The 288,358-nt window shown below is 41.7% G+C and overlaps 12 protein-coding genes and 3 long non-coding RNA genes across 32 annotated transcripts in view; 11 read left to right on the top strand and 4 right to left on the bottom strand.

Annotated features, from left to right (window-relative positions):
- Positions 1–12,932: 12,932 nt before the first annotated feature.
- Positions 12,933–13,701, top strand: LOC113633984 (polyubiquitin-like). The gene has a single exon (XM_027132665.2). It carries the CDS (start codon positions 12,959–12,961, stop codon positions 13,649–13,651), a length of 693 nt encoding a protein of 230 aa, XP_026988466.2. The 5' UTR covers positions 12,933–12,958; the 3' UTR covers positions 13,652–13,701.
- Positions 13,702–15,142: 1,441 nt separating this feature from the next.
- Positions 15,143–25,675, top strand: LOC113633986 (carcinoembryonic antigen-related cell adhesion molecule 5-like). Of its 2 annotated transcripts, XM_047799741.1 has the most exons (9): positions 15,150–15,188; positions 16,810–16,845; positions 18,542–18,835; positions 19,820–20,095; positions 22,515–22,841; positions 23,345–23,620; positions 24,443–24,691; positions 24,911–25,027; positions 25,300–25,675. In XM_047799741.1, the coding sequence occupies exons 1-9, from the start codon at positions 15,158–15,160 to the stop codon at positions 25,341–25,343; spliced, it is 1,650 nt and encodes a 549-aa protein (XP_047655697.1). In that variant the 5' UTR covers positions 15,150–15,157; the 3' UTR covers positions 25,344–25,675. The 2 variants fall into 2 exon arrangements, with proteins under 2 accessions (XP_047655703.1, XP_047655697.1); XM_047799747.1 differs by lacking the exon at positions 18,542–18,835 and having other exon boundaries at positions 15,143–15,188.
- On the bottom strand, positions 25,144–86,107 carry LOC113642191. Its single transcript, XR_007137722.1, has 3 exons — positions 86,005–86,107; positions 84,861–84,947; positions 25,144–25,250 (listed from the first exon to the last, which is right to left on the bottom strand). It is a non-coding gene; the product is annotated as an uncharacterized LOC113642191 (long non-coding RNA).
- Positions 32,031–119,901, top strand: LOC113633967 (leukocyte immunoglobulin-like receptor subfamily A member 4). Its single transcript, XM_047800033.1, has 12 exons — positions 32,031–32,078; positions 35,960–35,995; positions 36,379–36,675; positions 37,423–37,702; positions 39,836–39,841; positions 41,404–41,408; positions 43,615–43,872; positions 43,966–44,301; positions 44,604–44,879; positions 46,924–47,172; positions 47,296–47,403; positions 119,436–119,901. The coding sequence occupies exons 1-12, from the start codon at positions 32,048–32,050 to the stop codon at positions 119,480–119,482; spliced, it is 1,929 nt and encodes a 642-aa protein (XP_047655989.1). The 5' UTR covers positions 32,031–32,047; the 3' UTR covers positions 119,483–119,901.
- LOC125138506 lies at positions 38,454–39,984 on the bottom strand. The gene is made up of 2 exons (XM_047799949.1): positions 39,400–39,984; positions 38,454–39,313 (listed from the first exon to the last, which is right to left on the bottom strand). Exons 1-2 carry the CDS (start codon positions 39,613–39,615, stop codon positions 38,831–38,833), a joined length of 699 nt encoding a protein of 232 aa, XP_047655905.1. The 5' UTR covers positions 39,616–39,984; the 3' UTR covers positions 38,454–38,830.
- Positions 71,277–82,917, top strand: LOC113642190 (sialoadhesin-like). 4 transcript variants are annotated; one of them, XM_047799809.1, is made up of 9 exons: positions 71,277–71,380; positions 77,504–77,539; positions 78,465–78,758; positions 79,518–79,790; positions 79,885–80,220; positions 80,786–81,061; positions 81,402–81,650; positions 81,885–81,984; positions 82,243–82,917. In XM_047799809.1, the coding sequence occupies exons 1-8, from the start codon at positions 71,350–71,352 to the stop codon at positions 81,974–81,976; spliced, it is 1,587 nt and encodes a 528-aa protein (XP_047655765.1). In that variant the 5' UTR covers positions 71,277–71,349; the 3' UTR covers positions 81,977–81,984; positions 82,243–82,917. The 4 variants fall into 4 exon arrangements, with proteins under 4 accessions (XP_047655765.1, XP_047655771.1, XP_047655773.1 ...); XM_047799815.1 differs by having other exon boundaries at positions 80,786–80,875; XM_047799813.1 differs by lacking the exon at positions 71,277–71,380 and adding an exon at positions 74,204–74,734.
- LOC125138510 (leukocyte immunoglobulin-like receptor subfamily B member 2) lies at positions 114,193–116,542 on the top strand. The gene is made up of 3 exons (XM_047799956.1): positions 114,193–114,340; positions 115,109–115,378; positions 116,253–116,542. The coding sequence occupies exons 1-3, from the start codon at positions 114,220–114,222 to the stop codon at positions 116,540–116,542; spliced, it is 681 nt and encodes a 226-aa protein (XP_047655912.1). The 5' UTR covers positions 114,193–114,219.
- Positions 116,609–118,748, top strand: LOC113642198 (Fc receptor-like protein 5). Its single transcript, XM_047799873.1, has 4 exons — positions 116,609–116,918; positions 117,011–117,346; positions 117,916–118,191; positions 118,453–118,748. Exons 1-4 carry the CDS (start codon positions 116,624–116,626, stop codon positions 118,746–118,748), a joined length of 1,203 nt encoding a protein of 400 aa, XP_047655829.1. The 5' UTR covers positions 116,609–116,623.
- Positions 119,902–185,204: 65,303 nt separating the features above from the next.
- LOC125138533 lies at positions 185,205–185,984 on the top strand. Its single transcript, XR_007137737.1, has 3 exons — positions 185,205–185,258; positions 185,519–185,767; positions 185,861–185,984. It is a non-coding gene; the product is annotated as an uncharacterized LOC125138533 (long non-coding RNA).
- Positions 185,985–197,506: 11,522 nt separating this feature from the next.
- On the top strand, positions 197,507–217,287 carry LOC113643306 (B-cell receptor CD22-like). 3 transcript variants are annotated; one of them, XM_047799803.1, is made up of 10 exons: positions 197,507–197,627; positions 201,045–201,080; positions 202,148–202,444; positions 209,483–209,779; positions 210,466–210,738; positions 212,971–213,243; positions 213,744–214,019; positions 215,964–216,212; positions 216,441–216,548; positions 216,813–217,287. In XM_047799803.1, exons 1-10 carry the CDS (start codon positions 197,597–197,599, stop codon positions 216,857–216,859), a joined length of 1,887 nt encoding a protein of 628 aa, XP_047655759.1. In that variant the 5' UTR covers positions 197,507–197,596; the 3' UTR covers positions 216,860–217,287. The 3 variants fall into 3 exon arrangements, with proteins under 3 accessions (XP_047655759.1, XP_047655748.1, XP_047655753.1); XM_047799792.1 differs by lacking the exons at positions 201,045–201,080; positions 202,148–202,444 and adding an exon at positions 208,392–208,427 and having other exon boundaries at positions 197,567–197,627; XM_047799797.1 differs by lacking the exons at positions 201,045–201,080; positions 202,148–202,444 and adding an exon at positions 208,392–208,427 and having other exon boundaries at positions 197,567–197,627; positions 216,447–216,548.
- LOC125138532 lies at positions 203,138–203,797 on the bottom strand. Its single transcript, XR_007137735.1, has 3 exons — positions 203,583–203,797; positions 203,364–203,429; positions 203,138–203,242 (listed from the first exon to the last, which is right to left on the bottom strand). It is a non-coding gene; the product is annotated as an uncharacterized LOC125138532 (long non-coding RNA).
- On the bottom strand, positions 216,329–285,700 carry LOC113642183 (neurofilament medium polypeptide-like). Of its 9 annotated transcripts, XM_047823103.1 has the most exons (11): positions 285,329–285,700; positions 281,571–282,724; positions 279,656–281,457; positions 278,993–279,097; positions 278,575–278,652; positions 278,336–278,425; positions 278,134–278,220; positions 271,525–271,611; positions 221,714–221,800; positions 216,633–216,758; positions 216,329–216,523 (listed from the first exon to the last, which is right to left on the bottom strand). In XM_047823103.1, exons 2-4 carry the CDS (start codon positions 282,709–282,711, stop codon positions 279,053–279,055), a joined length of 2,988 nt encoding a protein of 995 aa, XP_047679059.1. In that variant the 5' UTR covers positions 282,712–282,724; positions 285,329–285,700; the 3' UTR covers positions 216,329–216,523; positions 216,633–216,758; positions 221,714–221,800; positions 271,525–271,611; positions 278,134–278,220; positions 278,336–278,425; positions 278,575–278,652; positions 278,993–279,052. The 9 variants fall into 9 exon arrangements, with proteins under 9 accessions (XP_047679059.1, XP_047679060.1, XP_047679051.1 ...); XM_047823104.1 differs by lacking the exon at positions 216,633–216,758; XM_047823095.1 differs by having other exon boundaries at positions 216,329–216,758.
- LOC113643293 (B-cell receptor CD22-like) lies at positions 245,947–256,448 on the top strand. 2 transcript variants are annotated; one of them, XM_047799761.1, is made up of 9 exons: positions 245,951–245,981; positions 249,275–249,310; positions 251,943–252,221; positions 253,408–253,680; positions 253,774–254,109; positions 254,781–255,056; positions 255,310–255,558; positions 255,682–255,798; positions 255,884–256,448. In XM_047799761.1, the coding sequence occupies exons 1-9, from the start codon at positions 245,951–245,953 to the stop codon at positions 255,928–255,930; spliced, it is 1,644 nt and encodes a 547-aa protein (XP_047655717.1). In that variant the 3' UTR covers positions 255,931–256,448. The 2 variants fall into 2 exon arrangements, with proteins under 2 accessions (XP_047655725.1, XP_047655717.1); XM_047799769.1 differs by lacking the exon at positions 249,275–249,310 and having other exon boundaries at positions 245,947–245,981.
- Positions 261,270–270,187, top strand: LOC125138465 (sialoadhesin-like). The gene is made up of 6 exons (XM_047799932.1): positions 261,270–261,301; positions 264,265–264,300; positions 265,515–265,808; positions 266,493–266,768; positions 269,325–269,432; positions 269,708–270,187. The coding sequence occupies exons 1-6, from the start codon at positions 261,271–261,273 to the stop codon at positions 269,752–269,754; spliced, it is 792 nt and encodes a 263-aa protein (XP_047655888.1). The 5' UTR covers position 261,270; the 3' UTR covers positions 269,755–270,187.
- A 1,067-nt stretch (positions 285,701–286,767) lies between the features above and the next one.
- The window catches only part of si:ch73-174h16.4 (leucine-rich repeat-containing protein 14), a 4,712-nt gene continuing 3,121 nt past the window's right edge, over positions 286,768–288,358 (top strand). For 2 of the 3 annotated variants that reach the window (XR_007144583.1, XM_047821829.1), the window contains exons 1-2: positions 286,768–286,990; positions 287,925–288,204. Coding sequence is in view for 2 of the 3 variants with exons in the window: in XM_047821829.1 (XP_047677785.1) it covers positions 287,927–288,204 (278 nt within the window). In the remaining variant the exon portion in view is untranslated. The remainder of the gene's footprint in view (positions 286,991–287,924; positions 288,205–288,358) is intronic. The other variant, XM_047821836.1, reaches the window with a different exon arrangement.

Here is a 288,358-nt window from a genome sequence, read left to right on the forward strand (position 1 = left end):
CATGTTATGCTGTATTTCTTTTCAATTCCCTGTCTTCCTGTCCTGTCCCCCCCCCCCCTTGTCATATTGTATGTTTGGACAGGTTGATGGCTAATTTCATGGTACGTGTGACCAGTGACAATAAAGGCTACTACTACTACTACTGCTACTAAATAGCAGTATGTGAATAAAATGGCAAATATTTTAATAGCATTTATGTCCATATTTCAAAGGCAAATTCTAAAACAAAGTATTAATACATTTTATAAAGTATGTATTATTTTACAGTAAGCAATGAAAGGAATATTTATATGTTCAAAAAATTGCATTGTTAACACATTTCAAATAGTTATAAGCTGCATTATTTTTTATCAAGATTTACTTTAAATTACTGAATAATATACTGCGAGTCTCTTGCTCTCGCTTGTACTCCTAAAACACACTCATGTCGAAAAGTGTTTTCACATGTAAACACTTATAAAGATAGCTTAAAAATCGGAGGAATCAAGTACACACATACACGGTTCACAAAAGTAGTCATGTATATTTGAGAAGAAATGTTTACCTTCAGTAACTCCTCTTCATGTGCCAGAGTCTTCATCATCATCTCCTCCTCTTGGAGGATTCCGTGAGCCTCTCCCTCTCACACTCCTAAAACACACACATGGGGCAAGAGAGGTTTAAACTTGAGGGCAAATGACACAAAAAGGGGACATTTAGTGTACAGTATTCTTTTTTGTTTTTTTTTGTGTGTGTGTCACGATGAGACAAAGGCGAGTGCGGATCCATTTGCAGTTAATCCTTTTAATTGACAAAAACAGGAAACAAGTAACAAACAAGCAGGCAAAACAGATCAGAACACTGAATAGGACAGGAAACAGGACCAGACATAACCCAACAGCACAGCACATACCAACAACGACTCACAATAGGGAAATGAACAAACAGAGTAGATATAGGGAACAAGAACCAATCACAAGATGGAGGCAATTACAGACTGAGACAAGACACCTGGGGAAGAGAGTGAGTGCAGTTAATGTCCATGGTAACAAATAGGTGGGCAGGGTCAACAATTAACAGGAGGAAATGACAGCAGACAGAAACAGGGGAAAACACAGACAGACTCGTTACAGTGTGTGTGTGTGTGTGTGTGTGTGTGTGTGTGTGTGTGTGTGTGTGTGTGTGTGTGTGAATAAGAATAAGTCTGAATAAGTCTGTGTTTTTTTTAAACATTTTTTTTAGCAACTTCAGCACACAAACCATATCCTCAGCACACAATCAATCAGAATAAACAACAAGGTTCCATTGTTTTTGGCTAGTCAATTGTGAACTGAAGTGGGATCAGTCGCTTGCAGTCTGGGCAGTCTGTAATTGACCATTGTGGAAATAAGAAGATGTAAACAATAAATGGGTTATTGTAAACATACAATAGCAGCAGTTGATGGCATTTTAATAGAGATGTGATTTGAATAGAACAGTTCTATACAGAAGACTCACTAGCCATCTACTTGTTAAAGTATAGTAATGAACATAAAGACTTTAAGAATGTGTAATCAAATTTAACAGGATGTTATTTCACACAAACCTAACTTTACTTGATATGTACTGTACCTGGGTGTGGATGTTGGGGTTGTATGTTACTTACCGACAGCTGCCCCTAAGATAGCTGCTAATGCCTTGTGTATGTTTGCCTGTGTAATTTCAAAAAAATAAAAAGAGTGACGGAGCTATTTTCATTCATTCTTACTTTTGTAATGTTAGATCAGTCATACATGTTTTCAGATTAATGACACAGATTTATGCAAATCCATACCCAATACTGTACATGTTTATCTAATAAATGTTTTCTCTGATTTGTCCTTAAATATACACACACATTGCGTTTAGTGGACATAAAAAAGGTAATGTGCATTGATTACTAATTCTATAGACATAGTTTGCTTTATAAATGAAACATATTAAGAAAATATCAGCAAAAATTGCTGATTCTGTGTGGAAGCAAAATGTCAATCTTCTCCTATACTGTATGTTCATTGCCTTATACACAGCTTATATAAATCTAATTTTATATATATTGTCCCTTTTCTACTCATATAAACTCAAATGTTATCATTCTAAGGTCTATTTTTGACAGTTCAAAAACAACCTCACATCATACCGTGTATGAATGTGTACATGACCAATACATTGCTCATTTATTGAGCAATAATTTGTATTTAGGAAAAAAAAAAACTTTTATAGCCACAAATATATATATTTATTAATGTGTTCTCTGCATAGCTCTCTTCATGCACCTTTACCCTTGCATAATACAGGACAGGTCAGCATTCAGAAGGAAGTTCTTGCGTGCTCTGGTTTTACCCATTAATTGTTTCATTTTGCAGCAGGCAGGAACTATTTGAATATTTACCAATGTTATATGGAATCAGTCAACCCTGTCACTTATTTGTAAAGCATATGAAATCAACCTGCAATCAACTAACAAACAACAACAACCCAACATAAGTAGACATTACTATATTCAGTTGTTGAAAGATAAAAAAAATATATCTTTTCCATGCTTGTCAATATTTTATTGGTAACTCATAAGCTTGGTACACTTAAGTGTAAAACAAACAATTGGTAAATTAAAAAAATAAATAATAATAAAGGAAGTGTGGAAGACTGTTGAAGGAACTACTTGGTGCATTAACACAATAGGACGTTTACTGTCCACCCCTGAGGCAGAGGACAAGATCGAGTGTAGACTCACACCCTGTCTGTTGTAGTCAGACAGGGTGTGACTATCTTTTCAATCACTGACTATATGTGATAGTTAGCAGTGTTGTAATGTAACGGAGTAAAAATACTTAATAATAAAACTTACTAAGTACAGATACGTAATAATTTCACGTATCTGTACTTTACTTCACTGTTTAAATTTATGTCAACATTCACTTTTACTCCACTACATTTCCTAGATAAAATGTATACTTTTACTCCGTTATATTCCACTAAGCATCTTCATTATTGTCATGATCAGCACACCTGCCTCACCTCCGCACCCACAACGGAGAGAATCGTCTCCGGAGTATTAAGCGCTTCTGAACTACATCTCCCACAAACCACCACTCCTGTCATGATTACACCACAAGCTGCTTTCAATCACCTGTTTCCTATAAAGCATGAACTTGAACTCCGTTTCACTGCGAAGTCTTGATTTGCTACGGCTATCATTCTGAGCGTTGTCTGATTGTTCCTGTTTCTGGTTTTTGATCTGTTTCTGTATTTTGCCTCACGACTGATTTCTGCCTGCCCTGACCTTTTGCCTGTTGTTCTGACTACGTTTTTGCCTTACCTACACTGTCGTGTTTACCGGTACTGAACTCTGCCTGTTGTTTCCGAGATTATATATTAAAGCTGCAAATGGATCCTCAGTCTTACGACTCATCATTACAGAAGACTTCGCCACCAAGCGATCCAGCAGCCGTCTCTCAGCTTGCCACCCAGCTCTCCGCTCAAGCCCAGCAGCTCGCCGGACACCACCAACAACTAACGCGACTTACCTCGCTCATCGGAGAGCTCGCTGCGGCGTTACAAGGTCTGCGAGGCTCCGCTGCGGCTCCGAACCCTCCGGCACCGGCGCCCCGCCCGCCGGCCGATCCAATCGCGACCCCAGCTGTCACCAGCCCGCGGCTCGCGTTTCCGGAAAAGTTTAACGGAGATCCTGGAAAATGCGGAGGTTTCTTAATGCAATGTCAGCTATTTGTGGCGCAACAACCGTCCCTGTATCCGACCGCCGCTAGCCGCGTAGCGTTTGTGTGCACGCTCCTCACCGGGAAAGCGCTGGAGTGGGCCACGGCGGTTTGGCAAGAGGATGGCTCCGCCTTCCCCACGTTTGAACACTTCCTCTCCCAATTCCGCGCTGTCTTCGAGCACTCCGCCACGGGTGAGAGCGCAGAGGAGCGTTTGTTGGCCGTATCTCAGGGCGACCGTCCCGCCGCTGAGTACGCGCTGACATTCCGTACGCTCGCCGCCGAGACAGGTTGGGAGGAGCGACCCCTAAAGGTGATCTACCGCAAAGGGCTGCATCCGGGTCTACAAGCCGAGCTCGCCTGCCGTGATGAAGGGAGAGATTTGACGGAGTTCATTGACCTGTCCATCCGCATTGACAATTTGATGCGGACACGTCGACCTCCTACGCACACCGCCCGACACGCGCGCGAGACACTTCGCACAGCCCGACCGGCGGACCCCGAGCCCATGCAGCTCGACGCCACGCACCTCACGCCTGAGGAGAGAGCAAGACGCTTCCGCTTCCAACTCTGCCTCTACTGCGGAGAAGCCGGTCACAGACTGGTCGCCTGCCCCAACAAGCCGCCCGGCAGACGGAACACATCGGTGAATCCTGACCCGCTCATTCCTCAATCTTCGAACTGCGCGGTAGTACAAGTACAAGTTGAAATACGGGGGAAAATGATTAATCTGTCTGCTCTAATCGACTCCGGCGCCGCGGGCAATTTCATGTCAAGGGAGTTTGCGCAAGCCTATAACGTGCCAGTGATCCCATGTGCTTTTCCTTTGGCAGTGGAGGCGGTAGACGGCAGGCCGCTCAGTGAGGGCCACATCACGCACATCTCCAGGCGTCTCCGGCTGCAGGTGGGCCCTCACCATCAAGAATACCTGCCTTTCCACATCATCCGCTCCCCGCGTCACACCCTCATCCTAGGCTTCCCCTGGCTCCAACTTCACAACCCCGTCATCTCCTGGAGAGACCTGCACATCTCAAGCTGGGGCGAAGCATGCCACCGACACCAGCCACTGCCTCCGAAAACCCCACGACCCAACACCACGCTCTCTGTATGCTCCACTTCCACCACCTCTAATCTCCCAGCGGAATACCAAGACCTTTCGGCGGCCTTCAGCAAGACTCGGGCCACCGAACTGCCACCGCACCGGCCCAGTGACTGCGCCATAGAACTTCTGCCTGGATCCACTCCACCCAGAGGGAGAATCTTCCCGCTGTCGCAACCAGAGACGGCAGCCATGAAAACCTACATCGAGGAGGAGCTCCAGAAGGGCTTCATCCGACCCTCTGTCTCCCCGGCGTCCTCCGGGTTCTTCTTCGTGAAGAAAAAAGATGGAGGCCTCCGCCCATGCATTGACTACCGGGCTCTGAACGACATGACAGTCAAGTTCCGGTATCCTCTTCCCCTCGTGCCGTCGGCTCTCGAACAGCTCCGCCAGGCCCGATACTTCACGAAATTGGACTTACGCAGCGCTTACAACCTCATCCGGATCAGAGAGGGGGATGAATGGAAGACCGCCTTTTCGACCCAATCAGGCCATTATGAATATTTAGTCATGCCGTTCGGCCTTTCGAACAGTCCCGCGGTGTTCCAGTCATTCATTAATGACGTGTTCCGCGACATGCTGGACCGCTGGGTGGTCGTATACATCGATGACATCCTTATATATTCAGAGACCATGGAGGAACACACCCAGCACGTGCGGGCAGTCCTTAAACGTCTCATCCAACACCGTCTGTACGCCAAGGCCGAAAAATGCGAATTCCACCAGACCTCCACGACCTTCCTAGGCTACGTCATCTCAGCCGAGGGGGTCGCCATGGACGACTCCAAGGTGCGCGCAGTACTACAGTGGCCCCGACCACAGAGCCTGAAGGAGTTACAGCGCTTCCTGGGGTTCGCTAATTTCTATCGCCGCTTCATCCGTGGTTTCAGCACGATTGCGGCCCCGCTCACCTCGATGACCAAAAAAGCATCCACTCGGCTTACCTGGTCCCTTGAAGCTATAACGGCATTCCGGCGCTTGAAAGCGAGCTTCACCTCAGCTCCCATTCTCCACCACCCGGATCCAGACCGGCCGTTCATAGTAGAGGTGGACGCCTCTAATACGGGGGTGGGGGCCATACTGTCTCAACGCCAGGGCCCGGCCAACAAGATGTTCCCGTGTGCATACTTCTCTCGCAAGCTATCTCCGACGGAACGCAACTACGACGTGGGGGACCGAGAGCTGCTAGCCATGAAGGTAGCATTCGAGGAGTGGCGGCACTGGCTAGAGGGCGCGGTACACCCGTTCACCGTGCTCACCGACCACCGGAACTTGGAATACCTTCGCGCCGCCAAACGCCTGAATCCCCGTCAATCGAGGTGGGCCATGTTCTTCACGAGGTTCAGATTCACGGTGACCTACAGGCCGGGGACCAAGAATATCAAGGCCGATGCCCTGTCCCGCATGTTCCGTGAACCCGGCCCGGACACAAGCCCTGAACCCATCATCTCCGAAGCCCACATCCTCGCGCCCATCCAGTGGGACATCATGACGGAAATAACCCAGGCCAACGCCCACACACCACCACCTGCCAATTGCCCTCCATCCCGGACCTATGTGCCCGAGAACTGGCGCACGAACCTCCTGGAGCTCCTACACTCCAACCCCAGCGCCGGCCATCCCGGCATCACAGGCACCCTACACCTGGCTCAGAACCAGTTTTGGTGGCCGACTCTAGCCACAGACGTGCGCGAATTCGTCCGAGCCTGTACAATCTGCAATACCTCTAAGCCCTCTCATCAGCTCCCCGCGGGCTTACTGCTTCCTCTGCCCACGCCTCAACGCCCCTGGTCCCACATTGCAATTGACTTTGTCACCGACCTTCCCCGTTCCAACAACCACACGGTTATCCTCACCGTGATCGATCGATTCTCCAAAGCCTGCCGTCTGATCCCCATGCCGAAACTTCCCACAGCCTTCGAGACCGCGGAGGCATTGTGCAACTTTGTCTTCCGGTACTATGGCCTGCCTGAGGATATCGTGTCCGACCGCGGTCCCCAGTTCACCTCACGAGTCTGGGCGGCATTCTTCAAACAGCTCAACGTGAACATCTGCCTCACCTCGGGGTACCACCCGCAAGCCAACGGACAGACGGAACGGTTGAACCAAGATCTCGTCCGGTTCCTACGCTCCTACTGCCACGATAACCAGACCGACTGGAGCACATACTTGATGTGGGCTGAGTATGCTCAGAATTCTCTCCTCAAACCCGCCACGGGTCTAACCCCATTCCAGTGCGTCCTGGGATTTCAACCCTGGTCCGACACACCCTCGGACTTACCGGCCGTTGACGAGTGGTTTCGTCGCAGCGGGGACACGTGGAGCGCGGCGCACCGGCAGCTACGGCGAGCCATTCGCAGGCAAAAGACACAGGCCGACAGACGCCGCCGTGAGCACCCCGACTACCAACCCGGACAGTGGGTCTGGCTGTCCACCCGTGACCTCCGCCTCCGTCTGCCCTGTCGTAAGCTCAGCCCACGGTTTGTGGGCCCATTCCGCATCATCAGACGGATTAATCCAGTCTCCTACCGCCTGGCACTACCCCCGTCATACCGCGTATCTCCCACCTTTCACGCCTCACTTCTGAAACCCGCGGAGAGACCACCAAGAGACCCAGAAACCTCCGCCGAACCACCAGCACCCCTCTTGGTCGACGAGGGAGAGGCATACCAGGTCCACGAATTGCTGGACTCCAGGCGCCGACGGGGCCGCCTGGAATACCTAGCCGACTGGGTGGGGTACGGCCCGGAAGAACGCTCCTGGGTCAAGGCAGGGGACATCCTGGACCCTTCACTCACCACTGACTTCCACCTACGCCACCCAGACAGGCCCGCTCCCCGGTCTCGTGGTAGACCTCGACGTCGCACACGTCCTCGCATCAGGAGCCGCTCGCAGGGGGGGGGCTCTGTCATGATCAGCACACCTGCCTCACCTCCGCACCCACAACGGAGAGAATCGTCTCCGGAGTATTAAGCGCTTCTGAACTACATCTCCCACAAACCACCACTCCTGTCATGATTACACCACAAGCTGCTTTCAATCACCTGTTTCCTATAAAGCATGAACTTGAACTCCGTTTCACTGCGAAGTCTTGATTTGCTACGGCTATCATTCTGAGCGTTGTCTGATTGTTCCTGTTTCTGGTTTTTGATCTGTTTCTGTATTTTGCCTCACGACTGATTTCTGCCTGCCCTGACCTTTTGCCTGTTGTTCTGACTACGTTTTTGCCTCACCTACACTGTCGTGTTTACCGGTACTGAACTCTGCCTGTTGTTTCCGAGATTATATATTAAAGCTGCAAATGGATCCTCAGTCTTACGACTCATCATTACAGTCCAGTTGCGTAAAACAAGAAATTCATTCTGGCTTTAACATGAAGTCTTGTTGTCAAAGTTAGCAATTGTTCACTGAAGGAGACTTGAGACCAACACTGTTTGTATCAATTGCAACTGAAAGCCATCTTCATGGTGTCTAAGTGCTTCTATTCACAGCAATCTTACATGTCTTTAGGCTGTCCATGTTGAGACATCCTTAACAACATCGAGTGGTTACCAAGTGATGAGACTCCAGCTAGAAGTAGGGTATCAGGATGAATCAGACACCTCCGGAGTGTAAAAGAGGTCAGGATCACTGTTATTACTACAGGATCTATTTTATCAGCATAACAGTGAAATCTGAGACTGGTGACACTGCATAATGTGACCAAGGTTTAACAGGTAAATAATGAAACGGACGAGGATGAGATGTGACAGTAGCAAGGGTGGATTTGAGGTTGGTGTTAAAATCTGAACCGAAAAGCAAGAGTCATGTCTTTAATCATCATAATAGACAATAAATGAGTAAATGAGGACCAAAATGGAGAAGAAGGAGAAGAAAGTTGATCAGCGGAAAGATGATCGCTAAAGACTTGTAACATAACAGTCTTATTTCTGTATAATGTATATTGTGTCATCTCCAAAATGTTCCCAAACCACCAAAAGATTACATATATATTTAATTCCATAATGCTGGCAACAATTTTCACTCACAAAGCACATCACATTATCATTCAAGTTCAAGTTCAAGTTTCTTTATTTGTCATTTCACTTCATGTTGAGACATGCAGTGGAACGAGATGTCGTGTCTCACAGGTCAAACGGTGCAACATACATACAGACATTAAACAATTAAACAAGACATTTAGAGAGCGTGTTGATGAACCGCATCACTGTATGGCACGGGAACTGCAGTGTAGCTGATCGCAAGACCCTTCAGAGGATAGTGAATGCAGCCGCAAAGATGATCGGCGCCCCTCGGAACACACTGACCTAATAAGTACCGAAGGTCTTTAGCAACTTTAGCAACAGAAGTATTCATGAAAAGAGGAAGTTTTGAGTTCTTTGAACTTTGAGAAAGATTTTTTACAGAAATTTATTAGAGAATAAGAAGAACATTTTTTACACTCGTTTACCCATCTACCGCTCTCCTCTGAATCATGTTTCCAAACAAAATCATTCCCAAGCTAGTCTTTCTTTTTTAAAAAGATGGTAACAAGAATGGAAATAAGACATCTAGGTAGGCTTCTTCTTTTTTTTTTTTTTTTTTGTAAATACTTTGCTAAGAATCAGTTTCGAAGTAAAAAATACTTCGTTACCGTACCTAGCTAAGTAAAAATTTCACGTATCTGTACTTTACTTCGCTATTTAAATTTATGTCAACTTTCACTTTTCCTCCACTACGTTTTCATTACCACAAAATAAAATCAGAAAAAATGTGTGTGCACGCGTACTCAGAGCTGGAGGCTTTTATAACGTTAATCGGCTGAAAGCCGCAAATACGGCAACCAAAAGCAGTGACATTTCGCTATTCTTATTACCATAGTTGTAGCACAAACAAAATATTAATGCAAACATTCCATTCAATACTAAATAAAAATAACATGTATTGATTTGGTCTTAAAGCCTGAGATAGGCACAGGCTCCCCGTGACCCGAGGTAGTTTGGATAAGCAGTAGAAAGTGAGTGAGTGAGTGAGTGAGTGAGTGAGTGAGTGAGTGAGTGAGTGAGTGAGTGAGTGAGTGAATTCATTGGACACACTGTTTGTAGAGAATGCACATGATTTGATTCAAGACTGGCCTCATTATATCATGCTTAAAATTTTGGTGTCCACTTTTGCCATTTTAAATAATACCATAACTTTTGGCTTACTATGTAGTCATATAATATATAATATAAAACTCTTCTTGTTTTAAATTCTCACTGAGGGCTAAAACCTCTAAAGATGAAATCCTAGAACTGCCCCAGCTCTTATGCCTACTGAAAATCACTGGAATTTAACTTTTTACTTTTACTTCAAATACTTAAGTACATTAAATATCAGAAAATCACTTTTGATACTTAAGTACTGTAAATATCGGATACTTTAAGACTTTTACTTGAGTAATATTCTAAAAGGTGACTTTCACTTCCACCAAAGTCTTTTTCTAGTACGATATTTGTACTTTTACTCAAATATTTCTTTCTAGTACTTTATACAACACTGATAGTCAGTGATTGAAAAGTGAAACTAAAATGTCTTTGACTCCCCCCTAGTGGTAACCACTGTAAGGTTTTAATCAGAATCAGAATCAGAATTAGGTTTATTTCCCAAGTGTATTGACACACACAAGGAATTTGGTTCCAGCTGTTTGGTTCCAGACATAAACAGGTTATTATTTGCAATTAATTTGTGTTTTTTTTACAGAAACTGTAAATAATTCATTAAATCTTAGGGATAACAGAATTTCTGGGAATCCACAGAAATCTGTGCCCCTCTGTATATTACACTATGATGGTCAATAATGCACTAATGCAGTGGTGTTGGTGATCTGTTTACATTGCATTCATTATGTATAACAAGTTTCATATACAGAACTAGTGTCTTACACTAAAACTACAGGGGAACAGGCTCCTGGATACAGCATGCATAAGGAGATTGTATAGATTTTGGCCACATAGCGCAATATATAATACTAAAATGAGATTGTGTAAAAATCTCACACTGCCTTAGAAATGAAAGGAATTAACTAATATTAGCTGTTAAGTATCTTCACTGCTGTTTCTTTAGTAGTAACATTCCATTCAGATGATTCACCTGTAACATTGCAGAAACCAACCCAACCAATAAATCAGACTGTTGAAGGAACTGCTTGGTCTATTAACACAATAGGACATTTACTGTACACCCTTCAGGCAAAGTATATGATTGAGTGTAGAACTCTTTTGGGTGTTGTAAATTCAAATTTTATTTGTCACATACACATAGAGTATGTGAGTCTGTGTATGTGGGACAGTGTGCGACCACGTTTTCAATTATTGACCATATGTTAGTGAAAATTGAAACTAATATGTCTTTGACTCCCTCTAATGGATAAAAACACATAAAATAAATGTATTGCAGATATATTTATTGCAGATAATAACTTGTTATTTATGTCTGTACTTTTAAGAGTCACAAACAACTGGAACCAAATTTATTGTGTGTCTCAATTGATTCTCTATACGCAGTGTTCTGTAGTAGTAGCTAACTTTGCATTGTGTTTTGTTTTTGTGAGAAACATACATATTTCTTCAAAATGTAATTTTTTCCCCCAGAGGACATTATATTTATACAGACAAACTTTATATAATATAATTATATGTTTTGTTGTTTGTAATGTTTTTGTGTGAATTGCGTTACTAAATTACAGGTTACCTGCTTGTAGTGAATGATATTTTAATCCAAATGCTTTGTTTAAGTAACACAAAGTCTACTGTTGAATTTATACTTAGACAAAGGGCTTAAATAAATAAAGGTAATTTTCTAGTCAAAATGACAGTGACATTGTCTTTGTTTGACGCTGAGCATTTTTGCTGAGTCATTTTCACTTCTCAAAGAACCCGGATGTTCTGAAATGTCAGCTGTGGGAATTAAATAGTGTCTGTTTTTTAACTCACATATTACAGTATCTTCCCTGCTTTACTATGCAATTTAGAAGCTCATAGCCATTTTTTTAGTCAACTTATTTCCAAACACATTAAAATATATTTTGCACCTTTATATACTTTCCTCATTTATATACAATAATGCCTCATTTTTTAGTAAAAAAAAAATCTGAAAAAATCAGAAATTCTGCATTTTTTCACCTGTAGTTATGATCAGAGGCACATAAGTTGATGAAATATTACAAACTAGTATATTTCAAAGCCCGGATATTGTTTTGAAACCATTTAGAAAATTTTAATTGCAGCAAATAACACCTGTTGTTCCCCAGGTCAAATTAACTCTACAATGATCACGATTCTATGTGATCAGCCTTACATTTGTAAACATTTTACACTTGTGATATCTATTATGCCCAGCAGAGATAATCTGATCCACCGATAATGGGCTACACACACACACACATGCACACACACACATGCACACACACACCACTCAAAAACATGGCATAATTTCATGTGAATAACTACTTTTGCACCTCTTATGCTTTTTATTATACTTAATTCATGAACAATAAACCTTATAAAAAATGTTTTTGAGTAAAATTAGCAGAAATGTTTAAATATTATTTTGGATAACCACTGGCTGGTATATGTCAAACATTAGTCAGCATAACCCTAGGTCAAAACTGACGGATGCAACTAAATTCATAAAAGAACCACAGGGTCAATAATGAGGTCAAGTGACTGTAATGCAGTGTAGGTCCTCTTCATTATGCTGTCTCAGAGCAAAATGTGAAATGCCCCATAGGATGCTGTAAATTCAGGTGTTTATTGTTATCTTGTCCCCAATTGGGCAAAGTTATTTCTCATAGCTTTTGTTTTGTCTGGAGGTCCAATAAAATGCAATGCCCAATGCAAGCATGTTTGACTGTGTGTGAAGCTTGTTTTTAGATCAGATTTTGCCCCCTGCTGGACAAAGACATATTACAAGTAAGAATTATTTACAAATAATTAGCTTTTGTTTTCTTGGGGGCCCATTGAAATACTAGTCACTAGTAAACAAACACTTAAATAAGCTTTATTTGGTAGTTACTGTTTTGGTAATATCTAATTATTATTATTATTATTATTATTATTATTATTATTATTATTATTATTATTATTATTCCATGTAGATAAACAGATGGAAAGATTAGAAGATTGTCATGCAGATCTTTGTGAAGACACTGACTGGCAAGACCATCGCCCTTGAACTTGAGCCAAGTGACACCATTGAGAACGTCAAGGCCAAAATACAGGACAAAGAAGGTATTCCACCAGACCAGCAGAGGCTGATCTTTGCCGGCAAGCAGCTGGAAGATGGTCGCACCCTGTCTGACTATAACATCCAGAAGGAGTCCACCCTCCACCTGGTGTTCCGCCTCAGGGGTGGCATGCAGATCTTTGTAAAGACCCTGACTGGCAAGACCATCACCCTTGAGTTTGAACCAAGTGACACCATTGAGAACGTCAAGGCCAAAATCCAGGACAAAGAAGGTGTCCCCCCAGACCAGCAGAGGCTGATCTTTGCCGGCAAGCAGCTGGAAGATGGTCATACTCTTTCTGACTACAACATCAGTGCCTTAACGCTCTTGGGCATGGAGTTCACCAGAGCATCACAGGTTGCCACTGGAGTCCTCTTCCACTCCTCCATGATGACATCACGGAGCTGGTGGATGTTAGAGACCTTGCACTCATCAACCTTCCGTTTGAGAAAGCCCCACAGATGCTCAATAGGATTTTGGTCTGGAGACATGTTTGGCCAGTCCATCACCTGTACCTGCAGCTTCCTCAACAAGCTCGTTATAGCTTCAGGGGTCAGTCGTGGCCTAATGGGTCAGTCGTGGCCTAATGGTTAGAGAGTCTGACTTCTAACCTGAAGGTTGTGGGTTCGAGTCTCGGGCCGGCCATGACTGAGGTGCCCTTGAGCAAGGCACCGAACCCCCCAACAGCTCCTCGGGCGCCGCAGCATAAATGGCTGTCCACTGCTCCGGGTGTGTGTTCACTGCTGTGTGTGTTCACTGCTGTGTGTGTTCACTGCTGTGTGTGTGCACTTTTGATGGGTTAAATGCAGAGAACAAATTCTGAGTATGGGTCACCGTACACTGTTTAATGAAAAAATTCACCATTAGACTATCAGTAATCCACTGGCTAAATTGTAAAACCATCAAAAACATAGGTGTGTATTAAAATACCTGTATAGATGTAACAGAAAAATGGGTGTCACGATGGGTGTGACGAGACACACACTGCGAGCATGTGACCTATAAAATAGAGAATTAGCAACCTAACTTAACAAAACCCAAAAAGGTCACACAAAATACTCAACACACACCTATAAGGAAGGAGTAAATCATTGTTGGATGTCAGACAGGATTAAAACTATAGCAGTTACCAGTAGAGGGAGTCAAAGGCATTTTAGTTTCACTTTACAATCACTTTTCAATCAATCTGTACCACATAGAACATCATCTTGATATGATCTGAAATAATTTGATTAACTAACAATTGGGACTTTATATTTTATAATGGATTTTAAAAAAGAACAGTATAACAAATTTAGCTTATTCCATTTTACTTGTACTTTATGTACCCCTTTTTTATATGTAATGGGATTAAAATATCTGATTTTAATAATTAAAACAATAAACCTTTATACTCAAATTATTTTCTGCGAATTATTTTGTAGCCTGTTTATTTATTGTTCGGTCACTTCTGCTAATGTTACAGTTGTAAGGATTTTCTTATTCTGTGTCAGATTTTATAAGGATGTGAGCCACTGAGGTTTTTTGGACAGCTATATACAGTAACACCACTTGGACAAACACTCTAGTAATGATGACATTTTTGCATAGGATGATGATATAATCTGGTTGCATTTTTTTTTCACCTGAAAGTTGAATAATTGCCAAAGTATGAAACCATTTGTCCAGATATTTGGACAGTACATAGTAACAGCCATATGAACATTAAGCCATAACCTGACAGGTCAGAACTGTGTTGGTGGCACAAGAGGGGCACAGTATTATTTAATTAGTTTTAATGTTGTGGTTGATGAGTGTACATATATCTATTCTCTCTCTCTCTCTCTCTCTCTCTCTCTCTCTCTCTCTCTCTCTCTCTGCCCTCCCCCCTCTCTTACCCCCCCTCTCTTACTCTCTCTCTCTGTCCCCTCCCCTCCACCTCTCTCGACCCCCTTCTCTCGCCCCCCTTTCCTTTTCTCTCTCTCCCCCTCTCTCTTACCTCCCCTCTCTCTGACCACCCCCTCATCTCTCCCTCTCTCTCTCACTGTGAGAACACAGGATGTGGTAAGGCCTTAACACACACCTCTGCACTGTCAGTCAGTCAGTCCTTAGAGGGACAGGATGGAGCTCAGTTCACACCCTGTGTTGCTCTGTGAGTAAATGTTCTCTTTGTGTCTTCATTAGAGTGAGTGGTGGAATATAAAGGATATGATTAGGATATTGTGTGTACTTCATCATGACTGTTCAGGTGGATCAGTGTCTCCATATCTGTTATGAGAAGGGCTTTGTTTGATGTGTAAATACTCTCAGTAACTATGATAGTTCAACAGGTAAGAGTACAAGTAGAGCAAGTTTAAACAAAGGGTTTAAATCATCTAATGAGAGTAAACAAGTCGGTATTGTTGGAATCTGTACATGATTGTCTTCTGGTGGTGTTTCCTGTATACAGAAATATTTCTAAAAAAAAAAACATTTTTAGCATTAACAAGCATTTTAAGTGAATGCCGTATAACCTACATTTCCTTTTTGTTATTGTTATGGTCTGTGCAGAGGAACATGTTTACTCTAATACACATTAATAACAAAGTAAAGCACAGCACTTTTAATAAAAAAATAATTTTAAATCTTTATTTTCTATTTATCACTTTTATTTTTTACTTTTATGTTAAAATTTCCCCACATTATTAGTTATTGCTTTTACACGTCCATCTTCACTCCCCTCAACACCCTTTTTTCACACATCCGCTTCTTCACATCTAAATTTGCACCAACAAACTGTGACCTGCTTTCAGGCCTCTAACAGTGTTACTGTTCTGTGTGTGTACAGGACTAATGAGAAGTGTTTGTTTCTGCACATTTGTTGCTTTAATTTTAATAACATCACTGAACTCTTTTAAACAAAAATGCGTCAAAACTGATAAACAGAGAAAATATCTTATAACCTACAGTAACATTTCTGTTATTATTATGGTCTGTACTGTGAAGCATCTCAGTGCAATAAGTTTATTGTAATATACAACATTCACCAAACTATTGTCTAGTATTTATTTACTTGTGTCAAATCTATCATACAATTCTACAGCAATAAACATTTCTCATTAGTCTTGTACACTGACACAGACAGGGCAGTGACAGTTTTAGAGAACTGAAGACACAGACACGTGAGCAGTTGTGGTTTAGCTTCTTTCGTTTTTTAATTCAGTTTTGTAAGTTCAGCAGAAATCAAGGCGGAGGTGTGAAGCTGAGAATATTTGCATGTTGCATGCATTCAAGTTGTTGCTGCCAAATTCTGGGTCTACGATCTGCATCATACAGTATATATCAAGTTGCATTAGACCAGATGTCCAGTTTTTAAATGGTTAGTTTGGTTGATCCTCTGTCCACTCTGGGCTTAGATTCCTTTTCAGTGATCTGCTGTTGTGGTCTATCTAATTGAGGTGAATTAGCCCCTGCATCTTTTAAATTTTTATAAAAATGAAACATCACTGCTATAACTTCATCAAAATAAAACCTCCAGCAGTCTGGCCACACTTCTCTGTCCTCTCTTTCCACAATTTCATGCATAAAGATCACTCTGAATTACCAGTGAGATGTATTCTCTCTCTCTCTCTCTCTCTCTCTCTCTCTCTCTCTCTCTCTCTCTCTCTCAAGAATTAAGTTTCTCGAATACAATTTAATCTCGTGTATTCTGTGTGTCTAAAATGTGCTGTTTTCATTGATAGCCTGAATATTCTCCATATTTACGTCATGTTCTGTTTCTGTTCCCTTTTTAGTACTGATTTCACTCATACCAGTGGTCCAGGCTCAAGGTGATTTATATATAGTTTATCTTTATATTGTCTCCTTTTTTGATTTGTTTTGATTTTGAGAAAGTTGTGAACAATTTGTTTAGTTGTTCCTTGTTAATAATATAGTTTTTATTGATCTAACAAAATGATGTCATCATCAGATTTCAATAAATAATTTTACACTCAAATAGTTTTATTCTGCTTAAGTGTCTTAACATATTAAATATAGAACTGCACAAGGTTAATGACAGCAGGACAAGAGAACAGACATAACGTACTAAATAAAATGCTCCATTATGCTCCTGATTTCTTAATATTAAGCAGGTTACACATATCAGTATCAACAAGTAACAAAAACATGAACTCATACTCACTCTAAAAATAACAGTGATGCCTCTGTGTTCTGTGACCTCGCTCGTATCTCAATTTGCTCATATCTCAAAGCAATTTTCCCCATTTAAATGAATTGAAATCCCATTAATCTGTTCCAGATCGTAAAATTCCACTCCAGTTGTTTTGTTTATGTGTTATGAATATGAAAAATGTACAGTTTATAAATGACAAATATTGTATAAAACATACAGTAATAAAAGAGAATGTTAAACAAATAAACTAGTTTTACTTTATGGAAGATGTGCACGGAGGTTGAGGGAGGAGTAAATAGGCGGATGCCACGATGAGACAAAGGCGAGTGAGGAGCCAAATGCAGTTTTAGAGTTTTATTAATCTAAAGCAAGAAAACAGATAAACAGGCAGGCAGGCAACACAAGGCAGAACACTGAGCAAACAGGCAACGGGAACAGTGAACAGAAACACACAACATACCAACGACTAACACCAGGGAAGTAAACAAACAGAGTAGAACAGAGCAAACAGGAACCAATCACAAATCGGAGACAATCAGAGACTAAAACAAAACACCTGGGATAGATATTGAGTGCGATTAGTGTCCATGGTAACAAATGAGTGGACGGAGCAAACAATCAAATGCAGGGCAAGACAGCAGACAAAAACAGGGCAAAAACACAGACAGACTCATTACAGCGGAGGAGTTAGGAGGAATTACACTTCCAGTTTTGTTCACTTACTCGCTACTGCACACTCTTAATGCGACTTTACACTTAAATGGAAGTTAACTAAACGTTTCCTTTACATTAATTTTGCTTAATTTTCTTCATCGCTTTTCTCTTCACTTGTTTTTGCCTTTTTTGTCACTCTTTCCTCACTAACATCTGCCAGTCGTTTTAATAAAAACCTGTCCGGTCGGCATATCGGATGCAGTGTAGTCACACAAGTTCAAACTTTTTTAACGGATCCAACGCTCAAAACAGATCAGAAAATTACGGATCCGCAGATGGTCAGCAGCTCACACAGCCCCTTTGCGACTCTCCGTAGAAAATTAATGACTTCCAGGTTATCGGCCGTCGTTTGTCATGTGCAGTGGTAAGGCAGCTTTAACCAAGTGAGACGCAGGAAGCTGAGGCGGGGAAACAGAGCGCAAGTGGTTGTTGGGGATCTTTGTTCCAGTGACGGCGGCTCGGATGCTCGTATCTCAAAGATTTGCTCATATCTCAAGGCAAAAATGTGGTCGAATCACAGCTTGTATCTCAAAAAATTTGTATGTCAAAGCACTCGTATCTCGAGGTATCACTGTATTAGTAGTGTAGACTTGGGACTGACTTTATGGAAGGTTTATTAACAACAGAATGTTTTATAGGGAGTCCTAAAGCTGTGGTGTCCATAAAGCCTGATACACATGTGTTCATTGGAGAGACTGTTACTCTCAGATGTGACATACAGGGAGGAGGAGACACTCAGTGGACTTACAGTTGGAATAAAAATAATACCACAATATCAGAGGGAATATGGAGAACGTACATCGACAACACAATGCAGGGGTTAATAATTAGTTATGTTAGAGACTCTGACAGTGGAACGTACACCTGTAGAGGACAAGGGAGAGACTCTCAGAGCTCAGAGATCAGTGAATATGTTACACTGACTGTATCAGGTGAGTCTATGGATGTTTCTTTTTCTCTAAAACATTTCTGTTGCTTATAAATGTGCTCTATAATTAAAGGTTGACTTGATGTGATGTCAAAGGATAGTACTAGCAGAAAAAAAAAAACCCATATACCCATATAAAAATCTGATTGTTTATCATGTTTTTCTGTTTTCCAGAATCCAGTTTTAGCAATTACAGACTGCTTCACAAATATATATATGAATAATTTGATATGAATATATTATTATAGATTATATATATTATATATTATATTATATGAATAATTTCATATAGTTTTAAGATCTTGAATAGACGTGCATACAAAACACATTACATTTTCACTAAAAAGCCAGACTGATCCTGATCTGATGTTTGGACTGAACTGAAAATGATCATTAATGTTTCTCAGCTAGATGATTCTGTTCAGCTACAAAATGTCTGTAGATTTCTTGTCCTTTGTCATGTTTTTGCTCATTTTTTATAAAATACAGTTAGGTTCTGATGGTGGTGCAGGATTTGTGCAGGATCCATAAAATAACAATCTAAAATCAGTAAATACAGAGTTTCTACACTTCAATCAGATCATGAATTTTTTTACATAGAAAATATACTGAATATCAGCCGTATAAGAAAACATACAACTGTAACATCTTGTATTAGTAAATGTTAGTTTTAAACACAACACATCTGTTAGACACAGTGAATCTACTGCTTATATGTGAACCCTGATTTAATGATGATGTGATACACAGGAACATCCCAGACATTTTGACCACTGCTATCTGATTACAAACTGAATTAATTAGACTTATATCTAAAATATACTGAATATCAGCAGTGTAAGAAAACATACAACTGAAACATCTTGTATCAAATGTTAAATATAAATGTCAGTTTTAGACACAATGCATCTGTTAGACATAGTGAATCTACTGCTTATGTTGTAAAGTGTAAAGCAGCTCTGACACCTTCATCATTTCACACCAACAGTAAAACCCAAACCGACTGTGAGAGTGAATCCTCAGAGCTCCGTCTACACTGGAGACACCGTCACTCTGAGCTGTGAGCTGCAGCAGGGGACCGGATGGAAGTTTCACTGGTACAAAAATAATCAGTGGCTACGGAATCTGAAGAGGGAACAAGTGAACACAATTAAAGTGACACTCGATAATGCAGGAGAAACAGAGTACACGTGTCAAGCATATGAGAGAAACTACTACAACTATAACACGGAGTTCAGTGATCCTGTCAAGATTACAGTTAGAGGTATGTCATGATTTTTTCTACCTTTCACCACAGGTTTGTTAGAAGGGTAAAAAGTAAATATTGCTTAATTATCCAGAATGTTTTAAATCTTAAAATACATCTGTTTAAAACCTCTTACGGATCGCACTAGGGGATGACCCAGAAACAAGCTTCATTTCATCTTTAAAGCATCAAATCCTCTAAAAACCGGTCTAGGTGGCGGTAGACCGGTTTTTCCCTTACCTTTAGACGCTTCCCTTTCTACACTGGGGTAATATATTCCAAAACAAATATTCCACAATGCCCAGTCAGCAAATTTCCTTTGGCCCAGATTTGGGCCAGATAAACAGCTGAGCTGTGGCCCAGATTAGTTTGTGTTTGTCGGCCCAGATATGGCCCACATCTCCTTTGCCAAAACTGAACCAAAGCAGAGCCATAAGTTTACCAAGCATGAGCCAAATGTAATTTATGTGGCCCAAATATGGCACACCTCTTTTTTGACAAAACTGAACCAAAGCAGTGCCATAAGTTTACCAAACATGAGCCAAATGTAATTTTATGTGGCCCAAATATGGCACACCTCTTTGCCAACACTGAACCAAAGCAGTGCCACAAGTCCACCAAACATGAGCCAAATGTAATTTTATGTGGCCCAAATATGGCACACCTCTTCTTTGAAAGAACTGAACCAAAGGAGTGCCATAACTCCACCAAAAATGAGACAAATAATACAATTTAATGTGGCCCAAATATGAGCCTTATATGCAATTTTAGTATGGTTGAGTTCTGTTAAAATCTATTGGCCCATATGTGCCACACATGCAGCTGACAGTATGTAAAAGTCTTATTAACTTAAAAGTAAATGAATCACTCAACAACAAATGTACTCAAAACAATTTACTTCAAAACAAGTGTTTAAATAATTACAGCTTTAAGATTAAACATAAAAATACATTTAAGAATGTATTCAACTCAGAGTAATAATCACAAAAAAAAAATACAAAAAAATCAGATTAACTTGTACGGAGAACTTAAATTGAGAAATTGAGTTTTGATGTGCCTAATGAAGATTGGCATTGTCTTGTTGGGCCTCGTGTTTCTTCATTCGCTCCCTCCTACCCCCCTCTCGGTCTCTGCAATAAAGATGAATTTAAATAATGCTAGCAGCAATGCAATATGGAAGTTAGAGCTGGAGGATAATGGGGGGAAAAAATCATTTAACATGAATTTCCTCCTTTAAAAGTATTTCTCATTAATTGCTGGTGAGATTTAAAATAAAAGTTTAAAAACATTTATTTAACCAATGAAAAAGAACAGAGGAAAATTTATAACTTTCTGTTCTCCAACATGTAAAAGTCTTCAGAACAGAAGAGTTTATCGACTGGATTATACTCACCTGTTTCCTTTTTCTCCCTTGATTTGTCTGTGTATTTTCTTTCCCGTGTATTTGTCTTGTAATTGTTGTTACCCCTGTGTGTTTGTTCTACCACAGCTTTGAGTTTTTGCTGTGTTTCTCTGTCACAGTTTTATCATTTATTTTTGCTCTGTAAATAAATGAACTTCTACACTTGTATCTGCCTCCAGCCCCATAATGTGACAAGAATAAGAACTAACTTGATTTATAGACTTTCCACAATAGTAATTGTAACTATAAATGGATGAAATGTTAATTGTGTCATTCATTAATAAATTAAACTGTATTCAGTGGCACATGCTGTTATAGGCAAATAATCTGTACTTCAGGGTGGAAACAGTAACTCCGTCATAACACCACCAAATCACTCAGAAATTGTATATAACAGTGTTAGTGCTTTATTTCTTACATTTTTTTTAAAAAAAGAAAGAAAAATACAGTGAAATGTAAAATAATTATTCAATTTATTACAGACACAACATACTATACTGAATAGAATAAAAAAAACTGTTGTAACGTCTTAAGTATTAAACACAAATTTACTGTAATAAAAATCATAAAATGTTACACAAAACCTGCCCCATGATATAATATTTATTATAATTTTCAGTTCAATGATAAAACTTTGTACAAATTCATGTGTGTGAGTGAAACTGAATCAATTTAATATTGAAGACTGGGATTTTGTGGAGAAACTATGACTATAGAATTTAGACGTACAGTTACACTCATCTAATTACACATTATTAGAAACCTAAAGCAGTGGAATAAAGATGGTATAAAGATACTTCACACCGTCCTGTCAGTAGTTAAAAGGTGTACAGCATCAGTGGTGTTGAAGTGACCCACACAGGTACATACACCTGTAGAGGAACAGAGAGAGGAGGCTCACGCTCCTCACACTATAGTGATGTTATTACACTGACTGTATCAGGTGAGTGTGTCAGGTGAAAATGTGCATGTAAAGAATTGAATTGTATCAAGAAAAACTAGTTAAAATGATATCTTGTGTTTCCTGTGTAACAGAGAGACCACAGGCAGTACTGAGTGTATCTCCACACAGCTGGCTGACTGAAGGAGACTCAGTGACTCTAAGCTGTGAGGTTACAGACTCCTCTACAGACTGGACATTCAGCTGGTACACAGTTGTTCCCTACAGAGACGGATTAACTGGAATATATAATAATCATGGCTATATTGTGTATGTGGAGCTCCTCTCAGACAGCAGCAGAGGATCTGGAGGCAAATACACTCTCAGTCCTGCTGCTCTTAAACACACAGGAGTTTATATGTGCAGAGGAGAACCAGCCCTTCACACACAGTACAGCAATCTACAGCCACTATGGATCACTGGTGAGGAAAATGATCTGTTGTGTTGAAGTGTAGACTTTAAAAGTGTGAATGTAACATCAGATTGATGCAGTATTTATTTAATCATGTGTATAAGTAGGTTATAAAATATGTGTGTGATACACATATATAGGACTCAGGACATGGTTGAGGATTTCTGTGAAGGAGGATTTTATTAAGTCAGAGCAGGTAAACATTCTGTATGTGACCAAGTATACATAAATTATTCAGATATAATGTCTTCAGAAAATGTCGTCTAAACAGATACAGATACAAATAGGAGGTAAATATATTTATGGTATAAAATAAATCATAACCCTGTACATTGACTGCTCGAATTGTCTAATCGTGTATTTACAGCAAAATCCTGTAAAGGAATAAAACAGCTTTTTTTTTTTTTTGCTAGAAAATAAATACTGCAATTTACATCACATTACAGTCATTTCTTTGTGTTATTCCTCATTATTTTGTTTATTGACACTTTAAATGGCTCTTTTTTGTTTAAGGTGAATCTCCTCCAGTCTCTCTGATCATCAATCCCAGCAGAACTCAACACTTTACTAATGACTCTCTCTCACTGAGCTGTGAGGACCAGAGTAAGTCTACTGGATGGACAGTGAGACGATACACACACAGTGAGAGAGTGTTAGATTGTTCACACTGGGGATCAGTTACAGGATCTACATGTAACATCAGCTTCCTCTCCACATCCTACACTGGAGTTTACTGGTGTGTGTCTGAATCTGGAGAAAACAGTAATCCTGTCAACATCACAGTGCATGGTGAGTCTTCATGTAGTGTGTTTAATGTTAAAGGAAAAGGGAAATGATTCGTTACAGAATATCTAGAACTCTGAGATTTCACTTGGGAAAAACTGTTCATGAAGACAAAAAAAAAAATAAAACTAAATTAAACACCTCCAGACTTCTCAGGTTTAGAGGGTTTTAAGTTATATACAAATAAATTAGATAACTTTTATTTCTGTCAGGACCACATTGTAACAAGGGAATTTATTAGATGATATGCATACAGATAGTGTTGTCAGAATGGTTCTGTTCTGGGCAAGAATCCACGTGCCTGTCCATGCCTATGCATGGACAGAGCAGGCAGAGCAGCGACTAGAAAATAGAATAGACCCCCCGTATAACAGAACCACTAAGCTGAAAAGTAATAAATGAATGGATAGATAGATATTTAAATAATTAGAGATAGAGAGAATGAGAGAGGGGGAGAGAGAGAGAGAGAGAGAGAGAGAGAGAGAGAGAGAGAGAGAGAGAGAGAGAGAAATATGTGGAGATTTATGACGTGAACTGGTACAGCGAATACGGGTTCCGGCATGGTGGAGTCGGGGTTGGAGAAGGGAGTTTAAATCGCAGCAGCGAAGCGCTAGAATGGCTCTATGAATGGGAATTTAAATGGTGGGGTAATATGGATGTTGTAACCGTAACGTCGTGGACAGCTGATTAACAGTTGATGCACGCTTGACGACGTGGCCTGCCAGAACTAACGCGATGCTTGATAAATAAATTAGAGAACCTTTATTTATTAACTATAGACACATCGTAGTGTATGGATTTCCTTGTTAGTTATTTTCTGTGTTCTAGATGGTGATGTGATCCTGGAGAGTCCTGTCCATCCTGTGACTGAGGGACATCCTCTGACTCTACGCTGTTTATATCACAACCCAAATCCCTCAAACTTCCTAGCTGATTTCTATAAAGATGGATCAGTTCTCCAGAACCAGACTACAGGAGAGATGATCATCCAAACTGTCTCAAAGTCAGATGAAGGTTTCTACCACTGTGAACACCCAGAGAGAGGAGAGTCACCGGAAATCTGGGTCTCAGTCAGACGTGAGGAATTATTAAAATATTAATTTATATACCACTTAATGTGTTAAATTCAGTAGCTTTTCACAGTGAACTCTATAGTGTCTATGTACAATACAATATGCTATGAAACATGTGCACACCGTATAAATTAATTTATTTGTACTGCAGATTGAGCTAAAACATCTAAACAGTTCAGCATGAAATAAACTTGATTATAATTATTCTTTTATTCTGCTTCAGTTCCTTCAGGTGTAGAAGCTCCATTCTCAGTGCTCATGCTGATCTGTAGTGTGGTGACGGCCTCTCCGTATCTGCTGGTGACCATCATTCTGCTGGTCATATGTTACAGAGCTCGAGGTAAGAACTCTTTCAGTACATCTCTATATTTCACATAATGAGCATCATGACTTTATTAGGTGCAAGAATAATCGTTTGACTCACTTCTTATTTTAAAGATTAAATACGATTTTTTTTAAAGAAAATTAATAAATAACCACTTGTTCTAAAAGTTTTTAGGATGAAATCAAATGCAGTTTGTTTTCCAAACATCTTGGTTTTCAATATCTTGGTTTTCAAACATCTGCAAAAAATAAAATGAAAGGAACTACTTTTTTTCATTTCTTTAACAGATCACACCGAAGACAGAATTGAGAATGCAGTCATAGAGGCGTGAGCAAAATTCATCTATAAAAAGAAGATACATTTACTATAATATATATTATTCCAGAATTTCTTTTTCTTTATTGTTTTGTGTGGATTTTAAAACAATACTGATTTGTCATTTAAATGTCCTGCTGTTATTTTCTCATCATATTATAGACACCCTCACTGTTGTGAATGGCTTTGTTTAGTTAATGTCTGCAAACCTGCTCATAAGGTGAAAATTACTGTGTGTGTAGTGTTCTACTGCTGCATATATACTGCTGTTTTTCTTCTATTTCTTTGACATTTTCTCTATATTTTCTTTATATTTTTGATCAATAAAATAAAATCATTGTTATCAATTCTCTGCTGCCATATTGTTGTCTTTTCATTGGCACTCTTGTCCCCTGCTGTAACAGTAGAATCATATGGGATCTCAGCTCTACGTTTTCACATTAATTTCATAAAGAACCACATAGAGACACCCACAGGGATCAGGGTATGCATCCATCTCTACCATCTACCCAAGCATAAAAATTAGGTTGTTGAGATGAGCTAAAGTCCATATTGGAATAATCGAAGAGTATCACAGAAACTGGTCTAGCCTGTTTGAAGGATGTGAAGATCAGTCATAACCTGGCACTACAGCCATTTAAGTTAGAGGTGGTCCACAGCCTGGGGGTGCAGATGGCGGTTACGGATTTTCTCTCTCAGCAAGGGGTGGGAAGTCAGTGCCAGGTCAGAGAGTTCCCTGGCCAGAGTCGGGTGGTTGGGTAATTGGAAACAGTTTTTTGATGCAGTGAGCAGGAGAGTTGATAAAGCACAAAGTGTCAAGATAGAGTCAGTCAGCCCCACCTGGGACTTTAGAACACCATCATCTACCTGCTGAAAAAAAGCCTACACTCACCTGGACAGGGTGGCAAGGTGTTTGTTACATACACATACATACAGAGTATGACATGCAATGAAATTCTTTTTGCATCTGTCCGTTATTCAAACATAAAAGGATTGCAATTAGGGATAAAAAATAAAAACAAAAGGAGGTAGATAAATAATGTATAAACTATATAAAAACTATATAAAATGATATAATGTATATACATAAATGCATATAGTTTTAATGATTGTCTTTATAGTGTCCATGTGCAGTATGGTGTGTATAAAGTGTATAAAGTGGCACACTTTTTTTCTGCAAAAAAAGGTGTACTGAAAAACAGTGAAGATGGAGGGAGAGGTCCAGTACTAGATCCTGGGTGTTTCCTGGTTTAAACTCTGAATAGCCTGTGGGAAGAAGCTTCTCCTCATTCTCTTTGTGTTTGCTGTGAACACCTAGGTACCGGAACACCTGTTTTAGCTATCCTGCATTTGGGTCAGATTTTACCCTCGCACTATTTAGTTGCGCTGCGTTGCCTTGAGCAGTGCCGAATCCTCTGTTGTCTTTTGTTGTAGTCCTGTCGCTTGTCTGTGTTTATTTTTTGTGTTTTTTGTTACTAAATCCCATTTTGTTTTAGCTATCCTGCATTTGGGTCCGTTTTCACCCCCGTTTTTACCCCCAGGAGACGTTGAGGCAGGCGGGCTGGGGTTTCTTTGGGACAGGAACAATGGTGGACTGTTTGAAACATGAGGGGACAAATGAGTTGCACAGTTGCACAAATGAGCAAGTGAAGAATAACAAATAGACAGTAAGAAAATAATGTACATTTAGATATTTTGTCTATTTTCAAGAATTTCTTAGTTATTTTGCTAAATAAATTCTAATAAAGTGAAGCATTAAAAGTTTTACAGTATGTTAATGTGATAAGAATGAAATTTTCCACAAATATGGTAAACAATATATTGAGTATGAATATGTTCAGTAATTTAAGATGTAATTGTACCAGTGTTTATGTGATTGTCCAATAGGACGTGTCTCCTGAGGTCATTAACTGAGACTCCAGGCCACTGGTGTTAAGTCAAATATCTTTTATTGTCACTTGAACCGCATACAGCTGGTACAGTACACAGTAAAATGAAACAAGGTTCCTCCAGGACCACAAGAGACAACACAGAACAGTCAGTTGGAGCTCACGGGAGAGGTTACTAGCACATCACCATGTGCCCTGATGCACCTTTTTGTTTCTCTTAGCAGTTGTCGATTGCTGGTTTTTCCTCTGGCTCAGGGACCTGCTTACAATGGCTAACGTGAATCCATGTCGCACTCTCTGCAACCTTCACCGCAGTCTGCGTGGTCAGAAGTACCTGAAATGGTCCAAGCCATCTCCTGCTTTACTAGCTTTTCCTCTCGAAATCCTTCACCACCACCCTGAAACCTTAGGGAGTGTTTCCTTCACCTGCTTTTTAATGTGTAAACAAATAGAGGACAAGGTTGCATAATAACACAGCATCGTTCACAAAATATTTGGTTTACTGATATCTAGAGATACTGTTGTACCTCCCTCCTTTTGATGCATGGTCTTACTCATGCGTTAACTTTTTTATAGTCCATCCATCCATCCATCTTCTAGCGCTTATCCGGGGCCGGGTCCCAAGGGCAGCAGTCTAAGCAGGGACGCCCAGACTTCCCTTTCCCCAGACGTCTTCCAGCTCTTCCGGGGGAATACCGAGGCGTTCCCAGGCCAGCCGAGAGACACAGTCCCTCCAGCGTGTCCAAGATCTTCCCGGGGACCTCCTCCCGGTTGGACATGCCCGGAACACCTCCCCAGGGAGGTGTCAAGGAGGCATCCTAAACAGATGCCCAAGCCACCTCAGCTGACTCCTCTCGATGTGGAAGAGCAGCGGCTCTACTCTGAGCTCCTCCCGAGTGACCGAGCTCCTCACCCTATCTCTAAGGGAGCGCCCAGCCACCCTGCGGAGGAAACTCATTTCGGCTGCCTGTATCCGGGATCTCGTCCTATCGGTCATGACCCAAGGCTCATGACCATAGGTGAGGGTAGGAACGTAGATCGACTGGTAAATAGAGAGCTTCGCCTTGCGGCTCAGCTCCTTCTTCACCACAACAGATCGGTATATCGACCGCATCACTGCAGAAGATACACCAATCCGCCTGTCGATCTCCTGCTCCATCCTTCCCTCACTTGTGAGCGAGACCCCAAGATACTTAAACTCCTCCACTTGAGGCAGGAGATCTCCACCAACCTGAAGGTGGCAAGTCACCCTTTTCCGACTGAGAACCATGGCCTTGGACTTGGAGGTGCTGATTCTCATCCCCGCCGCTTCACACTCGGTTGCAAACCGTCCCAGTGCACGCTGAAGGTCCTGATTTGAGGAAGCCAGCAGGACAACACCATCTGCAAAAAGCAGAGACGAAATCCTGTGGTCCCCAAACCAGACTCCCTCCGGCCCCTGACTGTGCCTAGAAATCCTGTCCATATAAGTAATGAACAGGACCAGTGACAAATGGCAGCCCTGCCGAAGTCCAACATGCACCGGGAACAAGTCTGACTTACTGCTGACAATGCGAACCAAACTCCAGTTCCGGTCATATAGCGACCGGACAGCCCTTAACAGAGGGCCCCGGACCCCATACTCCCAGAGCACCCCCCACAGATCACCATGAGGGACACAGTCGAATGCCTTCTCCAGATCCACAAAGCACATGTGAACTGATTGGGCAAACTCCCATGAACCCTGGCGAGGGTATAGAGATGGTCCAGTGTTCCATGACCGGGACGAAAACCGCATTGTTGCCAATTTGAAGCTTCTCAACTACCTCATTGTCCTCAGCTTGGAATTGACAAGTCCACAACTGAGCCCCCGCCCTCTGCTTCCTCAGTGGAAGACATATTGGTGTGTTTGAGGAGATCCTGGAAGTACTCTTTCCACCGTCCTAGGATGTCCCCAGTCGAAGTCAGCAGATTCCCACTCCCACTGTAAACAGTGTGGGCAGGGCACTGCTTCCCCCTCCTGAGGTGCCGGACGGTTTGCCAGAATTTCTTCGAGGCCAACCAATAGGCTCGATAGGACTCCTTCTTCAGCTTGACGGCATCCCTTACTTCCGGGGTCCACCACCGGGTTCAGGTATTGCCACCACGACAGGCACCAGAGACCTTACGGCCACAGTTCCGAGTGGCCGCATTGACAATGAAGGTAGAGAACATTGTCCACTCGGACTCAATGTCTCCAACCTCTCTCGGGATCTGGTTGAAGCTCTGCCGGAGGTGAGAGTTGAAGATCTCTCTGACAGGAGACTCTGCCAAATATTCCCAGCGGACCCTCACAGTAAGTTTGGGTCTGCCAACTTTGTCCAAATTCCTCCCCGCCATCGGAACCAACTCACCACCAGGTGGTGATCAGTTGACAGCTCCACCCCTCTCTTTACCCGAGTGTCCAAGACATACGACCGGAGGTCAGATGAAACAACCTAGGGTGTCCTGGTGCCATGTGTACTGATGGACACACTTATGCTCGAACACAGTGTTCTTTATGGACAAACTGTGACTAGCACAGACGTCCAATAACAGAACACCACTCGGGTTCAGGTCGGGGGGCCGTTCCTCCCAATCACGTCCCTCCAGGTGTCACTGTCACTGCCCACATGAGTGTTGAAGTCCCACAGTAGAACGACGGAGTCCCCGGTCAGAGCACTTTCCAGCACCCCTTTCAGAGACTCCAAGAAGGTCGGGTACTCTACACTGCCATTTGGCCCATAAGCACAAATAACCGTGAGAGACCTATCCCCAACCCGAAGGCGCAGGGAAATGACCCTCTGATTCACCGGGGTGAACTCCAACACCTGGTTGCTGAGCTGGGGGGCTATGAGCAAGCCCACACCAGCCCGCCACCTCTCACCATGGGCAACTCCAAATTAGTAGAGAGTCCAGCCTCTCTCAAGGAGTTGGGTTCCAGAGCCCAAGCTGTGTTTGGAGGCGAGCCCAACTATCTCTAGTCGGTATCTCTCAACCTCCCGCACCAGCTCAGGCTCCTTCCCCCCCAGCGAGGTGATATTCCATGTCCCTACTGGCAGGTTCCGTGTCCAGGGATTGGGTCGCCGAGGCCACCGCCATCGACTGCCACCCAATCCACATTGCACCGGCCCTTTGCGGTTCCTCCTGCAGGTGGTGGGCCCACCGGAGATAGGCAACACATTGCTCTTTCGGGCTGTGCCCGGCCGGGCCACCAGGCGCTCGCATGCAAGCCCCAACCCCGGGCCTGGCTCCAGTGTTCTGATCTGTTTTTGCCTGCTTGTTCATTGTTTGTTCCCTGTTTTTTTTTGCCCATTAAAATAGTAACTGTAAATGGATCTGCATTTGCCTGTGACTAACCGTGACAGAATGACTCACCAAATGGATCCAGCAGAAACCTTGTTTTTCTACTTCAGGAGGACTCCCCAGTCGAGGAATATGCGGAGGTATTCGTGGACTTGTGCAACCAGGTCAACTTTGGGGAGAAGGCTCTCAAGGACATTTTTAAGGACGGACTAAAAGACATCCTGTGAGATTTAATGCAGTCTAGCCGAGAGATAGAATCATTCTCGGACTCCGTCAACTTGGCGTTGCTCCTGGGTGGGTCCGCATTAACCTTGAGCAGTGCAGAGACGGAAGCCGGCCGTAAATATATATATTTTTTTTTTTGGGGGGGGGACAAGCATCGGGGTCCGTGGGCTACAGAGCGGAACCAGCCATGGACGCCCAAGTGCCCTACAGTGCCTCCGTCCAGCCCAGTCCCATGCACATCTGTGACCGAGCCAGTTCTCATGGCTACCGTACCGGCAAGCTCGGCTGAGGCCCGTGCATACCGTCTGGTCTCCAAACTGGCAGATACTCTGATGAGGTCGGCTCAGGCGGCCGGCATCCCTAAGCCGTCGGCCTCACCAGCCGAACCGACCGGGTCATCGGAACCAGATGAGCCGATCTGGTCGCCGGAACCAGCCGAACCAGCCAGATCAACAGAACCAGCCGGACTGACCGGGTCGACGGAACCAGATGGGCCAACCAGATCAACAGAACCAGCCGGACTGACCGGGTCGACGGAACCAGAAGGGCCAACCGGGTCAACAGAACCAGATGGGCCATCCGGGTCGATGGAACCAGCTGAACCGAGCAGGTCGACGGAACCAGCCGAACCGACCGGGTTGACCGAAATGACTGAGTCGGAGAACGCAGTCGACATGGTTACACCCAAACTCCCTGAACTCTCTGCCTGGCCTGAACCTACCAATGTTCCTGTGGAATCTGTCCTGTGTTTTGTTTCACTAGATTTGCTAGCCCTTCTACCTCCTGTCCCTGTTTACAGGCTCAGAGCACCTCCAGCACCACCCTGGCCGCCAACTCCGCTCTGGTCTCTGGCTCCGCCTCCAGCACCACCCTGGTCTCCGGTCCTGCTCTGGTCTCCGGCTCCGCCTCTAGCACCACCCCGGTCACCTGCTCTGCCGGCGCCGCCCTGGCCTACAGTATGTAAAATAAAGGTTTTTAAAAAGTCCAAAAAAAAAAAAAAAGTCTCTCACTCACTTTCTCTTTCTCTCTCTCTCTATGTCCCCTCTTCCCCCCTCTCTTCCCCCTCCCCCTCTCTTTCTCGCTCTCTCTCTCCCACTCTCTCTCCCCCTTCTCTCTGTCTCTCTCTCTGTCTCTCTCCCTTTCTCTCTCTCTCTCTCTCTCTCTCTCTCTGTCTCTCTCCATTTCTCTCTCTCCTCTCTTTTCTCTCTCTCTCTCTCTCTCTCTCGCTGTGAAAACAGAGGATGTGGTAAGGCCTTAACACACACCTCTGCTCCGTCAGTCAGTCAGTCATTAGAGGGACAAGATGGAGCTCAGTCTACTGCCTGTGATGCTCTGTGAGTAAATGTTCTCTTTGTGTCTTCATTAGAGTGAGTGGTGGGGTATAAAGTTGTTCATCTGCAGTCTGAATGTCCTGAGTGATGAGCTTATTGTGTGATTAGGACATTGTGTGTACTTCATCAAGACTGTTCAGGTTCGTCAGTGTCTCCATATCTGTTATGAGAAGGGTTTAGTTTGATGTGTAAATACTCTCAGTAACTATGATAGTTCAACAGGTAAGAGTACAAGTAGGGCAAGTTTAAAACACGGGGTTTAAATCATCCAATGGTAGTAAACAAGTCTGTATTGTTGGAATCGATACCTGGTGGTTGTCTTCTGGTCATGTTTGCTGTATACACAAATGTTTAAAAAAACATCTTAGCATTAAATAGCAATTTTAAGTAAATGCCTCAAAACCTACATTTCTTTTTTGCTACTATTATGGTCTGTGCAGAGGAACATGTTCACTCTAATACACTTTAATACCAAAGTAATGCACAGCACTTTTAATAAAAAATAATAATAATCTTTATTTTCTACTTATCACTTTTTATTTTTTCCATGTAAAAATTAAGAGCAATAAAAAACACTTCTCATTAGTCCTGTACACACACAGAGCAGTGACACTGTTAAAGGCATGAGAGCAGTTCACAGTTTGTTGGTTTGTAGATGTGAAGAAGCGGATGTGAGAAAAAAGGTGTTGAGGGGGTGAAGAGGGACGTGTAAAAGCAATAAGTAAATATAGCTGCAAGCAGCGATGGCGGGCCCTTGAACGTTTTTTATTGCTATACGGTGCCTCCCAGAAAACAATGAATGGTGGGCAAGTGCATGAAGTGGGTAAATATCAGTGGACTATTTTATATTGTTACTGACCCATTTGGGGACTGTAGGTAAATGAAACCCCACATTTTAGACAAACGGGGGCACTAGTGAGCCACTTAAGAGACACACCTTTGTCTGACCTTTTTGTCCACACTTAACAGCCGACAAATGTGATGTATGTGTCAAATTTCAAGTTAATCTAAGCATGCCAAAAGCCTTAAATATGCCTGACACAAAAGTAAACTTTGATATGATGCCATGGCAACAGTGTTTGAGATATCAATAATCTGTTTGCAATTTCGCATTAGATTCAATCGCATGAATCCTCTAGGAGGAGTACATTGCATGCAACTGTGAAAAAATCCACCTTTGTGACTGACACACTTCCTGGGGCCTGTTGGTGGCGCTATACCCAGGACTCACAATAGGCACATCGATGCGATCGGAATCCTTGGCCGAACATACACACCGCATGTCATCACAATAAGACATTTTTTGGCTTAGATATTAGACATTTCCTGTTTCTCTGAATTCGCCATAATTTAGTCACTTCGCCATGGCAGCACCGTTCATGATATCAAAAATCCCTTCGGAATTGAGCAAGTGCAATGTCTTGGCATCATGTTCACCACGTTTGGTGTCAATCGCATGAATTCCCTAGGAGGACTACTTAAAAGTTCACCGCATGCAATTATGAAATAATCCAAAATGGCCGACTTCCTGTTGGGCGGAGCTCATAGTTGTTCATATTGCGAAAGTTGTTAGGGTCGATGAGATCTATATGCGTACCAACTCTCGTACATGTGCGTACATAATTGCCCGATCTGTGCACAAATGTTTGTTTTTTCATTACAGGGGCGCTACAGAGCCCCCCTGCCACGCCCGTATTCCAGCCTTTGCCAAGCCTAGTGTCGCCCGACTCTGACGTGTGTGCCAAATTTCAAGAGTTTTCGAGCATGTTAAGGGACCCCAATTGGCCAATGTGTGCTAAAAAAAAATTTAAATATCAATAATAAAACCGAGCAAAAACAATAGGGCTTTGCACCATCGGTGCTCAGGCCCTAATAATGTGATAAACAGAGAAAATATCTTATAACCTACAGTAACATTTCTGTTATTATTATGGTCTGTACTCTGAAGCATCTCAGTGCAATACGTTTATTCTGATAAACACTATCAACAAACTATTGTCTGGTATCATTTACTTATTTTTGTCAAATCTATCAAAGAATTCTACAGAAATAAGCACTTATCATTAGCCTTGTACACTGACACACACAGGGCAGTGAAAGTTTAAGACAACTGAAGACACAGACATGTGTGCAGTTGTGGTTTAGCTTCTTTCGTTTTTTAATTCAGTTTTGTAAGTTCAGCAGTAAATGAGGAGCAGGTATGAAGCTGAAAATATTTGCATGTTGCATGCATTCAAGTTGTTGCTGCCAACTGGGTCTACCATCTGCATCATACAGTAAACATCAAGTTGCATTAGACCAGATGTCCAGTTTTTAAATGGTCAGTTTGGTTGATCCTGTGTCCACTCTGGGCTTGGATTCCTTTTCTTGTCTGATTGGAGTGATCTGATGTTGTGGTCTGTCTAATTGAATTGAATTCAGTTTTATTTGTTTTATCCCTAATGAGCAGTGTTGTAATGTAATGGAGTAAAAATACTTTGTTACTGTACTTAAGTAGAAATTTCACGTATCTGTTCTTTACTTTGCTATTTAAATTTATGTCAACTTTCACTTTTACTCCACTACATTTCCTAGATAAAATGTATACTTTTACTCTGCTATATTTCCACTAAGCATCTTTGTTACTCGTTACTATAAAATAAAATCAGCAGAAATGTGTGTGACTGCAATAAGGGAGGTGAATCACTGCTCCGAGATTGCATCACGCAGCTCTGCGCGCTCTATTTCAGCGTAATGTTGCCAAAAGGAGGCGGAAGCACAACTGAAACTGCCATGGAAGCACCTGCTGGAGGACCTCATGTTATCGTAGAACAGGGGTGGCTAACCGGTCAGAGACCAAGAGCCACATCTTTTTACTGTGTTACCACAAAGAGCCACATCATATACATGGGCACACATGATCATCACCCTTTTTTTCCATGACATTTTGAGAGCAAACTTGACACAAATTGTTTACTCAAATGATCTTGCTCCTACTGGGAAACTTTGAGGTATTTTCATCCCATCCACATGCGCGTTTAAGGAAAATACCGTATTTAACTGAAGCGAAGCAAGCACACACAATAAAAAGACACAAATACAAACTTCAATATGAATGTAAGAGCCACATGAACCCAGTCAAAGAGCCGCATGCGGCTCGGGAGCTGCGGGTTGGCAGTCCCTGTCGTAGACGACCACCCCGACGATATTGGTGAACAGGGTGAAGAAGATAACGTTATACACACATGGCCGTATTTGCAAGAAATGTTTCTGTACATTGGAATGAAAGATTCTTCCTACCGGATGATGTGCCTCTTATGCACTGAAATTTTACTTTTTACTTTTACTTCAAATACGTAAGTACATTAAATATCAGAAAATGACTTTTGCTACTTAAGTACAGTAAATATCAGATACTTTAAGACTTTTACTTAAGTAAAGGTGACTTTCACTTCTACCAAAGTCATTTTCTAGTACGATACTTGTACTTCTACTCAAGTATTGCTTTCTAGTTTATACTACTTTATACAACACTGCTAATGAGCAAGCCTGAGGTTACTGTGGTAAAGAAAAACTCCCTGAGGTGACATGAAGAAGAAAGGTTTAAAAGAGCCCCTGGCTCTTTTATAAAAATGAACCATAGCTGCTATAACTTCATCAAAATCAAACCTCCAGCAGTCTGGCCACACTTCTCTGTCCTCTCTTTCCACAATTTCATGCATGAAAATCACTCTGAATTACCAGTGAGACATATCATCTCTCTCTCTCTCTCTCTCTCTCTCTCTCTCTCTCTCTCTCTCTCTCTCTCTCTCGCTCTCTCTCTCTCATTATCTCTTTTTTGTGTTCATTAATAGACTGGATATTTTCCATATTTACATCATTTTATGTGTCTCTTCTCTTTTTAGTGCTGTTTTCACTCATACCAGTGGTCCAGGCTCAAGGTGACTAATAGTTTATCTGTATATTGTCTCCATATTTTTTTTTGTTTGTTAATGTAGTTTGTATAGATCTAACCAAAGGATGTCATCATCAGATTTCAATAAATAATTTTACACTCAAATAGATTTATTCTGCTTAAATGTCTTAAAACATTGAATATAAAACAGCACAAGTTTAATGAGAGCATCACAAGAGAACATTAGACATAATGTACTAAATAAAATGCTCCATGATGCTCCTGATTTCTTAATATTAAGCAGGTTACACATATCAGTATCAACAAGTAACAAAAACATGAACTCATACTCACTCTAAAAATGATATTAGTAGTGTAGACTTGGGAATAACTTTATGTAAGGTTTATTAACAACAGAATGTTTTATAGGGAGTCCTAAAGCTGTGGTGTCCATAAAGCCTGATACACATGTGTTCATTGGAGAGATTGTTATTCTCAGATGTGACATACAGGGAGGAGGAAACACTCAGTGGACTTACAGCTGGAAGAAAAATAATAACAAACTGTATAAAGACTTAAATAAGAGAAATTACATAAACAACACAATGCAGGAGTTAATAATCTGGTCTGTTAAAGACTCTGACAGTGGAACCTACAGCTGCAGAGGACATGGGAGAGACTCTCAGAGCTCAGAGATAAGTGATGATGTTACACTGACTGTATCAGGTGAGTCTGTGTGTTTTTATTTCTGTAAAACACTTCTATTGTTTATATATGTGCTCTATATATAAAGGTTGACTTGATGTGATGTCAAAAGACAGTACTAGCAGATTATTTAATCCGATTATTTATCATGTTTGTCAGTTTTCCAGAATCCAGTTTTAGCAATTAGAGACTGCATCACAAATATTCAGTAAATAGATTTTTGTTTGTTTTTAAGATAAAAGACAAAAGTCAGATTGTACATATTATATAATTTCATATAGTTTTAAGATCTTGAATAGACATGCATACAAAACACATTACATCTTCACTAAAAAGCCAGACTGATCCTGATCTTATGTTTGGACTGAACTGAAAATGATCATTAATGTTTCTAAGCTAGATGATTATGTTCAGCTACAAAATGTCTGTAGATCTTTCGTCCTTTGTCATGTTTTTGCTCATTTTTAATAAAATACAGATATGTTGAGATGGTGGTAAGGATTTGTGCAGGATCCATAAAATAATAATAAATAAAATAATAAATCTAAAATCAGTAAATTCAGATTTTCTACAATTCAATCAGATCATGAATTTTGTTACATAGAAAATATACTGAATATTAGCCGTATAAGAATACATACAACTGTATTAAATGTTAAAGATAAATGTAAGTTTTAGACACAATGCATCTGTTAAACACAGTGAATCTACTGCTTATGTTGTAAAGTGTAAAGCAGCTCTGACACCTTCATCATTTCACACCAACAGTAAAACCCAAACCGACTGTGAGAGTGAATCCTCAGAGCTCCGTCTACACTGGAGACACCGTCACTCTGAGCTGTGAGCTGCAGCAGGGGACTGGATGGGAGTTTCACTGGTACGAAAATAACCAGCGGTTATGGAATCTGAACAGTAAACAAGTGAACACACTTAAAGTGACAGTCGATAATGCAGGAGAAACAGAGTACAAGTGTCAAGCATACGGGAGAAACTACTACAACTATAACACAGAGTTCAGTGATCCTGTCAAGATTACAGTTAGAGGTAGGTCATGACTTTTTCTCCCTTTCACCAAAGGTTTGTTAGAAGGGTTGTAGCGGCCCCTTAGTTCCAAAGATAAGAGTTTTTCACTGATGCTTGAACACTTATTTTTGAAGCAATAAACCTTTTCTTTGCATCGGTCTGCATTAACAGGTTCCATGCATCCTTTCTTGCTCGCGGTGTATTAAACTTTATCCTTCACACCTCATTGCACTGTAAAACTATACAGAAAGACAAATAACAAAAATGAATTAATATCAGCACATTAACATAAACATCATAAAAAAATACATAATGACAATATAAATCTGTTTAGAACATATCACGGTAATATATAGAACCATGTGCAGAGTTCAATCTGCCTTAATCAGAGTTTAACGTCACAAATAACTAATACCTATAAATGAACATGAAATATTCTCTCTGCATTTTGAGCATCTGCTATCATGTGTGCTGCAAATCGTTGACCTCTGACCTCATTTTCCCCAACATTGTTATATTGCCCTCTAGTGATGGCTTAAAGGGAGGGAAGGGGGCGGTCATTACAAGGGTGAAAAAGTAAATATTGCTTAATTTTTGGAATTCCTTTTTATTCCAGAATGTTTAAAATAATCTTAAAATAAATCAGTTTAAAATTATTTCTCATTAATTGCTGTTTAATATAATTTGTTAGTGGACCCATAAAAAATAATAGAAGAAAATTTGATGTTCTCCAACATGTAAAAGGTCTTCAGAACAGAAGAGTTTATGGTCTGGATTATACTCACCTGTTTCCTTTTTCTCCCTTGATTTGTCTATGTATTTAAGTTCTTTTCTTTCACCGTGTATTTGTCTTGTAATTGTTGTTACCGCCGTGTGTTTGTTCTACAACAGCTTTCAGAGTAGCAAGGCAGTCTGTGTAATCTGGTGGTGCGCGGTGGAAGCGCGGCCCACAAAGTCCAGAGAGTAGGGGATGAAAGGCAGTCGGTGTACTAACCACGGGAGCACATGGGAGAAGCACGAAGCTGAACATGAACACGGGAGTGTCGAGAAATGTTCAGTGAAACCATGGATAATAACTGACGGTGAGTGGGAGTGAGAGAGGGGATTATATATGGTGGCTGATGAGAGTGAAATGAGAGTCAGGTGAGAGCATTCAGTAAGCAGGCGAGCCGCTCCGTGCGGGCGAGGCACGCACGGGAGCAGAGTCAGAGAGCTCCCTGACACCACCCCCTCCTCCAGGGGTGGAACCGGACGCCCTGACCCTGCGACGAGGACGACCCCTAGCCCTGGGCGCTGGGCGGCGTGGGTGGGCAGCATGGAACTCCGTCAGCAGACTTGGGTCCAGCACGTCCCGCCGGGCCACCCATGACCGATCCTCCGAGCCGTAACCCTCCCAGTATACCAGGTGCCTTCTGGAGTCCAGGACTTCCCGCACTGCGTAGACGCCAGGCTGAGCCACGACTTCCGGCTGGACGGGCGCCACGGGGTCACCTGGAGGGCGAGAGACAGGTGAGGCACAAGGTTTAAGCAGGGACACGTGAAAAGTGGGGTGTATGCGATACCTGGACGGCAGCTCCAGCCGGTATGAAACGTCGCTGATCTGCCTGGAGATCCTGAAAGGCCCAATGAACCTGGGGCTAAGCTTGCAACTCGGCAGCTTCATCTTCAGGTCCTTAGTGGAGAGCCACACTCTATCCCCGGGGCGGTACCGAGGAGACTCTAGACGCCGAGCGTCAGCGTGCCGGCGGGTGTTGCGGAGCGCCCGGCGCAGCTGGGTGTGTGCTGACTCCCAGATCCGGTGGCTCTCCCGGTACCAGGCATCCACTGATGGTACGTCGTTAGGCTCGTCCGACCATGGGAACAGGGGCGGCTGGAACCCCAGCACGCATTGGAAAGGGGTGAGGCCTGTGGCATCCTGGCGGAGTGAGTTCTGGGCATACTCTGCTCATGGCAAGAAGCGAGCCCAATCCCCTTGATCCTGGCTGCAGTAAGTCCTTAAATACCGGTTCAGCTCCTGAATCTTACGTTCCGCCTGGCCGTTGGACTGCGGGTGGTACCCCGATGTCAGGTTGACCGACACCCCTAGGAGCTGGAAGAAAGCTCGCCAAACCCGAGACGTGAACTGGGGACCACGGTCCGAAACTATCTCCTCCGGGAGACCAAAGTTCCTGAAAACATGATGGAACAAGGCCTCTGCAGTTTCAAGGGCTGTGGGCAGGCCCTTCAGAGGCACCAAGCGGCAGGCCTTGGAGAAACGGTCCACCGCTACCAAGATGCATGTGTTACCTCCTGACCGCGGCAGGTCGGTCACGAAGTCTATCCCTAGGTGTAACCAGGGGCGCTGAGGTACGGGAAGTGGCATCAACTTGCCGATGGGCAGGTGGCGTGGTACCTTTGCCATGGCGCAGGTGGCGCACTCCTGGACATAACGGTTCACCTCCTCTGCCATCCTCGGCCACCAGTAACGCGCCTGAAGAGCTGCACCGTCCTCTTCTCGCCCGGGTGTCCCGTACCTGGTCCCTCGTGGACTGACTGGATTAATCCCCGACGGCAGGTGGTGGGGACAAAGACACGTCCCTCGGGGCACCCCCCAGGGGCGGGCTCCTGGATGGAGACAGCCCGAATCTCGCTGTCCACGTCCCAGACAATAGGCCCCACGACGATCGAAGGAGGAAGTATGGGGTCTGGATCGTTGGGTTCCTCAGGCCCGAAGACCCGGGACAGGGCGTCGGCCTTCCCGTTAAGTGCCCCCGCACGGTAGGTGACGTGGAACTGGAACCGAGTGAAGAAAAGGGCCCAGGGAGCCTGCCTGGGATTGAGTCTCCGGGCCTCCCGCAAGTACTGGAGATTCTTGTGGTCAGTGACCACGGTAAACTGGTGCTCCGCGCCCTCTAACCATTGCCTCCACTCCTCCAGGGCAAGTTTTATTGCCAGTAACTCACGGTTTCCGATGTCGTAGTTCTGTTCCGCCGCCGAGAGCTTGTGTGAGAAGAAGGCACATGGATGGAGCTGTGGTGGGGTGCCTGACCGCTGAGAGAGAGCGGCCCCCACTCCGGTCGAGGAGGCGTCTACCTCAACCACAAAAGGCTTCCGCTGGTCTGGATGACATAACACGGGAGCGGAGCAGAAGCGCTGGCGGAGCACCTTGAATGCCCCCTGGGCCTCCTTGGTCCACTTCAGGGTCCGTGCTTTACCCCTGAGGAGAGAAGTGAGGGGGGCGGTGATCTGGCTGTACCCCTGGATGAACCGCCGATAAAAGTTGGCGAAGCCCAGGAAGCATTGGAGCTCCTTAATCGTCTCTGGGACGGGCCAGTTTCTCACTGCTCTAACCTTTCTCTCATCCGTCTGTATTCCCTGTGCACTGATGATGTAGCCCAGAAACTGTACCTCCTCACGGTGGAACTCACACTTGGAGAGGTTGAGTTAGAGTTGTTGGGAACGAAGTGCCCCTAGGACCTCACATACGTGGGCCTGGTGTTCCTCCAGTGTCTTGGAGTATATCAGGATGTCATCGATGTACACCATGACGAACCTCTGAAGGTAGGGTCGGAGCACCTCGTTCATAAATCCCCCTCGTTCATAAAATAAAATTCATGTTCTGGCGCGAAAAGGGGGTAGATTCGGCCCTTGGGCAGCTTAGCCCCGGGAAGCAGGTCGATGCCGCAGTCACCAGGCCGGTGAGGAGGGAGACGAGTGGCCGTCTGAGGACAGAACACGTCCTTGAAGGCCTGGTACTCCTGGGGGATCTCTGCCTGCTTCGACGTCGTGGCTTCCTCTACCCTGGTGGCGCCTACCATAGCCTGGGGGACCCTTACGGGAAGCTGGGAGATGCAGTGGTTACTCCAACGCAGGACGTCGCAAGGGTCCCAGGAGCATGCAGGGGCGTGTTGGCTTAGCCAGGGCCTGCCCAGGATCACGCTGACGGTAGAATCTTCGAGCACCATGAACCGGATCTCCTCCCAGTGGAACAGACCCACCTGTAGAGTCACTACCGGCGCACAGTACTTGACCCAGCCCCGACCCAGTGGGCGTCCCTGGATGGTCTGGACGGCTAAGTCCTGGGAACCCCTCTCACGGGGGAGCCGCAGGCTGGTGAGGCAGGCCTGCAAGATGAAGTTCCCTGCCGAGCCGGAGTCCACCAGAGCATCCACGGAAAGAGAGAGAGCGGGAGTTAGAAGTGTCACTGACAGTATAGACAGAGTAGATATGTCTCTCGGAAAATCTACTGTACTCACCGCTGCTCGGGCTGGGCGCGTGGGACATCTGGCAATGGAGTGACCTGGGTTACCACAATACAGGCATTTACCAGACGCCAGGTGGCTGTTCTTATCTCTCCTGGACAGTCTCTGAGAGCCCAGCTGCATGGGTTCGGTGTCTGAGGCAGTAGTAGGGACTGGTGGAACCCCTGGGGTTGGTGACATGGGTTGGCACGCCGCCAGCCACTGAGAAAGGCCAATGGACTTCTTAATGAAGTCCTCCAATCCAGTAGTGTCCTCAAATACCGCCATGGCTAATTTTATTTCTGGGGACAAACCCTGCCGATATACCCCCAGTAGCGCCGACTCGTTCCAGCCACTAGATGCCGCCAAGGTGCGGAAACGCAAGCTGTATGCAGTGATGTCATCAGTTCCCTGACGCAAGCTAAGCAGCTGGTCGGCTGTGGATAGGACCCCGGAAGCGGCGCCGAAAACCTCGACAAAGTGCGCAGTGAAATGGGCATACAAATTTATCATCGGGCTGGCCGAGTCCCACAATGATTGAGCCCAAGCTAGCGCTCTCCCGGACAGGAGTGAGATGAGGAACGCTACCTTGGACCGCTCGGACGGAAAGCGCTGCGGTTGCATCTCCATGTAGAGATTTACCTGGAGTAGAAAACCGCGACATGCAGAAGCATCTCCTGAAAAAGTTCCCGGGAGCGCCATGGGGCTGCCGGTGATAGCCGGGGGATCAGGACGAACCGCGGTGGAGGGAAAGGCGGCTCGAAGCGCGGTGACAAGATCCCGGACCGGGTCGGAGGAGGTGCTGGGTCGGCTCTCCATAATCATTTAAGAGCGGAAAGGTCTCTACCTTAAACTTGTTAGCGGTCAGTTATTCTGTTATGCGAGACACAGAGGAGGAAGCCGGAGTGGAAGCAAACAGAGTTTATTGTGAAAACACGGAAGTAGAATAATCCGGTGGTGCGCGGAAAAGCGCGGCCCACAAAGATCCAGAGTAGCAAGGCAGTCTGTGTAATCCGGTGGTGCGCGGTGGAAGCGCGGCCCACAAAGTCCAGAGAGTAGGGGATGAAAGGCAGTCGGTGTACTAACCACGGGAGCGCATGGGAGAAGCACGAAGCTGAACATGAACACGGGAGTGTCGAGAAATGTTCAGTGAAACCATGGATAATAACTGACGGTGAGTGGGAGTGAGAGAGGGGATTATATATGGTGGCTGATGAGAGTGAAATCCTTATCCTTTGCATTAAAAAAAAAAAAAAAAAAAAAGACCTTTGTAACTTTGAACAAATGTTTTAAACTCGTGGTATCTTAAGTATGTAACCTAGTGAACCAGCATTAATGTATTCAGTGTTAGAGATTTAAGCACTTATGTACATCGCTCTGGATAAGGGCGTCTGCCAAATGCTGTAAATGTAAATGTAAATGTAAATGAAATGAGAGTCAGGTGAGAGCAATCAGTAAGCAAGCGAGCCGCTCCGTGCGGGCGGGGCACGCACGGGAGCAGAGTCAGAGAGCTCCCTGACATTGTGTCATTCGTTAATTAACTAAAATGTAATCTTTATTATATTTATATAAACAAACTTTGTACAAATTCATTTGTGTGAGTCAAAGTGAATCAGTTTAATAATGAAGACTAGGATTTTGTGGGGAAAATATTACTACAGAATTTAGATGTACAGTTTAACTCATCTAAATACACATTATTAGAAACTTAAAGAAGTGGCATCAATAAATCCCAATAATCAGGTGTTCAGTGGAGACAATGTCACTCTGAGATGTGACATACAGGATGAAAGTGTCTCTAGCTGGCAGTACAGCTGGTATAAAGATACTTCACACAGTCCTGTCAGTAGTGAACAGGTGTACAGTATCAGTGGTGTTGAAGTGACCCACACAGGTACATACACCTGTAGAGGAACAGAGAGAGGAGGCTCACGCTCCTCACACTCCAGTGATGTTATTACACTGACTGTATCAGGTGAGTGTGTCAGGTGAAAATGTGCATGAAAATTTCTTACTTTGGATTAAGTAAAACTAGATTCAAAATCATCTAGTATTTCCTGTGTAACAGAGAGACCACAGGCAGTACTGAGTGTATCTCCACACAGCTGGCTGACTGAAGGAGACTCATTGACTCTAAGCTGTGAGGTTACAGACTCCTCTACAGACTGGACATTCAGCTGGTACACAGTTGTTTCCTACAGAGACGGATTAACTGGAATAAATAATAATCGTGGCTATATTGTGTATGTGGAGCTCCTCACAGACAGCAGCAGAGTATCTGGAGGCAAATACACTCTCAGTCCTGCTGCTCTTAAACACACAGGAGTTTATATGTGCAGAGGAGAGAGCGGAGAATCAGCCCTTCACACACAGTACAGCAATCTACAGCCACTATGGATCACTGGTGAGGAAAATTATCTGTTGTGTTGAAGTGTAGACTTTAAAAGTGTGAATGTAACATCAGATTAATGCAGCATTTATTACATAATGTGTGTATGAAGCAGGTAAAGAGTCCTAAGTGCAGGTAGAGAATTATTATAATTTAAATCATCTTCTGTTCTCCTGTATTTCATGATGTCTCCTCTCTTTGTTGTTTGGTCATTTTTCTTGGTAACTTTAAATTTGCAAATTTGGAAATGTGCAAATATTTTGCACATTTCCACTTTAATATTTATTTACATGGCTCATTTCACCTTATTGTTTAAGGTGAATCTCCTCCAGTCTCTCTGATCATCAAACCCAGCAGAACTCAACACTTTCCTAAAGACTCTCTCTCACTGAGCTGTGAGGACCAGAGTAAGTCTACTGGCTGGACAGTGAGACGATACACACGCAGTGAGAGTGTTTTAGATTGTTCACACTGGGGATCAGTTATAGGATCTACATGTAACATCAGCTTCCTCTCCACATCCTACACTGGAGTTTACTGGTGTGAGTCTGAATCTGGAGAAAACAGTAATCCTGTCAGCATCGCAGTGCATGGTGAGTCTTCATGTAGTGTGTTTAAACGAACACCCGAAATTTTATATACAAACAAAAAGTGATACAGCTCCCACATACTTTAACACACAGGGGTGAGCCTCATTGGAGAGAATTGGTCTCTCATTGGTCTCATTGGAAAGAAGAGATTCTCTAGTTTCAGATACAAGTGTCAGATTGATTCTAGGCCTTACTGGCACAAAGTTACAGAGGCTAGAATGGAAGGTTTTGATTTCCGCCTGAGATTTTTTCTGATAAACTGATCAATCTTATTTCTCTGGAACATGTTAGGTAACATTTAACAACTGATGGTCATAGTCACATGTCTTGGCTTTCACCAAAAAAAATCAAGTCAAAAGACTCAAAAATGGCTTCAATAAAAATATTTTTCTACAGACATGTCCGTCCGGTCATGTGTTTCTTGTTTACTTGTTTACTGTATAACTTTGAATTAAAAGACTGCATGCTCAGTTTAAAAGGCCTAAAACACACACAGCCTCTCTGTCTACAAGTCTGCTGTGAAAAAAAGGCCTGTAACCTGACACCCTGAGCTGTGAGATTGTGAAAAGGTCGAGGATTGCGCAATAAACCCATTGCGCAAGATTTTCGGGCAGATCCAGGCAGCGGAGAGGGGGGTTGCTGCATATCGTTGGAATCGTGTCCTTATTGGCTAAAGAGCTGTAGAGGTCCTGGCCCATTTTATTGCTATTGGAAGGAATAATTGTCAGTCAAAGGCGGGTTCCCAAAAATGATGTCATGACATCATTGGCTTCTCAGCCGTCTATCTCTGAATACAAGCACCGATTGGCTCAAGTGAGGGCTTGGTTGATTCGTTAGGCCCTGGGCTATAAATATGACGGAAATTTAGAATTTTTGAAACCCCCAATGAGAAGTTAGAGCCAAAACAAATATGGTGGCGCACTACTGTTTTCAGTTTTTCTGAAAATTGGCGACCAAAGCGTTTTGGATTAAAAGGCTTACAGATTCCAGTTCCTTGGACCTTTGGGGATTTTTGTGGAATAATTGTTTTGGAAAATATTACCCCACTGAAGAAAGGGAAGCGTCTAAAGGTAAGGGAAAAACTGGTCTAGTGCCACCTATGTCAGTTTTCTCCATAAAAATTTTCTAATAGTATGACGGCTATGAATCATATTATGCTTTGTGTGTGGGCTTAAAAAAATATTGAGAGCATAAACTTTACTAGAGACATAAGTTTTTTTCGTGTTTTTAGAGGATTTAATGCTTAAAAGTTACAATGAAGTTGATGCAGCTTCAGCCCCTAGCGGTCGTGTTCCACATATGGAACGGTGTTCTCTAAGGAAAGGGGAAATTAAAACATGTATGTTAGTAGTAGACACCAGTTTTACTAGTATGAGTATAAGTAAATGAGTATAAATTCAAATCAAAACAAGAAGAGTTTTATATGATATTAAATTTTATGCATGATATAATGATGCCAGTCTTGAATCAAATCAGTTCATGTATGTGTGCATTCTCTACAAACAGTGTGTCCAATGAATGCAGTCACTAATAAACAAATATTCACAAAGACAAAATCAATAAATGTTATTTTTATTTAGTATTGAATGGATTGTTTGCATTAATATTTTGTTTGTGCTATAAACTCTCATAATAAGAATAGTGAAATTTCACTACTTTTGGTTTCCGACCGATTAACGTGTTCTGCGGCTCTGACTGCACATGCTCCTGGGCGAGCCTGTGCTTCTCCGTATAGCGTGCAATAATAAAATGCAATTTTGGAGCAGTGATTCTCCAAACCTCCATTATTGTAGTCACACACATTTCTTCTGATTTTATTTTGCAGTAACGAGTAAGATGCTTAGTGGAACTATAACAGAATAAAAGTATACATTTTATCTAGGAAATGTAGTGGAGTAAAAGTGAAAGTTGACATAAATTTAAATAGCAAAGTAAAGTACAGATACGTGAAATTTCGAAGTATTTGTTCTCCGTTACATTACAATCCTGGTTTTACAGACACATCATAGTGTGTGGATTTCCTTCTTTGTGATTTTCTGTGTTCTAGATGGTGATGTGATCCTGGAGAGTCCTGTCCATCCTGTGACTGAGGGACATCCTCTGACTCTACGCTGTTTATATCACAACCCAAATCCTTTAAACCTCCAAGCTGATTTCTATAAAGATGGATCTGTTCTCCAGAACCAGACTACAGGAGAGATGATCATCCAAACTGTCTCAAAGTCAGATGAAGGTTTCTACCACTGTGAACACCCAGAGAGAGGAGAGTCACTGAAAAGCTGGGTCTCAGTCAGATGTGAGAAATTATTTAAATACAACTGTGATTTAATGAGTTGAACTCATTTGCAGTTTAAGATAAAACATCTAAACAGTACAGTATGAATAAAACATTATTATAATTATTCTTTTATTCCATCAGGTGTAGAAGCTCCATTCTCAGTGCTCATGCTGATCTGTAGTGTGGTGACGGCCTCTCCATATCTGCTGGTGACCATCATTCTGCTGCTCATATGTTACAGAGCTCGAGGTAAGAACTCCGTCATAACGAGCATCATGATAAGTGTAAGAAAAATCTTGAGACTCACTTCTTAATTTAAAGATTAAATAAGATAAAATAACCACTTTCTCTAAAATTTGAATTAAAAAATTGTTTTTAGGATGAAATCAAATGTAGCTTGGTTTCCAAACATCTTGGTTTTCAAACATCTGCGAAAAATAAAATTGATTTTGATTTTTTATTTCACAGATGAAGACAGAATTGAGAATGCAGTCATAGAGGCTTGAGCAAAGTTAATCTATAAAAAGAATTTTACTGGAACCTATACCTTTAATCTCATTTACTGGAATATATATTATTCCAGAATTTCTTTTTCTTTATGGTTTTGTGTGGATTTTAAAACAATACTGATTTGTCATTTAAATGTCCTGCTGTTATTTTCTCATCATATTATAGACACCCTCACTGTTATGAATGGCTTTGTTTAGTTAATGTCTGCAAACCTGCTCATGGGGTGAAAATTACTGTGTGTGTAGTGTTCTACCACTGCTGCATACTGCATATACTGCTGTTTTTCTTCTAGTTCTATATAGAAGATAAATAATAATAAAATAATAAAATCATCATCAATTCCCTGCTGCCATATTGTTGTCTTTTCATTGTCACTCAAACCTGCTTTTTTTGCTACTTATTTACTTAACTCATTAAAACTATAGAGCAGTTACCACTAGAGGGAGTCAAAGGCATTTTAGTTTCACTTTACAGTCACTTTTCAATCACTCTGTACCACAGAGTACATCATCCTGATATGATCTGAAATAATTTGATTAACAATTGGGAATTTATATTTTATAACGGATTTTAAAAAAATAACAGTGTAACAAATTGGCTTATTCCATTTTACTTGTAATTTATGTACCCAATTTTTATATGTAATTGGATTAAAAAACATTTATTTATTGTTCAGTCACTTCTGCTAATGTTACAGGTATGAGGATTTTCTTATTCTGTGACAGTTTTTATAAGGACATGAGCCACTGAGATTTTTCGGACAGCTATATACAGTAACACGCCTGAGTCAAGGCGCGAACTGTTTAGAACGAATCAGTTCGATCTGGTTTGTCCAGTTCACTAAAAAGAACCGGTTCAAAAGAACAATTCGTTCACGAAACTGGCCATCACTAACGGGCGACCCATCTCCCCCATGAAGAAAATCCCACTCGGCTATAAGTCCCCACTAGTTAAGCACTTGGTGTCTTTCAGGAGATTGCCGTTTATGGGTTTAAATGAGAGTCAGAATGAACTAAATGCGTTCTTTAAGTTCAGGATTGAGAACTTTGACTACAACATTTTTGTTTCAACTGACACAGACATAAAATGTTTTAAATGTGGTCAGATACGGCATCGTGTCCACACACGTCGTGAGAGAAAGAGTGACCCCAGTGTCTCCAAGCGACCGGGGCAGAACGCAGCTAAGCCTGCTGGAGCTGTTCCCCCTGCAGCTACAGCTCGGCCTGCTGCTAAAAGCCTTGCATCTGCTGCTGCACCAGGGCCTAGGGAGAGTGAGCCCCAAGCTCAGACTGCAGACCAGAGCTCCACTAGTGACACGCTCTCCCTTGCGAGATTAGATCGATTTTATGGTTTTAAGAATCAGCTTTTTTTTTTACAAAGATTTTTATTTTTCCAGTAGGCATCTTGGATCACTGCATGGTTCAGTGCACCATTGCTAAAAAGAATGTAAAACCTAAAAGTGCTTACTGGCATTTTAACACTGCTACTTTAGAAGATGCTGATTTTAGAGAGTATTTTATGGAATTGATTTTTGGAATTTTATGGAATTGTTTTTATGGATTTTTTTTATGGAATTGTTTTAAACTCCCTACAGCAGTGGTGGGATGTGACAAAAGCACACAAGGTGGGATTCTGTCAACACTACACTCTCAATGTCACAAGAGACATTGCCAGATCTCTAAAAGCTCTGGAGTAGAAATAGTGGAACTTCAGCATTTGGAGGACACAGGAAATCAAGGGAAAATTAAAGTCCTTGAAAACAAAAAGAAAAAATGAACTGTTAGACAGTGCAGCACAAGGGGAGCTGGTCCGCTCATGCTTTAAAAGCGTTACTGAGATGGATGCTCCTTCTAAGTTCTTCTTCAGTTTAGACCAAAGGAATGGACAGAAAGGATTTATGCATGCTGTGCAAACAGAATCAGGGGATCTCATGTCAGAGCCCACTGAAAATCGCAAGCAGACAATTAGCTTCTATTCAAAGCTGTATAGCAGTGAGCGCTCAGGGGTGCAGGTAGTGGAAGAGAGTTTCCTCAAGGACCTGTAAAGCTCTCAGAGTCAATGGCATGTGAAATTGACAGGGAGATGACACTGGATGAGCTTCAGGAGGCTCTCCAAGGCATGGCGGGTGCCAGGTACAGATGGTCTCCCTGTAGAATTCTACAAGGCGTTCTGCCCAGTAATAGAGCAGGATGTGCTGGAGGTCCTACAGGACAGTGTGAGAGGTCGTCATCTCCTGTCAAGCTGCAGTAGAGCCATCCTGACCCTGCTGCCTAAAAAAGCGCCAGTAGTGCACAGTAGTGACCCTGCGCCCGTTGTCACTACTGTGCACTGACTGCAATCTGCTGTCAAAAGCATTAGCATCGAGACTGATGAAGGTGGTGGAGCAGATCATTCACCAGGACCAGACGTACTGTGTAGCTTGGCAGGTTGATTTTTGACAATATATACAGTATCTAATTTGTGACACCTTGGTTTGTGTTTGCTAAATCAGAAATCAGAATCAGAAAGAGCTTTCTTGACAGGCATGTTTTTTACATGTGAGGAATTTGGTATAGTGACAGAAGCTCCATAGTGTAACAGAATGACAAATACAATATAGGCAATTTGTCTGTACAAATGTACAAGTGTGAAAAGTTCACTTGAAATATACATGTGTTTTAAGAAAATAGTGTGTAAGAATAGTGTGTGTTCTGTGTTTGTTAAGTGTTCATCAGATGGATTGCCTGAGGGAAGAAACTATTCCTATGTCTGGTTGTTCTGGTGCTCAGGGCTCTGTTGTTGACCAGATGGCAACAGTTCAAAGAGTGAGTATGCTGGATGTGAGGGGTCCCGAGTGATTGTCTTTGCCTTTTTGCTCACTCTGGAGAAGTACAGATCTTACATTTACATTTACATATACATTTACATCATTTGGCAGACGCCCTTATCCAGAGCGACATACATAAGTGCTTAAATCTCTAACATTGAATACATTAATGCTGGTTCACTAGGTTACATACTATACATACTATAGATACCATGAGTTTAAAACATTTGTTCAAAGTTACAATGAAAAAGTGTTAATTATTTTTTTTTTTTTTTTTTTTTAAATGCAAAAGATAAGGAAAGAAGTGCTAGTTGAAGTGTAGGATAATAAGTAGGTCTTCAGTCGCCGCTTGAAAATAGCCAGTGACTCAGCTGTCCAGACCTCTAGGGGGAGTTCATTCCACCACCTTGGTGCCAGAACAGAGCAGAGTCTTGTAGTATACTTGCCTCTTACCCTGAGAGATTGTGGAACCAGTCGAGCAGTGCTGGTAGATCAGAGGTTGTGGGGTGCAGTGCGAGGAATGATGAGGGCTTTGAGGTAAGAGGGAGCTGGTCTATTTTTGGCTTTGTAGGCCAGCATCAATGTTTTGAATCTGATGCGTGCAGCTACCGGAAGCCAGTGGAGTGATCGCAGCAGCGGAGTGGTATGCGGGAACTTTGGCAGGTTGAAAACAAGCTGGGCAGCTGCATTTTGGATCATTTGCAGAGGACGGATTGCATTCATAGGTAGCAGTGCATTGCAGTAATCCAGTCTAGAAATGACAGGAGACTGAACAAGTACCTGAGCAGTCTGTGTGGACAAAAATGGCCAAATCCTTCTAATTGTTGTAGAGAAGAAACCGACATGAGCGAGTCACATTAGCAACATGAGATTAGAAGGACAGTTGTTTGTCCCTGGTTACCCCAAGGTTGCGAGCTGTGGCTGAAGGGGAGATCAGATCATTGTGCAAGGATATAGCAAGATCATGACCTTGGGATGAAGCACTTTTTGCTAGGATTGAGCTTTAACTGATGAGCAGTCATCCATGATGAAATTTCTGCCAGACATGCTGAGATCCGGTCAGAAGCTGTGGCATCTGAGGGTGGGAAAGAGAAGATAAGTTGTGTATCATCAGCATAGCAGTGGTAAGACAAACCATGTGATGAAATAACTTCACCAAGAGAGTGAGTATACAGGGAGAAAAGAAGAGGACCAAGTACTGAGCCCAGTGGGACGCCAGTGGAGAGTCTGTGTGGAGCAGATGTCACTCCCCTCCATGATACCTGATATGAGCGTCCTTCCAGGTAGGAAGCAGACCATTCCCAAGCTGATCCGCAAATCCCAAGACTCTTGAGGGTGGATAAGAGAGTCTTGTGGTTGACCGTATCAAACGCTGCTGAAAGGTCAAGGAGGATAAGGATGGATGACAGTTTGGCTGATCTAGCAGTATGTTGCTTCTCAGAGACATCCAAAAGGGCTGTCTCTGTAAAGTGAGCTGCTTTAAAGCCAGACTGGTTGGGGTCTTGGAGGGTGGGGAGAGATGTGCCAATGATTCGCTCAGCAGTCCGGACTACCCTCTGTAGTCTTCTGAGGTCACATTTTGTAGCTGAGCTGAACCAAACAGAAATTGAGGTGCAGAGGATGGATTCAATGACGGCAGTGAAGAACTGATTCAGCAGATCCTGTGGCAGGTTGAACTTCCTCAGCTGACGGAGGAAGTACAACCTCTGCTGGGCGTTTTTCACAATGGAGTCTATGTGAATGTCCCACTTCAGGTCCTGGGAGATTGTGATTCCCAGGAATCTGAATGACTCCACTGCTGTGACAATGTTGTCCATGAAGGTAAGTAGGGGGAGAGCAGGGTGGTTTCTCTTGAAGTCCACGGTCATCTCCACTGTCTTGAGCACGTTCAGTTCCAGGTTGTTAAGACTGCACCAGACAGCCATCCGTTCAACCTTCAGTCTGTAGGCAGACTTGTCACCATCCTGGATGAGGCCGATTAGTGTGCTATCATCTGCAAACTTCAGGAGCTTGACAGAGGGGTCATTAGAGGTGCAGTCATTTGTGTACAGGGAGAAGAGCAGTGGCGAGGACACAACTCTGAGGGGTGCCAGTGCTGATGGTGCAGGTGCTGGATTTGAGTTTTCCCAGTCACATTAGCTGCTCCATGTGTGTCAGAAAGCTGGTGATCCACTGACAGACAGAGGAGGGCACGGAGAGCTGCGGTGAAAGCTATTCGGCTAGGCCGATGCCTCTCCATCGCCGAGGCACAGAGGGTGCCCGGCCTCGTGTCGGCAGCAGCCAGCTCTGGCTCAGGGATGCGGTATTTCATCCTCACAGACATCCCCTCAGGGTTATAAGGGTTACACGCTGTGGGCTTCGTACCCTTCTTTTGTGGAAAAGACCCCTGTTTCTGGCCTTAGGTCCCCCTCTTGGGGCGTGTCACCATCGCGGGACACTTTCGACGGACGCCTCGCTTTTGGGCTGGGGAGTGGCCTAGGATGGCTGTCCTGCCTGTGGTTTATGGGAGGGCCCCTATCTCTCATGGCACATAAACTGCCTAGAGATGAGGGCTGTGTTTCTAACACTTTCTTCCATGCCTCAGGTGCTGCCATGTCTTAGTACAGACAGACAGCACTGCGGTTTTAGGTTGGCACAGCAGATTCTGCACTGGGCAGAGACCAGGTTCCTTTCGCTGAGAGCGATTTTCATCCCAGGGCTTGTAAATAAGGAGGCAGACTTCCTGTCGAGGCAGGTGCTGAGGCCTGGGGAGTGGCGTATATGCCATAAAATGTGGAGTGACATTGGTGTGGACGTGGCTGAGGCTCCAGCGGTGAGCCTTACCTTGGTAGCACTGCTCCCGCAAGCCCTAGCCAGAGTGCGCCACGACCGGGTCAACCTACTCCTAGTTGCCCTTCGTTGGCCTTCTTCAGTTGGTTCACGGTCCTCCCTCCTGAACGGCACTCCATGGAGGTTCCCTCAGGGAAGATCTCTTCTCTCGGGTGCAGGGGGCAATCCTACACCCTTTCCCCAAGATATGGAAGCTTCGGGTCTGGCCCCTGAGGGGGACCAGTTCCTAGAAGCAGGCCTCTCATCTGAGGTGACCAAAACACTACTGAATGCTAGGGCTCCCTCCACTAGGAAGCTATTTGCTCTGAAGTGGAGGCTTTTTCGCCTCTGTTGTGATGAACACTGTCAGAATCCAGTTCACTGCCTGGTCAGTACAGTGCTGGAGTTCCTGCAGTCTCTCTTTTCTCGGGGCTTGTCCTCATCTACTTTAGAGGTGTACGTGGCCGCCATTAGTGCCAACCACGAACCTGTCCTCAGGCCTCCTTGGGTAGGCACCCTCTGGTCTCTCGCTTCCTGCATGGTGTCAGGCGGCTGAGACATTCCTGCAGACCACACCTTTTCTCCTTGGACCTCTGTGTGGTCCTGGAGGGGCTGCTGGAAGCCCCCTTTGAGCCCATGGAGTCAGCCTCTGAGAAGTTTCTGACCCTGAAGTCGGCTCTGCTTCTTGCCTTGGCCTCTTTCAGGAGAGTCGGGGATTTGCAGGCTTTGTCGACCGCCCCCGCCTGCCTAGAATGTCCAAGGCTATCCTGCACCCCAGGCCGGGATATGTCCCTAAGGTGCCCAGGATGGCGGGTTGTCCGATCATCCTACAGGCCTACTGTCCCCCGCTCCATGAGTCAGGGGAACAGGAAAGGCTGCACTTGCTTTGCCCAGTAAGGGCCCTGAGGACTTGCGTCCACCGCTATAGCATGTGGCGTAACTCCTCTGCCCTTTTTGTCTGTTTTGGGGGCCGGAATAGGGTGGGTGGTGCACTGGGTGGTGGAGGCCATTACTCAGGCCTATGAGGTGCACGGTCATGCCTCCCCTCTCGGCATCAGGGCCCACTCCACTAGGGGTATCACCTCGTCCAGTGCCTTGGCCAGGGGTGTCCCTATTGAAGATATTTGTGCTGCGGCAGGATGGTCCTCTGCGCACACCTTTATCAGATTCTATGACCTGGACTTGGACCCCACTCCAGGGTCCCAGGTACTGCGGGGCCTATGATGTGCTGCTCCCAGTCTGCGTTGCTGGCCACGCCCCGGGCGTCCATTCGCACTTCCTTCAGACAAATAGAAGCTGGAGTAGTGTGATGTAGATGCCGTTATATGGACTTGCTGGCGCGTAAACACTCCGTCACGTGTCCTTCCCGAGCCATTAAAATGGCTTGTATGCACACAGAGCTTCAGACACAACTTCCTCACAGAAGCATTCCCATAGCATCAGCACTGACGCAGCGTCTCGTTCCCTTCTCAGGGAACCGGGTTACATACGTAACCTGGTGTAGTTTTTAAACCATGTTGATAAAGTAACTAAACTGGTCCAGAAAGGAATTGTCATTAATAATGATTGTATACTGGTTTATCCCCTCAGTTCCCCTGCCAAAAATGTCATGCTGTAAAATTCCCCTCCTTTTATTAGTGATGAGGCGGTTTTTAAAGAGCTTTCTCGGTACGTGCCCCATGAAGAAAATCTCCATCGGCTGTAAGTCCCCACTTGTTAAGCACTTGGTGTCTTTCAGGAGATTGGCGTTTATGGTTTTAAATGAAGGTCAGAATGAACTAAACGCTGTCTTTAAATTAAGGATCGAAAAGTTTGACTACAACATTTTCGTTTCCACTGGCACATTAAATTTTTTAAATGTGGTCAGATTGGACATCTTGTTCGTGCCCATCCTGAGATACAGAGTAATCACAATGTCTCCAAGTGACCGGGCCAAGTCATTGGCTTCTAGCAGTCTATCTCTGCAATACAAGCACTCGATTGGCACAAGTGAGGGCTTGTTTGATTCGTTAGGCCCTGGGCTATAAATATGATGTAAATTTAGAATTTTTGAATACCCCAATGAGAAGTTAGAGCCGAAAAACAAGATGGTGGCGCACTACTGTTTCCAGTTTTCGGAACACAAACAGAATATTTGCGAGGCGACCAAAGCGTTTTGGATTAAAAGGCTTACAGATTCCAGTTCCTTGGACCTGTGGGAATTTATGTGGAATATTTGTTTTGGAATATATTACCCCAGTGAAGAAAGGGAAGCGTCTAAAGGTAAGGGAAAAACTGGTCTAGGGCCACCTAGGTCAGTTTTCTCCAAAATTTTTCTAATAGTATGAAGGCTGTGAATCATATTATGCTTTGTGTGTGGGCTTAAAAAATTATTGAGAGTATAAACTTTACTAGGTAAATAGGTTTTTTCGTGTTTTTAGAGGATTTAATGCCACCTGTGGAACACTACCGCTAGGGGCTGAAGCTGCATAATTTCATTGTAACTTTTAAGCATTAAATCCTCTAAAAACACGAAAAAACTTATGTTTCTAGTAAAGTTTATACTCTCAATATTTTTTTAAGCCCACGCACAAAGCATAATATGATTCATAGCCGTCATACTCTTAGAAAAAATTTTTGGGAGAAAACTGACCTAGGTGGCGCTAGACCAGTTTTTCCTTACCTTTAGACGCATCCCTTTCTTCACTGGGGTAATATATTCCAAAACAAATATTCCACAAAAATCCACACAGGTCCAAGGAACTGAAATCTGTAAGCCTTTTAATCCAAAATGCTTTGGTCGCGCCGCAAATATTCCGAAAAATTGGAAACAGTGGTGCGCCACCATCTTTGTTTCGGCTCTAACTTCTCATTGGGGTATTCAAAAATTCTAAATTACGTCATATTTATAGCCCAGGGCGTAACGAATCAAACAAGCCCTCACTTAAGCCAATCGGTGCTTGTATTGCAGAGATAGACGGCTGAGAAGCCAATGAGGTCAGACATCATTTTTGGGAACCCGCCTTTGACTGACAATTACTCCTTCCAATAGCAATGAAATTGGCCGGGACCTATACAGCTCTTTAGCCAATAAGGAGACGATTCCAACGGTATGCCACGACCCGCCTCTCTAATGCTGGCTTCTGCGCGAAAATCGTGCGCGATGGGTTTATTGCGCAATCCTTGAACTTTTCACACTCTCACAGCTCAGGGTGTCAGGTTACAGGCCTCTTTACACAGCAGAATAGTAGAGAGAGAGGCTGTGCTGGTTTTTGGCCATTTAAACTGAGCATGCAGTCTTTTAATTCAAAGTTATACAGTAAACAAGTAAACAAGAAACACATGACCGGATGGACATGTCCGTAGAAAAATAGTTTTATTGAAGCCATTTTTGGGTCTTTTGACTTGATTTTTTTTTTGGTGAAAGCCAAGACATGTGGCTATGACCCTCAGGTGTTAAATGTTACCTAACATGTTCCAGAGAAATAAGATAAATTAAAAACCTCAGGCGAAAATCAAAATTTTCCATTCTAGCCTCTGTAACTTTGTGTCAGTAAGGCCTAGAATCAATCTGACACTTGTATCTGAAACTAGAGAATCACTTCTTTCCAATGAGACCAGGCTCACCCCTGTGTGTTAAAGTATGTGGGAGCTGTATCACTTTTTGTTTTGTATACAATTTCGTCCGATCGTTCGTGTGCGATAACAGGTTAAAGCTGAAATGAAGCTTGTTTCTGGGTCATCCCCTAGTGGTCACATTGTCTTCCGTTATCTCCTTTCTGGAGATAGAAATAGTGGAACTTCAGCATTTCAAGGCCACAGGAAATCTAGGGCATATTGAAGCCAACCAAAATTAATGACCTGTTAGACACTGCAGCGTAGGGAGCACTGGTCTGCTCACGCTTTACAACAACAAAAAAAAAAAACACGCTCATGCTTTACTGAGATGGATGCTCCTTCTAAGTTCTTCTTCAGTTTGTATCAATGGAATGGACAAACAATTTATGCATGCTGTGTGAATAGATTCAGGGTATCTCCTGTCAGAGCCCTCTGAAATTCACAAGCAGACAATTAGCTTCTATTCAAAGCTGAATAGCAGTGAGCGCTCAGGGGCACATGTAGTGGAGGAGAGTGTGGCAAGTGAGATGGACAGGTAGCTGACCCTGGCTGAGCTTCAGGAGGCTCTCCAAGGCATACTCTAATCTCCTCAGGCATTGTGATGCTCCAGGAGCTCGTGAACATGGACCTGGCATGGCGTATGAGACTGAGGTCCTTGTGTGTTTTCAATCAACTCCTATACCGCTGGAGATCTGCACTAACATCAGAGGAGCATGTTCGGCTGCTGGACTATCAACAGACAGAAGCTGGTCCTGCAGAGGATGAACCCTTTCCCCACCTGAACATTGCTCCTAACCTCGCCGAGTGTGAGGGTCTCCTCTTGGAGTGCCGGGGTGAATGGGAGATGGAATTTGGGTCAGTGACGGGGAAGCTGCTCTACAGAGCCTGTGTTAAGGTTTTAAATAAGAAAAAGCTGAGTGGGATGGTGGACACCCCATGGAGAAGTGTTTTGGGTTTTAATGCTGATATTAAACCAGAGTGGAGGGCACTGTACAAACCACCGTTACCAAAAAGAGCTGCCGACCTCCAGGGTAGGATTTTACATGGTATGACCTCTGTGAACTCTTTTTTTTCTGTTTTAAACCCTGATATTGCACATGACTGTCCTTTTTGTTCACAGAGAAAAACATTTTTCATGCTTTTATTCACTGCTCCAGGTTACAGTCACTGTTTGTTTTTATGGAGCATTTTAAGGATGTGTATAGTGTCTCTCTCTCTCTCTCTCTCTCTCTCTCTCTCTCTCTCTCTCTCTCTCTCTCTCTCTCTTTATTTTGTACGCTCTCTCTATAAGCAAACAGGAAGTTTTAACACACCACTCCTCTGTCAGTCAGTCCTTAGAGGGACAAGATGGATCTCAGTCCACTGCCTGTGATGCTCTGTAAGTAAATGTTCTCTTTGTGTCTTCATTAGAGTGAGTGATGGGGTATAAAGTTGTTCATCTGCAGTCTGAATGTCCTGAGAGATGAGCTTATTGTGTGATTAGGACATTGTGTGTACTTCATCATGACTGTTCAGGTGGATCAGTGTCTCCATATCTGTTATGAGAAGGGTTTAGTTTGATGTGTAAATACTCTCAGTAACTATGATAGTTCAACAGGTAAGAGTACAAGTAGAGCAAGTTTAAAACACAGGGTTTAAATCATATAATGGTAGTTAGTCTGTATTGTCTGAATCTGTAGTTGATGGTTCTCTTGTGGTGATGTTTCCTGTATGCAAAAATGTTTAAAAAAACATCTTAGCACTAACTAGCAATTTTAATTAAATTCCTTATAACCTACATTTATTTTTTGTTATTATGGTTTGTGCAGAAGAACATGTTTACTCTAATGCACTTTATTACCAAAGTAATGCACAGCACATTTAATAAAAATAAATACAAATCATTGGTTACTAATCACATTATTATTATTATTATTATTATTATTATTATTATTATTATTATTATTATTATTATTATTATTATTATTATTATTGTGTAAAAAATAAAGCAATAAATGTGCAGAAACAAACTGTAAACTCTTTAGTCCTGTACATACATACAGAGCAGTTTGTTGGTGCAAATTTAGGTGTGAAGAAGTGGATGTGTGGAAAAAAATGGGTGTTGAGGGGGTTGAAGATGGACATGTAAAAGCAATAACTAATAATGTGGGTAAATTTAACTAACATCACATTAGTTTATTCTAATACACACTATCACCAAACTATTGTCTAGTATCATTTACTTATTTGTGTCAAATCTATCAAAGAATTCTACAGAAATAAACACTTCTCATTAGCCTTGTACACTGACACACACAGGGAAAAGACAGTTTTTTTTTTAGAGAACTGAGAACACATACAAGTGAGCAGTTGTGGTTTAGCTTCTTTCTTTTTTACTGTAAATTCAGTGTTGTGAGATCAGCAGTGAAGAAGGGGAGGAGGTGTAAAGCTGAAAATATTTGCATGTTGCATGTATTCAAGATGTTGGTGCTAAATTCTGTCTTCCTCCTGCATCATACAGTAAATAGTATATACCCCATCTTCACACCTGTCAGCCAACTTGTTCCCCACATTCTCCTCTATTCTCTACAAGCACTCGGTCTCCTCCAACCAAGTGATTCCCATTCAGTAAGATTGTTGCTGCTCAGCTGAAGAATGTTTCTGTGCAGTTTTCATTGCAGTCTTGATGCAGGATAACGAGGACTTAGCATCCGAATCATAATCAGGCACTTGAGTCTTTCATCAGTTGCTTAATAATGACATCATCTGCCAACCTAGGGACATGCCCAAGCATAAAGAAGACAGGTGCATGGCTTGTCTTTTCATGGACAGTGATTTCAGTTTCGATGTTTAACTTTTTTTAACTTTTCGATTTCAGTGGAGATTCTCCACAGAGATTCTCATCTGGTAACTGTGGAGGCCACCAAACTACACTATACTCATGGTCTTTCTCTTGGCACAGGTTTGTGTGGAACGTATTTGTGTGGAACTTTGTTATATGGTGCAGTGTAATGCTGGAATTAACCATTATAATTAAATTCTGAACATAAATGGACCAAATTTCAGACAATCCTCAATTGGTATTAAGGGATGAAATATTTGTCAAGAAAAAATTCATAGACCACCATGAGCAGCCTGAACTGTTCACATAAGGCAGGTTGGGGTCATGGATTCATGCTTTGTCACTAAATTCTGATCATCTACATCAGATATGTCAAACTCAGGCCCGCTGGCCAAATTAGCAAGATCATATCAAACGTGCATCACAGCTGGCTCGCCACATGCTCCGCTAATACTACAAATATTGACGAGTAGTCTTTCATAGTCACAAACAGCAGGTGCCCCTCATTCTCTGTTGACAGTCGTTAACAACCATGCTACAGTCACATTGGGCAAGTTAATTCACCCTCCACAAAAATGGCCAAAAGAAAGATGGACAATAGGAGCATTCAAGACAGGAGGGAGGCAGATTATCTGTTCACGAATATACTGTAAAGGACAGACATGTTTGTCTTGTGTGCTAACGGAGCTAACGTGTCTGTAACGAAAGAATATAACATAAGAAGACACTATGAAACGAAAAAATTATGAGAAGTATAAGGACCTGGACGTAAAGCAGAAGCTCCAGAAGGCGGAGGAGATTAAAAAAAAGTCTGGTTTCCCGGCAGACTATGTTCATGAAAGCAAAATCAAAAAGTGAAGCTGCTGTAAAGGCTGTAAACCGTTACTGTGGCAGCAGAGATTGCAAAATCTGCCCGGCCCTTTAATGAGGGAGAGTTTGTCAAAAAGTGTATGGTCAAAGTTTCTGACATCGCGTGCCCAGATAAAAGGATCCTGAGAATTTCCTCAGCTCAGAGCCCGAACCCAGACATTGATGAACTTGCATCTAAAAAAAGATGCCAGGTGTCTGGCTTAGATCAATGTGCAGAGTAAATCAGAATGTAGCAAACTGAGTTTGAATACATGTTTACTTTATGCACTTTTTCTACTCGAAGGCATGAACTGTTAATAGGCGAAAAGTCGGATTTTCATTGAATGAAATTATTATTTTTGGTTGTTTTGTTGTTGGTTTTGAAAAAGATCCAATTCAAAAAGGAACTTAAAACGATACAGTGAGAGGCATAATTATATTATTTATTTAAATAAGAAATGAACACCACTGATGTGTCTTTTATTTCATATTTAATTTCTTGTGTTTGTAATATCAAGCTCTGGTTGTTCCAAATCCTGTGTTCCAGCAAATCTAAAGTTTGTTTCCATATGAAAAAGGTTGAACATTACATATCAGTTGCAGTTAATTTTTCAATAAATATTCAGTTTTGCCCATGACTTTATCTCAGTTTTATATTTTGGCCCACTGTGAATTTGAGTCTGACTCCCCTGATCTACATCATGAAACAGAAATCATGGTTCATCAAACCTGACATCCTTTTTCATACCTTGTAAGATATGAGCCTGTAATTAACGGAGTTTTAAAAAAATTAAACACATTATGACATTAGTTAGAATTGCAGTGGTACAAAGGTTAGAAAACTGCATTAGAATTAATTATACAATATAAAAGGGGAAGTTGTGGCCTAATAGTTAGAGAGTCTGACTTGTAACCCTAAGGTTGTGGGTTCGAGTCTCGGGCCGGCCACGACTAAGGAGCCCTTGAGCAAGGCACCGAAACCCCCAACTGCTCCCCGGGCGCTGCAGCATAAATGGCTGCCCACTGCTCCATAACACCCCTCTCACTGCCAGAGGTCTAGAATTTAAGTTGTTGTTTTTTTCATGTGATTATTGTCATCATTTGTTTTAATCAATGCTTTTGACAAATATTCTGGGTTGCTGTTTCAAATTAATATGATACATTATTGTAGCTGGACGTGTGTGTGTGTGTGTGTGTGTGTGTGTGTGTGTGTGTGTGTGTGTGTGTGTGTGTGTGTGTGTGTGTGTGTGTGCGCGTGTAGTTCAGAGAGAGTTCTCGCAATACACTTTTCAAAGCAACGATGAAGCATCATGGATGGAATTAATGAGGATATGAAGCTAGTGGGTGCAGGTGTTGGGGATGCAGAAGATAGGGATAGGTGAAGAGAGATGATTCGCTGTGGTGACCCATTTTATCCACTCAATAGTAACAATATAATATCCATATAAACGTAGCGTAATTATATATATAAATGTTATATGAGGCGTCGTGAGGCTGAGGATCCAGTTGCAGCATTTTTATTGAATACTTAGCTAAAGGATAAATTACATTGTGGCTAGTGTGATCACAGTTTTGATCTAGATGTATGAAACACACTCAGAGGTTGTGGTAAAACCAAAGAAGTAAAGACAGAATATTATTTTGCTGCAGCAAGAGGCATCGTCCTTACAGTGCAACGTTTAAACAGTGAAGAGGCAAATTCTAGTGTTTCAGCCCTCCCTTTTGTACCGTGTGTGTGTATCTGTGTGTGTGTGTGTGTGTGTGTGTGTGTGTGTGTGTGTGTGTGTGTGTGTGTGTGTGTGTGTGTGTGTGTGTGTGTGTGTGTGTGTGTGTGTTTTCATGCATCCTCCGTGGTTACTGAAGTTGTATGCCTTTGAATTATCACCTCAACAAGGCCGCATTCCATTATCAGTACTTATCTATCACATGCACACAAACTCCCCTAAAGTTCCCATCCTTCTAGCACGTACAATGTTAACATTTGGAACAAGGGCTTCTTGTCCTTTCTCCCTAGTCTGACACACAGAATACTGTAAAATCACATAACATTATATACAAACACATAACTGTTGTATAAAAACACTCATGATATTTAATATTTTCACTACACTAGCTATGACACTGGGGTTACGGTGCTACACTACCAAGTAGGAGGTTGAGTTTGATTTCCACGTCCTGCAGGCTGTCACTGCTGGGCCCCTGAGCAAGGCCCTTAACCCTCAATTGCTCAGTTGTTTAAAATGAGATAAAATGTAAGTCGCTCTGGATATAAGTGCATCTGCTAAATGCTGGAAATGTAAACAGTTTTTTGTATGGATCTTCTAAATTGCTACAGTATGATCTCTCTCTCTCTCTCTCTCTCTCTCTCTCTCTCTCTCTCTCTCGCTTTCTTTTCAAGAACATTACTTCATGAGCAGCATAGTGACATTTACCTGGATCATGTCTATTTATTATTTAAGAGGTAAAATATAATTTTTACAGGATGGTAAGAATTAAGTTTCCTGAGTGAGATTTAAGCTTGTGTGTTCTGTGTGTCTAAAATGTGCTGTGTTCATTAATAGACTGAAAATTCTTCATATTTACGTCATGTTCTATTTCTGTTCCCTTTTTAGTGCTGATTTCACTCATACCAGTGGTCCAGGCTGAAGGTGAGTTATATATAGTTTATCTTTATATTGTCTCCATATGTAAATTATTTTAGTGCTAAGAAGTTTGTGTACAATTTGTTAATTTGTTCCCTGTTTATTAATGTAGTTTTTATAGATCTAACTAAAGGATGTCATCATCAGATTTGAATAAATAATTTTCACTGAAATAGTTTTAGGCTGCTTAAATTTCTTAACATATTAAATATAAAACAGCACAAGTTTAGTGTCGAAAAGTGATTCCAGCTGTGTATGTGTGTACTTATAGAAATAATTATAGCACTAGTGCTAATTAAAATGCTCCATGATGCCCCTGATTTCTATTAAGCAGGTTACACATATCAGTATCAACAAGTAACAAAAACATGAACTCATACTCACTCTAAAAATGATATTAGTAGTGTAGACTTGGGAATGACTTTATGTAAGGTTTATTAACAACAGAATGTTTTATAGGGAGTCCTAAAGCTGTGGTGTCCATAAAGCCTGATACAGATGTGTTCACTGGAGAGATTGTTATTCTCAGATGTGACATACAGGGAGGAGGAGACTCTCAGTGGACTTACAGCTGGAATAAAGATAATAACAAATTCTCAGAGAGAAGAGGGAGAGAATACTTAAGCACTGCAATGCAGAAGTTCATAATCATGTCTGTTGAAGACTCTGACAGTGGAACCTACACCTGTAGAGGACATAGAAGATAGAGCTCAGAGATCAGTGATGATGTTACACTGACTGTATCAGGTGAGTCTGTGACTGTTTTTATTTCTTATTTAATATCTTCACATTATTTTTAGGGTTCAGATTTTGAGCTGTCAGAAACTGAGTCCCTGTTTATTTAATATTGACTTTTACTTCCTTGTCTAGTAAACACCAATTTCTATCACAATCATCATCATGTCTTTTTCACCTTGTGACCTCACCTTGTGTTGGATTTGCTATTATCTGATTTATTTGATGATTTGAGACATTAGAATAAGAAGGTTTTATCTGTGAATTCTGTCATTTTCAGAGATTTTTATTCTCATTATCCACATCAGTCTCTGTCTCATCACAGAAATCCCTCAGAATATTTAAACACAATCCTCACACACAATCCTTGACTGTTCACATTAACACCTCTGGGGTAATAATCCATGATTTACTTTTGTTCTGTTGGATGTATTTCATGTCATTATTGTATTTTAAGACATTTAAATTTGTAATAACTTTGTCTGCTGTCGACTATAAAATGTGTGAACACTCTGATTTAATGATGATGTGATACACAGGAACATCCCGGACATTTTGACCACTGCTATCTGATTACAAACTGAATTAATTATAATTATATGTAAAATATACTGAATATCAGCCGTGTAAGAAAACATACAACTGTAACATCTTGTATTAAATGTTAAATATAAATGTTAGTTTTACACACAAAGCATCTGTTAAACACAGTGAATCTACTGCTTATGTTGTAAAGTGTAAAGCAGCTCTGACACCTTCATCATTTCACACCAACAGTAAAACCCAAACCGACTGTGAGAGTGAATCCTCAGAGCTCCGTCTACACTGGAGACACCGTCACTCTGAGCTGTGAGCTGCAGCAGGGGACTGGATGGGAGTTTTACTGGTACAAAAATAATCAGCGGTTATGGAATCTGAACAATAAACAAGTGAACACACTTAAAGTGACGGTCAATAATGCAGGAGAAACAGAGTACACGTGTCGAGCATGCAGGAGAATCTTCTACTACACAGAGTTCAGTGAGAGGTATGTCATGATTTTTTCCTCTTTTCATCACAGGTTTGTTAGAAGGCGTAAACATTATTGCTTAATTATTTTGTAATTTCTTGTTATTCCAGAATTTTCAGAATAATCTCGAAATCCATATGTTTAAAAGTATTTGTCATTTCTGACTGGTGAGATCCAAAACCATTTTGTTTAACACACGCACACACACACACACACACACACACACACACACACACACACACACACACACACACACACACACACACACACACACACACACACTATAACTGTTTTCTGACATGTAAACATCTTCAGGACAGAAAAGTTTATATTTTGTGGTTCTGTGTTTTTTATATTTATTTATTAAAATATAGATTAAATTAAATCTTTGTGAGAAAACGTCTGTAAGTGAGAACTGTTAAAGATACTTGGGACACATCTGAGGACAAACCTGCACATATACTGTATATTGACCTGTTTCTGTTGTGTTTTTGTTTATGTTGTCATGTGGGTTTTTGTTCTGATTCATGTCTTGTCTCCGCCCCTGTCCTGTCATTGGTTGTTGTTCTAATGTATCTGGATTATTCTCACCTGTTTTCACTTTAACCCTTGATTTGTCAGTGTATTTAAACCCCTTTGTTTCACCATGTATGTATTTGTCTTGTAACTGTTGTTACCGCTGTGTGTTTAGTCTGCAGATGTCCTGATCTAGTGTTTGTCACAATTTTATAATTTCTTGTATCTGCCTCCAGACATCTAATGTGACAAGAACAGGAACTAACTAGTTTATCAGACATTCCACAACAGTAAATGTAACTATATATGGATTAAAAGTTCAGTGTGACATTCATTATTTAATAAAATTATAATCATTGTCACATTCTGATTAAAATAATCTGTACTTCATGGTGGAAACATTCATTCATTCATTCATTCATTTTCTACCGCTTATCCGAACTTCTCAGGTCACGGGAAGCCTGTGCCTATCTCCGGCGTCATCGGGCATCGAGGCAGGATACACCCTGGACGGAGTGCCAACCCATCACAGGGCACACACACACACACACACACACACACACTCATTCACTCACACACTCACACACTACGGACAATTTTCCAGAGATGCCAATCAACCTACCATGCATGTCTTTGGACTGGGGGAGGAAACCGTAGTACCCAGAGGAAACCCCCGAGGCACGGGGACTCTATAACAGTAACTCTATAACAGGGTTAGACACGTTGTTTTATTACTTAAACTTTGTTAAAAGAAGAAAAACATTATACACAATATACAGTACAATGTAAGAGATTATATTCTGCTCATTTCAGTCTAAACACAACATATATATTAAACAGAATAATAACGTCATCGACACAAAATGTTATAAAGTGTTACAGGTTAAACACAATCTTACTGTAATTAAAAAACATGAACTGCTACACAAAACCTGCCCCGTGCTGTAATCGTGGATAGTACAAATAATTTATCATTTGGTTTCAACAGTAAAACCCAAACCGACTGTGAGAGTGAATCCTCAGAGCTCCTTGCACACTGTCTCTAGCTGGCAGTACAGCTGGTATAAAGATACTTCACACAGTCCTGTCAGTAGTGAACAGGTGTACAGTATCAGTTGAAGTGACAGGTACATACAGCTGTAGAGGGACAGAGAGAGGATGCTCACACTCCTCACACAGTGATGTTATTACACTGACTGTATCAGATGTGTGTCAGGTGAAAATGTGCATGAAAATTTCTTACTTTGTATTAAGTAAAACTAGATAAAAACTCATCTTGTATTTCCTGTGTAACAGAGAGACCACAGGCAGTACTGAGTGTATCTCCACACAGCTGGCTGACTGAAGGAGACTCAGTGACTCTAAGCTGTGAGGTTACAGACTCCTCTACAGACTGGACATTCAGCTGGTACACAAATGTTCCCTACAGAGACGGATTAACTGGAATAAATAATAATCATGGCTATATCATGTTTATGGAGCTCCTCTCAGACAGCAGCAGAGGATCTGGAGGCAAATACACTCTCAGTCCTGCTGCTCTTAAACACACAGGAGTTTATATGTGCAGAGGAGAGAGAGGAGAACCAGCCCTTCACACACAGTACAACAATCTACAGCCACTATGGATCACTGGTGAGGAAAATTAACAGTAGTGTTGAATTGTAGAAGATAAAAGTGTGAATGTAACATCAGATTAATACAGAATTTATTATAAAGAGTCCTGAGTGCAGGTAGAGGATTATTATCATGATTTTTTTTTGTGTATTTTCTCATGTATTTCATGATGCCTCCTCTCTTTGATGTTTGGTCATTTTTCGTGGTAACACAGGAAAATAAAAATTTTAAATTTACAAATATTTGACTGCTCTAATTGTCTAATTATTTATAGTAGAATCCTGTAAAACATTTTGCTGGAAAATAAATACTGTACTGTGTATACTGTATACTAATGTATACTAATTTACATCACATTAGTCATTTCCTTGTTTTCTGCCTCTTTATAATTATTTTGTTTATTGACACTTTATATGGCTCTTTTCTGTTTAAGGTGAATCTCCTCCAGTCTCTCTGATCATCAATCCCAGCAGAACTCAACACTTTACTAAAGACTCTCTCTCACTGAGCTGTGAGGACCAGAGTAACTCTACTGGATGGACAGTGAGACGATATACACACACAGTGAGAGAGTGTTAGATTGTTCACACTGGGGATCAGTTACAGGATCTACATGTAACATCAGCTTCCTCTCCACATCCTACACTGGAGTTTACTGGTGTGAGTCTGAATATGGAGAAAACAGTAATCCTGTCAACATCACAGTGCATGGTGAAGACAAAAACATTTTCTTAAGATTTAGAAACACATGCAGACTCCTCACATTTAGATAGCTTGAAGTTATATAGAGATGAATTAGAGAACTTTTATTTATTATCTACAGACACATCGTAGTGTGTGTGTGGATTCCCTTGTTAGTGATTTTCTGTGTTCTAGATGGTGATGTGATCCTGGAGAGTCCTGTCCATCCTGTGACTGAGGGACATCCTCTGACTCTATGCTGTTTATATCACAACCCAAATCTCTCAAACCTCCGAGCTGATTTCTATAAAGATGGATCAGTTCTCCAGTTTCAGACTACAGGAGAGATGATCATCCAAACTGTCTCAAAGTCAGATGAAGGTTTCTACCACTGTAAACACCCAGAGAGAGGAGAGTCACTGCAAAGCTGGGTCTCAGTCAGATGTGAGAAATCGTTTAAATACAACTGTGATTTAATGAGTTGAACTTATTTACAGATAAAGATACACTGAAAAAACGAACTTTTTGGTGTAGTAAAATATATTAGGTTAACACTAATAATTTCTACATAGTAATATTAACATTTATTGAATACTAGATTTTCCTAAGTACAATTGTAAATAAATACACAATTAATTCATGTACAAAATGAACTGTGTGGGACTAGTAAGTTTTATTAGATATTTTATCGTATTATTTAACTGTAGTGTGTAGTATGGTGAGTTATTTTTACATTTCCTCTGTAATTAGCGTCCTTTTTTAAGTCTGTGAGCATTTGTATAGTTTTTGTTAGGTTATTTTGTTGTATAATACTTTTCTTCAGTAAAATAACGTTAATGTTAGGGGTCAACGTTATACTTTTAACGGTAATGAGGCCTAGAACTTTCCATAGCCATTTACAAAGCATCGAGGCTCATACAGAAGTTTGTTTAAAACCAAACACATTTCCGTGGGTCGATGGTGATTTCATGACAAAACAGAAAAATATTTGATTTGAAATTTGCATTCCGTTTTTCTTAACGTTACACGTTATGCAATTATCTTACTAATCAGGCAGATTCGCATAGAAATACTTGATGCTGTGATCCACTTCGTTACATATACTGTAAATACGTAATATAAATATATTCACTGAAAAACGGAACCATATTATTTTCTCTCATGGTAATGATATTTAAAGTACATGAATTTGATATTAGACATGAATAGATAACATGACACATTTAGTACTGTGTTCAAAATTTATTTATTAAAGTTTTTTTTTTTTTTTATGAAAATTCATAAAAATTAAACAGACAAATAAGTGTTGTAGTATAACTACCATGACATCAGTGATGTGTGAGCTGAATTTGGTGACAGTATTTTTGTACTCGCTTTTCGGGTTTTGCTCTTTGCAGACGGTCCCTTGGAATCTGTTTCTTAGGTGTTCGCACATAGAGACTTATGTATTTTGTCCAACGCGGAGGAAATCTGATATTGAGGAAATTTGTTGTAGCTGCCTCTCTACATTACTATGATAACAAAAGAGGTGTTATTTGTGTAGTAACAGCGTTTAGCTAGGAGTTGTTGACTCTGGAAACTCCAATCTGTGAATATGCGGCCAACTTTACTTAAGTTAATAAAGCTGCTGCGCGCATTTTAATTTCAAATTATCATATATTTGATATGCTGCAGCGCCCAAAATGTTTCTTTCCGCACCGCTGTCTAAACACAGGACAAAACACAAAACATATGTTACACATATGAACATCATGCTATGACATTATGCCATTACTTGACAGGTCAGAACGGTTTGGGTGGCACAAGAGGGACATAGTATTACGCATTTAGTTTCAATGTTACATATATTTTATGTCTCTTAGAAGTGTGTGATGTTCTTCACTACAGACAACTAGCAACAATTCACCCCAATTCTGTAGACCGGGCATCACCAAATGGCGGACCGTGGTCCGGATCCGGACCGACGGGTCTGCCCGGACCTGTTAAAATTCTAATATTATCATATTAAGCATCTCCTTATTATAATTTAATATTATAATATTATATAAGCTCTTTGATATTAATAAAAAGATAAATCTTTCATTCATGCGCAGATAATCTAGTTATTATGACAGGAGGAGTTCACTGTTCACGTTGTGGCTGATGAGTGTCAAGATGTGTCAAGAGGGACATAGTATTACGTTTGTATAACTTTGTGTCAAGAGGGACATAGTATTACGCAGGTAGTTTCAATGTTGTGGCTGATGCGTGTACAGTGGTGTGAAAAAGTGTTGCCCCCCTTCCTGATTTTTTTTTTTTTGCACGTTTGTGACACTTTAATCTTTCAGATCATCAAACAAATTTAAATATCAGTCAGAGATAACAAGTAAACAAAACATGCAGTTTTTAAATGAAGGTTTTTATTATTAAAGGAAAACAAAATCCAAACACACATGGCCCTGTGTGAAAAAGTGTTTGCTCCCCCTGTTAAAACTTAACTGTGGTTTATCACACCTGAGTTTCTTTAGCCACACCCAGGCCTGATTACTGCCACACCTGATTGCAATCAAGAAACCACCTGACAGACAAAGTGATGTAGACCTCAAAAGCTACACAGCACAGTGGTGAACCTTCCCAGGAGTGGACGGCTGATCAAAATTACCTTAAAAGTGAAGTGATTAGACTCATCTAAGATGCCACAAAAGACCCCACAACAACATCCAAAGAATTGCAGGCCTCACTTGCCTCAGTTAAGATCAGTGTTCATGACCCCACCATAAGAAAGAGACTGGGCAAAAATGGCCTTCATGGCAGAGTTCAAAGATGAAATTCGCTGCTGAGCAAAATGAACATAAAGGCTCGTCTCAGATTTGCCAGAAAACATCTTGATGATCCCATTTTGGTAAAATACTCTGTGGACTGATGAGACAAAAGTTGAACAGTTATAGAAGGTGTGTGTCCCATTACATCTGGTGTAAAAGTAACACTGCATTTCAGAAAAAGAACATCCTACCAACAGTAAAATATGGTGGTGGTAGTTTGATGGTCTGGGGCTGTTTGGTCAGGGCCTGGAAGACTTGCTGTGATAAATAAAACCATAAATTCTGCTGTCTACCATAAAGTCCTGAAGGTCAATCTGTGGCTATGTGTTTGTGACTTCAAGTGGAAGCAAACAGTCAAAGTCCTGAACTGAATCCTATTGAGAAGCTGTGGCATGACATTAAAAAGTTGGTTCATGCTCTAAAACCCTCCAATGTGGCTGAATTACAACAATTCTGCAAAGATGAGTGGACCAAAATTCCTCCACAGCACTGTAAGACTCACTGCAAGTTATCGTAAACGCTTGATTATAGTTCTTGCTGCTAAGGGCGGCACAGCCAGTTATTAGGTTTGGGGGTAAGCACTTCACAGCATTGCTTCTGTTATGTTTGACTTGTATTTCAATTTGTTTCTTGATCCAAACATGCAAAAAAATCAAGAAGAGAGCCAACACTTTTTCACACCACGGTACATCTATTCTCTCTCTCTCTCTCTCTCTCTCTGTTCTCTCTCTATAAGCAAACAGGAAGTGGTAAAGCTTTAACACACACCACTGCTCTGTCAGTCAATCAGTCATTAGACGGACAGGATGGAGCTCAGTCCACTGCCTGTGATGCTCTGTAAGTAAATGTTCTCTTTGTGTCTTCATTAGAGTGAGTGGTGGGGTATAAAGTTGTTCATCTGCAGTCTGAATGTCCTGAGTGATGATCTTATTGTGTGATTAGGACATTGTGTGTACTTCATCATGACTTTTCAGGTGGATCAGTGTCTCCATATCTGTTATGAGAAGGGTTTAGTTTGATGTGTAAATACTCTCAGTAACTATGATAGTTCAACAGGTTAGAGTACAAGTAGGGCAAGTTTAAAACACAGGGTATATAATATAATGAGAGTTAGTCTGTACTGTCTGAATCTGTAGTTGATGGTTGTCTTCTTTTGGTGTTTCCTGTATACATAAATGTTAAAAAAAACATGTTAGCATTAACTAGCAATTTTAATTAAATTCCTTATAACCTACATTTCCTTTTTTGTTACTATTATGGTCTGTGCAGAAGAACATGTTCACTCTAATGCACTTTAGTACCAAAGTAATGCACAACACTTTTAATAAAAATAAATACAAATCATTTATTTATTATTATTATTATTATTATTATTATTATTATTATTATTATTATGTAAAAAAATAAAGCAATAAATGTGCAGAAACAAACTGCAAACACTTTAGTCCTGTACACACACAGAGCAGTGACACTGTTAGAGGCCTGAGAGCAGGCCACAGTTTGTTGGTGCAAATTTAGATGTGAAGAAGCGGATGTGTGAAAAAAGGGTGTTGATAATTGATAAACACAAAAAATATCTTATAACCTACAGTCACATACCTGTTGTTATTATCATGGTCTGTACTGTGAAGCATCTCAGTGCAATGTTTATTCTAATACACACTTTCACCAAACTATTGTCTAGTATCATTTACTTATTTGTGTCAAATCTATCATTGAATTCTACAGAAATAAACACTTCTCATTAGTCTTGTACACTGACACACACAGGGAAAAGACAGTTTTAGAGAACTGAGAACACAGACACGTGAGCAGTTGTGGTTTAGCTTCTTTCTTTTTACAGTGTTGTGAGTTCAGCAGTGAAAAAGGTGAGGAGGTCTGAAGCTGAAACTAGTTGCATGTTTCATGCATTCAAGTTGTTGGTGCTAAATTCTGAGCCTTCCTCCTGCATCATATAGTAAATAGTATATACCCCATCTTCACACCTATCGGCACACTTTTTCCTTACATTCTCCTTTATTCTCTACAAGCACTGGGTCTCCTCCAACCAAGTGATTCCCATTCAGTGAGATTGTTGCTGCTCAGCTGAAGAATGTTTCTGTGCAGTTTCCACTGCAGTCATGAAGCAGGATAAAGAGGATTAGTATCCGAATCATAATCGGGCACATCAATTGCTTAAAAGTGACATCATCTGCCAACCTAGGGACATGCCCAAGCATAAAGAAGAAAGGTGCATGGCTTGGAGTTTCATGGACAGTAATACTGCAGGCAAATGTGAGGGCCTGGATCTGCTGTGGCCATTGTTGTTTGTTCTCAGTGGAAGACTATAGAGCATGTTGTCCAGTGTTGAATCTTTTCTGCCACCATTTCCAGTCAGATGATGAGCTATTGTATACGACTTGTCCACTTCAGATACATTAAGAAGTTCTGCCATCAATCTGGTCTCAAACATTCTGGGAATCTGATGGTGAATTATGAGATGAGATGTTGAACCTGTTGCTTAGAAAATTGCTAATTGTTGGAAGTTATGTTTGAAATTAAAATATCTAATGAGTGCTATTTTCTATATTCAGCTCTCCAGAAATACAGAAAAACTGACTTCATTGGAGTTGAACTCTGGGATCTGTGGGTGCACAAACAGTTGCATCTTCCCAAAGACAAATTGTTCACCACAGCACATGCTCTCTGTCCTTTCCCATGTCTGGGCAATAGAACAGCTGTTGACCTGCATTGATTAGAATTCTGTTTTGTCCTTGATGGCCTTCACTTCCACTTCAGCAATAGTGTTGGAGCACATAGTGGAACCTCTTCTGCTTAATCACAGGATTTGATGTGGTAAAGGCAGAGGTGGCAAAATCTGTTGAAGTACAGATACTAATTTTTTAAAGACTCCAGTAAAAGTTGAAGTAGTAACTACACTCTTTTACTCAAGTTAAAGTAAAGAAGTATGGGCTCTGACATGTACTTAAGTAAAAAGTCGCCGCTACTACTACCTGTTTAGTGTCATGCTGGTAACTGGATGTCATGTTTTATTTATATACATATATACATATATGTATGTATGTGTGTATATATGTGTATATATATATATATATATATATATATATATATATATATATATATATATATATATATATATATATATATTTATTACATACATATACCTGCCGATTATTTCAAACATCTCCCTCATATATGGCCATTTGTGTTCAGGAATGTCCTCGTTGTTAGTTATTTTAGCATCTGTGACTCCCTCTGAATTAACATTAGCCATTCCTTTTGTAGGCGTGCTGCTCATTGTTAGCTCCGCTATACTTAGTCTATGTCTGATAGCCAGTAAATAATACAGTACACTAGTCACATGGGGAAAAAGGAGCACAATGATAGGATGATAGGCTGGAAACAGCGCTCAATGAGAAGGAATAATACTAAAAGTAACGAGTCCGTTTTGAAAATGTAAAAAGTACAGATATTTGTGTAAAAATGTAATGAGTAAAAGTAAAAAGTTGTCCGGAAAATAAATAGTGGAGTAAAGTACTATTACCAGAAAAATTTACTTAATTACAGTAACGAAGTATTTTTACTCCGTTACTTCCCACCTCTGGGTAAAGGACACCATCATGATTCTCTAACTAGAACAATCTCTGCTTGAACATCCTTAGGTCACTACATTTCCTGTCTTATCTGCATGGTGGTTGTTTCCTGTCCACAAAAGCAGCACTCTACAGATGCACATTTCCTGTTGCCGATTTCAGTGTAAATCCTCCTCAGAGATAGAGATATAGCCTGTGGAGGCCACCAAACTATACTAAACTCATGGTCTTATTCTTGGTACAGGTTTTTGAGCACTGTGCTTTGTTATATGGTGCAGTGTAATGCTGGAATTAGCCAATCAAGAATTGCGTTAGTTCAGGCAGGCCACGTCGTCAAGCATGCATCAGCTGATAATCAGCTGTTCATGACGCGCACCAATCTGGTTACGACATCCATATTATCCGACCCTTTAAATTTCCATTCTTTGAGCCGCTTTCTAGCGCATTGCTGCTGCCACGATTCAAACTTGGCAGCTATTAAGAGTTTAAACCACAAGCTAACTCCTTTTGTGTTCCTGATATGGAACTATAAGTGGTTGCGATTATTATTAGTATATTCGAGCTCAAAGGAAAGTTTGAATGTGCTTTAAATTTACAGGTAATCGATATGGTATGCATGTTTGCATATAATGTTGTGTTTTTTGAGTCGGAAGTAACCTTAGGGCTGGCGTGTTGTACAGTCTGTTATGCTATGCTGGCTAGGTATGGTTTGTTATGCTATGCTAGGTTACATCATGCTATGCTTCGATATGCTATAAAAATTGTTGTTGCACGTGTTGTTAAAATTATTGTTATTGGAGTTAAACAGTAATCCAGCGTGTAATTATGGTGACTGGTTCACCAGAGCAGGTTTGAGTGCAAATTATGCTATGCTACATTATGCTATGCTTTGCTATGCTAGGTTATGCTATGCCTTGCTATGCTAGTTTATGCTATTATGTCATGCCATGTTATGTTGGGTTATGCTATGCCTTGTTATGCTAGGTTATGCTATGTCATGCTAGGTTACGTTAGATTGTTATGCTAGTTTGTTATGCCTTGTGATGTTATGCTATGCCATGTTATACTATGCAATGCATATCACAATAGGTCATGCTATGCTTTGCTATGCTATGCTTTGAAACCTTTAATCAGAAACTTCTCAGTTCTTCATTACAACGTACATGTTCCAAGCATTAACAGCTTGATTCCTCTCCCTAATTTTCCTTGTTTTATGCATCGGTTGACATGCTATCCAGCGCATTAAAACAGTCAGAAAAGGGGCCGAGCAAAGCCGACATCGTAAATGCCTTAAAAAAAAAAAAAGAATAATAATTAATTAATTAATAAAAATTATGCCGCTTCATCCAATAAAAGGAAAGTTTCAGGCATTCAATTTCATCTAAGATGCATGGATCCATCCGTCCAGTCTGCTGAGGCATCCGTTTATCCGCTTGATCCTCGACTGCATCAAAAAGAAGCACCAAAAGGGTCGGTGAATTCACTTCATGCAATAATCATTTTGCTGCCTCCTATGACCTCAAGCCAATCCTGCGGCCTCTCATCAGAGCTACAGGTCTCACTCCTTTCATATCGGGGCAGCTACAACAGCAGCCTCTGTTACCCTGTTGTCCTTTCCCTCTGTCTACCATAACATCATTTTTCCTACCTTCAACTGTACAATTTCTATGAGCCACTTATACAAACTCATACAGAATCATTACCATCACATAGTTAGTTAGAATTGCAGTGGTACAAAGGTAAGAATACTGCATTAGAATTAATTATACAATATAAAATATTACATTTAATTCATTAAGAAGTTTCTGCTTCACAGTCCTGACTTCTGGTTGATTGAACCAAAAGATGAGACAAAAAGGGAGTGGAAACACATTTAAATGAGAAATTAGACCAGAATCTCTTACTCCAAGAGTGTAGAGACCTTTTAATAAAACCTTTTCACACAAAAAAGCCTGATCAATGACCAATTAGAAAGTAAAGAAATAGTAAAGGCCCTTAGTGTTTAAACTGTATTAAGTGTACTATAACTACAAAATAAAACCTCCAGCAGTCTGGACACACTTCTGTCCTCTCTAACCACACTGCTAAAAATGTCCAGGAAAATCATTCAAAAATACAAGTGAGATACAGTATATCCTCATTGCGTGAAAAATTGCTTCATTCATGAATCCTTCATGAATGCATCAGTTAAGGACATCCTAGAAGTGGCCAACATACAGTTTTAACTCATTCATCCAGAGAAGGGTGTTTCAACACCCTTAAAGATCTGGAGACTAAGCAGCGAGTTTGGAGACTCGGCACTGGAGACTTTTGTTCTGTATACAAATGCCTTCCAAAATGCTTAGCTAAAGGATAAATTACATTGTGGCTAGTGTGATCACAGTTTTGATCTAGATGTATGAAACACACTCAGAAGTGGTGGTAAAAGCAAAGAAGTAAAGACAGAATATTATTTTGCTGCAGCAAAAGGCATCGTCCTTACAGTGCAACGTCTAAACTGTGATGATACAAATTCCAGTGTTTCAGCTCTCCATTTTGTACCCTGTGTGTGTATCTGTGTTTGTGTGTATGTGTTGTTGTGTGTGTGGGTGTGTGTTTTCATGCATCCTCCCTGGTTACTGAAGTTGTATGCCTTTGAATTATCACCTCAACAAGGCCGCATTCCATTATCAGTACTTATCTATCACATGCACACAAACTCCCCTAAAGTTCCCATCCTTCTAGCACGTACAATGTTAACATTTGGAACAAGGGCTTCTTGTCCTTTCTCCCTAGTCTGACACACAGAATACAGTAAAATCACATAACATTATATACAAACACATAACTATTATATAAAAACACTCATGATATTTAATATTTTCACTACACTAGTTATGACACTAAGGTTAAGGTGCTGGACTACCAAGTAGGAGGTTGAGTTTGATTTCCACATCCTGCAGGCTGTCACTGCTGGGCCCCTGAGCAAGGCCCTTAACCCTCAATTGCTCAGTTGTTTAAAATGAGAAAAAATGTAAGTCACTCTGGATATAAGTACATCTGCTAAATGCTGGAAATGTAAACAGTTTTTTGTATGGATCTTCTAAATTGCTACAGTATGATCTCTCTCTCTCTCTCTCTCTCTCTCTCTCTCTCTCTCGCTTTCTTTTCAAGAACATTACTTCATGAGCAGCATAGTGACATTTACCTGGATCATGTCTATTTATTATTTAAGAGATAAAATATAATTTTTACAGGATGGTAAGAATTAAGTTTCCTGAGTGAGATTTAAGCTTGTGTGTTCTGTGTGTCTAAAATGTGCTGTGTTCATTAATAGACTGGACATTTTCCATATTTACGTCATGTTCTATTTCTGTTCCCTTTTTAGTGCGGATTTCACTCATACCAGTGGTCCAGGCTCAAAGTGAGTTATATATAGTTCATCTTTATATTGTCTCCTTTTTGTAATATTTGGTATAATAAATATATAATATAATAAACCTCATTTATATACAATAAATAAAGTAAAATAATAAATGTAAATGTAAGTAAAATAGTAAAGCAGAAATTATGAATTATTTTCACTATATTTATGATCAGAGGCACATGATTTGATGAAATATTACAGACTAAACACTGTGTGTGTGTGTGTGTGTGTGTGTGTGTGTGTGTGTGTGTGTGTGTGTGTGTGTGTGTGTGTGTGTGTGTGTGTGAAGTTTATTGGTAGATCAGGTGTTGCCCTCTGCTGGACAAAGGCATATCACAAGTGTGAAATATTTACAAATGTGTAGCTTTTTTTATGGAGCCCCAATGAAATACAATGTCCAATGCTTGTCTGTGTATTTGTGTGGTGTGTAAGTGTGTTTTTGGGTGTGTGAGATTGTGGACATTGTGTGCGAGTGTGTGTGAGTGTGTCTGTATGTATGTTCATTGCACTGGCAAGGGCAAGTGTGTGAACAATTGCCCTAAGAAATGTGGCCAGAGGAGCTCAGGTGTAATAAAATACTTTTATGAACACATAATTCAATAAAAATAGATATAATTTATTTTTAAATTAAATTAATTTTTAAATATATATAATTAATTTTACTTGCAAAGTGCATCATTTGGAACAATCCATGTCATTTTCAGGCAAGTATATGTAAGAAAACAAAAGAGAACAACAGATATAACTAGTGCTAAATAAGATGCTCCATGATGCCCCTGATTTCTTAATATTAAGCAGGTTACACATATCAGTATCAACAAGTAACAAAAAATGAACTCAAACTCACTCTAAAAATGATATTAGTAGTGTAGACTTGGGAATGACTTTATGTAAGGTTTATTAACAACAGAATGTTTTATAGGGAGTCCTAAAGCTGTGGTGTCCATAAAGCCTGATACACATGTGTTCACTGGGGAGATTGTTACTCTCAGATGTGATATACAGGGAGGAGGAAACACTCAGTGGACTTGCAGCTGGAATAAAGATAATAACAAACTCTATTCAAATGGAAATGAGAGAAATTTCATAGACAACACAAAGCAGGTGTTCAGAATCAAGAATGTTGAAGACTCTGACAGTGGAACCTACACCTGTAGAGGACATGGGGGATACAATCAGAGCTCAGAGATAAGTGATGTTACACTGACTGTATCAGGTGAGTCTGTGGCTGTTTTTATTTCTTATTTAATATCTTCTTTATTTTTAGGGTTCAGATTTTGAGCTGTCAGAAACTGAGTCCCTGTTTCTTTAATGTTGACTTTTACTTCCCTGTCTAGTAAACACCAATTTCTATCACAATCATCATCATGTCTTTTTCACCTTGTGACCTCACCTTGTGTTGGATTTGCTATTATCTGATTTATTTGATGATTTGAGACATTAGAAATAGAAGGTTTTATCTGTGAATTCTGTCATTGAGAGATTTTTATTATCATCCTCATCAGTCTCTGTCTCATCACAGAAATCTCTCACAATATTTAAACAAAAGCCTCATTATCTTCTCTTCACTTGACTGTTCACATTAACACCTCTGGGGTAATAATCCATGATTTACTTTTGTTCTGTTGGATGTATTTCATGTCATTAATGTCTTTTAAGACATTTTAAATATGTAATAACTTTGTCTGCTGTCAACTCTAGAAAATGTGTGAACACTGATTTAATGATGTGATACACAGGATACCCAGACATTTTGACCACTGCTATCTGATTACAAACTGAATTAATTATAATTATATCTAAAATATACTGAATATCAGCCGTGTAAGAAAACATACAACTGTAACATCTTGTATTAAATGTTAAATATAAATGTTAGTTTTAGACACAAATCATCTGTTAGACACAGTGAATCTACTGCTTATGTTGTAAAGTGTAAAGCAGCTCTGACACCTTCATCATTTCACACCAACAGTAAAACCCAAACCGACTGTGAGAGTGAATCCTCAGAGCTCCGTCTACACTGGAGACACCGTCACTCTGAGCTGTGACATACAGGATGAAAGTGTCTCTAGCTGGCAGTACAGCTGGTATAAAGATACTTCACACAGTCCTGTCAGTAGTGAACAGGTGTACAGTATCAGTGGTGTTGAAGTGACCCACACAGGTACATACACCTGTAGAGGAACAGAGAGAAGAGGCTCACGCTCCTCACACTCCAGTGATGTTATTACACTGACTGTATCAGGTGAGTGTGTCAGGTGAAAATGTGCATGAAAATAACTTACTTTGTATTAAGAAAGTAGATTTTTAAAAAATATCTTGTATTTCCTGTGTAACAGAGAGACCACAGGCAGTACTGAGTGTATCTCCACACAGCTGGCTGACTGAAGGAGACTCATTGACTCTAAGCTGTGAGGTTACAGACTTCTCTACAAACTGGACATTCAACTGGTACACAGTTGTTCCCTACAGAGACGGATTAACTGGAATAAATAATAATCGTGGCTATATGGTGTATGTGGAGCTCCTCTCAGACAGCAGCAGAGGATCTGGAGGCAAATACACTCTCAGTCCTGCTGCTCTTAAACACACAGGAGTTTATATGTGCAGAGGAGAGAGAGAAGAACCAGCCCTTCACACACAGTACAGCAATCTACAGCCACTATGGATCACTGGTGAGGAAAATTAACTGTTCGGTTGAAGTGTAGACTTTAAAAGTGTGAATGTAACATCAGATTAATGGAGCATTTATTTAATCATGTGTATAATTAGGTTATAAATTATGTGTATGATACTCATAAACAGGACTCAGTATACGTTTTGTTTTATATATATATATATAAATATATATATATATATATATATATATATATATATATATATATATATATATATATGTCACTCTGTTATAAGTATATAAGTCATATGTCTGCTAAATGTTTGAGGAATTCTGTAAAGGAGGATTTTATTAAAGTCAGAGCAGGTAAACATTCTGTATGTGACAAAAGAAAGTATACATTTATATTTATATATTTATGATGTAAAATAAATCAGAATCCTGCACATTGGCTTATTTGACTGCTCTAATTGTCTAATCATTTACAGTAGAATCCTGTAAACGAATAAAACAGCATTTTGCTGGAAAATAAATGGTGCAATTTACATCACATTTCAGTCATTTCTTTGTGTTCTTCCTCATTATTTTGTTTATTGGCACTTTTTAAATGTTTTCTGTTTAAGGTGAATCTCCTCCAGTCTCTCTGATCATCAATCCCAACAGAACTCAACACTTTACTAATGACTTTCTGTCACTGAGCTGTGAGGACCAGAGTAGGTCTACTGGATGGACAGTGAGACGATACACACACAGTGAGAGAGTGTTACATTGTTCATACTGGGGATCAGTTACAGGATCTACATGTAACATCAGCTTCCTCTCCACATCCTACACTGGAGTTTACTGGTGTGTGTCTGAATCTGGAGAAAACAGTAATCCCGTCAACATCACAGTGCATGGTGTGTCTTCATGTACTGTGTTTAATGTTAAAGGAAAAGGGAAATGAAAACATGTATGTTAGTTGTAGACACCAGTTTGACTAGTACAAGTAAATGAGTACAAATTCAAATCAGTATTCAATATTCATATATATCTGTACTAATGTATCTATAATTCAGTTGAATGTTTTCTCATGAGCTAGTGTAGGCAGATTTGTGCAAACTTGAATTAAACACCTTCAGACTTCATGGTTTTAGAGGGTTTGAAGTTGTATACAGATAAATTAGAGAACTTTTATTTATTATCTACAGACACATCATAGTGTGTGGATTTCCTTGTTAGTGATTTTCTGTGTTCTAGATGGTGATGTGATCCTGGAGAGTCCTGTCCATCCTGTGACTGAGGGTCATCCTCTGACTCTACGCTGTTTATATCACATCCCAAATCCCTCAAACCTCCGAGCTGATTTCTATAAAGATGGATCAGTTCTCCAGAACCAGACTACAGGAGAGATGATCATCCAAACTGTCTCAAAGTCAGATGAAGGTTTCTACCACTGTGAACACCCAGAGAGAGGAGAGTCACTGAAAAGCTGGGTCTCAGTCAGACGTGAGAAATTATTTAAATATTCATTTATATACCACTTAATGTGTTAAATTCAGTAGCTTTCCACAATGAACTCTATAGTGTCTATGTACAATACAATATGCTATGAAACACGTGCACACAGTATAAATTAATTTATTTGTACTGCAGATTGAGCTAAAACATCTAAACAGTTCAGCATGAAATAAACATGATTATAATTATTCTTTTATTCTGCTTCATGTCCATCATGTGTAGAAGCTCCATTCTCCGTGCTCATGCTGATCTGTAGTGTGGTGACGGCCTCTCCATATCTGCTGGTGACCATCATTCTGCTGCTCATGTTATAGAGCTCGAGGTAAGAACTTTTTCAGTATGTCCCTATATTTCACATAACGAGCATCATGACTTTAATAAGTGCAAGAATAATCTTTTGACTCACTTCTTATTTTAAAGATTAAATAATATTTTTTTTAAATGAAAATTAATAAAATAACCACTTGTTCTAAAATTTGAAATAAAAATATGTTTTTAGGATGAAATCAAATGCAGTTTGGTTTCCAAACATCTGGAAAAAATAAAATGAAAGAATTCTTTTTTTTCATTTCTTTAACAGATCACACTGCATTCTCAATTCTGTCTTCATCAGTCATAGAGGCTTGAGCAAAATTCATCTATAAAAAGAAGATACATTTACTATAATATATATTATTCCAGAATTTCTTTTACTTTATGGTTTTGTGTGGATTTTAAAACAATACTGATTTGTCATTTAAATGTCCTGCTGTTATTTGCTCAGCATATTATAGACACCCTCATTGTTGTGAATGGCTTTGTTTAGTTAATGTCTGCAAACCTCCTGATGAGGTGTAAATTACTGTGTGTGTACAGTAGTGTCCAAAAAGCCCCACAGCCAGCTTTTTTATGCAATATAAAAATGTTATCTGAAATATGGTGCTAATATTGTGTTTTGTGTCTTCTCAGTATTAGTTCTACCACTGCTGCATTTGTACTGCTGTTTTTATTCTATTTGTTTGTGAGATTTCCTCTATATGAAATGTTTTGATCAATAAAATAAATCATTATCAATTCAACACTGCGATATTGCTGTCTTTTCATTGTCACTCTTGTCCCCTGCTAGAACATTAGAATTTATCGCATGGGATTAATAAGATGTTTCTTTAAAGCATATAACTTGATCCTAAAACTATTATTCGGTGTAGAGGATAGAGGATCTCTTTGCAGTATAGAGGATCTCTTTGCAGTAAAGTTCAGTAGTAAATGGAGAATTAAACCAAAACCAGGGAATTGAGGATGTTACTCTCCGATGGAGTTTCTGCCACTCTCTTACACCAGGCCCTACTTGAGTGCTTCCATCTCTCTCTCTCTCTCTCTCTCCCTCCCCTCCCTGCACCAGGAAAATGGACCAATTCCACCAAAAGAATTGCCCCCTCAAACATGTTCTTGCCTCTACCTTTTCGCCTAAATTTTATAGAGAATGACATAGAACCACATCCATCCCTACCATCTACGCAAGCATAATAATTAGGTTGTTGGGATGAGCTAAAGTCCAGGCACAATATGGGAAAAATCGAAGACTCTCACAGTTACTTGTCAAGCCCACATAAAGGATGCAAAGATCAGTCATCATCATCATCATGACTGAGGTGGTCCACAGCCTGGGGTTGCAGATGGCTGTTAAGGATTTCCTCTCTCAGCGAGGGGTGGGAAGTCAGTGCCAGGCCAGAGAGTTCACGGCCTAAGAACTTTTTAGCTGTCTACAAGAAAGGCCAAAGCCTTCTCTAGTTTCTGAGGAGGCTGAGGTCCTTCAATATCTGCTAGACGATACTGAAAATGTTTTATGAGTCTGTGGGAGCCAGTACAATCTCTTTTGCTGAGGACTGAAGGTAGCTGATGCCAACAGGGAATGGAGCTGAACTCTCTAACTTTAGTGTCATAAAGAAGGATGTTATCTAAGCTACTGACCATCTCAAAGAACATCCAATTGATCCATGATGTCCTGGATAGATACAGGAGTATGCTCAGTCGCAGACTCATCCAACCAAGGTGCTCCGCAGAGCAACACAGGAAATCCTTCCTACCTGTGTCCATTGGACTGTATATCTCCTCCGTGCAACCACACATCTCACTGTGTATTAATACACATTTACTGCTATATTTATTTAAATCCTAGCTACTGACCATCTCAGACAACATCTTCCACCCACTCCACGATGTCCTGAAAGGATACGCCTCTGTGCAACAACATCTCATTGTGTAACAATACACATTTACTGCTATATTTATTTAAATCCTTGCTCTATTTATGATTTTTTTGTATATCGTCGCTGTCGGGTGGAAACCTCCTATGTCCAAATTTTGTCAATTTCATATTTTTTCACGTATTGATGCTATTGGTCAGTCCCCATGTGGGTCGATTATTTTTACAAGCTATTAACCAATCTAAAGTATGAATACGATACTATCCTGAAAAATAATGGTTTTGGGGGCTTTGTGGTTAGCATGTTCGCCTCACACCGCCAGGGTCAGGGTTTGATTCCCCCCTCCGCCTTGTGTGTGTGGAGTTTGCATGTTCTCCCCGTGCCTCGGGGGTTTTCTCCGGGTACTCCGGTTTCCTCCCCTGGTTCAAAGACATGCATCTCTGGAAATTTGTCTGTAGTGTGTGAGTGAATGAGTGTGTGTGTGTGAATGAGAGTGTATGTGTGCCCTGCGATGGGTTGGCACTCCGTCCAGGGTGTATCCTTCCTTGATGCCCGATGACGCCTGAGATAGGCACAGGCTCCCCGTGACCCGAGAAGTTCGGATAAGCGGTAGAAAATGAGTGAGAGAGAGAGTAATCGTTTTGGAGATACAAGGATTCTGCCCGACAGCAACGATATGTTATATTGTGTATATAAGTCTCTATGTTTGTATACTTATTTTGGTGACTTGGAGCTGTGGTAACAAATCTATTATAGTATTTTGATTCTGATTCTGAAAGACATTATACTTAGTGAAATTTAAGAAGATGATGCACCATACTCACTGTTAAATGTATCAAATCGTTTCAGACTCTTGGTTCTCCTAAGTTTCAAAATATCATGATGTGGTTTTGTATCTTCTTCTCCAGCACCTGGGGAACAATTATAGATCCAGGAGAAATGAGTGGTAATGATTTGAATTTGAATGATTTGAATGATTTGAAAATTAAATACATTGATATACCAAACTCACAGGTAAATGCAGTAAATCGTTCCAGGCTCTTAGTTCTTCTCCTTTTTCTCATTATGTCATAATGTCTTGTGTCCTCTTCTCCAGCATCTGAGGTAAAAATATATTGTTTGTTAGACATATTCGTAATGAAAGAAAGAAGCTGAGTAAGTATTGTAACAGAGGATTTACAATGCCAGAGGTTGTCTTTAATTAAACTAAGCCTATTTTATCCCTTCATTTAAAAATAATACCCTGACTTCTCTCAGATTTTCTTCTCCCCCTGACTTCTACTCTTTTCATATCCAATGTTGTCATCACTTGTCTGCATTTACAACACATAAACACCAGGCCCTCTTTGAGCTCCACATGGAGCTTTAGGAGTGCTTCGATCTCTGTCTGTCTATCTCTATCCTCTTCCTCCCCTCACCGTCCTTCTCTTATCCCTGCACCACAAAAACGGACCATTTCCGCCTGAATAATTATATAGAGCACTACATAGAAACAACCACAGGGATCAAGGTATGCATCCATCCCTACCATCTACACAAGCATAAAAATTAGTTTGTTGGGATAAGCTAAAGTCCAGGCACAATATGGGAATAATCGAAGAGTCTCACAGTAACTGGTCTAGCCTGATGAAGGATGTGAAGATCAGTCATAACCTGGCACTACAGTCGTTTAAGTTAGAGGTGGTCCACAGCCTGGGGGTGCAGATGGCTGTTGCGGATTTCCTCTCTCAGCAAGTGGTGGGAAGTCAGTGCCAGGCCATACAGTTCCCCGGCCAGAGTCGGATGGTATGGTATGTGGAAACAGTTTTGTTGCAGTTAGCAGGAGAGTTGATAAAGTATAGAGAGTCAAGATAGAGTCAGAGAGACTGCCCCACTTGGGACTTTAGAATGCCATTACCCACCCACTAAACCAGGCCTACACTCACCAGGACAGGGTGGCAGGGCCAAATCAAATCAAATTTTATTTGTCACATACACATACATACTGGGTACGACATGCAGTGAAATGCTTGGCTTGTTATTCAAACATAAAAGGAATGCAATAAAAAATTATGGGATAAAAAATAAAACCAAAAGGAGGTAGATAATCAAAGTATAAACTACATAAAAACTATATAAAAAACCATGAAAATATATGTGAAAGATAATGTATATACTTAAATGTGTGTCATATTCTGCCTGCTCACTCGGCTGTAAATCAGTCACTTCCGGGTCGGCAGCCATCTTGGCTGTGGCACTTCCGGGTTAATACCCCTTTATACTCCACCAGACTATTTAAGCATGCTGACTGCGAACACTCTTTGCCAGATTGTCTCTTCATGTATCATGTTACCACTCGTGCATGCCTTTTTTTCCCCGTAAGTTTCAGTTTCGTTTTGATAGCTTTTCGTGTTGGATTTCGACCGGGTGTGTTCCAAATCGTGGATTTTCCTTTTTTGCAGACTTTCTCAGCCCAAATTTTGGAGATCTTGGTTGGATTATTTTTGTTTCTTTTGTTTCTTCGGAGGACTAAAAGACTCTGTTGGATTATTAATTTGTTTTTCCTTGAGAATCTTGATTTTGCACTTGCCCTTCTTGATTTCTCTGTCAGGTCTGTTTTTTGTTTGTGGAACCCTGTCATCATATCTTGTTGAGGAGCTTTTGGTTTTGACCTATTATTTCTGTTATCCATGTGACTCATTGATTTATTCTGTTGTGTATGTTCCTGCTATTTACAGAACATTCTCATAAGTAAACTAATTGCCTGTAAGTCTTTTGTTTTCATGCATTTTGCATCCTGACAGTACAATCTGGCCAATCATGGACTCAGCAGGAGCACCAGATTTGCCTACCATTCTCGCAAACCTATCACAATCTTCTGCAGCTCATGATAAGCAGTTACAGGATCTCACCAAGGCCATTCATGAACTCATTCGGCGTGTTGGCTCTCTCTCCAGTCCTGCTGCCCCAGCTCCCACTCCGCCCGAAACTCCTCTAGTCATGCCCCCAGTCTGAGAGCCACATCTGCTACCCCCAGAATGCTTCAGTGGTGAACCAGGTTTGTGCCGAGCCTTCCTCATGCAATGTGCGGTCATCTGTGAGCTCCAACCCTCCTCTTTTCCCTCTGAGTGCTCCAGAGTGGCTTACATTATCTCCCTCCTGTCTGGCAAGGCGAAGTTGTGGGCCACTGCTGAATGGGAACGGCAGTCGTCCATTTGCTCCTCAGTGGAAACACTCTCCTCAGAACTACGGCGGGTTTTTGACACCACGCTCCCGCAGCAAGACGCGGCTGATAGCGGATAGAACCCCACGGCCCTTTATGATGCCTTCTATCAAGGTCTCTCTCTCTTAAGGACTAACTCGCTGCTCGGGAGCTACCCAATGGATTGGATGAGCTCATCTCTCTGGCTACTACAGTCGACCGAAGGATATGGGGGCGAAGGGCTGAGAGAACTCCTCAATGTGTCTGGAGAAATACCCCTCGTCCCAGCTTTTCTCCTCCGCCACCATCCCCACAATCCTCATCCTCTGCCGTACCCATGGAGATCGGTCAGTGGCATACTCCAGCCAGTGAGAAGGAACGACGCATTGTCAATGGACTATGTCTATATTGTGGCCAGGCTGGGCACATGGCTTTCTCTTGTCCTGCAAAAGGCCGGGCTCGCCATTGAGCAAGGGAGCAGTGGTGAGCCGACAGCTTTCAGTCCCTTCCAAGCCTCTTCTCAAGCTTCAGATCACGCTTCACAGCCAGACTCATGACTTGGCGGCCTTTTTGGATTCAGGAGCTGACTCACAATTCATGGACCGTGAACTGGTACATCAACTGGGCATCGAGACTGAACGGTTGCCATGTGCACTTAATGTTCGAGCCCTGGACGGTCATATCCTCCATCAGGCCACTCATCGCACCAAGCTGGTCCAAGTTACCCTAGCAGAGCATCATCACGAGAGGCTGTCATTTCTGGTCATCGCCTCCCCTCAGACATCTGTCATGTTGGGCTTCCCTTGGCTTTGCCAACACAACCCTCATCTGGACTGGAGCAGTGGGTGTGTCCTCAAGTGGGGTACCCATTGTCAATCTCACTGTCTCTGGCCTTCTGCACCCAGTTCCTCCTCTGACCCCAATGATTCTCCGGACCTCAGCTCAGTGCCGTCAGTCTACCATGACCTCAAGAGAGTTTTCATTAAAGCGCAGGCCTCCTCGTTACCCGCCACTGACCATTCGATTGCACCATTGATCTCCATCCAGGGCTCACTATTCCATCACATTCCACTATTCCATCACATTTCAGTAGTGAGGACTTTATGAGATTCTTCACTGATAAAATCGAAAGTATCAGGAATAAAATAGGTGACGCCCAACATATGAGAGCAACCAGTGACACAATCTCACCTAAGGATTTACACAGCTTTACAAGTACAGGACAGGAAGAGTTAGATAAACTTATTACTACAGCTAAATCAACAACATGTTCACTAGACCCCATCCCAACTAAATTACTGAAAGAAGTGTTACATAAAGCTGGTGAGCCTCTTCTTAATATCATTAACTCCTCGTTATCTTTAGGTTACGTCCCGAAGTCTTTTAAGTTGGCAGTTATTAGGCCACTCATCAAAAAACCTAACTTAGACCCTAATGAACTATCAAATTACAGACCTATCTCACACCTCCCGTTTATGTCTAAAATACTTGAAAAGGTTGTGTCTGTTCAACTGAGCTCCTTCTTACAGGAGAGCAACATCCTTGAAGAGTTTCAGTCACGTTTCAGGCCCCATCATAGCACAGAAACTGCACTTGTTAAAGTTACAAACGACTTGTTCTTAGCTTCGGACCAAGACTGTATGTCACTATTAGTTCTACTTGACCTTAGTGCTGCATTCGACACTATAGATCACAACATTCTTCTAGATCGCTTACAATATTACACAGGTATTCATGGTCAGGCTTTAAGCTGGTTTAGATCCTACCTGTCTGACCGATACCATTTTGTAGAATTAAATGGTGAATCCTCCAGTTTACTACCAGTTAATTATGGGGTCCCTCAAGGATCAGTTCTAGGACCTCTGCTTTTCTCTATATACATGCTTCCATTAGGGAACATTATTAGAAGACATGGGATTAGTTTCCATTGTTATGCTGATGACACACAGTTATATATCTCATCAAAACCAGATGAAATAGCCACAGTGTCCAAATTAACTCAGTGCCTTAGAGAGATAAAAGACTGGATGAGCTGCAACTTTCTATTGTTAAACTCCAATAAGACTGAAATACTACTCATAGGTCCAAAAACCAGTGCACATAAACTCTCACAACTTAACTCCCATTTAGAGGGATGTACTATTACAAGTAGCTCGACAGTGAAAGACCTCGGTGTTATACTAGACAGTAACTTGTCTTTTAAAAATCATATCGCCCATACTACCAAAACAGCCTTCTTCCACCTTAGAAACATTGCCAAGCTGAGAAACATCCTGTCTGTATCTGATGCTGAGAAGCTAGTTCATGCGTTCATGACCTCTAGACTGGACTATTGCAATGCATTACTAGGTGGTTGTCCTGCATCTTTAATAAATAGGTTACAGTTAGTCCAAAATGCAGCTGCCAGAGTTCTCACTAGGACAAGAAAGTATGACCATATAACCCCAATTTTATCATCTCTACACTGGCTACCTGTTAGGTATAGAATTGACTACAAACTGCTGCTACTTACGTACAAGGCTCTTAATGGTTTAGCTCCCATGTATCTAACTAGTCTTCTAACACGTTACAATCCTTCACGCTCTCTGAGATCACAAAACTCAGGGCTTCTGGTAGTTCCCAGAATATCTAAGTCTACTAAAGGTGGTAGAGCATTTTCTTATTTAGCTCCCAAACTTTGGAATAGTCTTCCTGATAGTGTTCGGGGCTCAGACACACTTTCCCAGTTTAAATGTAGATTAAAAACTCATCTCTTCAGTCAGGCGTACACATAATACATCCCATAATATCATGCACCAGTACATCAGACCAGCACATTTTTATGAACGGCAGATATGTTAATCCCTTTCCACTGCTTTTCTCTTTGTACCCATCCCGAGGCATCCAGACACTGTACCAGCTCCCATCGTCCTCTGTGGGACGAAGCCTTTGGACATCCACTGAGCCGAGGCCGACTCTAAGAATCCTGAGACATCTCCAGTTAGACTCTGTGGTACTCAGAAGATCAGAAGTCCTTGAACCTCACACCAATACAACATTTGTTTGACTGTATATTACAATCACACCCCCAGTGTCACCCATATGAGGATGGGTTCCCCCTTGAGTCCGGTTCCTCTCAAGGTTTCTTCCTTTACCAATTTAAGGGAGTTTTTCCTTGCCACTGCTGCCTGAGTCATCTCAGACTTGCTCATAGGGGAATAAATACATACACACTGTGAACTATATACATCTAATAATAATCTAGAATTTTTATTCTGTTAATTCTTATTTCTTTTATTATTCGTTATTTCCTTTATCATTAATTATGTTTACCTTCTGCTCTATGTTTATGTTCTGTAAAGCTGCTTTGAGACAATGTCTATTGTAAAAAGCGCTATACAAATAAACTTGAATTGAATTGAAACTTGAATACAGGTGTTAGGGGTCAGCGCGGATCCGTTAGGGATCAGCGCAGACTTGGTGCCATGTGTGTTTGTGTCACGTGATTGTCCCGCCCACGTCTGCTCCTCCCCGGTCATCACACCTGTTTCCCACTGTGTGTGATATTCCGTGTTGCTATATATGTGAGCCCCGTTGCATTAGGCAGCGCGGCTTCATTGATGATATTGTTAGTTCCTCATGTGTTGTGGTTTATGTTTGTCTTCCTAATGTATTAAACCCCTTTCATTTGAAGCTATCCTGTGTACGGGTTTGTCTCCAAGCCACTTCTGCCAGGGTCCTGAACGAATGAAGCCACCTCGACCATGCAGACCCTGCAGGATAGCTTCCAGCTCGGACCAGCTTTTTTTTTCATTTTCCCCCTGGACTGTTCAGCCAGTCCTTCCGGTGACATCGCTCCGCATCTCGCCGGTGAAGGACGCCGCTCCACTTCCGGTTCCGTTCCGAGGAGGACGTCGCTTCACCACTTTCGCGGAGGGTGTCACCATGTTATTGGGGTTCCTTTTTTTTTAGGTGCCCTGTGGCATCGCCCCACATCTCTCCGGTGAAGGACGCCACTCCACTTCCGGTTCCGAGGAGGATGTCGCTTCACCACTTCCGCGTGGGGTGCTGCAGGCCCGAGGCTGGGTGCCTTCCCGTCCTCCTGCCCTTTTCCTCAGCTCGCCAAGGCGCGGGTTTGGCCGCGGTGCGTCTGGGGAAGATGCTCGGCCCTTCAGCTCGGCGGTGGACGTCACTCGGCCCTTCAGCTTGGCTGTGGACTTCACTCGGCCTTCAGTTCTGATGCGGACGTCGCCTCGGCCCCTTAGCTTGGCTGTGGACGTCGCTACTTTTTGCTACTATTCTTTACTTACTCATTTGTGCAACTATGAAATAAAAGTCTGACGATTGTTGTGGTGGGTCTGATCTCCAACAACAACAAGACAGTCTACCTACAGGAGACTAAAAACCTGGAGAGATGGTGCTAGGAGAACCAGGAAACACCCAGGATCTAGTACTGGACCTCTCACTCCATCTTCACTGTTTTTCTGCACACCTTTTTTGCACTATGACACTAACTCTGGACTGTCAGTTTAACTCTGGACTTGCACAGCACAGTGCCACTTTATAGACACTATACTGCACATGAATACTTTAAGGACAATCATTAAAACCATACACATTGTCAGGATGCAGGGGGGAATGGACTCAAAAATGCAGAAAGCAAAAGACTTACAGGCAATTAGTTTACTTATGAGAATGTTCTGTAAATAGCAGGAACATAAACAACAGAATAAATCAATGAGTCACAGGGATAACAGAAATAATAGGTCAAAACAAAAAGCTCCTCAACAAGATATGATGACAGGGTTCCACAAACAAAAAACAGACCTGACAGAAAAATCAAGAAGGGCGAGTCCAGGAAACAGTAAGATTCTCAAGGAAAAACAAATGAATAATCCAACAGAGTCGTTTAGTCCTCCGAAGCAAAGAAACAAAAATAATCCAACCAAGATCTCCAAAGTTTGGGCTGAGAAAGTCTGCAAAAAGGAAAATCCACGATTTGGAACACACCCGGTCGAAATCAAACATGAAAAGCTGTCAAAACGAAACTGAAACTTACGGTGGGGGGGGGGGGGGGGGGGGGGGGAAGCATGCACGAGCGGTAACATGATACATGAAGAGACAATCTGGCAAAGAGTGTCCGCAGTCAGCATGCTTAAATAGTCTGGTGGAGTATAAAGGGGTATTAACCCGGAAATGCCATGGCCAAGATGGCTGCCGACCTGGAAGTGACTGATTAACAGCCGAGTGAGCAGGCAGAATATGACACACATTTAGGTATATACATTATCTTTCACATATATTTTCATGGTTTCATTTTTATATAGTTTTTATGTAGTTTATACTTTGTACCAAAGAACAGTCCTGAACGGGCTTGAGGCGAGACACATGGAAGGTGGGATGTATCCGTAAGCTCCTTGGAAGCTTAAGACGTACAGCTACAGGGTTGAGTATCCTGGAGATGGGGAATGGTCCGACAAAGCGAGGTGTGAGCTTGCGGCAAGACCCCTTGATGGGGAGGTCCTTGGTGCATAGCCATACCTTTTGGCCGACACGGTACTTAGGTGCCGGGCGCCGGTTGCTGTTGGCCCACCGGGCATAGTTCTGCGAGGACTTAAGAAGCACCTCACAGGCTCTTCTCTAGGTGTGACGACAACGCGTGGCTAGGGCGAGAGCGGAGGGGACAGACGCCTCGAATTCTTGGGATGTAAAAATGGGTGGTTGGTAGCCATAAGCGGCCTGGAACGGGGACATGCCTGTGGCTGAAGAGGGCAAGGAGATGTGGGCGTACTCCACAAAAACCAACTTGGCGGACCAGGACTCAGGTTGCTCAGCACATAAGATGCGAAGACCTGCCTCCAAATCTTGATTACAGCGTTCCACTTGACCATTGGTTTGGGGGTGGAATCCCGATGACAGGCTAACTGAGGCTCCCAGTAGCCGACAAAACTCTCGCCAAAAACCTGATGTGAACTGGGGTCCTCGATCAGAGACTATGTCTCTAGGCAAGCCATGTAGTCGAAAGAGGTGCTGGACGAGGAGCAGAGCAGTCTCCTTGGCAGTAGGGAGCTTGGGCAATGATATAAAGTGCACCATCTTAGAGAACCGATCCATTACAGAGAGGATGGTGGTCTGGCCAGCTGAGGGAGGTAATCCAGTAATAAAATCCACTGCAATGTGAGACCATGGTCGTCGAGGGACAGGAAGAGGACAAAGGAACCCAGCCGGTGGAGTACGAGAGCTCTTATGTTGAGCACAGGTGGTGCATGCACCCACAAACTGGCAGATGTCCCGACGGAGGGTTGGCCACCAGAAACGCTGTTGAATGGTCGCCAAGGTACGGGACACACCGGGGTGACAAACCAAAGGCGAGCAATGACACCCCTGGAGAACCTGGGAGCGTAGGTTCTTGGGAACAAAAAGTCTGTTTGCAGGACAATTGCTGGGAGTGGCTTGCCCAGATGTGGCCTGACGGACCGTCCTCTCGATGTCCAGTTGAATAATCTGGACGGTTACCGATGTGGGAAGGACATTTTCGGTGGTATAATCTTCCTCTTCTGGGGAGTGTAAGCGTAAAAGGGCATCTGGTTTACTGTTCTTGGATTCTGGGCGATAAGACAGGGTGAAGTTAAAACGGCCAAAGAAGAGACCCCAGTGAGCTTGGCGTGCGTTCAGGCGTTTGGCCGTTCTGAGATAATCCAAGTTGCGGTGGTCGGTCCAAACAATGAAAGGTTGATTTGCCCCCTCCAACCAGTGACGCCACTCCTCAAGGGTGAGTTTCACAGCCAAAGAGTGCACCCGATTGTCCTAGGATGACCTCTGAGAGAGAACGGCTCCTAATCCCTGATTAGATGCATCCACTTCGATGATAAACTGGAGGGCAGGATCAGGTAGAGTCAATACGGGGGCAGAGGTGAAGAGCTCCTTAAGCCTATTAAAGGCCAGCTCGGCCTCCGAGCTCCAAGTGAAGGTCTGAAGAGTGGAGGTGAGCCGATGAAGGGGAGCGGCTACTGCACTGAAGCCCCGTATAAACCGCTGGTAAAAGTTGGCAAACCCTAAGAATCTTTGAAGCTCTTTACGTGACCTAGGACACGGCCAATCCTTGACTGACGTAATATGAGCCGGATCCATTTGGATGCTGCCTACTGAAAGGACAAACCCCAGGAAGGTGGTCTGGGTGACATGAAACTCGCACTTCTCAGCCTTCACAAACAAATGATTCTCTAGCAGGCATTGCAGCACGGTCCGAACATGCACTCGATGTTCCTCCCGAGAGCGGGAAATAATGAGTATGTCATCAAGATAAACAAAGACGTACTGGTTCAGCATTTCCCGCAGCACATGGTTTACCAGAGCCTGGAACACCGCTGGGGCATAGGTGAGGCCGAACGGCATGACCCGGTATTCATAGTGACCAGTGGGAGTGTTAAAAGCAGTCTTCCACTCATCACCCTCCCTGATGCGCACCAGATGATAGGCGTTCCGGTGATCGAGTTTGGAAAAGATAGTGGCCCTCTGGAGCAGTTCAAAAGCTGAAGACATAAGAAGCAATGGGTAACGGTTCTTTATAGTTATGGCATTAAGTGCCCGATAGTCAATGCATGGTCACAATGAAACATCCTTCTTACTGACAAAAAAGAACCCGGCACCAGCCGGGGAAGAGGACAGACGAATAAGACCGGCAGCCAATGATTCCTGAATGTACGTAGTCATGGCTTCCCTCTCTGGCCCAGTGAGGCTGAATAGACAACCACGAGGAGGAGAAGTTCAATTCAATTCAATTCAATTCAAGTTTATTTGTATAGCGCTTTTTACAATAGACATCATCTCAAAGCAGCTTTACAGAACATAAACATAGAGCAGAAGGTAAACATAATTAATGATAAAGGAAATAACGAATAATAAAAGAAATAAGAATTAACAGAATAAAAATTCTAGATTATTATTAGATGTATATAGTTCACAGTGTGTATGTATTTATTCCCCTATGAGCAAGTCTGAGATGACTCAGGCAGCAGTGGCAAGGAAAAACTCCCTTAAATTGGTAAAGGAAGAAACCTTGAGAGGAACCGGACTCAAGGGGGAACCCATCCTCATATGGGTGACACTGGGGGTGTGATTGTAATATACAGTCAAACAAATGTTGTATTGGTGTGAGGTTCAAGGACTTCTGATCTTCTGAGTACCACAGAGTCTAACTGGAGATGTCTCAGGATTCTTAGAGTCGGCCTCGGCTCAGTGGATGTCCAAAGGCTTCGTCCCACAGAGGACGATGGGAGCTGGTACAGTGTCTGGATGCCTCGGGATGGGTACAAAGAGAGAAGCAGTGGAAAGGGATTAACATATCTGCCGTTCATAAAAATGTGCTGGTCTGATGTACTGGTGCATGATATTATGGGATGTATTATGTGTACGCCTGACTGAAGAGATGAGTTTTTAATCTACATTTAAACTGGGAAAGTGTGTCTGAGCCCCGAACACTATCAGGAAGACTATTCCAAAGTTTGGGAGCTAAATAAGAAAATGCTCTACCACCTTTAGTAGACTTAGACATTCTGGGAACTACCAAAAGCCCTGAGTTTTGTGATCTCAGAGAGCGTGAAGGATTGTAACGTGTTAGAAGACTAGTTAGATACATGGGAGCTAAACCATTAAGAGCCTTGTACGTAAGTAGCAGCAGTTTGTAGTCAATTCTATACCTAACAGGTAGCCAGTGTAGAGATGATAAAATTGGGGTTATATGGTCATACTTTCTTGTCCTAGTGAGAACTCTGGCAGCTGCATTTTGGACTAACTGTAACCTATTTATTAAAGATGCAGGACAACCACCTAGTAATGCATTGCAATAGTCCAGTCTAGAGGTCATGAACGCATGAACTAGCTTCTCAGCATCAGATACAGACAGGATGTTTCTCAGCTTGGCAATGTTTCTAAGGTGGAAGAAGGCTGTTTTGGTAGTATGGGCGATATGATTTTTAAAAGACAAGTTACTGTCTAGTATAACACCGAGGTCTTTCACTGTCGAGCTACTTGTAATAGTACATCCCTCTAAATGGGAGTTAAGTTGTGAGAGTTTATGTGCACTGGTTTTTGGACCTATGAGTAGTATTTCAGTCTTATCGGAGTTTAACAATAGAAAGTTGCAGCTCATCCAGTCTTTTATCTCTCTAAGGCACTGAGTTAATTTGGACACTGTGGCTATTTCATCTGGTTTTGATGAGATATATAACTGTGTGTCATCAGCATAACAATGGAAACTAATCCCATGTCTTCTAATAATGTTCCCTAATGGAAGCATGTATATAGAGAAAAGCAGAGGTCCTAGAACTGATCCTTGAGGGACCCCATAATTAACTGGTAGTAAACTGGAGGATTCACCATTTAATTCTACAAAATGGTATCGGTCAGACAGGTAGGATCTAAACCAGCTTAAAGCCTGACCATGAATACCTGTGTAATATTGTAAGCGATCTAGAAGAATGTTGTGATCTATAGTGTCGAATGCAGCACTAAGGTCAAGTAGAACTAATAGTGACATACAGTCTTGGTCCGAAGCTAAGAACAAGTCGTTTGTAACTTTAACAAGTGCAGTTTCTGTGCTATGATGGGGCCTGAAACGTGACTGAAACTCTTCAAGGATGTTGCTCTCCTGTAAGAAGGAGCTCAGTTGAACAGACACAACCTTTTCAAGTATTTTAGACATAAACGGGAGGTGTGAGATAGGTCTGTAATTTGATAGTTCATTAGGGTCTAAGTTAGGTTTTTTGATGAGTGGCCTAATAACTGCCAACTTAAAAGACTTCGGGACGTAACCTAAAGATAACGAGGAGTTAATGATATTAAGAAGAGGCTCACCAGCTTTATGTAACACTTCTTTCAGTAATTTAGTTGGGATGGGGTCTAGTGAACATGTTGTTGATTTAGCTGTAGTAATAAGTTTATCTAACTCTTCCTGTCCTGTACTTGTAAAGCTGTGTAAAGCCTTAGGTGAGATTGTGTCACTGGTTGCTCTCATATGTTGGGCGTCACCTATTTTATTCCTGATACTTTCGATTTTATCAGTGAAGAATCTCATAAAGTCCTCACTACTGAAATGTGATGGAATAGTGTGTTCAGATTTCTGATTTTTTGTTAAACTAGCCACTGTGCTAAATAAAAACCTGGGATTGTTCTGGTTATTTTCTATGAGTTTGCTCAGGTGCTAAGCCCTAGCAGCTTTTAGAGCCTGTCTATAGCTGGACATACTGTCCTTATACGCAATTCTAAACACCTCTAATTTAGTTTTTCTCCATTTCCGTTCGAGGTTACGGGTTTCTCTCTTGAGGGTGTGAGTGTGACTATTATACCATGGTGCAAGTGTTTTATCTCTAACCTTCTGTAATCTGACTGGGGCAACAGTGTCTAATGTGCTAGTGAGTATAGCGTCTATGCTGTTAGTCATTGCATCTAGGTCGTTTGAGTTTGAGGGTACATTAAGAAGTCCAGACAGATCAGGCAGGTTATTTGTGAATCTGTCTTTGGTGGTCGAAATAATGGTTCTACCGAGTCGATAACGTGGTGAGACACAGTTAGTCTGTTCTACAGGTAGTGTGTACATTATAAGGTAATGGTCTGTGATGTCATCACTTTGGGGTATGATATCTATTTCAGTGACTTCTATTCTGTGTGATATTATTAAATCTAGTGTGTGGTTACGTCGATGAGTTGCACTAGTGATGTTTTGTTTGAGCCCAAGTGAGTTTAGTAAGTCCATAAATGTGAGTCCTAAAGCGTCGTTTGTGTCATCAACATGAATGTTAAAGTCTCCTACAATTAATGCTTTGTCAAAGTTAACTAATAGGTCTGAGAGAAAATCTGTGAATTCTCTAAGAAAAACTGTGTAGGGCCCTGGGGGTCTGTACACGGTCGCTAGAGCAAGAGACATAAGGGATTTCTTCGTGTGCACGTGCGATAGTGTAACATTAAGGACGAGCACTTCAAAAGAACTAAATCTATGCTGTGTTCTCTGGGTAACAGTGAGGTAATCACTAAGGATAGTGGCGACACCACCTCCACGACCAGTCAGACGAGGCTCGTGCTTATAGATATATCCTGATGGTGTAGACTCGTTTAGACCGATGTATTCATTTGGTTTAATCCACGTTTCGGTGAGGCAGAGTGCAGTAAGGCTATTATCTAAGATCATTTCATTTACAATAAGTGCTTTGGGTGCAAGAGATCTAATGTTCAGAAGTCCAAACTTTAAGAACTGTTTTTGTTTGTTTCTTTGGCATTTTTCTGGTCTAATTACAGTAAGATTATTTCGAGGACTTCTCGTGTATTTACTTTTGGATCTCACTGCTCGGGGAACAGACACAGTTTCTATAGGGTGAGCTATGTGTGCATTTTCTGTGTCAATGTGCTGAGGTGGAGGATGGCTATTAAGATTTAAATTTAAAGAGTAGTTTACCAGTCAGAAGGTGTTCAGCGCCCTGGAGATGTGGTCCGAGAGGATCTCCGCTCCAACTCTGCTGGGGTGCAGGCCGTCAGCACGGAATAGCCTAGGACGCTCCCAGAAAACATTCCAATTATCGATAAAGAGTAGTTTCTGAGCCTGACACCATGACTGTAACCATTCATTTAAAGCGAAAAGTCTACTGAACCTTTCAATTCCTCGCTGGTAAGTTGGAAGTGGTCCAGACACGATGATCCTCGTCGTGGGCGATGTGCTGCGAACCGTCTCCACCAGGGTGTTGAAGTCCCTCTTCAGGATCTCCGACTGCCTCAGGCTGGTGTCATTCGAGCCGACATGAAGAACCACAGCTCTGGTGTTTCTGCTCACGACTCTAGGTACCTGTGCAGAGACATCAAGAACACGAGCACCAGGTAAGCAGTGAGTGCGAGCCTTACCTTTAGCCACCGTAGCACGGACGTGGCGGACGATGGAGTCTCCGATGATCACGTTGTCGCAGTCCGCCTTGCGAAGGGGGGCGAAGCGGTTCCGGGTGGGGATCTCGAAGACCGGCGGTGGTGGAGGGGGAGAGGTCCTAGGCCGGGGACCGGCACGCGTCCTCCGCTGCTGCACCCAGGGCCTGCGGTGTCCTGGCGCCGGAGTGAACAGCTCCTGGGCAGGCCACTTCATCGGTGTGTTGGGCCTGGACAGAGAAACACGCGGGGTAGAGGTGGAGGGAGTGGTAGTTACATCCTGGGAGTTTACCTGAGACAGGTGAGCGACCGACCGGGGAGCTTCCAGCGCGGCTTTCCGCTCCCGCAGCTCGGCCTGCTTCACCTGTAGTTCGCGGATCTGCTTCTCCACAGCAACCAGCTGGAGTTCTAGCGAGTGCAGCTCCAATTCGTCCTCACCTGCACTCAAAGGCAGAGACGTAACCGGCATGGTGTTACAGAGCAAGTACAACAGATTGTGGTAGCGGTAGCCGAGCTAATGGGCTACTTGTGCTAGCCGGCTAGATGCGGACTATTTAACCTGTTTATTTATTTATTGTAAATCACTTGATTCTAAAAGATGAGAAAGGACATGGAGGAGAGCAGGGTGGGAGCGAGCCACTGGACTGAGCAGGTCAACTCCTTGCCTCTCACTCCAGTCTGTGAAATGAAAATGTGGAAGATGCGAGAGCTTGTACTAGCCGTAGCCGAGCTAACAAGCTAGTTATGCTCGCTGGCTAAAAGCTGACGCTGCGGGACAAGTAAATACTTTGTCAAGAATTAAAGTGTAGACTCAAGATAACTCGGAGTTGAATAAAAAATATACTCAGCCAGACATATAAATTGGAAGATGCGAAGATGGAAGATGCGAGAGCTTCCTGTGTGCAGCTTGCTTCCTGTGTGCAGCTTGCTTCCTGTGTGCAGCTTGCTTCCTGTGTGCAGCTTGCTGTACAGGTGTATCAGAAAGGTGGAAGTCTATAAATGGACTGTCCTATTAGATTGTGCATGAAAATGAATCATTAATACATCAAGTTAAAAATAATTACCTTTTCCTCCTCTCCCACATCAGGAATAGTTGTAAGTGCCATACAATGGAGAAATAATGTAAACTGTTTAATGAAAAAATTCACCATGAGATCAGTAATCTTCTTTTTCTTCTTCTACCGCTTATCCGGGGACGGGTCACGAGGCAGCAGTCTAAGCAGGGATGCCCAGACTTCCCTCTCCCCAGACACTTCCTCCAGCTCTTCCGGGGGAATACCGAGGCGTTCCCAGGCCAGCCGAGAGACATAGTCCCTCCAGCGTGTCCTAGTTCTTCCCCGGGTTCTCCTACCGGTTGGGCATGCCCGGAACACCTCCCCAGGGAGGCGTCCAGGAGGCATCCGAAACAGATGCCCGAGCCACCTCAGCTGACTCCTCTCGATGTGGAGGAGCAGCGGCTCTACTCTGTGCTCCTCCCGAGTGACCGAGCTCCTCACCCTATCTGGTGAGGAGCTCAGCCACCCTGCGGAGGAAACTCATTTCGGCCGCCTGTATCCGGGATCTCGTCCTTTCCGTCATTACTCAAAGCTCATGACCATAGGTGAGGGTAGGAACGTAGATCGACCGGTAAATAGAGAGCTTCGCCTTGTGGCTCAGCTCTTTCTTCACCACAACAGATCGGTATATCGACCGCATCACTGCAGAAGATACACCAATCCGCCTGTCGATCTCCCGCTCCATCCTTCCCTCACTCGTAAACGAGACCCCAAGATACTTAAACTTCTCCACTTGATGCAGGAACTCTCCACCAACCTGAAGGGGGCAAGCCACCATTTTCCAACTGAGAACCATGGCCTTGGACTTGGAGGTGCTGATTCTCATCCCCGCCGCTTCACACTCGGCTGCAAACCATCCCAGTGCATGCTGAAGGTCCTGGTTTGAGGAAGCCAGCAGGACAACATCATCTGCAAAAAGCAGAGACGGAATCCTGTGGTCCCCAAACCGGAATCCTTCCGGCCCCATACTGCGCCTAGAAATTCTGTCCATATAAGTAATGAACAGGACCGGTGACAAAGGGCAGCCCTGCCGGGGTCCAACATGCACCGGGAACAAGTCTGACTTACTGCTGGCAATGCGAACCAAACTCCTACTCCGGTCATATAGGGACCGGACAGCCCTTAACAGAGGGCCCCGGACCCCATACTCCCAGAGCACCCCCCACAGGTCACCACGAGGGACACAGTCGAAAGCCTTCTCCAAATCCACAAAACACATGTGAACTGGTTGGGCAAACTCCCATGAACCCTCCAGCAACCTGGCGAGGGTATAGAGATGGTTCAGTGTTCCACGACCGGGATGAAACCCGCATTGTTCCTCCTGAATCCGAGGTTCAACTATCGGCCGAATTCTCCTCTCCAGTACCCTGGCTGAGGAGTGTGATCCCCCTATAGTTGGAACACACCCTCCGGTCCCCCTTCTTAAACAGAGGGACCACCACCCCAGTCTGCCAGTCCAGAGGCACTGTCCCCAACCTGCATGCGATGTTGCAGAGGCGTGTCAACCAAGACAGCCCCACAACATCCAGAGACTTGAGGTACTCAGGGCGGATCTCATCCACCCCCGGTGCCTTGCCACTGAGGAGCTTCTCAACTACCTCAGTGACCTCAGCTTGGGGAATCGACAAGTCCACAACTGAGCCTCCGCCCTCTGCTTCCTGAATGGAAGACATGTCGGTATTCCTTCCACCGTCCGAGGATGTCCCCAGTCGAAGTCAGCCGATTCCCACTCCCACTGTAATCAGTGTGAGCAGGGCACTGCTTCCCCCACCTGAGGCGCCGGACGGTTTGCCAGAATTTCTTCGAGGCCAACCGATAGTCCTTCTCCATGGCCTCACCGAACTCCTCCCAGACCCGCGTTTTTGCCTCCGTAACCACCCGGGCTGAAGCTCGCATGGCCCTTCGGTAACTATCAGCTGCCTCCGGAGTCCCCCGAGCTAACCATGCGTGATAGGACTCCTTCTTCAGCTTGACGGCATCCCTTACTTCCGGGGTCCACCACCGGGTTCGGGGATTGCCACCACGACAGGCACCGGAGACCTTACGGCCACAGCTCCGAGCGGCTGCGTCGACAATGGAGGTGGAGAACATGGTCCACTCGGACTCAATGTCTCCAACCTCCCTCGGGATCTGATTGAAGCTCTGCCGAAGGTGGGAGTTGAAGATCTCTCTGACCGGAGACTCTGTCAAACATTCCCAGCAGACACTCACAGTACATTTGGGTCTACCAAGTCTGTCCAACTTCCTCCCCCGCCATCGGATCCAACTCACCACCAAGTGGTGATCAGTTGACAGCTCCGCCCCTTTCTTTACCCGAGTGTCCAAGACATACGGCTGGAGGTCAGATGAAACAACCACAAAGTTGATCATCGACTTCCGACCTAGGGTGTCCTGGTGCCATGTGTACTGATGGACACCCTTATGCTTGAACATGGTGTTCATTATGGACAAACTGTGACTAGCACAGAAGTCCCCTCCTTGAACCGCCACCTTATTGTGGTGGAGAGGTTTGCGTGCCTGAATGATCCTAGGAGCTATGTTGTCTGGGGCTTTTTGCCCCTGGTAGGGTCTCCCAAGGCAAACAGGTCCTGGGTGACAGGCCAGACAAAGATCGGTTCTAAAAACCCTTATGAGTAAATTAAAATCAAGGTCCGTGACGTCGCCCGGTAAGGCGCAACCGGGGCCCCGCCCTGGAGCCAGGCCCGGGGTTGGGGCTCGCATGCGAGCGTCTGGTGGCCGGGTCTTGCCCCACGAGGCCTGGCCGGGCTCAGCCCAAAAGAGCGACGTGGGGCCGATCTCCTGTGGGCCCACCACCTGCAGGAGAAACCGTATGGGGCCGGTGCAATGTGGATTGGGTGGCAGTCGAAGGCGGGGGCCTCGGCGACCCAATCCCCAGACACGGAATGTGACTATCAGTAACCCACTGGCTAAATTGTAAAACCATCAAAAACATAGGTGTGTTAAAATACCTGTGTAGATGTAACAGAAAAATGGGTGTCACAATGGGTGTGACGAGAGACACACTGCGAGTATGTGAACTATAAAATAGAGAATTAGCAACCTAGCTTAACAATACCTAAAAAGGTCACACAAAATACTCAACACACACCTATAAGGAAAGAGTAAATCATTGTTGGATGTATTGAACAATCCATCTCTTACTAGACAGGATTAAAACTATACAGCAGTTACCACTAGAGGGAGTCAAAAGCATTTTAGTTTCACTTTACAATCACCACAGAGTACATCATCCTGATATGATCTGAAATAATTTGAGTAACTAACAATTGGGACTTTATATTTTATAACGGATTTTAAAAATGAACAGTGTAACAAATTGGCTTATTCCTTTTTACTTGTTCTTTATGTACCCCATTTTTATATGTAATGGGATTAAAATAAAAATTGTAATAATTAAAACAATAAACATTTATACTCATAAATACTGTGAATTATTCTGTAGCCTTTTAATTTATTGTTCGTGGTAAGTTGTTCAGTCACTTCTGCTAATGTTACAGTTGTGAAGATTTTCGTATTCTGTGTCAGATTTTATAAGGATGTGAGCCAATGAGGTTTTTCGGACAGCTATATACAGTAACACCACTTGGACAAACACTCTAGTAATGATGAAATTTTTGCATAGGATGATGATATTATCTGGTTGCATTTTTTTTTCACCTGAAAGTGTTTGTCCAGATTTGTCCAGATATTTGGACCGTAGACAGTAACAGCCATATGAACAATAGGCTATGACATTAAGCCATAACCTGAAAGATCAGAACTGCTTTGGTGGCACAAGAGGGACACAGTATTATGAAATTATTTTTAATGTTTTCTCTCTCTCTCTCTCTCTCTCTCTCTCTCTCTCTCTCTCTCTCTGCGCATGCGTGGCAGAAGAGTTGGAAACGCAGCTCTGTTGGATCAACAGCTCGAGCTCACAGTTCTCTCAGCACAACATGTCTCAGTTCAGTGTACAGGAGTTACATATACTCCGGGATATTAGTTTATTTAGAGTCGAAGGGGCTGTCAGGCATTACCGAAAGTGAGTAACTTTAGTAACTTGTGGATCAGCGCTGACTTAAGGAGCGAACTGTTTAGAACGAATCAGTCCGATTTGGTGAACCGGTTCATCCAGTTCACTAAAAATATCCGGTTCAAAAGAACAATTTGTTCACGAAAATGGCCATCACTAACGGGCAACCCGTCTCCCGCATGAAGAAAATCCCACTTGGCTGTAAGTCCCCACTAGTTAAGCACTCTGTGTCTTTCAGGAGATTGCAGTTTATGGTTTTAAATGAGAGTCAGAATGAACTAAATGTGTTCTTTAAGTTCAGGATTGAGAACTTTGACTACAACATTTTCGTTTCCACTGACACAGACATAAAATGTTTTAAATGTGGTCAGATAGGGCATCGTGTCTGCGCCCATCCTGAGAGAAAGAGTGACCCCAGTGTCTCCAAGCGACGGGGGCAGAACGCAGCTGAGCCTGCTGGAGCCGTTCCCCCTGTGGCTACAGCTCAGCCTGCAGCTGAAAGCCCTGCAACAGCTGCTGCACCAGGGCCTAGGGAGCATGAGCCCCAAGCTCAGACTGCAGACCAGAGCTCCACTAGTGACATACCCACCCCAGGAATGCCCTGCTTGGCCGAACAGGACCGGGAGAAGCCCTTCTCGGCTAAACCAAACCGGGAGAAACCCTGCTGAGCTAAACTGGACCAGAAGAAGCCCTGCTCAGCTGAACCGGGTCGGGAGAAGCCCTGCTCCGCTGAACTGGGCCAGGTAGAATGACCGCAAATCTAAAAGAGCTGTCGCCCGGAGACACCGGTCACTACACAAGTGCTGTTCAACACCCTGTTCAAAGTTCCAACAAAGAGAAAGAAACGAGATAAGGGACAAGGAAAAAGTGAATGCTTTTTTATCTTTGTTTACGCTCCCACCGGTGCAGTGGAGAGAATGAGGTTTTTACACAAACACAACAATGTTGTTTTAATCTGTAGCACTGCAGAGTTTTTAGTTTTAAGGAGTGATTTTAATTGTACGGCAGAACATATAGACAGAAATCACACAGAGCTTCGTTTAGCTTCCCATGGAGGGATTTAAACAAGAAACAGAGACAGTACACGTGGGCCCACTGCATAGACAACACACTCTCCCTTGCGAGATTAGATCGATTTTATGGTCTTAAGCATCAGCTTTTTTTTTACAAAGTTTTTTTTTTCAAGTAGGCATCTTGGATCACTGCATAGTTCAGTGCACCATTGCTAAAAAGAATGTAAAACCTAAGAGAGCTTACTGGCATTTTTAGAGTCTTTTTATGGAATTGTTTTAATGGATTTTTTTTTTCATGGGATTGTTTTAAACTCCCTACAGCAGTGGTGGGATGTGACAAAAGCACACAAGGTGGGATTCTGTCAACACTACACTCTCAATGTCACAAAAGACATTGCCAGATCTCTAAAAGCTCTAGAGGTAGAAATAGTGGAACTTCAGCATTTGGAGGACACAGGAAATCAATGGCATATTAACCCTCTGGGGTCTAAGGGTATTTTTTGGGCATTGAGAAGTTTTGTCATACCCTGATATTTGTGCATTTTTTCAGTTGCTTATGAAGATATAAATGGCTACAGTCTAATATCAGCACAAACTGGACTACAGTAATATGTGTGTCACGGACTGACACAGGCGAATGTGGATCCTTATGCAGTTACTCCTTTTAATTGACAAAAACAGGAAACAAGTAACAAGTGAACATGCAGGCAAAACAGATCAGAACACTGAGCAGGACATGGAACAGGAACAGGAACAGAGACATAAACAGACAACATACTACATACTAGACACTGACCCTCTGGGGTCTGAGGGTATTTTTGGGTCTGGAGAAGTTTTGACATACCCTGATATTTGTGCTTTTTTCAGTTGCTTATGAAGATATAAATGGCTAAAGTCTAATATCACTGTAATCAGCACAAACTGGACTACAATAATATGTGAGCGGCATGTATGTACATGATTATGTTTTTGAGAAAAACACAAACATTATAAATCACTTGAATAAGGCCATAAAACACATACAGAACATTGGTTCACATGACTTTTGAGAACTGGATCTTGTATCCTAGTGTTTTTGCTTCAAAATTATGTGAAAATCATCTTGTTTACTTGCTCACAGAAAACTATATATTGATTTACATTTTCTAAGACACTTTTTGTTTGTAAAAGGCATATGCAAGTAGGCGTCAACTATCAGTCATATTAATGTAATTCACACCTGAGAAGACAAAGGCCAGCATAATGAGCTGCATAATGAGCCTTTCAGGTAAGTGTGTGACTGAGAGAGGAGTTACAAGAATGTGGAGATTACAAGAAGAAGGAGTTAAAAGAAAGTGAAGACAAAATAAATGTGTATATTTTGTGTTTGTAGTTTATTTAGAATATTTAACTTGTGCAAACAGTGCCAGACAAGAGATAAGTACTAAAAAAATCCTAAAATCCACATGAAGTGCATGTGTGCCAGACAAGAGACCGAGCAAACAGACACTATACTACAAGACAGATGCTTAAAATAAATAAAAAAGTAACAATATGTATACAAGTAACAATATTGTATATGACCAATACAATATGGCTCTGTTAAAATATTTAATGGAATCTGTTAAAACTTGGTGCTTCTTACAGCATTGTTTGGGGCGTTGATCTTGTTTGCATAGCCCGCGTCAGGTAATTTCCATATGAATGGCGTGCGCGTGATAGGTGGGATCACATTAGCGCTAATGAGGTCGAGCCAGAAAAACTGTACCTCTCTTTACTTACATACAGATTACACAAAAAGACAATATTTGCATTTTATTCATGTTCGTGTGATAAGTATTGGTGGAGTTATCAGTTCATATTTGTAACGTGTTTCAGGAAGATGGTCAAGAAGAAAGAGATGTCTGAATGCACACCCTGGTTATTTTCTTTATTTGCCAAAAGCACAGCGTTTTGTTGTTATTATGAAGGCAGTCAAATAAAAGTAGACACTTCACAGTTTCGAATGATGTATTACATGTATGTGTATGATTATGAATGATGGAGTATTTTAAGTGGATTTCACGTTGAAGAGGAAAAAAGTGCCAAAAATGTGCCGGCGTGCCTGTCGACCACAGAGGGCTAAAAAATGACTCACAACCGGGAAGTGAACAAAACAGAGTACATCTAGAGAACGAGAACCAATCACAAGACGGAGACAGACAAGGACTAAGACAAAACACCTGGGGAAGAGATTGAATGCAATTAAATGTCTGTGGTAACAAATAGGTGGGCGGGGTCAACAATTAACATCAGGGAATGACAGCAGACAGACACAAGGGAAAATACGAACAGACTTGTTACAGAACACCCCCCCCCCACACACACACACACGAACGGCTTCCAGATGCTCCCAATTCTACAGAAACCAGTCCAGGAGGGTGGAGCGAAGGTGCAACTAGGGCGGGAGGGCGGGTCGGGTTCATATAGTGGCGGCGATAGCCAAGCAGGAGGCCAGGGCGGCGCCGGCTGAGCAGATGGCCAGGGCGGCACCGGGAGAGCAGGAGGCCAGGGTGGCGCCGGCAGAGCAGGTGACTGGGTGCTGGAGGCGGAGCCAGAGACCAGAGCAGGACCGGAGACCAGGGTGGTGCCAGAGGTTGAGCCAGAGACCAGAGCAGGACCGGAGACCAGGGTGGTGCCAGAGGTTGAGCCAGAGCCCAGGGCAGGACCGGAGACCAGGGTGGTGCCGCAGGCATAGTCAGAGACCAGAGCAGGACTGGAGACCAGGGTGGTGCTGCAGGCCGAGCCAGGGACCATAAAGGAGTTGGCGGCCAGGGTAGTGCTCTGAGCCTGTAAACAGGGACAGGAGGTAGAAGGGAAGGCAAATCCAGTGAAACGAAACACAGGACAGATAAAACAGGAACGTTAATAGGTTCAGGCCAGGCAGAGAGTTCAGGGAGTTTGGGTGTCACCATGTCGACTGCGCTCTCCGACTCAGTCATTTCGGTCGACCCGGCCGGTTCGGCTGGTTCCGTAGACCCAGCTGGTTCCATCGACCCAGAATTCTTTGAATTCTACAAAGCGTTCCGGGCAGTAATAGAGCAGGATGTGCTGGAGGTCATACAGGATAGTGTGAGAGCTCCCGTCAAGGTGCAGGAGAGCCGTCCTGACCCTGTGCCTAAAAAAGTGACTGAAAGCTGCTGTCAAAAGCATTAGCATCGAGACTGACGAAGGTGATGGAGCAGATCATTCACCAGGACCAGACGTACTGTGTGCCTGGCAGGTTGATTTTTGAGAATATATACAATATCTAATTCTCCAGTATCATCTCCAGGCTATTGGACTTAAAGACAGGTCTGATTTTCCTAGACCAGGAAAACGGCTTTTGCCCGGGTTGAGCACGAATACTTGTGGTAGGTGCTGGAAAGCTTTGGGTTTAACCCTGGTTTCATAACCATGATCAAGGTGTTGTACAGTGAAATTGAGAGTGTACTGAATGTCAACGGTGGTTTATGTGCTCCTCTTAGAGTGTACAGAGGGATCAGGCAGGGCTGTTCCCTCTCAGGTATGTTGTACTCTCTGGAGATTGAACCTCTTTAAAACAAGTTAAGGAGTCATCTCTTTGGTTTTAATACTCCACATTTTATTGCCTCCATGTGCTTGTCAGCTTATGCAGATGACTTGGTAGTCATGATAACCAGACACAACGATGCAAAGTTTTTAAATGCCACTTTAAAGGACTTTCAGATTCGATCTTCTGCCAAGGTCAAATGGGTTAAAAGTGAAGCCATTGTAGTTGGGGAGTGGGGAGGTGGGACACCTTCACTGCCAGAAGGCTTAGCATGGAAATGATGTGGTTTTAAATACTTGGGTGGCTACCTGGGGAGCAATGAGTTTTAACATAAAAACTGGGAAGGTTCTGTAGAGCATGTGGAAGGCAGATGGAGCAGGTGGAAACGGTTGGTCCCAAAGATGTCCTACATGTGGCAAATGCTGGTCATCTACAACCTCGCCACATCGTCCCTCTGGCACAAGCAAGCCTGCATTGATCCTCCACCAAACCTGCTAGCAAGCATCCTGCTGGTGGATTTCTTCTGGGACAACCTACACTGGATTCCTCAGTGTTTCCGGGGTGAAGGGGAGATGGACTTTAGGTCAGTGATGGGGAAGCTGCTCTACAGATCCTGTGTTAAAGTTTGAAATAAAAAAAAGCTGAGTGGGGGGCTAGACACCCCATGGAGAAGTGTTTTGGGTTTTAATGCTGATATTAAACCGGAGTGGAGGGCACTGTACAAACTACCAATGCCAAAAAGAGCTGAAGATCTACAGTGGAGGATTTTACATGGTATTATCTCTGTGAACTCAGAGTTATTACTCAGAATGAAAAACAGTATTTCTGTTTTAAACCCTGATATTGCACATGACTGTCCTTTTTGTTCACAGAGAGAAACAGTTTTTCTTGCGTTTATTCACTGCTCCAGGTTACAGTCACTGTTTCTGTTTTATGGATCATTTTAAGGTTGTTTTATGTTGATTTTACTGTTCAGTGTTTTATTTTTGGTTTTAAATACGTTAGGAAACACAGGTTCAGGTGCCAACTGGTTAACTTTATCCTCGGCCAAGCGAAGATGGCAATATACCTGAGCCGGAAAAACCAGATTGCACAGAACACTGACTGTGAGGCCACACAAATATTAAAAAGGCTGATAAAATCAAGAATTTTAATTGATTTTATTTTTTGCAGACGTGTGAATGATGTGTATGTGTTTAAATGTGTGTGGTGTTGGGAGAATGATTTGTGCTCTGTTGAGGAAGGAGAAATAAACTTTGCACCAGAATTAAACTAATAACTCATGTTTTACTCAGTTATGAAACCATCTTATTTATTTATTTATTTATTTATTTATTTATTTATTTATTTGCCATGTATTTTTATGATATGTGACTTGTGTAAATAAAGTGTTGTAAAAGGTTTTTTTTAAAAAAAAAAAGTCCCCCCCCCCCTCTCTCTCTCACTGTGAGGATGTGGCAAAGCTTTAACACACACCTCTACTCTGTCAGTCAGTCAGCCATTAGAAGGACAAGATGGAGCTCAGTCCACTGCCTGTGATGCTCTGTAAGTAAATGTTTGTGTATCTTTGTGTCTTCATTAGAGTGAGTGGTGGGGTATAAATTTGTTCATCTGCAGTCTGAATGTCCTGAGTGATGAGCTTATTGTGTGATTAGGACATTGATGTGGCAAAGGCAGAGGTTGCAAAAGTACACACATCCTTTACTCAAGTAGAAGTACAGATACTCATTTTTTAAAAGATTCCAGTAAAAGTTGAAGTAGTAACCACACTCTTTTACTCAAGTTAAAGTAAAGAAGTATGGGCTCTGACATGTACTTAAGTAAAAAGTCGTCGTTACTACTACCTGTTTAATGTCATGCTGGTAACTGGACGTCATGTTATATATATATATATATATATATAATATTTTTTTGGGTTGACACAATTCGCAACGCATTCGCCAGGAATCCTTTTTGACGCCGATTATTTCAAACATCTCCCTCATATATGGCCATGTGTGGTCAGGAATGTCCTCGTTGTTAGTTATTTTAACATCGGTGACTCCCTCTGAATTAACATTAGCCATTCCTTTTGTAGGCGTGCTGCTTATTGTTAGCTCCGCTATCTTTAGTCTATGTCTGATAGCCAGTAAATAATACAGTACACCAGTCACATGGGGAAAAAGCCGCACAATGATAGGATGATAGGAAGGAAACAGCGTTCAATGAGAAGAAATAATACTAAAAGTAACGAATCCATTTTGAAAATGTAAGAAGTAAAAAGTACAGATATTTGTGTAAAAATGTAATGAGTAAAAGTAAAAAGTTGTCCGAAAAATAAATAGTGGAGTAAAGTACTGATACCAGAAAAATTTACTTAATTACAGTAACAAAGTATTTTTACTCCGTTACTTCCCTCCTCTGGCTAAAGGACACCATCATTATTTTCTAACTACTTGAACAATCTCTGCTTGAACATCCTTAGGTCACGACATTTCCTGTCTTATCTGCATGGTGGTTGTTTCCTGTCCACAAAAGCAGCACTCTACAGATGCACATTTCCTGTTGCCGATTTCAGTGTAAATCCTCCTCAGAGATATAGATATAGCCTGTGGAGGCCACCAAACTATACTAAACTCATGGTCTTATTCTTGGTACAGGTTTTTGAGCACTGTGCTTCGTTATATGGTGCAAAAGATGAGACAAAAAGGAAGTGGAAACACCTTTAAATGAGAAATTAGACCAGAATCTCTTACTCCAACAAGAGTGTAGAGACCTTTAATAAAAACCTTTTCACACAAAAAACCTGATCAATGACCAGTTAGAAAGTAAAGAAATAGTAAAGGCCCTTCCTGTTTAAATTGTATGAAGTGTACTATCACTGCTCTCACTTAATCAAAATAAAACCTCTAGCAGTCTGGACACACTTCTCTGTCCTCTCTAACCACACTACTGAAAATGTCATGCATGAAAATCATTCAAAAATACAATTGAGATACAGTATATCCTCACTGCATGAAAAATTGCATGCCTTGTTAAAATGATCCAGCTAGGATGTAAAAATAATCATGACTGGTGTACTGTTGAGGCAATTAATACTTTTTTAGATAAATTAAAAGGAAAAGCAGGTGAAGAAAAGTGAGGGATTATTTCCCCGACCTTGACAAGTTTGTCTTTTCTGTGATGCGGGCACAAAAAGTTAGCAGCTATAAAGAACTCTCAACAGAAATGTTTTTGTGTTACAAAAGGGATAGTAAAATATACATGCTATTCTTTACTTCCTTCTTCACTGTTTCTTTCCTCTCTGTACATTTTGAACTCGAATGTGAGCAACAGGTTTCCAAACAGAGCTGTTGTTCCTACACCTACTTCTGTGTTCAGAGCTGATTGTATGTTGGCAAAAGAGACATGGATGGAGCTTAAAGATACACGAGAAATTTAGTTGCACAAACTGTGGGAGAAAAATGGATATACAGTGTTATTTGTACCTCTAAATATTCATTTATATGGACATCTACTCTACACTCAGAGGAACGGTGTGAAGTGAATCTTCTACAGGGCCTCCTGTTCTAAACTTGTAGAAGAGGGACTCTTTGGACACAGAACACGTCACTGATGAAGTGACTACTGTTGTCATGGAGCCCTCCCTCCAGGTCATACAAAAAGAACAGATGGTCTTCCCACTGGACTCTACAAGAACTCCTGGACATTTTCCATATTTATATCATGTTCTGTTTCTGTTCCCTTTTTAGTGCTGATTTCACTCATACCTGTGGTCCAGGCTCAAGGTGAGTTATATATAGTTTATCTTTATATTGTCTCCTTATTTTTTTTTTTTAGGCTTAAGAAGGTTGTGTATAATTTGTTAATTTGTTCCCTGTTTATTTACTAATCATTTGGGAAGTCCTGGCCTTAGCAAGTCATGGCCTAATGGTTAGAGAGTCTGACTCGTAACCCAAAGGTTGTGGGTTCGAGTCTCGGGCCGGCCACGACTGAGGTGCCCTTGAGCAAGGCACCGAACTCCCCAACTGCTCCCCGGGCGCCACAGCATAAATGGCTGCCCACTGCTCCGGGTGTGTGTTCACGGTGTGTGTGTTCACCACTGGATGGGTAAAATGCAGAGAACAAATTCTGATTATGGGTCACCGTACTTAGCCGTATGTCACGTCACCATGTAGTGTTTTAGATCTAACCAAAGGAGGCTACAAAATCAGATTTAAATAAACAATTTTGTACACAAATAGTTTTATGCTGCTGAAATTTCTTAACATATTAAATATAAAACAGCACAAGTTTAACCCTCCTGTAATCTTCCCTGCTTTTCTGCAATTTAGGAGCACCGAGTCAAACTGACCTGGTCTGATTTCACTGCTTATAACAAATGAGCAGTAAAATGTTTACAAAATATTAACATATATTTTTCACACATTTCGTAATATTTGGTATAATAAACCTCATTTATATACAATAAATAAAGTAAAATAATAAAGCAGAAATTATGATTTTTTTTCACTACATTTATTATCGGAGGCACATAATTTGATGAAATATTACATACTAAAGACAGTGTGTGTGTGTGTGTGTGCGGGGGGGGGGGGGCCTTATTGTTGCCCTCTGCTGGTTTATCTTTATATTGTAATATATTATCTTTATATTTATAATGTCTCCTTTTTGTAATATTTGGTATAATAAATATATAATATAATAAACCTCATTTATATACAATAAATAAAGTAAAATAATAAATGTAAATTATTATTTAAGTAAAGTAAAAAAGTAAAGCAGAAATTATGAATTAGTTTCACTATATGATCAGAGGCACATGATTTGATGAAATATTACAGACTAAACACTGTGTGTGTGTGTGTGTGTGTGTGTGTGTGTGTGTGTGTGTGTGTGTGTGTGTGTGTGTGTGTGAGAAGCTTATTGGTAGATCAGGTGTTGCCCTCTGCTGGACAAAGGCATATCACAAGTGTGAAATATTTACAAATGTGTAGCTTTTTTTATGGAGGCCCAATGAAATGCAATGTCCAATGCTTGTCTGTGTGTTTGTGTGGTGTGTAAGTGTGTGTTTGGGTGCGTGTGTTTGTGGACATTGTGTGCAAGTGTGTGTGTGTGAGTGTATCTGTATGTATGTTCATTGCACTGGCAAGGGCAAGAGTGTGAACAATTGCCCTACTAAATGTGGCCAGACGAACTCAGGTGTAATAAAATATTTTTATGAACACATAATTCAATAAAAATAGATAGAATTAATTTTACTTGCAAAGTGCATCATTTGGAACAATCCATGTCATTTTCAGGCAAGTATATGTAAGAAAACAAAAGAGAACAGCTGATATAACTAGTGCTAAATAAAATGCTCCATGATGCCCCTGATTACTTAATATTAAGCAGGTTACACATATCAGTATCAACAAGTAACAAAAACATGAACTCATACTCACTCTAAAAATGATATTAGTAGTGTAGACTTGGGAATGACTTTATGTAAGGTTTATTAACAACAGAATGTTTTATAGGGAGTCCTAAAGCTGTGGTGTCCATAAAGCCTGATACACATGTGTTCACTGGGGAGATTGTTACTCTCAGATGTGACATACAGGGAGGAGGAGACACTCAGTGGACTTACAGCTGGAATAAAGATAATAATAAACTCTATTCAGATGGAAATGAGAGAAATTTCATAGACAACACAATGCAGGAGTTCAGAATCTGGTCTGTTGAAGACTCTGAAAGTGGAACCTACACCTGCAGAGGACATGGGAGATACAATCAGAGCTCAGAGATTAGTGATGATGTTACACTGACTGTATCAGGTGAGTCTGTGTGTTTTTATTTCTTATTTAATATCTTCACATTATTTTTATTGTTCAGGTTTTGAGCTGTCAGAAACTGAGTCCCTGTTTATTTAATGTTGACTTTTACTTCCCTGTCTAGTAAACACCAATTTCTATCACGATCATCATCATGTCGTTTTCACCTTGTGACCTCACCTTGTGTTGGATTTTGCTATTATCTGATTTATTTGATGATTTGAGACATTAGAATTAGAAGGTTTTATCTGTGAATTCTGTCATTTTGAGAGATTTTTGTTATCATCCACCTCAGTCCCTGCCTCATCACAGAAATCCCTCACAATATTTAAACACAATCCTCATTATCTTCTCTTCACTTTACTGTTCACATTAACACCTCTCACCTCTAATAACCCATGATTTACTTTTGTTCTGTTGGATGTATTTCATGTCATTAATGTATTTTAAGACATTTAAATATGTAATAACTTTGTCTGCTGTCGACTCTATAAAATGTGTGAACACTCAGATTTAATGATGATGTGATACACAGGAACATCCCAGACATTTTGACCACTGCTATCTGATTACAAACTGAATTAATTATAATTATATCTAAAATATACTAGATATCAGCCGTGTACGAAAACATACAACTGTAACATCTTGTATTAAATGTTAAATATAAATGTTAGTTTTAGACACAAAGCATCTGCTAGACAGTGAATCTACTGCTTATGTTGTAAAGTGTAACGCAGCTCTGACACCTTCATCATTTCACACCAACAGTGAAACCCAAACCGACTGTGAGAGTGAATCCTCAGAGCTCCGTCTACACTGGAGACACTGTCACTCTGAGCTGTGAGCTGCAGCAGGGGATTGGATGGGAGTTTTACTGGTATAAAAATAATCAGTGGCTACGGACCAGTGAACAAGTGAACACACTTAAAGTGACAGTCGATAATGCAGGAGAAACAGAGTACCGGTGTCAAGCATACAGGAGAAACTACCACAACTACTACACAGAGCTCAGTGATCCTGTCAAGATTACAGTGAGAGGTATGTCATGATTTTTTCCTCTTTTCATCACAGGTTTGTTAGAAGGCGTAAACATTATTGCTTAATTATTTTGTAATTTCTTTTTTGATATTCCAGAATTTTCAGAATAATCTCTAAGTACATATGTTTAAAAGCATTTCTGACTGGTGAGACCCAAAGACATTTTATTTAACAATTTAACACACACACACACACACACACACACACACACACACACACACACACACACACACACACACACACACACACAAACACACAATAACTATGTTGTCTGACATGTAAAATCTTCAGGAAAGAAAAGTTTATATTTTGTGTTTTTTATATTTATTTATTAAAATATAGATTATATAAATGAAATCTGGATGAGAAAACATCTGTAAGTGAGAACTGTTAAAGATACTTGGGACACGTCTGAGGGCAACCCAGCACATATATATTGACCTGTTTCTGTTGTGTTTTTGTTTACGTTGTCATGTGGGTTTTTGTTCTGATTCATGTCTTGTCTCCGCCCCTGTCCTGTCATTGGTTGTTGTTCTAATGTATCTGGATTATTCTCACCTGTTTTCACTTTAACCCTTCATTTGTCAGTGTATTTAAACCCCTTTGTTTCACCATGTATTTGTCTTGTAACTGTTGTTACTGCTGTGTGTTTAGTCTGCAGATGTCCTGATCTAGTGTTTGTTTTTGCTTCATTTCTGTCTCACAGGTTTATAAATGGAAACAGTAACTCTATAACAGTTAGACACATTGTTTTATTACTTAAACTTTGTTAAAAGAAGAAAAGCTGGAAACTGGTGGAATTATTTTTATTATTACAAATTATTTACATAAACAACTATTTTTGTACAAATAAGTTATCATTTGGTTTCAACAGTAAAACCCAAACCAACTGTGAGAGTGAATCCTCAGAGCTCCATCTACACTGGAGACACCGTCACTCTGAGCTGTGAGCTGCAGCAGGAGACTGGATGGGAGTTTTACTGGTACAAAAATAATAAGTGGTTACAGAATCTGAACAATGAACAAGTGAACACACTTAATGTTACAGTCGATAATGCAGGAGAAACAGAGTACAAGTGTTGGGCACACAGGATAAACAACTACAACTATTACATGACACAGTTCAGTGATCCTGTCGAGATTACAGTGAGATGTATGTCATGATTTGTCTTCTATTTTTAGCAGAGGTTTGTTATGAATAACATCATTATACACCATGACAACACATTCATCATGATCATTTAGATGCTCTGTTATTTTTCTACAGTGAGACCTAAACCAGTGGCATCCATAAATCCTTATAATCAGGTGATCAGTGGAGACACCGTCACTCTGAGCTGTGACATACAGGATGAAAGTGTCTCTAGCTGGCAGTACAGCTGGTATAAAGATACTTCACACAGTCCTGTCAGTAGTGAACAGGTGTACAGTATCAGTGGTGTTGAAGTGACCCACACAGGTACATACACCTGTAGAGGAACAGAGAGAGGAGGCTCACGCTCCTCACACTCCAGTGATGTTATTACACTGACTGTATCAGGTGAGTGTGTCAGGTGAAAATGTGCATGTAAATTCTTACTTTGTATTAAGTAAAACTAGATAACAACTCATCTTGTATTTCCTGTGTAACAGAGAGACCACAGGCAGTACTGAGTGTATCTCCACACAGCTGGCTGACTGAAGGAGACTCAGTGACTCTAAGCTGTAAGGTTACAGACTCCTCTACAGACTGGACATTCAGCTGGTACACAGTTGTTCCCTACAGAGACGGATTAACTGGAATAAATAATAATCGTGGCTATATTGTGTATGTGGAGCTCCTCTCAGACAGCAGCAGAGGATCTGGAGGCAAATACACTCTCAGTCCTGCTGCTCTTAATCACACAGGAGTTTATATGTGCAGAGGAGAGAGAGGAGAACCAGCCCTTCACACACAGTACAGCAATCTACAGCCACTATGGATCACTGGTGAGGAAAATTATCTGTTGTGTTGAAGTGTAGACTTTAAAAGTGTGAATGTAACATCTGATTAATGGAGAACAGAAGATTATTTAAATTATTATAATTCAGTCAGTACCACTTCGTCAATGAAGGTTATTGCGAGAATACAGTTAGTGTTCGCGGGATGGTGAAGGATTCGATCGACGCTGGGGACTGTTCTAGCTGGAGAAGTCGGGGAAAGAAGAGGGTGTGGGATCGCTGCAAAAGCACTGCGTGGGACTGGCTTGAAGGCAAGGATTTAAAGGAGGGGAAATTAAGGAAGTCGTGCCGGATTGGTGCGCTTCGAGGACAGCTGATTAGCAGCTGATACAGCTTAGGGCCTGCCTGAACTAACGTGATGCTTGATTCCTCTACCTGCACTTAGGACTCTTTACCTGCCTCATACACACATTATGTAATTTATTTCATAATGTCTCCTCTCTTTGTTGTTTGGTCATTTTTCTTGGTAACTTCAAATTTGCAAATTTGGAAATGTGCAAATATTTTGCACATCTCCACTTTAATATTTATTTACATGGTTCTTTTCTGTGTTTAAGGTGAATCTCCTCCAGTCTCTCTGATCAGCAATCCCAGCAGAACTCAACACTTTACTAATGACTCTCTCTCACTGAGCTGTGAGGACCAGAGTAAGTCTACTGGAACGACAGTGAGACGATACACACACAGTGAGAGAGTGTTAGATTGTTCACACTGGGGATCAGTTACAGGATCTACATGTAACATCAGCTTCCTCTCCACATCCTACACTGGAGTTTACTGGTGTGAGTCTGAATCTGGAGAAATCAGTAATCCTGTCAACATCACAGTGCATGGTGAGTCTTCATGTAGTGTGTTTAATGTTAAAGGAAAAGGGAAATGATTCATTACAGAATATTTAGAACTCTGAGATTTCACTTGGGAGAAACTGTTTAGAAAGACAAAACATTTTCTTAAGATTTAGATGAAACACTTCCAGATTCAACAGGTTTAGAAGGTTTTAAGTTATATAGAGATAAATTAGAGACCTTTTATTTCTTATCTACAGACACATCATAGTGTGTGAATTTCCTTGTTGGCGATTTTCTGTGTTCTAGATGGTGATGTGATCCTGGAGAGTCCTGTCCATCCTGTGACTGAGGGACATCCTCTGACTCTACGCTGTTTATATCACAACCCAAATCCCTCAAACCTCCGAGCTGATTTCTATAAAGATGGATCAGTTCTCCAGAACCAGACTACAGGAGAGATGATCATCCAAACTGTCTCAAAGTCAGATGAAGGTTTCTACCACTGTGAACACCCAGAGAGAGGAGAGTCACTGAAAAGCTGGGTCTCAGTCAGACGTGAGAAATTATTAAAATATTCATTTATATACCACTTAATGTGTTAAATTCAGTAGCTTTTCTAAATGTACCCTATAGTGTCTATGTACAATATGCTATGAAACACGTGCACACAGTATAAATTAATTTATATGTACTGCAGATTGGGCTAAAACATCTAAACAGTTCAGCATGAAATAAACATGATTTATAATTATTCTTTTATTCTGCTTCATGTCCATCATGTGTAGAAGCTCCATTCTCAGTGCTCATGCTGATCTGTAGTGTGGTGACGGCCTCTCCGTATCTGTTGGTGACCATCATTCTGCTGCTCGTATGTTACAGAGCTCGAGGTAAGAACTTTTTCAGTATGTCCCTATATTTCACATAACGAGCATCATGACTTTAATAAGTGCAAGAATAATCTTTTGACTCACTTCTTATTTTAAAGATTAAATAAGATTTTTTAAATGAAAATTAATTAAAAAAAAAACACTTGTTCTAAAATTTGAATTAAAACTATTTTAGGATGAAATCAAATGCATAATAAGTGCAAGAATAATCTTTTGACTCACTTCTTATTTTCAAGATTAATAAAATAAGAAAATTTAAAAAATAACCACTTTGTCTAAAATTTGAATTAAAAATTGTGGATGAAATCAAATGTAGCTTGGTTTCCAAACATCTTGGTTTTCAAACATCTGCAAAAAATAAAATTATTTTTAAAATAAATTTTTTTTTTTTCATTTTGACAGATCACACTGATGAAGACAGAATTGAGAATGCAGTCATAGAGGCGTGAGCAAAATTCATCTATAAAAAGAAGATACATTTAGTATAATATATATTATTCCAGAATTTCCTTTTCTTTATGGTTTTGTGCGGATTTTAAAACAATACTGATTTGTAATTTAAATGTCCTGCTGTTATTTGCTCATCATATTATAGACACCCTCATTGTTGTGAATGGCTTTATTTAGATAATGTCTGCAAACCTGCTCATGAGGTGAAAATTACCGTGTGTGTACAGTAGTGTCCAAAAAGCCCCACAGCCAGCTTTTTTATGCAATATAAAAATGTTATCTGAAATATAACATAATAATTCACAGTATTAGTTCTACCACTGCTGCATTTGTATTGCTGTTTTTATTCTATTTGTTTGTGAGATTTCCTCTATATGAAATGTTTTGATCAATAAAATAAATCATTATTATCAATTCACCGCTGCAATATTGCGGTCTTTTCATTGTCACTCTTGTCCCCTGCTAGAACATTAGAATTTATCACATGGGATTAATAAGATGTTTCTTTAAAGCATACAACTTGATCCTAAAACTATTATTCGGTGTAGAGGATCTCTTTGCAGTAAAGTTCAGTAGTAAATGGAGAATTAATAAATGTGAAATAAACTTTTCTTGAGTTGTCCCACAAGAGTCTCACAGTAACTTGTCAAGCCCACATAAAGGACGCAAAGATCAGTCATCATGGACCAAAATGGACCAATTCCACCAAAAGAATTGCCCCCTCAAACATGTTCTTGCCTCTACCTTTTCGCCTAAATTTTATAGAGAATGACATAGAACCACTGATGGCTGTTAAGGATTTCCTCTCTCAGCAAGTGGTGGGAAGTCAGTGCCAGGCCAGAGAGTTCACGGCCTAAGAACTATTTAGCCATACTCAAGAAAGGCCAAAGCCTTCTCTGCTTTCTGAGGAGGCTGAGGTCCTTCAATATCTGCTAGACGATAGTGAAAATGTTCTATGAGTCTGTGGGAGCCAGTACAATCTCTTTTGCTGAGGACTGAAGGTAGCTGATGCCAACAAGGAATGGAGCTGAACACTCTGACTGAAAGAACCAGCCTACTCTTCAGTGTGCTTTAACTCTCTACATTTGATTATATTGTCTTCTGGTAAAGTAGGTTCCTGTCTTTTGTATACTATCTGCTTAACTCACTTTGTTCTAGAGTAGTGTGATTTGAATCGTGTTATATTCTATAGCATTGTTGATTTTTATAGTGTTGGTTTTTGTTGTTCTCTCAGCTGATTAATCAGGAGTAGTTTCAGTCAGGGCTTACCTATTTAAATTGAAGGTTCTCCGCTACAGACGCTAGCGTCTGTAGCGGTTTGTTTGTTAGTAGCTCTCTCTCTCTCTCTCTCTCTAACATTAGTGTCTAGTACTGTTTTGATATATTCTACCATACCTCAATTCTCACTATTGTTTGACTACAAATATGTGCCTTAAACCCATCTCTGTACTCAAGGCCTACTCTCGCAGACGCTCTCATCCACAAAGCAGAGGTCACAATCCCAATAACCTCATCTACCCTCCTCTGTTATGTAAGTCTCAAACAGTAGTGGTAGGTGGGCTCTGGAATTGTCAGTCTGCGGTAAAGAAAGTTGATTTTATCTCTGCTTTAACTTCCCATTACTCCTTTGATTTTCTTGCTCTAACAGAAACCTGGATATCCCCACAGAACACTGCTACACCAGCTGCTTTATCCTCTGCCTATGCTTTCTCTCACTCACCACGAGAAACGGGCAGGGGTGGTGGTACAGGTTTATTGTTGTCAAAGAAATGGTGCTTTAAACCTCTACTCTTCTCTAATTTAACCATCTCTTCTTTTGAATTTCATGCCATTTCAGTTACCTCTCCTATCAACCTTGTTATCATTGTTGTCTACCGCCCTCCTGGTCCCCTAGGAAACTTCTTGGAAGAAATGGACTCACTGCTTAGTGCTTTCCCTTCCGATAGCTCCCCCCTGACAGTGCTTGGTGACTTCAACCTCCCCTCTGACAAGCTACATTCTTCTTCCCTCCTGTCTCTTCTCGACTCTTTCTCCCTCACACTCAACAGCTACATCCCCACACACAAAGGAGGCAATGTCCTGGACCTGGTTTTCACCCGTCCTTCTCCAGCTACAGATGTGACTGCTACCCCACTCCACGTCTCTGATCATCACCTGGTATCCTTCACCATCACTCTACCTATCTTACCTAAAACTACCTCTCACCCCCTTGCTCTTACTCGCCGCAACCTTCACTCTGTCTCACCTTCATCTGTAGCTTCTGGCACTCTTTCTTCCCTTCCTGATGCTAAGTCTTTTTCCTCACTACCCTTAGACTCAGCCACAGATACTTTCCTCTCATCTCTTTCCTCAACTATGGACTCCCTCTGCCCTATGTTCGCTAAACCCAAGAAAACTTCTTCCTCTGCTCCTTGGCTTTCAGATGTGCTGCGCAACAATCGAAGAGAGCTAAGATCATCAGAGAGAAAGTGGAAGAAATCACAACTTGATGCAGATCTTGATTTTTACAGAACACTTCTTGTCAAGTTCTCCTCAGATGTGACTTCTGCCAAGACTTCCTTCTACAAGGAAAAGCTTGAAGCTTCCTCACATGACCCTCGGAAATTCCACAACATCATCTCTTCTCTGCTCAACCCCCCGGCTCCACCTTCTTCATCCTCCCTGACTGCAGAAGACTTTGCTTCTTTCTACCAGGAGAAGATTGAGGAAATCTGCCGGACCTTCACTTCAGCCCCGACTGCACTTACATCTCAGAGTATGGATTCCCCTACACCTTCGTTGTCACATTTTTCAACTGTAGCAGCAGAAGAGATTTTACAACTCATCCAGTCCTGCAATCCTACCACCTGCCCATTGGATCCACTCCCTACCACTATGCTCCAGACCATCTCACAAGACCTCTTGCCCTTCATTTCCACTATCGTCAATAGATCCATAGCATCTGGTCAGGTACCAACTACTTTCAAGAGAGCAAGGGTTATTCCCATCCTAAAGAAACCTGCTCTGGATCCATCAGACATCAGTAACTACAGACCGGTATCACTTCTCTCATTTCTTTCAAAAATTCTTGAACGCATTGTCTATAATCAACTGTCTGTCTATCTCTCACAGAACAACCTCCAAGATCCCAAACAGTCTGGCTTTAAAGCAGCTCACTCTACAGAGACAGCCCTTTTGGATGTCTCTGAGAAGCTACATACTGCTAGATCAGCCAAACTATCATCCGTCCTTATCCTCCTTGACCTTTCAGCAGCGTTTGATACGGTCAACCACAAGACTCTCTTATCCTCCCTCAAGAGTCTTGGGATTTGCGGATCAGCTTGGGAATGGTTTGCCTCCTACCTGAAAGGACGCTCATATCAAGTAACATGGAGGGGAGTGACATCTGCTCCACGCAGACTCTCCACTGGCGTCCCACAGGGCTCAGTACTTGGTCCTCTTCTTTTCTCCTTGTATACTCACTCACTTGGTGAAGTTATTTCATCACATGGGTTCTCTTACCACTGCTATGCTGATGATACACAACTTATCTTCTCTTTCCCACCCTCAGATGCCACAGCTTCTGACCGGATCTCAGCATGTCTGGCAGAAATTTCATCATGGATGACTGCTCATCAGTTAAAGCTCAATCCTAGCAAAACTGAACTGCTGTTCATCCCAGGTGATTCATCCCCAGGTCACGATCTTGCTATATCCTTGCACAACGATCTGATCTCCCCTTCAGCCACAGCTCGCAACCTTGGGGTAACCATGGACAATCAACTGTCCTTTTCCTCTCATGTTGCAAATGTGACTCGCTCATGTCGGTTTCTTCTCTACAACATTAGAAGGATTCGGCCATTTTTGTCCACACAGACTGCCCAGGTACTTGTTCAGTCTCTTGTCATTTCTAGACTGGATTACTGCAATGCACTGCTGGCAGGTCTACCTATGAACGCAATCCGTCCTCTGCAAATGATCCAAAATGCAGCTGCCCGGCTTGTTTTCAACCTGCCAAAGTTCTCGCATACCACCCCGCTACTGCGATCCCTCCACTGGCTTCCGGTAGCTGCACGCATCCGGTTCAAAACACTGATGCTGGCCTACAAAGCCAAAAATGGACCAGCCCCCTCTTACCTCAAAGCCCTCATCATTCCTCGCACTGCACCCCGCAACCTCCGATCTACCAGCACTGCTCGACTGGTTCCACCATCTCTCAGGGTAAGAGGCAAGTATACTACAAGACTCTTCTCTGTACTGGCACCAAGGTGGTGGAATGAACTTCCCATAGAGGTCCGGACAGCCGAGTCACTGGCTATTTTCAAGCGGCGGTTGAAGACCTACTTATTCAGGAAGCACTTCAACTAGCACTTCTTTCCTTATCTTTTGCATTTAAAAAAAAAAAAAATAAATAAACCCACCTTTGACACTTTTTCATTGTAACTTTGAACAAATGTTTTAAACTCATGGTATCTTAAGTATGTAACCTAGTGAACCAGCATTAATGTATTCAGTGTTAGAGATTTAAGCACTTATGTACGTCGCTCTGGATAAGGGCGTCTGCCAAATGCTGTAAATGTAAATGTAAATGTAAAGAACGATGTTATCTAAGCAACTGACCATCTCAAAGAACATCTTCCAATTGATCCATGATGTCCTGGATAGATACAGGAGTATGTTCAGTCGCAGACTCATTCAACCAAGGTGCTCCGCAGAGCAACACAGGAAATCCTTCCTACCTGTATAACTCCTCCGTGCAACAACATATCTCATTGTGTAACAATACACATTTACTGCTATATTTATTTAAATCCTTGCTCTATTTATGATCTTTTTGTATATCGTCGCTGTCGGTTGGAAACCTCCTATGTCCAAATTTTGTCAATTTCATATTTTTTCACATATTGATGCTATTGATCAGTCCCCATGTGGGTCGATAATTTTTACAAGTTATTAACCAATCTAAAGTATGAATACGATACTGCATTGTTTTAATATCCTGAAAAATAATGGTTTTGGGGGCTTTGTGGTTAGCATGTTCGCCTCACACCGCCAGGGTCGGGGTTTGATTCCCCCCTCCGCCTTGTGTGTGTGGAGTTTGCATGTTCTCCCCGTGCCTCGGGGGTTTCCTCCGGGTACACCGGTTTCCTCCCCTGGTTCAAAGACATGCATGGTAGGTTGATTGGCATCTCTGGAAATTTGTCTGTAGTGTGTGAGTGAATGAGAGTGTGTGTGTGTGCCCTGCGATGGGTTGGCACTCCGTCCAGGGTGTATCCTTCCTTGATGCCCGATCACACCTGAGATAGGCACAGGCTCCTCGTGACCCGAGAAGTTCGGATAAGCGGTAGAAAATGAGTGAGAGAGAGTAATGGTTTTGGAGATACAAGGATTCTGGCCGACAGCAACGATATGTTATATTGTGTATATAAGTCTCTATGTTTGTATACTTATTTTGGTGACTTGGAGCTGTGGTAACAAATCTATTATAGTATTTTGATTCTGATTCTGAAAGACATTATACATAGTGAAATTTAAGATGATGATGCACCATACTCACTGTTAAATGTATCAAATCATTCCAGACTCTTGGTTCTCCTAAGTTTCAAAATATCTTGATGTGGTTTTGTATCTTCTTCTCCAGCACCTGCGGAACAATTATAGAGCCAGGAGAAATGAGTGGCAATGATTTGAACCTGTACTGGATTACTTTTTTTGATGTAGTGAGCAGGAAAGGTGATAAAGTTGAGAAAGAAAAGAAATAGTAAAATTAAAGACATTGATTTTCCACACTCACTGGTAAATGCAGTAAATCGTTCCAGGCTCTTAGTTCTTCTCCTTTTTCTCATTATGTTTTCATAATGTCTTGTGTCCTCTTCTCCAGCATCTGAGGTAAAAATATATTGTTTGTTAGAAATATTCGTAATGAAAGGAAGAAGCTGAGTAAGTATTGTAACAGAGGATTTACAATGCCAGAGGTGGTCTTTAATTAAACTAAGCCTATTTTATCCCTTCATTTAAAAATAATACCCTGACTTCTCTCAGATTTTCTTCTCCCCCTGACTTCCACTATTTTCATATCCAATGTTGTCATCACTTGTCTGCGTTTACTACACATAAACCCCAGGCCCTCTTTGAGCTCCACATGGAGCTTTAGGAGTGCTTCGATCTCGGTCTGTCTATCTCTATCCTCTTCCTCCCCATCCTTCTCTTATCCCTGCACCACAAAAATGGACCATTTCCCCCTGAATAATTATATAGAGCACTACATAGAAACAACCACAGGGATCAAGGTATGCATCCATCCCTACCATCTACACAGGCATAAAAATTAGGTTGTTGGGATGAGCTAAAGTCTAGGGACAATATGGGTATAATCGAAGAGTCTCACAGTCACTGGTCTAGCCTGATGAAGGATGCGAAGATCAATCATAACCTGGCACTACAGTCGTTTAAGTTAGAGGTGGTCCACAGCCTGGGGGTGCAGATGGCGGTTGCTGATTTCCTCTCTCAGCAAGTGGTGGGAAGTCAGTGCCAGGCCAGACAGTTCCCCGGCCAGAGTCGGATGGTAGGGTATGTGGAAACAGTTTTGTTGCAGTTAGCAGGAGAGTTGATAAAGTATAGAGAGTCAAGATAGAGTCAGAGAGACTGCCCCACTTGGGACTTTAGAATGCCATTACCCACCCACTAAACCAGGCCTACACTCACCAGGACAGGGTGGCAGAGCCAAATCAAATCAAATTTTATTTGTCACATACACATACATACAGGGAATGACATGCAGTGAAATGCTTGGGTTGTTATCCAAACATAAATGGAATGCAATAAAAAATTATGGGATAAAAAATAAAACCAAAAGGAGGTAGATAAACAAAGTATAAACTACATAAAAACTATATAAAAAATGAAACCATGAAAATATACGTGAAAGATAATGTATATACTTAAATGTGTGTCTCATTCTGCCTGCTCACTCGGCTGTAAATCAGTCACTTCCGGGTCGGCAGCCATCTTGGCCGTGGCACTTCCGGATTAATACCCTTTTATACTCCTTATCTTGGAGAATCATTTGTTTGTGAAGGATGAGAAGTGCGAGTTTCATGTCACCCAGACCACCTTCCTGAGGTTTGTCCTTTCAGTAGGCAGCATCCAAATGGATCCGGTTCGTATTACGGCGGTCAAGGATTGGCCGTGTCCTAGGTCACGTAAGAAGCTTCAAAGATTCTTAGGGTTTGCGAACTTTTACCGGCGGTTTATACGGGGCTTCAGTGCAGTAGCCGCTCCCCTTCATCGGCTCACCTCCACTCTTCAGACCTTCACTTGGAGCTCGGAGGCCGAGCTGGCCTTTAATAGGCTTAAGGAGCTCTTCACCTCTGCCCCCATATTGACTCTACCTGATCCTGCCCTCCAGTTTATCGTCGAAGTGGATGCATCTAATCAGGGAGTAGGAGCCATTCACTGGATAATTAATAAATAAATATCAGTCCCTCTCTTTCTCACTGCTGCATGATTAAGAAGCTCTGAAGCATGTTGTATGATCATCTCCATTTTGTCTTTGTCCCATTTCAATACTGCACCTGCAAGATTGATAAAGAAAATTATATACATACCATTTCATGAATGTAAATAATAACAAACAAAAGTTACGATGCTACTGTACATGTCTGGTCCTGAAAGCACCATTTTTAAAGCACAGATATGTCGAAACAAAATGACTTCATTGTGTAGTTCATACATCTGGCTCAAACTGAACGTTTTTGGTGTTTACAAATGCTCAAAATAAATCATCAATTGGATAAGACTTTGTAACGGCGTAATGGCCACTGACTTACTACATTAGCAGAATTTTTTGGTTGGTACTAAGTTCGGGCACCAGGCAGCATTTCACTGTATGTCATACTGTGTTTGTAAATGAGAAATAAAATTATAATTTGAGAAGAAAAATGAAAACATGATCTGTGAATTTACAAATAGTTCACTGTTTGAATTTTCCCATGTAATGCACCTAACCCTGCCCTTAACCTTGTATGTTTGCAAAATAAAGACATCTGAAGCCAGTCTACAATCTCAGCATAGTTCAGCTCATTTACTGACCTGTTGTCAGGACCCTCGCAGAGGTGGCTTGGAACAGACCCGTACGCAGGATAGCTTCAAATGAAAGGGGTTTAATACATGAGGAAGAACAAACATAAACCAGGCTACACAGGGAATACACAATATAATCAATGAAGCCGCACTGCCTAATGCAACGCGGTTCACATATATAGCGATACGGACAATCACACACAATGGGAAACAGGTGTGATGACCGGGGAGGAGCAGAGGTGGACGGGGCAATCACGTGACACAAACAAACAACAAACGCACATGGCACCAAGTCTGCGCTTATCCCTAACGGATCCGCGCTGATCCCTAACAGAACCCCCCCTTAAGGCGCGGCTCCTGAAGCACCAAAACCCGGCAAGGTTCGGGGGGGGCGACGTCCACGGCGAATGGCAGGTGAGGTTAGCAAGGACGACGGCGAGGCTAGTGGGGAGAGCAAGGACCACATACTGTATATACTGCTGTTTTTCTTCTAGTTCTATATAGAAGATAAATAATAATAAAATAATAAAATCATCATCAATTCCCTGCTGCCATATTGTTGTTTTTTCATTGTCACTCAAACCTGCTTTTTTTTGCTAATTATTTACTTAACTCATTAAAACTATAGAGCAGTTACCACTAGAGGGAGTCAAATGCATTTTAGTTTCACTTTACAATCACTTTTCAATCACTCTGTACCACAGAGTACATCATCCTGATATGATCTGAAATAATTTGATTAACAATTAGGAATTTATATTTTATAACGGATTTTAAAAAATAACAGTGTAACAAATTGGCTTATTCCATTTTACTTGTAATTTATGTACCCAATTTTTATATGTAATTGGATTAAAAAACATTGTTTATTTATTGTTCAGTCACTTCTGCTAATGCTACAGTTGTGAGGATTTTCTTATTCTGTGTCAGTTTTTATAAGTATGTGAGCCACTGAGGATTTTCAGACAGCTATATACAGTAACACCACTTGGACAAACACTCTAGTAATGACATTTTTGTATAGGATTATGATATTATCTTGTTACATTTTTTTTTCACCTGAAGGTTGAATAATTGGCAAAGTATGAAACAATTTGTCCAGATATTTTGACCGTAGACAGTAACAGCCATATGAACATTATGCTATGACATTATGCCATAACCTGAAATGTCAGAACTGCTTTGCGGTGAGAGGCAGCGGGCTGGTGTGGGCTTGCTCAAAGCCCTCCAGCTCAGCGGCCATGTGTTGGAGTTCACCCCGGTGAACAAGAGGGTCGTTTCCCTGCGCCTTCGTGTCGGGGAGATTTCTCTCACTGTTATTTGTGCTTATGGGCCAAATGGCAGTGTAGAGTACCCGACCTTCTTGGCGTCTCTGGGAGGGGTGTTAGAAAGTGCCCCCACCAGGGACTCCGTCGTTCTACTGGGGGTTTTCAACGCTCACGTGGGCAGCGACAGTGACACCTGGAGGAGTGTGATTGGGAGGAACGGCCCCCCCGACCTGAACCCAAGTGGTGTTCTGTTATTGGACTTCTGTGCTAGTCACAGTTTGTCCATAACGAACTCCATGTTCAAGCATAAGGGTGTCCATCAGTACACGTGGCACCAGGACACCCTAGGTCGGAAGTCGATGATCGACTTTGTGGTTGTTTCATCTGACCTCCGGCCATATGTCTTGGACACTCGGGTAAAGAGAGGGGCGGAGCTGTCAACTGATCACCACCTAGTGGTGAGTTGGGTCCGATGGCAGGGGAGGAAGTTGGACAGACTTGGCAGACCCAAATGTACTGTGAGGGTCCGCTGGGAACGTTTGGCAGAGTCTCCTGTCAGAGAGATCTTCAACTCTCACCTCCAGCAGAGCTTCAACCAGATCCCGAGGGAGGTTGGAGACATTGAGTCCGAGTGGACCATGTTCTCCACCTCCATTGTCGATGCAACCGCACAGGTCTGTGGCCGTAAGGTCTCCGGTGCCTGTCGTGGTGGCAATCCCTGACCCCATTGGTGGACCCCGGAAGTAAGGGATGCCGTCAAGCTGAAGAAGGAGTCCTATCGAGCCTGGTTGGCTCGGGGGACTCCGGAGGCAGCTGATAGTTACCGGAGGGCCAAGCGAGCTTCAGCCCGGGTGGTTGCAGAGGCAAAAACTCAGGTCTGGGAGGAGTCTGGTGAGGCCATCGAGAAGGACTATCGGTTGGCCTCGAAGAAATTCTGGCAAACCGTCTAACGCCTCAGGAGGGGGAAGCAGTGCCCTGCTCACACTGTTTACAGTGGTAGTGGGAATCTGCTGACATCGACTGGTGACATCCTCGGAAGGTGGAAGGAGTACTTCGAGGATCTCCTCAACCCCACCAAAATGTCTTCCATTCAGGAAGCAGAGGCGGAGGGCTTGGTTGTGGACTCGTCGATCCCCCAAGTTGAGGTCACTGAGGTAGTTGAGAAGCTCCTCGGTGGCAAGGCACCGGGGGTGTTTGAGATCCGCCCTGAGTACCTTAAGTCTCTGGATGTTGTGGGGCTGTCATGGTTGACACGCCTCTGCAACATCACGTGGTGGTTGGGGACAGTGCCTCTGGACTGGCAGACTGGGATGGTGGTCCCTCTGTTTAAGAAGGGGGACCGGAGAGTGTGTTCCAGCTACAGGGGGATCACACTCCTCAGCCTCCCCGGAAAAGTCTATGCCAGGGTACTGGAGAGGAGAATTCGGCCGATAGTCGAACCTCGGATTCAGGAGGAACAATGCAGGTTTCGTCCTGGTTGTGGAACACTGGACCATCTCTATATCCTTACCAGATTGCTGGAGGGTTCATTGGAGTTTGCCCAACCAGTCCACATGTGTTTTGTGGATCTGGAGAAGGCATTTGACTGTGTCCCTCGTGGTGACCTGTGGGGGGTGCTCTGGGAGTATGGGGTTCGGGGCACTCTGCTAAGGGCTGTCCGGTCCGTATATGACCGGAGCAGGAGTTTGGTTCGCATTGCCGGCAGTAAGTCAGACTTGTTCCCGGTGCATGTTGGACTCCGGCAGGGCTGCCCTTTGTCACCGGGCCTGTTCATTATTTATATGGACAGGATTTCTAGGCGCAGTATGGGGCCAGACGGAGTCCGGTTTGGGGACCACAGGATTTTGTCTCTGCTTTTTGCAGATGCTGTTGTCCTGTTGGATTCTTCAAATCAGGACCTTCAGCATGCACTGGGATGGTTTGCAGCCGAGTGTGAAGTGGCTGAGGGGATGAGAATCAGCACCTCCAAGTCCAAGGCCATGGTTCTCGGAAAAGGGTGGCTTGCCCCTTTCAGGTTGGTGGAGAGCTCCTGCCTCAAGTGGAGGAGTTTAAGTATCTTGGGGTCCTGTTCACGAGTGAAGGAAAGATGGAGTGGGAGATCGACAGGCGGATCGGTATATCTTCTGCAGTAATGCGGTCGATATACCGATCTGTTGTGGTGAAGAAAGAGCTGAGCCGCAAGGCGAAGCTCTCTATTTACAGATCGACCTACGTTTCTACCCTCACCTATGGTCATGAGCTTTGGGTCATGACCGAAAGGACAAGATCCCGGATACAGGCGGCCGAAATGAGTTTCCTCTGCAGGGTGGCTGGGCGCACCCTTAGAGATAGAGTGAGGAGCTCAGTCACTTGGGAGGAGCTCAGAGTAGAGCCGCTGCTCCTCCACATTACGAGGGGTCAGCTGAGGTGGCTCGGGCATCTGTTTCAGATGCCTCATGGACGCCTCCCTGGGGAGATGTTCCGGGCATGTCCAACTGGGAGGAGGCCCCGGGGAAGACCTAGGAGACGCTGGAGGGACTATGTCTCTCGGCTGGCCTGGGAACGCCTCGGTATTCCCCCCGGAATATCTGGAGGAAGTGTCTGGGGAGAGGGAAGTCTGGGTGTCCCTGCTTAGACTGCTGCCCCCGCGACCCGGCCCCGGATAAGCGATAGAAAATGGATGGATGGATGGATGGATGGATGGATGGATGGACATAAATCGTTTCTGTCCATTCCTTTGTTCTAAACTGAAGAAGAACTTAGAAGGAGCATCCATCTCAGTAACACTTTTAAAGCATGAGCGGACCAGCTCCCCTTGTGCTGCAGTGTCTAATACAGGGGTGTCCAAAGTTTTTTTGGTGAGGGCCAAATACAGAACAATAAGCAAAGCCCCAGGCCACACACAAGAGGTGACATATTGACACATGATTACTGTGTGTATTTCTAACTCACCTATAATGTGAAGTTCATTGCTCTCAGTGGGAGCAGTGATGCTGTCCTTTGGATTGAAGGATGGCTGGGATGTCAGGAGAAAGTTTGGTGGTTGAGACACGAAGGACTTCACAGAGATGGCTATCAGTCATTCTGGATCTCAGTCTGCTTTTGTTCTGATTTAACAGAGAAAATGTTTGTTCACATATGTATGTTGAGCCGAACAGGCTCATCATTCTTTTTGCGTGGCGTCTCATCAGAGGAAACTTGGCACGATCCAAAGTCTGATAGAAGTCAGGGAGGGAGAGAAGCTGATGTTGACTCTTCAGAGAATCATCACATTGCATTTCAATCAGTTCTAACTGCAGACTCTCCTCCACTTCTTCTGCATCCACCAGGAAGGGGGTCGAGAACAGCTTGATTTGTTTTTCAATGACAGAAAAATCTTGAAAACGCTGGTTGAATTCTGTCACAAGAGATGTAATTACAGAAGCATATTTCTCCTTTTTAGCAGAAAGGTCTGCCTTTGGAAAAGCAGACTTGATTTCAGACAGCGCAGGGAAGTGTGCAGCATTAAAGCTTCGTAGTTGTGTCTCAAACAGGCGGAGCTTTACAGGTGTGACACCAGCTGTTCTTTGCCTTGTAGGTTCTTGTTCAGTGTATTCAGAAGATGAGTGAGATCAACTAAAAATGCCAGGTCTGCCAGCCACAGAGGGTCACTCAGTTTACGAAGAGGTCGGCCCTTCTCTTTCAAAAACTTGTCGATTTCTGATCTCAGCGAATAAAACCGCTGCAGCAAAGAGCCGCGGCTGAGCCAGCGCACATCAGAGTGGTAGAGTACATCCCCATATTCAGCATCCACGTCAGATAAGAAAGCTTTATTATCACAGTTTTTACAACAGTGTTCATCACATCGCCCAGCTGGACAGTCTTGGCACACAGTGCTTCTTGGTGGATTATACAGTGCATCCTAACAGCCTCACCTCCGCTCTCTTTTACCTTGACGCACACCATGGATGCCATTCCTTTGCGCTCACCCGTCATGGCCGGAGCTCCATCCGTTGTTACCCCACAGAGCTTGTACCATTTAAGCCCCATCTTTTCAACTGCCTCTGACACAGCGTCAAAAATATTTCCACCCGTCGTTGTGCCTTTTAGGCTCATCATATCAAGCAGCTCCTCCGTACAGCAAAAATTATCATCGACTCCCCGCAAAAAAATTAAAAGCTGTGCGGTGTCTGTGGCATCTGTGCTCTCATCGCATGCTATCGAGTAAAAATCAAAAGAACCAGCTTTCTCTCTCAGCTGAAGTTTCAGGTTATCTGACAAGTCCTCGATTCTCCGCACCACTGTATTTCTGGAAAAGCTCACGTTGTTGAAATCCTGCACTTTTTCCGGGCACATTACTTCTGTGACTTTGATGAGGCACTGCTTTATGAAATCACCGTCTGAGAACGGTTTGCCATGCTGGGCAATAAGTTGTGCGACTTCATAGCTTGCTGTTGTGGCGTTTTCCTGTATTTTGTTAGCACGAAAAAAAAAACTGTTGTTGAGCTTGCAGGCTAGCTGCCATTTGCTTGAATTTCTGTGCTCGTTCAGCACCTGTGTACGATGCGTAGCTCTGATGCTTGGTCTCATAGTGCCGACGGACATTATACTCTTTCATCACGGCAACATCTTCATTGCAAATCAAACAGACACACTTTCCGTTGATTTCTTTAAAGAAATATTCATTTTCCCACCGTGTTTGAAATCTTCTACACTCACTTGCTATCTTGCGTTTCTTCGGTGCTGCCATTTCTGGTGACTCGTGATAAATATTTTTCTTTGCTTAATTTTGTTTAGTGGAGAAGCATCTTTTCTGTGACTGGCTCGATCTAGTGTTGAAACTGAGAAGTGCAACAGAGTTGAGCTCAAGCGCCATGTGCGGGCCATATTCAATTATATTTTCAGAATTTGCTGCGGGCCAATAAAAACTTACCCGCGGGCCGCAGTTGGCCCGCGGGCCGTAGTTTGGACACCCCTGGTCTAATAGTTCATTTTTTTTCTTTTTGTTTTTGAGGGCTTTAACCCTCTGGGGTCCAAAGGCGTGCCGGCGCATCCTTAGCGAATATTTTTCCTCTTCAAAGTGAAATCCACTTAAAATACTCTCATTCATAATCATACACATACAGACATCTCTGTCTCCTTGACCATCTTCCTGAAACAGGTTACAAACATGAACTGAAAACTCCGCCAATACTTATCAGACGAACATGATACATATGTCTAATGAAAACCTGAAATTTCTACTTTTAAATGAAGTAATTGAAATCGAAAGCAAATATTGTCTTTTTGTGTAACCTGTATGTAAGTAAAGAGAGGTACAGTTTTTCTGGCTCGTTCTCAAAAGTCCCGTGAATCAATGTTCTGTATGTGTTTTATGGCCTTATTCAAGTGATTTATAATGTTTCATTTTTCACTAACCATGCATAAACATTGTTTTCTCAAAAACACAATCATGTACATACATGCTGCTCACATTGTAACGAGTCTGGCCGTGTTTTCCCTTGTGTCTGTCTCCTGTCATTCCCTGATGTTAATTGTTGACCCCGCCCACCTATTTGTTACCACAGACATTTAATTGCATTCAATCTCTTCCCCAGGTGTTTTGTCTTAGTCCTTGTCTGTCTCCGTCTTGTGATTGGTTCTCGTTCACTATATGTACTCTGTTTTGTTCACTTCCCGGTTGTGAGTTGTTGTTTAGTGTTTAGTATGTAGTATGTTGTCTGTTTATGTTTATGTTCCTGTTCCCTGTCCTGCTCAGTATTCTGATCTGTTTTGCCTGCTTGTTCACTTGTTACTTGTTTCCTGTTTTTGTCAATTAAAAGAAGTAACTGCATATGGATCCGCATTCGCCTGTGTCAATCCGTGACAGAACGACTCACCAAATGGATCCAGCAGAAATCCTGTGTTGTCTATGTCAGGAGGACTCCCCGGTCGAGGAATATACGGAGGTATTCGTGGACCTGTGCAATCAGGTCAACTTTGACGAGAAGGCTCTCAAGGACATTTTTAACTAACTAAAGGACTAAAGGACATCCTGTGATACTTGATGCCGTCTACCCGAGAGATAAAATCATTCTCGGAGTTCGTCAACTTGACGTTGCTCCTGGGCGGTTCCGCGCTAACCTTGAGCAGTGTAGAGACGGAAGCCAGCCGTAAATATTTTTTTGGGGAGGGCAGCAAGCATCAGGGTCCGTGGGCTACAGAGCGGAACCCGTCACGGACGCCCGAATGCCCTACAGTGCCTCCGTACAGCCCAGTCCCATGCACACCTGTGACCGAGCCAGTTCTCATGGCTACCGTACCGGCAAGCTCGGCTGAGGCCCGTGCTAACCGGCTGGTCTCCAAACTGGCGGATACCCCGATGAGGTCGGCTCGGGCGGCCGGCATCCCTAAGCCGCCAGCTTGACCAGCCGGGTCGCCAGAACCAGCCGGAACCGACGGGGTCGTCGAAACCTGCCGACCCGACCAGGTCGACGTAACCGACCAACGGAACCTGCCGAACCGACCGGGTCGACGGAACCGACCGGGTCGACGGAACCTGCCGAACCTGCTGGGTCGACCACCCTGGTCTCCGGTCCTGCTCTGGTCTCTGGCTCAACCTCCGGCACCACCCTGGTCTCCGGTCCTGCTCTGGTCCCTGGCTCAACCTCCAGCACCACCCCAGTCACCTGCTCGGCCGGCGCCGCCCTGGCCTCCTGCTTGGCTATCGCTGCCACTATACGAACCCGACCCGCCCTCCCGCCCTAGTTGCACCTTCGCTCCACACTCCTGGACTGGTTTCTGTAGACTTGGGAGCATCTGGAAGCCACTCGTGGGGGGGGGGGGTGTTCTGTAACGAGTCTGTCCATATTTTCCCTTGTGTCTGTCTGCTGTCATTCCCTGATGTTAATTGTTGACCCCGCCCACCTATTTGTTACCACGGACATTTAATTGCATTTAATCTCTTCCCCAGGTGTTTTGTCTTAGTCCTTGTCTGTCTCCATTTTGTGATTAGTTCTCGTTCACTATATGTACTCTGTTTTGTTCACTTCCCGGTTGTGAGTCATTGTTTAGTGTTTAGTATGTAGTAGGTTGTCTGTTTATGTTCCTGTTCCATGTCCATTGTTGAGTTTGTGTAAAAACCTCATTCTCTCCACTGCACCAGTGTGAGCGTAAAAAAAGATAAAAAAGCATTCACTTTTTCCTTGTCCCTTACCTCGTTTCTTTCTCTTTGTTGAACAGGGTCTCATCTTCCATCTCCACGTCCCCCCCATCCCCTTGCACTTGTGTAGTGACCCGTGTCTCCGGGCGACAGCTCTTTTAGATTTGCGGTCATTCTCCTGGCCCAGTTCAGCCGAGTAGGGCTTCTCCCGACCCGGTTCAGCTGAGGAGGGCTTGTTCTGCCTGTTCGGCCAAGCAGGGCATTCCTGGGGTGGGTATGTCACTAGTGGGGCTCTGGAACCGTCGGTTCCGGCTGGTTCTGGCGACCCGTCGGTTCCGTCGACCCGGTCGGTTCGGCAGGTTCCGTTCGGTCGGTTACGTCGTATGTGTATGATTATGAATGAGAGTATTTTAAGTGGATTTCACTTTGAAGAGGAAAAAATGCGCTAAGGATGCGCCGGCACACCTTTGGACCCAAGAGGGTTAAAGCCCTCAAAAACAAAAAGAAAAAAAATGAACTATTAGACCAGGGGTGTCCAAACTACGGCCCGCGGGCCAACTGCGGCCCGCGGGTAAGTTTTTATTGGCCCGCAGCAAATTCTGAAAATATAATTGAATATGGCCCGCACATGGCGCTTGAGCTCAACTCTGTTGCACTTCTCAGTTTCAACACTAGATCGAGCCAGTCACAGAAAAGGTGCTTCTCCACTAAACAAAATTAAGCAAAGAAAAATATTTATCACGAGTCACCAGAAATGGCAGCACCGAAGAAACGCAAGATAGCAAGTGAGTGTAGAAGATTTCAAACACGGTGGGAAAATGAATATTTCTTTAAAGAAATCAACGGAAAGTGTGTCTGTTTGATTTGCAATGAAGATGTTGCCGTGATGAAAGAGTATAATGTCCGTCGGCACTATGAGACCAAGCATCAGAGCTACGCATCGTACACAGGTGCTGAACGAGCACAGAAATTCAAGCAAATGGCAGCTAGCCTGCAAGCTCAACAACAGTTTTTTTTTTCGTGCTAACAAAATACAGGAAAACGCCACAACAGCAAGCTATGAAGTCGCACAACTTATTGCCCAGCATGGCAAACCGTTCTCAGACGGTGATTTCATAAAGCAGTGCCTCATCAAAGTCACAGAAGTAATGTGCCCGGAAAAAGTGCAGGATTTCAACAACGTGAGCTTTTCCAGAAATACAGTGGTGCGGAGAATCGAGGACTTGTCAGATAACCTGAAACTTCAGCTGAGAGAGAAAGCTGGTTCTTTTGATTTTTACTCGATAGCATGCGATGAGAGCACAGATGCCACAGACACCGCACAGCTTTTAATTTTTTTGCGGGGAGTCGATGATAATTTTTGCTGTACGGAGGAGCTGCTTGATATGATGAGCCTAAAAGGCACAACGACGGGTGGAAATATTTTTGACGCTGTGTCAGAGGCAGTTGAAAAGATGGGGCTTAAATGGTACAAGCTCTGTGGGGTAACAACGGATGGAGCTCCGGCCATGACGGGTGAGCGCAAAGGAATGGCATCCATGGTGTGCGTCAAGGTAAAAGAGAGCGGAGGTGAGGCTGTTAGGATGCACTGTATAATCCACCAAGAAGCACTGTGTGCCAAGACTGTCCAGCTGGGCAATGTGATGAACACTGTTGTAAAAACTGTCAATAATTCGAGCTAGAGGACTGTCCCACAGGGAATTTCAAGCTTTCTTATCTGACGTGGATGCTGAATATGGGGATGTACTCTACCACTCTGATGTGCGCTGGCTCAGCCGCGGCTCTTTGCTGCAGCGGTTTTATTCGCTGAGATCAGAAATCGACAAGTTTTTGAAAGAGAAGGGCCGACCTCTTCATAAACTGAGTGACCCTCTGTGGCTGGCAGACCTGGCATTTTTAGTTGATCTCACTCATCTTCTGAATACACTGAACAAGAACCTACAAGGCAAAGAACAGCTGGTGTCACACCTGTAAAGCTCCGCCTGTTTGAGACACAACTACGAAGCTTTAATGCTGCACACTTCCCTGCGCTGTCTGAAATCAAGTCTGCTTTTCCAAAGGCAGACCTTTCTGCTAAAAAGGAGAAATATGCTTCTGTAATTACATCTCTTGTGACAGAATTCAACCAGCGTTTTCAAGATTTTTCTGTCATTGAAAAACAAATCAAGCTGTTCTCGACCCCCTTCCTGGTGGATGCAGAAGAAGTGGAGGAGAGTCTGCAGTTAGAACTGATTGAAATGCAATGTGATGATTCTCTGAAGAGTCAACATCAGCTTCTCTCCCTCCCTGACTTCTATCAGACTTTGGATCGTGCCAAGTTTCCTCTGATGAGACGCCACGCAAAAAGAATGATGAGCCTGTTCGGCTCAACATACATATGTGAACAAACATTTTCTCTGTTAAATCAGAACAAAAGCAGACTGAGATCCAGAATGACTGATAGCCATCTCTGTGAAGTCCTTCGTGTCTCAACCACCAAACTTTCTCCTGACATCCCAGCCATCCTTCAATCCAAAGGACATCATCACTGCTCCCACTGAGAGCAATGAACTTCACATTATAGGTGAGTTAGAAATACACACAGTAATCATGTGTCAATATGTCACCTCTTGTGTGTGGCCTGGGGCTTTGCTTATTTTTCTGTATTTGGCCCTCACCAAAAAAACTTTGGACACCCCTGTATTAGACACTGCAGCACAAGGGGAGCTGGTCCGCTCATGCTTTAAAAGTGTTACTGAGATGGATGCTCCTTCTAAGTTCTTCTTCAGTTTAGAACAAAGGAATGGACAGAAACGATTTATGTCCATCCATCCATCCATCCATCCATCCATCCATCCATCCATCCATTTTCTATCGCTTATCCGGGGCCGGGTCGCGGGGGCAGCAGTCTAAGCAGGGACACCCAGACTTCCCTCTCCCCAGACACTTCCTCCAGATATTCCGGGGGGAATACCGAGGCGTTCCCAGGCCAGCCGAGAGACATAGTCCCTCCAGCGTCTCCTAGGTCTTCCCCGGGGCCTCCTCCCAGTTGGACATGCCCGGAACATCTCCCCAGGGAGGCGTCCATGAGGCATCTGAAACAGATGCCCGAGCCACCTCAGCTGACCCCTCGTAATGTGGAGGAGCAGCGGCTCTACTCTGAGCTCCTCCCAAGTGACTGAGCTCCTCACTCTATCTCTAAGGGTGCGCCCAGCCACCCTGCAGAGGAAACTCATTTCGGCCGCCTGTATCCGGGATCTTGTCCTTTCGGTCATGACCCAAAGCTCATGACCATAGGTGAGGGTAGAAACGTAGGTCGATCTGTAAATAGAGAGCTTCGCCTTGCGGCTCAGCTCTTTCTTCACCACAACAGATCGGTATATCGACCGCATTACTGCAGAAGATATACCGATCCGCCTGTCGATCTCCCACTCCATCTTTCCTTCACTCGTGAACAGGACCCCAAGATACTTAAACTCCTCCACTTGAGGCAGGAGCTCTCCACCAACCTGAAAGGGGCAAGCCACCCTTTTCCGAGAACCATGGCCTTGGACTTGGAGGTGCTGATTCTCATCCCCGCCACTTCACACTCGGCTGCAAACCATCCCAGTGCATGCTGAAGGTCCTGATTTGAAGAATCCAACAGGACAACAGCATCTGCAAAAAGCAGAGACAAAATCCTGTGGTCCCCAAACCGGACTCCGTCTGGCCCCATACTGCGCCTAGAAATCCTGTCCATATAAATAATGAACAGGCCCGGTGACAAAGGGCAGCCCTGCCGGAGTCCAACATGCACCGGGAACAAGTCTGACTTACTGCCGGCAATGCGAACCAAACTCCTGCTCCGGTCATATACGGACCGGACAGCCCTTAGCAGAGTGCCCCGAACCCCATACTCCCAGAGCACCCCCCACAGGTCACCACGAGGGACACAGTCAAATGCCTTCTCCAGATCCACAAAACACATGTGGACTGGTTGGGCAAACTCCAATGAACCCTCCAGCAATCTGGTAAGGATATAGAGATGGTCCAGTGTTCCACAACCAGGACGAAACCTGCATTGTTCCTCCTGAATCCGAGGTTCGACTATCGGCCGAATTCTCCTCTCCAGTACCCTGGCATAGACTTTTCCGGGGAGGCTGAGGAGTGTGATCCCCCTGTAGCTGGAACACACTCTCCGGTCCCCCTTCTTAAACAGAGGGACCACCACCCCAGTCTGCCAGTCCAGAGGCACTGTCCCCAACCACCACGTGATGTTGCAGAGGCGTGTCAACCATGACAGCCCCACAACATCCAGAGACTTAAGGTACTCAGGGCGGATCTCAAACACCCCCGGTGCCTTGCCACCGAGGAGCTTCTCAACTACCTCAGTGACCTCAACTTGGGGGATCGACGAGTCCACAACCAAGCCCTCCGCCTCTGCTTCCTGAATGGAAGTCATTTTGGTGGGGTTGAGGAGATCCTCGAAGTACTCCTTCCACCTTCCGAGGATGTCACCAGTCGATGTCAGCAGATTCCCACTACCACTGTAAACAGTTTGAGCAGGGCACTGCTTCCCCCTCCTGAGGCGCCAGACGGTTTGCCAGAATTTCTTCGAGGCCAACCGATAGTCCTTCTCGATGGCCTCACCAGACTCCTCCCAGACCTGAGTTTTTGCCTCTGCAACCACCCGGGCTGAAGCTCGCTTGGCCCTCCGGTAACTATCAGCTGCCTCCGGAGTCCCCCGAGCCAACCAGGCTCGATAGGACTCCTTCTTCAGCTTGACGGCATCCCTTACTTCCGGGGTCCACCAATGGGTTCGGGGATTGCCACCACGACAGGCACCGGAGACCTTACGGCCACAGACCTGTGCGGTTGCATCGACAATGGAGGTGGAGAACATGGTCCACTCGGACTCAATGTCTCCAACCTCCCTCGGGATCTGGTTGAAGCTCTGCTGGAGGTGAGAGTTGAAGATCTCTCTGACAGGAGACTCTGCCAAACGTTCCCAGCGGACCCTCACAGTACATTTGGGTCTGCCAAGTCTGTCCAACTTCCTCCCCTGCCATCGGACCCAACTCACCACTAGGTGGTGATCAGTTGACAGCTCCGCCCCTCTCTTTACCCGAGTGTCCAAGACATATGGCCGGAGGTCAGATGAAACAACCACAAAGTCGATCATCGACTTCCGACCTAGGGTGTCCTGGTGCCACGTGTACTGATGGACACCCTTATGCTTGAACATAGAGTTCGTTATGGACAAACTGTGACTAGCACAGAAGTCCAATAACAGAACACCACTTGGGTTCAGGTCGGGGGGGCCGTTCCTCCCAATCACACTCCTCCAGGTGTCACTGTCGCTGCCCACGTGAGCGTTGAAAACCCCCAGTAGAACGACGGAGTCCCCGGTGGGGGCACTTTCTAACACCCCTCCCAGAGACGCCAAGAAGGTCGGGTACTCTACACTGCCATTTGGCCCATAAGCACAAATAACAGTGAGAGAAATCTCCCCGACCCGAAGGCGCAGGGAAACGACCCTCTCGTTCACCGGGGTGAACTCCAACACATGGCCGCTGAGCTGGAGGGCTTTGAGCAAGCCCACACCAGCCCGCTGCCTCTCACCGCGGGCAACTCCAGAGTAGAAGAGAGTCCAGCCTCTCTCGAGGAGTTGGGTTCCACAGCCCAAACTGTGTGTGGAGGCGAGCCCAACTATCTCTAGTCGGTATCTCTCACCAGCTCAGGCTCCTTCCCCCCCCAGTGAGGTGACATTCCATGTCCCTAGAGTCAGATTCCGTGTCCGGAGATTGGGTCGCCAAGGCTCCCGCCTTCGACTACCACCCAATCCACATTGCACCAGCCCCTTACGGTTTCTCCTGCAGGTGGTGGGCCCACAGGAGATCGGCCCCACGTCGCTCCTTCAGGCTGAGCCCTGGGTAAGACTTGGCCACCAGGCGCTCGCATATGAGCCCCAACCCCGGGCCTGGCTCCAGGGTGGGGCCCCGGTTGCGCCATACCGGGCGACGTCACGGACGTTGTTTTAATTTTCCTCATAAGGGTTTTTGAACAGCTCTTTGTGTGGCCTGTCACCTAGGACCTATTTGCCTTGGGAGACCCTACCAGGGGCAGAAAGCCCCAGACAACATAGCTCCTAGGATCATTGAGGCACGCAAACCACTCCACCACAATAAAGTGGCGGTTCATGGAGGGGAACGATTTATGTATGCTGTGCAAACAGAATCAGGGGATCTCATGCTAGAGCCCTCTGAAATTCGCAAGCAGACAATTAGCTTCTATTCAAAGCTGTATAGCAGTGAGCGATCAGGGGCGCAGGTAGTGGAAGAGAGTTTCCTCAAGGACCTGCCAAAGCACTCAGAGTCAGTTCCATGTGAAATTGACAGGGAGCTGTCACTGGCTGAGCTTCAGGAGGCTCTCCAAGGCATGGAGAATGGGCGGGAGCCAGGTCCAGATGATCTCCCTGTATGATTCTACAAAGCGTTCTGGGCAGTAATAGAGCAGGATGTGCTGGAGGTCATACAGGATAGTGTGAGAGGTTGTTAGCACCCGTCAAGCTGCAGGAGAGCCGTCCTGACCCTGTGCCTAAAAAAGTGACTGAAAGCTGCTGTCAAAAGCATTAGCATCGAGACTGATGAAGGTGATGGAGCAGATCATTAACCAGGACCAGACGTACTGTGTGCCTGGCAGGTTGATTTTTGACAATATATATAGTATCTAATTCGTGACACCTTGGACATCTCCAGGCTATTGGACTCAAAGACTGGTCTGATTTTCCTAGACCAGGAAAATGGCTTTTGCCCGGGTTGAGCACGAATACTTGTGGAAGGTGCTGGAAAGCTTTGGGTTCAACCCTTGGTTTCATAGCCATGATCAAGGTGTTGTACAGTGAAATTGAGAGTGTACTGAAGGTCAACAGTGGTTTATGTGCTCCTCTTAGAGTGTACAGAGGGATCAGGCAGGGCTGTTCCCTCTCAGGTATGTTGTACTCTCTGCCGATTGAACCTCTTTTAAACAAGTTAAGGAGTCATCTCTCTGGTTTTAATACTCCACATTTTATTGCCTCCATGTGCTTGTCAACTTATGCAGATGACTTGGTAGTCATGATAACCACACACAATGATGCAAAGTTTTTAAATGCCACTTTAAAGGACTTTCAGATTTTATCATATGCCAAGGTCAACTGGATCAAAAGTGAAGCCATTTTAGTTGGGGAGTGGGAAGGTGGGACAGCACTGCCAGAAGGCTTAGCGTGGAAATGATGTGGTTTTAAATACTTGGTGGCTACCTGGGGAGCAATGAGTTTTAACATAAAAACTGGGAAGGTTCTGTAGAGCATGTGGAAGGCAGATGGAGCAAGTGGAAACGGTTGGTCCCAAAGATGTCCTACATGTGGCGAATGCTGGTCATCTACAACCTCGCCACATCGTCTCTCTGGCACAAGCAAGCCTGCGTTGATCCTCCACCAAACCTGCTAGCAAGCATCCTGCTGGTGGATTTCTTCTGGGACAACCTACACTGGATTTCTCAGTGTTTCCGGGGTGAAGGGGAGATGGACTTTAGGTCAGTGATGGGGAAGCTGCTCTACAGATCCTGTGTTAAAGTTTGAAATAAGAAAAAGCTGAGTGGGAGGCTAGACACCCCATGGAGAAGTGTTTTGGGTTTTAATGCTGATATTAAACCAGAGTGGAGGGCACTGTACAAACTACCATTGCCAAAAAGATCTGAAGATCTACAGTGGAGGATTTTACATGGTATTATCTCTGTGAACTCAGAGTTATTACTCAGAATTAACAAAAGTATTTCTGTTTTAAACCCTGATATTGCACATGACTGTCATTTTTGTTCACAGAGAGAAACAGTTTTCCTTGCGTTTATTCACTGCTCCAGGTTACAGTCACTGTTTCTGTTTTATGGATCATTTTAACGTCGTTTTATGTTGATTTTAATGTTCAGTGTTTTATTTTTGGTTTTAAATACGTTAGGAAACACAGGTTCAGGTGCCAACTGGTTAACTTTATCCTCGGCCAAGCGAAGATGGCAATATACCTGAGCCGGAAAAAACAGATTGCACAGAACACTGACTGTGAGGCCACACAAATATTAAAAAGGCTGATAAAATCAAGAATTTTAATTGATTTTATTTTTTGCAGACGTGTGAATGATGTGTATGTGTTTAAATGTGTGTGGTGTTGGGAGAAAGCTTTGTGCTCTGTTGAGGAAGAGAAATAAACTTTGCACCAGAATTAAAATAATAACATATATATATTTACGGCATTTAGCAGACACCCTTATCCAGAGTGACTTACAACTGAGCAACTGAGGGTTAAGGGGCCCAGGGGCCCAGCAGTGGCAGCTTGGTGGACCTGGGGTTCGAACCTATGACATTCCGATCAGTAGCCCAACACCTTAGCCACTGAGCTACCACATCCCACAACTCATGTTTTACTCAGTTATGAAACCATCTTTTTATTTATTTATTTATTTATTTATTTATTTATTTATTTATTTATTTATTTATTTATTCGCCATGTATTTTTATGATATGTGACTTGTGTAAATAAAGTGTTGTAAAAGGTTAAAAAAAAAGAGTCCCCCCCCCTCTCTCTCTCTCTCTCTCACTCTCTCACTGTGAGGATGTGGTAAAGCTTTAACACACACCTCTGCTCTGTCAGTCAGTCAGCCATTAGAGGGACAAGATGGGGCTCAGTCCACTGCCTGTGATGCTCTGTAAGTAAATGTTTGTGTCTCTTTGTAAAAAGTAAAAAGTACAGATATTTGTGTAAAAATGTAATGAGTAAAAGTAAAAAGTTGTTCGAAAAATAAATAGTGGAGTAAAGTACTGATACCAGAAAAATGTACTTAAGTACAGTAACAAAGTATTTTTACTCCGTTACTTCCCACCTTTGGGTAAAGGACACCATCATGATTCTCTAACTAATTGAACAATCTCTGCTTGAACATCCTTAAGTCACGACATTTCCTGTCTTATCTGCAAGGTGGTTGTTTCCTGTCCACAAAAGCAGCACTCTACAGATGCACATTTCCTGTTGCCGATTTCAGTGTAAATCCTCCTCAGAGATTCAGATATAGCCTGTGGAGGCCACCAAACTATACTAAACTCATGGTCTTATTCTTGGTACAGGTTTTTGAGCACTGTGCTTTGTTATATGGTGCAAAAGATGAGACAAAAAGGGAGTGGAAACACCTTTAAATGAGAAATTAGACCAGAATCTCTCACTCCAACAAGAGTGTAGAGACCTTTAATAAAAACCTTTTCACACAATGACCAGTTAGAAAGTAAAGAAATAGTAAAGGCCCTTCCTGTTTAAATTGTATTAAGTGTACTATAACTGCTCTCACTTAATCAAAATAAAACCTCTAGCACTCTGGACACACTTCTCTGTCCTCTCTAACCACACTGCTGAAAATGTCATGCATGAAAATCGTTCAAAAATACAATTGAGATACAGTATATCCTCACTGCATGAAAAATTGCATGCCTTGTTAAAATGATCCAGCTAGGTTGTAAAAATAATTATGACTGGTGTACTGTTGAGGCAATTAATACTTTTTTTGGATAAAATAAAAGGAAAAGCAGGTGAAGAAAAGTGAGTGATTATTTCCCTGACCTGGACAAGTTTGTCTTTTCTGTGATGCGGGCACAAAAAGAGAGCAGTTATAAAAAACTCTCAACAGAAATGTTTTTGTGTTACAAAAGGGATAGTAAAATAAACATGCTATTCTTTACTTCCTCCTTCACTGTTTCTTCCTCTCTCTACATTTTGAACTCTAATGTGAGCAACAGGTTTCCAAACAGAGCTGTTGTTCCTACACCTACTTTTGTCTTCAGAGCTGATTATATGTTGGCAAATGAGACATGGATGGAGCTTAAAGATACACGAGAAATTTAGATGCACAAACTGAGGGAGAAAAATGGATATACAGTATTATTTGTACCTCTAGATATACATTTATATGGACATCTACTCTACACTCAGAGGAAAGGTGCAGAAGTGAATCTTCTACAGGGCCTCCTGTTCTAAACTTGTAGAAGAGGGACTCTTTGGACACGGAACACGTCACTGATGAAGTGACTACTGTTGTCATGGAGCCCTCTCTCCAGGTCAAACAAAAGGAACTTATGGTCTTCCCACTGGACTCTACAAGAACTCCTGGACATTCTCCATATTTACGTCATGTTCTGTTTCTGTTCCCTTTTTAGTGCTGATTTCACTCATACCAGTGGTCCAGGCGCAAGGTGAGTTATATATAGTTTATCTTTATATTGTCTCCTTATTTAATTTGTTTTAGTGCTAGGAAGGTTGTGTAAAATTAAAGTTAATTTGTTCCCTGTTTATTTACTAATCATTTGGGAAGTCGTGGCCTTGGGAAGTCGTGGCCTAATGGTTAGAGAGTCTGACTCGTAACCCAAACGTTGTGGGTTCGAGTCTCAGGCCGGCCACGACTGAGGTGCCCTTGAGCAAGGCACCGAACCCCCCAACTGCTCCCTGGGCGCCGCAGCATAAATGGCTGCCCACTGCTCTGGGTGTGTGTTCACGGTGTGTGTGTTCACTGCTGTGTGTGTGCACTTTGGATGGGTTAAATGCAGAGAACAAATTCTGAGTATGGGTCACCCACCGTACTTAGCCGTATGTCACGTCACCAAGTAGTGTTTTAGATCTAACCAAAGGAGGCTACAACATTAGATTTGAATAAACAATTTTGTACTCAAATAGTCTTATGCTGTTTAAATTTCTTAACATATTAAATATTAAACAGCACAAGTTTAACCCTCCTGTAATCTTCCCTGCTTTTCTGTGCAATTTAGGAGCACCGAGTCAAACTGACCTGGTCTGATTTCACTGTTTATAACAAATGAGCCGTAAAATGTTTCCAACATATTAACATATATTTTGCACACATTTTTGTAATATTTGGTATAATAAACCTCATTTATATACAATAAATAAAGTAAAATAATAAAGCAGAAATTATGAATTATTTTCACTATATTTATGATCAGAGGCACATAATTTGAAGAAATATTACAGACTAAACACTGTGTGTGTGTGTGTGTGTGTGTGTGTGTGTGTGTGTGTGTGTGTGTGTGTGTGTGTGTGTGCTGTGTAGCTTATTGGTAGATCAGGTGTTGCCCTCTGCTGGACAAAGGCATATCACAAGTGTAAAATATTTTCAAATGTGTATCTTTTTTTTAATGGAGGCCCAATGAAATGCAATGTCCAATGTTTGTCTGTGTGTTTGTGTGGTGTGTAAGTGTGTGTTTGGGTGTGTGTTTGTGGATATTGTGTGCAAGTGTGTGCGTGTGTGCGTGTGTGTGTGTGAGTGTGTCTGTATGTATGTTCATTGCACTGGCGAGGGCAAGAGTGTGAACAATTGCCCTACTAAATGTGGCCAGACGAACTCAGGTGTAATAAAATATTTTTATGAACACATAATTCAATAAAAATAGATAGAATTAATTTTACTTGCAAAGTGCATCATTTGGAACAATCCATGTCATTTTCAGGCAAGTATATGGAAGAAAACAAAAGAGAACAACAGATATAACTAGTGCTAAATAAAATGCTCCATGATGCCCCTGATTTCTTAATATTAAGCAGGTTACACATATCAGTATCAACAAGTAACAAAAACATGAACTCATACTCACTCTAAAAATGATATTAGTAGTGTAGACTTGGGAATGACTTTATGTAAGGTTTATTAACAACAGAATGTTTTATAGGGAGTCCTAAAGCTGTGGTGTCCATACATCCTTATACACATGTGTTCACTGGAGAGACTGTTGCTCTCATATGTGACATACAGAGAGGAGGAGACTCTCAGTGGACTTACAGCTGGAATAAAGATAATAACAAACTCTATTCAAATGCAACTGAGAGAAATTTCATAGACAACAAAATGCAAGTGTTAGAAATCTGGTCTGTTGAGGACTCTGACAGTGGAACCTACACCTGCAGAGGACATGGGAGATACAATCAGAGTTCAGAGATCAGTGATGATGTTACACTGACTGTATCAGGTGAGTCTGTGTGTTTTTATTTCTTATTTAATATCTTCACATTATTTTCAGGGTTCAGATTTTGAGCTGTCACAAACTGAGTCCCTGTTTATTTAATGCTGACTTTTACTTCCCTGTCTAGTAAACACCAATTTCTATCACAATCATCATCATGTCTTTTTCACCTTGTGACCTCACCTTGTGTTGGATTTGCTATTATCTGATTTATTTGATCATTTGAGACATTAGAATTAGAAGGTCTTATCTGTGAATTCTGTCATTTTGAGAAATTTTTATCATCATCATCCACATCAGTCTCTGTCTCATCACAGAAATCCACACACACTTGTGTATTTTAAGACATTTAAATATGTAATAACTTTGTCTGCTGTCGATTTTATAAAATCTGTGAACACTGATTTAATGATGATGTGATACACAGGAACATCCCAGACATTTTGACCACTGCTATCTGATTACAAACTGAATTAATTAGAATTATATCTAAAATATTGTCGGAACCCAGAGCCGGTCTCCAAGTCGACACATCACAGGGTGATCTCCACACTTAGACTTTTTGGTTACTAAAGACTGTTTTAGTTAAACTTAACTGTTAACTCTATAATTACTACAAAAATACTGAGAAAACTCCTCAGACCTGGATGAGTATGACTTCTTTATTGTGGTCAAACAGCCAACAAATTATAAGAGAAATTGCCAAATTAAAAGTAACAAATTTGCCAAATTAAAAGTAACAAATTTGCCAAATTAAACGTAACAATGTTGCCAAATTAAAAGTAACAAAGTTGCCAAATTAAAAGTAACAAATGAAAACCCCTAAAAAGAGCATGTCATGCAAAAGCAATCAAGAAAAACAAGAACTCTCGCGACGTCCTTGCAAAAATAAAAACACCCACCTTGACCCGCGGACACGGACACGCGCCTGCACGCGCGCACGCGCCCCCACGCGCACACACACCTTCGCCCCCAAAGAACCAAAAAAACCTCATATATCTTCTCAATATATACCCTGGCGCTCCTAGGAGCCCAGGTGCCATATCACCTTATTTATCGGCATTACCTCCTATGTTTTCTAAATACACTGACCCAATTTCCCCCTTATTTCCCATTACCTTTCACCCATATGCCCATTTATGGATTTTCCTCCCCTTATTTTTCAGGGCCTAGGTCTGTGGACCACTGTTTTTTTTCATTCTACATAACATGTTATTGCTATGGACCAAGGTCTGAGAACCATGGTCTTCTTCATTTTCCATAACAATTTATGAGCTAAGGTCTGGGAACCATGGTCTTTTCCCTTCTACATAACAAGTTGTTATTACAAATGTGCTCAGACTGACTAGGCCTGACAGCCCCGAATCTGGTTGCAATAAACATCTTTGGCCTACAACATCACCTACATATGTCTTATGACAGCAATTGTAATATTTGCAAGGCCTACTTTGGTTTTAGTATTGTAAGGAATAATATTTTAATTATTTCTACTAAGATATTTTACAACATTCCCCCCTGTGAGACTGTAAAGTCTCACCAAACTTATGTTGCAGTGTTCTGGACTACCTTGTCATTTCCACTAACCCATATAACCTATCTAATCACGACGACCTCTACCCCAACTTAAACAACCTACAACATTCCCCCGCAACAAAAACAAAAAAACCCATAATACATAAAACATTAACACAATAACATAAAACAGAATATTACTCCCCACCAATGAAAACAAAACCCATAATACATAAAACATAACAAACACATTAACATGAAACAAAACATTACTCAATGACCACAATTCACACGTGCTCTATCTCAAAAGGTGAGCCAGGAGTGAGCGAAAAACCCTCTAGATGCAAAATTTGAGGGAAAAATTCTCACTCTGCCCGCATATATATCGCGACAGTGAAAGCAGTGTCACCAGGGTCACCAAAACATACAGCATAAACATACAACATAATAAACAAACAAAAAACAGTTGCAGGGCATAAGAGAACTAGCTGTCCCTACGACCACCACCAGTAGTGATTGCGATGCATGGTTTAAATCCACTGTGGCAAGGGGGCCCAAATGTGATGGCCCGCATATAAGGATCCCCAAATGTCTTTGTGGCTATAAGCGTGGAAAGCTCAAGTTATGGGAACAACCGCATCTGAATCACCCCGTGTCCATGAGTCCATTAAAGTGGGTGGCCCTTGCATATCCTGTAGATCTTGTTGCACATCTTTGGTGTGAGATGTCTAGAGTTTATATACACAAACGAATAACGTACAGTACGTTATACGGCGGCCTGCCGTATATGGCGGGTAATAATATATGCATGTGCACGTCCACGTCCATACGTCGAGGCCACACAGAAGGAACGACGTACCTCGTATGCAATCCCCTGTCCAGAGATTAATCATTCTGGTGGCACGAATGAACCCACAGTCCTTCAGGGAGGACTAGACCTGCGTGTGCAAGGATAAGTGACACGGGGCGTGTGTCCTCACGCAACGTGAACCAAGTGTCAGCCGTCGGCAGGGAAGGGTATTTTAGCCAGGTGCGATGTGTTGCTACACCCAGGTCGAAGTCCCCCCAGATGAAGTCAGACAGGTCCACCTCATTGTCCAGTTGGATGCACGTGTAGCAGTAACTGGGGGTGTCGAGGCGACAAGCGACACCCCGTGAGCTTGCCTTTAACCGGGCACAAGTGCGGGGTCACTGGACTTGTCTCTGGTCACTCCATAGGTTCGACATAGCCTGCAACAAAGCCTTACAGACAACAGAGAGACAGGCAATAGACCAGTAGACACAAAATACCAACACCCATTACGTAAGCATATGTACAGAAAAGTTTGTGTGTAGTAAGTCTGGATTCAGTCACAATTAAGGCATTAAGGCCATCACCAGTAATGTGGTGCCTCATGTACACAACACTTATAAAAGATATACACACATAGGGGGTACAGACAAACAGGGACACACACCAATATGTTACAGTCCTGTATATGCGCAACTAGTTCCAGTCCGAATCACTATTGTTCTTGTCCAGCAGTGGGAATGAGTCTGGATCCAATTAGACCAACATACACTGATCCTCTTGACTTAATACATAGTGGAAACTTCTGGTTAGGCCGCATCTGAACAGTCATATCTGTAGGGATTGGCTCGGCTACTGGCTGATACGCACATGATCTACTTATGTTGCCCATCCATTTCGGCCCATGTGTTCTGGCTGCTGAACCCAACAGGCAAAGTGCAGGACATAAATATGTATCATTATATGGAGATTAATCACACTCGTCCACACCTCTAGTAGGCATTACATAGGGAGTTTGATTAGACCGGTCATGGCATATTACACAGGTACTGTTTGCAGCAACCTGGTGAGCGGTTTCTATCAGCCATTGTCGATGGAGGTTTCCCTCGATGCCGTCAGCTGTGGTATTGTATTGGTTAATACTGGTCACTTTAACGTAATCCTGAAGTGCCTCGTACTCCCCCCGCAACCTGGAGCGGCGGGTTTTCGCATTTACTATTGCCTGAACCGCCACATTTAGCCCAGAAATCAATGCCTGCCTGACGAAACTGGAAGCCAGGACTCCATTCAGGGACGTAGACATAGACTTCATATGTTTCAAGGAATAACGTTTTCTATGATGAGGATGGATAAACTGAGTCCACGTGGAGACTGTAATACCATAAGGCATGGATTAACTTACAATGTCCGCCATCGTCACCTCTGGCAGGTTGGCCATTGACAACAATGCTGGTTGTTGGATCTTGGGTCGCTTCCCCTGGTCGCTTAATTCGAATCTCTAGGGTCAGGGTGTAGTGAGACGATGACTGGTTTTTCGCCCGCTGTATCGGGTCTGATACTACTGCCGGAATAGGCACGAATTTTAACTGTAGGAATTCCTACTGTGATTGCCAGATTCAGAAGTATGCCTATCACACATGCCATATAAAAGATTTGTACAGTTAGTCTGTCCTTATATTGTTTATGAGTTCCATCGAGTTTATCTAGTGGTTTCTCGTCTGTGCTCTCCTTTTGGGGTGCGGCTAGTTGCGCCATGATTCACAAACGTTCTGTTACAACTTTAGTTCTCAAACAATATCTAATCTCTAATATCTAAATATCTAATCCCTTGCTGAGCTTGTGTAACCACTTGGGTTATCCTCAATGTCTACAGGGGCAAGGATTGATGTCTCGACACTCCTTGGCAGGTGGATCTGCTGTGTGCGTGCTCTAGCCCTGGCCCGTGTTTCGGCGGCAGGGCCTGTCACTAAGTCAGGACCATAGGGATCACTCTCATCCTTGTCATCAGAATACGGAATTCTGTATTGCTTTAATTTCAACAATGTCTCCCAGTTTTTTTTCTTTTCTTTTGTCGGCGGGTGACTGACCTGCCCGCTGTTGTCCTGCCTCAGACGTGGAAGGCTGTTCCCCAGTTCTTTGTTCTACGGCGAGTGGCTGTGTTTAGGGCTGTGCCCTCGTCTTTGAGGTTGAAGGTTCTTCCCCAGTGTTTGAAGGGGGCTCTTTCCCAGCATCTGCTACAGCTGTCGCAGGACAAGAATGATTAAGGTAATACCAGTATTCTTTACCTTTGACTGCAGTGGGGGTAGCTAACACCACTTTGGACTTTGACTGCAGTGGGGGTAGCTAACACCACTTTAAAGGATCCTTCTCTTCGTGGCTGTCTCCAATGTTTTCTCTTGAATGTTCTGATGTACACGTAGTCTCCTGGTTCTACCTGGTTACGTGGTTCCTCCACTGCTGTGCCATGCGTAGCCGGACTCACCTCGCTTTCTCCACTGTTCTACTTCTTCCGGTTTGGCTGTTTTGTGCATCCCTTACATCTTCCATTGACATCTCTCCTGGACCTGCATCTGGCTCTTCTCCCTGCATGAGTGCCATTATGCATCCATCCCCTGCTGCTGCCTTTTTAGCTGCTTCATCAGCTGCAGTGTTTCCTTTTGTTATTGTTGTTCCATCTGTTCTGTGAGCTCTGCACTTCATAATAGCTAATTTTTTAGGCATTTGTATCGCTGCCAGCTGTTCTGCTATGGCTAGTCCATGGGAGATAGTTGAGATCAGCCCTCTGGAAATTGGTTATTACGAACGCTTAACTTGTCAATAATGTGATGTATACAGAGTCACGGGGTGACCCATTGTGATGGTAGAAGCCTTTTGATATGCAAATGATGCTGCTGATAGAGCACGATAACATGGTGGTATGCCCTTCTCAATGTTATCCAATGCGGTGAAGTAGGCAATAGGTTGTTTTCCTACCCTTTGCTGTTGCTGCACTAGTACTGACGATGCAAAGCCCTGTCTTTCTGACACGTATAGGTGAAATGGTTTGCTGTAATCTGGACTGGCCAGCGCTGGGGCTGAGGCTAGTGTGCACTTCAACATCTCGAAGGCTGCTGATGCTTCTGGTGTCCATGTCAGCTGTGTATTGGGCTTAGCCTGATCTGCAGCTTTTATCATGTTTCTAAGTGATTGTACTTTTAAGGCAAATTCTGCTAAACCCTGCCATGCCCAGGAATGACAACATCTGGTGCACGGTTTGAGGTTGTGGTGTATCCCGTATAGCTCGTACATGAGCCGGTAATATTCTTCGTGTTGTTCCTTCTAGAACTTGTCCTAAATATTCCACCTTTCTCTGGCAGAATTGTAGCTTCTCTTTACTAACCTTGTTCCCTTTGTTTGCTAGGGCCTTCAGTACTGTTATTGAATCCTGTACACATTGCTCTTTCGATTGGCTACAAATCAGTAAGTCAGGCTCTCCATTTGTAAATTCACCAGATCTCTGGTCAGTACTTGGTTGAATATAGATGGATTTTCACAATATCCTTGTTGCTCATAATATGTGAATGCAAACAAGTGCTGAGAGTCAGGGTGCAATGGGATACTAAAAAATGCTTAACACTGTATACCATTTTGTTCCATCTGGAATATTTGATAACAAAGTTTGTGGATCCGGGGCCACTGGGGTCACAGCCACCACTATTTGATTGACTGGTCTTAAATCATGTACCAATTTCCATTTATCCAAGTTTGGCTTTCTGAGCGGAAAAAATCGGAGTGTTGCACTGACTTTTTGTGGGGATTAAAACCCCTGCTTCTAATAACCCTTTAATAGTTGTTCCTATCCCTTCCTCTGCTTGTTTAGACAATGGATACTGTCTCTGATAAAGTAATGGTACATTGGGTCTAACCTGTATTTTTGCTAATCCTGCTGACTTAACTAGTCCTACAGCTGTTGCATGTTTAGTGCACAGTTACTCTGGGTTACTCTTACAGCAGTGGCTGTAAATCCTTACTAACATGGTTGTGTATGATTACATGATAACATGATTGTCCCCTAATCTATCCTTAAAATCTCTATCTTCTGACATATGTACTCTAGGGTCTTTAGTCATGTTCCACTTCACTACCCTTTCTGCCTCTTTCATCTTAGGCCCAAAATCTTTGGATTCAAAACCTTGCCTGATCATCAGGGAGATGTGGGAGACTGCATCTCCAACTTGATACCATTCTTGAATCTGCTCAGGGAGTACAGCATTTGTAGCTACTCCTTGCTGGCCAATTATAATATTGTCCATGTCGATATCATACTGTTTTCCATGGTCCTCTAGCTTCACAGCAATCTGGATGTATGTAAGTTATTCATGGAATTCCCTTCCGAGTATTCTTGCCATATTTTTGATGTATCTTTGTCCTTGACTTCCATCCAATACACTTTGTCCAGTTCTGTCATTTCCTCTTCTTGGCTTACTACTAGGTATTGTTGAGCTAACATTTCTGGGAGTGTTATCCACACTCCTGTTGGCCCACAGTGTATTTTGGCTTCTAGTTTGCAGAGCACATCTCTCCCAAGAAGATTGGTTGGAGTGTCTGGGAAATATAGTAAATATTCTTTTCCAATGCTTGTAAATATTGCTCCTGTGTCAATCAGGAATGGGGCCTGTACTTCATTTCCAATTCCCACCATAATTGTTGGTTCTTGTGCAGTGTGCAATGAGGTGGTACACTGCACCAGCTCCCCCTCTGGCTTCTCTGGGCCTCTTCACATTCCTCCTGGGGCTGGGCCCAATGGGCCCCCTCCAGGTGGTGCTGGGGCTTGTCCTTGAAATCCTGGGCCCATCCATTGGCCTGCCCAATTTCCAGCTCCTTGTGGTGCTGCGAGTGCATGCTGCATTCCTGACTGCCCTTCTCCTTGTTAAAACATTGGAGCAGGCATCTGTGCAGGCACCTGTTGTCTTCCTTGGCTTCCCATGTGCACAGCACAATCTTTGTCATATCCATCTTCCCTGGAAAAGCATCACAAAAAAGCCTTACGCTTCATGTAATTCCATTATGAAGTCTGAGTACGTGGCATTTCTCCCGTTCTCATGATCTGGGGATCTGGGTGTCTCATGCCCAGATTTTAATCCGGCTTTTCATACTTAATCTGCTCCTTCATACTTTGTGTGGGCAGCTTTTCTGCATGCAGAGCATGTTGTATGATGAGGCTCAGCTTTCCAGTGTCCCACGTGATGCATAGGTTTTTCACCTTGTCAGATATTTCTGGAATCATGAAATTCATTCATGAAAGTCCATGACCCTGTTTCTCAAGTGTGCCTCGTACGCTGTCATTTCCCCCTCACTCTTATCCTGCTGGGGGAATGAGGCCGCTGTGCACATTGTGTACTGTATGTCAGTGAGGCGATGGAGATATTGCGCAACTGTCTCGCTGTCCTCTTGTTCCTCGACCTCAGCCTGGTCCCCATCCGCGTTGTTGAGGTGCATACTGAGGATTCATGGGATAACTCGTTGGGTATTGCATCATAGTTGGAGGCAGTGGCTGTGTCATCATCACTTGTGCTACTCCTTCATTTTGAGGTGGCACAGCCTGAGCAGCGGTTGGAACCACCATGACTGCCGCCTGTTTTGTGGCATACTCTTTATCTTCCTTCTTCTTCTTTTCATGGCTTTCTTGTTTAATTTCTTGCTAGTTCCCCCAGCTGCGCCTTGTGCAATTGCACTACTAATTCTTCTGCAGCCTTTTTTGCCCCCTCTTCCTCTTTCTGTGTAACTCTGTATGGTGTATTACATTCGCTTCGAAGGTGGCCCATGGCATGGAGTTTAGACCCACCACTGTTTCCAGTTGGTCTTGGACTTCCTCAGGGAGTGCCCTTTTTAACATGAGTTCAAACAGTGTCTCACTTGCGGGTGTCTCATCCCATGCTGCTCCCATCTCTTCTCTCCAGGACTCCTGAAGTTTCAGTTTGAATTGAGCAATTCCTTCTTCCTCATCCAGTTTTATCTTTTCCACCTTTCCTGGGTAAGCTTTTAGTTGGGCACATATCCCTTAGTAATCGAGTATTTCTAGCATTTTGACTTTTCCTATGGTTTGGCATAGGATTGCTTTCAGATCTCCCAGAGCCAAACTTTGTCTGGTCGTTTGTTCCTCGAACTTTGTGATCCATCTCTGTGCTCCTTCGCACACGCTTGGCAGTCTTTTTACCAATCCAGTCACATCCATGAATGTCCATGGCACATAATGCATTTGCTTTCCTTTAACTATCAGGGGGAGCTGTGTTGCTCTCCGTGCTTCTGTCTCCTCCTCTTCTTCACTGGAGCTCTCACTTTCGGGGGCCACCTGCTGCGTTTCTCCACATTTGCCTCTTCCCGTCTGGGATCGGGTCCGCATGTGCCTATTTCTTTGGATGTCGCCAATTTTTGTTTATCTGACTTCTTCCGTGCCTCCTTATTCTTTGAAGATTTTTAAATTGTTTCTCTGCTAGTTTCTGTTCTTCCTCCAAGTATTTCCTCCAACTCCAATTCCTCCACCTTTATCTCCAGTCGTGATGCCTGACCTCGTAACTCCTCCATCGTCACATCTGCTTTCTGGCTTCATTCCAGAGCTTCCTTTATTGCTCTTTCCTACCCTTCGTTCTGCCACACACTTTCTGTTTCCAGGGGGGTCAGCTGCACTTCTCCCTCCAGTCTCACTCTTACTCCTCTCATATCGTGCTGGGGCTCCACATCCACTGGGGCTGCCCTTGAGCTTATTTCGTCATCACTCACTATTTCCATTGGGGTGAGAGACTTTTGGTCACTCCATCCTTTTATTCTCTCGCCGGGCATCTCTGTACCTTCCTCCAGCTGTTGCCGCCGTTGCCGCACCTCCCCTGTCTTTTTATTTCCATTGAGTGATGAATTCCCATCTGCCTTGGTCTGTTGTTTCTTTTCTTGCTCCTCCTGGTCAGCTATGAGGGTCTTTTTTGTTGCACGGTTGTTTGGTTTGCTTAGGGACCCCTGTGCTTCACTGAGGTTCTTATGATGCTCCATCTGCCCTGTTTTTATTAATCCTCTCCTTCCCGGCTGGCAGACATCTTCCAATCGTGGCTTAATGTATTCTCTTGCCCAGGGAGTCGGTGTGCTGTGTCTTTTTAAACCTGGCGGGCGTGTGTATTCAATCAACCACTCCATATTACGCTCCTCTGCTTGTTGCCTCGATAAGTGGGAGTCCCCTTCCTCCCATCGGGCATTAGCTTTCTCCACCTCCCTGTCCCAGTACAGGTGTCGGTATTCATCATCTTCCAGCGCTTCCTCTCTTCCTCCTGTAGGCCCTTCTGGGCATTCTGGGTATTTTCCTTCTTCTCCTCTGCTGCCACCCTTTACCAGGAGAGGGCAGTCTTCTTGCTCTCCCTTGGGACGTTCTTTTTCTACTGATGTCTGCCGGATTACTCCTCTGATTTGCCCTCCTATAATCTCCAGTTCTATTTCTTGTGTTTCACTCGCCTCTCCCATATTTATTACGGGTATATGCCATGGTGGTTGGGCTTATATCGTTTGTTGTAAGGCGGGGGCTGGAGCTGTTCCCGCCCATTCACCTGATGGTGGGGCTGTAGCCTTCTCTTTCCCTAGTTCTTTGCTTTGTTCTGCTTTTAGCTTCTTTAACCCTGTAAAGCACACCGTTGCAGAATTACAACACCACCTTGTTTATTTGTCCATGAACTCACCATACCTGCAAAATTTATTTATTTATTTTTTTCCCATGACTGGTTTTGTCAAGATCCGTATAAAATTCCTCAAAAAAATTTTCTGTGTTCATTACAATGTCTAGAACACATACATATTTAGTTATTTTGGAAAACTAGAGCTTATGTCCATGCTGTAATTCTACAACTTTGGGCCAAAGTAGTAGTCAAACTAGCCTGTGCACTTTATGTCTTACATAAAGACACTGCACTTCTTACATCATCACAAATCGAAATTTAAACTGTAAGATGATTCATTGTAATTAATTTCTAAATGTGCTTTTCTGTTAAATTTATACTTATTTTCAATTAGACCATAATTACAGGGACAGGTGCAAATGGATATGCTGGATAATATGTAGATTTCTCTTTCAGTTAGTCTATTCTTCCAGTTTACTGCAATTGTGGATACACAAACACACTGTGTAGCAAGTGCAATGTTTGCCTGTGCTTTTCAGTAGAAAAGAGCTGTCTTAGGGCCTATCACTGCAACCAATCACAGACTTCCAACCATACCAAAAGTGACAGAACAAAAACAAAAACAAAACAGAAACAAAAGCTCTCCTAAATATTTTCCTCTCAATACCCATATCAATAAATGCCCATTCATGCATCATATGATTATGCACAGTAAGCAATCAACCCTGCAAATGAATGCCTAAATGCTCTGTATATCTGATCAGACAAAGTGAGTACAAATACAGAAATTCTGCTCCTAGAAGAGCCCAACATTGCAATATTACAACATTTTCCTAAAAAAACTTACTAAAATGTAAAAAATTAAAAAAAAATTAAACAAAAAAATTTCTCATGCTTTCTCTTTTTACTTCTCCCCAGCACTTTATTCTTACTCTCATCTTCCTGCATTTTACCTCATCAAACGTGCCTCCTTCAGGACACTGCAACTTTTGTCTGTTCTTGCCATGTACTTTTTATTACTTTTTCAGCATTCTTTGTGCTTTTGTAATGATACACAAGCCACAGGCTAGGGTAAGCAAAACCAAAGAGATCTTTATTGAAGTCCGTGAGCAGATGTATCGAATTCGAAACTGTATGAAGCACTATGAAGTTTGCAGAAAGCGTAAAAACGCACACACACGCTGGGGAGAACACAGGAGGAAGAGAGACAGGATCCTAGACAGGAGTAGGTGGATACGGGGAGAATAATCCGGTAGCACCGAAGGCGAGGGAGAAGGAAGGAGAGCCGATAGCAGTGAAGCAACCGGGAGTCTGGAGCTTGAATGACTGCGGGGAAGAATCACGTTAGCACATACGAGACCAGACAATGACTGAGTGACTGAGAGTGGTTTATATAGGGTGTGCGTTGATTGAAGAATGTGGATCAGGTGGTGCTAATTAGTACTCAGGGGAATGTGAGTGCTGGTGAGTGAGAGAAGGACCTGGTGACTCCGTGACAGTACTCCCCCCCCCCCCCCCCACGGTCCGCTCCTGAGGACCAGGGAACACCGGAGCGCCGAGGTGGGCGGCCTCTGGGTCGAGGTGCGGGTCTGCCTGGGTGTGACTCGTGGAACTCCCGGAGGAGATCAGGGTCCAGAATATCATCTCAGGGCACCCATGAACGTTCCTCTGGTCCATACCCCTCCCAATCGACAAGATACTGTAGAGCCCCACCTCGACGTCTGGAATCCAGGATCTCCTTTACCAAGTAGATCCCGGTGTCTTCTTCTATGGTAGGTAGGGGGGTTCTTCTTCAGCACCAGGACCTGAGAGAGATGGGAGAGAAACTGGTGAGTGATAAGGTTTGAAGTGAGACACATGAAAGACAGGATGTATACGATAGGTACTGGGGAGTTTGAGTTGAAATGCCACAGGATTGATCTCCTTAACGATTTCAAAGGGTCCGATGTACCGAGGGTTCAGCTTTCTGCAGGGGAGCTGTAGACGAATGTTCTTCGTGGACAGCCATACCTTCTGACCTACTTGGTAACCTGGAGTGGAGGAACGACGGGTGTCAGCAGTCCTCTTGTGTCTTCTCACGGCTCCCTGCAACTGATGATGCGCCGAGTTCCATACCCTCTCACTCTCACGGAACCAGTGGTCAACAGACGGGACATCCGAAGGCTCATCGGACCAGGGGAAAAAAGGTGGTTGGTAACCGAGTACACACTGGAACGGCGTTAAGCCGGTAGTTTGTTGTCTCAAGGAATTTTGGGCGTACTCGGCCCATGGGAGGTACTGACCCCAGCTGTCCTGGTGGAGCTGACAGAAAGCACAAAGGTACTTGCTGACATCTTGAATTTTACGTTCTGTCTGACCGTTTGACTGGGGATGATACCCGGAGGACAGACTGACGGCCACACCTAGGCGTTTGAAGAACGCCTTCCAGACTCTGGAGGTAAATTGAGTACCACGGTCAGAGACAATGTCTTCAGGAATACCGAAATACCTGAAGACATGTTCGAAGAGGAGTCTTGCAGTTTCCATAGCTGTGGGGAGGCCCTTGAGGGGAATTAACCTGATAGTCTTAGAGAAACGGTCGACCACAACGAAGATGCAGGTCTTACCCTCAGAGGTAGGCAGGTCTGTGGCGAAATCGATCCCCAAGTGTGACCATGGATGATTGGGAATGGGAAGAGGATAAAGTTTGCCCGTGGGTAGAGAATGAGGTGTCTTGGTGGTGGCACAGACTGAGCATCCTAACACGAACCTCCTGACATCTTGGGCCATCCTGGGCCACCAAAACTTTCCCTGGAGGAGTGAGAGGGTTCGGCCAATGCCTGGGTGACCCGTGCCCACTGAGGTATGTACTTGATTGATGAGGGGCATGCGTTGAGACACAGGAATGAACTGAACATGGGCGGGACATCCCGGTGGTGGATGGACAGTACTTGATCCTTCACCTGTCCACTGGATTGGGCTGACAATCATGGAGGATGGAAGGATGGTCTCTGGTTGGTCAGATTCCTCCTCACGTGTGTGGATGCGAGATAAAGCATCAGCTTTCTTGTTCTTCACTCCCGGACGATAGGTGATGATAAAATTGAAGCGGGTGAAGAACAGAGCCCATCGGGCTTGACGAGGGTTCAGCCTTTTTGCATCTCGGAGATATAGTAGATTCTTATGATCAGTGAAAATGGTAAATGGGGATTTGGCACCCTCTAACCAGTGTCTCCATTCTTCTAGCGCAAGTTTGATGGCTAGGAGTTCGCGGTTGCCTATGTCGTAATTAACTTCGGCCGGGGTGAATTTGCGGGAGAAGAAGGCGCATGGATGGAGTACCTGGGTCTTACTGTGAGGTTGTGAAAGAACTGCGCCGACCCCAGTAGTGGAGGCGTCGACCTCTACGGTGAAGGGAAGCTTAGGATTGGGATGAATGAGTACCGGAGCGTGGGTGAAGGCTTCTTTCAGCTCTTCGAAGGCCTCTGTAGCCTTGGGAGACCAGCTCAGTGATTTGGGTTTGCCCCGGAGGAGTGAGGTGAGGGGTGTGACAATGAGGCTGAAGTTGTGGATAAACCGTCTGTAGAAATTTGCAAATCCCAAAAAGCGTTGAAGCTCTTTGATGGTGTTGGGCATAGGCCACTTTTGAACCGCTTTTACCTTCCCCTCGTCCATAGAGGTTCCTGACGCTGATACCTCATAGCCTAAAAAGGCTATCTGGGGTGTGTGGAACTCACATTTTTCGGCCTTGAGGTATAATTGGTGTTCCCGGAGCTTCCGTAGGACTTCCGTGACGTGTCGAATATGTTCTGCCCTGGATTTGGAAAAGATGAGGATATCATCGATGTATACAATCACAAACCGGTTCAGGAAGTCCCGGAACACATGGTGCATAAAGTCTTGAAAGACAGATGGCGCGTTAGCTAAGCCATACGGCATTACTAAATATTCATAGTGGCCCGTTGGAGTCACAAATGCCGTTTTCCACTCATCCCCTGAACGGATTCTGACTAGGTTGTACGCACTTCTTAAATCCAGTTTTGTGAAGATTCTACAACCTCGTAATTGTTCCAGGGCCGCAGGGACGAGGGGGAGGGGGTAGCGGAACTTGGTGGTGATACTATTGAGGGATCGGTAGTCAATACAGGGTCGGAGGCCTCCGTCCTTTTTAGCTACAAAGAAGAAACTGGACACAGCAGGAGAGGTAGAGGGACGGATGTAGCCTTGTGCAAGAGCCTCTTGGATGTACTCCTCCATGGCCTCTTGTTCGGGAATAGAGAGCGGGTAGATCCTTCCCCTGGGCACTGGTTTACCTGGTAGGAGATCAATCGCGCAATCCCATGGCCTATGAGGCGGTAGCTGCGAAGCTCTCCTTGGACAGAATACGTCGGCATACTCTTCATATTGGACTGGGACCTTGGAGGGGATGTTCTGGTGCGGGCTTTCGATGGAGGTGGTACATACTCGTACTCTGGATGGTGGTCTACGTGGTAAAGGTAATTGAGGGAAACAGGTTGACAAACAGTGAGAACTCCATCTCTTTACCTCACCGGTTTCCCAAGAGAGCTCCGGGTGGTGTTGTATGAGCCACGGACGCCCCAGAATGACATCTGAGGTCGAATTCTCCAAAACCAGGAGGGTGATGTCCTCTACATGCAGCGCTCCCACCGTCAACATCACAGGGCCCGCACTATGGTGGATGTTGGATCTGTTTAGTGGTCTGCCGGTGATGGAGTGGGCTTGGAGTGCCCTCGGAACTCTGCTCTTGGGGATCTGAAGGGCGTGACAGAGGTTCGAGGAGATGAAGTTGCCCGCTGAACCGGAGTCGAGGAGAGCTGAAATAGACATAGAGTAATGACGAAAAGATATCACCACTTGAGTTTGTAAGGGTGAGTGAAGGGGTGGTTCAGATTGGAGAACACTCACCGGGTGTCGTGGTGGGCGAATGGGGCATGAGGAGACAGTATGCTCCACAGCTCCACAGTACAGACACAGTCTCTGATGAATTCTCCGTTGACATTCGGACGAGGAGAGATGCATGGAATCCATCTGCATGGGTGTAGGTTCGGGATGAGTGAACATTGATCGGCTAAGAGATCGGGGTGGTGAACCCTCCGTCGTGAGACACCCTAGTCGGCGATGATCCGTGCGCATGGACAGTTGTATGAACCTCTCCAACCCCATTTGATCATCATAAGAGACGAGATGTAATTGTACTGATGGATACAATCCATTACGAAAGGCTGTAATCAACGCTGTTTCATTCCAGCCACTCACAGCGGCTAGGGTGCGAAACTTCAAGGCATAGTCCGTGACTGTCATGTTCCCTTGTCGTAAATGATACAGCTCGTCGCGAGGAGTCCGCATCAGAAATATGAAATACTTCCTTGAAGTGAGAAACAAATAAGGCATATGACTGTACCGTCTGGAGTTCTGTTGCCACAACGAATCCGCCCATTGTAGAGCCTTTCCTCGGAGATGTGAGATGATAAAGGCTATTTTAGAGCGCTCTGTGGGATATTGTTGAGGCTGCATCTCGAACACTAGCGAACACTGCAGCAGAAATCCGGTGCAATTCTCCGACGAACCAGAGTAGGGCGCTGGGCTGGCCATGGGAGATGCGACTATGGCCGCAGAAGAAGACTGGGCTATGGCTGGTGCGGTGGCACCGGACTGTAGCGATGCGCGAAGAAGATCCACCAATTCGCGAATGGGATCCGACGCTGGAACATTCATAATGCTTCCGGTATGGTCTGGTCTTCTGTAATGATACACAAGCCAAAGGCTAGGGTAAGCAAAACCAAAGAGATCTTTATTGAAGTCCGTGAGCAGATGTATCGAATTCGAAACTGTATGAAGCACTATGAAGTTTGCAGAAAGCGTAAACACGCACACACACGCTGGGGAGAACACAGGAGGAAGAGAGACAGGATCCTAGACAGGAGTAGGTGGATACGGGGAGAATAATCCGGTAGCACCGAAGGCGAGGGAGAAGGAAGGAGAGCCGATAGCGGTGAAGCAACCGGGAGTCTGGAGCTTGAATGACTGCGGGGAAGAATCACGTTAGCACATATGAGACCAGACAATGACTGAGTGACTGAGAGTGGTTTATATAGGGTGTGCGTTTATTGAAGAATGTGGATCAGGTGGTGCTAATTAGTACTCAGGGGAATGTGAGTGCTGGTGAGTGAGAGAAGGACCTGGTGACTCCGTGACAGCTTTATTATTACAATTGCAGCTGGAGTAATTAAGTTATTTTACCTTTCTCTGGTCACGTGTCACGTGGTTCTGTAATTATTGCAGAAAACGTGGTTGTGCAGGATTCCTTCTAGTATGGTTCTCAAGAAAGACAAGGCAGATATCAAGATCAGAGTATAAGTCCAATAAGTATAACTTCAATTAAAATGAAAATTAAATTAAAATTGATTCAAATCAATCAACTGCACATTCAGATAATTACATACTCAACCAAGTATTGATCCATTCAATTAATTAACTCACTAATAAATAAAATCAAATCAAATAAACAATCAATCAATCAAATAAACTACCAGTTAAATCACTTAGATAAATAATCAAATCAAATTGTTAAGTTGTAAAAAATTAAAAGTTACATTGTCAAAAAAGGGAAAAAATATAAATAAAATAAAAGTGAAAAGAATAAATCAATTAAGTTGTTGTTAACTTGTTTTTAATTGTCTCATCTAACAACTCACTTATAACATTATGTAACTTTACACGGTTAGACAATGCTCCAAGTTTTCAGCTTCTAAAACCTCTAACACACAGAAAAGAGAGAAAGAAAAAACAACAATCTTATTGGAACCAAAACAATCTGTGTGTGTGTGTGTGTGTGTGTGTGTGTGTGTGTGTGTGTGTGTGTGTGTGTGTGTGTGTGTGTGTGTTACAAATGTCAGGGTGATTCTAGGCCTTACTGGCACAGAGTTACAGAGGCTAGAATGGAGGGTTTCTTTTACTGAAACAAAAACACTACATTAGGTTTTTATATATCTTGATTAATGTAATTATAAATCATATTGTATTTTATGTCTAGTCCTGTTTATGAATTAAAAACAGATTTGTATGTATGAATATGCATATGTGTGGACCCAGGAAGACTAGCTGATTGCATAGACTTTCAGCTAGTGGGATCCATATAAACAAACACAAACAACAAAAAATGAAATAAAATAAAACAAAGCCTAATAATAAAATAAAATAAAAATAACTTACACCTAGTGTAACACTACTGAAAAAAAACTTTCCCCAATAAAACGAACAAAACTTATGAAGTCAAAAAGAATAGCCCAAGAATTGTTTAAATTCTTTAACAAAATTAAAATGATTTAATTTTATATGAATGTTTTTCCCACTAGCCATTAGTATCTGCTCACAAAAAGAGAACAAACTCAGAAAAGCTGTTCTGTGTGTATGCGTGTGTGTTCAGCTTTGGGAATTTAGTCATAACAGTCATGTTTTCACAGTGCGCTAGCTGGCCCCTTGACAGATGGCCCTTATCGCTCCTCGTTGGAATCGTCTCCTTATTGGCTAAAGAGACGTCAGGGTCTCGCTACTTGTTACTGGCTGCCAAACAAACGGCGGGTGTTCCGGGTATTGGCTTCTAAGCTTGTCTATCTCTGCTCTACGGGGCACCTATTGGCTCATGTGAGGCTGGACTACAAATATGACACCGAATTTGTAGTTCATCAACTAGGAAGTGAGAGTCGGGAAAAAAAATGGACGGGAGTAAACTCCGTGTACAGTCTTCGGTCAGAAAAATAACTATTGTAAGGCGAGCACAGCAATTTGGATTAAAAGGCTTAGATACTTCTTGGACCTTTGGGGATTTATGAAAAAATATTGAAAACTATGAAGCAAGGTGAATCAGATGAATCAGGTGAATCATATTTTCACTCAGTGTGTCTCATACTGTCAGGGAGCTCTCTGACTCTGCTCCCGTGCGGGCGGCTCGCCTGCTTACTGATTGCTCTCACCTGACTCTCATTTCACTCTCATCAGCCACCATATATAATCCCCTCTCTCACTCCCACTCACCGTCAGTTATTATCCATGGTTTCACTGAACATTTCTCGACACTCCCGTGTTCATGTTCAGGTTCGTGCTTCTCCCACGCGCTCCCGTGGTTAGTACACCGACTGCCTTTCATCCCTTACTCTTTGGACTTTGTGGGCCGCGCTTCCACCGCGCACCACCGGATTACACAGACTGCCTTGCTACTCTGGATCTTTGTGGGCCGCGCTTTTCCGCACACCACCGGATTATTCTACTTCCGTGTTTTCACAATAAACTCTGTTTGCTTCCACTCCGGCTTCCTCCTCTGTGTCTCGCATAACACATACAGTTCTCTGTTATAAACGGATGTTCTTAACCATTATAAATGGATGTTATGTTCTGCTTATGTGACTTAGCGCTTTTTTCCGTTGCAACTCATTTTATGAGATCTTATAAGTGCCATACAACACTTCACAATTGCTTGTTTGTACTTTATCACACATCAAACTGAATCGTCATTCAGTTTGACAATACACAAATACACATGTGCACATAAACAATTCATACACATTACACACCATACACGTATCATTTATGTATACTTATTGGCGTACACTTATTTATGAATACTCATTTGGCTCTGTCCACTTATCAATGTGTACGTTGCCGTATCCACATATCATTGTGTATTGCCGTATACTTATGATGATAACGTGCACGTATATAAACACTTATAAATACTGGGTACTTTACCGTACCCCCAGGCACTTTACCGTACCCCCATGCACTTTACCGTACATCCATGCACTTTACCGTGACATGATCAACGCGTTTTCCACCTGCCCGTACCGTGACGGCTGTAAGTTATATAGCACTCACACACCGACGCAGGAATTTTCTAAATTCTAAATTCACTCATGAGATTTTTCCTTCACACACACACACCCCTCCCTCACTCTGTCCCTCGCTCTTGCTCTCTTTCTCTGTGTGTGTGTCCCTCACAACAGAATTACCACGCCACACACACACACACACAAAATCACAAATCAAAACAACTTTATTTCACCCTTAGGAGTTCTTGACTTCAAGGGCAGCTGTCCGACTCCCAGGGCCACCCCTCCCTTTTCAGGTCACAGATTCACTATGCACAGACTTTGAATATAACAGGCGTCTGCTTACCCTAATATTATGGCCGGCCTCTGTGACCCTTCAGAGAGAATGGTCCTGGTCCCGGACACAGGTCACGCTAGCCCCTTTGAAGTCCCATCTGGGGTGCCATTAAATATGTCGGAACTCAGAGCCGGTCTCCAAGTCGACACATCACAGGGTGATCTCCACACTTAGACTTTTTGGTTACTAAAGACTGTTTTAGTTAAACTTAACTGTTAACTCTATAATTACTACAAAAATTCTGAGAAAACTCCTCAGACCTGGATGAGTATGACTTCTTTATTGTGGTCAAACAGCCAACAAATTATAAGAGAAATTGCCATATTAAAAGTAACAAATTTGCCAAATTAAAAGTAACAAAGTTGCCAAATTAAAAGTAACAAAGTTGCCAAATTAAAAGTAATAAATGAAAACCCCCAAAAAGAGCATGTCATGCAAAATCAATCAAGAAAAAAAGAACTCTCGCGACGTCCTTGCAAAAATAAAAACACCCACCTTGACCCACGTACAAGGGCACGCGCCCACACGCACGACCCCACGCGCACACACACCTTCGCCCCGAAGAACCAAAAAAACCTCAGATATCTTCTCAATATATACCCTGGCGCTCCAGTGAATCTACTGCTTATGTTGTAAAGTGTAAAGCAGCTCTGACACCTTCATCATTTCACACCAACAGTAAAACCCAAACCGACTGTGAGAGTGAATCCACAGAGCTCCGTCTACACTTTAGACACCGTCACTCTGAGCTGTGAGCTGCAGCAGGGGACTGGATGGAAGTTTCAATGGTACAAAAATAATCAGTGGTTACAGAATCTGTACAGTGAAGTGAACACACTTAATGTGACAGTCGATAATGCAGGAGAAACAGAGTACACGTGTCGAGCACGCAGGGGAATCATCTACTACACAGAGCTCAGTGATCCTGTCAAGATTACAGTGAGAGGTATGTCATGATTTTTTCCTCTTTTCATCACAGGTTTGTTAGAAGGCGTAAACATTATTGTTTAATTATTTTGTAATTTCTTGTTATTCCAGAATTTTCAGAATGATCTCAAAAAACATATGTTTAATAGTATTTGTCATTTCTGACTGATGAGATCCAAAAACATTTTGTTTAACACACACACACACACACACACACACACACACACACACACACACACACACACACACACACACAAACACACTATAACTATGTTTTCTGACATGTAAACATCTTCAGTACAGAAAAGTTTATATTTTGTGGTTCTGTGTTTTTTACATTTATTTATTAAAATATAGATTAAATTAAATCTTGGTGAGAAAACGTCTGTAAGTGAGAACTGTTAAAGATATTTGGGACACGTCTGAGGGCAAACCAGCACATATATATTGACCTGTTTCTGTTTTGTTTACGTTGTCATGTGGGTTTTTGTTCTGATTCATGTCTTGTCTCCGCCCCTGTCCTGTCATTGGTAGTTGTTCTAATGTATCTGGATTATTCTCACCTGTTTTCACTTTAACCCTTGATTTGTCAGTGTATTTAAACCCCTTTATTTCACCATGTATTTGTCTTGTAACTGTTGTTACCGCTGTGTGTTTAGTCTGCAGATGTCCTGATCTAGTGTCTGTCACAATTTTATAATTACTTGTATCTGCCTCCAGACGTCTAATGTGACAAGAACAGGAACTAACTAGTTTATCAGACTTTCCACAAGAGTAAATGTAACTATATAGGGATTAAAAATTCAGTGTGACATTCATTATTTAATAAAATTATAATCATTGTCACATTCTGATTAAAATAATCTGTACTTCATGGTGGAAACATTCATTCATTCATTTTCTACCGCTTATCCGAACTTCTCGGGTCACGGGGAGCCTGTGCCTATCTCAGGTGTCATCGGGCATCGAGGCAGGATACACCCTGGACGGAGTGCCAACCCATCACAGGGCGCACACACACAAACACACACACAGACACACACACACACTCATTTACTCACACACTCCGGACAATTTTCCAGAGATGCCAATCAACCTACCATGCATGTCTTTGGATTCGAACCCCCAACCCTGGAGGTGTGAGGCGAACGTGCTAACCACTAAGCCACCGTGCCCTTCTTGTTTTTGCTGATTTTAATGAAAATGTTTTTACTTTGTATTAAGTAAAACTAGATAAAAACTCATCTTGTATTTCCTGTGTAACAGAGAGACCACAGGCAGTACTGAGTGTATCTCCACACAGCTGGCAGACTGAAGGAGACTCAGTGACTCTAAGCTGTGAGGTTACAAACTCCTCTACAGACTGGACATTCAGCTGGTACACAGTTGTTCCCTACAGAGACGGATTAACTGAAATAAAGAATAATCGTGGCTATATTGTGTATGTGGAGCTCCTCTCAGACAGCAGCAGAGGATCTGGAGGCAACTACACTCTCAGTCCTGCTGCTCTTAAACACACAGGAGTTTATATGTGCAGAGGAGAGAGAGGAGAACCAGCCCTTCACACACAGTACAGCAATCTACAGCCACTATGGATCACTGGTGAGGAAACTTAACTGTTATGTTGAATTGTAGAAGATAAAAGTGTAAATGTAACATCAGATTAATGCAGTATTTATTTAATCATGTGTATAATTAGGTTATAAAGTATGATTAGGTTATAAAGTATTTATTACAAAGAGTCCTAAGTGATTTTTCTTGTGTTCTCCTGTATTTCATGATGCCTCCTCTCTTTGATGTTTGGCCATTTTTCTTGGTAACAGGAAAATAAAAAAATTTAAATTTACAAATATTTAAAAAAAAAAAAAAAAAACATAATATTTATTTACATGGCTCTTTTCTGTATTTCAGTTGAATCTACTCCAGTCTCTCTGATCATCAATCCCAGCAGAACTCAACACTTTACTAATGACTCTCTCTCACTGAGCTGTGAGGACCAGAGTAAGTCTACTGGATGGACAGTGAGACGATACACACACAGTGAGAGAGTGTTAGATTGTTCACACTGGGGATCAGTTACAGGATCTACATGTACCATCAGCTTCCTCTCCACATCCTACACTGGAGTTTACTGGTGTGAGTCTGAATCTGGAGAAAACAGTAATCCTGTCAACATCACAGTGCATGGTGAGTCTTCATGTAGTGTGTTTAATGTTAAAGGAAAAGGGAAATGATTCATTACAGAATATTTAGAACTCTGAGATTTCATTTGGGAGAAACTGTTTATGAGGACAAAATAATTTTTTTAAGATTTAGATGAAACACCTCCAGACTCCATGGTTTTAGAGGGTTTGAAGTTATATAGAGATAAATTAGAGAACCTTTATTTATTATCTACAGACACATCATAGTGTGTGGATTTCCTTGTTAGTGATTTTCTGTGTTCTAGATGGTGATGTGATCCTGGAGAGTCCTGTCCATCCTGTGACTGAGGGACATCCTCTGACTCTACGCTGTTTATATCACAACCGAAATCCTTCAAACCTCCGAGCTGATTTCTATAAAGATGGATCAGTTCTCCAGAACCAGACTACAGGAGAGATGATCATCCAAACTGTCTCAAAGTCAGATGAAGGTTTCTACCACTGTGAACACCCAGAGAGAGGAGAGTCACTGAAAAGCTGGGTCTCAGTCAGACGTGAGAAATTATTAAAATATTCATTTATATACCACTTAATGTGTTAAATTCAGTAGCTTTTCACAGTGAACTCTATAGTGTCTATGTGCAATACAATATGCTATGAAACACGTGCACACGGTATAAAATTAATTTATTTGTACTGCAGATTGAGCTAAAACATCTAAACAGTTCAGAATGAAATAAACATGATTATAATTATTCTTTTATTCTGCTTCATGTCCTTCAGGTGTAGAAGCTCCATTCTCAGTGCTCATGCTGATCTGTAGTGTGGTGACGGCCTCTCCGTATCTGCTGGTGACCATCATTCTGCTGCTCATATGTTACAGAGCTCGAGGTAAGAACTTTTTCAGTATATCTCTATATTTCACATAACGAGCATCATGACTTTATTAAGTGCAAGAATAATCTTTTGACTCACTTCTTATTTTAAAGATTAAATAAGATTTTTTAAAGAAATTTTCTTGTTCTAAAAGTTTTTAGGATGAAATCAAATGCAGTTTGTTTTCCAAACATCTTGGTTTTCAATATCTTGGTTTTCAAACATCTGCAAAAAATAAAATGAAAGGAACTACTTTTTTTTTTTTTCATTTCTTTAACAGATCACACTGATGAAGACAGAATTGAGAATGCAGTCATAGAGGCTTGAGCAAAATTCATCTATAAAAAGAAGATACATTTACTATAATATATATTATTCCAGAATTTCTTTTTCTTTATGGTTTTGTGCAGATTTTAATACAATACTGATTTGTCATTTAAATGTCCTGCTGTTATTTGCTCATCATATTATAGACACCCTCATTGTTGTGAATGGCTTTGTTTAGTTAATGTCTGCAAACCTCCTGATGAGGTGTAAATTACCGTGTGTGTACAGTAGTGTCCAAAAAGCCCCACAGCCAGCTTTTTTATGCAATATAAAAATGTTATCTGAAATATGGTGCTAATATTGTGTTTTGTGTCTTCACAGTATTAGTTCTACCACTGCTGCATTTGTACTGCTGTTTTTATTCTATTTGTTTGTGAGATTTCCTCTATATGAAATGTTTTGATCAATAAAATAAATCATTATCAATTCACCGCTGCGATATTGCTGTCTTTTCATTGTCACTCTTGTCCCCTGTTAGAACATTAGAATTTATCACATGGGATTAATAAGATGTTTCTTTAAAGCATATAACTTGATCCTAAAACTATTATTCGGTGTAGAGGATCTCTTTGCAGTAAAGTTCAGTAGTAAGTGGAGAATTAATACATGTGAAATAAACTTTTCTTGAGTTGTCCCAAGCTTGATTCCCATCTCTTCTTTCCAACCCACTCTGGTGCCAAACCCAGGGAATTGATGATGCTCTCCAATGGAGTTTCTGCCACTCTCTTACACCAGGCCCTACTTGAGTGCTTCCATCTCTCTCTCTCTCTCTCTCTCTCTCTCTCTCTCTCTCTCTCTCTCTCCTCCCTGCACCAGGTAAATGGACTTATTCCACCTAAATAATTGCCCCCTCAAACATGTTCTCGCCGCCACCTTTTCGCCTAAATTTTATAGAGAACGACATAGAACCACATCCACCCCTACCATCTACCCATGCATAATAATTAGGTTGTTGGGATAAGCTAAAGTCCAGGCACAATATGGGAAGAATTGAAGAGTCTCACAGTAACTTGTCAAGCCCACATAAAGGATGCAAAGATCAGTCATCATCATCATCATGACTGGGGTGGTCCACAGCCTGGGGGTGCAGATGGCTGTTAAGGGTTTCCTCTCTCAGCAAGGGTTGGGAAGTCAGTGCCAGGCCAGAGAGTTCACGGCCTAAGAACTATTTAGCCGTCTACAAGAAAGGCCAAAGCCTTCTCTACTTTCTGAAGAGGCTGAGGTCCTTCAATATCTGCTAGACGATACTGAAAATGTTCTATGAGTCTGTGGGAGCCAGTACAATCTCTTTTGCTGAGGACTGAAGGTAGCTGATGCCAACAGGGAATGGCGCTGAACTCTCTGACTGAAAGAAGGATGTTATCTAAGCTACTGACCATCTCAAAGAACATCTTCCAATTGATCCATGATGTCCTGGATAGATACAGGAGTATGTTTAGCCGCAGACTCATCCAACCAAGGTGCTCCGCAGAGCAACACAGGAAATCCTTTCTACCTGTGTCCATTGGACTGTACAACTCCTCCGTGCAACCACACATCTCACTGTGTATTAATACACATTTACTGCTATATTTATTTAAATCCTAGCTACTGACCATCTCAAAGAACATCTTCCAATTGATCCATGATGTCCTGGATAGATACAGGAGTATGTTCTATATTTATTTAAATCCTAGCTACTGACCATCTCAGACAACATCTTCCACCCACTCCACGATGTCCTGAAAGGATACGCCTCTGTGCAACAACATATCTCATTGTGTAACAATACACATTTACTGCTATATTTATTTAAATCCTTGCTCTATTTATGATATTTTTGTATATCGTTGCTGTCGGGTGGATACCTCCTATGTCCAAATTTTGTCAATTTCATATTTTTTCACATATCGATGCTATTGGTCAGTCCCCATGTGGGTCGATAATTTTTACAAGTTATTAACCAATTTAAAGTATAAATATTTTTACATTTTTTTAATATCCTGAAAAATAATGGATTTGGGGGCTTTGTGGTTAGCATGTTCGCCTCACACCGCCAAGGTCGGGGTTTGTTTCCTCCCTCCGTCTTGTGTGTGTGGAGTTTGCATGTTCTCTCCGTGCCTCGGGGGTTTCCTCCGGGTACTCCGGTTTCCTCCCCTGGTTCAAAGACATGCATGGTAGGTTGATTGGCATCTCTGGAAATTTGTCTGTAGTGTGTGAGTGAATGAGAGTGTGTGCCCTGCGATGGGTTGGCACTCCGTCCAGGGTGTATCCTTCATTGATGCCCGATGACGCCTGAGATAGGCACATCCTCCCCGTGACCCGAGAAGTTCGGATAAGCAGTAGAAAATGAGTGAGAGAGAGAGAGTAATGGTTTTGGAGATATAAGGATTCTGCCCGACAGCAACAATATGTTATATTGTGTATATAAGTCTCTATGTTTGTATACTTATTTTGGTGACTTGGAGCTGTGGTAACAAATCTATTATAGTATTTTGATTCTGATTCTGAAAGACATTATACATTATACATATACATTAGACATCTCCCCCTGACTTCCACTCTTTTCATATCCAATGTTGTCATCACTTGTCTGCATTTACTACACATAAACCCCAGGCCCTCTTCGAGCTCCACACGGTGTCCAACATGCACCAGGAACAAGTCTGACTTACTGCCGGCAATGTGAACCAAACTCCTGCTCCGGTCATATAGGGACCGGACAGCCTTTAACAGAGGGTCCCGGACCCCATACTCCCAGAGCACCCCCACAGGTCACCACGAGGGACACAGTCTAAAGCCTTCTCCAAATCCACAAAACACATGTGAACTGGTTGGGCAAACTCTCATGAACCCTCCAACAACCTGGCGAGGGTATAGAGATTGTCCAGTGTTCCACGACCGGGACGAAACCCGCATTGTTCCTCCTGAATCCGAGGTTCGACTATCGGCCGAATTCTCCTCTCCAGTACCCTGGCATAGACTTTTCCGGGGAGGCTGAGGAGTGTGATCCCCTATAGTGGGAACACACCCTCCGGTCCCCCTTCTTAAACAGAGGGACCACCACCTTAGTCTGCCAGTCCAGAGGCACTGTCTTCAACTCCCATGCGATGTTGCAGAGGCGTGTCAACCAAGACAGCCCCACAACATCCAGAGACTTGAGGTACTCATCCACCCCCGGCGCCTTGCCACTGAGGAGCTTCTCAACTACCTCAGTGACCTCAGCTTGGGGAATCGACGAGTGCACAACTGAGCCCCTGCCCTCTGCTTCCTCAATGGGAGACATGTCGGTGGGGTTGAGGAGAACCTCAAAGTTTTTCTTTCCACCGTCCGAGGATGTCCCCAGTTGAAGTCAGTAGATTCCCACTCTCACTGTAAACAGTGTGGGCAGGGCACTGCTTCCCCCTCCCGAGGCGCCGGACGGTTTGCCAGAATTTCTTCGAGGCCAACCGATAGTCCTTCTCCATGGCCTCACCAAACTCCTCCCAGACACGAGTTTTTGCCTCCGTAACCACCCGGGCTGAAGCTCGCATGGCCCTTCGGTACCTATCAGCTGCCTCCGGAGTCCCCCGAGCTAACCATGCTCCATAGGACTCCTTCTTCAGCTTGATGGCATCCCTTACTTCCGGGGTCCACCACCGGGTTTGGGGATTGCCACCACGACAGGCACCGGAGACCTTACGGCCACAGCTCCGAGCGGCTGCGTCGACAATGGAGGTGGAGAACATGGTCCACTCGGACTCAATGTCTCCAACCTCCCTCAGGATCTGATTGAAGCTCTGCCAGAGGTGGGAGTTGAAGATCTCTCTGACCGGAGACTCTGTCAAACGTTCCCAGCAGACCCTCACAGTACATTTGGGTCTGCCAAGTCTGTCCAACTTCCTCCCCCGCCATCGGATCCAACCCACCACCAGGTGGTGATCAGTTGACAGCTCCGCCCCTCTCTTTACCCGAGTGTCCAAGACATACGGCCGGAGGTCAGATGAAACAACTACAAAGTCGATCATCGACTTCCGACCTAGGGTGTCCTGGTGCCATGTGTACTGATGGACACCCTTATGCTTGAACATGGTGTTCATTATGGACACACTGTGACTAGCACAGAAGTCCCCTCCTTGAACCGCCTCCATATTGTGGTGGAGGGGTCTGCGTGCCTGAATGATCCTAGGAGCTATGTTGTCTGGTAGGGTCTCCCAAGGCAAACAGGTCCTGGGTGACAGGCCAGACAAAGATCGGTTCTAAAAACCCTTATGAGTAAATTAAAATCAAGGTGCTATAACCATGGTGCTACATAAAAACAGTAGGAGACAATACAGAACTAAATTCACTACACAGACCTACTTAAGTTTTTATGACATCTGAGTGTCCAATGTTGCTGTCCACAGGATATCTGTATGAAGTTAAGATTTGAACTAATGTACTCATTGTTATACATTTATGATGCATCTGGACCAAATAAACATTTTCACACTGCATTCAGTTTAATTCACTGATTAGGGTACATGGTACACTTACTGAAGTCTGGACAATGCGTTTTGAAGGAAAAAAGTTTTTTCAGAAAGGTTATACGTGATTCCCAGAACTTCAAGAATGTTGCCATGACACTTGCACTGAAACACCAGAGGGCTCTTAGCCATTAGCTAGACTGCAGTTATTTTTTCAAGCTGGACTTGAAAATGGCTAAGGTTACACCAGTGTTAGTTACCATCTTCCCAGAAAACAATCATTCCGGTGATTGAATTGGTGCCACTCTCTTCAGGTGAAATGGAGACATCAAGTGTTGAGTGATGCTCCAAGTACTGCAGACACAGTATTGACCTCGGAATTACCCCAGGAAAAGAGAATGCCATGGCTTGATATCTTTTTGACTCCAAAATTCTCTGTCGATGTTGAATTTATGCTGCGTCAAGCAAATTTAATCTACTTGAAAGATACTTGACAAAGGAATTGAAACATGAAATTCTTCAGAAACTTGCAGAGACAATATATTCCTGCAAAGCATACCCAACTACTGAGGATCTACGAGCTGTTGCAAAGGCTCTGGTCAATACTCACCCCTGCCTTCAAGGACCAGGATCGCCTTCTGGATACTGTGGATGGACAGACAGTTTGAAAGACAAAGTGGGAAATTACTAATCCAAAATGAGGAGCCTTGGACACACAGACGTCATGGTTAATGCTGGGAAGAGAGGAATATACTCTACGAGCAGTGATCCACCTAACAAGAACATTAAGAAGACAAGGAAAGGGGAGGTCAACTACTTACCTGACCTCTCAGGTGGGCAGGATGCTTCCAGTCTTGAAATGCTCAGACAGCAGTTGGTGGATGAAATGAAGAGAAAAAACCCTGATGCCGTCTTTATTAATCAGAAGCTGGACATAATTCTGTCTTTGAGGAGAAAGGATGTTGTGATCAACAAGCCTCCTGTAAGCCAAATACTTCAACGTTGGCCAGCACTTTTTAGAGAAAGTCAGGTAAAGGGAAATGTTTGCAACATTTGTACTGAAATGAGTATTGATAAACATGATGGTTAGATATTAATTTGACATTTGTTCATTTTTGACAGTTCTCATAACAAATGCTTGTTTCCTTTACTATTTCAGGTGTATCAAGAATTCAGCCATGTGGTTGGGAAGAACCTTAAGCAAGAATTTTATGGGTCTCTTGATCGTCACTGTCCACAACTGATTCAGATCTTCAGATCAAAGAGAGGTCCCGCAGGCCAGATTTTGAGCGATCTTCTGCAACAAGCCAAGGTTTGTACGTTTGACCCTCTCAGTCACACACTTACCTGTAAGGCTCCTTATGCAGCTCATTATGCAGGCCTTTGTCTTCTCACGTGTGAATTACATTAATATGCATGATAGTTGATGCCTACTCTCATATGCCCTTTTCAAACAAAAAGTGTCTTAGAAAATTTAATTTTGAAGCAAAAACACTAGGATTCAAGATCCAGTTCTCAAAAGTCCTGTGAACCAGTGTTCTGTATGTGTTTTATGGCCTTATTCAAGTGATTTATAGTGGATCAAGTGGTTTCATTTTTCACTAACCATGCATAAACATTGTTTTCTCAAAATCACAATCATGTACATACATGCTGCTCACATATTATTGTAGTCCAGTTTGTGCTGATTACATGGGTATTAGACTTTAGCCATTTATATCCTCATAAGCAACTGAAAAAAGCACAAATGTCAGGGTATGTCAAAACTTCTCCAGGCCCAAAAATACCCTTAGACCCCAGAGTGTTAAGTTGATGCCATTGTTTTGCATTCTGATATGATTATTTTGCATTTCATTGTTTTGCCATGCATTCTGATATGATTATTTTTAAAAGGGTTACTTTACCCAAAAATGAAAATTCTGTCGTTAATTACTCACCCTCATGCCGTTCCACACCTGTAAGACCTTCATTCATCTTCAGATCACAAATTAGGTTAGCAATTTAACCTCAACTTTCAAGTTCCAGAAAGATACTAATGAAATCATTAAAATAGTCCTATCAACTATAGTAGTTCATTCTTAAAGGATTAGTTCACTTCTGAATGAAATTTTCCTGATAATTTACTCACCCCCATGTCATCCATGATACTCACGTCTTTCTTTCTTCAGTCTAAAAGAAGTTAAGGTTTTTGATGAAAACATTCTAGGATTTTTTTTTCTCCTTATATTGGATTTCAATTGGCCTCAAAATTAGTTTCAGTGCAGCTTCAAAGGGCTCTAAACGATACCAGATGAGGAACAAGGGTCTAACCTAGAGAAACGATTGGTCATTTTCTTTAAAAAAAAAAAAAAAACAACTGTGTAGACTTTATAAACACAAATGATCGCCTTCCAAGTCTTCCGTCTTCTTCAAAAAGCTTTGCTGTATGTCCTACACGAAAAAAACGGAACTGGCGCTGCGTTCTTTCCGTAAGTTGAATAGGGAAGGCAGACGACTCGCCACCTCTCCCATGCATCCATCGTATAGCCAGCTGCGAACGTTCCAGCAGGGCAGTCAGGTTCCCCCGAATCGAAGCTTCTCGTCGAGAAGATGGTGTCAATTGCGTTGAGAGACCAGTTTATCAAATCCATATTAGATTTTTAGTTTGGAGATCAGTGTGGAGAGAGTCTCTCAAAGTATAAGACAATAGACGAGACGAGCAAAGTAAGGAGGAGGAGAGGGAGAAAAAATGTGACCGCCTTCGTTGAGAGCCAGAAAAGAAGATTTACATTTTTACAAAAGTATGGATGATGTTGATGTGTTTAAATGTGTGTTGTGTTAGGAGAATGCTTTGTGCTCTGTGGAGGAAGGAGAACTGAACTTTGCACCAGAGTTCAACTAATCACCCATGTTTTACTCAATGTAGAAAGCATCTTAACATCTTTATTTATTTATTTATGTTACCATAAGTTTTATGATATGTCACTTGTGTGAATAAAGACGACTCGCCACCTCTCCCATGCATCCATCGTATAGCCAGCTGCGAACGTTCCAGCAGGGCAGTCAGGTTCCCCCGAATCGAAGCTTCTCGTCGAGAAGATGGTGTCAATTGCGTTGAGAGACCAGTTTATCAAATCCATATTAGATTTTTAGTTTGGAGATCAGTGTGGAGAGAGTCTCTCAAAGTATAAGACAATAGACGAGACGAGAGGAGCAAAGAAGGGAAAGTAAGGAGGAGGAGAGGGAGAAAAAATGTGATCGCCTTCGTTGAGAGCCAGAAAAGAAGATTTACATTTTTACAAAAGTATGGATGATGTTGATGTGTTTAAATGTGTGTTGTGTTAGGAGAATGCTTTGTGCTCTGTGTAGGAAGGAGAACTGAACTTTGCACTAGAGTTCAACTAATCACCCATGTTTTACTCAATGTAGAAAGCATCTTTATTTATTTATTTATTCATTCATTCATTCATTTTCTACCGCTTTATCCGAACTACCTCGGGTCACGGGGAGCCTGTGCCTATCTCAGGCGTCATCGGGCATCAAGGCAGGATAGACCCTGGACGGAGTGCCAACCCATCACAGGGCACACACACAATCTCATTCACTCACGCATTCACACACTACGGACAATTTTCCAGAGATGCCAATTAACCTACCATGCATGTCTTTGGACTGGGGGAGGAAACCGGAGTACCCGGAGGAAACCCCCGAGGCACGGGGAGAACATGCAAACTCCGCACACACAAGGCGGAGGCGGGAATCGAACCCCGACCCTGGAGGTGTGAGGCGAACGTGCTACCCACTAAGCCACCGTGCCCCCATTTATTTATTTATTTATTTATTTATTTATTTATTTATTTAAGTTACCTTAAGTTTTATGATATGTGACTTGTGTGAATAAAGTGTTGAAAAAAGGGGAAAAATCTCTCTCTCTCTCTCTCTCTCTCTCTCTCTCTCTCTCTCTCTCTGTGAGAACACAGGAAGTGGTAAAGATGTAAATCTTTAACACATACCTCTGCTCTGTCAGTCAATCAGTCATTAGAGGGACAGGATGGCGCTCAATCCACTGCCTGTGATGCTCTGTGAGTAAATGTGTGTGTCTCTTTGTGTCTTCGTTAGAGTGAGTGGTGGGGTATAAAGTTGTTCATCTGAAGTCTGAATGTCCTGAGTGATGATCTTATTGTGTGATTAGGACATTGTGTGTACTTCATCATGACTGTTCAGGTGGATCAGTGTCTCCATATCTGTTATGAGAAGGGTTTAGTTTGATGTGTAAATACTCTCAGTAACTATGATAGTTCAACAGGTAAGAGTACAAGTAGAGAAAGTTTAAAACCGAGGGTTTAAATCATCTAATGGTAGTTAGTCTGTATTGTTGGAATCGGTACCTGATGGTTGTCTTCTGGTGGTGTTTCCTGTATACACAAATGTTTAAAACATTTTAAGTAAATGCCTCAGAACCTACATTTCTTTTTTGCTACTATTATGGTCTGTGCAGAGGAACATGTTCACTCTAATACACTTTAGTACCAAAGTAATGCATAGCACATTTAATAAAAATAAATACAAATCATTATTTTATAATTATCAATAATTATTATAATGTAAAAATTAAGAGTAATAAATGTGCAGAAACACTTCTCATTAGTCCTGTACACATACAGAGCAGTGACACTGTTAGAGGCCTGGTAGCAGGTCATAGTTTGTTGGTGCAAATTTAGGTGTGAAGAAGCGGATGTGTGAAAAAAAGGTGTGGGGGGGGGGTGACGAGGGACGTGTAAAATCAATAACATAATGTGGGTAAATTTAACTAAAATCACTGATTTATTTTAAACTATAATGTGTCCAAACTGATAAAGAGAAAATATAACCTACAGTAACATTTCTGTTATTATTATGGTCTGTACTGTGAAGCATCTCAGTGCAATAAGTTTATTCTAATACACACTATCACCAAACTATTGTCTAGTATCATTTACTTACTTGCGTTAAATCTATCATAGAATTCTACAGAAATAAACACTTCTCATTAACCTTGTACACTGACACACACAGGGAAAAGACAGTTTTAGACAACTGAGAACACAGACAAGTGAGCAGTTGTGGTTTAGCTTCTTTCATTTTTTATTTCAGTGTTGTGAGTTCAGCAGTAAAGAAAGGGAGAAGGTGTGAAGAAGTGGAGGAGGTGTGAAGCTGAAAATACTTTCATGTTGCATGCATTCAAGTTGTCGGTGTTAAATTCCAACCCAATCTCACGGCAGTTCGTGGGTTCGTGGGCTTCCTATTGAAATACATTAGATTGAAAGAAGGGAAATACGTGTCCACGAACACGAATCATTGGATTACAGTTCGTGACTATGTCGAACTGCCGTGAGACTGGGATATAATAAAAGGAGAATAAAATAAAACGGATGGTCATGACATCGTATTGTTGAATTACCAAGCACACTTTCGTGTTTATGTGTTGAAAGAAAGATGAGGATGTCATTAAAAGAGAATTGGCGGTGGGTCATCATGTAGTTTTAGCTGACGTCTTTAACACAGTAAAATAGACCATAGCACAAAGCAACAAAAACAAGGATAAAATCTCCTGGTTGAATGTTGAGTAATGTAGTGCTTAAAGTTTAAAAATGAATAACAAATGAGCAAAAACAATGCTTCCGAGTGGCAGAAAAAAAAAACGTGGTGCAGACACGAAAGATGCTTCCTATTGAAATACATTAGATCGAAAGTCCGTGCTGAGTGACACGAAAAAAAGGAAAATTCGTCTCCACGAACACGAATCAAACAGATTACATTTCGTTACCTCTCTCTCTTTGAGACAATGTCAGTTATAAAAAGCGCTATACAAATAAATTTTAATTGAATTGAATAGAATAGAATACCATCACAGAAAAGGTGTAAGATACAAGCCTTTATTTCAAGAAGTTTTAAAAAGTAAACAAATAATGAACATATTTTTAGTGGTGCAGGGATACAAATAGACCCAATGCAGGACAGCTAAAATATAAACAGGTTTATTAACTAAATGATTTTGCATATTTTGGGTGTAGGGCTCCGGGAAAAAACGAAAGGCCAGTCGGTACACCAATATAAACCTTTGTCCAGAGTAACACCTGAAAGAAGCTGGCTGAGTTGGGTGTAGATAGGTAGAAAGCTTTCCAAGTTATAAACCTCTAAATTCTATAAAGGGTATCTATGGCAAAAAAAGGTCACTTTGAGACGAGTATTGGTACTCGTTTTGCTTAGAAAAGAAAGCTACGATATGAAACAATTTTAGTGCATGTGGCTCGAAAGCCCTAGGAGGAGTAGCAATTAAAATAAATTTGTCTAAGAAGAATAAGCAAAACAGAATGTTGTCTTCTACAAGAACGACATAATCAGTAAATACAGAGTTTCTACACTTCAATCAGATCATGAATCTTGTTACATAGAAAATATACTGAATATCAGTCGTGTAAAAAAACATACAACTGTAACATCTTGTATTAAATGTTAAATATAAATGTTAGTTTTAGACCCAAAGCATCTGTTAGACACAGTGAATCTACTGCTTATGTTGTAAAGTGTAAAGCAGCTCTGACACCTTCATCATTTCACACCAACAGTAAAACCCAAACCGACTGTGAGAGTGAATCCTCAGAGCTCCGTCTACACTGGAGACACCGTCACTCTGAGCTGTGAACTGCAGCAGGGGACTGGATGGAAGTTTCAATGGTACAAAAATAATCAGCTGTTACAGAATCTGAACAGTGAGCAAGTGAACACACTTAATGTGACAGTCGATAATGTCGGAGAAACAGAGTACACGTGTCGAGCATACAGGAGAAACTACAAGTACTACTACTACACAGAGTACAGTGATCCTGTCAAGATTACAGTGAGAGGTATGTCATGATTTTTTCCTCTTTTCATCACAGGTTTGTTAGAAGGCGTAAACATTATTGCTTAATTATTTTGTTCCTCTTGATATTCCAGAATTTTCTGAATAATCTCAAAATCCATATGTTTAAAAGTATTTGTCATTTCTGAAATGACAGTCAGAAATGACACACACACACACACACACACACACACACACACACACTATAACTATGTTTTCTCACATGTAAAATCTTTGGGACAGAAAAGTTTATATATGGTGGTTCAGTGTTTTTTTTATATTTATTATTATTAAAATATAGATTAAATAAAACCTTGGTGAGAAAACGTCTATAAGTGAGCACTGATACAAATATTTGAGACACGTCTGAGGGAAACCCAGCACATATATATTGACCTGTTTCTGTTGTGTTTTTGTTTACGTTGTCATGTGGGTTTTTGTTCTGATTCATGTCTTGTCTCCGCCCCTGTCCTGTCACTGGTTGTTGTTCTAATGTATCTGGATTATTCTCACCTGTTTTCACTTTCACACTTGATTTGTCAGTGTATTTAAACCACTTTGTTTCACCATGTATTTGTCTTGTAACTGTTGTTACTGCTGTGTGTTTTTAGTCTGCAGATGTCCTGATCTAGTGTTTGTTTTTGCTTCATTTCTGTGTCACAGTTTTATAATTTCTTTAAATAAATGAACTTCTACACTTGTATCTGCCTCCAGCCCTCTAATGTGACAAGAACAGGAACTAACTAGTTTGTCAGACTTTCCACAACAGAAAATGTAACTATAAATGGATGAAAAGTTCAGTGTGTCATTCATTAATAAATTAAATTATAATCATTGTCACATTCTGATTAAAATAATCTGTACTTCATGGTGGAAACAGTAACTCTATAACAGTGTTAGACACGTTGTTTTATTACTTAAACTTTGTTAAAAGAAGAAAAACATTATACACAATATACAGTACAATGTAAGAGATTATATTCAGTTCATTTCAGTCTAAACACAACATATATTAAACAGAATAATAACTTCATCTACACAAATTGTTATAAACTGTTACAGGTTAAACACAAACTTACTGTAATTGAAAAACATGAAATGCTACACAAAACCTGCCCCATGCTGTAATCATGATTATAATTTTTCATTTCAGCTGGAAACTGGTGGAATTTTTATTATTTAGATAAACAACTATTTGTTACAAATAATTTATCATTTGGTTTCAACAATAAAACCCAAACCGACTGTGAGAGTGAATCCTCAGAGCTCCGTCTACACTGGAGACACCGTCACTCTGAGCTGTGACATACAGGATGAAAGTGTCTCTAGCTGGCAGTACAGCTGGTATAAAGATACTTCACACAGTCCTGTCAGTAGTGAACAGGTGTACAGTATCAGTGGTGTTGAAGTGACCCACACAGGTACATACACCTGTAGAGGAACAGAGAGAGGAGGCTCACGCTCCTCACACTCCAGTGATGTTATTACACTGACTGTATCAGGTGAGTGAGTCAGGTGAAAATGTGCATGTAAAGTTTCTTACTTTGTATTAAGTAAAACTAGATAAACATCATCTTGTATTTCCTGTGTAACAGAGAGACCACAGGCAGTACTGAGTGTATCTCCACACAGCTGGCTGACTGAAGGAGACTCAGTGACTCTAAGCTGTGAAGTTAATGACTCCTCTACTGACTGGACATTTAGCTGGTACACAGTTGTTCCCTACAGAGACGGATTAACTGAAATAAAGAATAATCGTGGCTATATTGTGTATGTGGAGCTCCTCTCAGACAGCAGCAGAGGATCTGGAGGCAAATACACTCTCAGTCCTGCTGCGCTTAATCACACAGGAGTTTATATGTGCAGAGGAGAGAGAGGAGAACCAGCCCTTTACACACAGTACAGCAATCTACAGCCACTATGGATCACTGGTGAGGAAAATTAACTGTTGTGTTGAAGTGTAGACGTTAAAAGTGTGAATGTAACATCGGATTAATGCAGTATTTATGTAATCATGTGTATAATTAGTTTATAAAGTATGTGTATGATACACACATATATATATATAGGACTCAGGACATGGTTTTATTAAGTCAGAGCAGGTAAACATTCTGTATGTGACCAAGTATACATAAATTATTCAGAGATAATGTCTTCAGAAAATGTCTTTTAAACAGATACAGGTACAAATAGGAGGTAAATATATTTATGGTATAAAATCATAATCCTGTACATTGTCTCATTTGACTGCTCTAACTGTCTAATCATTTTTTGTAAAAGAATAAAACAGCATTTTACTGGAAAAAAAATGCTGCAATTTACATCACATTACAGTCATTTCCTTGTTTTCTGCCTCATTATTTTGTTTATTGACACTTTAAATGGCTCTTTTCTGTGTTTAAGGTGAATCTCCTCCAGTCTCTCTGATCATCAATCCCAGCAGAACTCAACACTTTACTAATGACTCTCTCTCACTGAGCTGTGAGGACCAGAGTAAGTCTACTGGATGGACAGTGAGACGATACACACACAGTGAGAGAGTGTTAGATTGTTCACACTGGGGATCAGTTACAGGATCTACATGTAACATCAGCTTCCTCTCCACATCCTACACTGGAGTTTACTGGTGTGTGTCTGAATCTGGAGAAAACAGTAATCCCGTCAACATCACAGTGCATGGTGAGTCTTCATGTAGTGTTTAATGTTAAAGGAAAAGGGAAATGATTCATTACAGAATATTTAGAACTCTGAGATTTCACTTGGGAGAAACTGTTTAGAAAGACAAAAACATTTTCTTAAGATTTCAATAAAACACCTCCAGACTCCACAGGTTTAGAGTATTTTATGTTACATACAGATAAATTAGAGAACTTTTATTTATTATCTACAGTTACATCATAGTGTGTGAATTTCCTTGTTAGTGATTTTCTGTGTTCTAGATGGTGATGTGATCCTGGAGAGTCCTGTCCATCCTGTGACTGAGGGACATCCTCTGACTCTACGCTGTTTATATCACAACCCAAATCCCTCAAACCTCCGAGCTGATTTCTATAAAGATGGATCAGTTCTCCAGAACCAGACTACAGGAGAGATGATCATCCAAACTGTCTCAAAGTCAGATGAAGGTTTCTACCACTGTGAACACCCAGAGAGAGGAGAGTCACTGAAAAGCTGGGTCTCAGTCAGACGTGAGAAATCTTTTGACAATTTATATATATTTGATTCTCTTTTTAATGAGTTTCTATGTTTAATTGCTGAAATTCTGCCCTTTTTCTTCTCAGTCTCAGGTCCTCTATCCAATGATGGAACATTAGGACTGGTTGTTTGTTTGGGATTTTTGTTCATCGCTTTTCTGATCTTAATGATGCTGCTGTGGTCCTACAAAAGAAAAAAAGGTCAGATTACTACATTAGCTTTGTTATGTAGAATATAACCAGAATTGCAAAAGAATAAAGCAAATTTTTTTATGTATCACATAATCATGGACAATAACTAAAGCTAAACAATAACTAAGTGTTGATGAACAGATCTTTAAGACTTAAGTCAATATTATACTGTGTGATATGAATCTGGTGACGGTGCAAGAAATAGTTTAAATTCCATGTAGACTCTAAAAAATATAAAACATATTTGCACATGCTGAATATAGAACTATTAACTGTAATGTAGTGAATACTATATAGTCATATAATACATTGTTATAAACCCACAACATGTAAAATCTGAAAGTTTTGTGATCACAAGAATTCAATAAAGAAATAAAAATAATAATCCATGGCCTCTTAGGACTTCTGTATATTTAAATATTATTTAAATATAAATACTATATATTATGCTATACATATAGTTATTGTATCTATAATGAATAATTAATTTTATTCGTACTGTATAATTGACCTTTTTGTACACTCTGTTTAATATAAAATGTATTTGTCAGTATGTACACACTGTTCAGATGTAGAATCCCTCTCTCTCTCTCTCTCTCTCTCTCTCTCTCTCTCTCTCTCTCTCTCTCTCTCTCTCTCTCTAGAAATGCAGAGAACCAAACAGACATCAGAACGGAATCAGAACCAGTCAGGAGCTGAAGACTCTCAGTCAGGACACACACCACTTCAGGCTGGTCAGACACTGTCTCAATGACTGTTTATTTCTATTAATCTGAATTTCTTTTAGTATTTTTCTGAGACTTTCTTCTGTTTGTTTTGCGTAGGGAGTGCTAATATTTATGACACTGTGGATGAGTCAGCCATGAGAGGAACATGTAGCTTTATTTCCTTTCACACATTTACTCTTGCATTAGGAGATTTAACTCTAGATTAACTCTATACAGTAAAGTACAGAAGTGTCTTGTAGAGACCAACACACTGCACTGTGTTCAGGTGAAGCTGCAGCTGAGATCAACAAAGCCACTTACACACAGGTCAAGAGGAAAGAGTTTAAAGATCTGCTCTAAAAAAATCAGCTATGATTCAGTGTAGTTTTGGCAGGAGACTGATAATGACTGATGTTTAGGTTGATGAGTTATGACTGATGTATTAAAAGGCTACAGATCATTGGGATGGTTTTGTTCTCTTCTACTACAGGTGCTGACACTGATGTGACTTATGCTGAGATTGAACTGAAACCAATGCTAAATATAAAGAGAATAAAAGGTTGGGCAAAATGAAGAAATTATATTTATTCATATAATGAATAAAACACTGTATTGACAACAGGTAGTGTGAATAACAGATTTACCAGCCTGTTAAACCTGCTATTAACAAAAGTTTTCGTTTTTCTATAATAGTACATCCTCAAGTGTATTACTCCCCTTAAATCACAGCAATTATACATAAAACCCATAAAACACCTTCTGACCAAATAGTTGTGAGAATTTAGCAGCTCTGTGGAATATCATGTATATTTACTCCTTTAGATGAGTAGGTTTTTTTCAGGAAATTAATGAGTGAGTTGTTTCTTCCTCTCAACTAGAGACAGCCAATGTGGGTGATGAGACTGTATACTCAGTGGTGCAGATGCACATGAAGGTAAACCTCTTGACATTTATAAAATAGAATCACAACATTCAAAAGTGCATTGGGTAGAATTTCTACACACCATTAGCATGTGAACCAAAAAAACATTTAAAAAATCGTGTTTTATTAATTACAATATTTTCCGCACTATAAAGCTGTAATGTGTCTGTCTGTGTTTTCCCCTTGTTTCTGTCTGCCGTCTCTCCCTGGTGTTAATTGTTGACCCTGCCCACCTATCTGTTACCATGGACACTAATTACATTCATTCTCTTCCCCAGGTGTTTTGTCTTAGTCCTTGTCTGTCTCTGGTTTGTGATTGGTTCTCGTTCACCATATATACTCTGTCTGTTCACTTCAATGTTGTTGGTCGTTTTTTGGTGTTGGTGTGTGCATGTCCATGTTCCCGTTTCCTGTTTGTTCCGCGTTGCCTGCCTGTTTGTTCGTGTTTTGTTTAGTAAAAACTTTAAACTGCATTTGGATCCTCACTCGCCTATGTCTCACCGTGTCACCGCGTGACAGAACGACCAACCACCAATGGATCCAGCAGAACTCCTGTTTTGCCTACGTCAGGAGGACGCCCCAGTTGAGGAGTACACGGAGGTATTCTTGGACCTGTGCAACGAGGTCAACTTCGATGAGAAGGCGCTCAAAGACATTTTTAAGCACGGACTAAGGGAGATCCTGCGGTATTTGATGCCGTCTACCAGAGATATAAAGACATTCTCGGAGTTCGTCAACTTGGCGTTGCTCCTGGACGGGTCCACGCTGAGCGTGAACACTGTAGAGACGGAAGCCGGCCGTAAGTATTTTTTGGGGGGGGGCAGCAAGCATCGGGATCCGTGGGCCACAGAGTGGAATCAGCCACGGACGCCCGAATGCTCCACAGTGCCTCCGCCCAGACCAGTCCCGTGCACATCCGTGATTGAGCCAGTTCCCATGGCTACCGTACCGGCGAGCTCGGCTGAGGTCCGTGCTAACCGGCTGGTCTCCAAACTGGCGGATACCCCGATGAGGTCGGCTCGGGCGGCCGGCATCCCTAAGCCGCCAGCTGGACCAGCCGGGTCGCCGGAACCAGCCGGGTCGCCGGAACCGACCGGGTCGATGGAATCTGCCGAACCGACCGGGTCGACGGAACCGACCGGGTCGACGGAACCTGCCGAACCGATCGGGTCGACGGAACCGACCGGGTCGACGGAACCGACCGGGTCGACGGAACCTGCCGAACCGACCGGGTCGACGGAACCGACCGGGTCAATGGAACCTGCCGTACCGACCGGGTCGACGGAACCGACCGGGTCGATGGAACCTGCCGAACCTGCCGAGCCGACCGGGTCGACGGAACCGACCGGGTCGATGGAACCTGCCATACCTACCGGGTCGACGGAACCGACCGGGTCGATGGAACCTGCCGGACCGACCGGGTCGCCGGAACCGACCGGGTCGCCGGAACCGACCGGGTCGATGGAACCTGCCGAACCGACCGGGTCGACGGAACCGACCGGGTCGACAGAACCTGCCGGGTCGATGGAACCTGCCGGACCGACCGGACCGACCGGGTCGATGGAACCGACCGGGTCGATGGAACCGACCGGGTCGAAGGAACCTGCAGTACCGTCCGGGTCGACGGAACCGACCGGGTCGAAGGAACCTGCAGAACCGTCCGGGTCGACCGAAATGACTGAGTCAGAGGACGCGGTCGACGTCATGACACCCAAACTACCTGAACTCTCTGCCTGGCCTGAACCTATGCATGTTTCTGTTTTCCTGTGTTTTGCTTCGCTGGACTTGCCAGCCCTTCTTCCTCCTGTCCCTGTTCATAGGCCCAAAGCACCACCCTGGCTGCCAACTCCATTCTGGTCTCTGGCTCAGCCTCCAGCACCACCCTGGTCTCCGGTCTTGCTCTGGTCTCTGGCTCCGCCTCCAGCACCGCCCTGGTCGCCGGTCCTGCTCTGGTCTCTGGCTCCGCCTCCAGCACCACCCTGGGCTCTGGTCCTGCTCTGGCCTCCGGCTCCGCCTCCAGCACCACCCTGGTCTCCGGTCCTGCTCTGGTCTCTGGCTCCGCCTCCAGCACCGCCCTGGTCTCCGGTCCTGCTCTGGTCTCTGGCTCCGCCTCCAGCACCGCCCTGGTCTCCGGTCCTGCTCTGGTCTCTGGCTCCGCCTCCAGCACCGCCCTGGTCTCCGGTCCTGCTCTGGTCTCTGGCTCCGCCTCCGGCACCGCCCTGGTCTCCGGTCCTGCTCTGGTCTCTGGCTCTGCCTCCGGCGCCGCCCTGGCCTCCTGTTCTCCCGGCGCCGCCCTGGCCTCCTGCTCTGCCGGCGCCGCCCTGGCCTCCTGCTCTGCCGGCGCCGCCCTGGCCTCCTGCTCTGCCGGCGCCGCCCTGGCCTCCTGCTCTGCCGGCGCCGCCCTGGCCTCCGGCTCTGCCGGCGCCGCCCTGGCCTCCGGCTCTGCCGGCGCCGCCCTGGCCTCCGGCTCTGCCGGCGCCGCCCTGGCCTCCGGCTCTCCCGGCCCTGGCCTCCTGTTCTCCCGGCGTCGCCCTGGCCTCCTGCTCTGCCGGCGCCGCCCTGGCCTCCTGCTCTGCCGGCGCCGCCCTGGCCTCCTGCTCAGCGGGCGCCACCACTACACAAACCCAACCCGCCCTCCCACCCTGGTTGCACCTTCGCTCCACCCGCCTGAACTGGGTTTTATGGACTTGGGAGCGTCTGGAAGCCGCTCGTAGGGGGGGGGCTCTGTAATGTGTCTGTCTGTGTTTTCCCCTTGTTTCTGTCTGCCGTCTCTCCCTGGTGTTAATTGTTGACCCTGCCCACCTATCTGTTACCATGGACACTAATTACATTCATTCTCTTCCCCAGGTGTTTTGTCTTAGTCCTTGTCTGTCTCTGGTTTGTGATTGGTTCTCGTTCACCATATATACTCTGTCTGTTCACTTCAATGTTGTTGGTCGTTTTTTGGTGTTGGTGTGTGCATGTCCATGTTCCCGTTTCCTGTTTGTTCCGCGTTGCCTGCCTGTTTGTTCGTGTTTTGTTTAGTAAAAACTTTAAACTGCATTTGGATCCTCACTCGCCTATGTCTCACCGTGTCACCGCGTGACAAAAGCGCACTGGATTATAAGGTGCAGTCTCAATTTCGGGGTCTATTTCTGTACTTAACCCATACATAAGGCACACCATATTATAAAGTGCATGCTAAAACATGCAGAAGCAAAACAATGAGTTTAGTTGAACTTTATTCTACTATTTAACAATACACACACATTATAAATCAATCTTCTCCCACAAATCCATGAAAGTCCTTATCTACTGTGTCTTCTTAACTTGGCGCAATTCATTTTCTTTTTTTTTTTCCCACTTCCGAACCATAGATACATTGATGTTGAATTCTTTCGCAGCTGCTCTATTCCCATTTACATCCATGTAACTGATAGCCTGTAGTTTGAATTGTGTGCCTCGTACGCATCTGATTTTTATTGGCGGATGGCAAACCAACTTAAGGTGCAGTTACCGCCACCTACTGGACTGGAGTGTGGAGCGCATAATGGTTAGGAAGAAACAGATGTTGTTTTGCAACATACCGGTAATTATACCCAGGTATAGGAGGTAAGCGTATGTACTGTACATATTACGTAATGTTCTCTGATTGGTTTATCGCTGCCAGCGTACGTAGTGTATATATTACGTCCATGTGTCAGCGGGAAATGGTCCGACAGTCAATCAAGCGGAGCGCTTACTATGTTGCATAACAACATTTTTACAGATTATGGAAATCAGTGTGCACATAAGGATTGTTAGGCGCACAGCCGATTTTTGAGAAAATTTAAGGCTCTTAAGTGCGCCTTATCGTGCGGAAAATACGATAGTTGTACCATAATTGATGGCAATATCATGAGAAATGTTTTTCTAGTCATATTTATGCATTCATGTTTTCTTTCTCTGCAGTGACCCGTGTGTCTATGTACACTGATGAAGCCAGTGTCATCAAGTAGTGATCATGTTTACCTTCTTTTTTTGTTCCCTAAAATACTCAGCTGTTAATCTTTTAAATTGATATTTTATTGGATGATGCCAAACCTGGCAGCTACTCTGAATTTTTTTAACAATAACTCATTTGTGCCACAACATCATGCTGTCCCTGGAGATGTGTCACAAAAGTTCAGTCATTGGATCAAGTCTTAACCCTGCAGCTCCACCTATAGGCATTCTTGTCCTTAACAGAATGACATCCCAGGAAAGTGTGACTTAAGTTTTACTGACCAAATTCCTTTAGTGCAGTGCTCATTATTTTCTGAAGCCCAAACCCAGAAAACCAGATAAGACTTGATGGAGCAATTCATTTGCCATCTTTTCTGCCATGTTGTATGGCTACTTGTACATTATCTCTACAGCTCTGAGCTGGTCTTGGAAAGGGGCAGCCTGCCTACAGCTGGGGACCATTTTGTCCATAATGGTGGAATTGGTCTGCTCTTCAGTAGAGTAGTCTTAAAATGTAATTTATATCAGGAGTCTGTTGCACAGTTATGCCAAAATGTGGCTAAATTAAACACATTAGTTTGGTTTTAAGAAGTTGTTTGACTGTCAGTACTTTATGTCAAATAACCAATGAACTGTAGTTTGGGTGTAAAAGCTTATCACCCCTAGTGTGTATAATGATGTACAGTAAAAAGTCTATAGTGTATATGTGGGCTGGACATTTCCTGCTGGGTATAAACATACAAAGCATTTATTTGAAAGAAATTTGGGTATTGAATTAATGATGCAATTTATATCACAACAAGGCTTTACAATTATGTTGCATAGCATGACTTCAGATAATAACACAAACGCTCTGCCCTTTTTCACTTATTTGATAATGCATTTGTAAAAATAAAAAAAAATATATATATATATATATAAAATATTTTTCAGATTCTGTTTTTTTTTTCCCCATCTGTCCAGTTGTACTATGTTCAACTTTTAGATTAAGTAAAATAAATTTACTAATCGGTCTTGTTGTGTTACACACATTTGTCATGTCTACAACTCCAGAGTTCAGTGTAGCCTACGAACAACTTCATGTTCACAGTTACCCAATTACTGATTGCAAAAACCCGGACTCAATTACCTATATACTGTATTATTATAAACATTTGTAGGGTTTGTAGCTGCACACACAATAATTATTATTAGATCAAATGACCAGAACATGTTCATTACCAAAACACTTGATATTGGAAGAGTATCTTTTGTGTTTTAATCACTTTTACTGATAAATCTCTGAAACACTCAAAAAACACAACTTACCCACATCATGTCCCATTGCATCTGCAGTGTGAAACCACATCTTACTAGTCAGGATTAAAACCATACAGCAGTTACCACTAGAGGGAGTCAAAGACATTTTAGTTTCACTTTTCAATCACTGACCACCACATACTGAGTTACTGTAACCTTCCTGTCAGCTCCACGCAGTCTGGTCATTCTGATCTTTCCTCACTAATTAACAAGGCTTTCTTTTTGTTTGTGTAATCTTTATAGACTGGTGTGTGTGTGTGTGTGTGTGTGTGTGTGTGTGTGTGTGTGTGTGTGTGTGTGTGTGTGTGTGTGTGTGACTAATGAGTGTATGAATTGCGCTCCGCTACATGAATGGCCGATTTTCATGATTGCATAGATTTCAAAATGAAAGATAATTAATGTATATTTAATTAAATTTTAAAATAAATAAAATAAAATAAATTTTAATTTTAAAAGAAAATTAATGTATATTTAAATATTTTGCCTCTTTTCAAAAATTGTACAATGTGTTAGCCACCATTATAAATTATGTTAATCCTAATAAAGTAAAGCATAAAAGCTTTACAATGTCTTAATGAGAAATTATACATAATATTCTAAGAAGAATACTTGTGATTAGGCAATTATATGCCCACCTCTCTAGACAAAGGCTATGGTTTTAGTGTATTCTAGACTACTTGTCTGCTGAAATGAATTGCGACCAATGCGATATGCAACAGTTTTGTTCTAATTCATATCTTTCATGTTATTCTGACAAGACGCCTAATGCACTCATGTCCAACTGGATGTCCTTTTCATATTTGCATACTGTAACATATTTATTATTCCTAAATGCATCATTAATGGTAGCGTAATATTCAGGTATTAAGTTTGTTCGATAGACTGCTGTACGCAAGTACCGGCTCTGATAATCCACTTCAGATTTGGTCACAGCACAGGCACATGAACCCACATTTATACATGCTGGCCCCGAGCTATGTGTGTACTCCTGCCTCTTCTGTGCCATGTGAACAAATATTTTCTAAGGCTGGCCTGTAAAACATAGGAAAATCCTGTTTTTAAATAAAAATCAAACCACATAAGTTACCCATAATCACCATCAATCACTGTCATTTACATACATACTCCCATTGTTTCAAAGCACTGCACTGGTCTCAGTTCCCAAGCACCAGTCATTCAAAATAACACTTCTTGTTTTGAACACAACCATAATTACGCACAAAGCTTCCATAAGCCTTGCCCATATACAGTACATTAGTCTGTAGGCTACAGATTTATTATAATTGTGTAAATATGTGCATGTGCAGACGTGTGTTTGTGTTATTTATATATAACAGTAAACATGTCCACATGCACAATACAAAATGTTTATTAAAAAATCTAACATTTTTGTTTTCAGTTACTGTAAGTAAGCATTGGAACATATGTATTTAATACACTGATTCATTAATTTATTAATATTCGCTTAATTATCAAATTTATCCAGTCATTATTGCTTCCAAACTTGAAACATTTTGTCACATAGCGCTTTCTCTTACATTCACCAGCAGGTGATCCTCATCAAGCTCTGATTTGAAAAGCTTTGAGTAATAAACCATTTTCTGAATTGTGCTGAAAGCTTCAATGGGTCAAGAAAGCTATGCTTCACCATCACTAGCAATCAGTAAAGACTTGTGTAAGTGTGACGGTCTTGCCCGGGCAATCCTTTCTGCTGAGCAGCACAATGGAGAACACAGGAAATAAGGGAACCTGCTTGGACATTTAAAACAAAACTTCCACAGCACATTCTCATTATTTCTGCTTTTTATTTAAAACAGCTCTTTATCTTTTTAGATCAATTAAATCTGTATTCATTGTGATCATATAGTGTATAAAATGTTGCATTTGACAGATTCAATACACATTTTCAATTAATTGATAACAAATCAGTGAAAAACTTAATTCAATTCAACTAAATTGGAAATAAGGGAACCCGCATGGAGAATTAAAACATAAAACTTCTATGGTACATAAAACAAAGACAATGCACAAATCAATTATGATTAGGCCTCGTAACACAAACTAAAAATAACTCAATATAAAACACCACATTCGACCTCAAACACATATCAACAGTTCCACCAGTAGTACATTGCAAGGTAAATACAGCAATTAGTTATGTTTTTAATCATTTTAACATTTAATTCTACGCTGCTAAAAACTTGTGACTTACCCACAGCACAATCTCATTATCTCTGCTGTGGGCAGAGATCATGCAGCAGACAGATGGCGCTGTCCCCATTTATTTATCGATTTAACTATTTTTTACACCGTTACATAAGGAAGACTTGTGTAAGAATAAAGTGCTCCTGGACTGTGTAGAGTGCTGAAAACAGGATTTTCTTTGAGTATATTTCCATCAAGTTACTAAACCCAGGGCTCTCAAGTATCACGCATTGAGCGTGAAAGTCAGTCATTTGGGTCTTTTTTCACGCTCTCCCACCACACATTGTATTTGTTGTGCATAAAATCTTAGCATGCGCATGGACAGGTGCATGGGAAAATTCTCCCAGAACAGAACCATCACGCCAACACTAACTGTATGCTCGCTAACCTTCATTTACGTAGAGATCCTGACTGAAAAAACCTTAATCTGACAAAAGTAATAATAAATAAAAATTCTAACCAATGTTAGTTCTTTTCAACCATGTTTCAGCGGAATTATTTAAAAAATAATAAATTCATGGAACAGGCCTAGACAAAAATGATGGTACCCCTTACTTAAAATATTTTGTTGCACAACCTTTTGAGGCAATCACTGCAATCAGATGATTCCTGTAACTGTCAATGAGACTTCTGCACCTCTCAGCAGGTATTTTGGCCCATTCCTCATGAGCAAACTGCTCCAGTTGTTTCTGGTTTGATGGGTGTCTTTTCCAGACGGCATGTTTCAGCTCCTTCCAAAGATGCTCAACAGGATTGAGGTCAGGGCTCCTTCTTATTAGCTGTGCTTTGGGTCATTATCCTGTTGCAAGATCCATGACCTGCGACTGAGACCAAGCTTTCTGACACTGGCCAGCACATTTCTCTCTAGAATCCCTTGATAGTCTACAGATTTCATTGTACCCTGCACAGATTCAAGACACCCTGCGCCAGATGCAGCAAAGCAGCCCCAGAACATAACAGAGCCTCCTCCATGTTTCACAGTAGGGACAGTGTTCTGTTCTTTTCTTGATATGCTTCATAAAAAAAGTTCCATTTTTTTAGGAACCTTCTCCCAGAAGCTTTGTGGCTTGTCAACATGTAGTTTGGCATATTCCAGTCTAGCTTTTTTATGATTTGTTTTCAACAATGGTGTCCTCCTTGGTCATCTCCCATGTAGTCCACTTTGGCTCAAACAACGACGGATGGTGCTATCTGATACTGATGTTATTTGAGCATGAAGTTCACTTTGGATCTCTTTAGATGTCTTTCTGGGCTCTTTTGTTATCATTCGGATTATCCGTCTCTTTGATTTGTCATCAAATTTCCTCCTGCGGCCACGTCCAGGGAGGTTGGCTACGGTCCCATGGATCTTAAATTTCCGAATAATATGTGTAACTGTAGTCACAGGAACATCTAGCTGCATGAAGATGGTCTTATAGCCTTTACCTTTATCATGCTTGTCTATAATTTTCTTTCTAATCTCCTGAGACAACTCTTTTCTTCGCTTCCTCTGGTCCATGTTGAGTGTAGTACACACCATGTCACCAGACAACACAGTGACTACCTGGAGCCCTATACAGTATATAGGCCCACTGAGTGATTACAAGATTGTAGACACCTGTGATGCTAATTAGTGGACACACCTTGAATTAACATGTCCCTTTGGTCACATTATTTTCAGTCTCTTCTAGGTGTATTATCATTTTTGTCTAGGCCTGTTCCATGAGTTTTTTTGTTTTTTTTTAAATAATTCCATTGAAGCATGGTTGAAAAGCAATGTCTGAATTTCACTGGTTCATAGAATTTTTATTTATTATTATTTTTGTCAGATTAAAGGTTTTTTCCTGTGACCATTGTGAGTTTTTCTCTCATTGACCAAAGGGTACCAATAATTGTGTCCACATGTGTACAAAGAACCAAATTTAAACATTGAGATAACGTTATGAGCTAACAGGGAATTACTCCAGCCCCTAACATAACATGGATATTACAACAGACCTGCTGCCTGATCCGAGTTGCGCATTTGCGAACACAATTTTTTGTCAGCTAGATACAGCAGATCCATTTAGAAAAACCTGATGGTTATAATTAGATTTGCATAGGAGGAAATTATTATTTGGGTAACTGTTGTTTTTAATTGTTTGTTTGTTTTTCAATTCAGCTTATAATAGTTTTAAGATTTGCCAAAGCAGCAATCAATTTGTTTAAAAAATTGCACAGTGAACAATAACAGCAATGTAAACATTATGTTATGACAGACAACCACACAGCACAACCAACACTGCAAGTTTTTAACAGAACTGATGGTTCATATGTATAAGTCCTGCACCTGTCATATACACCAGACATCCAAACAAACTCCTATCCAGACATAAAAGAAAGGTTATAATCAGTTGTGCTCTCTCTCTCTCTCTCTCTCTCTCTCTCTCTCTCTCTCTCTCTCTCTCTCTCTCTCTCTCTCTATTTTTGTTCCCTCTCTCTATAAGCAATCAGGAAGTGGTAAATCTTTAACACACACCACTGCTCTGTCAGTCAGTCAGTCATTAGACGGACAAGATGGAGCTCAGTCCACTCCCTGTGATGCTCTGTGAGTAAATGTTCTCTTTGTGTCTTCATTAGAGTGAGTGGTGGGGTATAAAGTGGGGCAGTCTGAATGTCCTGAGAGATGAGCTTATTGTGTGATTAGGACATTGTGTGTACTTCATCATGACTGTTCAGGTGGATCAGTGTCCATATCTTTATGAGAAGGGTTTAGTTTGATGTGTAAATACTCTCAGTAACTATGATAGTACAACAGGTAAGAGTACAAGTAGGGCAAGTTTAATACACAGGGTTTAAATCCTCTAATGGTAGTTAGTCCGTATTGTCTGAATCTGTAGTTGATGGTTCTCTTGTGGTGGTGTTTCCTGTATACAAAAATGTTAAAAAAAACATCTTAGCATTAACTAGCAATTTTATGTAAATTCCTTATAACCTACATTTCCTTTTTTGTTACTATTATGGTCTGTGCAGAAGAACATGTTCATTCTAATGCACTTTAGTACCAAAGTAATGCACAGCACATTTAATAAAAATAAATAAAAATCATTATTTTATAATTATAACTTTATTATTATTATTATTATTATTATTATTATTATTAGTAGTAGTAGTAGTAGTAGTAGTAAAAATTAGTCCTGTACATACAGAGCAGTGACACTGTTAGAGGCCTGGTAGCAGGTCACAGTTTGTTGGTGCAAATTTAGGTGTGAAGAAGCGGATGTGTGAAAAAAAGGTGTTGAGGGGTGAAGATGGACGTGTAAAAGCAATAACTAATAATGTGGGTAAATTTAACTAACATCACTGAACTCTTTTAAACTAAAAGGTGTCCAAACTGATAAACAGAGAATATCTTATAATATCTTTTAATACAGTAACATTTCTGTTATTATTATTGTCTGTACTGTGAAGCATCTCAGTGCAATAAGTTTATTCTAATACACACTGTCACCAAACGATTGTCTAGTATCATTTACTTATTTGAGTCAAATCTATCACAGAATTCTACAGAAATAAACACTTCTCATTAGCCGTGTACACTGACACACACGGGGTAAAGACAGTTTTTTAGAGAACTGAGAACACACAAGTGCACAGTTGTGGTTTAGCTTCTTTCTTTTTTAAATTCAGTGTTGTGAGTTCAGCAGTGAAGAAGGGGAGGAGGTGTGAGGCTGAAAATACTTGCATGTTGCATGTTTTCAAGATGTTGGTGTTAAATTCTGAGCCTTCCCCCTGCATCATACAGTAAATAGTATATACCCCATAGTCATGTACAGCAAGTGCCCCTCATTGTCTGTTGACAGTCGTTAACAACCATGCTACAGTCACATCGGGCAAGTTAATTCACCCTCCACAAAAATGGCCAAATGAAAGATGGACAATAGGAGCTTTCAAGATAGGAGGGAGGCAGATTATCTGTTCACGAATATACTGTAAAGGACAGACATGTTTGTCTTGTGTGCTAACAGAGCTAACTTGTCTGTAACAAAGGAATATAACATAAGAAGACACTATGACACGAAACATTATGAGAAGTATAAGGACCTGGACGTAAAGCAGAAGCTCCAGAAGGCGGAGGAGTTGAAAAAAAAAGTCTGGTTTCCTGACAGATTACAGTATGTTCATGAAAGCAAATCAAAAAGTGAAGCTGCTGTAAAGGCTGTAAAACGTTACTGCAGAGATTGCAAAATCTGCCCGGAGGGAGAGTTTGTCAAAAAGTGTATGGTCAAAGTTTGTGACATCCTGTGCCCAGATAAAAGGATCCTGAGAATTTCCTCAGCTCAGAGCCCGACCCCAGACATTGATGAACTTGCATCTAAGAAAAGATGCCAAGTATCTGGCTTAGATCAATGTGCAGAGTAAATCAGAGTGTAGCAAACTGAGTTAGAATATATGTTTTCTTTATGCACTTTTTCTACTCCAAGGCATGAACTGTTGATAGTCGAAAGGTCGGATTTTCATTGAATGAAATGATTATTTTTGGTTGTTTTGTTGTTGGTTTTGAAAAAGATCCACTTCAAAAAGGAACTTTAAGTGATAGTGAGAGACATAATTTATTTTATTTATTTAAATAAGAAATTAACACCACTGATGTGTATTTTATTTCAAATTTAATTTCTTATGTGTTTGTAATATCAAGCTCTGGTTGTTCCAAATCCTGTGTTCAAGCAGAACTAAAGTTTGTTTCCATATGAAAAAGGTTGAACATTCGTCTTCCCACTGGACTCTACAAGAACTCCTGGACTGACACTGGAGGTGATTACTTCTGTAATCCTTCATGAATGCATCAGTTAAGAACATCCTAGAAGTGGCCAGCATACAGTTTTAACTCATTTATCCAGAGAAGGATGGTTCAACACCCTTAAAGATCTGGAGACTAAGCACCAAATTTGGCTACTCAGCACTCTAGACTTTTGTTCTGTATACAAATGCCTTCCAAAATGCTTAGCTAAAGGATAAATTACATTGTGGCTAGTGTGATCGCAGTTTTGATCTAGATGTATGAAACACACTCAGACTCAGAGGTGGTGGTAAAAGCAAAGAAGTAAAGACAGAATATTATTTTGCTGCAGCAAAAGGCATCGTCCTTACAGTGCAACGTTTAAACAGTGAAGATACAAATTCTAGTGTTTCAGCTCTCCATTTTGTACCCTGTGTGTGTGTGTGTGTTGTGTGTGTGTGTGTGTGTTTTCATGCATCCTCCGTGGTTACTGAAGTTGTATGCCTTTGAATTATCACCTCAACAAGGCCGCATTCCAGTATCAGTACTTATCTATCACATGCACACAAACTCCCCTAAAGTTCCCATCCTTCTAGCACATACAATGTTAACATTTGGAACAAGGGCTTCTTGTCCTTTCTCCCTAGTCTGACACACAGAATACAGTAAAATCACATAACATTATATACAAACACATAACTGTTGTATAAAAACACTCATGATATTTAATATTTTCGCTACACTAGTTATGACACTGGGGCTACACTACCAAGCAGTAGTGTTTGATTTCCACGTCCTGCAGGCTGCCACTTCTGGGCCCCTGAGCAAGGCCCTTAACCCTCAATTGCTCAGTAGTTTAAAATGAGATAAAATGTAAGTCGCTCTGGATATAAGTGCATCTGCTAAATGCTGGAAATGTAAACAGTTAGTTTTTTGTATGGATCTTCTGAATTGCTACAGTATGATGATCTCTCTCTCTCTCTCTCTCTCTCTCTCTCTCTCTCTCTCTCTCTCTCGCTTTCTTTTCAAGAACATTACTTCATGAGCAGAATAGTGACATTTACCTGGATCATGTCTATTTATTATTTAAGAGGTTAAAATGTATTTCTTACAGGATGGTAAGAATTAAGTTTCCTGAGTGAGATTTAATCTTGTGTGTTCTGTGTGTCTAATATGTGCTGTGTTCATTAATAGATTGGACATTTTCCATATTTATGTCATGTTCTGTTTCTGTTCCCTTTTTAGTGCTGATTTCACTCATACCAGTGGTACAGGCTCAAGGTGAGTTATATATAGTTTATCTTTATATTGTCTCCTTATTTAATTTGTTTTAGTGCTAAGAAGGTTGTGTATAATTAGTTAATTTGTTCCGTGTTTATTTACTAATCATTTTGGGAAGTCGTGGCCTTAGGAAGTCGTGGCCTAATGGTTAGAGAGTCTGACTCGTAACCCAAAGGTTGTGGGTTCGAGTCTCGGGCAGGCCCGATATATAAAACAGCACAAGTTTAACTCTCCTGTAATCTTCCCTGCTTTTCTGTGCAATTTAGGAGCACCGAGTCAAACTGACCTGGTCTGATTTCACTGCTTATAACAAATGAGCCGTAAAATGTTTCCAACATATTAACATATATTTTGCACACATTTTTGTAATATTTGGTATAATAAACCTCATTTATATACAAAAAATAAAGTAAAGTAATAAAGCAGAAATTATGAACTATTTTCACTATATTTATGATCAGAGGCACATAATTTGATGAAATATTACAGACTAAACACTGTGTGTGTGTGTGTGTGTGTGTGTGTGTGTGTGTGTGTGTGTGTGTGCGTGTGCGTGTGCGTGTGCGTGTGTGTAGCTTATTGGTAGATCAGGTGTTGCCCTCTGCTGGACAAAGGCATATCACAAGTGTGAAATATTTACTAATGTGTAGCTTTTTTTTAATGGAGGCCCAATGAAATGCAATGTCCAATGTTTGTCTGTGTTTGTGTGGTGTGTAAGTGTGTGTTTGGGTGCATTTGTTTGTGGACACAGGTGTAATAAAATATTTTTATAAACACATAATTCAGTAAAAATAGATATAATTAATTTTACTATCAAAGTGCATCATTTGGAACAATCCATGTCATTTTCAGGCAAGTATATGGAAGAAAACAAAAGAGAACAACAGATATAACTAGTGCTAAATAAAATGCTCCATGATGCCCCTGATTACTTAATATTAAGCAGGTTACACATATCAGTATCAAGTAACAAAAACATGAACTCATACTCACTCTAAAAATGATATTAGTAGTATAGACTTGGAATGACTTTATGTAAGGTTTATTAACAACAGAATGTTTTATAGGGAGTCCTAAAGCTGTGGTGTCCATAAAGCCTGATACACATGTGTTCACTGGAGAGACTGTTACTCTCAGATGTGACATACAGGGAGGAGGAAACACTCAGTGGACTTACAGCTGGAATAAAGATAATAACAAACTCTATTCAAATGGAACTAAGAGATATTTCATAGACAAAACAATGCAGGTGTTAGATATCTGTTCTGTTGAAGACTCTGACAGTGGAACCTACACCTGCAGAGGACATGGGGGATACAATCAGAGCTCAGAGATAAGTGATGATGTTACACTGACTGTATCAGGTGAGTCTGTGTGTGTTTATTTCTTATTTAATATCTTCACATTATTTTTAGGGTTCAGATTTTGAGTTGTCAGAAACTGAGTCCCTGTTTATTTAATATTGACTTTTACTTCCTTGTCTAGTAAACACCAATTTATAAGTAATTAGAATTAGAAGGTTTTATCTGTGAATTCTGTAATTGAGAGATTTTTATTATCATCATCCACATCAGTCTCTGTCTCATCACAGAAATCCCTCACAATATTTAAACACAAGCCTCATTATCTTCTCTTCACTTTACTGTTCACATTAACACCTCCGGGGTAATAATCCATGATTTACTTTTGTTCTGTTGGATGTATTTCATGTCATTAATGTATTTTAAGACATTTAAATATGTAATAACTTTGTCTGCTGTCGACTCTATAAAATGTGTGAACACTGATTTAATGATGATGTGATACACAGGAACATCCCAGACATTTTGACCACTGTTATCTGTTTACAAACTGAATTAATTATAATTATATCTAAAATATACTGAATATCAGCATGAAAGATTTACAACATACATATTTTCATGGTGTAACTTACCCGTAGTTTGTAAAACTGGTCTGAGCTGTGGGGGTTACTACAGCTATCGACTTTTGGATAGACCCCGGATGTTCCCCCGTTCTTAGGCCTAGCACGTGCGTTGTAGAAGGCTCGTCGCCGGAAATAGCTATCGACTTTTGGATAGACCCCGGATGTTCCCCCGTTCTTAGGCCTAGCACGTGCGTTGTAGAAGACTCGTCGCCGGAAATAATCTCAATACAACTGTCTAAAAATGAATAAACAATGAATTAAATAAATAAATATAACATTTAGATTATAATGTAATATATGATAAAACAATCGACTGAAGAAAAAAAACACAGATCTAAGAGTCAGAATGAAATTACCCTGGAAGGGTCGCGTTTGTTTGATACGTTTTCACAGACAATTGCGTCAGATAGGCTGGCCTTGTTCTGTAATTAAAACAGACTTTACGTATAAACCCAACTAAAACTAGTTATAACAAGTCACTCTTCTAAATATTGAAAATCTCATATATGGTAATATCAAACGATAACCATTCTAATACTTATAAATTTACAATAAAGTTAATAATAAACTCTTACCTATTGAAAAGGCCGTGCTCTCAATGCTTAGAAGATCGTAGATGTTCTGTTCCGTTGTGAAAAATCCAAAGACGCGAAGTCATAGCCAAATTTTCGGAAAATTCTCACTTTTTACCTACACGTGTGGGCGTGTCCGCTCAGGCGTTTGCTCCTTTTTTCTTTTTGTCTCACGCGCGTTTCCGCTCAGGTGCATGTTTCCGCTCAGGGTGCGCGTGTGCGCGTCTTTCTTCTCACGAGCGTTTGGTCAGGATGCGCGTGTGTGACGTTATAGATAGCACCCCCCATTGACTATCGATCAGACTGAGAGATGCTCCTAACACAAAGGAGGGGGTCATAATCTTGATTTGAAAACCATCCGGTCTGAGGGGAGGGGTAACCTATCGCAAAACACCCCCCGGATCAACTTTCTTCTCACGCGCGTTTGGTCAGGATGCGCGTGTGTGAGACGTTATAGATAGCACCCCCCATTGACTATCGATCAGACTGAGAGATGCTCCTAACACAAAGGAGGGGGTCATAATCTTGATTTGAAAACCATCCGGTCTGAGGGGAGGGGTAACCTATCGCAAAACACCCCCCGGATCAACTTTCTTCTCACGCGCGTTTGGTCAGGATGCGCGTGTGTGAGACGTTATAGATAGCACCCCCCATTGACTAACGATCAGACTGAGAGATGCTCCTAACACAAAGGAGGGGGTCATAATCTTGATTTGAAAACCATCCGGTCTGAGGGGAGGGGTAACCTATCGCAAAACACCCCCCGGATCAACTTTCTTCTCACGCGCGTTTGGTCAGGATGCGCGTGTGTGACGTTATAGATAGCACCCCCCATTGACTAACGATCAGACTGAGAGATGCTCCTAACACAAAGGAGGGGGTCATAATCTTGATTTGAAAACCATCCGGTCTGAGGGGAGGGGTAACCTATCGCAAAACACCCCCGGATCAAACACGAGTTTTAAGTACCTATCTCTATCTATTCAATCAAACATATTTACTTGTTTACAATACTGCTTCCTCTGATGGGGTTAAAACAAACCCATTTTTAAAAAAAAATAAGTCCTTGTTTTACAACACTGCTTCCTCTGAGGGGTCATAAAACCCCATTTTTTTTAAAAAAAAAAGAACATAGCTCCTTGTCACCTGTCTACGGGAACAAGCCAAAAACATAGGTCCTTGTTTTACAACACTGCTTCCTCTGAGGGGTCATAAAACCCCTTTTTAAAAAAAAAAAAAAAAAGAACATAGCTCCTTGTTTTAATTACTTGTCACCTGTCTATGGGAACCAAGCACTGAAATGAGAGGGGGTGGTGGGAGGTCTTGACTTGACTTGGAGTTAAGACATGTCTACCACACCAAAAGGTATAACCTTTAACCTTTAATAATTTCATATCACTAATAACAGCTGTCATAACAGCTGTCATACCAGCTGACATTGCAGCTGCCAGGGGTAATAAAACTGTCACCTTGATGGAATATGACCATTAAATCTCTCTCCCCTGTCACCGGAAGAAATCTTCAGTGCAATCCAATCTATGCCTGCCAACAAATCTCCAGGCCCTGACGGATTCCCCTGTGAGTTTTACAAAAAGTTTTGGCCAGAACTCTCACCTATCCTAATGCCCGCTCTCCAAGATTTACTAGACAATGGAGTGGCCCCCGAGTCGTGGAAAATGGCATCAATTTGTTTAATTCCAAAAAAAGGAAAAGACCTTCAAGAATGTGCCTCTTACTGGCCAATAAGTCTATTGAATACCGATTATAAAATACTTGCTAAGGTCCTTGCTCGCAGACTCGCAGAGAGCCGGACCAGACGGGATTCATAAAATCACGTTTTGGCACAGATAATATTCGCCGACTCTTGAACATCATAGATTCAAGCACGTAAACTCCCAGCCCTTATTATCTCCCTGGATGCAGAAAAAGCCTTCGATAGAGTCGAATGGGAATTTCTTTTTGCCACCCTAAAGAAATTTAATTTAGGTCCTAAATTCATCGATTTGATAAAATTGCTTTATACTAATCCACGAGCTACAGTCACTACGAATGGTCTGATCTCAAAACCCTTTGTCATAGAAAGAGGTACGAGGCAGGGGTGTCCTCTTTCACCCCTGCTTTTTGCTCTCGTAATCGAACCACTGGCTGAATCTATAAGGCAGTGCCAATACCTTTCTGGTATAACGGTGGGAGATGAGGAACATCGGATTTCTTTGTATGCAGATGATGTACTGCTGTATATTTCTGAGCCAGAGAAGTCTGTTCCAGTAATATTAAAGTGTATTTCAGAATACAGTGCCTTATCTGGATATAAAATTAATCTGTCAAAATCCATGGCGCTTTCTCTTAAAATTTCTGCTCCAAATGATCTTGCATCTCTCTCACCCTTCAAAATAACTACTGTTGGTTTTAAATATCTCGGCATATTTGTCACACCACTATTTACAGATTTATTTAGAACAAATTATGCCCCTCTTCTGGATTCCATTAAAAAAGACCTTAACACCTGGCGGACACTCCCTATTTCTTTTCTGGGCAGGATTAACGTGATCAGAATGAATATTCTACCTAAGTTTCTGTATTTATTTCAATCCCTACCTTGTCATTTACCAAATGTTTTCTTTAAAGACATCAATAAGCACTTTTCTAAATTCATCTGGAACCACAAAATGCCTCGAATTAGTTTTAACAAATTAATGAAACCAAAGGATAAGGGAGGAGTCGCCTTACCGAACTTTCGTCTGTACTATTGGTCAGCACAGGTGAAGCATATGGTTAGTTGGTACAATGAAAGGACCGACTCTAGATGGCTTAATCTGGAAGCAAGGGCTTGCGCTCCTCTCCCAATAAAATTTCTGCCTTTTATTGCAAATACCAAAAAGCTTAAATGTTCCTCGACAAGTTTCACCATTTCAAACACCCTTCGGACATGGAGAGACGTTAAACTGTATCTTAAGATTCCAGCTGAACTCACACTTTTCTCACCTATTGCTTCTAATCCTGACTTCCCTATATCTCTGCAAAATATCGGCCTTTCAGTCTGGTCTAAGTTAGGGATCTCGCAATTATCTTGTCTCTTTTCAGGCGAGGCTTTAAAATCCTTTCAAGAAATATTGCACCAATATCGTATACCACAGTCCCATTTCTTCAAATACCTTCAGCTGCGTCATTTCATAAAACCTCTGTCTGATAATGGTAAGCTGAGACGTGATCTTACTGACATAGAACAAGTTATAATAAAAAACAATCTCTCTAAGGGGTTAATATCTAAAATATATAATGCCTTGGTTGATTCGTGTACTTCCTCCTTAGAGAGCTTGAAAAGAGTGTGGGAAAAAGACCTGGGCCACAGAATTACCGATATGGACTGGTCCACCGTATGTAACAATGTGTTCCCTAAATGTACTTCTTTGGGAATTCACGAACTCAACTACAGATTTTTTAACAGAGTTTACCTTACACCTTCACGTGTAAGAAAGATTTGCAAATACTCCTCCGATCTCTGTTTTAATTGCAAGAAACACAAAGGAACATTCCTTCACTGCTTCTGGTATTGTGACAAAATCTTTTCTTTTTGGATTAAAGTACATCATTTTTTACAAAGGCTCCTTAAGTTGAAATTTTGTTTCTCTTTGGAATTGTATCTGCTGTATAGTGGAATTGAGACTGTGTTTGACTTCCACACAAGGCAACTGTTTTTAAATTTGGTGTACCTGGCAAAGAAATGTATATTGTTATTGTGGTCTTCTCCTCAGGCACCTTCTGTTAAAATGTGGTTGTCTCAAATGTCCATATTACTTCCACTTGAGAAGCTCACTTATGACATACACCAAAGGTCTAATGCCTTTTGGCAGATATGGACACCTCTCTGGTGCCACATTAACAACCTCTCTTGATCCTGTGTACATTTTGTTATTTACCAGAATGTGCTATCTTTTTCACCTGATTGTCCACTTTTAATTGTTTTTTATTGTGTACTTGAGACTGTATCGCTATGTTTATGTACATCTGATTAACCGATCAATAAAAAAAAAAAAATAATAAAAAATGGGCGTGTACAGGGCGGGATTTGAGGCTGGTTCACGTACGCACATCTGCGGGTGATCTGTGATTTATAAAGGGAACATTGCTTAGAGGTGTGCGTACGCACGGTTTTATAAATCGGAATGTTTTTTTGGCGTACGCCATTTTTGGCTTTTGGGCGTACGTAAACTTTTAGTAGGGATCCTATGCACAGTTTTATAAATGAGACCCCTGGAGACTAAGCACCAAATTTGGAGCACTCTAGACTTTTGTTCTGTGTACAAATCCCTTCCAAAATGCTTAGCTAAATTACATAGGATAAATTACATTGTGGCTAGTGTGATCGTAGTTTTGATCTAGATGCATGAAACACACTCAGACTCAGAGGTGGTGGTAAAACCAAAGAAGTAAAGACAGAATATTATTTTACTGCAGCAAAAGGCATCGTCCTTACAGTGCAACGTCTACAGTGAAGAGGCAAATTCTAGTGTTTCAGCTCTCCCTTTTGTACCCTGTGTGTGTGTGTATCTGTGTGTACAGTAGGCTATGTGTGCGTGTGTGTTGTTGATTGTGTGTGTGTGTGTGTGTGTGTGTGTGTGTGTGTATGTGTTTTCATGCACCTTCCCTGGTTACTGAAGATGTACACCTTTGAATTATCACCTCAACAAGTTAAGTTTCCTGAGTAAGATTTAAACTTGTGTGTTCTGTGTGTCTAAAATGTGCTGTGGTCATTAATAGACTGAAAATTCTCCATATTTATGTCATGTTCTGTTTCTGTTCCCTTTTTAGTGCTGATTTCACTCATACCAGTGGTCCAGGCTCAAAGTGAGTTATATATAGTTTATCTTTATATTGTCTCTTTATTTAAATTGTTTTAGTGCTAAGAAGGTTGTGTATAATTTGTTCCCTGTTTATTAATGTAGTTTTTTAGATCTAACCAAAGGAGGTAACATCAGATTTGAATAAATAATTTTACACTCAAATAGTTTTATGCTGCTTAAATTTCTTAACATATTAAATATAAAACAGCACAAGTTTAACCCTCCTGTAATCTTCCCTGCTTTTCTGTGCAATTTAGGAGCACCGAGTCAAACTGACCTGGTCTGATTTCACTGCTTATAAATAATGAGCCGTAAAATGTTTCCAAAATATTAACATATATTTTTCATACATTTTTATATATAATATAATTTATATACAATAAATAAAGTAAAATAATAAAGCAGAAATTATGAATTATTTTCATTATATTTATGATCCGAGGCACATAATTTGATGAAAAATTACAGACTAAACACTGTGTGTGTGTGTGTGTGTGTGTGTGTGTGTGTGTGTGTGTGTGTGTGTGTGTGTGTGTGTGTGTGTGTGTGTGTGTGTGTGTGGCTTATTGGTAGATCTGGTGTTGCCCTCTGCTGGACAAAGGAAAATCACAAGTGTGAAATATTTACTAATGTGTAGCTTTCTTTTATGGAGGCCCAATGAAATGCAATGTCCAATGTTTGTCTGTGTGTTTGTGTGGTATGTAAGTGTGTGTTTGGGTGCGTGTGTTTGTGGACACAGGTGTATTAAAATATTTTTATGAACACATAATTCAATAAAAATAGATATAATTAATTTTACTTTCAAAGTGCATCATTTGGAACAATCCATGTCATTTTCAGGCAAGTATATGGAAGAAAACAAAAGAGAACAACAGATATAACTAGTGCTAAATAAAATGCTCCATGATGCCCCTGATTACTTAATATTAAGCAGGTTACACATATCAGTATCAACAAGTAACAAAAACATGAACTCATACTCACTCTAAAAATGATATTAGTAGTGTAGACTTGGGAATGACTTTATGTAAGGTTTATTAACAACAGAATGTTTTATAGGGAGTCCTAAAGCTGTGGTGTCCATAAAGCCTGATACACATGTGTTCACTGGAGAGACTGTTACTCTCAGATGTGACATACAGGGAGGAGGAAACACTCAGTGGACTTACAGCTGGAATAAAGATAATAACAAACTCTATTCAAATGGAAATAAGAGATATTTCAGATACAGCACAATGCAGGTGTTAGAAATCTGGTCTGTTGAAGACTCTGACAGTGGAACCTACAGCTGCAGAGGACATGGGGGATACAATCAGAGCTCAGAGATCAGTGATGATGTTACACTGACTGTATCAGGTGAGTCTGTGTGTTTTTATTTCTTATTTAATATCTTCACATTATTTTTAGGGTTCAGATTTTGAGTTGTCAGAAACTGAGTCCCTGTTTATTTAATATTGACTTTTACTTCCTTGTCTAGTAAACACCAATTTATAAGTAATTAGAATTAGAAGGTTTTATCTGTGAATTCTGTAATTGAGAGATTTTTATCATCATCATCCACATCAGTCTCTGTCTCATCACAGAAATCCCTCACAATATTTAAACACAAGCCTCATTATCTTCTCTTCACTTTACTGTTCACATTAACACCTCTGGGGTAATAACCCATGATTTACTTTTGTTCTGTTGGATGTATTTCATGTCATTAATGTATTTTAAGACATTTAAATATGTAATAACTTTGTCTGCTGTCGACTCTATAAAATGTGTGAACACTCTGATTTAATGATGATGTGATACACAGGAACATCCCAGACATTTTGACCACTGCTATCTGATTACAAACTAAATTAATTATAATTATATCTAAAATATACTGAATATCAGCCGTGTAAGAAAACATACAACTGTAACATCTTGTATTAAATGTTAAATATAAATGTTAGTTTTAGACACAAAGCATCTGTTAGACACAGTGAATCTACTGCTTATGTTGTAAAGTGTAAAGCAGCTCTGACACCTTCATCATTTCACACCAACAGTAAGACCCAAACCGACTGTGAGAGTGAATCCTCAGAGCTCCGTCTACACTGGAGACACCGTCACTCTGAGCTGTGACCTGCAGCAGGGGACTGGATGGAAGTTTCAATGGTACAAAAATAATCAGTGGTTATGGAATCTGAACAGTGAACAAGTGAACACACTTAATGTGACAGTCGATAATGCAGGAGAAACAGAGTACATGTGTGAAGCACGCAGGAGAAACTACTACTACTTCACAGAGCTCAGTGATCCTGTCAAGATTACAGTGAGAGGTATGTCATGATTTTTTCCTCTTTTCATCACAGGTTTGTTAGAAGGCATAAACATTATTGCTTAATTATTTTGTTCCTCTTGATATTCCAGAATTTTCAGAATAATCTCGAAATACATATGGTACAACCTAGGTGGCGCTAGACCGGTTTTTCCCTTACCTTTAGACGCGTCTCTTTCTTCACTGGGGTAATATACTCCAAAACAAATATTCCACAAAAATCCACACAGGTCCAAGGAACTGAAATCTGTAAGCCTTTTAATCCAAAACGCTTTGGTCGCGCCTCAAATATTCCGTTAGTGTTCTGAAAACTGGAAACAGAAGTGCGCCATCATCTCGTTTTGCCGCTCTAACTTCTCATTGGTGGTTTCAAAAATTCTAAAATTATGTCATATTTATAGCCCAGGTCCTAACGAATCAAATAAGCCCTCATTTGAGCCAATCGGTGCTTGTATGGCAGAGATAGACGGCTGGGAAGCCAATGATGTCATGACATCATTTTTGGGAACCCGCCTTTGACTGACAATTACTCCTTCCAATAGCAATGAAATGCACCGGGACCTCTACAGCTCTTTAGCCAATAAGCAGACGATTCCAACGATATGCGACATGCCGTATGTTCTCTGGCAGTGTCTGCGTGAAAAAGCTGCGCAGAAGAATTCTTGCGTAATCCCTGACCTTTTGTCCCTCTCACAGCTCAGGGTGTCAAGTTACAGGCCTTTTTTCACACCAGAGTGATAGAGAGAGAGTCTCTGCTTGTTTATGGCCTTTCAGACTGAGCCTGCAGCCTTTTATTTCAAAGTTATACAGTAAACAAGTACACAAAAACGCTGCACCAGACGACCAGGGCCGTAGAAAAATATTCATATAAAATCCATTTTTGGGTCTTTTGACTTGAATTTTTTTTTGGTGAAAGCCAAGACATGTGGCTATGACCCTCAGTTGTTATTTGGTCCCTAACATGTTCCAGAAAAAATAAGATTAATCAGTTTATCAGGTAAACAACCAGGCAGAAATGAAAACCTTCCATTCTATCCCCTGTAACTTTGTGCCAGTAAGGCCTAGAAATCTGAAACTAGTTTCTGAAACTAGAATCTCTTCTTTCCAATGAGACCAGGCTCACCCCTGTGTGTCAAAGTATGTGGGAGCTGTACCACTTTTTGTTGGGTAGGTCATGTAGGCGAAAAACCTGCAAAAGGGGGCCGACGCATAAAGGGGTTAAAAGTATTTGTCATTTCTGACAGATGAGATCCAAAAACATTTTGTTTAACACACACACACACACACACACACACACACACACACACACACACACACACACACACACACACACACTATAACTATGTTTTCTGACATGTAAATGTCTTCAGGACAGAAAAGTTTATATTTTGTGGTTCTGTGTTTTTTATATTTATTTATTAAAATATAGATTAAATTAAGTCTTGTTGAGAAAACGTCTGTAAGTGAGAACCGTTAAAGATATTTGGGACATGTCTGAGGGAAACCCAGCACATATATATTGACCTGTTTCTGTTGGGTTTTTGTTCTGATTCATGTCTTGTCTCTGCCCCTGTCCTGTCATTGGTTGTTGTTCTAATGTATCTGGATTATTCTCACCTGTTTTCACTTTAACCCTTGATTTGTCAGTGTATTTAAACCCCTTTGTTTCACCATGTATGTATTTGTCTTGTAACTGTTGTTACCGCTGTGTGTTTAGTCTGCAGATGTCCCGATCTAGTGTCTGTCACAATTTTATAAATTCTTGTATCTGCCTCCAGACGTCTAATGTGACAAGAACAGGAACTAACTAGTTTATCAGACTTTCCACAAGAGTAAATGTAACTATATATGGATTAAATGTTCAGTGTGACATTCATTATTTAATAAAATTATAATCATTGTCACATTCTGATTAAAATAATCTGTACTTCATGGTGGAAACAGTAACTCTATAACAGTGTTAGACACTGTGTTTTATTACTTAAACTTTTTTAAAAGAAGAAAAACATTATACACAATATACAGTACAATGTAAGAGATTATATTCTGCTCATTTCAGTCTAAACACAACATATATTAAACAGAATAATAACTTCATCTACACAAATTGTTATAAACTGTTACAGGTTAAAAACAAACTTACTGTAATTAAAAAAACATGAAATGCTACACAAAACCTGCCCCATGCTGTAATCGTAGATAGTACAAATAATTTATCATTTGGTTTCAACAGTAAAACCCAAACCGACTGTGAGAGTGAATCCTCAGAGCTCCGTCTACACTGGAGACACCGTCACTCTGAGATGTGACATACAGGATGAAAGTGTCTCTAGCTGGCAGTACAGCTGGTATAAAGATACTTCACACAGTCCTGTCAGTAGTGAACAGGTGTACAGTACCAGTGGTGTTGAAGTGACCCACACAGGTACATACACCTGTAGAGGAACAGAGAGAGGAGGCTCACGCTCCTCACACTCCAGTGATGTTATTACACTGACTGTATCAGGTGAGTGTGTCAGGTGAAAATGTGCATGTAAGGATTCAAGGAACCCACAAGTGCTCAGATGTATAAACTGAAGTAAAAATAAAAAATTCTTATATATATATAATGTATTTATTTAAATCACTCTGGATAAGAGTGTGTGCTAAATGCTTGAGGATTTCTGTGAAGGAGTATTTTATTAAAAGTCAGAGCAGGTAAACATTCTGTATGTGACCAAGTATACATAAATTATTCAGATATAATGTCTTCAGAAAATGTCTTCTAATCAGATACAGATACAAATAGGAGGTAAATATATTTATGGTGTAAAATAAATCAGAATCCTGTACATTGGCTCATTTGACTGCTCTAATTGTCTAATCATTTACAGTAGAATCCTTTAAAAGAATAAAACAGCTTTTTGCTGGAAAATAAATGGTGCAATTTACATCACATTTCAGTCATTTCTTTGTGTTCTTCCTCATTATTTTGTTTATTGGCACTTTAAATGTTTTCTGTTTCAGTTGAATCTACTCCAGTCTCTCTGATCATCAATCCCAGCAGAACTCAACACTTTACTAATGACTCTCTCTCACTGAGCTGTGAGGACCAGAGTAAGTCTACTGAATGGACAGTGAGACGATACACACACAGTGAGAGAGTGTTAGATTGTTCTCACTGGGGATCAGTTACAGGATCTACATGTAACATCAGCTTCCTCTCCACATCCTACACTGGAGTTTACTGGTGTGTGTCTGAATCTGGTGAAAACAGTAATCCTGTCAACATCACAGTGCATGGTGAGTCTTCATGTAGTGTGTTTAATGTTAAAGGAAAAGGGAAATGAAAACATGTATGTTAGTTGTAGACACCAGTTTTACTAGTACAACTAAATGAGTATAAATTCAAATCAGCATTCAATATTCATATATATCTGTACTAATGTATTGTAGCGATTTTGGCTCGCGAAGCAAGGTAAATATTTATAAGCAACTATAACATGTTATAGTGACTTCCAAATATTTTAACCTAAGTTGAAATTAACGGTACTGGAATTAACGTTACGCTTATTTGGTCTGTTCGTCCGCCGAACAGTCCGTGTAACCTTTATTAATTCTATGAAGGCGGTATCTTCCCGGCCAAGAAAGATTCGCTCTCCTTTTACTGTATACCGTAATTTAAATTAAATTAACTTAATAGAGCATGTAGTTCAGACCAGATATTGCAGGTACCTTAATTTGTGAGCGATACTCAGAGACAAATCACCTGTGGCTCAAAATTATGACATTTAATGAATGAGACAAACACAACATAAAACTACACAAACAAACAAAAGAAATAGGGAAAACGAAAATGAAAATAAAATAAAACAAAAGAAATTAAAATTGGGGAAAGGGAGGAAGAGACTGGAAAGAAGAAACTAGAGAAAGGAAGGAAAGGAATGGCAAGCTTAGACTCAAAAATTAATCACACCCTAACTGGGAAATCGTCACAGAAACTTAAATTCACCTTAAGATTCAACGAAAGATTACTTGCATTACGGTTACTTGCATTGGCTTACTGCACAAGAGTCCGGATGCAACAGAGAAATCTCTGAAAAGTCAGTTAGGGTGGGGTCAGACGTTCTTCCAAGTTCTCCTGAAGATCAGAGCAGTTGTCGTTCTTGGAAGTGAAGCTTGCTGGAACTTCTTTGAAGGAAGATGGAGTCGTCTTGAAGCTGTTCCGGAAGTCTGACCACGGATTAGTGGTGTTTGTGACAATTTAAAGGTCGCGAACTCCACCCATCTTTGGGGAGATGACCAATACTTCGGTCAGGATTTTGGAGGGAAAAACTCCCTTTGTTTCAGGTGTCTGTGGGCGTGTTTTAGCTATCAAACTTTTAGATGACTTTAAAGTTTGATCCAGGGTGTATTAAGACGGTATGGCGCCTTTCGTGCTCAAATAAAATACACCAGTGCTTGAAAAATGAGTAACCGATAATTTTGTGGTCATTTGGATACTAAACATGAAGGGTAATGACGGTATGAAGGCAGCGGTACATTACATACATAGATCATTAATCAAAGGGTAACTGAGGTTAATACGATATTGTGTTCTTATAAAGGCAAAGAAACAAAAATGAAACATAAAACAAGATGCACTTTCATTAGGGAAGTAAAAAGAAAATGATAGCTTCGTATACATTCTGACATCAGACCTTAAAGGGGCATACGGCATTAGAACGGGTATACATTAACATTCCATGATCAGTAAGATATGATGATAGAGTATAACAGATTTTAAAATACAATGTTGTCTTCTGACACATGAATAAAATACACCCTTGTCAGGAAATTAAGGAGCAAATAATTTTAAGTCAGGCAAGCCTTAAAAGAAGAAACACATTACAAAAAGGGTTATAAGAATGAGAACCTTAGAGTACCTTATCTTGGGTTTTATTAGTAAAAGGAATGTCTCATTGTGTTGTGTGTGTGTGTATGTGTGTGTGTGTGTGTGTGTGTGTGTGTGTGTGTGTGTGTGTGTGTGTGTGTGTGTACAAGATGCTACAGTATCTATAATTCAGTTGCATGTTTTCTCATGAGCTAGTGCAGGAAGATTTGTGCAGACTTGAATAAAACACCTCCAGACTCCATGGTTTTAGAGGGTTTGAAGTTATATAGAGATAAATTAGAGAACTTTTATTTATTATCTACAGACACGTCATAGTGTGTGGATTTCCTTGTTAGTGATTTTCTGTGTTCTAGATGGTGATGTGATCCTGGAGAGTCCTGTCCATCCTGTGACTGAGGGACATCCTCTGACTCTACGCTGTTTATATCACAACCCAAATCCCTCAAACCTCCGAGCTGATTTCTATAAAGATGGATCAGTTCTCCAGAACCAGACTACAGGAGAGATGATCATCCAAACTGTCTCAAAGTCAGATGAAGGTTTCTACCACTGTAAACACCCAGAGAGAGGAGAGTCACTGAAAAGCTGGGTCTCAGTCAGACGTGAGAAATTATTAAAATATTCATTTATATACCACTTAATGTGTTAAATTCAGTAGCTTTTCACAGTGAACTCTATAGTGTCTATGTACAATACAATATGCTATGAAACACGTGCACACGGTATAAATTAATTTATTTGTACTGCAGATTGAGCTAAAACATCTAAACAGTTCAGAATGAAATAAACATGATTATAATTATTCTTTTATTCTGCTTCATGTCCTTCAGGTGTAGAAGCTCCATTCTCAGTGCTCATGCTGATCTGTAGTGTGGTGACGGCCTCTCCGTATCTGCTGGTGACCATCATTCTGCTGCTCATATGTTATAGAGCTCGAGGTAAGAACTTTTTCAGTATATCTCTATATTTCACATAACGAGCATCATGACTTTATTAAGTGCAAGAATAATCTTTTGACTCACTTCTTATTTTAAAGATTAAATAAGATTTTTTAAAGAAATTTTCTTGTTCTAAAAGTTTTTAGGATGAAATCAAATGCAGTTTGTTTTCCAAACATCTTGGTTTTCAATATCTTGGTTTTCAAACATCTGCAAAAAATAAAATGAAAGGAACTACTTTTTTTTTTTTCATTTCTTTAACAGATCACACTGATGAAGACAGAATTGAGAATGCAGTCATAGAGGCGTGAGCAAAATTCATCTATAAAAAGAAGATACATTTACTATGATATATATTATTGCAGAATTTCTATTTCTTTATGGTTTTGTGTGGATTTTAAAGCAATACTGATTTCTCATTTAAATGTCCTGCTGTTATTTGCTCATCATATTATAAACACCCTCATTGTTGTGACTGGCTTTGTTTAGTTAATGTCTGCAAACCTCCTGATGAGGTGTAAATTACCGTGTGTGTACAGTAGTGTCCAAAAAGCCCTACAGCCAGCTTTTTTATGCAATATAAAAATGTTATCTGAAATATGGTGCTAATATTGTGTTTTGTGTCTTCACAGTATTAGTTCTACCACTGCTGCATTTGTACTGCTGTTTTTATTCTATTTGTTTGTGAGATTTCCTGTATATGAAATGTTTTGATCAATAAAATAAATCATTATCAATTCACCGCTGCGATATTGCTGTCTTTTCATTGTCACTCTTGTCCCCTGTTAGAACATTAGAATTTATCACATGGGATTAATAAGATGTTTCTTTAAAGCATATAACTTGATCCTAAAACTATTATTCGGTGTAGAGGATCTCTTTGCAGTAAAGTTCAGTAGTAAGTGGAGAATTAATACATGTGAAATAAACTTTTCTTGAGTTGTCCCAAGCTTGATTCCCATCTCTTCTTTCCAACCCACTCTGGTGCCAAACCCAGGGAATTGATGATGTTACTCTCCAATGGAGTTTCTGCCACTCTCTTACACCAGGCCCTACTTGAGTGCTTCCATCTCTCTCTCTCTCTCTCTCTCTCTCTCTCTCTCTCTCTCTCTCTCTCTCTCTCTCTCTCTCTCTCTTCTCCCTGCACCAAGAAAATGGACTAATTCCACCTAAATAATTGCCCCCTCAAACATGTTCTCGCCTCCACCTTTTCGCCTAAATTTTATAGAGAATGACATAGAACCACATCCACCCCTACCATCTACCCAAGCATAATAATTAGGTTGTTGGGATAAGCTAAAGTCCAGGCACAATATGGGAATAATTGAAGAGTCTCACAGTAACTTGTCAAGCCCACATAAAGGATGCAAAGATCAGTCATCATCATCATCATGACTTGGGTGGTCCACAGCCTGGGGGTGCAGATGGCTGTTAAGGGTTTCCTCTCTCAGCAAGGTGTTGGGAAGTCAGTGCCAGGCCAGAGAGTTCACGGCCTAAGAACTATTTAGCCGTACACAAGAAAGGCCAAAGCCTTCTCTACTTTCTGAAGAGGCTGAGGTCCTTCAATATCTGCTAGACGATACTGAAAATGTTCTATGAGTCTGTGGGAGCCAGTACAATCTCTTTTGCTGAGGACTGAAGGTAGCTGATGCCAACAGGGAATGGCGCTGAACTCTCTGACTGAAAGAAGGATGTTATCTAAGCTACTGACCATCTCAAAGAACATCTTCCAATTGATCCATGATGTCCTGGATAGATACAGGAGTATGTTCAGCCGCAGACTCATCCAACCAAGGTGCTCTGCAGAGCAACACAGGAAATCCTTTCTACCTGTGTCCATTGGACTGTACAACTCCTCCGTGCAACCACACATCTCACTGTGTATTAATACACATTTACTGCTATATTTATTTAAATCCTAGCTACTGACCATCTCAAAGAACATCTTCCAATTGATCCATGATGTCCTGGATAGATACAGGAGTATGTTCAGCCGCAGACTCATCCAACCAAGGTGCTCCGCAGAGCATCACAGGAAATCCTTCCTACCTGTGTCCATTGGACTGTACAACTCCTCCGTGCAACCACACATCTCACTGTGTATTAATACACATTTACTGCTATATTTATTTAAATCCTAGCTACTGACCATCTCAGACAACATCTTCCACCCACTCCACGATGTCCTGAAAGGATACGCCTCTGTGCAACAACATATCTCATTGTGTAACAATACACATTTACTGCTATATTTATTTAAATCCTTGCTCTATTTATGATATTTTTGTATATCGTTGCTGTCAGGTGGAAAAGTGGCCCTTAGGTTTCTGTCTATTAAGATCACCTTCCTCTTGGCGATTTCCTCCCTGAAGAGGATCGGGGATCTACAGGCCCTGTCCGTGGCCCCATCTCGCCTGGAGTTTGTCCCTGGCATGGCCAGAGTGTTTCTCTTTCTGAAACCTGGTTACGTACCGAAGGTGCCTTCAGCCCCCTTCACGAACTGTCGTGTTGCAGGCATTCTGCCCTCCTCCGTTTACAGCCCCCGAACAGGAACGACAGAACCGAATGTATCCAGTGCGAGCACTGGTCACTTACCTCCGCAGAACGAGTCCGTGGAGAAAATCAGAGCAGCTGCTCGGCCGCTAAGCAGACGTTTAGCAGATGGGTAGTGGATGCAATTGTGTCGAGTCCTCTGGCCTCCCCACACCGCTCGGGGTCCGAGCTCACTCCACCCGGAGTGTGGCGGCCTCTACGGCCTGGTCCGCTGGAGTGGCACTCCAAGACATCTGTGACGCTGCGGGTTGGTCCACCCCGCTGACCTTTGTCAGGTTCTATGACCTTGACCTCAGAGCCACCCTGGGCTCCTCTGTCCTATGTGCGGGTGCCGAGGCCCTCACTCTCTAAGCAGGGTCTGGTCAGTGTGGCGTGATTGGACACTCGTTCCCATAGCGTTTCGACGCAGCTCGAGTTCCGAAAGGGAACGTCTCTAGGTTACGACCGTAGCCCTAGTTCCCTGAGGAATGAGACGCTGCGTCTCCGTGCCACACTCCCTGCATCCCTGCGGCGCTTACCTTCTCTCACAGGAGCTAGTGTCTTGTCCATCTCGCAGCCATTTTTAGCTTCCTGTTCCTTTCACGTCCCAACGCCTATTGGTCAGATTCCACATGTGGTTCAAAGCGCGGTCACGCAGAGGGCGTTCCCATAGCGTTTCGACACAGCGTCTCGTTCCACATTGAACTAGGGTTACAGTTGTAACCTAGAGACGTTGTGTTTGTGTTTGCCACTGCTGCGCTAAAGTTGCTGGGACACGTGACACGTATACAGTGACGTCACACTCGGCCCTGTGATGGCTCTCTAGCCGGTGGAAAGGCAAACCGGTTCTTAGAAGGTTCGCCAGTGGAACCAACTTTGAACCAGCACCAGCGCTAGCTCTGAACCAGCACCCGGTTCTTTTTGATGGAGAAGAGGCAATAGAGACAACCACAGTGATCAAGGTATGCATCCATCCCTACCATCTACCCAAGCATAAAAATTAGGTTGTTGGGATGAGCTAAAGTCCGGGCACAATATGGGAATAATCGACGAGTCTCACAGAATCTGGTCTAGCTCAATGAAGGATGTGAACATCAGTCATCATCTGGCATTACAGCCTTCTAAGTTAGAGGTGGACCACAGCCTGGGGGGTGCAAATGGCTGTTGTGGATTTCCTCTCTCAGGCAAGGGATGGGAATTTGGTGCCAGGCCAGACAGTTCCCTGGCTGAAGTTGTGTGATGGGGTATGTGGAAGCAGGAGTATCGGTAAGCACCGGGGTAAATGAGCAGTAAGGATCTGCACCTGTATGGGATTACTCTAACGTGTTTTTTTTTTGTGATGCAGTGAGCAGGAGAGGTGATAAAGTATAGAGAGTCAAGATAGAGTCAGAGAGTCAGACAATTTAGTGTGCAACACCGGTGTTTCACAGGGGACTGTTCTGTCTCCTTTCCTTTTTACCCTGTACACCACAGATTTCAGCTACTTTACTGAGTCTTGCCATCTTCAGAAATGTTTTTCTGACTCAGCTATAGTTGGTTGTATCAGTGGTGGTGAGGAGACTGAGTCTATAGTCTACAGTGGATCATTTTCTACAGGTCTACAGTGGATAATTTTGTTATACTGTATGCTGTAAGCAGAACCTTCCACAGCTCAATGTTACAAACAACAACGGAGCTAGGTTTTCGACTTGAGGAGGACTAAAGCACCTATGGGGTCTCTGTAGACATGGTGAAAGATTTAGTGTCAGAAAGAAGGATGGTGTCTAAGCTACTGACCATCTCAGACAACAACATCTACCCACTCCACGATGTCCTGAAAGGATACGCCTCTGTGCAACAACATCTCTCATTGTGTAACAATACACATTTACTGCTATATTTATTCAAATTGTATATCGTGCTATATTTATCTTTTTGTATATCGTCGCTGTCGGGCGAAAACCTCCTATGTCCAAATTTTGTCAATTTCATATTTTTTCACATATCGATGCTATTGGTCAGTCCCCATGTGGGTCGATAATTTTTACAAGTTATTAACCAATCTAAAGTATGAATATTTTTTAATTTTTTTAATATCCTGAAAAATAATGGATTTGGGGGCTTTGTGGTTAGCATGTTCGCCTCACACCGCCAAGGTCGGGGTTTGATTCCCCCCTCCGTCTTGTGTGTGTGGAGTTTGCATGTTCTCTCCGTGCCTCGGGGGTTTCCTCCGGGTACTCCGGTTTCCTCCCCTGGTTCAAAGACATGCATGGTAGGTTGATTGGCATCTCTGGAAATTTGTCTGTAGTGTGTGAGTGAATGAGAGTGTGTGCCCTGCGATGGGTTGGCACTCCGTCCAGGGTGTATCCTTCATTGATGCCCGATGACGCCTGAGATAGGCACATCCTCCCCGTGACCCGAGAAGTTCGGATAAGCGGTAGAAAATGAGTGAGAGAGAGAGAGTAATGGTTTTGGAGATACAAGGATTCTGCCCGACAGCAACGATATGTTATATTGTGTATAAAAGTCTCTATGTTTGTATACTTATTTTGGTGACTTGGAGCTGTGGTAACAAATCTATTATAGTATTTTGATTCTGATTCTGAAAGACATTATACATAGTGAAATTTAAGAAGATGATGCACCATACTCACTGTTAAATGTATCAAATCATTCCAGACTCTTGGTTCTCCTAAGTTTCAAAATATCTTGATGTGGTTTTGTTTCTTCTTCTCCAGCACCTGGGGAACAATTATAGAGCCAGGAGAAATGAGTGGTAATGATTTGAACCTGTACTGGATTACTTTTTTTGATGTAGTGAGCAGGAAAGGTGATAAAGAATAGAAATAGTAAAATTAAAGACATTGATATACCAAACTCACAGCATCTGAGGTAAAAATATATTGTTTGTTAGACATATTCGTAATGAAAGAAAGAAGCTGAGTAAGTATTGTAACAGAGGATTTACAATGCCAGAGGTGGTCTTTAATTAAACTAAGCCTATTTTATCCCTTCATTTACAAATAATACCCTGACTTCTCTCAGATTTTCTTCTCCCCCTGACTTCCACTCTTTTCATATCCAATGTTGTCATCACTTGTCTGCATTTACTACACATAAACCCCAGGCCCTCTTCGAGCTCCACACGGAGTCCAACATGCACCAGGAACAAGTCTGACTTACTGCCGGCAATGTGAACCAAACTCCTGCTCCGGTCATATAGGGACCGGACAGCCTTTAACAGAGGGCCCCGGACCCCATACTCCCAGAGCACCCCCACAGGTCACCACGAGGGACACAGTCGAAAGCCTTCTCCAAATTTCCCAAAACACATGTGAACTGGTTGGGCAAACTCTCATGAACCCTCCAACAACCTGGCGAGGGTATAGAGATGGTCCAGTGTTCCACGACCGGGACGAAACCCGCATTGTTCCTCCTGAATCCGAGGTTCGACTATCGGCCGAATTCTCCTCTCCAGTACCCTGGCATAGACTTGTCCGGGGAGGCTGAGGAGTGTAATCCCCTATAGTTGGAACACACCCTCCGGTCCCCCTTCTTAAACAGAGGGACCACCACCCTAGTCTGCCAGTCCAGAGGCACTGTCCCCAACTCCCATGCAATGTTGCAGAGGCGTGTCAACCAAGACAGCCCCACAACATCCAGAGACTTGAGGTACTCAGGGCAGATCTCATCCACCCCCGGCGCCTTGCCACTGAGGAGCTTCTCAACTACCTCAGTGACCTCAGCTTGGGGAATCGACGAGTCCACAACTGAGCCCCCGCCCTCTGCTTCCTCAATGGAAACATGTCGGTGGGGTTGAGGAGAACCTCGAAGTATTCCTTCCACCATCCGAGGATGTCCCCAGTCGAAGTCAGCAGATTCCCACTCCCACTGTAAACAGTGTGGGCAGGGCACTGCTTCCCCCTCCCGAGGCGCCGGACGGTTTGCCAGAATTTCTTCGAGGCCAACCGATAGTCCTTCTCCATGGCCTCACCAAACTCCTCCCAGACCCGAGTTTTTGCCTCCGTAACCACCCGGGCTGAAGCTCGCATGGCCCTTCGGTACCTATCAGCTGTCTCCGGAGTCCCCCAAGCTAACCATGCTCCATAGGACTCCTTCTTCAGCTTGATGGCATCCCTTACTTCCGGGGTCCACCACCGGGTTCGGGGATTGCCACCACGACAGGCACCGGAGACCTTACGGCCACAGCTCCGAGCGGCTGCATCGACAATGGAGGTGGAGAACATGGTCCACTCGGACTCAATGTCTCCAACCTCCCTCGGGATCTGATTGAAGCTCTGCCAGAGGTGGGAGTTGAAGATCTCTCTGACCGGAGACTCTGTCAAACGTTCCCAGCAGACCCTCACAGTACATTTGGGTCTGCCAAGTCTGTCCAACTTCCTCCCCCGCCATCGGATCCAACCCACCATCAGGTGGTGATCAGTTGACAGCTCCGCCCCTCTCTTTACCCGAGTGTCCAAGACATACGGCCGGAGGTCAGATGAAACAACCACAAAGTCGATCATCGACTTCCGACCTAGGGTGTCCTGGTGCCATGTGTACTGATGGACACCCTTATGCTTGAACATGGTGTTCATTATGGACACACTGTGACTAGCACAGAAGTCCCCTCCTTGAACCGCCACCATATTGTGGTGGAGGGGTTTGCGTGCCTGAATGATCCTAGGAGCTATGTTGTCTGGTAGGGTCTCCCAAGGCAAACAGGTCCTGGGTGACAGGCCAGACAAAGATCGGTTCTAAAAACCCTTATGAGTAAATTAAAATCAAGGTGCTATAACCATGGTGCTACATAAAAACAGTAGGAGACAATACAGAACTAAATTCACTACACAGACCTACTTAAGTTTTTATGACATCTGAGTGTCCAATGTTGCTGTCCACAGGATATCTGTATGAAGTTAAGATTTGAACTAATCTCCTGTGGGCCCACCACCTGCAGGAGAAACCGTAAGGGGCCGGTGCAATGTGGATTGGGTGGCAGTCGAAGGCGGGGGCCTCGGCGACCCAATCCCCAGACAAGGAATGTGACTATCAGTAACCCACTGGCTGAATTGTAAAACCATCAAAAACATAGGTGTGTGTTAAAATACCTGTGTAGATGTAACAGAAAAATGGGTGTCACAATGGGTGTGACGAGAGACACACTGCGAGTATGTGAACTATAAAATAGAGAATTAGCAACCTAGCTTAACAATACCTAAAAAGGTCACACAAAATACTCAACACACACCTATAAGGAAAGAGTAAATCATTGTTGGATGTATTGAACAATCCATCTCTTACTAGACAGGATTAAAACTATACAGCAGTTACCACTAGAGGGAGTCAAAAGCATTTTAGTTTCACTTTACAATCACCACAGAGTACATCATCCTGATATGATCTGAAATAATTTGAGTAACTAACAATTGGGACTTTATATTTTATAATGGATTTTAAAAAAGAACAGTGTAACGAATTGGCTTATTCCTTTTTACTTGTTCTTTATGTACCCCATTTTTATATGTAATGGGATTAAAATAAAAATTGTAATAATTAAAACAATAAACATTTATACTCATAAATACTGTGAATTATTCTGTAGCCTTTTAATTTATTGTTCGTGGTAAGTTGTTCAGTCACTTCTGCTAATGTTACAGTTGTGAAGATTTTCGTATTCTGTGTCAGATTTTATAAGGATGTGAGCCAATGAGGTTTTTCGGACAGCTATATACAGTAACACCACTTGGACAAACACTCTAGTAATGATGAAATTTTTGCATAGGATGATGATATTATCTGGTTGCATTTTTTTTTCACCTGAAAGTGTTTGTCCAGATTTGTCCAGATATTTGGACCGTAGACAGTAACAGCCATATGAACAATAGGCTATGACATTAAGCCATAACCTGAAAGATCAGAACTGCTTTGGTGGCACAAGAGGGACACAGTATTATGAAATTATTTTTAATGTTTTCTCTCTCTCTCTCTCTCTCTCTCTCTCTCTCTCTCTCTCTCTCTCTCTGCGCATGCGTGGCAGAAGAGTTGGAAACGCAGCTCTGTTGGATCAACAGCTCGAGCTCACAGTTCTCTCAGCACAACATGTCTCAGTTCAGTGTACAGGAGTTACATATACTCCGGGATATTAGTTTATTTAGAGTCGAAGGGGCTGTCAGGCGTTACCGAAAGTGAGTAACTTTAGTAACTTGTGGATCAGCGCTGACTTAAGGAGCGAACTGTTTAGAACGAATCAGTCCGATTTGGTGAACCGGTTCATCCAGTTCACTAAAAATATCCGGTTCAAAAGAACAATTTGTTCACGAAAATGGCCATCACTAACGGGCAACCCGTCTCCCGCATGAAGAAAATCCCACTTGGCTGTAAGTCCCCACTAGTTAAGCACTCTGTGTCTTTCAGGAGATTGCCGTTTATGGTTTTAAATGAGAGTCAGAATGAACTAAATGTGTTCTTTAAGTTCAGGATTGAGAACTTTGACTACAACATTTTCGTTTCCACTGACACAGACATAAAATGTTTTAAATGTGGTCAGATAGGGCATCGTGTCTGCGCCCATCCTGAGAGAAAGAGTGACCCCAGTGTCTCCAAGCGACGGGGGCAGAACGCAGCTGAGCCTGCTGGAGCCGTTCCCCCTGTGGCTACAGCTCAGCCTGCAGCTGAAAGCCCTGCAACAGCTGCTGCACCAGGGCCTAGGGAGCATGAGCCCCAATCTCAGACTGCAGACCAGAGCTCCACTAGTGACATACCCACCCCAGGAATGCCCTGCTTGGCCGAACAGGACCGGGAGAAGCCCTGCTCGGCTAAACCAAACCGGGAGAAACCCTGCTGAGCTAAACTGGACCAGAAGAAGCCCTGCTCAGCTGAACCGGGTCGGGAGAAGCCCTGCTCTGCTGAACTGGGCCAGGTAGAATGACCGCAAATGTAAAAGAGCTGTCGCCCGGAGACACCGGTCACTACACAAGTGCTGTTCAACACCCTGTTCAAAGTTCCAACAAAGAGAAAGAAACGAGATAAGGGACAAGGAAAAAGTGAATGCTTTTTTATCTTTGTTTACGCTCCCACCGGTGCAGTGGAGAGAATGAGGTTTTTACACAAACACAACAATGTTGTTTTAATCTGTAGCACTGCAGAGTTTTTAGTTTTAAGGAGTGATTTTAATTGTACGGCAGAACATATAGACAGAAATCACACAGAGCTTCGTTTAGCTTCCCATGGAGGGATTTAAACAAGAAACAGAGACAGTACACGTGGGCCCACTGCATAGACAACACACTCTCCCTTGCGAGATTAGATCGATTTTATGGTCTTAAGCATCAGCTTTTTTTTACAAAGTTTTTTTTTTCAAGTAGGCATCTTGGATCACTGCATAGTTCAGTGCACCATTGCTAAAAAGAATGTAAAACCTAAGAGAGCTTACTGGCATTTTTAGAGTCTTTTTATGGAATTGTTTTAATGGATTTTTTTTCATGGGATTGTTTTAAACTCCCTACAGCAGTGGTGGGATGTGACAAAAGCACACAAGGTGGGATTCTGTCAACACTACACTCTCAATGTCACAAAAGAAATTGCCAGATCTCTAAAAGCTCTAGAGGTAGAAATAGTGGAACTTCAGCATTTGGAGGACACAGGAAATCAATGGCATATTAACCCTCTGGGGTCTAAGGGTATTTTTTGGGCATTGAGAAGTTTTGTCATACCCTGATATTTGTGCATTTTTTCAGTTGCTTATGAAGATATAAATGGCTACAGTCTAATATCAGCACAAACTGGACTACAGTAATATGTGTGTCACGGACTGACACAGGCGAATGTGGATCCTTATGCAGTTACTCCTTTTAATTGACAAAAACAGGAAACAAGTAACAAGTGAACATGCAGGCAAAACAGATCAGAACACTGAGCAGGACATGGAACAGGAACAGGAACAGAGACATAAACAGACAACATACTACATACTAGACACTGACCCTCTGGGGTCTGAGGGTATTTTTGGGTCTGGAGAAGTTTTGACATACCCTGATATTTGTGCTTTTTCAGTTGCTTATGAAGATATAAATGGCTAAAGTCTAATATCACTGTAATCAGCACAAACTGGACTACAATAATATGTGAGCGGCATGTATGTACATGATTATGTTTTTGAGAAAAACACAAACATTATAAATCACTTGAATAAGGCCATAAAACACATACAGAACATTGGTTCACATGACTTTTGAGAACTGGATCTTGTATCCTAGTGTTTTTGCTTCAAAATTATGTGAAAATCATCTTGTTTACTCGCTCACAGAAAACTATATATTGATTTACATTTTCTAAGACACTTTTTGTTTGTAAAGGGCATATGCAAGTAGGCGTCAACTATCAGTCATATTAATGTAATTCACACCTGAGAAGACAAAGGCCAGCATAATGAGCTGCATAATGAGCCTTTCAGGTAAGTGTGTGACTGAGAGAGGAGTTACAAGAATGTGGAGATTACAAGAAGAAGGAGTTAAAAGAAAGTGAAGACAAAATAAATGTGTATATTTTGTGTTTGTAGTTTATTTAGAATATTTAACTTGTGCAAACAGTGCCAGACAAGAGATAAGTACTAAAAAAATCCTAAAATCCACATGAAGTGCATGTGTGCCAGACAAGAGACCGAGCAAACAGACACTATACTACAGACAGATGCTTAAAATAAATAAAAAAGTAACAATATGTATACAAGTAACAATATTGTATATGACCAATACAATATGGCTCTGTTAAAATATTTAATGGAATCTGTTAAAACTTGGTGCTTCTTACAGCATTGTTTGGGGCGTTGATCTTGTTTGCATAGCCCGCGTCAGGTAATTTCCATATGAATGGCGTGCGCGTGATAGGTGGGATCACATTAGCGCTAATGAGGTCGAGCCAGAAAAACTGTACCTCTCTTTACTTACATACAGATTACACAAAAAGACAATATTTGCATTTTATTCATGTTCGTGTGATAAGTATTGGTGGAGTTATCAGTTCATATTTGTAACGTGTTTCAGGAAGATGGTCAAGAAGAAAGAGATGTCTGAATGCACACCCTGGTTATTTTCTTTATTTGCCAAAAGCACAGCGTTTTGTTGTTATTATGAAGGCAGTCAAATAAAAGTAGACACTTCACAGTTTCGAATGATGTATTACATGTATGTGTATGATTATGAATGATGGAGTATTTTAAGTGGATTTCACGTTGATGAGGAAAAAAGCGCCAAAAATGTGCCGGCGTGCCTGTCGACCACAGAGGGCTAAAAAATGACTCACAACCGGGAAGTGAACAAAACAGAGTACATCTAGAGAACGAGAACCAATCACAAGACGGAGACAGACAAGGACTAAGACAAAACACCTGGGGAAGAGATTGAATGCAATTAAATGTCTGTGGTAACAAATAGGTGGGCGGGGTCAACAATTAACATCAGGGAATGACAGCAGACAGACACAAGGGAAAATACGAACAGACTTGTTACAGAACACCCCCCCCACACACACACACACGAACGGCTTCCAGATGCTCCCAATTCTACAGAAACCAGTCCAGGAGGGTGGAGCGAAGGTGCAACTAGGGTGGGAGGGCGGGTCGGGTTCATATAGTGGCGGCGATAGCCAAGCAGGAGGCCAGGGCGGCGCCGGCTGAGCAGGTGGCCAGGGCGGCACCGGCAGAGCAGGAGGCCAGGGTGGCGCCGGCAGAGCAGGTGACTGGGTGCTGGAGGCGGAGCCAGAGACCAGAGCAGGACCGGAGACCAGGGTGGTGCCAGAGGTTGAGCCAATGACCAGAGCAGGACCGGAGACCAGGGTGGTGCCGGAGGTTGAGCCAGAGACCAGAGCAGGACCGGAGACCAGGGTGGTGCCGGAGGTTGAGCCAGAGACCAGGGTAGGACCAGAGACCTGGGTGGTGCCACAGGCAGAGTCAGGGACCATAACGGAGTTGGCGGCCAGGGTGGTGCTCTGAGCCTGTAAACAGGGACAGGAGGTAGAAGGGCAGGCAAATCCAGCGAAACGAAACACAGGACAGATAAAATAGGAACATTAATAGGTTCAGGCCAGGCAGAGAGTTCAGGGAGTTTCAGGCTTGTTCCGTCGACCCGGCCGGTTCCGTCGACCCGGGCGGTTTGGCTGGTTCCGTCGACCCGGTTGGCCCATCTGGTTCCGTCGACCCGGCCGGTTCGGCAGGTTCCTTCGACCCGGCCGGTTCGGCAGGTTCCGTCGACCCGGCAGGTTCGGCAGGTTCCGTCGACCCGGTCGGTTCCCTCGATCCGGCAGGGTCGGCAAGTTCCGTCGGTTCCGGCTGGTTCTGGCGACCCGGCTGGTCCAGCTGGCGGCTTAGGGACGCCGGCCGCCCGAGCTGACCTCATCGGGGTATCCGCCAGTTTGGAGACCAGCCGGTTAGCACGGGCCTCAGCCGAGCTTGCCGGTACGGTCGCCATGAGAATTGACTCGGTCACAGGTGTGCACGGGACTGGGCTGGACGGAGGCACTGTAGGGCATTCGGGCGTCCGTGGCTGGTTCCGCTCTGTAGCCCACGGATCCCGATGCTTGCTGCCCCACCCCCCCCCCAAAAAAAAATATTTACGGCTGGCTTCCGTCTCTACACTGCTCAAGGTTAGCGTGGACCCGCCCAGGAGCAACGCCAAGTTGACGAACTCCGAGAATGATTTTATCTCTCGGGTAGACGGCATCAAGAATTGCAGGATGTCCTTTAGTCCGTGCTTAAAAATGTCCTTGAGAGCCTTCTCGTCAAAGTTCACCTGATTGCACAGGAACAAAGACATAAACAGACAGCATACTACATACTAAACACTAAACAACAACTCACAACCGGGAAGTGAACAAAACAGAGTACATATAGTGAACGAGAATCAATCACAAGACGGAGACAGACAAGGTCTAAGACAAAACACCTGGGGAAGAGATTGAATGCAATTAAATGTCTGTGGTAACAAATAGGTGTGGCGGGGTCAACAATTAACATCAGGGAATGACAGCAGACAGACACAAGGGAAAACACGGACAGACTCGTTACAATGTGAGCAGCATGTATATACATGATTGTGTTTTTGAGAAAACAATGTTTATGCGTGGTTAGTGAAAAATGAAAGATTATAAACCACTTGAATAAGGCCATAAAACACATACAGAACATTGATTCACAGGACTTTTGAGAACAAGCCAGAAAAACTGTACCTCTCTTTACTTGCATACAGATTACACAAAAAGACAATATTTGCTTTTGATTTTAATTACCTCATTTAAAAGTAGACATTTCAGGTTTTCATTAGACATATGCATCATGTTCGTGTGATAAGTATTGGCGGAGTTTTCAGTTCATGTTTGTAACGTGTTTCAGGAAGATGGTCAAGGAGACAGAAATGTCTGTATGTGTATGATTATGAATGACAGAGTATTTTAAGTGGATTTCACTTTGAAGAGGAAAAAATGCGCTAAGGATGCACCGGCGCGCCTTTGGACCCCAGAGGGTTAAAGCCCTCAAAAACAAAAAGAAAAAAAATGAACTATTAGACACTGCAGCACAAGGGGCGCTGGTCCACTCATGCTTTAAAAGTGTTACTGAGATGGATGCTCCTTCTAAGTTCTTCTTCGGTTTAGAACAAAGGAATGGACAGAAACGATTTATGTATGCTGTGCAAACAGAATCAGGGGATCTCATGCTAGGGCCCTCTGAAATTCGCAAGCAGACAATTAGCTTCTATTCAAAGCTGTATAGCAGTGAGCGATCAGGGGCGCAGGTAGTGGAAGAGAGTTTCCTCAAGGACCTGCCAAAGCTCTCAGAGTCAGTGCCATGTGAAATTGACAGGGAGCTGACACTGGCTGAGCTTCGGAGGCTCTCCAAGGCATGGAGAACGGGTGGGCGCCAGGTACAGATGGTCTCCCTGTAGAATTCTACAAAGCGTTCTGGGCAGTAATAGAGCAGGATGTGCTGGAGGTCATACAGGATAGTGTGAGAGGTTGTTAGCTCCCGTCAAGATGCAGGAGAGCCGTCCTGACCCTGTGCCTAAAAAAGCTGCTGTCAAAAGCATTAGCATCGAGACTGACGAAGGTGATGGAGCAGATCATTCACCAGGACCAGACGTACTGTGTGCCGGCAGGTTGAATTTTGACAATATATACAGTATCTAATTTGTGACACCTTGGACATCTCAAGGCTATTGGACTTAAAGACAGGTCTGATTTTCCTAGACCAGGAAAACGGCTTTTGCCCGGGTTGAGCACGAATACTTGTGGAAGGTGCTGGAAAGCTTTGGGTTCAACCCTGGTTTCATAACCATGGTCAAGGTGTTGTACAGGGAAATTGAGAGTGTACTGAAGGTCAACGGTGGTTTATGTGCTCCTCTTAGAGTGTACAGAGGGATCAGTCAGGGCTGTTCCCTCTCGGGTATGTTGTACTCTCTGGAGATTGAACCTCTTTAAAACAAGTTAAGGAGTCATCTCTTTGGTTTTAATACTCCACATTTTATTGCCTCCATGTGCTTGTCAGCTTATGCAGATGACTTGGTAGTCATGATAACCACACACAACGATGCAAAGTTTTTAAATGCCACTTTAAAGGACTTTCAGATTCGATCTTCTGCCAAGGTCAACTGGGTTAAAAGTGAAGCCATTTTAGTTGGGGAGTGGAGAGGTGGGACACCTTCGCTGCCAGAAGGCTTAGCATGGAAATGATGTGGTTTTAAATACTTGGGTGGCTACCTGGGGAGCAATGAGTTTTAACATAAAAACTGGGAAGGTTCTGTAGAGCATGTGAAAGGCAGATGGAGCAGGTGGAAACGGTTGGTCCCAAAAATGTCCTACATGTGGCGAATGCTGGTCATCTACAACCTCGCCACATCGTCCCTCTGGCACAAGCAAGCCTGCATTGATCCTCCACCAAACCTGCTAGCAAGCATCCTGCTGGTGGATTTCTTCTGGGACAACCTACACTGGATTCCTCAGTGTTTCCGGGGTGAAGGGGAGATGGACTTTAGGTCAGTGATGGGGAAGCTGCTCTACAGAGCCTGTGTTAAAGTTTTAAATAAGAAAAAGCTGAGTGGGAGGCTAGACACCCCATGGAGAAGTATTTTGGGTTTTAATTCTGATATTAAACCGGAGTGGAGGGCACTGTACAAACTACCATTGCCAAAAAGAGCTGAAGATCTACAGTGGAGGATTTTACATGGTATTATCTCTGTGAACTCATAGTTATTACTCAGAATTAACAACAGTATTTCTGTTTTAAACCCTGATATTGCACATGACTGTCCTTTTTGTTCACAGAGAGAAACGCTTTTCTTGTGTTTATTCACTGCTCCAGGTTACAGTCTGTTTTATGGATCATTTTAAGGTTGTTTTATGTTGATTTTAATGTTCAGTGTTTTATTTTTGGTTTTAAATACGTTAGGAAACACAGGTTCAGGTGCCAACTGGTTAACTTTATCCTCGGCCAAGCGAAGATGGCAATATACCTGAGCCAGAAAAAAACAGATTGCACAGAACACTGACTGTGAGGCCACAAATATTAAAAAGGCTGATAAAATCAAGAATTTTAATTGATTTTATTTTTTGCAGACGTGTGAATGATGTGTATGTGTTTAAATGTGTGTGGTGTTGGGAGAATGCTTTGTGCTCTGTTGAGGAAGAGAAATAAACTTTGCACCAGAATTAAACTAACTCATGTTTTACTCAGTTATGAAACCATCTTATTTATTCATTCATCCATTTATTTGTTTGTGTTTGTTTGTTTGTTTATTTATTTATTTATTTATTCATTCGCCATGTATTTTTATGATATGTGACTTGTGTAAATAAAGTGTTGTAAAAGGATTTTAAAAAAAAGCGCCCCCCCTCTCTCAATGTGAGGATGTGGTAAAGCTTTAACACACACCTCTGCTCTGTCAGTCAGTCAGCCATTAGAGGGACAAGATGGGGCTCAGTCCACTGCCTGTGATGCTCTGTGAGTAAATGTTTGTGTATCTTTGTGTCTTCATTAGATTGAGTGGTGGGGTATAAAATTGTTCATCTGCAGTCTGAATATCCTGAGTGATGAGCTTATTGTGTGATTAGGACATTGATATGGTAAAGGCAGAGGTGGCAAAATTACACACATCCTTTACTCAAGTAGAAGTACAGATACTCATTTTTTAAAAGACTCCAGTAAAAGTTGAAGTAGTAACTACACTCTTTTACTCAAGTTAAAGTAAAGAAGGATTGGCTCTGACATGTACTTAAGTAAAAAGTCGTCGTTACTACTACCTGTTTAGTGTCATGCTGGTAACTGGACGTCATGTTTATATATAAGTGTTTTTTGAGTTGACACAATTCGCAACGCATTCGCCAGGAATCCTTTTTGACGCCGATTATTTCAAACATCTCCCTCATATATGGCCATGTGTGTTCAGGAATGTCCTCGTTGTTAGTTATTTTAACATCGGTGACTCCCTCTGAATTAACATTAGCCATTCCTTTTGTAGGCGTGCTGCTCATTGTTAGCTCCACTATCCTTAGTCTATGTCTGATAGCCAGTAAATAATACAGTACACCAGTCACATGGTGAAAAAGCCACACATTGATAGGATGATAGGCTGGAAACAGCGCTCAATGAGAAGAAATAATACTAAAAGTAACGAATCCATTTTGAAAATGTAAGAAGTAAAAAGTACAGATATTTGTGTAAAAATGTAATGAGTAAAAGTAAAAAGTTGTCTGAAAAATAAATAGTGGAGTAAAGTACTGATACCAGAAAAATGTACTTAAGTACAGTAACAAAGTATTTTTACTCCGTTACTTCCCTCCTCTGGGTAAAGGACACCATCATGATTCTCTAACTACTTGAACAATCTCTGCTTGAACATCCTTAAGTCACGACATTTCCTGTCTTATCTGCATGGTGGTTGTTTCCTGTCCACAAAAGCAGCACTCTACAGATGCACATTTCCTGTTGCTGATTTCAGTGTAAATCCTCCTTAGAGATTCAGATATAGCCTGTGGAGGCCACCAAACTATATTAAACTCATGGTCTTATTCTTGGTACAGGTTTTTGAGCACTGTGCTTTGTTAAAACCTCTAGCAGTCTGGACACACTTCTCTGTTCTCTCTAACCACACTGCTGAAAATGTCATGCATGAAAATCATTCAAAAATACAATTGAGATACAGTATATCCTCACTGCATGAAAAATTGCATGCCTTGTTAAAATGATCCAGCTGCATAAAATAAAAGGAAAAGCAGGTGAAGAAAAGTGAGTGATTATTTCCCCGACCTTGACAACTTTGTCTTTTCTGTGATGCGGGCACAAAAAGTGAGCAGTTATAAAGAACTCTCAACAGAAATTTTTGTGTTACAAAAGGGATAGTAAAATAAACATGCTATTCTTTACTTCCTTCTTCACTGTTTCTTCCTCTCTCTACATTTTGAACTCGAATGTGAGCAACAGGTTTCCAAACAGAGCTGTTGTTCCTACACCTACTTCTGTCTTCAGAGCTGATTATATGTTGGCAAATGAGACATGGATGGAGCATAAAGATACACGAGAAATTTAGATGCACAAACTGAGGGAGAAAAATGGATATACAGTATTATCACCTTCATCATTTCACACCAACAGTAAAACCCAAACCGACTGTGAGAGTGAATCCTCAGAGCTCCGTCTACACTGGAGACACCGTCACTCTGAGCTGTGAGCTGCAGCAGGGGACTCGATGGAAGTTTTACTGGTACAAAAATAATCAGGTGTTACAGAATCTGCACAGTGAACAAGTGAACACACTTAATGTGACAGTCGATAATGCAGGAGAAAGAGAGTACACGTGTGAAGCATACAGGAGAAACTACAAGTACTACTCCACAGAGCGCAGTGATCCTGTCAAGATTACAGTGAGAGGTATGTCATGATTTTTTCCTCTTTTCATCACAGGTTTGTTAGAAGGCATAAACATTATTGCTTAATTATTTTATTCCTCTTGATATTCCAGAATTTTCAGAATAATCTCGAAATACATATGTTTAAAAGTATTTGTCATTTCTAACTGGTGAGATCCAAAAACATTTCGTTTAACACACACACACACACACACACACACACACACACACACACACACACACTATAACTGTTTAACCATTCCAGAATTTTCAGAATAATCTCGAAATACATATGGTACAACCTAGGTGGCGCTAGACCGGTTTTTCCCTTACCTTTAGACACGTCTCTTTCTTCACTGGGGTAATATATTCCAAAACAAATATTCCACAAAAATCCACACAGGTCCAAGGAACTGAAATCTGTAAGCCTTTTAATCCAAAACGCTTTGGTCGCGCCGCAAATATTCCGTTAATGTTCTGAAAACTGGAAACAGAAGTGCGCCATCATCTCGTTTTGCCGCTCTAACTTCTCATTGGGATATTCAAAAATTTACGTCATATTTATAGCCCAGGTCCTAACGAATCAAATAAGCCCTCATTTGAGCCAATCGGTGCTTGTATGGCAGAGATAGACGGCTGGGAAGCCAATGATGTCATGACATCATTTTTGGGAACCCGCCTTTGACTGACAATTACTCCTTCCAATAGCAATGAAATGGGCCGGGACCTCTACAGCTCTTTAGCCAATAAGCAGACGATTCCAACGATATGCGACATGCCGTGTGTTCTCTGGCAGTGTCTGCGTGAAAAAGCTGCGCAGAAGAATTCTTGCGTAATCCCTGACCTTTTGTCCCTCTCACAGCTCAGGGTGTCAAGTTACAGGCCTGTTTTCACACCAGAGTGATAGAGAGAGAGTCTCTGCTTGTTTATGGCCTTTCAGACTGAGCCTGCAGCCTTTTATTTCAAAGTTATACAGTAAACAAGTACACAAAAACGCTGCACCAGACGACCATGGCCGTAGAAAAATATTTTTATTGAAGCCATTTTTGGGTCTTTTGACTTGAATTTTTTTTGGTGAAAGCCAAGACATGTGGCTATGACCCTCAGTTGTTATTTGGTCCCTAACATGTTCCAGAAAAATAAGATTAATCAGTTTATCAGGTAAACAACCCAGGCGGAAATGAAAACCTTCCATTCTATCCCCTGTAACTTTGTGCCAGTAAGGCCTAGAAATCTGAAACTAGTTTCTGAAACTAGAATCTCTTCTTTCCAATGAGACCAGGCTCACCCCTGTGTGTCAAAGTATGTGGGAGCTGTACCACTTTTTGTTGGGTAGGTCATGTAGGCGAAAAACCTGCAAAAGGGGGCCGACGCATAAAGGGGTTAAAAGTATTTGTCATTTCTGACAGATGAGATCCAAAAACATTTTGTTTAACACACACACACAAACACACACACACACACACACACACACACACACACACACACACACACACACACACACTATAACCAAGGTTATCTGACATGTAAATGTCTTCAGGACAGAAAAGTTTATATTTTGTGGTTCTGTGTTTTTTATATTTATTTATTAAAATATAGATTAAATTAAATCTTGGTGAGAAAACGTCTGTAAGTGAGAACCGTTAAAGATATTTGGGACACGTCTGAGGGAAACCCAGCACATGTATACTGACCTGTTTCTGTTGTGTTTTTGTTTACGTTGTCATGTGGGTTTTTGTTCTGATTCATGTCTTGTCTCCGCCCCTGTCCTGTCATTGGTTGTTGTTCTAATGTATCTGGATTATTCTCACCTGTTTTCACTTTAACCCTTGATTTGTCAGTGTATTTAAACCCCTTTGTTTCACCATGTATGTATTTGTCTTGTAACTGTTGTTACCGCTGTGTGTTTAGTCTGCAGATGTCCCGATCTAGTGTCTGTCACAATTTTATAAATTCTTGTATCTGCCTCCAGACGTCTAATGTGACAAGAACAGGAACTAACTAGTTTATCAGACTTTCCACAAGAGTAAATGTAACTATATATGGATTAAATGTTCAGTGTGACATTCATTATTTAATAAAATTATAATCATTGTCACATTCTGATTAAAATAATCTGTACTTCATGGTGGAAACAGTAACTCTATAACAGTGTTGGACACGTTGTTTTATTACTTAAACTTTTTTTAAAGAAGAAAAACATTATACACAATATACAGTACAATGTAAGAGATTATATTCAGTTCATTTCAGTCTAAACACAACATATATTAAACAGAATAATAACTTAATCTACACAAATTGTTATAAACTGTTACAGGTTAAACACAAACTTACTGTAATTAAAAAAACATGAAATGCTACACAAAACCTGCCCCATGCTGTAATCGTAGATAGTACAAATAATTTATCATTTGGTTTCAACAGTAAAACCCAAACCGACTGTGAGAGTGAATCCTCAGAGCTCCGTCTACACTGGAGACACCGTCACTCTGAGATGTGACATACAGGATGAAAGTGTCTCTAGCTGGCAGTACAGCTGGTATAAAGATACTTCACACAGTCCTGTCAGTAGTGAACAGGTGTACAGTATCAGTGGTGTTGAAGTGACCCACACAGGTACATACACCTGTAGAGGAACAGAGAGAGGAGGCTCACGCTCCTCACACTCCAGTGATGTTATTACACTGACTGTAATAACATCACTGTCTGTCAGATGAGTGTGTCAGGTGAAAATGTGCATGGAAACTCTTACTTTGTATTAAGTAAAACTAGATAAAATGATATCTTGTATTTCCTGTGTAACAGAGAGACCACAGGCAGTACTGAGTGTATCTACACACAGCTGGCTGACTGAAGGAGACTCAGTGACTCTAAGCTGTGAGGTTACAGACTCCTCTACAAACTGGACATTCAGCTGGTACACAGTTGTTCCCTACAGAGACGGATTAACTGAAATAAAGAATAATCGTGGCTATATGGTGTATGTGGAGCTCCTGTCAGACAGCAGCAGAGGATCTGGAGGCATTTACACTCTCAGTCCTGCTGCTCTTAATCACACAGGAGTTTATATGTGCAGAGGAGAGAGAGGAGAACCAGCCCTTTACACACAGTACAGCAATCTACAGCCACTATGGATCACTGGTGAGGAAAATTATCTGTTGTGTTGAAGTGTAGACTTTAAAAGTGTGAATGTAACATCAGATTAATGCAGTATTTATTTAATCATGTGTATAATTAGGTTATAAATTATGTGTATGATACACATAAACAGGACTCAGTATATGATTTGTTTTGTTATATATATATATATATATATATATATATATATATATATATATATATATATATATATATATATATATAAGTCACTCTGTTATAAGTATATAAGTCACATGTCTGCTAAATGTTTGAGGAATTCAGTAATGGAGTATTTTGAAGTCAGAGCAGGTAAACATTCTGTATGTGACCAAGTATACATAAATTATTCAGATATAATGTCTTCAGAAAATGTCTTCTAATCAGATACAGATACAAATAGGAGGTAAATATATTTATGGTGTAAAATAAATCAGAATCCTGCACATTGGCTCATTTGACTGCTCTAATTGTCTAATCATTTACAGTAGAATCCTGTAAAAGAATAAAACAGCATTTTGCTAGAAAATAAATGGTGCAATTTACATCACATTTCAGTCATTTCTTTGTGTTCTTCCTCATTATTTTGTTTATTGGCACTTTAAATGTTTTCTGTTTCAGTTGAATCTCTTCCAGTCTCTCTGATCATCAATCCCAGCAGAACTCAACACTTTACTAATGACTCTCTCTCACTGAGCTGTGAGGACCAGAGTAAGTCTACTGGATGGACAGTGAGACGATACACACACAGTGAGAGAGTGTTAGATTGTTCACACTGGGGATCAGTTACAGGATCTACATGTAACATCAGCTTCCTCTCCACATCCTACACTGGAGTTTACTGGTGTGTGTCTGAATCTGGAGAAAACAGTAATCCTGTCAACATCACAGTGCATGGTGAGTCTTCATGTAGTGTGTTTAATGTTAAAGGAAAAGGGAAATTAAAACATGTATGTTAGTAGTAGACACCAGTTTTACTAGTACAAGTAAATGAGTATAAATTCAAATCAGTATTCAATATTCATATATATCTGTACTAATGTAGCTATAATTCAGTTGCATGTTTTCTCATGAGCAAGTGTAGGCAGATTTCTGCAGACTTGAATTAAACACCTCCAGACTCCATGGTTTTAGAGGGTTTGAAGTTATATAGAGATAAATTAGAGAACTTTTATTTATTATCTACAGACACGTCATAGTGTGTGGATTTCCTTGTTAGTGATTTTCTGTGTTCTAGATGGTGATGTGATCCTGGAGAGTCCTGTCCATCCTGTGACTGAGGGACATCCTCTGACTCTACGCTGTTTATATCACAACCCAAATCCCTCAAACCTCCGAGCTGATTTCTATAAAGATGGATCAGTTCTCCAGAACCAGACTACAGGAGAGATGATCATCCAAACTGTCTCAAAGTCAGATGAAGGTTTCTACCACTGTGAACACCCAGAGAGAGGAGAGTCACTGAAAAGCTGGGTCTCAGTCAGACGTGAGAAATTATTAAAATATTCATTTATATACCACTTAATGTGTTAAATTCAGTAGCTTTTCACAGTGAACTCTATAGTGTCTATGTGCAATACAATATGCTATGAAACACGTGCACACGGTATAAATTAATTTATTTGTACTGCAGATTGAGCTAAAACATCTAAACAGTTCAGCATGAAATAAACATGATTATAATTATTATTTTATTCAGCTTCAGTTCCTTCAGGTGTAGAAGCTCCATTCTCAGTGCTCATGCTGATCTGTAGTGTGGTGACGGCCTCTCCGTATCTGCTGGTGACCATCATTCTGCTGCTCATATGTTACAGAGCTCGAGGTAAGAACTTTTTCAGTATATCTCTATATTTCACATAACGAGCATCATGACTTTATTAAGTGCAAGAATAATCTTTTGACTCACTTCTTATTTTAAAGATTAAATAAGATTTTTTAAAGAAATTTAATAAAATAACCACTTGTTCTAAAAGTTTTTAGGATGAAATCAAATGCAGTTTGTTTTCCAAACATCTTGGTTTTCAATATCTTGGTTTTCAAACATCTGCAAAAAATAAAATGAAAGGAACTACTTTTTTTTTTCATTTCTTTAACAGATCACACTGATGAAGACAGAATTGAGAATGCAGTCATAGAGGCTTGAGCAAAATTCATCTATAAAAAGAAGATACATTTACTATAATATATATTATTGCAGAATTTCTATTTCTTTATGGTTTTGTGTGGATTTTAAAGCAATACTGATTTCTAATTTAAATGTCCTGCTGTTATTTGCTCATCATATTATAGACACCCTCATTGTTGTGAATGGCTTTATTTAGTTAATATCTGCAAACCTCCCTGAGAGGTGAAAATTACCGCGTGTGTACAGTAGTGTCCAAAAAGCCCCACAGCCAGCTTTTTTATGCAATATAAAAATTTTATCTGAAATATGGTGCTAATCTTGTGTTTTGTGTCTTCACAGTATTAGTTCTACCACTGCTGCATTTGTACTGCTGTTTTTATTCTATTTGTTTGTGAGATTTCCTCTATATGAAATGTTTTGATCAATAAAATAAATAATTATTATCAATTCACCGCTGCGATATTGCTGTCTTTTCATTGTCACTCTTGTCCCCTGCTAGAACATTAGAATTTATCACATGGGATTAATAAGATGTTTCTTTAAAGCATATAACTTGATCCTAAAACTATTATTCGGTGTAGAGGATCTCTTTGCAGTTAAGTTCAGTAGTAAATGGAGAATTAATACATGTGAAATAAACTTTTCTTGAGTTGTCCCAAGCTTGATTCCCATCTCTTCTTTCCACCCCACTCTGGTGCCAGTTTCTGCCACTCTCTTACACCAGGCCCTCCTTAAGTGCTTCCATCTCTCTCTCTCTCTCTCTCTCTCTCTCTCTCTCTCTCTCTCTCTCTCTCTCTGCACCGGGAGCATGGACTAATTCCACCTAAAGAATTGCCCCCTCAAACATGTTCTCGCCTCCACCTTTTCGCCTAAATTTTATAGAGAACGACATAAAGCCACATCCACCCCTACCATCTACACAAGCATAAAAATTAGGTTGTTGGGATGAGCTAAAGTCCAGGCACAATATGGGAATAATCGAAGAGTCTCACAGTCACTGGTCTAGCCTGATGAAGGATGCGAAGATCAGTCATAACCTGGCACTACAGTCGTTTAAGTTAGAGGTGGTCCACAGCCTGGGGGTGCAGATGGCTGTTGCGGATTTCCTCTCTCGGCAAAGGGTGGGAAGTCAGTGCCAGGCCAGACAGTTCCCCGGCCAGAGTCGGGTGGTACGTAGTGTATGTGGAAACAGCATTAAAGGTTTTACATATGAATGTCATATGAATGAAATTATACGGTACAAATATGTTAAACAATATATTGAGTGTGAATGTGTTCACTTATTTAAAATGTAGTTGTTGTAACAGTTTATATGTGATTGTCCAATATGACGTGTCTCCTGAGGTCATTAACTGAGACTCCAGGTCACTTGTGTTAAGTCAAGTATATTTTATTGTCACTTGAACCACATACAGCTGGTACAGTACACAGTAAAATGAAACAAGGTTCCTCCAGGACCATGGTGCTACATAAAACAGTAGGAGACAACACAGAACTAAATTCACTACACAGACCTACTAAAGTTTTTATGACATCTGATTGTCCAATGTTGATGTCCACAGGATATCTGTATGAAGTTAAGATTTGAGCTAATGTGCTCATTGTGGACATCTTCCTATGGTCCTATAACATCAACCACAGACTCATTTTATACATTTATAATGCATCTGGACCAAATAAACATTTTCACACTGCATTCAGTTTAATTCACTGATTAGGGTACATGGTCCACTTACTGAAGTCTGGACAATGCGTTTTGAAGGAAAAAGTTTTTTTCAAAAAGGTTATACGTGATTCCCAGAACTTCAAGAATGTTGCCATGAACTTGCACTGAAACACCAGAGGGCTCTTAGCCATCAGCTAGACTGCAGTTATTTTTTCAAGCTGGACTTGAAAATGGCTAAGGTTACACCAGTGTTAGTTACCACCTTCCCAGAAAACAATCATTCCGGTGATTGAATCGGTGCCACTCTCTTCAGGTGAAATGGAGACATCAAGTGTTGAGTGATGCTCCAAGTACTGCAGACACAGTATTGACCTCGGAATTACCCCAGGAAAAGAGAGTGCCATGGCTTGATATCTTTTTGACTCCAAAATTCTCTGTCGATGTTGAATTTATGCTGCATCAAGCAAATTTAATCTACTTGAAAGATACTTGACAAAGGAATTGAAACATTCTTCAGAAACTTGCAGAGACCATGTATTCCTGCAAAGCATACCCAACTACTGAGGATCTACGAGCTGTTGCAAAGGCTCTGGTCAATACTCACCCCTGCCTTCAAGGACCAGGATCCCCTTCTGGATACTGTGGATGGACAAACAGTTTGAAAGACAAAGTGGGAAATTACTAATCCAAAATGAGGAGCCTTGGACACACAGACATCATGGTTAATGCTGTGAAAAGAGGAATATACTCTACGAGCAGTGATCCACCTAACAAGAACATTAAGAAGACAAGGAAAGGGGAGGTCAACTACTTACCTGACCTCCCAGATGGGCAGGATGCTTCCAGTCTTGAAATGCTCAGACAGCAGTTGGTGGATGAAATGAAGAGAAAAAACCCTGATGCCGTCTTTATTAATCAGAAGCTGGACATGATTCTGTCTTTGAGGAGAAAGGATGTTGTGATCAACAAGCCTCCTGTAAGCCAAATACTTCAACGTTGGCCAGCACTTTTTAGAGAAAGTCAGGTAAAGGGAAATGTTTGCAACATTTGTACTGAAATGAGTATTGATAAACATGGTGGTCAGATATTAATTTGACATTTGTTCATTTTTGACAATTCTCATAACAAATGCTTGTTTCCTTTACTATTTCAGGTGTATCAAGAATTCAGCCAGGTGGTTGGGAAGAACCTTAAGCAAGAATTTTATGGGTCTCTTGATCGTCACTGTCCACAACTGATTCAGATCTTCAGGTTAAAGAGAGGTCTCGCCGGGCAGATTTTGAGCGATCTTCTGCAACAAGCCAAGGTTTGTACGTTTAACCCTTTGGGGTCCAAAGGCGCACCGGCGCGTCTTTGGCGCATTTTTTCCACTTCAACGTGAAATCCACTTAAAATACTCCGTCATTCATAATCATACACATACATGTAATATAACATTAGAAACTGTGAAGTGTCTACTTTTATTTGACTGCCTTCATAATAACAACAAAACGCTGTGCTTTTGGCAAATAGAGAAAATAACCAGGGTGTGCATTCAGACATTTCTGTGTCCTTGACCATCTTCCTGAAACATGTTACAAACATGAACTGATAACTACTTATCACACGAACATGATACATATGTCCAATGAAAGCCTGAAATGTCTACTTATAAATTAGTTAATTAATATTGAAAGGAAATATTGTCTTTTTGTGTAATCTGTATGTAAGTAAAGAGAGGTACAGTTTTTCTGGCTCGACCTCATTAGCGCTAATGTGATCCCACCTACCTCGTGCGTGCCATTCATATGGAAATTACCTGACGCGAGCTATGCAAATTAAAAAAGAGTCCATTAAAGATTCCATTAAAGATTTTAACAGAGCCATATTGTATTGGTCATATACAATATTGTTACTTGTATACATATTGTTACTTTATTATTTATTTTAAGCATCTGTCTTGCAGTATAGTGTCTGTTTGCTCGTTCTCTTGTCTGGCACTGTTTGCACTAGGTTGCACACAGGCACTTTATGTGGATTTTAGGATTTTTTTAGTACTTATATCTTGTCTGGCACTGTTTGCACTAGTTAAATATTCTAAATAAACTACAAACACAAAATATACACATTTATTTTGTCCTCACATTCTTTCTTGTAACTCCTCTCTCAGTCACACACTTACCTGAAAGGCTCATTATGCAGCTCATTATGCAGGCCTTTGTCTTCTCACGTGTGAATTACATTAATATGCATGATAGTTGATGCCTACTCTCATATGCCCTTTTCAAACAAAAAGTGTCTTAGAACATTTAATTTTGAAGCAAAAACACTAGGATACAAGATCCAGTTCTCAAAAGTCCTGTGAACCAGTGTTCTGTATGTGTTTTATGGCCTTATTCAAGTGATTTATAGTGAATCAAGTGGTTTCATTTTTCACTAACCACGCATAAACATTGTTTTCTCAAAATCACAATCATGTACATACATGCTGCTCACATATTACTGCAGTCCAGTTTGTGCTGATTACAGTGATATTAGACTTTAGCCATTTATATCCTCATAAGCAACTGAAAAAAGCACAAATGTGGAATTATGAAATGTCAAAACTTCTCCAGGCCCAAAAATACCCTTTGACCCCAGAGTGTTAAGTTGATGCCATTGTTTTGCATTCTGATATGATTATTTTGCATTTCATTGTTTTGCCATGCATTCTGATATGATTATTTTTAAAAGGGTTAGTTTACCCAAAAATGAAAATTCTGTCATTAATTACTCACCCTCATGCCGTTCCACACCTGTAAGACCTTCATTCATCTTCAGATCACAAATTAGGTTAGCAATTTAACCTCAACTTTCAAGGTCCAGAAAGATACTAATGAAATCATTAAAATAGTCCTATCAACTATAGTAGTTCATTCTTAAAGGATTAGTTCACTTCTGAATGAAATTTTCCTGATAATTTACTCACCCCATGTCATCCAAGATATACATGTCTTTCTTTCTTCAGTCTAAAAGAAGTTAAGGTTTTTGATGAAAACATTCTAGGATTTTTTTTTCTCCTTATATTGGATTTCAATTGGCCCCAAAATTAGTTTCAGTGCAGCTTCAAAGGGCTGTAAACGATACCAGATGAGGAATAAGGGTCTAACCTAGACAAACGATTGGTCATTTTCTTTAAAAAAAACAACAACTGTGTATACTTTATAAACACAAATGATCGCCTTCCAAGTCTTCCGTATTCTTCAAAAAGCTTTGCTGTATGTCCTACACGAAAAAAACGGAACTGGCGCTGCGTTCGTTCCGTAAGTTGAATAGGGAAGGCAGACGACTCGCCACCTCTCCCATGCGTCCACCGTATAGCCAGCTGCGAACGTTCCGGCAGGGCAGTCAGGTTCCCCCGAACCGAAGCTTCTCGTCGAGAAGATGGTGTCAATTGCGTTGAGAGACCAGTTTATCAAATCCATATTAGATTTTTAGTTTGGAGATCAGTGTGGAGAGAGTCTCTCAAAGTATAAGACAATAGACGAGACGAGCAAAGTAAGGAGGAGGAGAGGGAGAAAAAATGTGATCGCCTTCGTTGAGAGCCAGAAAAGAAGATTTACATTTTTACAAAAGTATGGATGATGTTGATGTGTTTAAATGTGTGTTGTGTTAGGAGAATGCTTTGTGCTCTGGGGAGGAAGGAGAACTGAACTTTGCACCAGAGTTCAACTAATCACCCATGTTTTACTCAATGTAGAAAGCATCTTAACATCTTTCTTTCTTTCTTTCTTTCTTTCTTTCTTTCTTTCTTTCTTTCTTTCTTTCTTTCTTTATTTATTTATTTAAGTTACCATAAGTTTTATGATATGTGACTTGTGTGAATAAAGTGTTGAAAAAGGGGAAAAAAGTCTCTCTCTCTCTCTCTCTCTCTCTCTCTCTCTCTCTCTCACACACACACACACACACACTCTCTCTCTCTCTCTCTCTCTCTCACACACACACTCTCTCACTCTCTCTCTCTCTTTCTGTGAGAACACAGGAAGTGGTAAAGATGTAAATCTTTAACACATACCTCTTCTCTGTCAGTCAATCAGTCATTAGAGGGACAGGATGGAGCTCAGTCCACTGCCTGTGATGCTCTGTGAGTAAATGTTTGTGTCTCTTTGTGTCTTCATTAGAGTGAGTGGTGGGGTATTAAGTTGTTCATCTGAAGTCTGAATGTCCTGAGTGATGAGCTTATTGTGTGATTAGGACATTGTGTGTACTTCATCATGACTGTTCAGGTGGATCAGTGTCTCCATATCTGTTATGAGAAGGGTTTAGTTTGATGTGTAAATACTCTCAGTAACTATGATAGTTCAACAGGTAAGAGTACAAGTAGGGCAAGTTTAATACACAGGGTTTAAATCATCTAATGGTAGTTAGTCTGTATTGTTGGAATCTGTACCTGATGGTTGTCTTCTGGTGGTGTTTCCTGTATACACAAATGTTTAAAAAAAATGTAAGTAAATGCCTCAGAACCTACATTTCTTTTTTGCTACTATTATGGTCTGTGCAGAGGAACATGTTCACTCTAATACACTTTAGTACCAAAGTAATGCATAGCACATTTAATAAAAATAAATACAAATCATTATTTTATAATTATCAATAATTATTATAATGTAAAAATTAAGAGTAATAAATGTGCAGAAACACTTCTCATTAGTCCTGTACACATACAGAGCAGTGACACTGTTAGAGGCCTGGTAGCAGGTCATAGTTTGTTGGTGCAAATTTAGGTGTGAAGAAGCGGATGTGTGAAAAAAAGGTGTGTGTGTGTGTGGGGGGGGTGGGGGGTGGAGAGGGACGTGTAAAATCAATAACATAATGTGGGTAAATTTAACTAACATCACTGATTTATTTTAAACTATAATGTGTCCAAACTGATAAACAGAGAAAATATAACCTACAGTAACATTTCTGTTATTATTATGGTCTGTACTGTGAAGCATCTCAGTGCAATAAGTTTATTCTAATACACACTATCACCAAACTATTGTCTAGTATCATTTACTTACTTGCGTTAAATCTATCATAGAATTCTACAGAAATAAACACTTCTCATTAACCTTGTACACTGACACACACAGGGAAAAGACAGTTTTAGACAACTGAGAACAGACACGTGAGCAGTTGTGGTTTAGCTTCTTTCATTTTTTATTTCAGTGTTGTGAGTTCAGCAGTAAAGAAAGGGAGAAGGTGTGAAGAAGTGGAGGAGGTGTGAAGCTGAAAATACTTTCATCTTGCATGCATTCAAGTTGTCGGTGTTAAATTCCAACCCAGTCTCACGGCAGTTCGTGGGTTCGTGGGCTTCCTATTGAAATACATTAGATTGAAAGAAGGGAAATACGTGTCCACGAACACGAATCATTGGATTACAGTTCGTGACTATGTCGAACTGCCGTGAGACTGGGATATAATAAAAGGAGAATAAAATAAAACGGATGGTCATGACATCGTATTGTTGAATTATCAAGCACACTTTCGTGTTTATGTGTTGAAAGAAAGATGAGGATGTCATTAAAAGAGAATTGGCGGTGGGTCATCATGTAGTTTTAGCTGACGTCTTCAACACAGTAAAAGTAGACCATAGCACAAAGCATCAAAAACAAGGATAAAATCTCCTGGTTGAATGTTGAGTAATGTAGTGCTTAAAGTTTAAAAATGAATAACAAATGAGCAAAAACAATGCTTCCGAGTGGCAGAAAAAAACGTGGTGCAGACACGAAAGATGCTTCCTATTGAAATACATTAGATCGAAAGTCCGTGCTGAGTGACACGAAAAAAAGGAAAATTCGTCTCCACGAACACGAATCAAACAGATTACATTTCGTGACCTCTCTCTCTTTGAGACAATGTCAGTTATAAAAAGCGCTATACAAATAAATTTTAATTGAATTGAATAGAATAGAATACCATCACAGAAAAGGTGTAAGATACAAGCCTTTATTTCAAGAAGTTTTAAAAAGTAAACAAATAATGAACATATTTTTAGTGGTGCAGGGATACAAATAGACCCAATGCAGGACAGCTAAAATATAAACAGGTTTATTAACTAAAAGAAAAAACACAAAACAGGGACAAGGACAAAACCAGACATGACACAAGATGGCTAAATACACATGACAATTAACACATAAGGAACAGGTGTGCAGGCAGGGAGGAATGGACAAGGGCGGGACAGACACATGACAGAAAACATAAACAAAGCACATGGCCAAGGTACGGGCTGGATCCTGACAGTACCCCCCTTGAAGCGCGGCACCAATACTGTGTCAATGACCATGTTCAAGGGGACCACGATCCCGGCGAGATCCAGGAGGGGGGAGCGAGGCACATGGCAAGGCAGGAGGGGGAAGCGACTCACATGGTGAGACAGGTGGGGAAGCGTGGCACACTGTGAGGCAGGTGGGGAAAGTGAGTCACACGGCGAGGCAGCAGGGGGAAGCATGGCACACGGTGAGGCAGGTGGGGGAAGCGAGTCACATGGTGAGACAGGTGGGGAAGCGTGGCACACGGAGAGGCAGGTGGGGGAAGCGAGTCACACGGCAAGGCAGCAGGGGAAAGCGAGGCACACGGAGAGGCAGGTGGGCCCAATCGTCATCCACAACTGAGCAGAAGGGCAGAGCAACATCCACAGCCCAGCAGAAGGGTTGACCCACATCTCGAAAACCAGAGTAGGAGGGAGGGCAGGAAAGATCCTCTGCCACGGAGGAAAAAATAAACAAAATTATACACGGGGCAAAATGCCCGCTGTAAGTGATATGTGATGTGGGGATAATAACTGACCCAAATGCAGGATAGCATAAAAATAAACAGGTTTATTAAATAAAACACACAAGGATACGACAAAAGACAAAACAAGTAACAAGGATTCCGCGTTGCCTATGGCTAAATACATGGCCAAAAGTCCAGGCTGGGTCCAGACAGTATAAAGGATAAAATAATCCCTAAATTAAATGTCAGATGTAAAAAATATTTCTTCTTCGTGGTCCTGACTTTAGGTGGACATGATTACAACAAAAGATGAGAGAAATGGGGAGTGGAGCAACTTCTAAATGAAAAAAAAACCCCATAATTTCTTATTCCACAAAATGTGTACAGACCTTTATTGAAATCAAACATTTCACACAAATAAGCCAAGAAACAATTAAAAAGTGAAGACATAAAAATAAACCACTGCTTCAAATTCATCAAAATTAAACCTGCACCAATGTGCCTACTCTTTCCAGAAAAAGTCATGGATAAAAAGGACTAAAATTACTAAAATCACTAGATTTCCTAAATAAGATTTAATCTTGTGTGTTCTGTGTTTCTAAAATGTGCTGTTTTCATTAATAGACTGAAAATTCTCCATATTTACGTCATGTTCTGTTTCTGTTCCCTTTTTAGTGCTGATTTCACTCATACCAGTGGTCCAGGCTCAAAGTGAGTTATATATAGTTTATCTTTATATTGTCTCTTTATTTAAATTGTTTTAGTGCTAAGAAGGTTGTGTATAATTTGTTAATTTGTTCCCTGTTTATTAATGTAGTTTTTTAGATCTAACCAAAGCAGGCTGCAACATCAGATTTGAATAAATAATTTTACACTCAAAAGGTTTTATGCTGCTTAAATGTCTTAACATTAATTTTACACCCAAATGGATTTATTCTGCTTAAATGTGTTAACATAATACATTTAAAACAGCACAATTTTAGTGACAGCAGCACAAGAGAACAACTGATATTTCTATATTTTAATATTCATGATGTTGTGGCACAAATGAGTTATTGTTTAATTAACCTCTTCAGGACTTCGCCCACTTTTTGCAGGTTTTTCGCCTACATGACCTACCCAACAAAAAGTGGTACAGCTCCCACATACTTTGACACACAGGGGTGAGCCTGGTCTCATTGGATTCTCTTCAGTTTCAGATTGATTCTAGGCCTTACTGGCACAAAGTTACAGAGGCTAGAATGGAAGGTTTTCATTTCCGCCTGAGTTGTTTACCTGATAAACTGATTAATCGTATTTTTCTGGAACATATTAGGGACCAAATAACAACCGAGGGTCATAGCCACATGTCTTGGCTTTCACCAAAAAAAAAAAATCAAGTCAAAAGACCCAAAATTGGCTTCAATAAAAATATTTTTCTACGGACATGTCCGTCAGGTCATGTGTTTCTTGTTTACTTGTTTACTGTATAACTTTGAATTAAAAGACTGCATGCTCAGTTTAAAAGGCCTAAAACACACACAGCCTCTCTGTCTACAAGTCTGCTGTGAAAAAAGGCCTGTAACCTGACACCCTGAGCTGTGAGAGTGTGAAAAGGTCAAGGATTGCGCAATAAACCCATTGCGCAAGATTTTCGCGCAGATCCAGGCAGCGAAGACGTGTCAGGCTGCATATCGTTGGAATCGTCTCCTTATTGGCTAAAGAGCTGTAGAGGTCCCGGCCCATTTCATTGCTATTGGAAGGAGTAATTGTCAGTCAAAGGCGGGTTCCCAAAAATGATGTCATGACATCATTGGCTTCCCAGCCGTCTATCTTTGCCATACAAGCACCGATTGGCTCAAGTGAGGGCTTGTTTGATTCGTTAGGTCCTGGGCTATAAATAAGACGTGAATTTAGAATTTTTGAATACCCCAATGAGAAGTTAGAGCGGCAAAATAAGATGATGGCGCACTTCTGTTTCCAGTTTTCGGAACACAAACGGAATATTTTTGGATTAAACGCTTGGCTTACAGATTTCAGATTTCAGTTCCTTGGACCTGTGGGGATTTTTGTGGAATATTTGTTTTGGAATATATTACCCCAGTGAAGAAAGGGACGCGTCTAAATGTAAGGGAAAAACTGGTCTAGCGCCACCTAGGTCAGTTTTCTCCAAAAAAATTTTCTAATAGTATGACGGCTATGAATCATATTATGCTTTGTGTGGGCTTAAAAAATATTGAGAGTATAAACTTTACTAGGTAAATAGGTTTTTTCGTGTTTTTAGAGGATTTTATGCTTTAAAGATGAAATGAGGCTTGTTTCTGGGTCATCCCCTAGTGGTCACTTTGACCCGTAAGAGAATCAAATGTGAATGAAGTCCTCTTTCATAACTGAACTGTTTGAATTCCTGTTTTTACTCATTTGTAATAAAATACAGATATGTTTAGATGGTGGTACAGGATTTGTACAGGATCCATGAAATAACAGTCCAAAACTAGATTTGTAAAGTCCGTCGTGACAAACTTTGATGTTGTCTTGAGGAAGCAAGTATTTCCAAAGGCCGGTATGCCAATACATTTGTATGTGAGTGGATACAAGCATGTGAAGTCATCCGAATGCCAATGATGCAGTTCATATTGTGCTACATGTCCATTTTGTGGAAATTTTTTATTGTGGATGAAGGGCTGCATGTGAAGTCACATGACCTCATCGGAAAACCCGTGAGGAAGTTCTCCTCATTGCTGAATGTTTTGATATGTCACATGTCAATGTCAAAAAGTTTTTTGATTTTGCATATTTTGGGTGTAGGGCTCCGGGAAAAAACGAAAGTCCAGTCGGTACACCAATATAAACCTTTGTCCAGAGTAACACCCGAAAGAAGCTGGCTGAGTTGGGTGTAGATAGGTTGAAAGCTTTCCAAGTTATAAACCTCTAAATTCTATAAAGGGTATCTATGGCAAAAAAAAGGCCACTTTGAGACGAGTATTGGTACTCGTTTTGCTTAGAAAAGAAAGCTACGATATGAAACAATTTTAGTGCATGTGGCTCGAAAGCCCTAGGAGGAGTAGCAATTAAAATAAATTTGTCTAAGAAGAATAAGCAAAACAGAATGTTGTCTTCTACAAGAACGACATAATCAGTAAATACAGAGTTTCTACACTTCAATCAGATCATGAATCTTGTTACATAGAAAATATACTGAATATCAGTCGTGTAAAAAAACATACAACTGTAACATCTTGTATTAAATGTTAAATATAAATGTTAGTTTTAGACCCAAAGCATCTGTTAGACACAGTGAATCTACTGCTTATGTTGTAAAGTGTAAAGCAGCTCTGACACCTTCATCATTTCACACCAACAGTAAAACCCAAACCGACTGTGAGAGTGAATCCTCAGAGCTCCGTCTACACTGGAGACACCGTCACTCTGAGCTGTGAGCTGCAGCAGGAGACTGGATGGAAGTTTCAATGGTACAAAAATAATCAGCTGTTACAGAATCTGAACAGTGAGCAAGTGAACACACTTAATGTGACAGTCGATAATGCAGGAGAAACAGAGTACACGTGTCGAGCACGCAGGAGAAACTACAAGTACTACTACTACACAGAGTACAGTGATCCTGTCAAGATTACAGTGAGAGGTATGTCATGATTTTTTCCTCTTTTCATCACAGGTTTGTTAGAAGGCGTAAACATTATTGCTTAATTATTTTGTTCCTCTTGATATTCCAGAATTTTCTGAATAATCTCAAAATCCATATGTTTAAAAGTATTTGTCATTTCTGAAATGACAGTCAGAAATGACACACACACACACACACACACACACTATAACTATGTTTTCTCACATGTAAAATCTTTGGGACAGAAAAGTTTATATATGGTGGTTCAGTGTTTTTTTTATATTTATTATTATTAAAATATAGATTAAATAAAACCTTGGTGAGAAAACGTCTATAAGTGAGCACTGATGCAAATATTTGAGACACGTCTGAGGGCAACCCAGCACATATATATTGACCTGTTCATGTGGGTTTTTGTTCTGATTCATGTCTTGTCTCCGCCCCTGTCCTGTCACTGGTTGTTGTTCTAATGTATCTGGATTATTCTCACCTGTTTTCACTTTCACACTTGATTTGTCAGTGTATTTAAACCCCTTTGTTTCACCATGTATTTGTCTTGTAACTGTTGTTACTGCTGTGTGTTTAGTCTGCAGATGTCCTGATCTAGTGTTTGTTTTTGCTTCATTTCTGTGTCACAGTTTTATAATTTCTTTAAATAAATGAACTTCTACACTTGTATCTGCCTCCAGCCCTCTAATGTGACAAGAACAGGAACTAACTAGTTTGTCAGACTTTCCACAACAGAAAATGTAACTATAAATGGATGAAAAGTTCAGTGTGTCATTCATTAATAAATTAAATTATAATCATTGTCACATTCTGATTAAAATAATCTGTACTTCATGGTGGAAACAGTAACTCTATAACAGTGTTAGACACGTTGTTTTATTACTTAAACTTTGTTAAAAGAAGAAAAACATTATACACAATATACAGTACAATGTAAGAGATTATATTCAGCTCATTTCAGTCTAAACACAACATATATTAAACAGAATAATAACTTCATCTACACAAATTGTTATAAACTGTTACAGGTTAAACACAAACTTACTGTAATTGAAAAACATGAAATGCTACACAAAACCTGCCCCATGCTGTAATCATGATTATAATTTTTCATTTCAGCTGGAAACTGGTGGAATTTTTATTATTTAGATAAACAACTATTTGTTACAAATAATTTATCATTTGGTTTCAACAGTAAAACCCAAACCGACTGTGAGAGTGAATCCTCAGAGCTCCGTCTACACTGGAGACACCGTCACTCTGAGCTGTGACATACAGGATGAAAGTGTCTCTAGCTGGCAGTACAGCTGGTATAAAGATACTTCACACAGTCCTGTCAGTAGTGAACAGGTGTACAGTATCAGTGGTGTTGAAGTGACCCACACAGGTACATACACCTGTAGAGGAACAGAGAGAGGAGGCTCACGCTCCTCACACTCCAGTGATGTTATTACACTGACTGTATCAGGTGAGTGTGTCAGGTGAAAATGTGCATGTAAAGTTTCTTACTTTGTATTAAGTAAAACTAGATAAACATCATCTTGTATTTCCTGTGTAACAGAGAGACCACAGGCAGTACTGAGTGTATCTCCACACAGCTGGCTGACTGAAGGAGACTCAGTGACTCTAAGCTGTGAGGTTACAGACTCCTCTACAGACTGGACATTCAGCTGGTACACAGTTGTTCCCTACAGAGACGGATTAACTGGAATAAATAATAATCGTGGCTATATGGTGTATGTGGAGCTCCTCTCAGACAGCAGCAGAGGATCTGGAGGCAAATACACTCTCAGTCCTGCTGCTCTTATACACACAGGAGTTTATATGTGCAGAGGAGAGAGAGGAGAACCAGCCCTTTACACACAGTACAGCAATCTACAGCCACTATGGATCACTGGTGAGGAAAATTATCTGTTGTGTTGAAGTGTAGACTTTAAAAGTGTGAATGTAACATCAGATTAATGCAGGATTTATTTAATCATGTGTATGATGCACATATATAGGACTCACTATATGTTCTGAGTTACCACATTCTGTATGTGGTAGCTCAGTGGTTAAGGTGTTCGACTACTGATTGGAAGGTCATTGGTTTGAGTCCACCAAGTTGCCACTGCAAGGCCCTTAACCCTCAAGTGCTCAGATGTATAAACTGAAATAAAAAGAAAATATAAGTCACTCTCGATAAGAGTGTTTGCTAAATGCTGTAAATGTTTGAGGATTTCTGTAAAGGAGGATTTTATTAAAAGTCAGAGCAGGTAAACATTCTGTATGTGACCAAGTATACATAAATTATTCAGAGATAATGTCTTCAGAAAATGTCTTCTAAACAGATACAGATACAAATAGGAGGTAAATATATTTAGGGTATAAATTAAATCATAATCCTGTACTTTGGCTCATTTGACTGCTCGAATTGAATAATTATTTACAAAAGAATTCTGTAAAAGAATAAAACATCTTTTTGCTGGAAAATAAATACTGCAATTTACATCACATTACAGTCATTTCCTCGTTTTCTGCCTCATTATTTTGTTTATTGACACTTTACATGGCTCTTTTCTGTTTAAGGTGAATCTCCTCCAGTCTCTCTGATCATCAATCCCAGCAGAACTCAACACTTTACTAATGACTCTCTCTCACTGAGCTGTGAGGACCAGAGTAAGTCTACTGGATGGACAGTGAGACGATACACACACAGTGAGAGAGTGTTAGATTGTTCACACTGGGGATCAGTTACAGGATCTACATGTAACATCAGCTTCCTCTCCACATCCTACACTGGAGTTTACTGGTGTGAGTCTGAATCTGGAGAAAACAGTAATCCTGTCAACATCACAGTTCATGGTGAGTCTTCATGTAGTGTGTTTAATGTTAAAGGAAAAGGGAAATGATTCATTACAGAATATTTAGAACTTTGAGATTTTACTATGGAGAAACAAAATGAGGACAAAATCATTTTTTTAACATTTAGATGAAACACCTCCAGACTCCACAGGATTGGAGGGTTTGAAGAGAGATAAATTAAAGAACTTTTATTATTATCTACAGACACATCATAGTGTGTGGATTTCCTTGTTAGTGATTTTCTGTGTTCTAGATGGTGATGTGATCCTGGAGAGTCCTGTCCATCCTGTGACTGAGGGACATCCTCTGACTCTACGCTGTTTATATCACAACCCAAATCCCTCAAACCTCCGAGCTGATTTCTATAAAGATGGATCAGTTCTCCAGAACCAGACTACAGGAGAGATGATCATCCAAACTGTCTCAAAGTCAGATGAAGGTTTCTACCACTGTGAACACCCAGAGAGAGGAGAGTCACTGAAAAGCTGGGTCTCAGTCAGATGTGAGAAATATTTTAAATACAACTGTGATTTAATGAGTTGAACTTATTTAGATAAAGATAAAACATCTAAACAGATCAGTATGAATTAAAGATGATTATAATTATTATTTTATTCTGCTTCAGGTCCATCACCTGTAGAAGCTCCATTCTCAGTGCTCATGCTGATCTGTAGTGTGGTGACGGCCTCTCCGTATCTGCTGGTGACCATCATTCTGCTGCTCATATGTTACAGAGCTCGAGGTAAGAACTCTTTCAGTGTGTCTCTATATTTCACATAATGTTCTTTAATTAATGAAAGAAATTACTTTTTAAATTTCTTTAACAGATCACACTGATGAAGACAGGATTGAGAATGCAGTTATAGAGGAGTGAGACGTTATAAAAAGTCATCTATAAAAAGAATAAACATTTACTGAAAAAGATCATTTCAGAATTTCTTTTTCATTATGGTTTTGTGTGGATTTTAAAATAATACCGATTTGTCATTTTAATGTAATGCTGTTATTTGCTCAGCATCTTCTAGACACTGTCATAGTTCTGTATGGATTTGTTTAGTTAAAGCCTGAAAACCTCCTCATGAGTGAAGGTCAATGTGTGTGTAATCTCCAATAAAGCTTACAGTCTTTTAAACAATAGCAAAAACTGAGAAATATATATTTTTTTAAAAATTCAAAACAGGATTAATTGCAAGTTGGAAACTAGCATCATTGGGATGGATATGAAAACTTTATTAGATTTGTCTAGTGCAGCACTGAGATTTACTCAATAGTTAAAATTGTTTTATATTGTATACATACTAAGTTTATTGACTGTTATCTGAAATATGGTGCAGAACTATTTGTGTTTTCTCAGTATTAGTTCTACCACTTCTGTATTTGTACTGCTGTGTTTTCTTGTGAGATTTTCTCTAGTTTATATATTTAGTTGTAATAATATTATATTTAATATTTAGTTTTTAGACTTACAGTCTTAGACGCTGTTTCAGTTGTGTGAGGAGATTTATGGTGAGATGTTTGATTTATTAAATAAATGCATTATTATCAATTCACTGCTGTTATATTGTTATCTTTTCATTGTCTAAATGTTTGTCTCCTGCTGTAACATTGGCATTTCTCACATGGGATTAATAACATTTTATCTTAAAGGCAGATAACTGGATCCTGCAGTATTATTCAGTGTCAGTAGAGGATCTCAGTGCAGTGAAGGTCAGGAGTAAATAAGGAATCAAACAGAAGTGTTATTACTCTTTCTGCATGTCTACACACTGGTACACTGATGTACAGGACTAACACAACACTGTAAATAAATCAGGAAGTCAACATTACAGCTAATAACAAGTTACTTATGAAGTGAAGTACATGGTTTCACTGTAAAACTCTGATAGAACATCATCAAGTGAGAAAGTAAGAAGCTTAGATCTAAATCACTAACACAGTCTACAGCAGGGATATTCAATTAAAATTCAAAGAGGTCCAGTTACTAAAATTTCCTCCTAGCAAAGGTCCGAATCTTATATTGTCACTTAAAATAGTGTACTCATGTTAATAAAATCAATAATGCACATACATTTCTATATAATTTATTGTCAAGTGTTTTTAAAGTCTGAACTTGTATGGCACTTGAATGGAAAACAATCCTGTAGTTGTCTTTACTACATGTCAAGTAACAGACAACAGACACTAAATTTCTTCTGAATAAAATAAATAAAAAGTGCAACACGGCTTTGAGTAGCCTGAACTTAGGGTCTATATTTCAAGCAATGTATTCAGAATATTTTGAATAAAATAAAAGTGCTTTTAATCTTTAAGAAAACAGTTAAAAGACTTTTGAGCTGCCCCTTTTTTAAACATTAACTACATTAATAACACAGGAACCTTAGGCAAAAGAACATTTCAAGTAAAATAGAACAGGGAAGAATTTACTGAACAGAAGAAAAGTGCAGCGCTTTGAGCAGCGCCCTTTTTCCTCTTTCCTTTCCACCTCTCCTTACTCCCTTTCCATCTTCCGTTCCTAGTGAGAGAAATGGGCATGTAACTGTCCTGCCAGCAGTTTGAATCTCAATTGTCCTGCCAGCGTAATTAGGTGCATTACTGCTACCTTCTGCTCTGGAGTATGGAACAGAAACAATCTGTTTTTGGCTTGGCTTTTGATGACGCTCCTGTCGTAATAACTAGATTAACTGTGTATGAACGAAAGATTTATCTTTTTATTAATATCAAAGAGCTTATATAATAATATAATATTAGATTATAATAAGGAGATGCTTAATATGATAATATTAGAATTTTAACGGGTCCGGGCAGACCCGTCACTCGGTCCGGATCCGGACCGCGGTACGCCATTTGGTGATGCCCGGTCTACAGAATTGGGGTGAATTGTTGCTAGTTGTCTGTAGTGAAGAACATCACACACTTCTAAGAGACATAAAATATATGTAACATGAATTTTTTTTCTTGCATATTATACTGTATTAATATTAAATCCAGTTTGTTACTGTAAGATCATGCTACTATCACCAGTAGCCAGTGGAGGGCAGCAGTGGGCACATAGTGACAGAAGGAGAACAAATTGCAGAATTCTCCAAGTTGATTAAACTGGATTTCCTGCACCTTGTTGACTCTGATGAAGAAAGCAAAGTAGCATTAATATCACCAAAGAGAGGAGTTTAAAGACCCTTAAATCTCTTAAAAGACCCAGAAATCCCTTGTCTAAGGTGGTGAGGACATTTCACACCATCATAGACAGAAACCTGACAGGAAGCATCACAACCTGCAGGACAGACGGGCTATTCCAGAGGGTGGTGTGATCAGCTAAGCTCTCCGCCCTGTAGTTATGCTATAGCAAGCTTTGCTGGACCCCAACTATGTGTGTAACAAACTCTTCTCTCGGTTATAATCAGATTGTGGTTCTGCTTCTTGAAGGCAAACTCAAAAAACAAGATGGAGCTTCTTTCCACTGACTACTCAGTCCCTCAACTAGGACAATACCTAGAACTCAGACCTGATTGCTGATAAAGACCAGACCATACTGACACAAAATTGGTTCATAAAAGGCATGACAGTCTCCAGGCGGCTCCATCCACATCAATCCCATGAGACACTGGCTGACCAATCAGTTCAATCCCTGGCATTGTGACCACCAGGTGACGAGACTCCAACCAGGGGTAGAACATCAGGACTGACAAAGTAGTTAGTTAAGAAAGGACGATCAGGCTAGGAACTTGGAACACGGGGAGCTCGGGAATGGCATATTTAGCTCCACAGAGAGAAAAAAATTGTTAGATATGACTGTAATCAGGTGATGGACAATGTAAATTATGTGCAAAGTGAAGACAGGGACTCATGCAAGACTAACTGTGACTGCATAACTAAAATTACTACATATTAGTATGAAAAATGTCTGAGCAAAGAATTAAACATCTATCCAACAGCTAGCTTTGTCCCATAATGGCAAGTTGTTCAGTCGCTTCTGCAAACGTTACAGTTGTGAGTATTTTCTTCTGCTGTGTCAATATCTATAAGTAATGCTGGTGTTATGTCCAACTATGTTTGGGGATCTGTTTCCCACCTAGCCCAGCCCCCTAGCCCTGCCCCCATCCAAATTTTCTTCCAAAAGTCTACAATATTCAAAATAAATACTCATCATATATAACACTCATCACTCTATCCACTGATATGGTGTCCATGGTGGATGAAAACTCTGCTATAACACCCTTACAGGCTGGACTCTGGCATAGTGGCCATCTTGCAAGAGTGCTCTGGCATGGCAGGCATGAAGTGAGCAGGCTTGGGCGTTTCAGGCATGATAAGAGCAGGCTTGGGTGTGGCATGAACATAGTTCACAAAATTCCTCCACAAAATCAGTAATGTGCCAATTCCCCTGACAAAAAGGCATAAAATCCTCACCACTGGATCCATAGTTAGGTCGGCTGTTCTGTCACGAGCGTAGAACGAAGAGGCAGAAGATCCAAATGCAGGTGAAGATTTTATTATAAACAAAGAATGATTAGATGAGACGAGACAAGACGAGATGAGAAACATGAGACAAGATTAAAAACAAACAATGAACACATGATACATAAAGTAGGACATGGGGTCAAATGAAGCAAGACACAAGAAACAGATATCAAAATAAAAGACATAGAAAACTAAACACAAGACAAAACACAGAACATATCTTACACATATGAACATTATGCTATGACATTATGCCATAACTTGACAGGTCAGAACGGTTTGGGTGGCACAAGAGGGACATAGTATTACGCAGGTAGTTTCAATGTTGTGGCTGATGAGTGTACAGTGGTGTGAAAAAGTGTTGGCCCCCTTTCTGATTTTTTTTTTTTTGCACGTTTGTGACACTTTAATCTTTCAGATCATCAAAGACATTTAAATATCAGTCAGAGATAACAAGTAAACACTACATGCAGTTTTTAAATGAAGGTTTTTATTATTAAAGGAAAACAAAATCCAAAACACACATGGCCCTGTGTGAAAAAGTGTTTGCTCCCCCTGTTAAAACATAACTGTGGTTTATCACACCTGAGTTTCTTTAGCCACACCCAGGCCTTATTACTGCCACACCTGTTTGCAATCAAGAAACCACTTAAATAAGACCTGACAGACAAAGTGATGTAAGCAGAGAGATCCACAAAAGCTACACAGCACAGTGGTGAACCTTCCCAGGAGTGGACGGCTGATCAAAATTACCCTAAAAGTGAAGCGATGACTCATCCAAGATGCCACAAAAGACCCCACAACAATATCTAAAGAATTGCAGGCCTAACTTGCCTCAGTTAAGATCAGTGTTCATGACTCCACCATAAGAAAGAGACTGGACAAAAAATGACCTGCATGGCAGAGTTCAAAGATGAAATTCCCTGCTGAGCAAAAAGAACATAAAAGGCTCATCTCAGATTTGCCAGAAAACATCTTGATGATCCCCTTTTGGGAAAATGTGGACTGATGAGACAAAAGTTGAACAGTTATAGAAGGTGTGTGTCCCATTACATCTGGTGTAAAAGTAATACAGCATTTCAGAAAAAGAACATCATACCAACAGTAAAATATGGTGGTGGTAGTGTGATGGTCTGGGGTTGTTTGGTCAGGGCCTGGAAGACTTGCTGTGATAAATAAAACCATGAATTCTGCTGTCTACCATAAAATCCTGAAGGACAATCTGTGGCTATCTGTTTGTGACCTCAAGCTGAAGCGAACAGTCAAAGTCCTGACCTGAATCCTATTGAGAAGCTGTGGCATGACAATAAACAGGCGGTTTATGCTCAAAAACCCTCCAATGTGGCTGACTTACAATTCTGCAAAGATGAGTGGACCAAAATTCCTCCACAGCGCTGTAACAGACTCACTGCAAGTTATCATAAACTCTTGATTATAGTTCTTGCTGCTAAGGGCGGCACAGCCAGTTATTAGGTTTAGGGTGCAAGCCCGTTTTCACACCATTGCTTCTGTTATGTTTGATATTTCAATTTGTTTCTTGATCCAAACATGCAAAGAAATAAAAAAATCAAGAAGAGAGCCAACACTTTTTTACACCACTGTACATCTATTTTTGCTCTCTCTCTCTCTCTCTCTCTCTCTCTCTCTCTCTCTCTCTCTCTCTCTCTCTCTCTCTCTCTCTCTCTCTAAGCAAACAGGAAGTGGTAAAACTTTAACACACACCTCTGCTCAGTCAGTCAGTCATTAGAGGGACAGGATGGAGCTCAGTCCACTGCCTGTGATGCTCTGTGAGTAAATGTTCTCTTTGTGTCTTCATTAGAGTGAGTGGTGGGGTATAAAGTTGTTCATCTGCAGTCTGAATGTCCTGAGTGATGAGCTTATTGTGTGATTAGGACATTGTGTGTACTTCATCATGACTGTTCAGGTGGATCAGTGTCTCCATATCTGTTATGAGAAGGGTTTAGTTTGATGTGTAAATACTCTCAGTAACTATGATAGTTCAACAGGTAAGAGTACAAGTAGAGCAAGTTTAATACACAGGGTTTAAATCATATAATGGTAGTTAGTCTGTATTGTCTGAATCTGTAGTTGATGGTGGTCTTCTGGTGGTGTTTCCTGTATACAAAATTACAGGGGAAAAAAAAAACATTTTAGCATTAACTAGCAATTTTAAGTAAATTCCTTATAACATACATCTATTTTTTGTTATTATGGTCTGTGCAGAAGAACATGTTCACTCTAATGCACTTTAGTACCAAAGTAATGCACAGCACATTTAATAAAAATAAATACAAATCATTATTTATTAATTATCACTATTATTATGTAAAAAAATAAATCAATAATTGTGCAGAAACAAACTGCAAACACTTTAGTCCTGTACACACACAGGGCAGTGACACTGTTAGTGGCCTGAGAGCAGGTCACAGTTTGTTGGTGCAAATTTAGGTGTGAAGAAGTGGGTGTGTGAAAAAAGGGTGTTGGGGGGGGGGGGGGGTGGACATGTAAAATCAATAACTTATAATGTGGGTAAATTTAACTAACATCACTGATTTATTTTAAACTAAAAGGTGTCCAAACTGATAAAGAGAAAATCTAACCTACAGTAACATTTCTGTTATTATTATGGTCTGTACTGTGAAGCATCTCAGTGCAATAAGTTTATTCTAATACACACTATCACCAAACTATTGTCTAGTATCATTTACTTACTTGTGTCAAATCTATCAAAGAATTCTACAGAAATAAACATTTCTCATTAGTTTTGTACACTGACACACACACACAGGGAAAAGACAGTTTTAGACAACTGAGAACAGACACGTGAGCAGTTGTGGTTTAGCTTCTTTCATTTTTTAAATCAGTGTTGTGAGTTCAGCAGTGAAGAAGGGGAGGAGGTGTGAAGCTGAAAATATTTGCATGTTGCATGCATTCAAGTTGTTGGTACTAAATTCTGAGCCTTCTTCCTGCATCATACAGTAAATAGTATATACCCCATCTTCACACTTATCAGCCAACTTGTTCCCCACATTCTCCTTTATTCTCTACAAGCACTCGGTCTCCTCCAACCAAGTGATTCCCATTCAGTGAGGTTGTTGCTGCTTTGCTGAAGAATGTTTCTGTGAGGTTTTCATTGCAGTCTTGAAACAGGATAATGAGGACTTAGCATCCGAATCATAATCAGGCACTTGAGTACTTTCATCCGTTGCTTAAAAATGACATCTGCCAACCTAGGGACATGTCCAAGCATAAAGAAGAAAGGTGCATGGCTTGGAGTTTCATGGACAGTGATTTCAGTTTCCATGTTTAACTTTTTTTTAACTTTTCGATTTCAGTGGAGATTCTCCACAGAGATTCTGATCTGGTAACTGTGGAGGCCACCAAACTACACTATACTCATGGTCTTTCTCTTGGCACAGGTTTGTGTGGAATGTACTTTGTTATATAGTTCAGTGTAATGCTGGAATTAACCATTATAAGTTAGTATAACATAAATGGATGTGTGCGTGTGTGTGTGTCAGACAAAGTCAGACAAGTAGGGTCAGAGCAGGGTGATTCAACACCCTTAATGATCTGGAGATTAAGCACCAAATTTAGAGACTCGGCACTCTAGACTCTTAGTACAAATCCTTTCCAAAATGCTTAGCTAAAGGATAAATTACATTGTGGCTAGTGTGATCACAGTTTTGATCTAGATGTATGAAACACACTCAGACTCAGAGGTGGTGGTAAAAGCAAAGAAGTAAAGACAGAATATTATTTTGCTGCAGCAAAAGGCATCGTCCTTACAGTGCAACGTTTAAACAGTGAAGATACAAATTCTAGTGTTTCAGCTCTCCATTTTGTACCCTGTGTGTGTGTGTGTGTGTGTGTGTGTGTGTGTGTGTGTGTGTGTGTGTGTGTGTGTGTGTGTGTGTGTGTGTGTGTGTTTTCATGCATCCTCCGTGGTTACTGAAGTTGTATGCCTTTGAATTATCACCTCAACAAGGCCGCATTCCAGTATCAGTACTTATCTATCACATGCACACAAACTCCCCTAAAGTTCCCATCCTTCTAGCACATACAATGTTAACATTTGGAACAAGGGCTTCTTGTCCTTTCTCCCTAGTCTGACACACAGAATACAGTAAAATCACATAACATTATATACAAACACATAACTGTTGTATAAAAACACTCATGATATTTAATATTTTCACTACACTAGTTATGACACTGGGGTTAAGGTGCTGGATTACCAAGCAGGAGGTTATGAGTTTGATTTCCACATCCTGCAGGCTGCCACTTCTGGGCCCCTGAGCAAGGCCCTTAACCCTCAATTGCTCAGTAGTTTAAAATGAGATAAAATGTAAGTCGCTCTGGATATAAGTACATCTGCTAAATGCTGGAAATGTAAACAGTTAGTTTTTTGTATGGATCTTCTGAATTGCTACACTATGATGATCTCTCTCTCTCTCTCTCTCTCTCTCTCTCTCTCTCTCTCTCTCTCTCTCTCTCTCTCTCTCTCTGTCACTTTCTCTCGCTTTCTTTTCAAGAACATTACTTCATGAGCAGAATAGTGACATTTACCTGGATCATGTCTATTTATTATTTAAGAGGTTAAAATGTATTTCTTACAGGATGGTAAGAATTAAGTTTCCTGAGTGAGATTTAATCTTGTGGGTTTTGTGTGTCAAAAATGTGCTGTGTTCATTAATAGATTGGACATTTTCCATATTTATGTCATGTCCTGTTTCTGTTCCCTTTTTAGTGCTGATTTCACTCATACCAGTGGTCCAGGCTCAAGGTTGAGTTATATATAGTTTTTCTTTATATTGTCTCTTTATTTAATTTGTTTTAGTGCTAAGAAGGTTGTGTATAATTTGTTAATTTGTTCCCTGTTTATTAATGTAGTTTTTTTAGATCTAACCAAAGCAGGCTGCAACATCAGATTTGAATGAATAATTTTACACTCAAATAGTTTTATGCTGCTTAAATGTCTTAACATATTAAATATAAAACAGCACAAGTTTAACCCTCCTGTAATCTTCCCTGCTTTTCTGTGCAAGTTAGGAGCACCGAGTCAAACTGACCTGGTCTGATTTCACTGCTTATAACAAATGAGCCGAAAAACCAACATATTAACATATTTTGACACATTTTTGTAATATTTGGTATAATAAACCTAATTTATATACAATAAATAAAGTAAAATAATAAAGCAGAAATTATGAATTATTTTCACAATATTTATGATCAGAGGCACATAATTTGATGAAATATTACAGACTAAACACTGTGTGTGTGTGTGTGTGTGTGTGTGTGTGTGTGTGTGTGTGTGTGTGTGTGTGTGTGTGTGTGTGTGTGTGTGTGTGTGTGTGTGTGTGTGTGTGTGTGTGTGTGTGTGTGTGTGTGAAGCTTATTGGTAGATCAGGTGTTGCCCTCTGCTGGACAAAGGCATATCACAAGTGTGAAATATTTACAAATGTGTTTTTTTTATGGAGGCCCAATGAAATGCAATGTCCAATGTTTGTCTGTGTGTTTGTGTGGTGTGTAAGTGTGTGTTTGGGTGCGTGTGTTTGTGGACATTGTGTGCGAGTGTGTGTGTGTAAATACGAGTGTGTCAGTATGTATGTTCATTGCACTGGCAAGGGAAAGTGTGTGAACAAGTGCCCTAATAAATGTGGCCAGAGGGACACAGGTGTAATAAAATATTTTTATGAACACATAATTCAGTAAAAATAGATATAATTAATTTTACTTTCAAAGTGCATCATTTGGAACAATCCATGTCATTTTCAGGCAAGTATATGGAAGAAAACAAAAGAGAACAACAGATATAACTAGTGCTAAATAAAATGCTCTATGATGCCCCTGATTACTTAATATTAAGCAGGTTACACATATCAGTATCAACAAGTAACAAAAACATGAACTCATACTCACTCTAAAAATGATATTAGTAGTGTAGACTTGGGAATGACTTTATGTAAGGTTTATTAACAACAGAATGTTTTATAGGGAGTCCTAAAGCTGTGGTGTCCATAAAGCCTGATACACATGTGTTCACTGGAGAGGCTGTTATTCTCATATGTGACATACAGGGAGGAGGAAACACTCAGTGGACTTACAGCTGGAATAAAGATAATAACAAACTCTATTCAAATGGAAATAAGAGAGATTTCATAGACACAATGCAGGTGTTAATAATCTGGTCTGTTGAAGACTCTGACAGTGGAACCTACAGCTGCAGAGGACATGGGGGATACAATCAGAGCTCAGTGATCAGTGATGATGTTACACTGACTGTATCAGGTGAGTCTGTGTGTTTTTATTTCTTATTTAATATCTTCACATTATTTTTAGGGTTCAGATTTTGAGTTGTCAGAAACTGAGTCCCTGTTTATTTAATATTGACTTTTACTTCCTTGTCTAGTAAACACCAATTTATAAGTAATTAGAATTAGAAGGTTTTATCTGTGAATTCTGTAATTGAGAGATTTTTATCATCATCATCCACATCAGTCTCTGTCTCATCACAGAAATCCCTCACAATGTTTAAACACAAGCCTCATTATCTTCTCTTCACTTTACTGTTCACATTAACACCTCTGGGGTAATAACCCATGATTTACTTTTGTTCTGTTGGATGTATTTCATGTCATTAATGTATTTTAAGACATTTAAATATGTAATAACTTTGTCTGCTGTCGACTCTATAAAATGTGTGAACACTGATTTAATGATGATGTGATACACAGGAACATCCCAGACATTTTGACCACTGCTATCTGATTACAAACTAAATTAATTATAATTATATCTAAAATATACTGAATATCAGCCGTGTAAGAAAACATACAACTGTAACAACTTGTATTAAATGTTAAATATAAATGTTAGTTTTAGACACAAAGCATCTGTTAGACACAGTGAATCTACTGCTTATGTTGTAAAGTGTAAAGCAGCTCTGACACCTTCATCATTTCACACCAACAGTAAAACCCAAACCGACTGTGAGAGTGAATCCTCAGAGCTCCGTCTACACTGGAGACACCGTCACTCTGAGCTGTGAGCTGCAGCAGGGGACTGGATGGAAGTTTTTCTGGTACAAAAATAATCAGATGTTATGGGATCTGAACAGTGAACAAGTGAACACACTTAATGTGACAGTCGATAATGCAGGAGAAACAGAGTACATGTGTCGAGCATACAGGATAAACAACTACAACTACTACACAGAGCTCAGTGATCCTGTCAAGATTACAGTGAGAGGTATGTCATGATTTTTTCCTCTTTTCATCACAGGTTTGTTAGAAGGCGTAAACATTATTGCTTAATTATTTTGTTCCTCTTGATATTCCAGAATTTTCAGAATAATCTCGAAATACATATGGTACAACCTAGGTGGCGCTAGACCGGTTTTTCCCTTACCTTTAGACACGTCCCTTTCTTCACTGGGGTAATATATTCCAAAACAAATATTCCACAAAAATCCACACAGGTCCAAGGAACTGAAATCTGTAAGCCTTTTAATCCAAAACGCTTTGGTCGCGCCGCAAATATTCCGTTTGTGTTCTGAAAACTGGAAACAGAAGTGCGCCATCATCTCGTTTTGCCGCTCTAACTTCTAATTGGGGTATTCAAAAATTATGTCATATTTATAGCCCAGGTCCTAACGAATCAAATAAGCCCTCATTTGAGCCAATCGGTGCTTGTATTGCAGAGATAGACGGCTGGGAACCCACTGATGTCATGACATCATTTTTGGGAACCTGCATTTGACTGACAATTACTCCTTCCAATAGCAATGAAATGGGCTGGGACCTATACAGCCGTTTAGAAAATTAGCAGACGATTCCAACGGTATATGACACGCCATATGTTCTTTGACTGTGTCTGCGTGAACTGGATGCGAAGAAGAATTCTTGCGTAATCCCTGACCTTTTGTCCCTCTCACAGCTCAGGGTGTCAAGTTACAGGCCTGTTTTCACACCAGAGTGATAGAGAGAGAGTCTCTGCTTGTTTATGGCCTTTCAGACTGAGCCTGCAGCCTTTTATTTCAAAGTTATACAGTAAACAAGTACACAAAAACGCTGCACCCGACGACCAGGGCCGTAGAAAAATATTTTTATTATTTTTTATTTTTTATTTATTTATTTTATTTATTTATTTTTGGGTCTTTTGACTTGAATTTTTTTTGGTGAAAGCCAAGACATGTGGCTATGACCCTCAGTTGTTATTTGGTCCCTAACATGTTCCAGAAAAATAAGATTAATCAGTTTATCAGGTAAACAACCCAGGCAGAAATGAAAACCTTCCATTCTATCCCCTGTAACTTTGTGTCAGTAAGGCCTAGAAATCTGAAACTAGTTTCTGAAACTAGAATCTCTTCTTTCCAATGAGACCAGGCTCACCCCTGTGTGTCAAAGTATGTGGGAGCTGTACCACTTTTTGTTGGGTAGGTCATGTAGGCGAAAAACCTGCAAAAGGGGTAAAAAGTATTTGTCATTTCTGACAGATGAGATCCAAAAACATTTTGTTTAACACACACATACACACACACACACACACACACACTATAACTATGTTTTCTGACATGTAAATGTCTTCAGGACAGAAAAGTTTATATTTTGTGGTTCTGTGTTTTTTATATTTATTTATTAAAATATAGATTAAATTAAATCTTGGTGAGAAAACGTCTGTAAGTGAGAACCGTTAAAGATATTTGGGACACGTCTGAGGGAAACCCAGCACATATATATTGACCTGTTTCTGTTGTGTTTTTGTTTATGTTGTCATGTGGGTTTTTGTTCTGATTCATGTCTTGTCTCCGCCCCTGTCCTGTCATTGGTTGTTGTTCTAATGTATCTGGATTATTCTCACCTGTTTTCACTTTAACCCTTGATTTGTCAGTGTACTTAAACCCCTTTGTTTCACCATGTATGTATTTGTCTTGTAACTGTTGTTACCGCTGTGTGTTTAGTCTGCAGATGTCCCGATCTAGTGTCTGTCACAATTTTATAAATTCTTGTATCTGCCTCCAGACGTCTAATGTGACAAGAACAGGAACTAACTAGTTTATCAGACTTTCCACAAGAGTAAATGTAACTATATATGGATTAAATGTTCAGTGTGACATTCATTATTTAATAAAATTATAATCATTGTCACATTCTGATTAAAATAATCTGTACTTCATGGTGGAAACAGTAACTCTAACAGTGTTAGACACTGTGTTTTATTACTTAAACTTTTTTAAAAGAAGAAAAACATTATACACAATATACAGTACAATGTAAGAGATTATATTCTGCTCATTTCAGTCTAAACACAACATATATTAAACAGAATAATAACTTCATCTACACAAATTGTTATAAACTGTTACAGGTTAAAAACAAGCTTACTGTAATTAAAAAAACATGCTACACAAAACCTGCCCCATGCTGTAATCGTATTAATATAAAAATGGATCAGTTCTCGAGAATCAGACTACAGGAGAGATGATCATCCAAACTGTCTCAAAGTCAGATGAAGGTTTCTACCACTGTGAACACCCAGAGAGAGGAGAGTCACTGAAAAGCTGGGTCTCAGTCAGACGTGAGAAATTATTAAAATATTCATTTATATACCACTTAATGTGTTAAATTCAGTAGCTTTTCACAGTGAACTCTATAGTGTCTATGTGCAATACAATATGCTATGAAACACGTGCACACGGTATAAATTAATTTATTTGTACTGCAGATTGAGCTAAAACATCTAAACAGTTCAGCATGAAATAAACATGATTATAATTATTATTTTATTCAGCTTCAGTTCCTTCAGGTGTAGAAGCTACATTCTCAGTGCTCATGCTGATCTGTAGTGTGGTGACGGCCTCTCCGTATCTGCTGGTGACCATCATTCTGCTGCTCATATGTTACAGAGCTCGAGGTAAGAACTTTTTCAGTATATCTCTATATTTCACATAACGAGCATCATGACTTTATTAAGTGCAAGAATAATCTTTTGACTCACTTCTTATTTTAAAGATTAAATAAGATTTTTTAAAGAAATTCAATAAAATAACCACTTGTTCTAAAAGTTTTTAGGATGAAATCAAATGCAGTTTGTTTTCCAAACATCTTGGTTTTCAATATCTTGGTTTTCAAACATCTGCAAAAAATAAAATGAAAGGAACTACTTTTTTTTTTTCATTTCTTTAACAGATCACACTGATGAAGACAGAATTGAGAATGCAGTCATAGAGGCTTGAGCAAAATTCATCTATAAAAAGAAGATACATTTACTATAATATATATTATTGCAGAATTTCTATTTCTTTATGGTTTTGTGTGGATTTTAAAACAATACTGATTTGTCATTTAAATGTCCTGCTGTTATTTGCTCATCATATTATAGACACCCTCATTGTTGTGAATGGCTTTGTTTAGTTAATGTCTGCAAACCTCCTGATGAGGTGTAAATTACCGTGTGTGTACAGTAGTGTCCAAAAAGCCCCACAGCCAGCTTTTTTATGCAATATAAAAATGTTATCTGAAATATGGTGCTAATATTGTGTTTTGTGTCTTCTCAGTATTAGTTCTACCACTGCTGCATTTGTACTGCTGTTTTTATTCTAGTTGTTTGTGAGATTTCCTCTATATGAAATGTTTCGATCAATAAAATAAATCATTATTATCAATTCACCGCTGCGATATTGCTGTCTTTTCATTGTCACTCTTGTCCCCTGCTAGAACATTAGAATTTATCACATGGGATTAATAAGATGTTTCTTTAAAGCATATAACTTGATCCTAAAACTATTATTCGGTGTAGAGGATCTCTTTGCAGTAAAGTTCAGTAGTAAGTGGAGAATTAATACATGTGAAATAAACTTTTCTTGAGTTGTCCCAAGCTTGATTCCCATCTCTTCTTTCCAACCCACTCTGGTGCCAAACCCAGGGAATTGATGATGTTACTCTCCAATGGAGTTTCTGCCACTCTCTTACACCAGGCCCTACTTGAGTGCCTGCCTCCCTCTCTCTCCATCTCTCTCCCTCTCTCTCCGCCCGCCCGCCCGCACGCACGCACGCACCAGGAAAATGGACTAATTCCACCTAAAGAATTGCCCCCTCAAACATGTTCTCACCTCCACCTTTTCGCCTAAATTTTATAGAGAACGACATAGAACCACATCCACCCCTACCATCTACCCAAGCATAATAATTAGGTTGTTGGGATAAGCTAAAGTCCAGGCACAATATGGGAATAATTGAAGAGTCTCATAGTAACTTGTCAAGCCCACATAAAGGATGCAAAGATCAGTCATCATCTGGCATTGCAGCCTGAGGTGGTCCACAGCCTGGGGGTGCAGATGGCTGTTACGGATTTCCTCTCTCAGCAAGGGGTGGGAATTCAGTGCCAGGCCGGAGAGTTCAAGGCCTAAGAACTATTTAGCCGTCTACAAGAAAGGCCAAAGCCTTCTCTACTTTCTGAGGAGGCTGAGGTCCTTCAATATCTGCTAGACGATACTGAAAATGTTTTATGAGTCTGTGGGAGCCAGTACAATCTCTTTTGCTGAGGACTGAAGGTAGCTGATGCCAACAGGGAATGGAGCTGAACTGTCTGACTTTAGTGTCATAAAGAAGGATGTTATCTAAGCAACTGACCATCTCAAAGAACATCCAATTGATCCATGATGTCCTGGATAGATACAGGAGTATGTTCAGCCGCAGACTCATCCAACCAAGGTGCTCCGCAGAGCAACACAGGAAGTCCTTCCTACCTGTGTCCATTGGACTGTATAACTCCTCCGTGCAACCACACATCTCACTGTGTATTAATACACATTTACTGCTATATTTATTTAAATCCTAGCTTTATTTATCATCTTTTTGTATGTTATATTGTGTATATAAGTCTCTAGTTTTGTATTCTTATTTTGGTGACTTGGAGCTGTGGTAACAAATTTATTATAATATTATAGTTTTTGTATTAGACATTGTATATAGTGAAATTTAAGAAGATGATGCACCATACTCACTGTTAAATGTATCAAATCATTCCAGACTCTTGGTTCTCCTAAGTTTCAAAATATCTTGATGTGGTTTTGTATCTTCTTCTCCAGCACCTGGAATTAAACTAAGCCTATTTTAACCCTTAATTTAAAAAGCAAATCCATACCCTGACTGAATGCCACTCTTATCATATCCAATGTTGTCACCACTTGTCTGCATTTACTGCACATAACACCAGGCCCTCTTCAAGCTCCACATGGAGCTTTAGCAGTCCTTCCATCTCTCTCTCTGTCTATCTCTCTCCTCTTACTCTCCATCCTTCTCCTATCCCTGCACCACAAAAACGAACCAATTCCCCCTGACAAATTGCCCCCAACAACATGCTCTCACCTCTACCTTTTTGCATTAATTTCATAGAGCACTACATATGCCCCTTTTCGACCGAGGCAGTTTGAGTGCTGGTTCGGAGCCAGAGCCTAATTTAGAACCAGTTCTTTCTGTTTTGACCGCCAAAGCGGTCAAAACTTTCCTGAACCAGGAAAAGTGGTTCTTAAGTAGCACCAAAACGTTGCTGGTCTAGACTTAAGAACCGCTTGTGTCAGGGGCTGTGGGCGGGGCTACTGTTAGCGCATTTGATAATGTACCTTAAGTATACTAATGTTTAATACACTTTTACTTTACCGCAATATGATTATTATCAGCACACATGATAGTATGTAGCTACATGCTAAGGCTAACTTTTTTCTGTGTTAATGATAAAATAACATTATATACTTTATCGATTACAACCTCCGTTTATACAGATTATACGTTTTATTCGCCACGTTTGGATGCCAATGCATGTTCGCAAAGCCATGAGCATTAACAGTAAAGTAACATCCGCCGCTGTTGTTCCCTTTCGGAACACGAGCTGTGTCGAAACGCTATGGGAACGCCCTCTGCATGAACGCGCTCTGAACCACGTGTGTAATCTGACCAATAGGCGTTGGGACGTGACGTCATCGGCGGGTGATGTCGCGTAAACAGGAAGCTACAAATGGCTGCGAGATGGACAAGACGCTAGCTTCTGCTCGTTCAGGTAAGCGCTGTTTTCCTGATACCGTGTTTCTGATCGAGTGATGGCTGGCAGACAGAATTTCTGTGTGTGTTTTTCCGCGTCCCCGTTTCATTACCGGGAAGGATTCGCATGAACGGTGTGTTGTTTGCTTGGGAGTGGAGCATGCGCAATCGGCTCTCGAGGGAATCGATTGCTCGCACTGTAGTCACATGGCTATGCGCACGCTTCGCTCCCGGAGAGTGCACTTCGAGAAGCCAAGCTGGATTTAGATTGGCCGGTGGAGGCAGCAGAAGCAGCGCACACCCAGTAAGCTGGATGAGCGTTTCCTGCGCCCTGTGTCACTTCCTCAGCGCCGGAGCCTGCCATTTTTTCCCGATCTGCACACCTAGGTGTCCAGATCCTGGAAAACCCCGTACTCTACGCGTACTTCTCCTAGTCACTTCTCGCTTTACGTGAATGTGGTTGGGGCTAAGGCATGAGGCTACGGGGCGATGCCACGGTTGGAAGAGACGCTGGCTAGCTATTTCTCCCCTGGCGTAGCATCATCAGTAAAGGCTCCGGTGTTCCCTACTAAGCCGCTACGTGCTACGTCGGCCTTAGTGGGGAAGGCTTACATGGCAGCAGGTCAAGCCGCGGGTTGCCTCCACACCATGGGTGTGTTGCACGCATACCAGGCTGACCTGCTACGAGATTTGGGTGAGGAACTTAGCTCCGGGACCGCTGATATTGAGGAGTTGCATCGGACTGACAAATGGGTGGTGGTGCGTAGACCCTGTCAGACTATGGTTGGGGGGATGGGGCGCACCTCACATTACGGTGCCCATCCCTCCCCTGCACCACCGGGGCGCTGGGCCGTTGGCTCTGCCACAAGATGTGCTCCAGAGCACGGCCCCCTGCCAGCGGGTACCTCCCTCCACTTCCGCCCAAAGTCTCGGTACGGGTGGGGGAGACCCGCCGCCTCTCAGGAGGTATCAACGGCCGCAGTATGTTGCTCCGGCCATTCAGGTCATGGAGGCCGGTCTGGCAGCTCTGCCACAGGATGTGCCTCAGGGCACAGCTTCCCTCCAGCGGTTCGCTCCCCACCTTTCCACCCGAAGGTTTGTTGTGGAGGGGGAGGGTCCGCCGCCTCTCGCGAGGCGCCATCAGCTGCAGGGCTCGGCCCCAGCTGCTCTGAGTGGGTCAGAGGCCAGCCCCGAGGGGCTGGTTCCCCTGAGGAACTTTCTGACAGCTTGGGACCAGCTGCCAGGAGTCTTCCTGTGTGTCCTGCGGATCATAGAGGACGGCTACACAGTTCAGTTTGCATCCTCTCCTCCCCGTTTCAAAGGCATGTGTCCCACCCTGGTGGGACCCGAGCAGGCTCTGGTCGTGGAACGGGAAGTGCGCACACTCCTGAGGAGAGGAACCATCGAGGTGCTTCCCCCCTCGGTTCAGGAGTCAGGCTTCTACAGCCAGTACTTTGTCATTCCGAAGAAGGATGGCGGGTTGTGTCCCATTCTAGATCTACGCTCCTTGAACCACTCTCTCAAGAGGCTAAGGTTCAGGAGGCTCACCCTCGAGGAGGTCGTGACTCAGATCAGATCCGGGGACTGGTTTGTCACATTAAATCTGGAAGACGCATACTTTCATGTTTCCATCCTTCCTGCACACAGGAGGTTCCTGAGCTTTGCATTCGGGGGCGAAGCTCACCAATATTGGTTCCTCCTGTTCGGCCTAACCTCCTTCAGGAGAGTGTGGAAAGGCCAGCCACTTACTGTGAAGCAGTGCCAGAGGCTGCTAGGGCTCATGGCAGCGGCGTCCAGCGTAATCCTGCTTGGCCTCCTGCACATGTGGCCCCTCCAGTGGTGGCTCCGGGGCAGGGGGTTTTCTCTCAGGGGAAACCCATATCGTTCCATCAAGGTCTCGCGGCGTGCCCTTCGAGCCTTGGATGTTTGGAAAGATCGAACGTTTCTGTCCCAAGGCCCCATGTTTGGGGCTCCGTGTCATCGCGTGACGTTAACCACGGACGCTTCCCTCACGGGGTGGTGGTGCAGTCATGTGTGGCCACTCCATCCAGGGTCTGTGGAGCGGCCCACGTCTCTCGTGGCACATAAATTGCCTGGAGATGATGGCGGTGTTTTTGGGGTTAAAACACTTCCTCCCGGACCTAAGAGATCGCCACATATTGGTCCACGTGGACAATACTGCGGTGGTCTCCTACATCAACCACCAAGGGAGCCTCTGATCTCGCCCTTTGTACAAGCTAGCACGAGCGTTCCTCTTGTGGTCTCGGGACAGACTCCTCTCTTTGAGGGTCATTTATATCCTGGGACAGTTGAATGTCAGAGCAGATGCCCTGTCGAGGCAGTTGCCGAGGCCTGGGGAATGGCGTCTCCACGCCGAGGTGGTAGGATTCATATGGCGGAGGTTCTGCAGAGCCCAGGTGGATCTGTTTGCGACACGGGAGACCTCGCACCCTCTGGTTCTCCCTCTCTCACCCAGCCCTGTTAGGTCTGGATGCCATGGTGCAGTCGTGGCTGAGGCTATGCCTGTACACCTTTCCCCCGATCGCACTGCTCCCTGGAGTTCTGGAGAGAGTTTGCCGGGTTGGAGTCCGTCTCCTCCTGGTAGCACATCGACGGCTGGGCAAGCCATGGTTTGCGGACCTGGTGTCCCTACTTGGAGGCCCTCCGTGGGAAATTCCTCCCAGGAGGGATCTCCTCTCACAGGTGGGTGGAACCCTGGTGCACCCCTGCCCAGAGCTGTGGAGGCTGTGGCTGTGGCCCCTGAGGGGGCACAGTTCATAGCAGCTGGTCTCACTACCGAGGTAGTAGAGACCCTTCTCCACTCCAGAGCTTCCTCCACAAGGAGGTCGTACGCCGCACGATGGCGACTGTTTACGTCGTGTTGTGAGCACCATGGCCTGGAACCAGTTAATTGCCCGATCAGCTCAGTTCTGGAGTTCTTACAGGAACAGTTTGCCGCTGGGTTAAGCCCTTTGACCCTGAAGGTTTACGTGTCCGCAATCACGGCATATAGCACCCCGCCGGCGGGGCAGTCGCTGGGTAGGCACCCATTGGTGACACGTTTCCCCCGCGGCGCCCAGAGGCTGAGGCCTGGGACGCGACCCAGAGTGCCTGTCTGGGATCTGGCAGTTGTGCTGGCGGCTCTATCGGAGCCCCCCTTCGAGCCATTGACCGAAGTGGCCCTTAGGTTTCTGTCTATTAAGATCACCTTCCTCTTGGCGATTTCCTCCCTGAAGAGGATCGGGGATCTGCAGGCCCTGTCCATGGCCCCATCTCGCCTGGAGTTTGTCCCTGGCATGGCCAGAGTGTTTCTCTTTTCGAAACCTGGGTACGTACCGAAGGTGCCTTCAGCCCCCTTCACGAACTGTCGTGTTGCAGGCATTCTGCCCTCCTCCGTTTACAGCCCCCGAACAGGAACGACAGAACCGACTGTATCCAGTGCGAGCACTGGTCACTTACCTCCGCAGAACGTGTCCGTGGAGAAAATCAGAGCAGCTGCTCGGCCGCTAAGCAGACGTTGAGCAGATGGGTAGTGGATGCGATTGTGTCGAGTCCTCTGGCCTCCCCACACCGCTCGGGGTCCGAGCTCACTCCACCCGGAGTGTGGCGGCCTCTACGGCCTGGTCCGCTGGAGTGGCACTCCAAGACATCTGTGACGCTGCGGGTTGGTCCACCCCGCTGACCTTTGTCAGGTTCTATGACCTTGACCTCAGAGCCACCCCGGGCTCCTCTGTCCTATGTGCAGGTGCCGAGGCCCTCACTCTCTAAGCAGGGTCTGGTCAGTGTGGCGTGATTGGACACTCGTTCCCATAGCGTTTCGACGCAGCTTGAGTTCCGAAAGGGAACGTCTCTAGGTTACGACCGTAGCCCTAGTTCCCTGAGGAATGAGACGCTGCGTCTCCGTGCCACACTCCCTGCATCCCTGCGGCGCTTACCTTCTCTCACAGGAGCTAGTGTCTTGTCCATCTCGTTTCGACGCAGCGTCTCGTTCCACATTGAACTAGGGTTACGGTTGTAACCTAGAGACGTTGTGTTTGTGTTTGCCACTGCTGCGCTAAAGTTGCTGGGACACGTGACACGTATACAGTGACGTCACACTCGGCCCTGTGATGGCTCTCTAGCCGGTGGAAAGGCAAACCGGTTCTTAGAAGGTTCGCCAGTGGAACCAACTTTGAACCAGCACCAACGCTAGCTCTGAACCAGCACCTGGTTCTTTTTGATGGAGAAGAGGCAATAGAGACAACCACAGTGATCAAGGTATGCATCCATCCCTACCATCTACCCAAGCATAAAAATTAGGTTGTTGGGATGAGCTAAAGTCCAGGCACAATATGGGAATAATCGACGAGTCTCAAAGAATCTGGTCTAGCTCAATGAAGGATGTGAACATCAGTCATCATCTGGCATTACAGCCTTCTAAGTTAGAGGTGGACCACAGCCTGGGGGGTGCAAATGGCTGTTGTGGATTTCCTCTCTCAGGCAAGGGATGGGAATTTGGTGCCAGGCCAGACAGTTCCCTGGCTGAAGTTGTGTGATGGGGTATGTGGAAGCAGGAGTATCGGTAAGCACCGGGGTCAATGAGCAGTAAGGATCTGCACCTGTATGGGATTACTCTAACGTGTTTTTTTTTTTTTTGTGATGCAGTGAGCAGGAGAGGTGATAAAGTATAGAGAGTCAAGATAGAGTCAGAGAGTCAGACAATTTAGTGTGCAACACCGGTGTTTCACAGGGAACTGTTCTGTCTCCTTTCCTTTTTACCCTGTACACCACAGATTTCAGCTACTTTACTGAGTCTTGCCATCTTCAGAAATGTTTTGCTGACTCAGCTATAGTTGGTTGTATCAGTGGTGGTGAGGAGACTGAGTCTATAGTCTACAGTGGATCATTTTCTACAGGTCTACAGTGGATAATTTTGTTATACTGTATGCTGTAAGCAGAACCTTCCACAGCTCAATGTTACAAACAACAACGGAGCTAGGTTTTCGACTTGAGGAGGACTAAAGCACCTATGGGGTCTCTGTAGACATGGTGAAAGATTTAGTGTCAGAAAGAAGGATGGTGTCTAAGCTACTGACCATCTCAGACAACAACATCTACCCACTCCACGATGTCCTGAAAGGATACGCCTCTGTGCAACAACATCTCTCATTGTGTAACAATACACATTTACTGCTATATTTATTCAAATTGTATATCGTGCTATATTTATCTTTTTGTATATCGTCGCTGTCGGGCGGAAACCTCCTATGTCCAAATTTTGTCAATTTAATATTTTTTCACATATCGATGCTATTGGTCAGTCCCCATGTGGGTCGATTATTTTTACAAGTTATTAACCAAGCTAAAGTATGAATACGATACTGCATTTTTTTTAATATCCTGAAAAATAATGGTTTTGGAGATACAAGGATTCTGCCTGAGAGCAATGATGATATATTGTGTATATGAGTCTCTATTTTTGTATTCTTATTTTGGTGACTTGGAGCTGTGGTAACAAATCTATTATAGTATTTTGATTCTGATTCTGAAAGACATTATACATAGTGAAATTTAAGAAGATGATGCACCATACTCACTGTTAAATGTATCAAATCGTTCCAGACTTTTGGTTCTCCTAAGTTTCAAAATATCTTGGTGTTGTTTTGTATCTTCTTCTCCAGCACCTGTGGAACAATTATAAAGCCAGGAGAAATGAGTGGTATTGATCTGCACCTGTACTGGATAACTCCAGCATGTGAAGAAATAGTGAAATTAAAGACATTGATATACCACACTCACTGGTAAATGCAATAAATCGTTCCAGGCTCTTAGTTCTTCTCCTTTTACTAATTATGTTTTCATAATGTCTTGTGTCCTCTTCTCCAGCATCTGAGGTACAAATATATTGACTGTTAGACATATTCGTATTGAAAGAAAGAAGCTGAGTAAGTATTGTAACAGATGATTTACAATGCCAGAGGTGGTCTTTGATTAAAATAAGCCTATTTTAACCCTTTGGTTAAAAAGCAAATCCATACCCTGACTTTTCACGGATTTTCTTCTCTTCCCGAATTCCACTCTTTTCATATCTAATGTTGTTTCAATTATTCTGACACCTGGAAAACAGTACAGATTTAGTAATTGTTGTATTTACCTCTCAGTCTTGTATATTACAAATAGAGATAGTAATTTGCTGAAATTTTGAAATGAGATGATGGCAGAAGTAAAACAAAATAATCTACATGATGAAAAATTTACAACAATCAAAGAATAACTGAACAGAATGACCGAAGGACGGATAAACAGTAAAAAAAATTAACAAATTAGCTCATGTAAATTTAAATGATTATGTATCGTAAGCAAAGGGCTTTGTATAGTTACATTAGTTTGATAAGGATTTAATAGTTTACAATAAAATGTATAAATCTTTATAAGCCATGCTGTGATTCTGATGACCTTTATGATTTAATCTGGATGAGGACGATACTTTTGTCTCAGGAGACTGTTGACGTCTTTCTACATGCTGTCTCTGGTTTGGGTTCTCTTCTCCATCCTTGGTGTCTAGAGAGGTGAAAGAATTATTTACCACAGAATACACTGGGAAATGAATAAATGTAAATAAATTCCAACAAATCTGTCAATTTTTACAGGAAAATACTAAATAATGTACTAGAATATCACTAGTAAATTCATTCATGAACAAAAGTAGCTATGATTGAAAAAAGTTTATATTCTCCATATTTTACTGGATTATTATTTTGCGTATGTCCACAAAACTAGAAAAAAAATAAAGTAATGTTGGAAGTGTGGGTGTGGCTTTTGAATTCGATTTGCATACTCCTTTACAGAACTTTATACAGATTTCATTATGAGTGTTCTGTATGGATTGTCTTTAAGTCTCTCCCTTTTTGTGTTTCTCAGTCTGGTGTTTAATTGCATGTAGGAAAGTTACTTAATTGTCTCAGTTTTCGCTCATACCTCTGGGTGGAGCTTACATGTTTTAAGAGGGTAATCCTTCTTGCTGTTTAAACATTACTTAAAAATTGTTACCACTTTTTTTCTACAAAATTTCACTCTTGTATATTTTTAGTGTATGTAAAACTGAAAGAAGACACTTGCCTGCATTGTTATTGATGTCTTTTCTGTGTCCCCATTTTCCATCCCTACACCTAGTGCTGTTTCTCTTAAGTTTAAGTATCTCTTCTCATTTCTCTGTTGGTCCTTCACTTCATAATCTCTTTTGTTATTTTGGAGCATCTGTTTTTCCTCCTCCTTTATGCTATGTTGGAGTGTATGGTCATCAACAGCCCTCTTTTTTTGTTGGAGCATATTTTCATCATCCTCCTTATAGTCCTGCTGGGGTGGTTCTTTCTTATGACCCCTCTTGCTCTGATGGGATATCGCTTCATTAACACCTTTGATTTTTGGAGATTTCTCTTCTTCACCCTTGTCAGTGCTTTGGGGTTGCTCTGTTTCACCATGTTGGGGTAGTTCATCTTCATCTTTTTCATTTTCTTTGTGAATATGTTGGAGTAGCTCTTCACATTCAGCTTTCTGGCTGGGTTGGGGTAGCTCTTCACCTTCGTCTTTGTGACTGGGTTGGGGTAGCTCTTCCTCTTCTTCACCTTGGCGAATGTTTTGGAATACCACTTCATCTTCCTTATGATATTTCTCAACATAGGGTAGCTCTTCGTCATGTTCTTCTACACATTTGTAAAAGTGTTGGGGTAGAGCATCATCTTCACTTTTCTGACCATGTTGGGTTAGTTCTTCATCTTCTTTACCCTTCTGCCCATGGTGGATTAGCTGTTCATCTTCGTCACCTTGGCTAATTGGTTGGAATGCCTCTTCATCTTCTTTATCATATTTCTGAACATAGGGCAGCTCTTCATCATGTTCTTCTACACCTTTGTAAAAGTGTTGAGTTAGCTGTTCATCACCTTGGTGGATGTGTTGGGTTAGCTCTTCATCATCATCTCTACATTTCTGGCCATGTTGGGTGAGCTGTTCGTCTTCCTCACCTTTGTGAAAGTGCTGAAGTAGCTCTTCATCATGTCCTTCTACACCTTTGTAAAAATGTTGAGGTAGCGCTTCATCTTCTTCAACTTTCTGACCATGCTGTGTTAGCTCTTCATCATCTTCTCTACATTTCTGGCCAGGTTGGGTGAGCTGATCATCTTCGTTACCTTTGTGAACGTGTTGAAGTAGCACTGCATCTTCTTCTTCACCTTTGTGAATGGTTTGGGGTAGCTTTTCATCATCATAGTCTTGAACGTGTTGGGTTAGCTCTTCATTTTCATCATGTTTGTAAACATGTTGGGGTAGCTCTTTGTCTTTCTCTTTATCTTTGTGAATGTGTAGGGGTAGCTCTTCATCTTCTTCATCTTTTTTACCATGTTGGGGAAGTTCTTCATCATCTTCACTTTGCCAAATGTGTTGGAGTAGCTTATCATCTTCAATATATTTTTGAACATGGCGTAGCTCTTCACCTTTCTGAATGTGTTGGAGTAGCACTTCATCTTCACTTTGCTTCATCTCTTCATTGTTACCGCCGGTGCTGTGTTGTGGGATTTTTTTAACATCCACCATTTTGCTGCATTTGGTTATCTCTCCATCCAAACGCTTAGGCATATTGCTGACAATGTGCCTCAGCAGTGAGTGAAAAACTCCCTGGGTTTCTTTGCCTGGTTCTTGCTGGTGATCAACAAACCCAGAGACCAGTGTGTTCATGGTCTGAACACCTGTTTCTTTGTGTACTCCATAGGTTTTATAGCTGAGAATTAAATATGTCACAAACAGGTACAGAATCATGATAAATTGCAAATTATCACCATACACTGTAAAAGAGATCCATTCTGTCTGACATGATGGTTTTATTTTTCTCCAGCAGACAGAAATCTGAAGAATGCAAGTCACAATAACTGAAAAAAAACAAAAAACAAGAGGTTATGTGTAATAATAAAAATAATGCCACTAACAAACAAATCTGAATCATTTAAGACATTTCAATGAACTTTTATTATCATTTACTCACTTTGCTGATGATTGGAGACAACATTATAAAAGGAACAAGTAATGTTCAAGTCCCACACGTCATCCCAGGGATGAGGAGTGTATTTTTGCAATGTTGTATGCTGTACGTGTTTTTTGTTCTTTTCTTTATCGCCATCTCCATCTCTGTCCATGCATGCTTCCTCTACTTCTGTACAAGTATTCTTTTTACTTGTACTTGCATCTGGATCCCTGTTATCACCACTGCTCCTAGACAGACCTCTGTTTATTTCAGCAGGGCTCTCTGAGCAAAGGTCGGGTGTAGGTTTAGTATATTCATTTTGGATGTAGGATGATTCAGGTGCAGCATTTTGCATGTCAGCTGGATGTGACATCTCTTTTTGCTCAGTAGGATTTTGTGGTTCATTTCCCTCTGGTCTCAGGGATTTAAACATGTAGTCTTCCAATCTGAAGCAGCTTTCCCCCCTTATGGGTTCATCCATCTTTAACTGCTCATTGAGTCTCAGTGTATCCATCTCATTCTCTCTCAATGTGCCCACTCCCTGTTCACTTGTGACCAGTTGCAATAACTGACCATCGTTTACTTGGACTATCTGCTCTATCTTTTCCATCAGCTCCCTGACTTGCTTGCGATCATTACATTTGCGATTGTTGAGCACATGGTACCTCTGCTCACACTTTTCCACCAAGCTCTGGAAGGCCTGCCCATTACCTTCCAGGTATTGCTCAAATCCTTTTGAATCTAGAAGGTCATATCTGGTGAACAGTAGCATGGTGTGTTTCCAGATATCAGCATTGAAAAGACTCAGAGCATTTGACAGCCTTTGCACAAGTTTTTGGTTCCAATTTTGGTCTTGGGAAATGGGGATAGTGAGAAGCAGGATGTGGAACCCTTGACACATAAATGATACTGAATTGTTTCCTTGCTTCAGAGTTTTGAGTGGGATATCTGGGTAACAATCTGAAATCCATCCGGGTGTATCTACCACAGTCACATTTCTACCCTCAATGATACCTAAGCGATGCGTTACATGCTCTGTATCAGTGTCAACTTTAAATACACTTTGGCCCAGCATGGTATTTCCAACTGAGCTCTTTCCTGTCCACTCCTCTCCCATAAGGATGATAGACAATCTTGACATTTCCTTCTTCTCCTTCGCCATCTCTCTTTTGCCCCTAAATGAAAAGAAATATTACAGTTACTGTATGCAAAAATCTGAACAACGTCTTGCAAACTGTAATCAACGCACATATACAAATGTGTGAAAGCAAATCCAAAACATACACCTTTCATTATACATCTATAGATGAAATACACAAAATCTTACAATGTGCAATGTGACAAGTGCCTTGTGGGGAAAGTGGCAGTCAATGTCAATGTCAATTTTATTTCTATACATAACACCAGTTGACCAGTGTGCTTTACATCAATGCAAAAAAAAAAACCAAAACAATAAAATATCAATAATTGATTAAAAATAAAAACACAAGCACACAATACAGTACAATACAATTTTATCCTGGACCATATGCTGATTCAAAAAGGTATGTTTTTAACCTAAGGAGAAAATCAAATGCTAACAGGCAAAGCATTCCACAGTCTGGGAGCAGCTACCGAAAAGGCACAATCACCCCTACTTTTCAGCTTTGACTTCGGAATTGCTAGCTTGGTAGCATGATGAATTGGTAGCTCAGTAGAAAAGGCATTGTGAGTTCAAATCCCACCAACCTCCCACTGTTGGACCCCTAAACAAGGCCTTAATACATTAATTGCTCAGTTGTGAATGTAAGTCACTCTAGTGCCATAAATATAAATGTGCAAAGTGGAAAGTAGTCAACACAATATGGTGGTATTCTCAATGGCTTTTGAGGATGTGGAGTTGGCATATGTAACCGGTATTGTTACTAGCTGCTCTGCTGGACAGTAACAGCTGAAAGACTGAGTGTCCTGAGTGACTGCTGTGTGAGGAATGTAAGAAGTACTTGTGCTTTTAATTTACTTTTAAGTACATTTGTAATCTGATGCCCTGTCCTCTAAATAAAGCCAGAGCTGTTCCTACATTTGAGCTATTTTTAACTCTCTCTACCAGAGACCAACAATGGAATCTGTTTCTCTTTAAGAGCTGCCTGTGTTTCATTAACCTACCCTATAATGTTCGAATGCTAGAATTTCATTGTAGCAGTTTGACAGTCTCTGTACCAGTGCTATGGTAGAGGGGTGTGAATTGTTTGACCAACAGGGGGATAACACCCCTCCTTTTCCTATCAGCCGGCTGACAGGAAGGTGAACACAATTTCCCATTTTCCTACACTACATACACAATAGAGCACAAGCTCTTCCTGAAATATTTTTTTTTAAAAAGCACTTATTTTTCCTGTTTCTTGTCACTCTCTATGGGTGTATGCCAAATGCTGTAAATGTACTTGTGTATGTAAATGTAAAAAACTAAAAAAAATTACTTGATTCTACATGAGTGGTACAATTAATTCATTAATGTGGTCATATTATAATAATAATAATATATAATAATAATAATAATAATAATAATATATATAATTATTATTATTATTGTTATTATACAAAAAACTAGCATTATATAGATTTTTAGCTTGTCTTCTTGTTGTCGAACTACTAACTAACTGGACGTGTAAGTGAGACACGCCTGTTTCCCCCCTTCCCATAAGTCTGAATAACATTTACTCATTTACTGCACATGCCATAAACCTTCAAACTTTTACTCAGCACACATATTTATATCAGGTAAACTAGAATCTTCTGTATTTCCTTTTCGGTTCGGACACATTTTCTTGCTTGCCATAAAGATACTTAGTGATCCGCTAGTCCATTGTTTCGACACACACAGTCACACACAAACACACACTCACACAAACACACAAACAAGCAAGCACACAAACACCAACACACAAACACAAACTCACTCACACACACACACACACAGACACACAAATACACACACACAAAAACACAAGCACAAACACAGACTCACACAAACACACACAAACACACACACACACACAAAAACACAAGCACAAACACAGACTCACACAAACACACACAAACACACAAGCACAAACTCACACAAACACACACACACACACACACACACACAAAAACAAAAGCACAAACACAGACTCACACAAACACACACAAACACACAAACACACACAATCAAGCAAGCACACAAACACCAACAGACACAAACACACACAAACTCACTCACACACACACACACACACACAAACACCAACACACAAATACACACACACAAAAGCCCAAGCACAAACACAGACTCACACAAACACACACAAACACAAAAGCACAAACACACACAAACACACACACACAAAAACACAAGCACAAACACAGACTCACACAAACACACACAAACACAAGCACAAACACAAACTCACTCACACACAAAAACCCAAGCACTAACCCAAGCACTCACACAAACACACACAAACACTATTTTTAGATTACAAATAGTGGAGTAAATGCAGGTCTGATTTATAACAGCAGTAGTTAATTGTTTCTTTATTTATTTTTGTTGTTACAGTAGTAGCCCTAGTGCTCAAGGACATACAAGTACACTGACATAAGTTCAGTGTGTCCAGGCCTGCTATAATAGTTAAACTTATGCAATATTCTGATCTTTAAAGTTTTATATATATATGTAAAAAACACAGTATTTAACAGATCCTTTAGGAACCGAATGTAAAACACGATATGAATATAATTATAATGTACTTTATTATTACCTTCAGGGAGCTTTTTATCCGACGGAGTTTTTGCTTTAACTTCCTTCCTTCTTGCACTTTGTCATAACTTTCACTTTCGCGATGACTTAAAGTCTGTGTGTTTTTATTACCAAACATGTCAGTGTTTTTAACTGGTTTTAATCCTGTACTTCTAAATAATTTTGACTTAGTAGTAAATAAATAGTATAATAAACAATATATTTCGGAGTTTCTTCATTTAGTGCGCTTATATAACATACATCTCAACTATAATATGTGAAATATGTAAGTATGATTCATTAGAACTGCAAAACCTTAAACAATTTACAAGATTTTATTTAGTTATTTATTTATTTATTTATTTATTAATTTTTCGAAACTTATATTAAAAATTGTTTTTGCTGCCCTCAGTGGTTGCTCAGGCAACGCAGAGATCACGGCGCATGTTAATGTCGTCATCACCGAGCGGCGGTGTTTATAATAAAAGTAGAGAAATGGACGCATGATTGGGGATTTAAAATGGCATTTAATAGATCGTGCTACATGCTCTTTACAAGGAAGAGAAATGTATGGAATATACAGATTAAATTATATTCCCATAGCATGGAAAGAGTAACAATGTTTAAATATTTAGGATTATGGTTCGATGAGAAATACACACACACACACACACACACACACACACACACACACACACACACACACCGAAAATAAAAGAAAATGTATAACTTATAACTTTCCAAAACTTTAATATTTGAATATATATATATATATATATATATATATATATATATATATATATATATATATAAATATATATATATATATATATAATTATACAATGTAGTGCAAGTGACATATATTAAATAGTCTGTGCATAATTTAAATGAGTGTGTGTGTGTGTGTGTGTGTGTGTGTGTGTGTGTGTGTGTGTGTGTGTGTGTGTGTGTGTGTGTGTGTGTGTGTGTGTGTGTGTGTGTGTGTGTGTGTGTGTGTGTGTCTGTGTGTGAACGTCCAGGGTGTATCCTGCCTGTGTGTGTGTGTGTGTGTGTGTGTGTGAACGTCCAGGGTGTATCCTGCCTGTGTGTGTGTGTGTGTGTGTGTGTGTGTGTGTGTGTGTGTGTGTGTGTGTGTGTGTGTGTGTGTGAACGTCCAGGGTGTATCCTGCCTCGATGCCCGATGAAGCCTGAGATAGGCACAGGTTCCCCGTGACCCGAGGTAGTTCGGATAAGCGGTAGAAAATGAATGAATGAATGAATGAGTTGGGAAAAGAATGGAGTTTGAAAGGGATATCGGGGTTTGGTGAAAAAATGTGGGAATGTGATAAAGAATTATTTATTTTTCTAAAAGAATCCGGAATATACCACAGAATATACAGTAGATGTTTGTTTTGTAGGTACATGAAGCCCTGAGGATGCTTATGCTGGTACAGTAGGTGGCGGTAATGCACCTAAATAAGTCGGTTGTGACACCAAAGAAGAAGAGTTTTGTTTACTAGAGGAACGTAGTAGCGGAAATGTCTCTGTTTGGATGGAGATCGTGTAAATAAACTTAGGATATTGTTGTTACTTCTCCTACACAGCTAGTCTGAGGTGATTAGATTTCAGGATGCGGTGTGTTTATGGATGTAAACATCATGTACTGGGTTACTTATAGTCATTTATACACGAAGAGCGGCTTAAGGTCTGAAAACTTGTCTTTTTAATCTGCAGTCTGTCTCTTTTCTGTCTTATTAACATCTTGTTCGTCACCTTTCATGCTTATGACTAACAAATAAATGGTTCTGAATCTGAGACTGAAATCTTCTTACATTTGTGTAAAATATTTAATAACGATCAAATGTGTTGTAGTATTGTAGTAAATCTAGCAATATTACTGATTCATTTGCAATAATTCTGCACTAATTATACATATTTCCCTTGTTTTTACTGCATTTTGAATATTTTACTAAAACGTGATCTATCTATCTATCTATCTATCTATCTATCTATCTATCTATCTATCTATCTATCTATCATTCTTTGCTTTATATTAATATTACACAGGTTACATTCTGGACATTTTGAATTTGAGAATACAAACAAGAAGTCATTTTTTGATTGTAATATATATATATATATATATATTAAATATTTGTGATATTTAGTGCCCCCTTCTGGCAGAGAATTATTTGAGAATTACAAATAAAGTTAAATCAAACAAATCCACTTGACCCAAACGTATATATATATAATAATTAAGTCAATTCAATTAAATGTATTTATATAGCACTTTATAATATATATAACCTCTAAATATAGAGTTTTATTTACTAGAGGAACGTAGTAGCGGAAATGTCTCTGTTTGGATGGAGATCGTGTAAATAAACTTAGGATACATATATATATATATATATATATACATATCCCTAGTTATAGTCTTACCATCTTGGTCTGGTGGAAACGTCCTTAAGTTTTCATGGATTTCTTTCGTTTTTAGGAAATGTTTATCAGTGGGGCAGAGATAATTTCCGGTTCTGAAGAAAATACAAAAAAAAAATACAGAGCTATACATATTATATTATTAAGTACTGCTATTATTACTAATAATAAAACTTCCTCATTTTCTTGTTCTGTAGTGATGGTGGTGTCGTTGGTGTGCCTGTGTGCACGGGAAGTGGTCAGTGATCACAGCTTATCGGCTGCATGGCTGAGCTGTGTGCCGAGAGAGCTGTACAGACCGCTGCTGGACGCGGCGCTCGCTCGGTGTCGCCCGCTGACCATCGGGGAGCTGGTGCAGCGCTGGCCTGAGCGGACTCTCAGCTTCCGAGGACCGAGAAAACGTGACTATCAGCCACCGAACCGGCTGTGTGTCCAGGCCCTGCTGCTGGCTGTGGTCAGGGGATTTTCAGATCAGAGGTACCGACACACAATACACATTTGTGTATAATAATACATTTGATTTAACAATGTAATATTTAACAAATATAACAAATACGGGTAACTCCTGAAAGACATCTGTGATGTGAAAGGTAATTTGTCTTACAGATCATTTAACAATGAACGGTTCAGC

The sequence above is a fragment of the Tachysurus fulvidraco genome, chromosome 1 (assembly GCF_022655615.1).
Source record: "Tachysurus fulvidraco isolate hzauxx_2018 chromosome 1, HZAU_PFXX_2.0, whole genome shotgun sequence".
NCBI classification, from domain to species: Eukaryota; Metazoa; Chordata; class Actinopteri; order Siluriformes; family Bagridae; genus Tachysurus; species Tachysurus fulvidraco.

Bases quoted from the DNA above. Each gene is read 5' to 3' on its own strand.
- LOC113633984 (XM_027132665.2), top strand. From the start codon at position 12,959: ATGCAGATCTTTGTGAAGACACTGACTGGCAAGACCATCGCCCTTGAA.
- LOC113633986 (XM_047799741.1), top strand. From the start codon at position 15,158: ATGGAGCTCAGTTCACACCCTGTGTTGCTCT. The intron at 16,846-18,541 runs GTGATTTATATA...AATGTTTTATAG, and splicing joins ACCAGTGGTCCAGGCTCAAG to GGAGTCCTAAAGCTGTGGTG. The intron at 20,096-22,514 runs GTATGTCATGAT...CCTGTGTAACAG, and splicing joins TGTCAAGATTACAGTTAGAG to AGAGACCACAGGCAGTACTG.
- LOC113633967 (XM_047800033.1), top strand. From the start codon at position 32,048: ATGGAGCTCAGTCTACTGCCTGTGATGCTCT. The intron at 36,676-37,422 runs GTGAGTCTGTGT...TCACACCAACAG, and splicing joins TGTTACACTGACTGTATCAG to TAAAACCCAAACCGACTGTG. The intron at 47,404-119,435 runs GTAAGAACTCCG...TCATTTTGACAG, and splicing joins CATATGTTACAGAGCTCGAG to ATCACACTGATGAAGACAGA.
- LOC125138506 (XM_047799949.1), bottom strand. From the start codon at position 39,615: ATGCCCAGAACTCACTCCGCCAGGATGCCACAGGCCTCACCCCTTTCC. The intron at 39,314-39,399 runs TAGAGTCTCCTC...TGCAAGCTTAGC, and splicing joins GCACGCTGACGCTCGGCGTC to CCCAGGTTCATTGGGCCTTT.
- LOC113642190 (XM_047799809.1), top strand. From the start codon at position 71,350: ATGGAGCTCAGTCCACTGCCTGTGATGCTCT. The intron at 80,221-80,785 runs GTGAGGAAAATT...TTTCTGTTTAAG, and splicing joins ACAGCCACTATGGATCACTG to GTGAATCTCCTCCAGTCTCT. The intron at 81,651-81,884 runs GTGAGAAATTAT...CATCATGTGTAG, and splicing joins AAGCTGGGTCTCAGTCAGAC to AAGCTCCATTCTCCGTGCTC.
- LOC125138510 (XM_047799956.1), top strand. From the start codon at position 114,220: ATGCAGGAGTTCAGAATCTGGTCTGTTGAAGACTCTGAAAGTGGAACC. The intron at 114,341-115,108 runs GTGAGTCTGTGT...TCACACCAACAG, and splicing joins TGTTACACTGACTGTATCAG to TGAAACCCAAACCGACTGTG. The intron at 115,379-116,252 runs GTATGTCATGAT...TGGTTTCAACAG, and splicing joins TGTCAAGATTACAGTGAGAG to TAAAACCCAAACCAACTGTG.
- LOC113642198 (XM_047799873.1), top strand. From the start codon at position 116,624: ATGCTCTGTTATTTTTCTACAGTGAGACCTAAACCAGTGGCATCCATA. The intron at 116,919-117,010 runs GTGAGTGTGTCA...CCTGTGTAACAG, and splicing joins TATTACACTGACTGTATCAG to AGAGACCACAGGCAGTACTG. The intron at 117,347-117,915 runs GTGAGGAAAATT...TCTGTGTTTAAG, and splicing joins ACAGCCACTATGGATCACTG to GTGAATCTCCTCCAGTCTCT.
- LOC113643306 (XM_047799803.1), top strand. From the start codon at position 197,597: ATGGAGCTCAGTCCACTCCCTGTGATGCTCT. The intron at 214,020-215,963 runs GTGAGTCTTCAT...TCTGTGTTCTAG, and splicing joins TGTCAACATCACAGTGCATG to ATGGTGATGTGATCCTGGAG. The intron at 216,213-216,440 runs GTGAGAAATTAT...CATGTCCTTCAG, and splicing joins AAGCTGGGTCTCAGTCAGAC to GTGTAGAAGCTCCATTCTCA.
- LOC113643293 (XM_047799761.1), top strand. From the start codon at position 245,951: ATGGAGCTCAGTCCACTGCCTGTGATGCTCT. The intron at 245,982-249,274 runs GTGAGTAAATGT...TTCCCTTTTTAG, and splicing joins TCCACTGCCTGTGATGCTCT to TGCTGATTTCACTCATACCA. The intron at 249,311-251,942 runs GTGAGTTATATA...TCACACCAACAG, and splicing joins ACCAGTGGTCCAGGCTCAAA to TAAAACCCAAACCGACTGTG.
- LOC125138465 (XM_047799932.1), top strand. From the start codon at position 261,271: ATGGAGCTCAGTCCACTGCCTGTGATGCTCT. The intron at 261,302-264,264 runs GTGAGTAAATGT...TTCCCTTTTTAG, and splicing joins TCCACTGCCTGTGATGCTCT to TGCTGATTTCACTCATACCA. The intron at 266,769-269,324 runs GTATGTCATGAT...CAGTTCCTTCAG, and splicing joins TGTCAAGATTACAGTGAGAG to GTGTAGAAGCTACATTCTCA.
- LOC113642183 (XM_047823110.1), bottom strand. From the start codon at position 282,711: ATGGCGAAGGAGAAGAAGGAAATGTCAAGATTGTCTATCATCCTTATG. The intron at 281,458-281,570 runs GTGAGTAAATGA...GTTTTTTTTCAG, and splicing joins TGTCTCCAATCATCAGCAAA to TTATTGTGACTTGCATTCTT. The intron at 279,098-279,655 runs GCAAGTGTCTTC...TCACCTCTCTAG, and splicing joins AGACATCAATAACAATGCAG to ACACCAAGGATGGAGAAGAG.